Consider the following 288,358-nt stretch of genomic DNA (forward strand, 5'->3'; position numbering starts at 1 on the left):
CCCTCCACCCCACACCACCCCCACCCCCCCACACACATACCCCAACAAAAAATAACAAAAACTACATAAAAACATAGACATAAAATAATAAAAAACGCAGACGGACTGCAGAGGCTGCTGCTGACGAAAGTCGCGCCGCCCACCGAAAAATGGTGTCAGGTCTTCTCCCCATAACCTTTGACACACTTACTAATAAAGAACCTATCAGTGTCCGCTTTAAAAATACACAAATGACTTGGCCTCCATCGTCGTCCGCGGCAATGAATTCCACAGATTCACCACCCTCTGACTAAAAAAATTCCTCCTCATCTCCATTCTAGAACTCCTTAAGAACTGTAACTGAAGATTGAAATGTATTGTTGATGGTGTCTTTCTAGACGAATCATTTACACCTTCAGCACACAATTAAAAAGGGGAAATTGTTTCCTGGATGTTGTTTTAGTTTTAAGTTAGAGATACAACGTGCAGGACAGCTCTTTGACCCTCCGAGCCCACGCTGAATCATCGATCACCTATTCACACTGGTTCTATGTTTCTCCCACTTTCCCATCCACTTCCTGCACACTCGGGACAACCTATAGAGGCCAATTAACCTGCAAATCCGCACGTCTTTGTGTGGGATGTGGGAGGAAACGGCAGCATCCAGAGAAAACCCACACGGTCATGGGGAAGAAACGTGCAAGCTCCACACAGACAGCACCAGGGGTCAGGTTGGAACCCGGGTCTCCAGCGCTGTGAGGTAGCAGCTCTACCAGCCTGCACCCGCTTCCATTGCCTTCTTTCTCATCGAGCATCAACCCAGTTTGTTGGCCTCTAATCCCTGGAGCGAGTCTTGAACTCACAACCTTCTCGGGTCAGAGTCTATCCACCACACCGCGGCACAGCGAAAATGCAAGCCTTTTTTTTTCAACAAAAATAAAAGTAATCAATGATTGCAATAATATATACAATACAAAACCATATCAAACAAACCCAGCACCATTATACAAAATCACCCAACTATCTAATTAAATATTCTTAAATGATACACGCTTAAAACAACATATATTACAGTCCTTGTCAAGGATGCGTTCCACCCCCCCGCGGTGCTCAGCAGTCCCGGATATCCCCCAGGGTGCCCATGGACAGCGCGTAGCTCCTTTCTAGTACCACCCGGGCACGGACGTAACCCTGGAAGAGGGGCAGGCAGCCGGCTCGGGCAGAGCCCTCTTCCTCCTGGATGCAAGCCTTTTTGTGCGGGATGCACAATTTTGCAGCCTTAAGTCTGGCTGTTATTGCAGATCTGCCCTTCGGATGGCGCTACAGCATAACGTGCGATCCCTTGCTGTTGGCAGGGTTGCCTGGTGTGGGTACTGCTTGGGAGCAAGCAGTTGTGGTGAAAATATTACTTCCAACTCTCTCACGGTGCCTCTTGACAAATTCTTTAGTCTGCAATTTGCAATCTCTTCTTCTGTGGGACAGATACAAAGCGCTGGAGTAGCTCAGCGGGTCAAGCATCAATGGAGAACAAGAATGGGTGACGTTTCGGGCCAATTAAAGTCCGGACCACCATATTCACAACCCGTCAACTCCTCCATGGGAATTAACGTACATCAGGACCTTGCATGTGCAACACAACCAACTCAGAATCAGCGATGGACTATTTTACTTTATCTTAGAGATACAGCATGGAAACAGTCCCTTCGGCCCACCGAGTCCACGCCGACCATCGATCACCCGTTCACACTAGTTCTATATTGTCCCACCTTCCCATCTGCACCCGGCACACTGGGGGCGATTTACAGAGGGCCGATCAGCCTACAATCCTGCACGTCTTTGGGAAGAAACTGGAGCACCCGGAGGAAACCCACGCAGTCACATGAAGGAACTGTGGAACCTTTTATGCCCCTGTCCCACTTAGGAAACCTGAACGGAAACCTCTGGAGACTTTGCGCCCCACCCAAGGTTTCCGTGCGGTTCCCGGAGGTTTTTGTCAGTCTCCCTAATGGTCGAAAGTGGTTTCTGCTTCTTCCATGTTCCGGCGATTATTTCAAAAAATTCAAAACCGGCTGCAACTAAAAATAGGTTTCCGTTTTAAAAATCGGTAATTTTTTAGTCTAAGCCAGTTGCGATGCTAGTTGAAGGTGGTTGCCGGCGGTTCCACTACCTGCACGGGAACCGCACGAAAACCTTGGGTGGGGCGCAAAGTCTCCAGAGATTTCCGTTCAGGTTTCCTAAGGGGCATAACTAATTGTCAATCTCCGCCTTAAAAATATCCATTGACTTGACCTCCACAACCGTCTGTGGCAATGAATTCCACTTTGCTGAGACATTGAACTTTACAACAAAACACTAGAGCACTAGATGTTACCCAGTTTACCTTCTTCTTATACGATACGATATAACTTCATTCATCCCCGGAGGGAAATTGGTCTGCCAACAGTCTCAACACACAACAAGGTACAGGAAAACTTGAAATTAAAATTGAATTAAAAGATAAAGAAAAAGAAAAAGGACAAGCGACTGTTGGCTGTCTGCCGTGTGCACAGCGCCCTAACCAGACTTAGTTACTTACTTACTGCCTATTATGCTTCCTGGCATGTAGGGCATCAACGACAGACCTCCACTCCTCTGTTCTGGGCTAGCTTCTGGACACTACCCCAGGTCAGGCCCATTGTTGTCATTTCCTCCTCTACAGTTCGACACCAGGTGGTTTTGGGTCTCCCTCCTTTCCTTTTCCCTTCCGGCGTCCAGCGCAGGCTATTGTTGGGATGCTGTCTGGTTCTCTTCGGCTTTCACCATTGACATTCATCCTAGCATCTGCCGATAGCCCAGTAGTGTTGATTCCCTCAGTTGCTGTTTCCGTAACATATGTGTTTTACGAGACAGGGTTGTTGGCCCTGGGCTCAACCCCCAACCTGGAGGACCAGTGGATCGCTCTCCGTCCCGCCTCTACCCTCCGACCTGTCCAGCATGGGAGACCCTAACAGGAGACGAATCTCCCGCTGGCACAGCTCTAGGGGTCACTGAGACACACAAGCTCCCCGACCACGACAAGTTTGCAATCCAACGGGGAGGCCCTAACCGGAACGAACGAACAAACAAACAAACAAACGCAGGCTTATCTTTCCTTTCTTCTCCCCGCGTCCCCCCACCCCCCCATCAGTCTGAAGAAGGGTTTCAGCCCGAAATGTTGCCTATTTCCTTCGCTCCATAGATGCTGCTGCACCCACTGAGTTTCTCCAGCATTTTTGTGTACCTTCGATTTTCCAGCATCTGCAGTTCCTTCTTAAACGCAAGCTTATCCCCTGGGCAGAGGATTCTAAATTCGAGTATCACCCCACCCCCACCCACCCCCCCCACCCCCCTTCCCCCACGCCGGGTCCTCCATTGTGCTTCATGTTTTTAACAAGCTCTAACCCATTTTGATACAAGACGTGCCAGTACCTTGGGAGAAACTGTTAGCTCAAAGTGTCAAGTGTATGGATTACATATGGAGGTAAGGGACAGACCAGCCCATTAGATGTGATGCATTTGGTGATAGTTGGATAAGGGTGACAGCAGGGAAAGGTTATGGTAAAGGGGCGAGATGAAGAAGGTGGAAAGTATATACCTGCAGAGCACGGATTAACGGAGATGAAAGATGCTTGCCATCCATCAGTTGCCCTTGTTTTTGGTATAAGGAGAGGTTGGGAAAAAACCGGGATTGTTTTCACAGGAGCGTCAGAGGTTGAAGGGGAGGGGAGGGGGGGGTGGGGGGGGAACCTGATAGAATTATAGAAAATTATGAGAGGCGTAGATAGGGTGGACAGTCAGAACCTTTTCTCCTTCCCAAAGACGAGAGGGCATAGCTTCAAGGTGAGTGGGGGAAAATGTGGGGCAATTTGCACTGAGTGTGGTGGGTGCCTGGGGTGGTGGTGGAGGCAGATACTATAGTGGCATTCAAGAGGCTCTTCACTTAAGCACGTGGATATAAAGGCAATGGTGGAATATGGATCATCAGGTCATGAGGAATAGGAGTGGAATTAGGCCATTTGGCCCATCAAGTCTACTCCGCCATTCAATCATGGCTGATCTATCTCTCCCTCCTAACCCCATTCTCCTGCTTTCTCCCCTTAACCTCGGACACCCGTACTAATCAAGAATCTATCAATCTCCACCTTAAAAATATCCACTGACTTGGCCTCTACAGCCTTCTGTGGCAAAGAATTCCACGGATTCACCACCCAGTGACTAAATAAATTCCTCCTCATCTCCTTCCTAAAATAAAAGAACGTCCTTTAATTCTGAGCCTATGTCCTCTAGTTCTAGACGCTGCCACTAATGGAAACATCACATGGGATCGCATTCAGGCAGAGGAGATTAATTTAACTTGGCGTCGCGCGTTCGGCACGGACATTGTGGGCCGAAGGAAGGGCCTGTTCCTGCTCTGTACTTTTCTGAGTTCTGTGGTCCCTGGATCATTGCACCGTTTGCAGCGGGCTAATAACTCGTGGGCAATTATTGGAGGAGAAGCCTTGATGGACAATGACTGGGAACTGACCGTCTTCCACTGCCTTCCTCCAACCAGGAAGCTATTGCTCAGGGCATTCGGAAGGAAAGGGGCCGGTTGAAGGAGCAGGATTGCTACTTCACGCTGCTGGCCCACGAGCTGGAAGCCAAGCGGGATCGCATGGCTCAGCTTCTCCTCGCCGCCGGGATGAAGCCAGTCATCCCCGAAGGAGGATACTTCATGATCGCTGACATTTCTGCTAAAGGTAAACACTCTCCCTCCCCCCTCCACTCCCCTCAAACCGAATGGCAGTGGCCGCTTATTAACTCTCTGTGCCACCGTTTTGAGCTCTGCCTGACCGCTCGGGTCTCGTGTCGGTGGTGAGAAACTTAGGAAATTCTTAAGGGATTGGACAGGCTAGATGCAGGAAAAATAGACCCCATGTTGGGGGAGTCCGGAACCAGGGGTCACGATTTAAGAATAAGGCCATTTAGGGCTGAGATGAGGAAAAGCTTTTTCACCCAGATAGTTGTGAATCTGTGGAATTCTCTGCCACAGAAGGCAGTGGAGGCCAATTCACTGGATCAAGTCAAGTTTATTCGTCACATACACATACGAGATGTGCAGTGAAATGAAAAGTGGCAATGCTCGCGGACTTTGTGCAAAAAGACAAACAAACAAGCAACCAAACAAACTACAAACAGAATGTAACAGAATCACATATTCTTTTTCATAGCTGTAGAATTTCGTTGTTTTTAAGAGAGAGTTAAGGGCCTGTCCCACTTGGCGATTTTTTTTGGCGACTGCCGGCATCATTGACTGATGTATCAGGTCACCGAAAAATTGGCGACGTGACGCGGCGTGATGTCGTATCGACGCGCGGTGTTTTTTCAAGTGTCTCAACATTTTTTTTGTCGCCGCTGGATTTTGAAATGTTCAAAATCTTTTGGCGACACTGATATGACGCCGGCAGTCGCCGAAAAAATCGCCAAGTGGGACACAGGCCCTTTAGATAAAGATCTTCGGGCTAAAGGAATCAAGGGATATGGGGGAAAAAGCAGGAAAGGAGTACTGATTTTAAATGATCAGCCGTGATCATATTGAATGGCGGTGCTGACTCGAAATGCCGAATGGCCTACTCCTGCACCTATTGTCTATGTTTCTATGTACCAGTCGGATTTGAAACGTTTCCTTCCACTCTTGTGAATGGTGCATTAAAGTAACAGAGGTGTTTTGTTACGAGTGGAAAATTGGATTGGTCCCACGGTACACCCTGGTTTGCTGTTTAGACTCAACAAACTGAGGGCCCGGCTCGGGATAAATGGGCCCACAGTTCTGGTTTGAACGTCATCCAAAGGTACACGCTGCTGACATGTTGGCAGCGGCCGGCTGCCTGCGTCTCTGCTTTTGCCATTTGGATGGAGCGGGAGTTCTCGTTGGGGGGGTTGCCCTCGCACCGCTTCCTGGGGCTGTTGCCAACTGCAGAGGGACGTTAACACTTTGAAACCTCCAGGCTGCCACACTTCTGTGAGAGGAGCGATAGCAGAGGAGAGAGTGCAGTTCTAAAAGGGCTTCAGCGATATCTGAGACGGAGAGAGAGAGAGAGAGAGAGAGAGAGAGCTTGTGCATGCTCGGTCCGAAGAAGGGTCTGGAGCTGTTTTATTTTGTGTCCGTGCCTATCTGAGTAAAATGAAGATGGACACAAAATGCTGGAGTAACTCAGCGGGACACTTTTTCACACAGAGAGTGGTAAATCTCTGGAACTCTCTGCCACAGAAGGTAGTTGAGGCCAGTTCATTGGCTGTATTTAAGAGGGAGTTAGATGTGGCCCTTGTGGCTAAAGGGATCAGGGAGTATGGAGAGAAGGCAGGTACAGGATACTGAGTTGGATGATCAGCCATGATCATATTGGCTCGAAGGGCCGAATGGCCTACTCCTGCACCTATTGTCTATGTTTCTATGTTGTCTGTCCATCCCATCCCTCCACAGATGCTGCCCAGCCCCGCTGAGGTATGACAGGCAGCATCTCTGGTGAGAAGGAATGGGTGACGTTTCGGGTCGAGACCCTTCTTCAGACTGAACCCGAAACGTCGCCTATTCCTTCTCTCCAGAGATGCTGCCTGTCCGGCTGAGTTACTCCAGCATTTTTGTGTCTATCTTCGGTGTAAACCAGCATCTGCAGTTCCTTCCTACACATGCGCATGGGTTGAGAAAGCTTTTGGGACCCCGGGCTTTATGAACAGAAGCATTAAAGATTAAGACGTTGTATCCAGTTCTGGGATCCAGTGGGAAAGATTTTGTTTTTTTTAAAGAGCTTTAGAGGGGGTGCAAAGTGAATTACGGGTCAATTCCACCAATTAGGAATTTTAATTGTTTGTTTAGAATCAGGGAGCTGGCTTTTCCAATGGAATTCCATGGAATTGCGAGAGGCTTTGACTGAAGTATTTAAAATAATGAACAACGTAAGTAAAGGGAAATCATTTTTTAAATTTCAAAGTGGACTTAAATATATACAATACATGAACCGTGTAAAAAATTAATCCGACATTTTCGGAGGCTATACAAACATTCAATACTGTTTACATACATTGCTCAAATTTCACAAATTTATCCCCCACCCTTGCCACTGGCGTGGAATCCCTTCCCTTATTTTGAGGGGCGTCTCCACTAGACCCTGCCCCCCCAGTGTCCAGCAGTGAAAGGACCCTAGACTGTGGTCCTCCCCCACCGAGCCTTGGCGTTGGCTGCACCGAGATTCAGTGCGTCCCTCAGACTGTTCCCAGGGACGCAATCAGAGACGGACATCGAGTGCTGCTGGAAGGTCATCGACTCTTTGGTCTGCCCGAGCGTTGTTGACCACCCAGCGGAACGAGATGTCCGTCGGGCAATGTTGCCGACTGGCCCGCTCGAGACTGCAGGGGTACGTGCTAAAGGGGAATCATTGCCATGGACGAATGGGTCGGAAACGAGGGGATGGGGAATGAAGCAGAGTGGGCGGGAACTAGTTGATATGGAATGGAGGAGAAACCAGGAAACGGGGAATGCAGGAGGGGGACAGGAAATAGAGGAAGGAGATTGGAGGAGAGTTCAGGGACTTGGATAGAGTGGATGTGGAGAGGATGTTTCCACTAGTGGGGGAGTCTAGGACTAGAGGTCACAGCCACAGAATGAAAGTATGTATATTTATATATTTATATTTATTTCGAGCATGTAAAACATGTTGTGGTGCTTCTTTTAGGAAGGAGATGAGGAGGAATTTCTTTGGTCAAAGGTGGTGAATCTGTGGAATTCTTTGCCACAGAAGGTGGTGGAGGCCAAGTCAGTGGATATTTTTAAGGCAGAGATAGATAGATTCTTGATTAGTACAGGTGTCAGAGATTATGGGGAGAAGGCAGGAGAGAGGGGGTTGGGAGGGAGAGATAGATCAGCCAGGATTGAGTGGCGGAATAAACTGTATGGGCCGAATGGCCTAATCCTGCTCCTATCACTTATGATCGTATGACTAGAAATGGAAGAGGGTTTGGGATGCAGGGGATGAGAGATTCGATGGCTAGGACTCGGGGAATGAAGAAGGGGGGAGGGGTACTGAAACAAGCAGACAGGAAATAGAGGAAGAGGGGACCAGGGGACCAGAAATAGAGAGGTCAGGAGCTAGGCAGCAGAGGATGGAGGAGCTTAAGGATTGGGGAATGGAAGGGAGGTTGGGAACTAGCGGACTGGGAATGGAGGAGGAATCAGTAACGAGGGGACAGGAAATGGAGGATAGGAGGGAAACCACGGAACAGGAAATGGAAGAGAGGTTGGGAACCACGGAACAGGAAATGGAGGATAGGAGGGAAACCACGGAACAGGAAATGGAAGAGAGGAGGGGCACTAGGGGAAAGGGAATGAAGGTGATTGGTAAAAGAAGTAAAACTAACATGAGGATAAACTATTTTCGAGCAAGAGTGGTTAGGGTCTGGAATGCATTGCCAGGAATAGTGGCGGCTGATTCAATTATAACCTTTGTCGCGGAAGTGGGTAAATATCCCAAAGGAAAGAATGTGCAGGGCAGCCGAGAGAGAGAGAGCCTTGGGGAGGTGGGACTCCATTCCACCTCCTCCATTCCACCGAGCAGCATTGGACGTGTTCCCACCCGATCCTGTGCCAGTCCAGAAGGAGACAACTATGCCCCCCGCCCACACGGACCCGGAATATCCTTGCCAGATCTGTGGTGGCTGACAAGCTTGGCAGCCCCTCACTCGGGCTGGTGGTTGGGTGACCTCCAACCGAGGGGGCAGGCATGATGTTTGCTGCTCCCGATGCTTGCCATGTTTGACACGTTGGCATGGTGTGTGGATTTTGGATGGCGACAGGCGCCTGCTCATTCATGAAGCTTCCCGCCACCTCTTGAGACTGAGATGAGGAAAAACCTTTTCACCCAGAGAGTTGTGAATCTGTGGAATTCTCTGCCACAGAAGGCAGTGGAGGTCTCCAAATTTGAGGAAGGACAGTCTCGCTATTGAGTGAGTGCAGCGTAGGTTCACGAGGTTAATTCCCAGGATGGCGGGACTGTCATATGTTGATAGAATGGAGCGGCTGGGCTTGTATACTCTGGAACTTAGAAGGATGAGAGGAAATCTTATTGAAACAGAAGATGATTAAGGGATTGGACACGCTAGAGGCAGGAAACATGTTCCCGACGTTGGGGGAATCCAGAACCAAGGGCCGCAGTTTAAGAATTAGGGGTAGGCCATTTAGAACAGAGATGAGGGAAAACGTTTTCACAAAGAGAGTTGTGAATCTGTGGAATCCGCTGCCTCAGAAGGCAGTGGAGGCCAATTCTCTGGATGCTTTCAAAAGAGAGTTAGATAGAGCTCTTAAAGATAGTGGTAAGTGGATATGGTGAGAAGGCAGGAACGGGGTACTGATTGGGGATGATCAGCCAGGATCATATTGAATGGTGGTGCTGGCTCGAAGGGCTGAATGGCCTACTCCTGCTATTTTTCTATGTTTCTAAAAGGAGGTTATTCTTGGTTGAAACAAAGAACTGCAGATGCTGGTTTATACCAAAGATAGAGACAAAGTGCTGGAGCAACTCAACAGGCCAGGCAGCATCCCCAGAGAAAAAGGACAGGCGACTGTTCAGGCCGGGAACCTTCTTCAGGCGACTGGTACATGACCAATCTTCTTTTCTAGTTCAACGCTGCTGGGTGTTGGAGCTCTCCTGAGTCACTCAGTCTATGGTTCCACTGCCTTGTGTGGGATACTGCCACAAAGATGGTTTTGAGTTCTAAAATGTTCAAGAAGGAACGGCAGATGCTGGAAAATCGAAGGTAGACATGCTCCAGCAGATTTGAGTTCTAAACAAGGCGCTAATGTTGAGCTTGTCTCAGTAACAAAAATATTGATTTCTTCTAATTATTTACATAACTCTCTTTCCAGATGTAGATCTCTCCAAAATGGAAGGGGATGAGCCTTACGATAACAAATTTGTGAAATGGATGATTAAAAATAAGGTAATTCACCTTGGTTTGTGGAGAATGAGGTGCAATGTCATTTCTATATTAGTTATTGTTTGTTATGACTGTGGTTCTCAACTACGGGATTGTCAATGACAATGTTGAACAATCAATAATAAGTTCAAGTTCAAGTTACATATATTGTCACATGCACCCCTTTTGGTACAGTGAGATTTGAGTTACCGTACAGCCATACGAATAAAAAGAACACAATACTCGATAACATGAACATCCCCCCCACAGCAGAATCAACGTTTCCCACAGTGAGGGAAGGCAATAAAGTTCAGTCAGCTACCTCTTTGTTAGTAATTGCGTACAGTTTTGGTCTCCTAATCTGAGGAAGGACATTCTTGCCATAGAGGGAGTACAGAGAAGGTTCACCAGACTGATTCCCGGGATGTCAGGACTTTCATATGAAGAAAGACTGGATAGACTCGGCTTGTACCCGCTAGAATTTAGAAGATTAAGGGGGTTTCTTATAGAAACTTACAAAATTCTTAAGGGGTTGGACAGGCTAGATGCAGGAAGATTGTTCCCGATGTTGGGGAAGCCCAGAACAAGGGGTCACAGTTTAAGGATAAAGGGGAAATCTTTTAGGACTGAGATGAGAAAAACATTTTTTACACAGAGAGTGGTGAATCTCTGGAATTATATGCCACAGAATGTAGTTGAGGCCAGTTCATTGGCTATATTTAAGAGGGAGTTAGATGTGGGCCTTGTGGCTAAAGGGATCAGGGGGTATTGAGAGAAGGCAGGTACAGGATACTGAGTTGGATGATCAGCCATGATCATATTGAATGGCGGTGCAGGCTCGAAGGGCCGAATGGCCTACTCCTGCACCTATTTTCTATGTTTCTAATATAGTCAGTTACCAACCATGTCATATTTTTGCGATGAAACGTTAATCCAAGAACCTGCCAACATCTCTCGTGGATAAAAAAAAAAGTTCTAAGAAAAAACATGAAAAGGCAAATATTTCTTCTCTAATAACACCGTGAAGATAGAATATCTGGCCTTGTTGCCATTGCCGTTGGCTGGATTCTGCGGCCCAGTTTCCCCAGGTGATGATTAGACTAGACTAGGCTAGAGGTAAGGCTTGGAAACAGGCCCTTCGGCCCACCGTGTCCGTGTCAATCAGCGATCACCCCGTACACTAGCACCATCCTACACACTAGGGACAATTTACAATTCCTACCGAAGCCGAGTAATCTACGAATCTGTACGTCTTTGGAGTGTGGGGGGAAACCGGAGCACACGGAGAAAGCCCACGCAGTCACGGGTAGAACGTGCAAACTCCGTACAGACAGCACCCATAGTCGGGATCGAAGTCGGGTCACTGGCTCTGTAAGGCAGCAACTCGACCGCTGCGCCACCGTGCCAGCCCGAGGTGATGAGTACATTACAGGAACTTTTATTGTCAGCAAACCACTTTGTGGTGTCCTCAGGGCAAGTAGGCATAAATTTTAAAATTGCTTTCTAATCCCATCTTAACTATTGAAAATTGAGGTATGAACTGGGATATAAAGATCAGGCGGACATGTAGACCTTAATTGGAGACGCAGATGCTGGAAAAAATAAGTCTGAATGACACACACACAGTGCTGGAGAAACTCAACGGATCAGGCAGCATCTGTGGAGGAACTGGACGTAGAAGTGTCTGAAGAATGACACAAAATGCTGGAGTAACTCAGCGGGACAGGCAGCAGCTCTGGAGAGAAGGAATGGGTGACGTTTCGGGTGGAGACCCTTCTTCACATTGATGTCAGGGGAGTGGGCGGGACGGAGATACAATGTAGTCGGAGACAGTAAGTGGTCGGAGAACTGGGAAGGGGGAGGGGATGGAGAGCGAGGGAAAGCAAGGGGAATCTGAGGAATGGTACCAACCCGAAACATCACTTGTCCTTGCCCTCCATAGATGCTGCCTGACCCACTGAGTTACACGCCTAGTTACTCCAGCAATTTGTGTTTTGACCTTGGGCGGTGGGTATGTGAATCATAGAAACAGGAGTACAAGATCCACGAACCTTGCAGACCTGTAGCTTGTTTACAGATATTTCTTTGATTGCTACTTCACTGATTCACTGGAATTTAGAAGGATGAGAGGGAATCTTATAGAAACATACAATTCTTAAGGGATTGGACAGGCTAGATGCAGGAAAAATGTTCCCGACGTTGGGGGAGTCCACAACCAGGGGTCACGGTTTAAGAATAAGGGGGTAGGCCATTTAGGACTGAGATGAGGAAAAACCTTTTCACCCAGAGAGTTGTGAATCTGTGGAAATCTCTGCCACAGAAGACAGTTGGGGCCAATTCACTGGATGTTTTCAAGAGAGAGTTGGATATAGCTCTTAGGGCTAACAGAATCAAAGGATATGGGGAGAAAGCAGGAACGGGGTACTGATTCTGGATGATCAGCCATGATCATATTGAATGGCGTTGCTGGGCCGAAGGGCCGAATGGCCTAATCCTGTATCTATTTTCTATGTTTCTGTTTTTTTATGCTATATAAACATCTATCAATTTAAGATTTTAAAATGTCAACTGATCAGCAGACCTCTGGGGAGAGAGTGCTGGATGATTCCGACCGTTAGTGTGAAAATAAACTGCTCTCTGCTTCCTGTTCCCTGCTGAGTGTCTGAGCTCACATTGTAAGAGGGTTTTGCTGGCCAAGAAGAAACACTTCCCCTGTAAGTTTCATTTCAAACCCTTCATTGTTTTAAACACCGGGATGAATAATGTGCTTCAAGACCTTCCAAACACAACCAAGTAACACAAACTAAGTTTAGTAAGCCGTCGGCTTTATTTGATTCCTATCCACTGAACTCTCTCAGTTGTCTGGATTTATGTGTGTTTATGCCTCTGGAAGTCTCATGCCACTGGCACAAATTACTAATATCAAGACTTCAACTTCATACACCATAAAACAGGAACTGGCCCTTCAGCCCACAATGTCCGTACTGAACACGAGGCCAGGTTCAAACTAATATCCTGTTCCGGCACATTTGTGGCACATTTCAGCCAGCCATTTTCAAGCTACTAGGACACAGAGTGCTGGAGTAACTCCGCGGGCCAGGCAGCATCTCCGGAGAACATGGAAAGGTGACGTTTCAGGTCGGGCCCCTTTTTCAGACTGGACGTATAGGTGACGTTTCGCTATTTTGATTCTTGCAGTTCCTTGTTTCTACATTTTGTGACAACCAGCATCTGTAGATTCTTGTTTCTACATTTTGACTTCTCCAGAGACCCGGCCTGGCCTGCTGAGTTACTCCAGCATTTTGTGTCCTCTTGTGTAAACCAGCATCTGCAGTTCCTTGTTTCTGCCAAGATACTGGGATCAAATACCAAAATGTCTGGTTCAGACACTTGGCGAGCCTCGCCTTTGATGAGCGACTGGTTATGTTTTTGGACAGCTCTTGCTTGTGCTTGAAGGCCCGGTATAGATGATTTCCTTCATTGATCTACTCATGGACCTGGCCATGAAAGAAACTGGAATATATTAATTCTGCTTCAAAATGATCTAATAATCCTAAAACATCATCTTCATCGTTGAAAACATCAGCGGGCACGGTGCCTTACAATGCTATTGTACGACAGTGATCGCAACTTCTACTGAAGTGTGGATGGTCGTTGGCTCGCTAGGAGCTCATCCATAGAAACATAGATAGAAACATAGAAAATAGGTGCAGGTGGAGGCCATTCGGCCCTTCGACCGCCATTCATTGTGATCATGGCTGATCGTCCCCTATCAATAACCCGTGCCTGCCTTCTCCCCATATCCCTTGACTCCACTAGCCCCTTGACTTCATCCACCCTTTGACAGGTCTTGTTTTTGGTCCTGCTGGGGGTCCACAGCCCCCTCCTCACCTGGCAAACCAGGTGGGGGAACGGTTTAGTTGCCGAACATCCGACCATGGAGCAGGTAGCACGGGATTACATGGTACCCGTGGCGGGGGGAACACCCCCCCCCCCCGACCTGACCTGTCGAACACATAACATAGCATAGAACACCACAATACGCAAACCGCCCTGCCAGGTTAAACCAGTCTCCTCTCCCGACAAATGATCCATATCCTTCCATTCCCTGCATATCCATGTGTCCATCTAAAAGCTCATTAAGTGCCACTATCGTATCTGCCTCCACCACCACCCCTGGTAGCACCATCCAGGCACCCACTACTCTGTGTAAATAAACATTTTGCCCGGCACATCTCCTTCAAACATTGTCTCCCTCGTCATGAAGCGACATCCTCCAGTCAACTGATTTCCAGTTGAGTCACTCAATCCCACTGTGTTTACAAACTCTAATGGAATTCCACACAAGGATTGGTCATAAGGAATAGAAACATAGAAAATAGGTGCAAGAGTAGGCCATTTGGCTCTTTGAGCCAGCATCGCCATTCAATATGATTATCCAGAATCACTACGCTGTTCCTGCTTTCTCCCCATATCCCTTGATTCTGTTAACCCGAAGAGCTATATCTAACTCTCTCTTGAATACTATTGAATAGGAGCAGAATTAGGCCATTCGGCCCATCAGGTTTACTCCGCCATTCATTCTTGGCTGATCCATCTCTCCGTCCTAATTCCATTCTCCTGCCTCCTCCCCATAACCTCTGACACCCGTACTTATCAAAATGGCATTCAGGGGCATTGTCCCCCAGTTATTTTGAGCTATTCATTCCTCCGGTGTCGACCAATCTGGCCAATTCTCAGCGTGGCAGCTGGTGATTGCTAGGTTTCAGTTTACCAGCTGGAAGATTAACGATAAGGAGGCTTGGGAAGAAAGTGTTTTCGTAAATCTGAAAGAAGCAAAGTATTTGGGGGGGGGGGGGGAAGGCATCCCAGAAGTACGGGGGAACCAGAGTACAATGACATTTACTCATTATTCTTCATAAGTGAGAACTGGAATTCGGCATGAGTATACTGGCTATGTCACTTGCTGTTCATACTGAGATCTGGATAAGAATTTACATCCCACCAGCTGGGAATTAATCTAGAATTAAAAACTAGCTTTCGAGAAGAGGTTTACATAGAAACAGAAATAGGTGCACCGCAATTCAATATGATCATGGCTGATCATCAAACTCAGTATCCTGTACCTGCCTTCTCTCCATACCCCCTGATCACTTTAGCCACAAGGGCCACATCTAACTTCCTCTTAAATATAGCCAATGAACTGGCCTCAACTACTTTCTGTGGCAGAGAATTCCACAGATTCACCACTCTCTGTGTGAAAAAAAATATTCTCATCTCGGTCCTAAAAGATTTCCCCCTTATCCTTAAACTGTGACCCCTTGTTCTGGACTTCCCCAACATTGGGAACAATCTTCCTGCATCTAGCCTGTCCAACCCCTTAAGATTTTGTAAGTTTCTATAAGATCCCCCCTCAATCTTCTAAATTCTAGCGAGTACAAGCCGAGTCTATCCAGTCTTTCTTCATATGAAAGTACTGCCATCCTAGGTTACCAGCATGCTGCTTGGATTAAATGGTATTAGACACGAGGAGCGGTTGGACATACATGGATTGTTTTTCTTTGGAATTCCTGAGGTTGAAGGAAGAACTGATGGAAGTCTATAAAATTACCGGAGGCATAGATAGGCGTAGAACCATTTTAAAAGGTAGATGAGAAAGCGTAGCTTTGAGGTGAGAGGGGCAAAGTAATGGAGATATGTGAGGGAAGTTATTTTTACACAGAGAGCGGCGGGTGCCTGCAATGCCCTGCCAGGGGTGGTGGTGGAAGCAGATACGATTGTGGCTTTCAAGCGGCGTTTAAGCAGGCTCATGGATATGTAGAGAAAGGAAGAACAATGGAACATGTGCAAACGGAGGAGATTAGTTTATCTTGCCATCATGTTCGGCCACACACATTGTGGGCCAGTGGGCCTTGTTCCTATTCTGTACTGTTCTATGTTTTGTTTCGAGATACAGCGTAGAAACAAGGCTTTTGGTCCCACTGAGTCCACTCCGACCACTGATTACCCATCCAGGGCTGCGCGGTGGAGCAGCGGTAGAGTTGCTGCCTTACAGCGCCAGAGACCCGGGTTTCGATCCTGACTACAGGTGCTATTCTGTACGGAGTTTGCATGTGATCTCCGTGACCTGCATTGGTTTTCTCCAGGAGCTCCGGTCTCCTCCCACACTCCCAAGACGTACAGGGGTTGTAGGTTAATTTGCTTGGCAAGTTTTTTCTTCTTCTTTTTTTTCCTCCTTTTTTTTCTCTTCCCGCATTATGTGCTATATTTACATATTCACATATTGTGTTGTGCTGCAGCAAGTAAGAATTTCATTGTCCCATCCGGGACATGTGACAATAAAACACTCTTGACTCTTCTCTCTTGATTAAGTTGTGCCGAGTGTGTAGGATGGTGTAAGTGTGCGGGGATCACTGGTCGGCGCGGACTCGATGGGCCGAAGGGCCTGTTTCCACTCTGCATCTCTAAACTAAACATTGGTTCTATGTTATCCCACTTTTGCATCCATTCCCTGTACACTCAGAACAATTTAGAGAGGGCAATTAACCTGTAATCCCACTCATCTTTGAGATGTGGGAGGAATCCCGAGCACCGGGAGGAAACCCACGAGGTCACGGGGAGACACGCAAACTCCATACAGATCGCACCCGAGATTAGGATCGAATCCGGGTCTCTGACGCTGTGCGGCAGAAGCTCTACCAGGTGCGCCCCTGTGCTGCCCATCTTCGTAAAGCTAACATTAATAATGGCCCAAGGCAATACCTGTACTGTCAAATTGCTGTAAAGACAAGTTCTTTAGTGAAAGTAATCCCTACCCTCATCATCCCTCTGCAATGGCCAACAAGTGACTCTGGATTCACAAGATTATAATTGGCTCAGTGGCATTCAAATGATTTTCATGCCTCTCAGTTGAAGAGCGAGTGGGGATTCCTGTCAAACCTGCTCTGGCCAAAATGGTGTCCAAATCCCAGGGACAAATATCATATAATACATAAGAGTAAGTGATCGGAGGTAGGCCGGCGGAGTTGAGGCCATCAGTCGGAGAGCGGGCTGACCGGCTGAGGAACGAGGTGTGCAGAAAGTGAAGAGAGCTGGAGAAAGCTCAAAACCCTGGACAAGGTAAGTTGATGGGGAAAGGATTCTTGGCAAGTTAAAGTGGGAGACACAAGTGGATGAATGAACAGCATTCTTGTCTGCATGGTGTTTGGATTCCTGCACCACTGTGTTAAGACTGAGATTCATTTTTATGCTGCCACAGTGGGTGTTCATTATAAAATGTTTACAATAATGAGCCATATTTGTACATGTATCGTGAGCTTGCAGTAACTCCAGTGACGGATGGAGTTCACCTTGTCTACATTATAGTTGGCCATTTAGGGCTGATGGCAGAAACCGCAACGAAGACTTGAGGTTTTTTTTCAAAACTTTTTTCTTTTTCAGGATAATTTTAAACTAAGAGCCTCTGTTGTAGTTTCTACGTGTCTGGCTACTGAGTAAAAAGTCAGAGGTTTGGCTTTATTGCACAGGAGACTATACTGTAAGTAAAGGGAAGATAGATATAAAATGCTGGAGTAACTCAGCGGGACAGGCAGCGTCTCTGGAGAGAAGGAATGGGTGATATTTCGGGTCGAGACCCTTCTTCAGACTGGTTGGGGATAAGGGAAACGAGAGATATAGACGGTGATGTGGATGGATAAAGAACAATGAATGAAAGATATGCAAAAATGTAATGATGATAAAGGAAACAGGCCATTGTTAGTTGTTTGTTGGGTGAAAATAAGAAGCTGGTGCGACTTGAGTGGAGGAGGGATAGAGAGAGAGGGAATGCCGGGGCTTCCTGAAGTGAGAGAAATCAATATTCATACCACTGGGTTGTAAATATGAAATGCTGTTCCTCCAATTTGCGTTAAGCCCCACTCTGACAATGGAGGAGACCGAGGACAGAAAGGTCTGTGTAGGAATGGGAAGGAGAATTAAAGTGTCCAGCAACCGGGAGATCAGGTAGGTTCAGGCGGGCTGAGCGAAGGTGTTCCCCAAAACGATCGCCCTGTCTGCGTTTGGTCTCGCCGATGTATAAGAGTCCACATCTTGAACAACGGATACAGTAGATGAGGTTGGAGGAGGTGCAAGTGAACCTCTGCCTAACCTGAAAGGGAGCCTGGAATATGCTATGCGGCCCTGACAGGCAGTCTATAATTCACGATTTACCACCTTTCTTAACTTCACTATCTCACATTGTCCCCGTATCTCTCAGTATCCCAGATCTAGTGATCTAATGGGACACACTTGAAGAAATGGGAGATTTTTTTCAACCTAGGCAGAGTGGCGCAGTGGTAAAGTTGCTGTCTTACAGCGCCAGAGACCTGGGTTCGGTCCTGACTACCGGGGTGCTGCCTGTACAGAGTTTGTACGTTCACCCTGTGACCGTGCATGGGTTTTCCCCAGGTACTCCGGTTTCCTCCCACATTCCAAAGCCGCGCAGGTTTGTAGGTTAATTGTCTTGTGTAAATTGTAAATCGCCCCCAGTGTGCGAGTCAGAGCTAGTGTGCGGGGGTGATCGTTGGTCAGCACGGATTCTGTAGGCCGAAGGACCTGTTTCCACGCTGTATCTCTAAACTAAACAAGACTAAGATGATCAGGCGAACCTGCTTCTCACATGAGCAGCTGCTGCCCCCCAGTTTTGAGATGGCCAGGCATGGGTTTCATAATTTTCAGCAAGACTAAAATAGTCCCAGGCAACAAACTGTTGAATCTCCTGTAACAATATCACATCTTTCCCTTAGTGTAGCACCCAGAACCACATGTATTTCGCCAGTTGAAACCTGGCCAAAGTTTTCTCAAGTTGGAGCATAACCCACTACTTTTGTATTCAATGGCCCTATTAATGAAGATAGACACAAAAAGCTGGAGTAACTCAGCGGGACAGGTCGCATCTCTGGAGAGTAGGAATGGGTGATGTTTCGGCTCGAGACCCTTCTTCAGACTAGTTAGGGATAAGGAAAACAAGAGATATAGATGATGACGTAGAGAGATAACGAACAATGAATGCAGAACTCTCGTCGGTGAGAGGAGAACTTCTTCAAAGTAGACATACCTTGAGATTTCGTAGTGGAGCAGAAGAAATGTGTAGGAAGGCCCTATTAATGAAAGCCAGTACCCCATATGTCTTCCTAACCATGTTATCTACCTCTATTTCCATCTTCAAGGATCTCTGGACTTGTATTCCAGGGGCCTTCAGTTCATCAGTACTCCCTAAGACCCTACCATTCATGGTTTATGTTGTAGCCTCATTAGTAGCCAACAATACGTCGCTCGCATCAATCTGGTTTGAACGCCATGGGCCAAAGAGGAAGAGATGTGACCAAGAGTAAGAGTGTGATTTAAATGACTGTCCAGCCCAGTATTTTCTCCTGACCATCCTCCCCAACCCACTATATTTATAAGGTCGGTCAAGGTGGCACAACGGTAGAGTTGCTGCCTTATGGGCGGCCTGCCCACTTGGTGATTTTTTAGGCAACTGCTGGCGACTGTCATAGTCGTAGGTCGCTGAAAAACCAGCGACAACCTACGTCATCCTGGCGACAGCCTACAACAGCACCTACGCCAGGAGAAGTCGAGCTACGCTCATTGGCGTCAAACCCACTGTCGCTGAAAAACTTTCAACATGTTGAAAATTTAGCGGCGACCAGAAAGACGCTACAACTTTTTGCGCGACCGAGGAGACGGCTCCCGGCGACCACCGGTGAACATGTGGCGACAAACTAGTCGCCTGTAGTTGGCTAAAAAATCGCCTAAGTGGGACAGGCCCATTACAGTGAATGCAGCGCCGGAGACCCGGGTTCGATCCCAAGTACGAGTGCTGTCTGTACAGAGTTTGCACGTTCTCCCCGTGACCTGCGTGGGTTTTCTCCAAGATCTTCGGTTTCCTCCCACACTCCAAAGGCGTACATGTTTGTAGGTTAATTGGCTTGGTAAATGTAAAAATTGGCCCTAGTGGGTGCAGAATAGTGTCAATGTGCGGGGATCGCTGGTCGGCGCGGACCCGTGGGGTGAAGGGCCTGTTTCCACGCTGTGTCTCTAAACTAAACTAAACTCCACATCTTCACCCCATTTCAGAATGCAGTGAAATTTGCTCCTTACTATATGTGGACATTAGATATACCAGGATACTTGGGGGAATAAAGTGCTACAAGAGACAATCCTTTATAACCTGTGATAATAGTAGATGTGGAGAAATGTGCTGCTCTCAACAAGACCCTCATGGAAACATTAAGCTTTGTGGAAAATCAGAGGAAAAGTGCACAGAATTCTGGAAAATGTTAAATCAATTTTCTAAATGCTCTCTGAAAGGTACACTCTACCACTACCACACTAATCCATTTGGCTTGTGGTCCATTAAAAGTAGCAACTCATAAATACCACGCATTCTGCTTGGATTATATTTGGAGATTCTCACAGCTACTGTCGAGCTGGATACACAGCAAACAGTTCTGTCATATTTTTCAATATAGTCTTTGTCCTCTTTTCCCCTTCATCTCAGAAGGCAGCGAGTAATAGGAGGCAATACACAAAGACCAGGGAGGGTAGGATGTGCGGATGAACTAATCTAAGATATTTGACTCCTTGAAGGGAGAGGGCTCTCCAAGGCCCAAGGTCTCCCCTCCCTAAAGTTCACGGCTGGTCTTCTCCTTTGTTCCTTTTCCATTATCTCTTTGTTCGCTCATCCACAATGCAGAGAACACACTGGAATGTCTTCTTCCTTTTTTGTGTCAAGGCCACCTTCGCTGCTGTTACTCACGCATTCTGTGATCCAAGCGGGAGATTTGCCACGGTCTGCACCCTTTCTCTTGCACCGAGTGAACAAAAGCCTGGATCTTTGGTCGTGCAATTAGTGAGTTTAGACATTAGACTTTAGAGATACAGCAGGGAGTCGGGCCCTTCGGCTCGCTGAGTCCGTGCCGACCAGCAATCGCCCCATACACTAGCACCAGCCTACACCCTCAGGACAATTTACAATTTTACCAAAGCCAATTAACCTACAGACGCCTTTGGAGAGTGGGAGGAATCCGGAGCACCTGGAGAAAACCCACTTGGTCACAGGGAGAACGTACAAACTGCCTACAGACAACACCCGCAGTCAGAATCGGACCTGGGTCTCGGGCGCTGTGAAGGCAGCATCTCTATCGCTGCGCCACTGCGCCGCCCATAAGTTGCAGAATGGAGTGTAACGGAGAATGAGGAGCAGATCTAGTTAGTATTGCAGGAAATGCAGCCTGCTGGCTGGTGCGATCAGTCAGTGGTCCTACAGATGCTAAGCCTGGCAAATCAAACCTCCCTGGTGGTCCACATCCCACCTGTCTCCCGAACGCTGCACCTATGTTGTTTGATATTGGTAGTGTAGCTGCCATTGGAGGAACGTGCCCAACACCCTTCCGAGTGTGAAGGCATTCAAACGTACTTCTGTAGAAAGCTGTGATTTCCATTCTATCACCCTGGCACCCTTCCCTATACCACGCAAAGTCTGAGCACCAGACCATCAGAGTGAGCATTAATGCTGCAACTTCTTCCTCTATTCACACAAAGGGTGGTGGGTGTATGGACGAAGCTGCCAGAAGTAGTTGAGTCTGGGACTATCCCAACGTTTAACAGTTAGACAGGTATATGGATAGGACAGGTTTGGAGTGATAGGGACCAAGCGCAGGCAGGTAGGACCAGTGTAGCTGGGACATGTTGGCCGGTGTGGGAAAGTTGGGCCGAAGTCCACACTGTATCATTCTATGACTCTAATTCAGTAATACCAAATGCTCTGAATAAGGTCCATTCTGATCCAGGTAGCATTCTGTCCTCAAATGTCTTGTTCCTCAATGGCCATGCATAATACATGTTCTCCTCTGCAGAGTTAGATAGAGCTGTTAAAGATAGCGGAGTCAAGGGATATGGGGAGAAGGCATGAATGGGGTACTGATTGTGGATGATCAGCAATGATGACAGTGAATGACGGTGCTGGCCCGAAGGGCCGAATGGCCTACTACTGCACCTATTGTCTATTGTCCTAAGGTTACGGCAGAGGTCTGTTCCTGGCAGCTGTTTGTAACCTGGTCAGTTAAAAAGCAACTACCCAGTAATATCTTTAAATAGAAACTAAGGCCAGCCAAGGACAACATGTAGTTAAACTAGAGCTTCTATTCTATTCTCTTCTATTTCCATCCTGTAACAGACTTTCCCTTTCGCAGCCTGTCTCGTGTTCCCCTCTCGTTCCATCTTGAAACCTCCAACTTTTCCCAGTTCAACACGAAACAAATAAAAGTGGAGTGCTGGAAACAGTTAGCAGATCAGGCAGGATATGACTCTTTAGAGTCATAGAGAGAGTCATACTGCACGGAGACAGGCCCTTTGGCCCAACTGGTCCATGCTAACCAAGATGCTCCATCTGAGCTGGTCCCATTTGCCCACGTTTTGGTCCATGTCCCTCTTATCATATTCACATTGTTTACATGACAAAATGTTCCAAATATTGTACTTGGGAAAAGAAGCAATGTGTAAGAAAGAACTGCAGATGCTGGTTTAAATCAAAGGTAGACACAAAATGCTGGATTAACTCAGCGGGTCAAGCAGCATCTATGGAGAGAAGGAATGGCTGACGTTTCGGATCGAGACCCTTCTTCAGACTGATATCAGAGCAGGGGGCGGGACAAAGATAGAATGTAGGCGGAGACTGTAAGACTAGTGGGAGAACTGGGAAAGGGAAGGGGATGGAGAGAGAAAGCAAGGGCTATCTGAAGTCAATGTTCATACCACTGGGGTGCAAACTACCCAAGCGAAGTATGAGGTGATGTTCCTCCAATTTGCACTGGGCCTCACTCTGACAATGGAGGGGGCCCAGGATTGAAAGGTCAGATTGGGAGTGGGAGGGGGAGTGCTGAGTCACCGGGAGATCAGGTAGGTTTAAGACGGACTGAGCGGAGGCGTTCAGTGAAACAATCGCCGAGCCTGCGCTTGGTCTCGCCGATGTACAGGAGTTGACACTTGGAACAGCGGATACAGTGGATGAGGTTGGAGGAGGTGCAAGTGAACCTCTGCCTCACCTGGAAAGACTGTTTGGGTCCTTGGATGGAGTCGAGGGGGGAAGTAAAGGGACAGGTGTTGCATCTCCTGCGGTTGCAGGGGAAAGTACCTGGGGAGGGGATGGTTTGGGTGGGAAGGGGCGAGTTGACCAGGGAGTTTCGGAGGGAACGGTCTCTGCGGAAAGTAGAAAGGGGTGGAGATGGGAAGATGTGGCGAGTAGTGGTATCCCATTGGAGGTGGCGAAAATGTTGGAGGATTATATGCTGTGTAGGAGGTGGTGAAAATGTTATTGACGAAGGTCAATAATACGGAGAAAACATTTGGAAACTGATATCTGTGTCCTTGCAGACTGAAGAAACTCGGCTGTATGTGAAATCCGCAATGGCATTGCACCTGAAAGCATTTTTGCCTTCAGTTGAGAATTTTCATTTTCTTTTAGCAATTGGCAGCTATCCCTGTGACCTCATTCATCAGTGATCAAGCCAAGAGTCTCTATGAGAAATATGTTCGTTTCTGCTTTATCAAGGTCAGTCTATTGGTGTTAGCGCACTTTGATGCTGGTTGTTCAAGAAGAACAAATTACATGCATATTTCTGCAAACCTAGTTAGTACATTGCTTAAAGTGCCTGTTTTTCCATTTTTTCTAACAGCAAGATAGTACGTTGGATTCAGCAGAAGCCATTCTGAAGAATTGGAAGTGAAGGCCCTACTCTCAATGAATCCCTGTCATTGTCACTAATGAACACATTAACTAGTGGTGGCCTCTAATTTATTTTCAGACATACTGATCATCTTCACTTCTTTGTTTCCTTAAAGCCTGAACGCATAGGTCAAGAAATGGAAAGAACCAGCCGTTCTGTTAAACACTATTTGGATATGAAACGTCATCTTTTAGATTAGTGTAGTTTCTCACTACAGTGGCACATATGGAAAATAAAATATGTACAGTCTTATCCAGCAAACTTCATGAGTTGTGTCTCTTGAGTCTGTCTCTACTTCCAATTGTTTCTGTAAACAGGACCATGAATCAATCCACCCTCTACTCAATTGGGATCATTCCATTTCCTTTGTGCAAGGAATCAAAAGTCAAAAATCAAGTGTGTTTAATTGTCATATGCACCGTGAATGGAACAATGAAATTCTTACTTTTCCGCAGCTTTGCACGGACATTAACGCAACAACAACAAAAAAGAATGCAGTAAGCAAGTTATTAGTTATATTAGGTAACCAGACCATAATAGTGCAAGCTGATGTACAAAGTACAACCAATGCAAATTGCATGATAAAGGGTTGCGGTCAGGGTTGTGCAGTGTAATTCAAATTCAAGGGCCTGATGGTTGATGAGTTGTTCTTGAACTTGGAGGCAACAGTACTCAAGCTTCTGCACCTTCTTTAAATCTTCGCAGTGAGATGAGAGGGTGGTCAGGATGGTGTGGGTCTTTGATGATATTAGCAGCCAGCGAGCGGTAGGCTGATCATGTATATTGAAGCAACGCTTCCTGTAGATCCCTTCGATGGTGGGTAAAATCAATAGCTCTGACGGACCAGGCATTGTCCCCCACTTTCTGCACTCTCCACCATTCTTGGGTGTGTGATAAAACCAGTCAGTATGCACTCTGTTGTACACCTGGTGAGGGTCGGTTGGTCCTCTGAATCGCCTCAAAGGAATGACTCCAACCAGCAAAAACATTTGTAATTTGTTGCCCATTGTGTTGAGTTTTAGCAGAGTACATTGATGCCACACGGTCATGTTTTGCTTTGATGTCGAAGGCAGTTACTCTCAACTCACATCACCCCTGGAATTCCGGTCCTTCATGCTGTTTTTCTGGTTTATTTAGGCTACATACCATACGTGCTAAAAACCTACTGCCAAGCTGCATCAGAGGGAACATACAAAAACTTAGGGTAATCTGCCATAGTGTTACGAAAGACACATCATATCTGTCTTAGTTATTTTGGAGCCATTGAAGCAATGGTTGTGCTGTGGATAAACACAACTTACTAACTAACTAAGGTACACAAAATTGCTGGGGAAACTCAGCGGGTGCAGCAGCATCTATGGAGCGAAGGAAATAGGCGACGTTTCGGGCCGAAACCCTTCTTCAGACCCGGCTCTGAATTACTAACTAACTAACTTACTAACACTTAGGTTTCCAGAAGGCATTTGACAAGCTACTGTATCAAGGGTTATTGAGGAAAATAAGAGCTTGTTATGCAGAAAGTAACATTCTTGGCATGGATAGAAATTTGACTGGCTAACAGGATACAGAAGGTCAGCATAAATAGCATTTCTCAGGTTGGCCAAATATAACATGTGGCTTGTAATAAGGATTGATGCTGGGTTCAAACAGAAGGTAGTTGAGGCCAGTTCATTGGCTATATTTAAGAGGGAGTTGGATGTGGCCCTTGTGGCTAAAGGGATCAGGGGGTATGGAGAGAAGGCAGGTACAGGATAGTGAGTTGGATGATCAGCCATGATCATATTGAATGGCGGTGCAGGCTCGAAGGGCCGAATGGCCTACTCCTGCACCTATTTTCTATGTTTCTATATTTCTATGTTCACAACCTCTTACGGCATGTAAAAGATGAAGGCACCAAAGACATGGTTGCTAGTGGCACAAACACTGATAGGAAAGCAAGATATGAAGCGGACATGAAGAGGCAACAAAGTGATATAAATAGATTGAGTGTGTAAGCCAAGGTCTGGCTAATGGAGTAAAATATGGTTAAAAAATGTGAAATTGTCCACTTTGGCAGGAAGTGCAAACAAAACATTCAAATGATGAGAGTACAGCAAGTAATTCGGAAAGCTAATAGAACGTCTTTGTTTATTGTGAGGGGAACTGGATGCCAAGGGGGAGATTATGCAGCAGTTATATAAGATTACATCCAGAGTACTACGTACTCCTAATTTAAGTAAGAATGTACGTGGAAGCATTTTAGAGCAGGTTTAGACTGATACTTTGCTTGACAGGGTTGAAAGGTTAGACGTGCTAGGCCTATATCCAAAGGTGAGAGGTGATTTGATTGAAGTATATGTCCTCCAGACTCAGAAACAGCTTCATTCCCAGAGCTATAGCGGCTCTGAACCGGCCCTGCTGAGTGCCCCCCACCCCCCCTGGTCTGTCTCCCTCAGATGGTCACGTCGCACAGTTTATTTATTTATTTTATTTTTTGACATCGGTTGGAAGCTGCATACTAAATCTCGTTGCACTGATGTGCAATGACAATAAAATATATTATTATTATTATTATATGAGATCTTGAGGAGTCTTAACAGGATAGATGACTGAGGGGCCTGTTTCCATGCTGTATGACTCTATGGCTCGGTGAGATGGGGCAAGAATGTTTCCTCTTGTGGGTGAATCTAGAGCTCACTTTAAAATAAGGGGTCTCCCGTTTACATCCTGAGCAGAGCACTCCCCGAGTCTCACCTCACTGGCCAGGATAATGTTAAATAATGCACTGGAGCCCTCCTTCATTGGCCCCAGCCTTTCTTTCAAAGTCACCTGCAATCACTGGCCTTTCGATCAGATAGTTGTTCACAATGACACGACTTTGGCGGTCACGGTGGCGCAGCGGTAGAGTTGTTGCCTTACAGCGAATGCAGCGCCGGAGACCCAGGTTTGATCCCGACTACGGGTGCTGTCTGTACAGAGTTTGTACATTCTCCCCGGGACCTGCGTGGGTTTTCTCCGAGATCTTTGGTTTCCTCCCACACTCCAAAGCCGTACGGGTATGTAGGTTAATTGGCTTGGTGTAAATGTACAAATTGTCCCAAGTGGGTTTAGGATAGTGTTAATGTGCGGGGATCGCTGGTCGGCACGGACCCGGTGGGCCGAAAGGGCCTGTTTTTGCGCTGTATCTCTAAAACTAAAACTAAATTATTTGAGTCCACCAGCACCAAGGGAGTCAATCATGCCTGATCATTATAAAGGAGTGTGGGTTTCCCCAGACACAGTGGAGGGCACCTGCCCGAGGCTATGGGGAGAGGCAGGAAAATGGGGTAACGAGGGAGATAGATCAGCCATAATTGAATGGCGAAGTAGACTTGATGGGCCGAATGGCCTAAATTCTGCTCCCATGATCTTCCCTCTGCTTTTTGCCTCCCCTCCACAGCAGCATTTAAGCTCTGTTGGTGCAGGTTCCCCATGGTATGACACAGTAGCTATAATGGATATGCACAAGTCCCATCTGAGAATGAAGGATCTCGACCTGAAATGTTTGACCATTTCCTCCCTTAATGCTGCTTGGCCCGCTGAATTCTTCCAGCAGGAATGCAACCGTGGAGGTATCATTTTCCGCAGTGCCACTTTTCACATTTTGAGTACCTGGTACTCAATTTTATTAATATTTAGGAGTTACGCAGTGGGAGCTGTTGCTATATTTGACATTGTTTAGCCCCACCAACCTTCCTTCTGTGTGGCTTCCCCATCTACCATAGTTGACAAAGCCAACAATCGTCCTCATCCATTTTCCATACCTTTGTTCTCACCCCCTCTGCTGGCCAGAACTAGGATAGAATTCCCCCTGGTCCTCAACTACGAACCTCACAATTTAGATCATTTTCCATCAGATTTCATCAAAGGACAGATCTTTTCACCCCCTGATCAGTATTCTGAGGAGACCATTCCTTGGTTCCCTCTTCCGTTTCAGCCAATCTCTTTCTCATGGTACTTTCCAATGCAATTGTGACGTCCGCCTTTTTATCTCAGCCATTCCCTCCATTCAACGTTCCCTTTTGCCTGGTCTCAATGCCTTCCAAATCTCAACGCAATCTGAAGCCCTCCTTCCTACACCACCTGTATAACATTCTGTGAGTCACTTGTACCTCTTCCAATCCAGCGTAATCACATACGTTTGTCTCTTCTGCACTGGAGAAACAAAAGCAGGGATTGAGTAACTGCTTCGTTAAGCACCTCCATTCAATCCAGCCAGTACTTGCAATATCTTTTTACTGATCCTCTACTGTTCTATTGTATATATTTCACTCCAGCAAAATTCATTTTTATCCCGTTAATGTTAGCCCTTACTAATCTAAACCTTGCAATACGAATGCCAGTCTTATCCCAGTATTCCCTCATAGGCGTTTGGCTGAAAACATCCACTTCATTTCCCTTCCCAGCACTGGATTCAGCAACTGCCTTCTTCCCAGTTGGACCAAAGTCATACACAATCATGGAATTGAATTGAATACTTCATTGTCACATGTGAAATCCTTTGGTTGCATACCCAAGCTATGCTAATAGTCGCCCATAAGGGCACTTACAAAGTGCCCTTATGGGCACTTTGTAAGTGCCCTTATGTGCCCCCCCCCCACAGCACCAGATCCCCCTCTGTTCTTTCCCTCCCCCATCACACTGTGACCCCCCCCCCCCTAGCCGGGTCCTCCATTGCCCATTGTTCTTCCCCATCCCCCTCACGGTTGCCCCCCCCCCCCCCCCACGCCGGGTCCTCCTTTGTTCCTTCCCTCGGCAGCGACGTCCTCACTTCCGCATGTCCGTGCTCGTCCGTCGGTTGGTGCCAACATCGACCACCACACCGACTGCTCTTCCAAGTCCTCTCCAGACGCCGACCCAGGTCCCAGCCGAGGGCTCTGTCGACCCAGGCGCCGATGGCCGCGGGCTCCGTCAACCCACGAGGCCCGGGCAAGATCTCCCATCCCTCCCCCCATGCTTTCCATTTAGTCTAAGACTTTCCCAATTGATATTTGTGTCATTAAAGTCCCCCAACATCATCTACATGCACATTTCCAAAATGTCCCTGTGGATTTGCTCTTCTATTTCTCTTTCAGTATTAGAGACCCTGTGGAAGATACAGGTGAAGTTCAGGAAGATTGAGGGGTGGCTCTTGTAGCACCATTACTTAAATAGGGCAGCACGGATAAGACAAGGAACCACAGACATCAGATGTGGCAACGTTATTGAAGGGCATTCTTAAAGATAGGATTTACCGGAATTTGGATATTGTATTGATTAAGGATAGTCAGCATGGCTTTGTGCGTAAAAAATAGTATTTCACAAATCTGATAGTGTTTTGAATATGTCACTGTAGGTGGGAATTTTGTGCTATACCTATACACTGTATCTGGCTTTACTAAAATAGGCACAGAACAGACACAAAATAAAACAGCTCATAAATCAGTGGTGAGTCCATCGAACAAGTTGGTTTATTGAAGGCCTTAACAATGCACACCGAGAGAAATACTCTGAGAGAACCCAAAGTGTTCTTTTTCTCACAGAGAGTGGTGAGTCTGTGGAATTCTCTGCCTCAGAGGGCGGTGGAGGCAGGTTCTCTGGATGCTTTCATGAGAGAGCTAGATAGGGCTCTTAAAAATAGCAGAGTCAGGGCATATGGGGCGAAGGCAGGAACGGGGTACTGATTGGGAATGATCAGCCATGATCACAATGAATGGCGGTGCTGACTCGAAGGGCCAAATGGCCTACTCCTGCACTTATTGTCTATTGTTTTAAAAGATTCACAGTACCTACAGCATTTTAATATTCTCATGACGCAATATTCTCAAGACACAATGTTACTTGTAGATTTGAAATAAATCATCGATCAATGGCTCTGTCACCGTTCATTTTGTCTTTCCCCAAAGTTATCTTTAACCTTACATTTCCTGTTGTTTTGAAACTCTTGAAACTCTGCCTCTCATATACTTAACAAATAGATACCATAGATGTCAATATTCCTGCAGGAAGAATTGATGGAGTCTACTTATTAAGAAAGGCCCTTTTGGGAGACTTGCATTCTAAACACAGTGACAAAGAGCAGCTGTAATCTCAAGGTTGCAACGGATAAGAACCTAGACAGAAATATCCGCCCTCGATAGACAAGGAAACCTGCTTTTCATCAGTGTATTAATTTTAGCTATTTTAAATAAGCTCTGCTGTGAAAACTAAATACATTCACATGTCTATTAATTAGCTTCCTAACATCCTATGTTGACCATTTTCCCCATCATGTTTATCCAGTATGTGAGCTCTCGGGTTAAATGGACTATAACATATTCATCTTCCTTATCATTTCTAAATTTCTGATAACAATCACAAAGAGGTTTGATGAGTGTAGGGCAGTGGATGTTGTGTCAATAGACTTAAGCTAGGCCTTTGACAATGACTTGCATGGTAAACCAATCTGGAAGATTAGATCACATGGAAGCTAAGGTGAGTTAGCCAATTGGATACTAAATTGTTTTAGAGGAAGGAGGCAAAGGGTGGTGGTGAAGAGTTGTTTTTCTGATTGGAGGCCTGTGATAAGTGGAGTGCGACAGACTTCAATGCGGGGTCCACTGCTATAATTACATAGAAACATAGAAAATAGGTGCAGGAGTAGGCCATTCGGCCCTTTTAGCCTGCACCGCCATTCAATATGATCATGGCTGATCATCCAACTCAGTAACCTGTACCTGCCTTCTCTCAATACCCCCTGATCCCTTTAGCCACACGGGCCACATCTAACTCCCTCTTAAATATAGCCAATGAACTGGCCTCAACTACCTTCTGCGGGAGAGAATTCCAGAGATTCACCACTCTCTGTGTGAAAAAAGTTTTCCTCATCTCGGTCCTAAAAGATTTCCCCTTTATCCTTAAACTGTGAACCCTTGTTCTGGACGTCCCCAACATCGGGAACAATCTTCCTGCATCTAGCCTGTCCAACCCCTTAAGAATTTTCTAAGTTTCTATAAGATCCCCCCTCAATCTTCTAAATTCTAGCGAGTACAAACCGAGTCTATCCAGTCTTTCTTCATATGGAAGTCCTGCCATCCCAGGAATCAGTCTGGTGAACCTTCTCTGTACTCCCTCTATGGCAAGAATGTCTTTCCTCAGATTAGGAGACCAAAACTGTATGCAATACTCCAGGTGTGGTCTCACCAAGACCCTGTACAACTGCAGTAGAACCTCCCTGCTCCTATACTCAAATCCTTTTGCTATGAATGCTAACATACCATTCGCCTTCTTCACTGCCTGCTGCACCTGCATGCCCACTTTTAATGACTGGTGTACCATGACACCCAGGTCTCGTTGCATCTCCCCCTTTCCTAATCGGCCACCATTCAGATAATAATCTACTTTCCTGTTTTTGCCACCAAAGTGGATAACCTCACATTTATCCACATTATACGCGCTCTGGAGCTCTGGAGCGCGTGATGTCAATGGATGATGTTCCGCATTTGCCCACTCACCCAGCCTGTCCAAGTCACCTTGCAGCCTCCTAGCATCCTCCTCACAGCTAACACTGCCCCCCAGCTTCGTGTCATCTGCAAATGTTGCATTCAATTCCCTCATCCAAATCATTAATATATATCATAAATAGCTGGGGTCCCAGAACTGAGCCTTGCAGTACCCCACTAGTCACTGCCTGCCATTGTGAAAAGGACCCGTTTACTCCTGCTCTTTGCTTCCTGTCTGCAGCCAGTTCTCTATCCACATCAATACTGAACCCCCAATACCATGTGCTTTAAGTTTGTATACTAATCTCTTATGTGGGACCTTGTTGAAAGCCTTCTGAAAGTCCAGATATAACACATCCACTGGTTCTCCCTTATCCACGCTACTAGTTACATCCTCGAAAAATTCTATAAGATTCGTCAGACATGATTTACCTTTTGTAAATCCATGTTGACTTTGACCAATGATTTCACCACTTTCCAAATGTGCTGCTATCCCATCTTTAATAACTGATTCTAGCAGTTTCCCCACTACCGATGTTAGACTAACTGGTCTGTAATTCCCCGTTTTCTCTCTCCCACCCTTTTTAAAAACGATTTGCATGGGATAAAAGTGGCCTTCGTATCGCTCGGTTTAGATTAGTAATGGAAAATGGTCAGAAAAAAACTATCTGAAGAACCATCTTCTGAAGTGGAAGAGGGCTAATGTGGTTAAAATTGTTAGTAAATTTGCAGAGGATATCAACATTGGCGGCTTAAGGGCCTGTCCCACTTGGCCGTCATTTATGCGACAGGCCGGTAGTGACTGACGCGCGACGGTCGCGTGCGTCATCATGCTCTGGAGCGCGTGATGTCATTTGAAGATGGACACAAAATGCAGGAGTAACTCAGCGGGACCGGCAGCATCTCTGGAGAGAAGGAATGGATGATGTTTCGGGTCGAGACTCTTCTTCAGTCTGAAGAAGTCTCCAGAGATGCTGCCGGTCCCGCAGAGTTACTCCAGCATTTTGTGTCTATCTCCAATGTCTTGGCCCCGCTCTGGGAGTAGGAGTGGGGGCAGATCTGGATCCGGATCCGCAACGGCCGTGAGCCCCAGGCCGAGCTCGGCGATCGTTTGCCTGCTTCTGTTGGAGGAGAGACGTTGCGCCGCGCCAGGGTCTTGGGCCTGTCCCACTTTGGCCGTCTGTTACGCAACATGCCGGTGTCACGCGAAGATTTTGTGCAGGACGTAGTCCACACTCCTCCACATTCCCACTTCATCTCTCTCCACAACCACACCTCTGCTACAGCCACAGTCACTCAAGGCGTTCCCCAAGACTCTGTACTCGGCCCCCTCCTCTTCATCATCTACATCCTCCCCCTTGGTCAGATACTCCGCCACTTCAACCTGGACTTCCACTGTTACGCTGATGACACCCAGATCTACCTCGGCACCAAATCCCCCCACAACCACCCCTCTCCCATATCAACTCCTGTTTGTCAGCTATAAAAACCTGGATGCAACATAATTTCCTCAAACTCAACAGCGATAAGACAGAATTCCTCCTCATAGGCTCCAAAGCCACACTCAGCAAAATCAATAACCCCACTCTCACCATCGACGGCACCACTGTCTCCCCATCTCCCCAGGCCCGCAACCTTGGCGTGATCTTTGATTCCACCCTCTCCCTTGAGCCTCACATCCGCCATGTCATTAAAACCTCCTTCTTTCATCTCCGCAACATCGCCAAACTCAGACCCTCTCTCACACCTCCCGCTGCTGAAAGACTCATCCATGCCTTCATCTCCTCCCGACTGGACTACTGCAACTCACTTCTCCTTGGCATCAGCTCCACCTACATCAACCGACTCCAACTGGTCCAGAACGCAGCCGCCCGACTCATCACCCACACCAAATCCTGGCATCACATCACTCCAGTCCTCAAACAACTTCACTGGCTTCCCATCTCCCACCGGATCAACTACAAAATCCTGATCCTCACCTACAAAGCCCTCCACCATCTGGCCCCCCCATATCTCACTGACCTCCTCTCCCCCTACCAACCCTCACGGTCCCTCAGATCCACATCAGCCGGTCTCCTCTCCATCCATAAGTCCAACCTCCGCAGTTTTGGGGACAGAGCCTTCTCCAGGGCAGCTCCCAGGCTCTGGAACTCCCTCCCCCAACTGATCCGCAATTCCGTGTCCCTCACCATCTTCCAGTCCCGCCTCAAGACCCATCTCTTCACCTCTGCCTATCCTTAGCCCCACGTCCCCCTCCCTTTTCATCTGTGCATTAATTGCCTCATATTGTGTTTTGTATTGAATTCTGTCTTTACTTTGTGTACTAGTCATGTCTCTACTATTTTTCATTCCCCTTACATGTTTTTCCTCTACCTGCTAAATTTTTGTAAGGTGTCCTTGAGACTCTTGAAAGGCGCCCATAAATAAAATTTATTATTATTATTATTATTATTATTCCTCCACACCACTTCATGCACCCGTCCCGCGCTACCCACATGCTAGCAGGTTGCGTAAATGGCGCGCGAATGAAGGCCAAGTGGAACAAGCCCTTTAGTAGACATTGAGGAAAGTTATTGAAGTTTACAACAAGATCTAGATCAGTTGGGAAGGTGGGCCATAGACTTGCCTTTTCCTCTTGTGGCTTTCCTTGTCTAGGAAAGAATGGCACAGTGACCCAGCTCAACCTATTTACCCTTTGAGTAAATAAGTTGCTCCTCAAGTTCCTATTAAATCTTTCCCCCCTCATCTTAAAAAATGTAGAAAGCAGAATGTTTGTTAAATTTGTCATCAACTCCACCCAGAAGCTGGAGATGAAATATTAAGTCAGGCACTCAAATACAACACAAAGATAATGTAATGCTAAGATGGAAACCTCAAGATCAGTTGTTAAACCAGGATCCAGTCTTCTCTCTCATATCTTCAGAGACCTAGATGCCATTCAAGATGTTGCCTGGATTGGAGCAGTTCATTATTAGTGGAGATTGCAGAGGGCTGTGTTTATGTTACATTGAGTCGTGGAGGTTAGTGATAACCTGATACTTGTACACAAAGTTATGAGGACAGAAAGGGTAGATAGTAAGATTTATTTCTCCGTGGTGGAAGTGCCTTGGTTATGAGGCCATATATTTAAGGTGGAGATAAGAGGTACAAGGGGAGGGTGGGATCTGAAGGGGATTTTTTTCTCGTGTGGTTGGAGTCTTGAAATTGCCTGAAGGTGTGGTGAAGACAGATACTCTCACTATATTTAAAAAAGCATCAAGAAAATCATTTGAATCAAGGCATAGAAGAGTATGAACCTGATGTAGGTAAATGCGATTAGCATGGATGGTTGCAGAATGGATAGAATAGTCAGAATGGATGTGGTGGACCAAAGGGCCTGTGTTTGTGCTGTTTGATGTTATGATGTTATGGCACATTTAAAAAAAAACTTGATAAGCTGGAACCAAGGGAGCAATGGGCTGAAAGTTGGATTAATCAAAGGTTTTTATTGGCCAGCACTGACATATTGGACTGGATGTCTATATGAACTTCAGTAAGGCATTTGATCAAGTTCTGCATGGTTGGATGCTCCGGATGGTTAAATCACATGGGATCCAGGGAGAGCTCACCAACTGGATTAAAAAAAAAACTAGGAACTGCAGATGCTGGTTTACAAAAAAAGACACAAAATGCTGCAGTAACTCTAGAAGTCAGGCAGCATCTCTGGGGAGCACGAGAGTTTGGTGCCTGTGGAGGATTAAGAGGGGGAAGTCCGCTACCAATATAAAACGATTTACACAAATATCCACAGTTGGAAGACTGAAAACTGCTGAAGCAGAGATTACAGAAGGGGAGTGGACAGACCGCAGAAGCAAGTAGTGAGAAGAATGAGATTACAACTGGCTGCCACAGGAAAGACCTTTTTGCTAGTGGAAGAGTGAATCTTTATTTACCAAATAAAAAGCATATCCCATTTTAGCAGGTTCTCACAACACTGATGTGAAACAGCTATTCTTGAAGCTTTAATGTACAGTATATTGCAGGCGATTCCGTGCAGCAAAGAAAGTCCACATTGGTTAAAGTTATGAAAGTGAAAGCTACAAAATGTTTGAAACACGCTCAGAGTGAAGGTCAAGCTCTCTCCTCCCTTTTGTAAGAAAATAATTAAGGCTGCAGCGGGAAATTGTCAGTCTGGCAATCTCATCCAATGGAGCTAATTTTGAAATTACTTTATGCTAGACTTTACTTTAGAGATACAGTGTGGAAGCAGGCCCTTCGGCCCACTAAGTCCACGCCAACCAGCAATCACCCCTTACACTAGCATTATCCGACACACGAGGGACAATTTACAGAAGCCAATTAACCTACAAACCTGTACTTTTTTGGAATGTGGGAGGAAACCAGAGCACCTGGAGAAATTCCACGTGGTCATAGGGAGAACGTACAAACTCTATGCAGACAGCACCTGTAGTCAGGATTGAACCCGGGTCTCGGGCGCTGTAAGGCAGCAACTGCTGCGCAGAATTCTTTGCATGCCTACAACAAACAGGATGTTTACGGCACAGTAGCGAATTAGTAACAAATTCTTATCTGTGCAAAAAACAGCTTTCCATTTACATGGCAGTTTTACTGCAATGATGAGCATGGTGGTGCCTATCTTGTGTGTGTGTGGGGGGGGGGGGGGATCTTAAGGCCAGAATTAGTGTAGATATCTGACAGCATTGTAGAGGCTGGAGAAGATTGCAGAGAGAGGGACCGGGGAACACTATGGACTTGAATTTTAAAGCCAAGATGTTGCTGAACCAGGGTCCATTTTTGTAGACAAGCCAAACCGCAGATGCTGGTTCCCAAAAAAAAACACAAAGTGCTTGAGTGACATGGATAGGTGATACTTCAGATCGGGACTCTTCTTGTAGAAAGGGGGCAAAATTTAAAGAAGATGTGCAGGGGATTTTGTTTTTAGGTGGGTGTCGAATGCAGTGCCAGGTATGGTGGTTGATGCATACAATAAATGACTTTTGGATAAACATATGGATATACAAGGAATGGAGGGATATGGATTATGTGCAGGCGCATAGAGTTGACATCGGTTGGAAGCTGCATACTAAATCTCGTTGCACTGATGTGCAATGACAATAAAAGATATTATTATTATTATTATCATGTTCGGCACAGATATTGGTGGGCCGAATGGCCTGTTCTTGTGCTGTACTGTTCTACATTCATACTGATCTAAAATGGGTGGTGAAAGCTGAAAGAGATGGGGATAGATTGAACCGCCTATGCTGGTTTACAAAACAATACACAAAGTGGGCCAAAGGTTTGTGTGGGAGGACTAGTCTAGGATCCTTCCACTGCTGGACATTAAGAGGGCAGAGGGCAGAATTTGTTGGGGGACAACCTTAAAAAAAAATGAAGAAGGTATAGAGTGGGGTGAGGGGCAACACATGAAGATGTTCCCTAAGGCCCGGTCGCATTCGGGAGGGGGAAGAAAGGATATCACCCCAGAAAGAGCAGGGAGGGGGGAGGGTAGGAAACACATGAAGGGGTTGAGTTACCCCAGCACTTTGTGTTTTTACAGGTAATTGTGAAACGTAAAGGAGTGCAAGGGCCGGCTGCATTCAGGGGGTAGCACATGAAGGGGGGCTGAGTTACTCCAGCACTTGTGTAGGAAAGAACTACAGATACTGGTTTAAACCGAAGATAAGACACAAAATGTTGGAGTAAGGAACGGGTGTCGTTTCGGGTCTGAAGAAGGGTCTCGCCCCGAAACGTCACCCATTCCTTCTCTCCAGAGATGCTGCCTGTCCCGCTGAGTTACTTCAGCATTTTGTGTGTGTTTTACAGGTGAAACAACGCTGAGGGGGGGGGGGGGCATGTTTGTGGAACACTGACTACAGGGGGAGATCGGTTTGTGCATCAACACTGAGTGCAGGGGGGGGGGGGGGGGGGGCAGGTTTGTGCATCAACACTGAGTGCAGGGAGGGGGCAGGTTTGTGCATCAACACTGAGTGCAGGGAGGGGGCAGGTTTGTGCATCAACACTGAGTGCAGGGGGTACACAAAAATGCTGGAGAAACTCAGCGGGTGCAGCAGCATCTATGGAGCGAAGGAAATAGGTGACGTTTCGGGCCAAAACCCTTCTTCAGAGTGCAGGGGGGCAGGTTTGTGCATCAACACTGAGTGCAGGGGGGCAGGCTTGTGCATCAACACTGAGTGCAGGGGGGGGGGGGGGCAGGCTTGTGCGTCAACCCTGAGTGCAGGGGGGGGGGGGCAGGCTTGTGCATCAACACTGAGTGTAGGGGGTCAGGTTTGTGGAACACTGAGTGCAGGGGGGGCAGGCTTGTGCATCAACACTGAGTGCAGGGGGGGCAGGCTTGTGCATCAACACTGAGTGCAGGGAAGGGGGCAGGTTTGTGCATCAACACTGAGTGCAGGGGGGGGTGGAGGCAGGTTTGTGCATCAACACTGAGTGCAGGGGGGGGGGCAGGTTTGTGCATCAACACTGAGTGCAGGGGGGGGGGCAGGTTTGTGCATCAACACTGAGTGCAGGGGGGGGCAGGTTTGTGCATCAACACTGAGTGCAGGGGAGGGCAGGTTTGTGCATCAACACTGAGTGCAGGGGGGGGGCAGGCAGGTTTGTGCATCAACACTGAGTGCAGGGGGGGCAGGTTTGTGCATCAACACTGGGTGCAGGGAGGGGGGGGCAGGTTTGTGCATCAACACTGAGTGCAGGGAAGGGGGCAGGTTTGTGCATCAACACTGAGTGCAGGGGGGGGGGGCAGGCAGGTTTGTGCATCAACACTGAGTGCAGGGGGGGGGGCAGGCAGGCAGGTTTGTGCATCAACACTGAGTGCAGGGAGGGGAGGGGCAGGTTTGTGCATCAACACTGAGTGCAGGGGGGGGGCAGGTTTGTGCATCAACACTGAGTGCAGGGGGGGGGGGGGCAGGTTTGTGCATCAACACTGAGTGCAGGGGGGGGGGCAGGCAGGTTTGTGCATCAACACTGATTGCAGGGAGGGGGGGCAGGTTTGTGCATCAACACTGAGTGCAGGGGGGGGGGCAGGCAGGTTTGTGCATCAACACTGAGTGCAGGGGGGGGGGGGGGGGGGGCAGGTTTGTGGAACTGGGGGCGGGGCCCGGTCACGTTCAGGAGTTATTGACGCGTGCGGCCTGACGTGGCACGTGACCGCGGCGTTATAAACGGAGGCCGCGGCGCCTCACTCCCTCCCTCCTTTCCTTCCCTTCCCCACTCCCTCCTTTCCTTCCTTCCCTCCCTCCTTCCTCTCCTCCTTTCTCACTCGCCTTACTCCATCCGCGGCGACTAACTCACTCTCTCACGCACTCTCTCTCTCTCCCCCCGCTGCGGAGACTCATTCCCTTCTCCTCCTCCTCCGCGGCGGGTGCGGGTGCGCGGCGACTCACTCACTCCCCTCCCCCCTCCCCCATCCATCCGCGAGCCCCTCCCACCCGCGGCGACTCACTCCCTCCCTCTCTATTCCTCCTCCATCCGCGGGCAACATGGCGTCGTGTAGTCGGTAAGCGGCCGGGCCGACCGGCAACAAATGTGTAATTGTTCTTATCGCCGACGTCGGCTGCGTGTTTATCGCTATCCGACCCCCCCCCCCTCTTCCATCCGCGGCGGATTGTTGTAGTGTGTGTGTGTGTGGGGGGAGAAGGAAGGAAGGACGACGCGCTCGATGGCGGCAGCGCCGTGTTGTCGTCGTCGTTGTCGGCGGCTCCTCTGTGTTGTTGGTCGCTGCCTCTCATCCCCCCGCCGCCCCCTCCCTCCCTTATTCACGGCGATGGCGGCCGATTGTTGTAACATTGGGGATTTAAAAAACCGAAGTACTCGCGTGACATCGATGTCGAGTTTGGCTGGGGAGAGAGGGAGGAGGGAGGCTCCGGCGCCATCACGGTAGCGCCGTGTTACTGAGGGGAGGGAGGCCGGCAGCGTGGCGGTGGGGCGGGGGTCTCTCGCTGAGGTGATGGCGCCTGGAGACCCCCCCATCCTCCCTCCCCGTGTGGGGGTGACGGGCAGTGGGGAGGGAGAAGGGTTGAGGGGACGGAGTGGAGGGGTTGAGGAGGGAGTGAGAGGAAGGGTTGAGGGCACGGAGTGTGAGGGAGAGGTTGAGGGGACAGGGAGAAGGGGGTAGGGAGTGAGCGAGAGGAGGGGACGAGGGGACAGGGAGGAGAAGTGGGAAGAGGGGGCAAGAGTGTGAGGGGAGGAGGGATGTGGTTGTGGGCGAAAAAAGGGGGCGAGGGGTAGTGGGGAGAAGTGATTTGGGGTGAGAAGGTGGGGGAGGGGCAGGAGGTTATGCAGACGGCGGGGGGGGGGGGGAGCGCGGTCTGAACAAGCAGGAGGGGGTAGGGAAGGGAAGGAGAGAGGTGAGTGGGTGGCATTGGGGGCTGACGAGGGGAGGGCACAGACAGATTGTGCAGGGAAGAGAAGGGGATGGGACGGGGAGGGAGAATGCAGGGTAGATGAGGGTGGGGAGCATTGCCAATTAAATTCTGATTGTTTCAAGGTCCATTCTCACACCATCCTGTCGTATTTTGGGATGCTTTGGGGCAGCGAGTGGTGGGGTTGGGGTTGTGAGTGGAAGGGAGATGAGGCAGATGGGGAGGGTACTGATCAGGTGGAGAATGGGGGTTGGTTGATGTACAGTGCCCTCCATAATGTTTGGGACAAAGACCCTTCATTTGCCTCTGTACACAATTTGACATTTGTAATAGAAAAAAAATCACATGTGGTTAAAGTGCACATTGTCAGATTTTATTAAAGGGTATTTTTTATACATTTTGGTTTCACCATGTAGAAACTACAGCAGTGTTTCTACATAGTCGTGTTCCCGTCCCCTCCCCATTTCAGGGCACCATAATGTTTGGGACACACAAGTGTTTGTAATTGCTCAGGTGTGTTTAACTGCCTCCTTAATGCAGGTATAAGAGCTCTCAGCACCTAGTTTTTCCTCCAGTCTTTCCATCATCTTTGGAAACTTTTATTGCTGTTTATCAACACGAGGACCAAAGTTGCGCCAATGAGAGTCAAAGAAGCCATTATGAGACGGAGAAACAAGAATAAAACTGTTAGACATCAGACAAACCATAGGCTTACCAAAATCAACTGTTTGGAACATCATTAAGAAGAAAGGAGCACCAGTGAGCTTACAAATAGCAAAGGGACTGGCAGGCCAAGGAAGACCTCCACAGCTGATGACAGAAGAATTCTCTGTATAATAAAGAAAAATCCCCAAACACCTGTCCGACAGATCAGAAACACTCTTTAGGAGTCAGGTGTGGATTTGTCAATGACCACTGTCCGCAGAAGACTCAATGAAAAGAATGCACTGCAAGATGCAAACCACTGGTTAGCCGCAAAAATAGGATGGCCAGGTTACAGTTTGCCAAGAAGTACTTGTGGACAGATGAGACAAGATTAACTTGTACCAGTGATGGCAAGAGCAAAGTATGGAGGAGAGAAGGAACGGCCCAAGATCCAAAGCATACCACCTCAGCTGTGAAACAGGTGGTGGGGTGTTATGGCCTGGGCATGTATGGCTGCTGAAGGTACTGGCTCACTTATCTTCATTGATGATGGTGGTAGCATAATGAATTCTGAGGTGTATAGACACATCCTATCTGCTCAATATTAAACAAATGCCTCAAAACTCATTGGCCAGCGGTTCATTCTGCAGCAAGACAATGATCTCAAACATACTGCTAAAGCAACAAAGGAGTTTTTCCAAAGCTAAAAAATGGTAAATTCTTGAGTAGCCAAGTCGATCACCCGATCTGAACCCAATTGAGCATGCCTTTTACATGCTGAAGAGCCAACTGAAGGGGATAAGTCCCCAAAACAAGCATAAGTTAAAGATGACTGCAATATAGGCCTGGCAGAGCATCACCAGAGAAGAGGCCCCATAGCAGAAGCGTCCACGTCGTGTGGCTGGAAACTGGAAGTATCCCAAGCTAATTCTGCTACCACCATCATCTATTGCAACAAGTGATGGCTCCCACTGATTGTCGCTGGAAGCTTGCGTCCTTTTCAGGACGGACGATGACAGCGATATTACATTTAAAACATGGAAGATGGACACGAAAGACGAAGATCAGAGAAGACACCTAGCAATTGGTGATGTCCATGAATCACAGACTTAAAGCAGTTATTGCCTGCAAAGGATATGCAATGAAATACTAAACATGACTACTTTCATTTACATGACATTGCTGTCCCAAACATTATGGTGCACTGAAATGGGGGGGGGGCATGTATAAACAATAAATAAATGACGGGTCTTTGTCCCAAACATTATGGAGTGCACTGTGATTATTGTACAGGCGGCAATTTCTGCTCAATCTATGCAGCTACCTTCACAGCAGAACTCAGCGAAGGTGCTGGTGTAAATCAGCGGGTCAGGCAGTCAGGTCAGGTCACGGAATTGATATGCAACGATTTGGGTTGGGTTCCTTGTTCAGCCTCTGCAACAGTCTTGAGTTTGTTATACAGCACAGAAACGGGCCCTGTGGCTTGCCACTTCCATGCCAAACTTTCCCTAAACATCACCTGTTCCTTCTCTCCAGAGATGCTGCCTGTCCCGCTGAGTTACTCCAGCTTTTTGTGTCTATCAAGCTTTTTGCCTCTCCACCATCATCCAGTTTGCCTGCATTAGAAATGTCTGTCTAAATGCTTCTAAGCATAGCAAATGACTTTGAATCTAGTCAGCACGCTCCACTGGAATGGATGCACTAACAACAAGCAGCTGTTGAGGGTAAATTTTTATACCTGTGGGGGAAGAAGTGCCCAATCATTCTATTGTGAAGTCATAGCAGATGCCATTTTTAATTGGTGTTTGAGCAGACAAACAAGACAAAGATAAGAGACCAATTTCAAATTAAAGTGTGCTGACTGTGACATTGCATTTGTTCTACATTCACGTGGGTTGATTTGTCCTGATGTAATCTATATTAGTTGCAAAGTACATAACGTATATAGTGAGGGACGGAGTGGCTGAAATGACTAAAGAGCCAATAATAAAGTAGACTAAATTGGTGGACTCTGGAAATATGAACTAAAAATAGGAAATGTTGGGGATTCTAAACAAATATGGAGAGAGATCCTGATCCTGATGTTCCATATGACCATATAACAATTACAGCATGGAAACAGGCCATCTCGACCCTTCTAGTCCGTGCCGAATACGTATTCTCCCCTAGTCCCATATACCTGCGCTCAGACCATAACCCTCCATTCCTTTCCTGTCCATATAACTATCCAATTTATTTTTAAATGATAAAAACGAACCTGCCTCCACCACCTTCACTGGAAGCTCATTCCATACAGCCACCACTCTCTGAGTAAAGAAGTTCCCCCTCATGTTACCCCTAAACTTCAGTCCCTTAATTCTCAAGTCATGTCCCCTTGTTTGAATCTTCCCTACTCTCAGTGGGAAAAGCTTATCCACGTCAACTCTGTCTATCCCTCTCATCATATTAAAGACCTCTATCAAGTCCCCCCTTAACCTTCTGCGCTCCAAAGAATAAAGCCCTAACTTGTTCAACCTTTCTCTGTAACTTAGTTGCTGAAACCCAGGCAACATTCTAGTAAAACAGCAGCGGCTGGTTAGGGTCGAGAGTGTTTATCCAGAGCGACCAATAACCTGTGCATGTGCAGTCGGAATACCGAACTCGCTTATTGCAGACACAGTTAATGCACGAGGGGGGTAGTTTCATTAATAACTGAGCTTCATTCACAACTCTCTGCAATTTCTTGCTGTGTTAAGCAGAGCAGTTGCCATAAGCTGCGATGTATCTGGAGAGGGTGCTTTCTGTGGTGCATCTATAGAAATTGGTAAGAGCCATTGCAGACATGTTGAATTTCCTTAGCCTTCTATGTAGAGGTGTTTGTCTGATATCTTGGTCGTGGCATCAATGTGGTCTGAACAGGACACATTTTTGGTGATATTTATACCTCGGAACTTGAGGCTCTTGCCCATCTTTACTTCGGTACCATTGATCCAGGCTGGGGCGTATACTCCACTTTGTTTCCTGGTCATTGATCAGCTCCTTCATTTGCTAATATTGAGGGAGAGGTTGTTGCTTTGACACCATGCTACTTAAGCTCTGTCTTTCCTGTACACCATGTTATCATTGCAAGATCCAAACCATTATAGTGGTGTCATCTACAAACCTGTAATGGAGTTAGAGCAGAATTTGGTTGCACAGTTACTAGCGTATAGGGAGATTATAAGGGGTCAACAACGCAGCTGTGTAGGACACACGTGTTGAGAATTATCGTGGAGGATGTTTTATCACATGTCCTGATTGCAGTTTATGGGTCAGAAAGTCAAAGATCCAGTTGCAGAGAGGGTTGCTGACTCCAAAATCCAGGAGCTTGAAGGAGAGTTGGCTGGAATTATGGTTGTGAAGAAATTGGATTCTGATATGGGTGTCCTTGTTATCCAAATATTTCAAGGACGAGTGCTATGACAATAGACAGCAGGAGTAGGCCATTCGGCCCTTCGAGCCAGCACCGCCAATCAACGTGATCATGGCTGATCATCCTTAATCAGTACCCCATTCGTGCCTTCTCCCCATATTCCCAGACTCCGCTATCTTTAAACAGCCTTATCTAGCTCTCTCTTGAAAGTATCCAGAGAACTGGCCTCTGCCTCCCTCTGAGGCAGAGAATTCCACAGACTCACAACTCTCTGTGAGAAAAAGTGTTTCCTCGTCTCCGTTCTAAATGGCTTGCCCCTTATTCTTAAACTGTGGCCCCTGGTTCTGGACTCCCCCAACATCGGTAACATGTTTCCTGCTTTTGCACTGAGTGCTGGCTTCTGCTGTGCACTATCTGGGAGGCTGGAGCTGATGTGTGCTGTGACCAGCCTCTTGAAGCACTTCAAGATGGATTTCAGAAGTGATGGTCATGAAGGCATGTAAACTTGCCTGCCTTTGACACTGGGATTATACTGTTCACCTTAATCGGCACACGTGACAATAAAAGACCTTTGAAACCTTTGAAGATGGGAGCCTCAGATTAGAATAGTGAGAGTTTAAAGATGTCCACGCATACTCCCATAGCTGGTCTGTGCACTTGCGTGCGGTAGCTAACAGACAGAGTTTGGGGATTTTCTAAAGTGCAGAAGAAAAAAAGAATAGTTTGGAATGGATGATTTGTCAATACTATATGTGCAGCTCTAATGTATGCAATTCATCAGCTAAATTATGCCGAGATTAGCCTCTTTTTTGAGAGGACGGTTGAAAAGCTTTCTCTTGGGATGCATCTCCGCTACATTTGTAGCTAAGTTGTAGCCAAGATCAATACTTGAGTGTCCTGACCTGGAATTCTCCACATAATGCTGTTGGGATAACATTATAGTATATACAGTGCAGCAAAAAAATAAGCCCTTTGGCCCAAGATGTCTCAATTTAAATTAATTCCACCTTGCCTGCACATGTCTATATCCTTCCATTCCCTGCCTGTTCATATGCATATCTAAATGTCTCTTAAATGTTGTTATTGTGTCTGGTTACACCATTTCCCCGGCACTGTGTTCCGGGGGTGGGGGGGGGGTGGAAGACTCTACACCACTCATAATATTATGTACTTCTATTGCTTCACCTCTCGGCCTCCAGAGAAAACAATCCAAGCTTGTCCAACCTCTCCTTGCAGCTAATGTTTTCCAATCCAGACAGCAGTGAGGTAGAGTTCACTGCTGCCATCTCAACAATTCACGATGGGCAATAATTGCGCATGACAACTCCGAGACAGGTCACGGAAGCATGAAAATCTGTATTACTTATAAACTGTATTATCAGTACTCTCCACCATTAGTCGTTGAGCCCAACAAATCAAGTATGCCACAGTGATTTTCAGTGTATGCTGAGTTGATCGCATTTGGTAATTTTGGCCCCAATATATCTCTGTAGAATAGTGTTCAAGAGAGAGTTAGATTTAGCTCGTGGGGCTAAAGAAATCAAGGGATATGGGGGGAAAAGCAGGAACCGGGTATTGATTTTGGATGATCAGCCATGATCATATTGAATGGCGGTGCTGGCTCGAAGGGCCGAATGACCTACTCCTGCACCTATTTTCTGTGTTTCTAATACTAAAATAATTCTCGGTTTGTAGAAAAAAAAACATTGTATACATCCTAGCCTTCCAGCCTCGTAATTTGTTGAGAGGACAGCCGAAGATTTGAGGAAGGATATTCTTGCTATTGAGTGAGTGCAGCGTAGGTTTACAAGGTTAATTCCCGGGATGGCGCGACTGTCATATGCTGAGAAAATGGAGCAGCTGGGCTTGTACACTCTGGAGTTTAGAAGGATGAGAGGGTATCTCATTGAAACATATAAGATTGTTAAGGGCTTGGACACGCTAGAGGCAGGAAACATGTTCCCGATGTTGGGGGAGTCCAGAACCAGGGGCTACAGAATAAGGAGTAAGCCATTTAGAACGGAGATGAGGAAACACTTTTTCTCACAGAGTGGTGCGTCTGTGGAATTCTCTGCCTCAGAGGGCGATGGAGGCAGGTTCTCTGGATGCTTTCAAGAGAGAGCTAGATAGAGCTCTTAAAAATAGTGGAGTCGGGATATGGGGAGAAGGCAGGAACGGGGTACTGATTGGGGATGATCAGCCATGATCACATTGAATGGCGGTGCTGGCTCGAAGGGCCAAATGGCCTACTCCTGCACCTATTGTCTATTGAAAAGCTTACTCTTGGGTTGGCATCTCAAGTTACATTTACAACTAAGTTGTAGCCAAGATCAGTACTCGAGTGTCCAGACCTGGAACTCCCCACATAATACTGTTGGGATAACACAATATGTAGTATCTTGAAGAATGCAGCAAAAGAACATTGCTATTACTCAAGCCCACAAGCCTTTGGTTTGGTTTCTCTGGAGCTTTGGGGGCTGAGGGGTGATGTGATGGAATTGCACAAAAACAGACATTCTTCTTGTGCAATTGCTTTAAGAAACCAGCTTTCGCACCCTTCTGACTATGTAATTTAAAATAAACATACAGAAGGGTCATTGTGTGGATTTTGCCAATGGCTGTGAAAAGGAAAAAAAAAAACATTTTAGTATACCTTTTGAGTTCTGTCAGTGGGGGAAATACTAAATACTTGTTGGTAAGTGTTAAATTACAGTAATGCCTCGCAAAATGGAGGAACCATTTAAATCATTGAAGGTAGACACAAAATGCTGGAATACTCAGGATGTGAGGCAGCATCTCTGGAGAGAAGGAATGGGCGACGTTTCGGGTCGAGACCCTTCAGACATGTCAGGAGAGGGCATGGGACAAAGATAGAATGTAAATTAAATAGATTTAAATCATTGAGTTGCAGACATGTCAGGAGAAAGAACAATGTACGGCAGAAAGTAAGCATTAGATGTGCATGCATCATGATTGCTATTAAAATGTTATATGATGTGGAATGGGAATGATGAGAATTCCTGTATTGAACCATCGTAGGTCAGTCATTTGAGATGGGAGGTGCATGTTAAACCAGGTAGTGTGATTGGTAGAATGCAAGTGAGAGGTTCTTCAGCCAAAATAGCTTCGTACTGTGGTTTGATCACACTTTATGTACATCCAGTTCTAGTTGTTGAGATATTAAAAATGTGATAATGAAGTCTTGTACCTTCTTTCCAATGGAAGCTGCGAGAAAATGTGTGGCCAGTGTGATGGAGGTCTTTGATATTAGCTGTTTTGATGTAGCATTTCCTGTAGATCCTTCAGATGGTGGGAGGGGGTCTGTGCCCATTTTGAATAGGACAATGTCCAGCACTCTCTGCAGCCTACTTTGAATTTAGGCTTTTGTGTTGTCGAACCATGCCTTGATGCAACCAGTCAGTATGGTCAACGCAAACAGCTGATATAATTTAACATTACCAATCACAGTTGATGATGTTTCTGATCAAATCATGGTTTTAAACAATTTTAATGTTACTTTGCAAGTCAATTTAACGTAATATAAGATCATTATTTTTTAATGTAGTCATGCTCAGCTATTGCAGCCTTGAACTTGCTTTTTCAAGTAGTATTGTTGAAGAGAATGTAATTATTTGTGAATGAGAGACTCCATATCGCATGTTTTGAATGGGTTTTCCATGCAGACTGTTTTCTCCCAAACCAATCGAACATGCTTTGAAAATGCCCTAAAGTTTAAATGTTTGGAGCAAGTTCTTTGGCACTCACTCTCTGTAGTACATTGGGAATTGACATTTTAATTGGGAATTATTTTTGGAATTCACCCTAACAGATTGAGATTTTTATGTAATTACTATTACTTAATCTAGCTGATAGCTGAGTGACATAGATCTTCATTGCTTTGTAATTCTGGCATGTTTTATTTACCCCCTTGATACATTTTATTTCCATGTTTTCCCAGATTTCTTCTGGGGTAATGTTTGTATTCAGAGCTGTCCTTTTCACCCGCTGACATGTCACATGTTGGCTCATTGATGCTGAAGCAAATGAAACCTCTTTGACAAAGGCGCATTCTTTCTGCTAAATATGCTCTGCTGTGATTGGCATTGATGAAATTCTGCAGACTAAAGGGTGAACTGGACTTAAACTGTTATTCTGTTGACTGTGTGAGGAAATACATGACTTTAAATCAATGGGTTTATTTTAGTTTTGATTATTACAAACAGATATAGTTAGATATTGAAGTTGCTTATTTCCTTTCAGTGGTGATCCGTTGCCTAAAGTGCTGTGTCCAAACCATCCAGATGCCATACTGGTTGAAGATTACCGTGCTGGGGATATGATCTGCCCTGAATGTGGACTGGTTGTAGGTAAAATAAGTCTTTACATTATGTGCAGTGATCTGTAAAACATATTATGAAATCTGTATACACTGTGGCTATTTTTGGTTTTCTTCTGCCTTATATCACTGAGAGTGTTGCTTGAAAGAAATGAAACTTAACTTGCTCCCTTTTTATTTTGGAAGAAAAACTGAAAGTAACATTGCCCTACAGCATGCAGCACTTTGTTGCTCAACATTCACAATCACCTATGATCCACGTTCCTGCCGTTTGGATCCAACCTGTATCTTATCTGTTAATCTGTGTTTGTCAATGCCTGACCTGAATGTCTGTGGCCTTGGAGTTATCTCAACAGCTTTTAGTGCCCAGAGATGCACTTTTGTTAACCAAATGTTGCACGACCATGCTATCCTTTAAAACCAGTGATGATGAAGCAACATAATTTGCATTTCTTTTGATTTTTAATTAGTGATATTTTTATATTGGCCCCTATTTTACATTAGGGAGCAAATTGAAGCAGGTGCTGTTTATATGAAATAAACCAGTTTTATTCATAGTTTTATCTCTTATACGTGGTTGGCCCACTTTGTTGCTGTCTACTTGCTTTGTTTGTGTTCTAGACTGGGAGTCCAGTCTGGTTTAATGTTGTTTTCTCTCCCTTACAATTGCCTCCAGGCTCTTATCCATTTTCTCATCTCTATTTCTGGTCTCTGGAGCCATTTTCCAAAATCACTCGGCCTCATATCATGATTTTTGGCACACGATTCTAATGCAACATGCTGTCGCTTACCTTCATTGTTACTGACACACCACAGAGTCTACTTCCAGAACCGAGCACTCTATTTTAAGCTCTGTCACAAATGCATTTTCAGAAGGATATTCTGAAAGGTATTCTGCCAGAGGAGGTAGTTGAGGCAGGTGCTGTTGCATCTTTTAAGAGACATTTAGACAGGCACATGATGGGACAAGTTTAGAGGGATATGGATCAAATGCAGGCAGGTGGAACTAGTGTAGATGGGACACCTTGGTCTGTGGGAGCAAGTTGGGCCGAAGGGCCTGTTTCCACACGTTATGACTGAGTAAATGTTCATTGCATCCTGCTGTGCAGTGTTACACTGCCACCAACATGTAACAATCCGTTAGCAAGACTTTGCAGAATATGTCATTCAAAATCCAGTCTACCGAATAGCAGACCAGCAAACAAACTGCCGGTGATAAAAGCTGTTTTTATAATAACATCAAAAATGAACTTTTGCTTATCTGGAAGGTTGATTTTGAAATATCACTTTTGGAAGGAATCATTATACAAATGGTCTTCTGCACATCTAACAAGCTAATATCTGTGACCTTGAGCAGAAAAAAAAATCAGTGTGTCAAAGGAAATGTTGGCTTGAAAGCGCTGCAGAACAGGTTCTGAAAACACGGGCATTTCCATATTACTGCAGCATTACCAAGGGATAATCAAGGTTTGTGATTAATTGTTTTGCGGAGGGTTAAGCAGTCTGTCATTTCCTGAAGGGTCTCATTACGATGCTACACAAACATTTGATTAAAAGAGCATTGTAATGTCTTGCATTTGTCGTCAATTTTGTGTCATTAGTATGCATATGCTTATTGGTTTCCTTTTCAAATTGTAATCAGTAATGTTTCTTTACACAATGTTAGTAGTAAATGTGGAAAGATATAAAGAATTGCTTAAAGCGTATAAATTTGCATGAATTTTTGTCTTACACATGTTCTATTACTGCCTAATAGAGAATAAGGTTTGCATTGAGGATGTGAAAAAAATGCATTGTGTTTAGACCTTGAGTTTACTGCCTGCAAGGCTGTTGGAAACATAGACAAGCAGTGCCTTCATAAACAAACACGAGAATGATTTGCAAGGCCATTGGGGAATGGATTTGATGGTATTCTGCTAGGAGCTAGTATTGATTTAGTTTAGTTTAATTTAGTTTATTGTTGCACATGCTGTGAAAACCTTTATTTTGTTGAGTTAGCGGAAAGACTATACATGATTACAATCAAGCAGCCCACAGTGTACAGATTAGTTACAGGATAGAGGGAATAACATTTAGTGCAAGATAAAGTCCGATTAATGATAATCCGAGGGTCTCCGATGAGGTAGAGATCAGGACCGCTCTCTAGTTTGTGATAGGATGGTTCAGTTGCCTGATCACAGTTGTGAAGAAACTATCCCTGAATCTGCAGGTATGTGTTTTCATAATGGCCCAAATTTCTTCCTATTTTGTAAAACACGATTCTGTATAACCAAACTCTTTCTGGGATAAAGTAAATGGGAGATTGCCAAAGTCAACTGTTGGTGCCAGCATGAGGTCAAATCTTAAAGTATCTTTGGTTATTGATGCATTTGGCAAGTTGTGAGTTAATGAATATTTAGTTGAAATGGATATTTTCAAGGGATGAGCAAAGTCAAAAATTGTAAATGTTTAAAAATGCACCTGCTTTACATATGTAATGTCCAATTTGAGTCTGAAAATATTCATTCATTTGAATAAATTTTATTAAGTCAGGGCTGAATCTACCTATCTGTAATAGAAACATAGAAAATAGGTGCAGGAGTAGGCCATTCGGCCCTTCGAGCCTGCACCGCCATTCAATATGATCATGGCTGATCATCCAACTCAGTATCCTGTACCTGCCTTCTCTCCATACCCCCTGATCCCTTTAGCCACAAGGGCCACATCTAACTCCCTCTTAAATATAGCCAATGAACTGGCCTCAACTACCTTCTGCGGGAGAGAATTCCACAGATTCACCACTCTCTGTGTGAAAAAAGTTTTCCTCATCTCGGTCCTAAAAGATTTCCCCTTTATCCTTAAACTGTGACCCCTTGTTCTGGACTTCCCCAACATCGGGAACAATCTTCCTGCATCTAGCCTGTCCAACCCCTTAAGAATTTTGTACGTTTCTATAAGATCCCCCCCTCAATCTTCTAAATTCTAGCGAGTACAAACCGAGTCTATCCAGTCTTTCTTCATATGAAAGTCCTGACATCCCAGGAATCAGTCTGGTGAACCTTCTCTGTACTCCCTCTATGGCAAGAATGTCTTTCCTCAGATTAGGAGACCAAAACTGTACGCAATACTCCAGGTGTGGTCTCACCAAGACCCTGTACAACTGCAGTAGAACCTCCCTGCTCCTATACTCAAATCCTTTTGCTATGAATGCTAACATACCATTCGCCTTTTTCACTGCCTGCTGCACCTGCATGCCCACTTTTAATGACTGGTGTACCATGACACCCAGGTCTCGTTGCATCTCCCCCTTTCCTAATCGGCCACCATTCAGATAATAATCTACTTTCCTGTTTTTGCCACCAAAGTGGATAACCCCACATTTATCCACATTATACTGCATCTGCCATGCATTTGCCCACTCACCCAGCCTATCCAAGTCACCTTGCAGCCTCCTAGCATTCTCCTCACAGCTAACACTGCCCCCCAGCTTCGTGTCATCCACAAACTTGGAGATGTTGCATTCAATTCCCTCGTCCAAATCATTAATATATATCGTAAATAGCTGGGGTCCCAGAACTGAGCCTTGTGGTACCCCACTAGTCACTGCCTGCCATTGTGAAAAGGACCCGTTTACTCCTACTTTTTGCTTCCTGTCTGCCAGCCAGTTCTCTATCCACATCAATACTGAACCCCCAATACCGTATGCTTTAAGTTTGTATACTAATCTCTTATGTGGGACCTTGTCGAAAGCCTTCTGAAAGTCCAGATATAACACATCCACTGGTTCTCCCTTATCCACTCTACCAGTTACATCCTCGAAAAATTCTATAAGATTCGTCAGACATGATTTACCCTTCATAAATCCATGCTGACTTTGTCCAATGATTTCACCACTTTCCAAATGTGCTGCTATCCCATCTTTAATAACTGACTCTAGTTTCCCCACTACCGATGTTAGACTAACTGGTCTGTAATTCCCCGTTTTCTCTCTCCCTCCCTTTTTAAAAAGTGGTGTTACATTAGCTACCCTCCAATCCTCAGGAACTACTCCAGAATCTAAAGAGTTTTGAAAAATTATCACTAATGCATCCACTATTTGGATTGCTTAGTGGCGGCGCGGCTCTGGCTGCAGCGGCTCTCCGGCAGTCCTGTTTGTTTTGTGTTTTTTGTGTTGTTTATTTTCGTTTTGGTTAGTCTAGTTTTGGTTTTTAGTTTCTGTTTTTGGGGGGGGGTGGGTTGAAACGGGGCTTGCTGTCTCTCCCTGCGGGGGAATGCGACTTTTTTGTCGTATTCCCCTTCTCTGCCTCCGTCTGCGCTGAGGCCTAATGGCGGAGCTGGCGACCTCGAGGCTCAGGAGGCAGAGCCCGCCAGGACTCGCACTGGGCTCGCTCCCGTGAGGACGGCCCGGCTCGGGCCTGGAACAGTGCTTTCGTGAGGGGCTGTGACGCTCCCGTGAGGACGGCCGGCCCGAGGAAGGAACGGTGCTCCCGTCGGAGTGGCCGAGCTCGGGGAGGTACGGCGTTCCCAGCCCGAGTGAGGTACTGCGCCCATGTCGGCGCTCCCAGCCCGAGGGAGGAGCGGCGCCCATGTCGGGGCGGCCTGGCGCGAGGCTGAAACGGTAACGGTACTCACGTGAGGGCGATCCGGCTCGGGGCTGGAACGGTGCTCCGGTGGCTGGGACGGCGTTCTGGCGGCGGTGGCCTGAGTCCGGGGTTCGGCCGCGAGCCAGCGCCTGCGTCAGCAGGACTGGTGGGCAGCAGCTTCGACCACCCCGGACCGCGGTGTTTGAGCCGCGGGACAGTTGTAACATTGCCCGGGGGGTATCGCCTCAGCGCAGAGGGAGAAGAGGAGGGAAGAGACTGGAGACCTAAGACTTTTGCCTCCATCACAGTGAGGAGATGTTGGGTGGACTCACTGTGGTGGATGTTAATATGTGTTTATTGTTGTTTTTTATTGTATTGTATGTATGACTGCTTCAATTTCGTTCAGACTACGGTCTGAATGACAATAAAGGCTATCTAATCTAAAAAAAAAACAATTTCTGGGGCTACTTCCTTAAGTACTCTAGGATGCAGCCTATCTGGCCCTGGGGATTTATCGGCCTTTAATCCATTCAATTTACCTAACACCACTTCCCGGCTAACCTGGATTTCACTCAGTTCCTCCATCTCATTTCACCCCCGGTCCCCTGCTATTTCCGGCAGATTATTTATGTCTTCCTTAGTGAAGACAGAACCAAAGTAGTTATTCAATTGGTCTGCCATGTCCTTGTTCCCCATGATCAATTCACCCGTTTCTGACTGCAAGGGACCTACATTTGTTTTAACTAATCTTTTTCTCTTCACATATCTATAAAAGCTTTTGCAGTCATTTTTTATGTTCCCTGACAGTTTTCTTTCATAATCTATTTTCCCTTTCCTAATTAAGCCCTTTGTCCTCCTCTGCTGGTCTCTGAATTTCTCCCAGTCCTCTGGTAGGCTGCTTTTTCTGGCTAATTTGTACGCTTCATCTTTTGTTTTGATACTATCCCTGATTTCCCTTGTTATCCACGGATGCACTACCTTCCCTGATTTATTCTTTTGCCAAACTGGGATGAACAATTGTTGCAGTTCATCCATGCAGTCTTTAAATGCCTTCCATTGCATATCCACCGTCAACCCATTAAGAATCAATCGCCAGTCTATCTTGGCCAATTCACGTCTCATACCCTCAAAGTTACCTTTCTTTAAGTTCAGGACCCTTGTTTCTGAATTAATGATGTCACTCTCCATCCTAATGAAGAACTCAACCATATTATGGTCACTCTTGCCCAAGGGGCCACGCACAACAAGACTGCTAACTAACCCTTCCTCATTACTCAATACCCAGTCTAGAATAGCCTGCTCTCTCGTTGGTTCCTCTACATGTTGGTTTAGAAAACTATCCCGCATACATTCCAAGAAATCCTCTTCCTCAGCACCCTTGCCAATTTGATTCACCCAATCTATATGTAGATTGAAGTCACCCATTATAACTGTTTTTCCTTTGTTGCACGCATTTCTAATTTCCTGTTTGATGCCATCCCCAACTCCACTACTACTGTTAGGTGGCCTGTACACAACTCCCACTAGCGTTTTCTGCCCCTTAGTGTTTCGCAGCTCTACCCATATCGATTCCACATCCTCAAAGCTAATGTCCTTCCTTTCTATTGCGTTAATCTGCTCTCTAACCAGCAACGCTACCCCACCTCCTTTGCCTTTCTGTCTATCCCTCCTGAATATTGAATATCCCTGGATGTTGAGCTCCCAGCCTTGGTCACCCTGGAGCCATGTCTCCGTGATCCCAACTATATCATAGTCGTTAATAGCTATCTGCACACTCAACTCATCCACCTTATTACGAATGCTCCTTGCATTGAGACACAAAGCCTTCAGGCTTGTTTTTACAACACTCTTACCCCTTATACTTTTATGCTGAAAAGTGGCCCTTTTTGATTTTTGCCCTGGATTTGCCGGCCTGCCACTTTTACTTTTCACCTTGCTACCTATTGCTTCTACCCTCATTTTACACCCCTCTGTCTCTACGCTCACACATTTAAGAAACCCTTTCCCTTTAACTCCACCCTCCACTATCCCATTCGACACCCCACCCCCCTTATTCAGTTTAAAACCACCCGTGTAGCAGTGGCAAACCTGCCTGCCAGAATGCTGGTCCAACACCTGTTAAGATGCAATCCGTCCCTTTTGTACAGTTCCCCCTTACCCCAAAACAGATCCCAGTGATCTAAGAATCTAAATCCCTGCCCCGTGCACCAGTTCCTCAGCCACATGTTCAGGTCCCGTATCTCCCTGTTCCTGCTCTCGCCAGCACGAGGAACTGGAAGCAAACCGGAGATAACAACCCTGGAGGTCCTGCTTTTCAGCATTTTTCCGAGCTCTCTAAAGTCACGCTGCAGAATATTCATCCCCTTCTTTCCGACATCGTTTGTGGCGACATGCACTACCACTTCCGGATGTTCACCTTCGCCCTTGAGGATTTTCTGCACTCTGTCCGTGACATCCTGGATCCTGGCACCAGGAAGACAGCACACCATCCTCGCATCCTGTCTGTTGCCGCAGAAACCCCTGTCCGTACCTCTCATAATGGAGCTTCCCACTACAATGGCGTTGCCTGCCTTAGGCCTTTTTGGTTCTGGCTCAACAGCCCTATTCGCATCGCAAGCCAGTCCGCCGCTCAGTGTAAACACGTCTTCTGTCCCGACAGCTTCTAAGTGGGTGAACCTGTTCACAAGAGGTACAACACCCGGGGACGTTGGCATTCCATGCTTCCCTCCCTTTCTCACTGTCTCCCACCTTCTCTCTTCCAGTACCTTAGGTGTAACAATCGTACTGTAGGACTTGTCAAGGAACGACTCAGTTTCTCGGACGAACCGGAGGTCATCCACTTGCTTCTCCAGTTCCCCAACACGGCCCTTCAGGAGCTCTACCTGGATGCACTTCTCGCATTTGTAGCAGCCAGAGGCACCAGCGGTGTCCTTGACCTCCCACATACTGCAAGCATCGCACTGAATCAGCTTGCCTGACATCTTCTTTCGTCTCTACCTCTCAAGCGTATTGCGTGGTCTCCTCTCCTCAGCCTCCTCGCCAAAGACTCTCGAGCCAAAGACTCACACTTTTCTCACAGGGCACTTCCCTCACTGCCGCTCGCTAAGAGCCGTCTTGCTTAAATTGACTGATAAATTGCCTGATTTACCAATTTACAAACCTCAGTTTACAAATTCCTCAGTTTTCCAACTGGTTTCCGGCACTGACTCACTTCTCACCTCCCACTCGGGCTAGAGCCAATCAGTCGTATCTCTTGCTCAGCTCCTGCTGCTGTTGCTCCCAAACCTACAGCAGTTCTGAGTAAAGTCTGCCTGTGCTTGGCTTCTACTTTTCAACATGCTCATCTACTGTCTGCCAGAGCTGCTGCCTATATTCAAGTTATAATCTGTGGGACCTGGGTCAATTACATCCAAAATAACATCTTAATCTAGACTCGTAATGTGAAAATTCTTGTAATTAATTGGTACAATAGCAAACAAGATACATGTTTGCATTTGTTCATTTTGGACAATGCAGTGGGCTGGAAACATAGAAAATAGATGCACCGCCATTCAATATGATCATGGCTGATCATCCAACTCAGTATCCTGTACCTGCCTTCTCTCCATACCCCCTGATCCCTTTAGCCACAAGGGCCACATCTAACTCCCTCTTAAACATAGCCAATGAACCGGCCTCAACTACCCTCTGTGGCAGAGAATGCCAGAGATTCACCACTCTCTGTGTGAAAAATGTTTTCCTCATCTCGGTCCTAAAAGATTTCCCCCTTATCCTTAAACTGTGACCCCTTGTTCTGGACTTCCCCAACATCGGGAACAATTTCCTGCATCTAGCCTGTCCAACCCCTTAAGAATTTTGTAAGTTTCTATAAGATCCCCCCTCAATCTTCTAAATTTTAGCGAGTGCAAGCCGAGTCTATCCAGTCCATTCCTTTTGTGACTAGGTGATAAAATGGTGGCCTTTAATTGAGAAAATTAGAATGCACCTTCCATGCGTCGTCAGAGTGAGTAATGTAAGTTGGGAAGAATTTATATTCATGTTGCTCTGGACAGGCCTCCGTTTAATAGTTAATTTAGTGTGATTTTCATGCCGGTGTTGATCTTTGCCTCTTTCTACAGGTGATCGAGTTATAGATGTTGGCTCAGAGTGGCGAACATTTAGCAATGACAAAGCAACAAAAGACCCATCTCGTGTCGGTGATGCCCAGAATCCACTGCTAAATGGTGGTGATTTGTCAACTATGATCGGAAAGGTAGGAATGTGACTCATAAATGAAATGCAAGCAGTGATATCATTTAATAAAACACTCTCCTACTTTGACTATTATTGTTGTAAAATTTCTCCACCACTGAATTATGTTATTGTTTCCATTGAATTGCAAGACTCCCCACTGTGGATGCCTTTTTGTCAATCTGAGATTTGCAGTACATTCCGTGCTTGTTTTTCTGCATATTCGCAGACTTTAATCAGTGTTTGCAGTTGATAAACTTTACTCCTAACACCCCCTTACACTGTTCTGAAATGGACTTGGTTTTGGCTTATTATTGCCATGTCTACCAAGGTACAGTGAAAAACTTTGTTTTGCAGGCTATCCAATCAGATCAGATAATACTAAATGTAAATACAATCAAGGCAAACTCAGTTACTATATGTAGAGCAAAGGGAAAGATACAGGTTGCAGATCACCATTGTAGTGTTCCAAAGACCGAGCCCAATGTCCTCAGTGGAGTAGAGGTGAATCAGACCCCTAACTTACGGTAGGGCTGTTCCGAAGTCTGACAGTGTGAAAGAAGTGACAGAGTGAAAGCTTTGGGATGCACGCTTTAAGCTTCTGTATCTTTTGCCCGATGGGAGTGAAAAGAAGGAATGACCAAGGTGGGTCGTCTTTGATTTTATTGGCTGCTTTTCTGAGACATTGTGGTGTAGATAGAGCCAATGGTGGGATGCCTGGTCTGTGCGATGGACTAGGCTACATCAAGAACAAGAGCTGTTCCCAAACCAAGTGATGATGCTTTCTCTGGTGAATCTGTAGAAGTTAGTAAATCATTGTTGACATGCCAGGTTTCCTCAGTCTTCTCCGAAAGATGTGGCGTTGGTGTGCTTTCTTGCCTGTTGGTCCACAACTGATCATTAATTATATTAATGCCAAGGAACTTGAAGCTCTCAGCCATTACCACTTTGGCATCATTGCTCATTGGGACATGTAATCGACCACACTTCCTGAAGTTGATAACTATCTCCTTCATCTTGCTGCCATTGAGGGAACGGTTGTTATCCTGACTATACCTGTTACTGCTGCTGTGACCTTGGCCACAGTGCTGCCCCTTCACACTATAGCTTTGCCTGTTGTAAAGAGTAACCTTCGTAAGTCACTTCAGATTGATCATCTTGATTCATGTTAAATGCAATGAAGGGACATGGGGGACATAAAGACATGCCCATAAACATCAAATGTTGAGTTCCTTCATCTGTGGATTACTGTAAACATGGAGCAACGCATTGTTGGTATCTCTATGCTAGCTGTTTAAGTCTGCCGGGCTGTCTGGGAATTGCTGGTTTTACCAAAATTCAGTTGGAAGACTGCAGCTTTCTAACAGTAAACCAATGGATTCCCGTCACCCAGCTTGACAATATCAATTCTTTCCCCATTACCATCCCATCTCCTGTGATGTTATCTTTGATTACCATTCCTCCCTAGTACTGATCCTCGGTCTAAATCCATAGACCTTCCTCCTTGATATGATCCTCGCTCTCACCCTTGCGATTCCCTCTGACGCAGCAGCTCCATGACTCATGATTGCACTCATTTCCCCTTCTCTCCGCCACTCCCTTTGCTGCGTTCATCTCGCTGTCCTTGCCTATCCCCACAATCCTACAACTGATGTCACTAAAACCCCTGTCCCACTTGCGTGTCCTTGGCACGCTAATTACGCGACCTCGTGTTCACGTTGAGGCACGACGGACAAGCGAAGGCCGCGTGCGACTTCATGCGTCCGCACAGCCGTCTGGAGTGCGTGATGTCATTTGAGGATGGACACAAAATGCCGGAGTAACTCAGCGGTACCGGCAGCATCTCTGGAGAGATGTTTCGGGTCAAGACTCTTCAGTCTGAAAGAAGGGTCTTGACCCGAAATGTCATCCATTTCTTCTCCCCAGAGATGCTGCTGGTCCCACTGAGTTACTCCTGCATTTTGTGTCTATCTTCAATTTTCTTGCCCCCGCTCTGGGAGTAGAAGTGGGGGCGGATCCGGACCGCAACGGCCGTGAGCCCCAGGCTGAGATCGGCGGTCGTTTGCTTGCTTCTGCTGTTGGAGGTGAGACGTTGCGTCGCGCCAGGGTCTTGGGCCTGTCCCACTTTGGCCGTCAGTTGCGTGACAGGCCTGCGGCGCGCAAAGATTTAGTTTGCTACAAAATTTCGGAGCGCCGCAAAATACAGCGCACAACTCCATACCCCTCCGCGCTTCTCAGTGGGACCGGTCCCGCGTGGCCACACGATGCCCGTGCGCCTCAACGAGACGACGAGGTCGTGCAATTTGCATGCCAAGGACACGTAAGTGGGACAGGGCCTTAACCCACTGCTGCCTCCCTTGCATCTTGCTGGAGCTGGACTGAACAAACACTGGCAGTGGGTTTTTTTTGTTCTTTTTTTAATTTTATTGTCCTGTTGAGGGTATAGTTTGTGGTGGGTTTTTGACTGTGTATGTGTGGGGGGTGGGTGGGGGAAACTTTTAGATCTCTTCCCTGTACGGGGACCCGACCTTTTCCCTGTCGGGTCCCCGTACAAACACTCAACACAGTTTAAAGTCCCAAAGTCATTGTCTCTTCCCTCCTTGCTCTCCCTCTGCGCTGAGGCAATCCAAGCCTCCGATGTTGTGACCCCGCCGGGTGATGGTAAGTAAGTCCCGCAGGCTGAATCCGTGCTCCGCAAACGGGCCGGTTCAAACTCCGCGGCCCGGGGCGGTCGAAGCTGCCGCCCTCCAGTCCAGCGGACGCAGCTGTAGTTGCGGGAGCTCCGGAAAACAGAACTCGAGCTCCCGATGATGACGTCCACTGGCCCGCGGCCGAGCCTCCGAGGCTCCAATGTCGGGTCGGAAGTTGAGTCGCCCCGCAACCACAGCCCCGAAGTCGGTCAGCCTCGCGTTGGTAAGTTCTGGCTCTGACTCCGCAGCCTCGAGGTCGGTCGCAGTTGGAGGCCGCCAGCTCCGCGATAGGCCTCGGCGCAGACGGACACGGAGACGGGGGATACGGCAGGAAAGGTCGCATCCCCCCGAAGGAAGAGTCAAAAAACATGTTACACCCACACATACACAACTAAATAAACCGAAATAAACTGTAAAAACGGGACAAGAGAAAACAAAAAACAGAAAAGACAAACGGACTGCAGGCGAGCCGCAGCTGCAAGGCAGCGCCGCCGCCAGTATTTTGTATTTGGCATGACTTTCAGGTGAGGGCAAAGTTTAATGGACGAGTGGGGTCATTTTCTTTTACTCAGAGTGCTGAATGCCTAGAATGTACTGCCAGGGGTGGTGGTGGAGTAAAGAATGATAGTGGCATTTAAGATGCTTTTGGAAAGGCACACGGATATGCAGAGAATGAAGTGACATGGGCCGTGCAGGTGGAGATTAGTTCAACTTGGCATCCTGTTTGACACAGACAATGTGGGCTGAAGGGTTTGTTCCTGTACTGTTCTATATTCTAAATAATGTTTAGAGACAGTCTTCATATCTGAAGAAAGGTCTTGACCCAAAATGCCACCTCTCTGTGATCTCCAGTGAATGCTGCCTGAGCTGCTGAGTTACAGAATAATGAAAGGCATAGATAGAGTGGATGTGGAAAAGATGTTTCCACTGGTGGGAGGGTCTTGGACTAGAGGTCATAGCCTCAGAATTAAAGGGTTTTCTTTTAGAAAGGAGTTGAGGAAGAACTTCTTTAGTCAATTGCCACAGAGGGCTGTGGAGGCCAAGTCAGTGGATATTTTTAAGGCAGAAATAGATTAGGATTAGGATGGGTGTCAAGGGTTAAGGGGAGATGGCAGGAAAATGGGATTAGGAGGCAGAGATCAGCCATGAATGAATGGCGGAGAATAGACTTAATGGACCGAATGGCCTAATCCTATAATTTGTGAACTCCAGAACTTTGTGCCTTTTTGTGTAAAGCAGCATCTGTAGTTCCTTGTTTCAACATTTTGGGAATGTTACTTGCTTTGCATTCCTTCACAGGGAACTGGATCAGCGAGCTTTGACGAGTTTGGGAATGCAAAATACCAAAATCGCCGGACGATGAGTAGTTCTGACCGAGCAATGATGAATGCATTTAAGGAAATCAGCAATATGTCTGACAGGATCAATCTGCCCAGAAATATAGTTGTAAGTTGGTGACGCTTTGTTTTGCAGCAGTATCGTTCGTGTAATTTAATGATCACATGTTTTAGTATTACCAGTAATCAAAGAACTCTAACTTAATTCAGTATTTTCTTCCTTTTCATTTGTCAGGATAGGACAAATAATTTATTTAAGCAGGTATATGAACAAAAGAGTCTAAAGGGAAGAAGCAATGATGCCATTGCATCTGCCTGTTTGTATATTGCCTGTAGACAAGAAGGTGTGCCACGAACATTCAAAGGTAAGGAGGATCTGGAATTCTAAATTCTCAATTAGTCTTAATTCCATAAATTCTAACTAGCTTTTAATTGGAATTTTTGGTTCAGGTAAAAATAATTATTGTGCTAACAGTTTTTAATTAGACATAACCGCAACCTTGATCCAGTCGTGGACACGAGCTGAATGTAACGGCCATTGCTTCAGAACGTAGCACCGAGTCTTTGGGGAATTCAGAAGGAAACTATTTGGTGCTCGAAGCTGTTACTGAAGAAGAGATGAATGATTGGTGTGAACCATGGGTTATCATCAACATCTTGTCCTCCATCAATTTAAGCGGCTTTTAAACATCTACCTTCCATCATCCACCATCCATCAGAAGTGGACATGCTCATTGGTGTTTGATGTTCATCCCCAAGATAATGCCAACGATAAAATAGAACTTGGTGACACCCCAATGGTCGAGAAAATGGCAGATACTCGCACCAAAAGTTCCAGTTAATCATCTCCCTTCTTTTGGCTTCAGTGATTCACCATGGGGCCACCATAGAACATTGCAGGGTTTTACCATGGATAAAGAGTAGAGCAGTGCTGTGTCATCACCATCAGAGCTTCTCCACCAACTACAAGGCTCAAGCCAAGACTGCGATGGAATAGAATTACTTTTCTAAAATGGTAAAGGTGTAATTCTTGGTTGTGATGCTCATTGCTATCCAAGGTGGAAATCTGCTGTATCTCCCCTATCACAAGGAATAGCTTTTCATTCTTTGCGTTGCCCATATTCTTTGACAGCCAAGAGAAAAAGAAAAAAAAATCTGTGAAATGTACTATGGCCTGGGATATGTAATGTCTTGCCATGGTATTAAGGCAGGCAAGTGCTCTTCTGACTTATGGACAATCCTGACTGACGTCCACACCCCCAATCTCCCTGTAATTGAGTGGATAACAGACCACACTAGTAGAATTTAACAACATAATTACAAGACAGGAATGGAGTAATAGAAGCAGATACAATTACGACTTTTAAAAGACATTTAAACAGATATATGGATAGGAAGGGTTTAGCTGTCAATGGGCCAAATGCAGGCAAATGGGACTAGCCCAGAATGCCAACTTGGGTGGCACGGGCAAGGTGGTCTGATGGACTTGTTTCCATGTTGAACATGACTCTGATGCGCTTCAATGTTACTTCCTGAAGGCTAAATCATAAATTTGTTATCTAAGCTCATTGTAGGATAGCTATTGTAACAAAGCTACAGTTTGCCCAGAAGGCCCATTGCCATCCTAACAACTCATGGATCACAACTACAAGCTTGCCCACATCTAGAGAACTCATATAAAAAGAATGGTTGCTGAATTACAAATCTGAAATTTTCAATAACAAAGAAATAAAAAGGACTTGGATTGTACCTCCCACGTCACTATGGGGCATTCCAACGGTTTCAGAAATGCAGCCACTTTTGCATTGTGCACAGGAACTAATTTGCATAAGAGTGAGTTCAACAAACAGCAGGAAGCTAAATGAGCAGATTGTGCATTTGCTGGTGTCATTTGTGGGTCAGAACATCGGGACCACTTCCCCATTGATTGTTCGCATGTCAGGGGTTATGGGGAGAAGGTAGGAGAATGGGATCGAGAGGGAAAGATAGATCAGCCTTGATTGAATGGCGGAGTAGACTTGATGGTCCGAATGGTCTATTACTGCTCCTATAACTGATGAACAGTATTGTCTGATATATTTGTGTATATTAGAGGGATGGAATCTGTCAAAACTCCGCTTTGGTGCCGAATCGTAGCTAAAACTGATGTTACCTAGGTTGCCTAGCATTAGGTTTCCCCCTTTTCTTGGCTCAAAGCTGGTTTTAGAATGAGAAGTGGCCCATTAAGCCCCTTTGTCTAATGACCCATGGTTTCTGTCACCAAGCGTTTTCTCAAGCCAGGATGCTCTGCTTTGAGAACGGCTGCTTGCCTCTCTGAGGTGTGTTACAAGTTTATCAGTCATGCGAGGCTGAGCAAATGGAGTAAGGCAGCATTTTTTTAATTTAAGACCTAACTTTTCCATTTTCTATGCCTGGCCAAAGCTCGGATAGGAATTGGGTGGGCATCTGAGTTAATACTTTTCTTTCACCTCTAGGGCCTGGATTTATATCCAGAGAGATGGGATAGGAGTCTGTTCTCTGTAAGGTCCTTAAAGTCAAATCATTTTGAGGCAGCTCAATCCAGTACTCTGTAGGTATGTGTCTACTGAACAAAATGTTCCTTCATTTACTATGGTGTTAAAAGTGGAAATTGATTAGATGGTGTTTGGATAGTGTACAAGAACTTTGCATCTAATTGATCTATTTTTGATGTTGGTACCAGTATTAAATGGTAGAGTTTAACTTAATAAACTTATACTTAGCTGAGAGCAGGTGTTCATCCCATTGAAACTAGAGCAAGGATGATTTTTTTTAAATATTTGTTCAGACGTTTAGATTGATATAACAATATAGTTAAATGTGGTCAAACCTTAAAATGGTTTTTTCATCTCAACTGAACATTATGGACATCAATGGATCTTTGTACCCAGTTAACTGTATTATGTATGCCAATTACTGTCTCACGTATGGCCTGGTAAAGTAAGCAGCGTTGTATTTTGAGCTGCTGGTGCAGAAGAGATTTGCAGTGGAGGGAGGGGTGAACAATTCTGAATTGTTGGTCTGGCTGACAGGCTGACAGTCCAATGTAAGGGAAAGCTGATCCAAATGGAAAATTCAATGGTTAGTGCAAGCTGAGCATTTGCTGGCAGCCTAACAAGCAATTTCTTGTTCGATGTTGATTTTAAATGATTTTATTGCATCGAACCAATCATGACCATGATGGTAATTTTAATACCCAATGTATGGCGCATATAAATACATTAAATTGCTGCCCACCAGTTTGATATCAATGCCATTAATCAAAGCGTTTATAAATCTTGAGTTCAACGGGTTGTGTAAAGTTGTCCACAGGCTCACTTGGCATTTTACCAAAGTTGGTTGTATGGGTTGAGTGCCGTCTTTCCCAAGTGTCTAGAAACTTTTGCTGGCTACTTGCAATTTAAGATAAACATTTTTTTTTTTTTTCTGAGAATCATTTTATGCCCTCATTCAGCTCAGACATCTGAGTTAGTTCATGCCATTGATGCTTGCTGTTTGGCCTGCACCCGAGTCCATCTATAACACTCTTGTCACTTTTACCGTTAGAAATTTGCGCAGTGTCCAGAATCCCAAAGAAGGAAATAGGCCGCTGCTTCAAGCTGATTCTGAAAGCTTTGGAAACCAGCGTGGACCTCATCACCACAGGAGACTTTATGTCCCGGTTCTGTTCAAACTTGGGATTGCCTAAACAGGTTCAAATGGCAGCCACGCACATCGCAAGGAAGGCCGTGGAACTGGATTTGGTGCCTGGTAGAAGCCCAATCTCTGTGGCTGCAGCAGCAATTTATATGGCATCGCAAGCCTCCGCAGATAAACGGACGCAGAAAGGTAAGTAGTGACCTACTTACCGTTGTTCAAGACTTAGTGATGTGGGTCTGATTAAAGTATAAAATCCATAAACTTTCAAGAAAATGTAGGGCACACAGGAATGGTCCATTAAGATCCATTTGTGTCGAGACCACCTCTTCACCTCCCGAGCTCCAAAAGTAAAATTCAATTCATTCACTGTAACTGATTTTGGATACCATTCTTCTGTATCATACATTTTCCTACAAGTCTATGGATTTTATACTTCACATCATTAATGTTCTGGATGCATATATGTGGCTTGATGGTAGACATGAGCAGGTGGTGTCCAAGAATATGGTGTCAGTGTCTCAAAACTGATGTGAAGGTCATTCTGAAGCAGGAAGAAAAAAATTATTGCAGAATATAGTGAATCCCTGGAATCTTCTACCAACGATGTAGACCTGGTGGATCTGGAATTAAGCAGATAGTGGCTACGGAGGCACAAGATCTGCCACTCGGGCAACCTTTTCACTCAGTATTGTAAATCTAGAATGAGCCGCCGGGGGAAGCTATGGAAACGGATACAATTGTAACTTCCAAGACATTTTGGCCAGTGCATGGATAGGAATGCTTTAGAGGGATATGGGCCAAACGCAAGCAAATCGGACTAGCTTAGATCAGGCATCTAGGTTGGCGTTAGGTGTTAGAGACACAGTGTGGAAACTGGCTCCACGGCTCACAGAGTGCGCGCCCACAAGTGCATCACCCTGTACACTAGCACTGCCCGACACACTCGCGACAATTTACAATGTTACCTGCGCTAATTAACCTACACACCTGCACGCCTTTGGAGTGTGGGAGGACACGGAAGCACCCGAGGGAAACCCAAGTGGACACAGGGAGAACGTGCAAACACCGTACAGACAGCACCCGCAGTCAGGACCAAACCTGGGTCGCTGCCACTTTAAGCAGCAACTCAACCACTGTAAACTCCTATCTCACCAGGGACTAACTTTACTGTACCACTCTACTGCTTTTTTTAAATTGCTGTTTTTTTCCCTTTTTCCTTCCGCCCACAATATTTAATATGAAAAAGAAAATGTGATTCTGTTACATTCTGTTTGTAGTTTGTTTGTTTGTCTTTTTGCACAAAGTCCGTGAGCATCGCCACTTTTCATTTCACTGCACATCTCGTATGTGTATGTGACGAATAAACTTGACTTGACTACCCACCCCAACTGGACGATTTGTGCCGAAGGGTTTGTGTCCGTGTTATACGACTCTATATGACAGTACTGAAGACTGGGTACGATCATAATCTAATTGTTGCCCTTTTTTTTACCTCTGCAGAAATTGGAGACATTGCCGGGGTGGCTGACGTCACCATCCGGCAGTCCTACAGGCTCATCTATCCACGTGCCGCTGACCTTTTTCCTGCTGAATTTAAATTTGACACTCCAGTGGACAAGCTGCCCCAGTTGTAATCTCAGCCACTCAGCACAAAATGTACACAGTAATTGTTTTAAAATTTGAAAACCAATCGTCATTTCCCCCCTACATTTGAAACCAGTTAATATTAATTCTAATTTTTGAAACCTGCTTGGGTGAATAACTCGAGAACCAATGAGGCTATGTAACAGCTGAGGTTTATGCTCTCCAAATACAGCACATACATTCCCAGGCTGAATTTCAAGACTGTTTCTACTTGCTAGATAATTTGTATATTTGCAAGTTAGGAATTTCTACTTCATAGATCATTACTTTGTATATAATGTGCAAAATGAGGATTTTGTGCTGTCAACAGCTACTAACAGATTGGCTCATTGGCAGAAATCTTTGGTCGAACTCCTAACTTGTAATTTGTCATATCTATATTCAGGTCGGTTAGATCCGTGTCTTCAATAAATGGACATTTTCCTTTTGTTTTAAAATCTACATGGACTTCTTGAACTTTACATTTGGTATTTATTGTTGAGGATTGGTTGCTAAGCTTAAAAAAAAAAAGATTGCACTTAACATCAGCTTAGTTTCAAGTTTTGGGAAAAAACCTGTAGCCTGTTTAGTTTAACCTATGTATTGAACTGCATTTGATTTCTGTTTTGTTGCGAGATTCTAACTGCAAGGAAACTTGCACTGAAGTAAGTGTGCAGTATTTGTGTCCATGAGACCATAAATCGATTATTTTTGAAGGGGAGATTTGTCATGTATTGGTTTTACTGAAAAAAATATGGTGTATTTGTATAGAAAGTAATCAAATGGTTAATATTGAGGGATCAATTTCCAAAGCAGCAGCTCCATTTTACATCAGTGTTATATGAAAGGTATACATATTGCTCAAAGTTCCTTTAAACCAACTTAATTTGACCATTAAAGTAGGAGTTAATGAAATCTAGATGGCTTTTTGCGAATGTACAGAGAAATGAATTAAAAAAAAACAAATCTAACTTTGTTTCATAAAACTATGCTGGCCAAGTGCTGTTTGTTTCCTTTCAGCTTTCTATCCCCTTGAAACATACATATGTTTGGGAAGCTCTGGATAGATCAGGGCTTGTCAGCTGGAGTATTGCCAATGCACAACACTCATAAGACTTCCATTTTGTTGACAATTGGGCCATTGAGAAGCAGATCCTTCAGCCCATCAAGTCCATACCCTCCATCAACCATCCATTTTTACACTGATCCCAAATTATCTCAATTTTATTCCGCACATTCACATCAACGACCCCATTAAGCGAGTTCGGTATCTCGATAAACGCAAGGAATCATGGGATTTGTCTAAGTAAGGAAGTTTTATTTATATAGCACGTTTTAAGTCACGTTTTTATTGACACCAAAGTGCTTTACATAAAATAGATAATAAGTTTCCATACAAACCATAGAAAAAGGTTAAAAAAATAAATAAAATGGACACAACGCATTATAGAGTTCAACACAAACGTCCCCCCACAGCAGAATCAAAAATTTCCACTGTGGGGAAAGGCACCAGAAAGTTAAGTCCTCTTCCTCTGTGAAACACCCGAAGTCGGGCCCCATTTGTGGCCTTGCAGCCAGTCTGATAATTTTAAGGGCCCTCTTGCCGAGAAGATGGAACTCCGGCGTCGGGTGAAACATTCCTCAGCGGCTTGGAAAATCTGGAGCGGCTGGTCCTCCCCGGAGACCGGGGCATTCGTAGTCCTCGGGCCGCGCCGATTGGAGCTCCGACCCCGGCGCTCCAAATCCAGCGCCGCCCGCGGCCGGCCGCCTGCAGCCACAGCTCCGCGATGTTGGGAGTCACAGCTCTGCGATGGAAAGTCGAAGCTTTGAAGCATTCTTTAGCGGTCAAGGGGTTGAAAAAGACGAACCCAATGCAGTTTACGCTGCATTGTGCATGAAGAAGCCCGTGCTACCGACTGTCGGTGAAGAAAAACATCGTCATGCTGATCAATACAAGGAACTCTTGAAATTCCCGAACATGAGCGAACTGAAAGGTGGGTGGCTTGGAGAATGGAAAGGACTAAACTGCCGGCCTCCCACATCCATCGTCCAGCTCTTAAATCATCAGTCTGAAGAAGGGTTTCGGCCCGAAACGTCGCCTATTTCCTTCGCTCCATAGATGCTGCTGCACCCGCTGAGTTTCCCCAGCAATTTTGTGTACCTTCTTAAATCATCTTGCCAGTTATGATGAGGCAAACCAGCCAGCCACTTCACGGCAGTCTCACCTGCTTAGTGACTACAAAGAGGTGAAAACCCCCACAAATACTTTTCATATCATCTGTCGATAATTTTAGAAATCTTTCACTTCATTCTCTTCCCCCCCCCCCCCCCCAAAAGAAAAACAATAAAAAATGGTGGTTATTCATCGTCATGATCTCGCTCGCTCACTCACTGAAGCATTAAGCAAAACCACCACAATCATTGTAGTTTTGAATAAAATGAACCATAAATATACCTAGTGAATAGAATAGAATGCCTTTTATTGTCATTCAAACAGCCTGGTTTGAACAAAATGTCATTCCTACAGTCTTACATTACAAAAAAACCCAAGACCCACACTTGACACAATTTGCACAAACATCCATCACTGAATCTCCAACACCTCCTCACTGTGATGGAAGGCAAAAGTATTATCTCTTCCCTTTGCAGCGTTGAGGCGACGGGCTCACGACGTTAAAGTTCCCGGCAGGCGATGGTAAGTCCCACTGTTGTTTGAGCTGCGCCGGGCGATGTTAGGCCCCGCTCCGAGTCCTTTAACCCCATGATTCCGGTGGGAGAAGTTGCCGTTGCGGGAGCTCCGAAAAGCGGTCTCCCACCAGGGACCTGCGAGCTCCCGATGTTCCTGTCCACCGGGCCTGCGGTTGGAGCCTCCGAAGCTCCGAAGTCGGGCTGCAGCAGCGCGCCACCACAGCTCTCCACGCTCCGAAGTCGGCCAGCTCCGCGACTGGAGCCCTCAGGTTAGTTCCGGCTGGAGGCCGCCGCCGGCTCCACGATGTTAGGCCCAACGACACCGGAGACCTGACGGAAAAAGTCGGGTCCCTGTACAGGGAAGAAATTAAATGGTTTCCCCCACATCCCCACATATACACAACTAAAAAATCATAAAAACTAGAATCAAAAACATACATTTAATGAGACAAAATTTTAAAAAGACAGACGGACTGCAGTCGAGCCGCTGCCGTTAGGCACCGCCACACTCCAGACACTAATAGTTTTTAAAGCAGTATTTTCTTACCACGAAGAAGCAATACTGGAAAGTATGTATGAAACGCAGGTCTGTATACATACAGTAGCTCAGCTAGTGAGAATGTTTATCCCGAATGACCTGGGGCATGTGCAGTTGTAATACCGAACTTGCTTATTCGACCCCTCCTATATCAGAAGCAATTTGCAGTCTGTAATTAACTCATAAGTTTGGGGATGTGGGAAGAAACTGAAGCACCGGGAGAAACACAAAACATGCAAAATCCACACAGCACCAGAGGGCTGGAGCAAACCTGGGTAATGGCTGCTGTGAGTCAGCAGTATGAGTACCACCACTGTGACTTCTTATTCCCCAAACTGGAACCCAGCACCAGTGATCGCCATTCCCCTCCAATGTGTTCATGAAAAATGATGTGGGCTAATGCCAGAGTGAAAGCATCATCCTGACTAAATGTTAAAGCTAAAGATTTGCATGGTGAACATATGATACCACCATGTTCTTCAGTTTTCCCACATTTGGTGCTGGCCTCCCTGGAATTTAAAAACATCTAGTCTTGTTCCTTTCAGAAGGGCAGTAGCAGTAAGCCAGGCAACTACAGTGCCCTCCAATATAGGCATTTGGATGGGCAAGGGCTGATTAGGGATAGTCAGCATGGTTTTGTATGCGGAAGATCATGTCTCACAAATCTGATTGATTTTTTGAAAACGTGAGGGAAAAGATTGATGAGGGCAGAGCTGTAGATGTGTACATTGGCTTTAGTAAGGCATTCGACAAGGTGCCGCATGTTAGGCTGCTCTGGAAGGTTAGATCTCATGGGACCCAAGGAGAGATAGCCGAATGGATAGCAAATTGGCTCCATGGAAGGAAGCAGAGGGTGGTGATGGATGGTTGCTTCTCAGATTGGTGGCCTCTCAGACTGGTGGCCTGTGACTAGTGGTGTGCCTCAGGGTTCGGTGCTGGGCCCGTTACTGTTTGTCATCTACATCAATGATTTGTATGAGAACATACAGGGCAAGATTAGCAAGTTTGCTGATGATACAAAAGTTAGTGGTTTTGCAGATAGTGAGATGGTTGTGAATGATTGCAGCAGAATCTGGATCGATTGGCCAGGTGGGCGGAGGAATGGTTGATGGAATTTAATACAGAGAAGTGTGAGGTGTTGCATTTTGGGACATCGAACAAGGGCAGGACCTATATAGTAAATGGTAGGCCTCTGGGTAGTGTGGCGCAGAGGGATCTAGGAGTACAGGTGCATGGTTCCTTGAAGGTCGAGTCACAGGTAGATAAGGTGGTCAAAAAGGCTTTTGGCACTTTGGCCTTCATCAGTCAGAGAATTGAGTATAGAAGTTGCGAGATCCATTTGCAATTGTATAAGACGTTGGTGAGATGGCATTTAGAATATTGTGTTCATGTTATAGGAAAGATATTGTCAAGCTTGAAAGGGTTCAAAAAAGATTTACGAGGATGTTGCCAGGCCTAGAGGGTGTGAGCTATAGGGAGCGGTTGAGTAGGCTGGTTCTCTATTCCATGGAGCGTAGGAGCATGAGGGGAGATCTTATAGAGGTGTACAAAATCATGAGAGGAATAGATTGTGTAGATGCAGTCTTTCACCCAGAGTAGGGGAATTGAGGATCAGAGGACATAGGTTCAAGGTGAAGGGGAAAAGATTTAATAGGAATCCGAGGGGTATCTTTTTCACACAAAGGATGGTGGGTGTATGGAACAAGCTGCCAGAACAGGTAGTTAAGGCTGGGACTATCCTATTGTTTAAGAAACAGTTGGACAAGTACATGGATAGGACAGGTTTGGAGGGTTATGGACCAGGCTTAGGCAAGTGGGACTAGGGTAGCTGGGACATTGTTGGCTGGTGTGGGCGAGTTGGGCTGATGGGCCTGTTTCCACACTATCACTCTAGGACTCGATGACCCTGTACTGTACTTTAGGGAAAGGCAGCAAACTGTTATGGGATAATTTATGTGGAAGAAATCCTGCCTCACTAGTTTATCTTGTTACCGCCTATCATATTCTCCAGAGATGCTGCCTGACCCACTGAGTTACTCCATGACTTTGTGTCTGTTTTTGTAAACCAGCATCTGTACACTTTTTCCACAATTTTTACTTTTGTCAACTGATTTGTTTCACGTTTTAGTCACAGTCATACAGCATGGAAAAGTCTGAAGAAGGATCCCGATCTGAAATATCGTCTGTCCATTTCCTCCATACATGTTGCCTGACCTGCTGAGTTCCTCCAGAACTTTTTTTAACTCAAGATTCCAACAACTAAAGTCTTTCTCATGGAAAACAGGCCATTCAGCCCATCAAGTCATGCAGACTAGTACTCACCTATCTGTATTATTCATGTTGCAGCACTTTGCCTGTAGCTTAAATGACTCATAATTCTATTGTTCATACAGACACGTAAATGCTATCAGTGACTCTAATCTCCTCCACATGCAATCTATTCCAGTAGTTCAGTACTGAGCGAGTAAGGTCCCCAGAATCTCTCTAAATCTCCGCCCCCCCCAACCTTAAATCAATGTCCAGTTTTATCTATCTCTGATATACACTATTTATGGGACGAAGTTTCTACTTCTCATAAGACATTTGACCCCAACGAGTCTACTCTGCCATTCAATCATGGCTGATCTATTTCCCCTCACAACCCCATTCCACTGCCCTCTCCAAGCAACTTTTGACGCCCTTACTAATCACGAACCGACCAATCGCCGCTTTAAACGCACAGACAGCACCCGAGGTCAGGATCGAACCCAGGTCTCTGTCGCTGTAAACCAGCAACTGTTGCAGATTTACAATCTTGGTTTAATTTGCCCATTGGATCCTGTTTTCCAGCAATACGACCTTAATCCCAAACCAGCTGCACCTGATCTCATGCCTGTGAACAGGGCTCTTCCTGATTTTAGTTTCAGTTTCGTTTATTGTCACGTGTACCGAAGTACAATGAAAAGCTTTTGTTGCGTGCTATCCAGTCAGCAGAAAGACAATACATGATTACAATTGACCCATTTACAGTGTACGCATACATGATAAGGGAATAACGTTTAGTGCAAGGTAAATCCAGCAAAGTCTGATCAAGGATAGTCTGAGGGTCACCAATGAGGTAGATAGTAGTTCAGGACTGCTCTCTGGTTGTGGTAGGATGATTCAGTTGCCTGATAACAGCTGGGAAGAAACTGTCACTGAATCTGGAGGTGTTGGTTTTCACACTTCTATACCTCTTGCCTTATGGGAGAGGGGAGAAGAGGGAGTGGCCAGGGTGCGACTTGTCCTTGATGATGCTGCTGGCCTTGCCGAGGCAGCGTGAGGTGTAGATGGAGTCAACAGAAGGGGAGGTTGGTTTGTGTGATGGTCTGGGCTGTGTCCACAATTCCCGGCAATTTCTTGCGGTCTTGGATGGAGCTGTTCCCAAACCTAGCTGTGATGCATCCCGATGAAATGCTTTCTATGGTGCATCTGTAGAAGTTGGTGAGAGTTGTTGGGGACATGACGAACTTCCGAAGCCGTCTCAGGAAGTAGACGCATTGATGTGCTTTAAGCAACAAAGACAAGATTCTTTAGGTTGAAACAATAATCAAGCAACAAGTGTTGAAATAAAAGGCAGGAATTGTTGGACAAAATGAGCAGGTACCTTTCGGAAAATAAAACAGTGGCTGGGCCCTTCATCAGAACTGGCAAAGGGGCTGAAACATGAACAAGGTTTCTGTCAGAGCTAGATAAAAATGCTGGAGGAACTCAGCGGGTGAGGCTTAAAGGTTTCTGCCCCATTGCCTGACTAGCCCTGTTCCACCTACAGATGGAGCTGTTGAGCCCTGCTAGCTCAGCTTTCTCCAAATAATTAGATATTTGTCACACCCTCATTTTTCTTTCATTCCCACCACAACTGACTCATTTGACTAGGAGGTTTCTTTCTCCTTTGCTGCATCACCGAGCACTGTCTGACCCCAGCGTCACTCAAATCCACCCAAGTAAATTCCCAGCTAGTGAATGCTCCCTTTGCTACTTTCCCAGAATCGCCTCCCGCCTACAGTTCAGACACAGCTCCGGTTTGTAACGCTCTGCATTCCAGGAACTTCACTTCTGTTCACTGCTCTTCAGCCCTCCTGTCATCACCAGCTATTTACTCAATTGGTCCCAGTCCAACAACCGTTCTCGTATTCACACCACTGTGATCACAGTCATCACCACCTCCAAAACCCTTAATAAACCATTGTTTAATTTCTTCTGCTTCCTTCAACAAAAAGCCGATATACAAAATGACTAAACCTTACATTTTGTGTGTTGCACTTACAGAATTTTATTTTTCTTAATTCGGTTTTGAATCAGCCTCGTCTTAAATGCAGAGGCACTTTAGCTCTTAACTTCTGAATCTTTCAATTGTAGCAATTTGCTACTTGCAATAAAATATGGACTCAGAGCCAACATTTTTAAAAATGTCACCAGCGTTTTGCAATGTTGCTTTATTTAGATGGATGAAATGAGAAAACCAAAGGAAATTGAGTATCTAAAACAGACGGAGACCCTCGGACTATCTTTAATCGGACTTTACCTTGCACTATATGTTAGACAATAGACAATAGGTGCAGAAGTAGGCCATTCGGCCCTTCGAGCCAGCACCACCATTCAATGTGATCATGGCTGATCATCCCCAATCCGTTCCTGCCTTCTCCCCATATCCCCTGGCTCCGCTATCTTTAAGATCCCTATCTAGCTCTCTAGCTCTGTCTTGAAAGCATCCAGAGAACCTACCTCCACTGCCCTCTTTGGCAGAGAATTCCACAGACTCACAACTCTCTGTGTGAAAATGTGTTTCCTCGTCTCCGTTCTAAATGGCCTACCACTTATTCTTAAACTGTGGCCCCTGGTTCTGGACTCCCCCAACATGTTTTCTGCCTCCAGCGTGTCCAAACCCTTAATAGTCTTATATGTTTCAATAAGATGCCCTCTCATCCTTCTAAACTCCAGAGTATACAAGCCCAACTGCTCCATTCTCTCAGCATATGACAGTCCCACCATCCCGGGAATTAACCTTGTAAACCTACACTGCACTCCCACAATGGCAAGAATGTCCTTCATCAAATTAGGAGACCAAAACTGCACACAATACTCCAGGTGTGGTCTCACTAGGGCCCTGTACAACTGCAGAATGACCTCTTTGCTCCTATACTCAACTCCTCTTGTTATGAAGGCCAACATGCCATTTGCTTTATTCCCTTTATCCTGTATCTGTACACTGTGGACGGCTCGCTTGTCATCATATATTGTCTTTCCGCTGACTGGATGACGAACGGCATAACCGCTTATAACAAAAAACTTTTCCTGTACCTCGGTACACATGACAATAAAACCAACTACACTTATTAGGATGGCATATCAAGGTGTTAGATTTAAGGCTTTTCTACAGAGGCAACATGACTCTGTTTGCAGCTGATTTACAAGGTCCTTTTCTGACTTTAATACCCAATTTTCTCTCAGTCTTGTTTAACAGTGACCATCCTGACCTCCATTATAAAGCAGAGGTTTTATAAGACAACAGTCAGGCCACATTTGGAATAGTGTGAGCAGTATTGGGTTCCATATCTGACGAAGGATGTGCTGGCTTTGGAGAGGGTCCAGAGTAGATTAAGGAGATGTCAGAGTATCTTCAAACCTGATCAAGTGCAGCCTGAACAACATTCACATTCAATATGATCCAGGAAAAGATCACCTATGTGCCAAAGCATTCAACCCCCTAAATTACTGGCCAACCATTTCTGCTAAACCAACTACAGTGTTCACTACAAGCACATTGCACAGAGGCGAGAGCCCCTGCCTCACTGCACCAGAGACCCAGGTTCAATTCTGACCTCGGGTGCTGTCTATGTGGAGTTTGCTCGTTTTCCCTGAGACCCTGTGCGTTTCCTCTAGTCTCATAGTCATACAATGTGGAAACGGGACCAACTTCCTCAGTACTGCACTGAGCAAACTCCACACAGTCTACATGGTGTACTCTGGAGATAAGCTTGGCCACACAACATCCTGTGTCACTTCTTTCTCAAACATCTCCTTGCATGACAAGTCCTTACTCTTTGTTCAACTTCTACACCCTATCGAAGGCCTTCAGGTGTGGTCCTACTTGAAGAAACACAACATTTCACCCGCACAAAACCCGTGTCAATTCTTCCCTTCCCTCCCGCACCACCCCCTCCCTGGGCACTTTCCGTTGTAACCGCAAGAAATGCAACACCTGTCCCTTCACCTCCCCCCTCAATTCCATTCAAGGACCCAAGCAGTCGTTCCAGGTGCGACAAAGGTTCACCTGTATCTCCTCCAACCTCATCTACTGCATCCGCTGCTCTAGATGTCAGCTGATTTACATCGGTGAGACTAAGCGGAGGTTGGGCGATCGTTTCGCCGAACACCTCCGCTCAGTCCGCAATAACCTACCTGAACTCCCGGTCGCTCAGCACTTCAATTCCCCCTCCCATTCCCAATCCGACCTCTCTGTCCTGGGTCTCCTCCATTGCCAGAGTGACCAACACCGGAAACTGGAGGAACAGCACCTCATATTCCGCCTGGGTTGCTTGCGTCCGGTTGGCATGAACATTGAATTCTCCCAATTTTGCTAGCCCTTACTGTCTCCTCCCCTTCCTTAACCCTCAAGCTGTCTCCTCCCATCCCCCCCGCCCTCGGGCTCCTCCTCCTCTCTTATTCCTTCCTTCTCCCCCCCACCCCCCATCAGTCTGAAGAAGGGTTTCGGCCCGAAACGTCACCTATTTCCTTCGCTCCATAGATGCTGCTGCACCCGCTGAGTTTCTCCAGCATTTTTGTGTACCTTCGATCTTCCAGCATCTGCAGTTCCTTCTTGAACTCTATGGAGGGAATTGTTAGGCGACTTCTCAGGTCAGGATTCTTCTTGTTATTTTTTTTAACAAGCAACTTATCCTCATTACAGCAATACCTTAAACGATCTTTGCTTCATGATACTTCATTATAAAGATTGTACCAGAAGGCGTTAGCACCTTCATCAATTGGAGTAATTGGGCATTAAGTGGAACTGTTGCAGAATATTTTTACTTTTAAGTTACACAATGTTGTTTACTGTGACTTAATTTGCAGAGGGGAAATGTGAGGCTGTCACATGCTGTCCAAGAGAAATGAGCCATTGGTTCATGAACTTACACCAGATATTTCTTGTGTTTTCTCTTGGGCACCACTCAATTCAGTGATGTGTAATTGAATTAGTTCAGTTCGACACATCACATTAAAAATTCCACCACCTTGTGTCTCCAAAGTTCTGTTACCAGGTGGCAGTGCACTTTAATGCTTGCGCCTCATCCTAATCCCATCCGAGTTCAATACAAGTTTACCCAGATCATTTGTTACAATGACCTTGTATCTTACTACTTCCATCCATTTGAAGCTGTAGAAGATGAAGACAAAAATAACAAATGCCTTGACTGGGGCTTCTGCGACATCTATCAACATCCCCTTAGATAGACACAAAATGCTGGAGTAACTCAGCCGGTCAGGCAGCATCTCCGGAGAGACGGAATGGGTGACATTTCGGGCCGAGACACTTTTTCATCTTCTTGGAGGTAGATGGGCTGCAATCATGTGCAACCTACAGCAGGCAAAGTACTGGAGAAACACCACCAACCTGGCCTCTGAGAAACCCTCCACATAGAAGATTTTTCAGCTTGCTTGGAACGTACTGAATTGAACTGGGAGCAAATCGGAGCAGAAGCACTGTTGGCCTGCGAGAGGATTCTGATTCTGACATTGATGATCCATTACACAGGCCGCATCATCCACACGTTTAGCCCAAGCTAACATAGAAAATAGGTGCAGGCGTAGGCCATTCAGACCTTCGAGCCAGCACTGCCATTTAATATGATCATGGCTGATCATCCTAAATCAGTACCCCGTTCTGGCTTTTCCCTCATATCCCTTGATTCCCTTAGCATGTAACTCTATCTTGAAAATATCCAGTGATTTGGCCTCCACTGCCTTCTGAGGCAGAGAAATCCACAGATTCACAACTCTCTGGGTGAAAAAGTTTTTCCTCATCTCAGTCCTAAATGGCCTACCCCTTAGTTTTAAGCTGTGAAGAAGTGTTTCGACCTGAAACGTTGCTTATTTCCTTCGCTCCATAGATGCTGCCTCACCCGCTGAGTTTCTCCAGCATTTTTGTCTATCTTAAACTGTGACCCCTGGTTCTGGACTCCCCCAACATTGGGAACAATTTTCCTGCATCTACCCTGCCCAATCCTCTTAAGAATTTTTTGTTTCTATAAGATCCCCTCTCATCCAGCTTATACAAGCCCAATCGACCCATTCTTTCATCCCGGGAATTAACCTGGTGAACCTACGCTGCTCTCCATCAATAGCAATAATGTCCTTCCTCAAATTAGGAGACCAAAATTGCACACAATACTCCAGGACTCACCAGGGTCATGTACAACAGCAGTAGGACCTCCTTGCTCCTAAACTCAACTCCTCTGGCAATGAAGGCCAAAATGCCATTGGCTTTCTTCACTGCCTGGTGTACCTGCATGCTTACTTTCAGTGAATATATATTGTAAACAACTGGGGTTCCAGCACCAAGCCCCATTAGTCACTGCCTGCCATTCTGAAAAGGACCCGTTAATTCCTACTCTTTGCTTGCTGTCTTCCAACCAGTTCTCTATCCATGTCGATACCCTACCTGCAATACCATGTGCTTTAATTTTGCACACTTGTGTGGGACTTTGTCAAAGGCTTTTTGAAAGTCCAGATACATCACATCCACTGGCTCTCCCTTATCCATTCCACTTGTTACGTCCTCAAAAAATTCCAAAAGATTAGTCAAGCATGATCTCCCCTTCATAAATCCATGCTGACTTTGACCGATCCCCCTACCACTGCTTTCCAAATGCGCTGCTATAACATCTTTAATAATCGACTCCAGCATCTTCCCCACTACCGATGTAAGGCTAACTGGTCTATAATTCCAGTTACCTCCCGCACTCCAAAGACGAACAGGTTTGTAGGTTACTAGGCTTTGGTAAAAATTGCAAATTGTCCCTACGAGGATCGCTGGTCGGTGCCGACTCCGATGGCCGAAGGGCCTGTTTCCACGCTGTATTTCGAAAACAAATAAACTCTGGGGTAAGGGAACAGTTTCAGGGGGAAGTGAAGTGGAGTTCAGCGGGTCTGAAGTTGGGATGAACAGCACAGTTGATTACTGGAGCAAAACACGAAAGAAAGCAACAGCGTCCAGAACAGTTGTGCTAACAGATGAAAGCCGACACGTAGACAGACATGACCACTGTTAGCACAAGTGCAAACAAGCTGCTTGGTGGTGTGAAGGAAATGGAGCTGTTGGTCAAACAGGATAATATTGGTTTGCTTGGCCCAGTTAAGTTTCACTGAATAACTTGGGAATAAAGTACAACATCTTGGTCAAATAAATAGTTGCTTAACATTAGTGGTGTTGATCAAGCTAAAAGGCACCTTTACAATTCAGGATAACCAGATCAGGCAGCGCCTTTTGCAGATGATTTGTTACATGGTTGTAACTATCAAACGTATTGTGCTTTATTTTAGGCAAAGGTAGACAATCTGAGGTCTGAAGGGTCTCGACCTGAAACATCATCCATTCCTTCTCTCCATTGATGCTGCCTGTCCTGCTGAGTTACTCCAGTATTTTGTGTCTATCTTCAAACTGAGGACTCGATCGGTGAGATTCTCAAGAGGCAGGGACCTTTACAATGAATGAATTGATAGGAAAATGTGATATCAGGGAAGAGAGGTGAAGAGCAGCAAGGAAGGACACGATGCGGGGCTTCATTGGTAATCAGTACGGGTCAGTGTGGCAGGAATTAAAATCTGTGCAAGCTTTCAACTTCACAATGAACCAAAGGCGGAAACAGCCACAAATATTTTTCTTCCACATTGCTCGATCTACCCTATCTTCATCCACACCGTAAGATATAGAGGGGCTATTTCATATTTTGGAAAATCCTGAAGGTTAACAGAAGAGACTTATTTTTAAGAGAGTGTAAAACTAGTGACTATAAATACAGCAGAAGATATCAATAATATCAAAGGTAGATGATAATGTGCTGGAGTAACTCAGTGGGTCAGGCAGCATCTGTGGAGAACATGGATAGGTGACGTTTCAGAGTGCTGTGGTAACTCAGTGGGTCAGGCAGCATCTCTGGAGAAAAAGGATGGGCTATGCTTCGGGTCGGGACCCTTCTGTAAAATCTTCAATAAAATCAATCCTGGTGAAACTTGAACAAAATGCAATTAGAATGTGGTACCTCCTTTTACGCGCTGGAAAGGCACGGAAGAGAAATAGAAGGCGAGATTTGGGAGGAATACACAGATTTAGGGTGGCACAGTGGCAGCTTGTAAAGCCACTGCATCACAGTGCCAACGACCTAGGTTCAATCCTGACTTTGACTGCTGTCTCTGAGGAGTTCGCACGTTCTTCATGTGACTGCGTGAGTTTCCTCCGGGTGCTCGTTTCCTCCCACATTCCAGAGACGTGCGAGTTTGTAGGTTAATTGTAGACGTGCGAGTTTGTAGGCTTTTGTGAAATTGCTCCCAATTTGTAAGGATTACGGACATTTAACAACAGTATGTTAGTAGGTTAATTAGCCATTGTAAATTTGCCCCTTGTGTAAGGTGAGCAGTCGTTTCTTGGAGGAACATTGAAGACAATATGGAGAGAATAAAGTTGGATTAGATTAGTGTACATGGGTGGTTGGTGGTCTGTGTGGGCCTGTTCCTATGCGGGTATCTCTCCAAGTCTAACTAATGTCAGACGTTTAGGTTTGTAGGTTAATTGGCTTGTCATAATTGTAAATTGTCCCAAATGTGTGTAGGATAGTGTAAGGATGCGGGGAGCGCTGGTCGGCGCGGAGTCGGTGGGCGGAATGGCCCGTTTCTGCGCTGTATCTCTAAATTGAACTAAACAATGCATGTCAAATGGACTAAGTAGGCTGTGTCTATGCTGAAATGTTTTTTTCATTAGAATTTCCCAGAGTAACTTACGGCACTTGAAAACTCGAGGACTGCAGGCACACAGGACCAGCTTCTTAACTCAATGCAGCTGTAGCTACGGGAGGCAAGTTTGTCTGAGTAGATACCAAAATGAGAAAGCAACAATTTACAGACCGTTACCATTTGTGGCGTTAGGCCGCTGATTTATAATGGTGCCAAGATCAGGTTCATTATCCTGCTGGAGCAGCGAACGCAGGTTGCAGTGATCATACAGCAAGTAAACAGGCCCTTCGGCCCAACCATCCACGGCGACCCCCGTGATGTCTACTGACCCGTATCCTTCCAAACCTTTTCTGTTCAAACAATGATCTAAATGTTCTTTAAACGGTGTAATTGTCCCCCCCCCCCATCTCTACAGCTTCCTCTGGTAGCCTCTTCCATTTGCCCAACCACCCTCTGCACGAATCGAGGGGGGAATTCTATATTTATCTTCGACTCAATCATCGTGGGGGTTTGCAGCGATCCGTACAATTCCCATCTGTCAAAGCATAGCCAGGACACCGAAAGGAGGAATAATAAAAAAAAAGCAGCTGAAGTAAAAAAATAAGAACTGTATTGCAGGTACACATAAAAGAGGACCACAAAACAAAATACCCTACTTAAAATGTTTTAATTTTGTGCATTTATATGTAATGACTGCAAAACCCTTTTCAGTGTTTCTCAACTAAAGATTCTGTTGGGCGGTTGCAATGTTAATGCATAGTAGTGTACCATTCCAAAACATGCTTTCTTATTTTCTTACAAAGTGCCCGAGCAGCCACTTTATAATGAATATATCATGTAAAATATTCTTAATAAACCAAAATCAGACTAAAACATTTGTTTTTAAAAAAATGGACAGAGATAAAAATGAGTGCTTTTGAGCTTATCTCTGTATTTCCCCGCCCCCTACGTCATTAATGATTTCATTTTCTTTTAAAAAAAAAAAAAAAAGTTTTTTTCTCTCTATACACTTTGGAAACAGACATTTTCTAGCTGTTTTACTTCTTTTTAAAAAAACTATTTAAAACTTTCATTAATTAATCTTGCTTATTTACATGGTCTTCTTTCTAAAAATGTACATTTGCTGTTCCAAATATTGCAGTGTTTATTGCTAGAGTCACTTTCTTGCGACAGAAAGGACAGGATAAAATGAGGAATGGAAAACAGTAGCTTATGTTTAAATTACGTGGCTGTTTTTTCATGTGCAGTTTTTTGACATGGGTTCCGCTGTTAGCAGAAAAGCTTTTCCTTACACTTGAAAACAATCAAACTGCTTTTGATAGTCTGTCGAGCTTTGCCGAGTCATTGCATTATCTATGCATTGTAATGGTCCAACACTTAGAAGTCATATTGACCGACTATTTTTCAGAACACGGTTTTTTTTACATGGCCACTATGTACTAAATGTGAACACTATAAAAATCTGTGTGAACTTTAAACTAAAATACAATTATCAAACTTACAGCATGTATACATTTCCATAAGAACTTAGAAGCTGAGAGTACGGTTGTCATGTACAGCAGATAATATGAAATGATCCACTGGATAATGTTACGAACTATAAAAAAATCTTGCGTTCTTTGATCGTGTACATCGTAAGTAATAATCCATGTTATGGAAAGTTTAAGTGTGAATGAAAGAGAAGGATCGCACTGATGACTAGTTCCTCACACTTCAGGAGTAAGACTTACAAACAGACATTAAAAAATAAAACTAACTTTCTTTTCATGAAACTAGTGGGCCGATCGGCCGGTGCCCACCATGTTACATACAGATCCAGGAGCACAATGAGGTGGTGTTGCTATTTGGCAAGTGGCTTTGGTAGGCTTTCAGTACCTGCAAAAGATCTCTCTTTCTCTCTCTCTCTCTCTCTCTCTCTCTCTCTCTCTCTCTCTCTGGAAGCACTTAGTGCTGTCTCACAAAGTTAAGGCATATTGCAATTCTACACAATAAATACAATTAAAATTTACAGTATTACGGTAAGGCATCAAATTAGATTTTCCATAATCTGGGACCAAATGTTGTGCCGGGTAATCAGTTTGTTTAAAAAGCACACGTGGTTTGGTCAAACGCAGTAATTCTATCAGCAGTCAAGACAGCTGCCCATATGCCCAGAGTGACCATACTGTAGTGTGTTAGCACCTCGAACTGCAGTGGTAATACGGCAGAGAAAGTCCTTTTCAATTTTAGCCCAAGGAATGATTTTTTTTTTTTTTTTTTTAAACAACACCCTCTCCTAATTTAAGGCAACTATCATTTATAAAGTGAACAGGTCATAGTAAGAAGAGAGTTCCTGTAGTACAGTCACATAGAACAGTGCAAGTCTACATTGGAATTTCCTGGCATTGTCCAGAAGGAGCGCATCAAGGTGACGTCCAGCAGAGGGGAGGGAACTTTCCTGATGGCCAGAGGGGCAAAAAGGCTTGACGTTGCCACTGTTTTTTCAAAGAGCTTCATTTTGCATGAAATTGGAGGACTACAGATGGCACAGACTGCAGTCGGAGACTGGAATCATCCGTTATTTGTCTCAATCAGGGCTTCTCTGTGAGCTACAGTCAGCTATGAATTCACAGTTTCTACTCCATGAAAGTTTGCTTGTCGCATCTAACACCAATCTGCTATGTAATCAAATTCCTTGAACATTCCCTGCTCCTCATCAACCAGAATCCTTGGTTCCCGGGGTGGTGTAAGAACTGGTGCCTCTGAGGTAAATTCTTCATCAAAATTGCTGACGTCTTCCCGATCTTGGATTGTGGGCTGGAATGGGGGTTTTACTTTCCTCGTTAACAAAGCATTCCAATCAATAGCCTGCAAGGAGGAAGGGAATAGGTAGTTAGGAATGTTGAATAAACACATCCACTTGGGCACATTTAGTAAGGGATGGAAACATAGAAAATAGGTGCAGGAGTAGGCCATTCGGCCCTTCGAGCCTGCACTGCCATTCAATATGATCATGGCTGATCATCCAACTCAGTATCCTGTACCTGCCTTCTCTCCATACCCCCTGATCCCTTTAGCCACAAGGGTCACATCTAACTCCCTCTTAAATATAGCCAATGAACTGGCCTCAACTACCTTCTGTGGCAGAGAATTCCAGAGATTCACCACTCTCTGTGTGAAAAATGTTTTTCTCATCTCGGTCCTAAAAGATTTCCCCCTTATCCTTAAACTGTGACCCCTTGTTCTGGACTTCCCCAACATCGGGAACAATCTTCCTGCATCTAGCCTGTCCAACCCCTTAAGAATTTTGTAAGTTTCTATAAGATCCCCTTCAATCTTCTAAATTCTAGCAAGTACAAGCCGAGTCTATCCAGTCTTTCTTCATATGAAAGTCCTGACATCCCAGGAATCAGTCTGGTGAACCTTCTCTGTACTCCCTCTATGGCAAGAATGGCTTTCCTCAGATTAGGAGACCAAAACTGTAAGCAATACTCCAGGTGTGGATGCAGCAATGTAGAAGAATTATCACCCTGCATTCAGGTGGGTGTAATTCCCACGCCCCGATGTCTTGGTTGATGCCCATACACTGACTAGAACTAAGAATTGTTCCGTTAACTTCTAGTTTATTTCACTCATCATGTCCTCAAGTTCAGCATTGGTGCTTCCCAATTGGATTTCCAAGAAGCCTAGCCATAAAACCACTGAGGAACCATCAACTAGCAAGGGTTCTGTACTCATGTGCACTGGCTAACATCTATATGATAAACACGTCAGGTCACCACAGGACCGCAAGCCGCACAGTTTAGCAGCAGGTTTTGGACCATTGAGTATATGAAGAGCAAGGCGGATATCCGGAGAGCAAAGTAGCCGAGAGTTAACATTTTGAGGCAGAAAAATGACCAAAGATCAAATCAGCAGTCTCAAGACATCATAGGACCTGTATCTTGCTCAGTAAAGTCCAATCAAAGAGAGTCTGAGGGTCTCCAATGAGGTAGATAGTAGTTCAGTACTGCTCTCTAGTTGTGGCAGGCAACTGAGCCATCCTATCACAAGTTATTCCCTTTATCATGTATCTGTACACTGTAAATGGCTCGGTAGTGATCATGTATTGTCTTTCTGCTGACTGGATAGCACGCTGCAAAAGCTTTTCACTTTACCTCGGTACACGTGACAATAAACTAAACTCAATTAAACTAACTAATCTTTCCCTATATCTTGCGTTAAATATTTTGGTCATGTTTCTTCCTTAAAACGTTTACCCAAGATTGACATGCAGAACAATCCAGCTACATTTAAACTTGCATTTGGTATCTTATGGCCCCAAATTCACCCCAGGAGTGTGACTTCAAGAATACTTTAATGTCTAACACCGACACAGCCATAGTGGTACTTGGTCTACAGGGGCAGGAGCATCTGCACACCCCAGACTTTTCAAAATCTTCTCAAGCATTTTTTTCAAAGTAGAAAACCTGGTATTTTACTTTGTATAACATAGAAACACAGAGTACAAATAACTTGCTCAGGAGAACTCAGGGAAGGAAGAATGGCACTGAATTCAGGAGTCACAATGCCTCAAATTCCTAACTTTAGTGCCTTGGACATAATATTCTAAAGGGCCTGTCCCACTTAGGCGACTCTTTAGGCGACTGCCAGGGACTAGTTTTAATGGAATTCACCTACGACACCTGGCGACAACCTACGACAGCACTTACGTCAACCAACTTCAACATGTTGAAAATTTTGCGGTCATAGAAACATAGAAAATAGGTGCAGGAGGAGGCCATTCGGCCCTTCGAGCCTGCACCGCCATTCAATATGATCATGGCTGATCATCCAACTCAGTATCCTGTACCTGCCTTCTCTCCATACCCCCTGATCCCTTTAGCCACAAGGGCCACATCTAACTCCCTCTTAAATATAGCCAATGAACTGGCCTCAACTACCTTCTGTGGCAGAGAATTCCACAGATTCACCACTCTCTGTGTAAAAAAATATTTTCTCATCTCGGTCCTAAAAGACTTCCCTCTTATCCTTAAACTGTGTCCCCTTGTTCTGGACTTCCCCAACATCGGGAATAATCTTCCTGCATCTAACCTGTCCAAACCCCTAAGAATTTTGTACGTTTCTATAAGATCCCTCCTCAATCTTCTAAATTCTAGCGTGTACAAGCCAAGTCTATCCAGTCTTTCTTCATATGAAAGTCCTGCCATCCCAGGAATCAGTCTGGCGAACCTTCTCTGTACTCCCTCTATGGCAAGAATGTCTTTCCTCAGATTAGGAGACCAAAACTGTACGCAATACTCCAGGTGTGGTCTCACCAAGACCCTGTACAACTGCAGTAGAACCTCCCTGCTCCTATACTCAAACCCTTTTGCTATGAATGCTAACAAACCATTCGCCTGTAGTCCCCCAAAAAATCGCCTAAGTGGGGCAGGCCCATAACATTAGCTTAGCCTATTCATACTGACTCGAAGCGTTGGGGTTATAAACTCATGTCTTCTTTTCCCCAACTCTCTTTAAATTGTTTTTAGGAATGTCACATAATGTTCATATTAAGTCTTACTGTCTTTTGAGGCGCGTGCAGGGGTGTGTCAGCATGACTTGTATTCTGATGGGTTTAGATCCACAAATGCTGCTTTATATTGAGTGCCTGGCCAGTAAAAGTCTAACCTAGAGTAATTTTTCCCTCTGATCCACCTGAGCAAACAACTGCAAAGTCGGTGCTTTTAGAACCATTTAATGCCACGTGCAAGTAATTTACCCAACCACTCTCTTTATCCACTTTCTCTCCAAAATCACAGAAGTTGTAAAACAAAACAAAAAAACAAAAAAATCCTTACTCGGAAGAATGTCTGCTTCTTTATATCTTCTGCATCTCTCTCGCTTGCTCCTAGTCGCCGTTCTGGGTTCCTTCTAAGAAGCTATTAACAACAACAATGCCAATCAGTGCTTAAATCAACATTTTGCTGAAAAAGATCTATTGCCCACAGGTAGAAATACTGTTTAAAACAAATTATAAACAAGTAGCTAATTGGTATTTGAAAATTGTCTTTTCTGGTTGGAAATATTTTTTTATTGAATACAGATTTTAATAACCTTATAGTTCCAAAGCCACTGTTTGGTTAAATTTATAGGAAAGTTGTATGTTTTTTTCTAGTATGGTTTACAACAGTAAAACAAAAGCAAAGAATTTACATATTCCAGCAGGTATTTCTCAAATCTTGTCAAATATTAGTCAGGTCTCATTGCAGGATTGGGATTTTTTTTACCCAAGTTTCCCAGCATGTATCTGTACACTGTAAATGGCTCGAATGTAATCATGTATTAATTGGCTTTCCGTTGACTGGTTAGCACGCAACAAAAAGCTTCTCGCTATACTTCGGTACACGTGACAATAAACTAAACTCAAACTCAACTCATTCAACTGAGACGATTTATCAACTCTAAACATTGCCTATCCATTCCCTCCGTTAATGCTGCCTGCCCCCCCGCTGAGTTACTTCAGCATTTAATGGTTATCTCTGGTAATGAGATGATATCACAATCCCATTGCCACCAATTGCACAAACTACTCACATAGAACAAATGTTCTGAATCTGTAAGAAGGAACTGCAGATGCTGGCTTAAACCGAAGTTAGACACAAAAATGCTGGAGTAACTCAGCGGGGACAGGCAGCATCTCTGGCGAGAAGGAATGGGTGACGTTTCGGGACGAGGCCATTCTTCAGACGGTTCTGAATCCATGACTTCAAAATTAAACTTGGTGATCATAAATTTATGAAATGATGACTAATTTCCAATCCTAATTCCAAAACTAATTCAACTCCCACTGCAAATTGGAGGAGCAGCACCTTATATTTTGTTTGGGCAGTTTACACCCCAGCGGTATGAACATTGACTTCTCCAATTTCTTGCTTTCTCCCTCCTTCCCCTCCGTTTCCCAGCTCTCCCACAGCCTACTGTCTCCGCCTTTTCCTTTCTTTTTCCCACCCCCCCACATCCGTTTGAAGAAGGGTCTCACCCTAAAATGTCACCCATTCCTTCACTCCCTAGATGCTGCCTCATCCGCTGAGTTTCTCCAGCTTTTTGTCTACCTTCGATTTTTCCAGCATCTGCAGTTCTTTCTTAAAAATTTCCAATCCTGTGTAGGAAGGAACTGCAGATGCTGGTTTTGACCGAAGATAGACACAAAATGCTGGAGTGATTCAGCAGGTCAGGCAGCATCTCTAGAGAAAAAGGAATAGGTGTCGTTTCAGGGCCGAACCCATCTTCAGTCAATTTGCAATCCTTTTTGAAACAGTCCAGTTGACAAGTCACTCCGTGGTAGATCTCAATGTTAATCTGCATCACTAGTATATCATGTCAACTATTCCGCTCCCCCGCCCCCCAAGGTGCTGCCTGACCCGCTGAGCTCCTCTGGCAGTTTGTCATTTTGCTCCATACTCCAGCATCTGTAATCTACTGCGCCGTCCCTAGTACACAAGCTACATGTAACTGAAAGCCACGATATGAAAACACTGGGGAAGGAGCTCCTCTCCTGGCTGTTTCTCAATGGGATGGAAGTATCTCGGCCACAAGACAAATTCATATTGCTTTGAAAAATCAGAGTCCATGTGGTAGAGTCAAATGGCTCTTGCTACATAAAAGGCCATTAGACATTGATTGTTTTTATGGATGGACCTCATGTGGAAATGTACGATCGACAAACATAATTTCTTTTTCCAGAGTTATGTAAATACACAAATTGAGAAGTCAATGTTCATGTGATAAGCCAGCAAGGGATAAATTTAAGAGTAGCTCTGCTGATCTAAGCAAGTTATTTAAATAGAAACACTATGCTAAAGAAAATCAATAATAGAAGTTGTAAAAATGGACATAATTGATAAATCAAAATACATAACTCAAGACACTAAATCAAGCTAAACACAAACAGGAGGTATACCAGTACTAAGCAATCTAAATATAGTGAATGAAAAACTATTCATAGCTATACAAGGAACTGCAGATGCTGGTTTACCGAAAAAGGCACATAGTGCTGAAGTAACTCAGCGGGTCAGGCATCATCTCTGGAGAATATGAATGGGAGACGTTTCGGGTCGGGACCCTTATTCAGCTGTTCCCCTGAACTTCTATACAATAGACAATAGGTGCAGGAGTAGGCCATTCGACCTTTCGAGCCAGCACCGCCATTCAATTTGATCATGGTGGAACATCTCATATATGGTTATTACGTACAGGCAATGCTTTCCTATTTTAAAATATACCTGGTTAACCTTTACATCCTATCATTCAGTTTGATGACTACTAATTTAAAGAGTTAAAAATAAGTGTAGGAAGCAGGAAGCCAAATAATGTAAGCATACAGATATAAAAACCTATGCCATAATAAAAGAATATAACCATAATAATAATAATACATCTATCTGCACGGTGCACATTTCTACGTATTTAAAAAAAATGCAGTTTGGTCAATAAAATGGTGGTTATGTATTTTCTTCTCAAATTAATCATTGCGACATACCCGTCTCATGATGGAGATGGAATCTGTGGATAAGAACCTTGGATATCGCACTTCATCATTCACAATACTGTCAAAAACCTCTTCTTCGTCATCTCCAGGAAAAGGTGACTAACAAGAGCGAGAAATAAAGAGAGAAAAATGATTTACATTGTTAAATGTAAAGTGGATTTATACAAGAGTCATCCTAAGCACGCTCTCTTACCTCACCAACTAACATCTCATAGATAAGAACGCCCAGTCCCCACCAGTCCACTGCCCTCGTGTAAGATGTCTCGGTCAGCACCTCCGGCGCCAGAAATTCAGGAGTGCCACAAAACGTGCTCGTTCGATCACCAAAACCCATACCTGAAATTGATGACAAATTAATAGTCAGCATTTTTTAAATATTTTGTGTCGTGTGCAGCTATATTATTAAAATGATTTAAAGCAACAGAACACAATAAATTAAGTTATTCTATAGAATTATACGTGTATATTCACTTCAGAATACAGAAAAACCACACGGAAATAGTTTGAGGCACAAAACTAATAAATGGTCACAATAGGCATTCAATGATCTTAATCTTTGTTTCGCTGCATTCACCACAAACTCAATCCCAATTTAGTATCGCTGTGGGATGAATGTACAATAAAATATAACAGAGTAGTCGGGCGGCACGGTGGCGCAGCGGTAGAGTTGCTGCCTTACAGCGCCAGAGACCCGGGTTCGATCCCGACGAAGGGTGCTATCTGCACGGAGTTTGCACCTTCTCCCCGTGACCACGTGGGTTTTCTCTGATATCTCCGGTTTACTCCCACACTCCAAAGACGTACAGGTTTGTAGGATAATTGGCTAGGTATTATTGTAAATTGTCCCTTGTGTGTGGGATAGTGTTAATGCGCGGGGATCGCTGGTCGGTGCGGACTCAGTGGGCCGAAGGGCCTGTTTCCGCCCTGTGCCTCTAAACTAAACTAAACAAAAAGAATCAGTATATATCCTTCAGTTCTAGGGCGTGAAGCCAACCAGCAACATTATTAATTGGTGCCCGACCCAATAGATTAGATTCTGTGGTTCACCTCTAACTCTAACCCTCATTGAATAATCCATCCAAACTCCTTTGGAAACGTATAGGCCTCCGGCTTTGCCAAATACAATACTGAATGGTGTTTACAATCATTTTATGGCTCAATTTTAAAACTTTGGTAATCAATTCAGAAAATGATCAAATAATCACCATGTCATCCAAACTCTGTTCAGCATTGGTATGAATTTAATTCTACTAACTTATTGCTTCTCTTTCGTACCTAGGCTGCTTACAGCTGGCCATTTGTTAGGAATAGTAGATACCAGTACTTGGCATTCATTCTGAATGGTGGGTTCTGTACTACTCCGTGGAACGTTACAATGAGATCATATTCAACATATTGTGGATGATTTTAATTCTAAAAATATCGTGACCCGAATTTTAATTTTAGGTTATTATTATCTACAATGCACTTACATAACAAGGACAGGCCAACTGAACAAATTAAGTAAACAAGGCATTTTGCTCTAGAACATTAGCAATATCTGCACTGAAATGCAGAGACATTTTAGGATTATTGTGTATTAACATTTTAAATGATTCGAATTTTTCCAGAGAACTTCAAGAACATGAGTACCTACCTTCCTTACAAAGACCAAAGTCAGCAATCTTGACATAACCGTCACTATCCAGCAACAGGTTATCTAGCTTTAAATCTCTGGAAGATGATAAGAGATCTGCATTAAATTATTATCGTCGCACATTTGCTGAATACTTGGAAAAATTACTCAAAATATTGCTAATTAATGGCTTCAGGGCTAGGGGGAGAGGAGCAAGGTGTAAGAGATGGCATTTTCTCCCACAGTGAAGCTCACATGTGCATTGATGGAGACCATTTTAAGCACGTTCAAGTTCAAGTGAGTTTATTGTCATGTGTCCCTGTATAGGACAATGAAATTGTTGCTTTGCTTAAGCACACAGAAAATAGTAGGCATTTACTACAAAACAGATAAATCCCAGTCCCACTTTGTGAACAGCACTTTGCCACAAGACCTTTGCCATATAACATCAAATTGATATAGGTCAAATAGTGGCTTGCCACTGAAAGATGCAGCACAGGAAGCTGTTTATTTCATATGTGATAGGAGCAGAATTTTGCCATTCAGCCCATCAACTCTACACCACCATTCAATCAGTGCTGATCTATCGCTCCCTCCTAACCCCATTCTTCTGACTTCTCCCCATAACCCCGGCACCCGTACTAATCAAAGCCCAGATACATTGACAGAGTTACCCAATTAATATTATTCCCCTCTTTGTAGACATTGCAAAGGGTCCCGACCCGAAACGTCACCAGAATGTTCTCCAGAAATGCTGCCTGACCAGCTGAGTTACTCCAGCACTTTGTGCCTTTTTAAGTATCAATCCCATCCTCTATTCCGATGACCTTGCAGTATTTCCCTTCCACTGAATCTACATTCAACAGATTGTGGGCCACAATACCAATGCAGGGGACTTTCATGCTGTACTATGATCCAATTTTAAAAGCAACCATTTTGTTCTGCTTTCAGGACATTTATCGATTTTAAAATCATGCCACCACTATCGCTACATCCCGTAGATTTTAATTTTGTTAATGTCTATATCTAATATTGCCAAATTGGTTTTGCACTTAATCAATGTCTGCTGATAAACATCAATCTTCATCAAATCTCATCTATTAAGTCAGCAAATCACAATGTGCCTTTAACAAATCATTACAGCTCTTCCCTTATAGTAGATTAATGAGAGGCTTGGATAGAGTGGATATGGAGAGGATGTTTCCACCAGTGGGAGAGTCTCATAGCCTCAGAATTAAAGGACGTTCTTTTAGGAAGGAGATCAGGAGGAATTTCTTTAGTCCGAAGGTGGTGAATCTGTGGAATTCTTTGCTCTAGAAGGCTGTGGAGGCCAAGCCATTGGATATATTTAAGGCAGAGATAGATAGATTCTTAATTAGTACGGGCGTCAGAGGTTATGAGGAGAGGGCAGGAGAATGGGGTTGGGAGATATAGATGGCGGAGTAGACTTGATGGGCCGAATGGCCTAATTCTACTCCTATCACTTATGATTTTATTATTCTTTATATATTTTTTGGCGACATTATCATTTAGTTCCAGTTTGCTGTCTTTCAAAAAAAGACAGTGTTGTAGTACCTCAGTGGGTCAAGCAGCATCTCTGGAAACATATAAAATTATAAATGGACTGGACAAGCTAGATGCAGGAAAAATATTCCCTATGTTGGGCGAGTCTAGAACCAGGGGCCACAGTCTTAGAATAAAGGGGAGGTCATTTAAGACTGAGGTGAGAAAAAACTTTTTCTCCCAGAGAGTTGTGAATTTATGGAATTACCAGCCACAGAGGGCAGTGGAGGCCAAATCACTGGATGGATTTAAGAGAGAGTTAGATAGAGCTCTAGGGGCTAGTGGAGTCAAGGGATATGGGGAGAAGGCAGGCACGGGTTATTGATAGGGGACGATCAGCCATGATCACAATGAATGGCGGTGCTGGCTCGAAGGGCCGAATGGCCTACTCCTGCTATTTTCTATGTTTCTATTCTATGTAACATGGATAGGTGACATAGTTGAGGCCAGTTCATTGGCTATATTTAAGAGGGAGTTAGATGTGGCCCTTGTGGCTAAAGGGATCAGGGGGTATGGAGAGAAGGCAGGGATGGGATACTGAGTTGGATGATCAGCCATGATCACAATGAATGGCGGTGCTGGCTCGAAGGGCCGAATGGCCTACTCCTGCACCTATTTTCTATGTTTCAGGTGGGGACTCTTCTTCAGACCACATCTTGCTGTTTTTGTAAGTTTGCTAAGGATAAAAGCTAGTTATTAGCCCCAGATTCTTTCTTCAAACCGATATTTCAATGGTCGGCAATGTCTACAAAGATGACAACTGTAAAGGAATTACTCTCAAACTCCAAATGCTACTATCCAATTTTCACAATATATGGACACAAAACTTAGTAACAAAACTTACTGTTAGCAGATTAATTTGATCATAAAAGCGCTAGGAAAAGTCTGGTGCCCTGAAATGAGGGGGGACTATGTATAAACACAGCTGTAATTTCTACATGGTGAAACCAAAATGTATAACAATGGCCTTTATTAAAATCTGACAATATGCACTTTGACCACATGTGATTTTTCCTATTACAAATCTCAAACTGTGGAGTACAGAGGCAAATAAATAAATGATGGGTCTTTGTCCCAAACATTATGGGGGTATTGTAGCTCTCCCTTAATCTCACGTGATCAAACCTTCCAGAGCAGCCTACTAATCGGAACCCTTTCAAAGACCCTGCTGAAGTCCATATAGATTATGTCTATGGCCCTGCCCTCGTCAGCCTTCTTAGTTAATTAACAATAATGACTGAGTTACTTACCTGTATACTATCTTGTGTTCGTGTAAATACTGCAAACCAAGGACCACGCAGCCAGCATAAAACCTGTTGCGGAAAAGTCAAGTTGACAGTACTGTAAGCAAAATGTTGCTTTTATTTCAAGAGTACTCTCGTGAAATATGCTAAATTAATAACAATAAATGCAGATAAGGTAGGTTGTTTTTCTGTTCACCATTTTAAACCATCGGCAGTAAGGTAAACAGCAATTGATGAAGATTAAACTGGGAATTAATATTGTAGAAGAGATTTGCATTCAATATTTACGAGTGGAATTGACACTCAAATGCACTGCAAAGCCAGCCATTATAAACCATGCCTAGGAATGAATACTTACACAGCCCTGGGTTCAGAGAAAACATCGGCATGAATGTGCATCATCAAATCTCCACCTGGAGCATACTCCATTACAAAACATACATGATCTTTGGTCTGAAAACAGGCAAAGAGATTGACCAAAAATGGATGTCGGACATTGTTCACAGTCTCAAAAATTCTCTTCTCACACATAAGGCTGCAAGTGAAGAAAGGGACAAATAAAGTTAGTTTTGCACTTCAGGATTGAATACAATTCAGAAAGCAAATAAATAAAAATGCCATTTGCTATTGTGCAAGACAATTTTTAGATGCTGGTAGTTTGAAATATATGCATTGTACAACTCGAGGTGGCTTTCAACAACAATTTACTTTAACTAAAGTTGTCGTAATGAAGCTACCGCTCAAATGCAAGTAAAATCTATGAGTAGAAACACAGATGGACACATGTTGCTTCATTTAAAAGACTGCTGTACATTCAAGTCAAGTCAAGTCACATTTATTTATGTAGCACATTTAAAAAACAACTCTCGTTGGCCAAAGTGCTTTACATTTGTTATAAGAATAGTATAAACAAACAAACTACATACATATATACATATAGCCCTCGCTCAGTGGGCGTCAGGAAAGGCTTGGGAGTATAGATAAGTCTTTAGTCTTGACTTAAAGGAGTCGATGGAGGGGGCAGTTCTGATGGGAAGGGAGATGCTGTTCCACAGTCTAGGAGCTGCAACCGCAAAGGCGCGGTCACCCCTAAGCTTATGCCTAGACCACGGGATATTCAGCAGCCCCAAGTCGGCCGATCTGAGGGACCTGGAGGTGGAGTGGTGGGTGAGAAGACTTTTAATGTAAGAGGGGGCAAGCCCATTGAGGGCTTTGTAGACATGGAGGAGGGCCTTGAAATGTATACGGAACCGCACAGGGAGCCAGTGGAGAGAGGCCAGGATCGGGGTGATGTGGTCCCTTTTTCGGGTGCCCGAACATTAGTTTAGAAAAAATAAGTGTAGATAAACAAATCTCCACTGCTCAGAATGGAAGACAACACTATGATGTAATAGTGCAATTTTTAGGATCAGCCTAAAGGCACTTATTCCCATAATTCTCCAGTTGATGTGGCTACTATAAGTACAAGTCTACAAGAAAAAACTTAAGTCTTAAAATAAATCAATTAAGGTCACGTTCACCACTGCAGCATGAAAGATGTTTTCCTAAAGTGTTAGAAATGTTCACACGAATGACAGGGCCCTGGGGAGTGTTGTAGAGCAAAAGATCTTGGAGTGGAAGTGCACAGTTCCCTGAAAGTGGAGTCACGGGCAGAAAGAGTGGTCAAGAAGGTTATCGGTACATAACCCTTCATCAGTCAGGGTATTGAGTATGGACGTTGGGAAGTTATATTACAGTTGTACAACGGTTTTGAAGACACATTTAGAATATTCTGTTCCCCTGCCATAGCAAGGATGTTTACGAAGGAACTGCAGATGCTGGAGAATCGAAGGTAGACAAAAGTGCTGGAGAAACTCAGCGGGTGCAGCAGCATCTATGGAGCGAAGGAAATAGGCAACGTTTCGGGCCGAAACGTTGCCTATTTCCTTCGCTCCATAGGTGCTGCTGCACCCGCTGAGTTTCTCCAGCACTTTTGTCTACCATAGCAAGGATGTTGTTAAGCTAGAAAGAGAACAGAGAAGATTTACAAGGATGTTGCCAGAACTTGAGGGCCTGAGCTATAGCTAGATATTGGGCAGACTAAGAATTAATTCCTTGGAGCACAGGAGGCGGAGAGGTGATCTTACAGAGGTATATAAAATCACGAGGAGAATAGTGAATGTACAGAATCTTTTCCCCAGAGTAGGGGAATCAAGAACCAGAGGACATAAGTTTGTAAGTTGAGAGGGGAAAGATTTGATAGGAAGATGAGGGTCACCATTTTCACACAGTGAGCGGTGGGTATATGGAACAAGTTGCCAGAGATAGTTGAGGCGGGTACTATTGCGGCATTTAAGACATTTGTACAGGTGCATGAATAGGAAAGGTTTAGAGGGATATGGACCAAACTTTGGCAGATGGGATTAATGTAGATGTGGCATCTTGGTTGGCATGGGCAAGTTGGGCTAAAAAGCCAGCTTTCGTGTTATATATGACTCTAAATGTAGCATTTACTAATAAGAGCATAATGAAGCCAATTTCTAAGGACCTCTTTGAAAGGTATTACCCAAACGGATGAGCTGCATAAATTCAGTCGCTACAAACTTACCTATCTACCTCATCACGAGCTACAATATCTCCTTTCTTCAAGGCTTTGATCGCAAACATTTCACCAGTGACTTTATACTCCGAAAGAAGAACCTGTGTTACAAACAAATTAAAGGTCCATTTATTCTTCTACCCAAAAAAAAACACACAAAAAATGTAACACAGCAGCTTTCCTCATTTTAGGATTACCTTTCCAAAGTGTCCCCTGCCAAGCACAGCAACACACCTGAAGTCCAAGAGACTGAACTGGAATCGTTGCTGTATTCTGGAGAATTAAGAAATAAACATTTAAGTAAAAAGACGTGATTTATTCACTTCTTCAATCTGCAGGTGTAGATCAGATGAAAATAATAACTACGAGGGTAAATATGACCCAATGGGCGTTATATATAGGCCTACGAACAGTAGCCATGATGTAGGGGGAGGTGAGGAGGGAGAGTGGGGGAGGAGGGGGCGACAGAGGGAGAGGCGGGGATTAGGGAGGGGAGAGGGGTTATGGAGGGAGGGAGGGAGTAACCGAGGGTAGGGGAGAGGAGAGAAAGGGAGAGGTGAGGGAGGGAGTGGAGGAGGAGGGAGGGGGGAGATAGAGGGAGAGTAGGGAGGGGAGAGGGGTTATGGAGGGAGTGACTGAGGGTGGGGGAAAGGAGAGGTGAGGGAGGACGTGGGGGAGGGGAGGAGGACAGGGAAAAGAAGAGGGAGCTGAAGAGGAAGGGGAGGGAGTGCTGGGGGCTGAGGGGGGAATGGAGGAGTAGGAAGAGGGATGGTGAGGTAATGAGGCTGCTTTTGCTTTCTCTGGAATGAAGGAGGCCGAGGGGTGAACCGATGACAGGATATTAATTTATAACTGGATTGCCAGAATATTTCTTCCCCACAGTAGAGCAACATTTTGGAGACAACTGGCTGCCTGAGGTGGTGGTGCAGTCAGATACAATCACCACATTTAAGAGACATTTGGACATCCATTTAAAGGCAAGGTACTGGCCTGATGTGGGCAAATGGGTTTAGTGTAATTGGGCACCAAGGTTGGCATTGAAATGGTGGGCTGAAGGCCCATGTCTGTGCTCTATGACTCAATGACTATAACAACACGCTTTTGTTGATTAAAAAGACAAAACTTAATACCGCTTATCTTCTGACTGTGGGAGTGTTCGAAAGTCGAGTTCTGGATGGGGTAGCACAGGCACAGATATTATATTGTTCTCAACATTTGAAACCATATTGTTCCTATCGTTCAGAAAATCAAACGTTGAGAGTGCTTCCTACAAAAGACAAACAAAGAGAGTCAGCATTATTCCAACAAATAAAAAAAATGTTACGTACAGATTGTGCAATGAAAGAATAGAAAATGTGCCACAAACAGAACTCCCAACAGATAGTAATTTGAGTGCCAAACGGTGCCATTAAACTCACCAAACCCCAAGAAAAGTCTTTAAGAAGGAACTGCAGATGCTGGAAAATCCGAAGGTACACAAAAATTCTGGAGAAACTCAGCGGGTGCAGCAGCATCTATGGAGCGAAGGAGATAGGCAACGTTTCGGGCCGAAACGTTGCCTATCTCCTTCGCTCCATAGATGCTGCTGCACCCGCTGAGTTTCTCCAGCATTTTTGTGTACCCAAGAAAAGTCTGTACTTTTTGCTTTATAAAATAGGCAGGTTCCCTTTTGGAAATGGCTTTATATTCAGGGATACAAAAGCAAAAAAAAATGCCATTCATAGAATTATGAAGTCAATGGTTGGGCTTGGTGTAATATTGTCGACCACATTTAAAGGGATAGAAACATAGAAAATAGGTGCAGGAGTAGGCCATTCGGCCCTTCGAGCCTGCACCGCCATTCAATATAATCATGGCGGATCAGACACAGCATGGGAAAGATTTACTGGGTTGAAGATTTTCAATTACGTAGAGAAGCTGGAAGATTTTGGGGCAGGACGGGAGATCTGGAGAGCAAAACCATGGAGGGTGGGGAATCCAGACAGAAGAGCGGGGGATGGGGGCGAGGGGAGAACCCAGTATATATGGAGGGCAGAGCCAATGGAGGTGGCACTGGGGATAAAGAGGCAGAGACGTATGGGGTGGGTGTTTGGTATCTGGAGGGCAAAGCCAAGGGGGCAAGGAGGTGGGATTCAGAAGGCAAGGCCGAGGTGGGATGGAGGGGAGGGGGGAAAGAGGGAATCCAGAATACTTAATTGAAAACGTTGATGAAAATGGATTCCGTCAACAGTGGGCTCTGATCAATAGCCCATCACTTCCATTCATGATAGAGAGTGGAGCAGTGTGCCCTTTGTTCTATTATTTAACATCCCTGACCAAGAATAAACCCTAGATACAGGGGACTGCAGATTCTGGTTTACAAAAAAAGCCACAAAGTGCTGGAGTAACTCAACATCTCTGGAGTCTGGAGAAGAATCCCGACCTGAAACGTCGTTTATTCATGTCCTCTAGAGATGACGCCTGACCTGCTGAGCTATTCCAGCATTTTCTATCTTTTTTTTTTTTAAAGGAATAAGTCCTTATAGTGTAGAAGACCCAACGGCATAAGTAATAAAATTAAGGAATACACCCACCAAAAAGTAATCAACTCTGCAATTACAAAATGCACAGTCTTTAGTCCAGAGTAGGGGAATCGAGAACCAGATGACATTGGTTTAAGGTGAGGGGGGAAAAGATCCTGGGGGTTAACTTATTTTGTTTTACACAAAGGGTGGTGGGTATATGAAATGAGTTGCTGGAGGAGGTAGTTGAGGCAGGTACTATCACAATGTTTAACAAACATTTAGACAGGTACATGGATAGGATCGGTTTAGAGGGATGTGGGCGAGACACAGGTAGGTGGGACTAGTGTAGATGGGGCATGTTGGTCGGCATGGGCAAGTTCAGCCAAAGGGACTGTTTCCACGCTGTATGCTTCTATCTATGACTCTAAAGCAGCCTACACGATAAGATTCCATATGAAATCAAACCTTTCCCTCTCAACTATGATTCAGGTTCCTACCTGTACACCATCAGGGATCCTTACTTCTGTTGTGGTTGCTCCATTTTCTCCAAGGGAGGAAGCTCGGGGTGGTGTGAGTGGTGGTTCAGATTCAAATTCTAGTTTCCCTACTGGCAGGTCTCTGAAAAGTATTGCAATACACACATTTAGTCACAATGCTACGACCTTCGGACATGCAGCAAAAATTTTAATTAGAAACCAACACTGTAAATAAATGAGCTCAAATGAACATCAAGAGTCTGCTGTTGCTAGAAATCGGAAACAAAAATACTGGAAGAACTCAGACGATCAGACAGCATCTACAGAAAGAGAAACCGATTTAATGATTCAGGGCCAAGACCCTTTCTCAATATGAAAGCTCCTTGGATACCATCCTCTTTCCACAATTAACTCAGATACTTTAAGACTGAGCCATTCTACCTTCTGTAAGTGGACTTGACTAATATGTCACATTCACCAAATATGCTGGGGTCAAGGAAAGAGCGTTCACGTCGCGGCCCTGTTTCCACCAATCTTTCCACCACCACGCACAAGAAGCACAAGACCGACACCATTGTATGAAGATGCTCAGCAGTGTGTTCAGCTCTGGCTGAACAACTTCTAATCTTGCGTGTGGACTCGATAAGAAGAAGATGGGCTTTCCCCAACTGCGCAGGCGCGGATGATCATAAATATACTTTTTTCCCCCCAAATCATCCCGCGGGCCGGATTGGACCCCTTCGCGGGCCGGATGCGTAAATTTCCCGAAATTATTTCATTTCCCTATAATTACCCGAAGACAACCAGAATTTCCCGAATTTCGGGTAATTTCCTTCACAGCGTAGAAGAGAACTCTTAATGTCGAAGAGAACTCTTAGTTAGGAAAAATATCCTGAGGCTGTTGAGAGATACAGGAAAGCAGAGACACTCTCGAAGATTAAACGGCAAGTAATTCAGGTATTTAGTAGTTGGTCAGATACCCAGACACTACTTTTTTTGCTGGCAGAGTCCAGTACAAACAGGCAAAATAAAATGTCAATTAAGCCAACGGAGTGCTCCTTCAAAGGAAAGTGAAACTCCAGAACAGAGGCCCTCAAAAGCTGCTGCAGGTTAAATTAATTGAATATTTACAAACAGGGCTTGAATGGCACACTCCAATTCTTACATTCCCTCCTACGCAAACAAAATAGTCTCTCAGAGTAATGAATGTTTGGAATTCTCTGCCGCCGAGGGCGGCGGAGGCCAGATCATTGGATATATTTAAGGTGGAGATGGATAAATAATTTAATGATCGAGGAATTGAGGGCTATGGGGAACTGGCACAGAAGAGAATTTGAGGCCAGGATAGATCAACCATGATCACGTTGCATGGGAGGACAGGCTTGGGTAAACTACTCCTGCTCCTATGGGTGCTATTCTGACTGGCAGTCTGTAACCAGTCGTGGTCCACAAGGATCAGCGGTGAGAGCTGCTTGTGATATGTCGAAATGATTTGGACAAAGGGAGACATGGTGGCATAGCGGTAGAGCTGCAGCCTCACAGCGCCAGAGACCCGGGTTCAATCCTGATTACGGGTGCTGTCTGTGGGGTTTCTCTGGATGCTCCAGTTTCGTCCCACGAGCCAAAAACGTGCAGGTTTGCAGGTTAATTGGCTTCAGTATAAAATTGTAAATTGTCCCTGTTGTGTAGGATTGTGCTTGTGTACGGGGTGATCGCTGGTCGGCGTGGACTCGGCGGGCAGTTTCCGTACTGTATCTCATCTACAAATGTAGCCTAAAAAGGGGGACTGCAGATGCTGGAATGTTGAGCGAAACTCATAGTGCCACGAAGTTACTCCAGCATTTTGTGTCCATCTTCGGTGTAAACCAGCATGGCAGTTCCTTCATACACATGCTTCGGAACTAATGACATCTTTTGGAAGTTCAGTCACTGTTTAACATGGTAAACATGGCAACCAATTGATACACAGTGAGGCTTCGGGCAAAACTATGAGAGAACATCTATTTTAATATTGGTTGAGAGCATGTATGTCGGCCAAGAGATCTCACCATTTCATTTTCAATGCTGCCGCATGACCTTCACATTCACGAGAGGGCAGGTTCTGCTGAAGTCTTTGGAGTGGGAATCCAACCCACAACCTCTGACTCAGTGGCCAGAACTCAGCCAAAGTTGATTCACTGAATTCCTCTCAGCCCACTAAGTGAATCATGATTTGTAGACAATATGCTCAGTTGTATTGCCATTGGATGCAAATGATTGGAAACTCCAAGTAACCCGTATAGTACACAGGCTGTTCTTTCTTCAATTGGATAGGTTTTAAAAAAAACATAGAGGCCTGGTTGCTAGCTCGAGTCACAAATAGCTTTTGGCAGGGATCTTAAGACAGAATGAGGTTTACTTTCTCCCAAACTGACACAGGTGGGGCCGTGGCTAAAAATTCATCAAAGCATAAAGGCGAATAATAAAAGTACAGTCTCTGACCTCCATTACTTTCAATAGATCAGCTCAGGGGCATTTCCTACTGAGACCTGACGAAAATTGCCCAAAAATAAGACTGCTATCCGGTAAACAGATCAATTTCTTTCCAGGCAATTCGGAGCACATTAAGACTTTTCCCACTCCCTCAATTTTTATATCAAAGGGAAACTACTTAATTAAACATTTCCTCATGACTTTAACTCTTTATACAAATCAGATGCAGTATGTCAAGCAGAAAGTTGGTGCTTCGTAAATAGTTTATTTTTATTTTTTTTAATTCAATTTGTTTTCCACATTTTTATTTTAAATAACAGAGAAAATATACGTACCCAGTTGAATCTGTATTTTCTGTGTGAGGAACAGCTGGCACAGCTGCAGGGATAGAGGCTGGAGGGCTAAATGTACCAGAGTTATTTACTGTAGGAACAGCTTTCCTCATCAGTCGTCCCCATGTGGCAATATTAATATTCATTTGGGGAGCTCGAAGGAACGTTTTGCCTGCAGTGATGAGAGAATAGAGCATGAATATTCCAGCTATTAACCTACTTGCAATGATTTTACAAGTCTTATCCTAATGTTCACACCCTCTTCGACAGTGTTTTGCTGCATCATAATTAACGAGGTTAAAATTAAATTAGTGTCTATTTTTGGTTTAAATTATTACCTTGCTGTTTTGGAAAAATCTTCTTTTGTCTTTGTAGTTTTGGTCGCCTTTCGATGACTGGATTGTAGAAAGTAACCTGGAAAATACAGGCAACTTTAATCAGGAAGCAAATGCAAGAAAGAGGCAAAGTGAATTATGATTTGAGTTAATTCGTACCTCTGCAAAGAGAGTGCCTTGTGGCTCTAGATACAGGCACATCCCATGCCTTTGATTGTCCAGAAAGTCTTCTAAACGTAGAAATTTCACAGCACAAAGGGAACGCCAGTCACGCCAATAAACCGACATCTCCAGTTCACGGGACTAAATAAAAGATTAGAATCGGTTAACGGAGGAAAGGGTACTTCTCACAATTCAACAGCTTTGAAACTTCAGCAAAACCTGCCCTCACATGAGGAGCAATTTTGAGAGGAGAATGGGCTTTTTTTTTTTTTTTAAGTCGGCGGGAGAATTGAGTGAAAAGAGTATGTTTTGATTGAAAATAAGCGATTGGGGGACATTTAAAAAGCATTGAATTTGATTGTTAGCATAAGAGACAGAGCAGCCAACAAAAGGAAGGGAAGGGTTTAGCGGAGAGGCCTATTGGGAGAGAGGCTACATTGAGGCTTTGGCTCAAAAGGCTTCGGCGAGAGGGCTGAAGAAAGGTTAACCTCAGGTTAAAGTGCTGCCTGTTTTTCCGTGTAATTCTTCCTCGATATTTGGAGGTCCTTGAGATGGCAGGTGGGACATCAGGTGAATTTCCAATGCCCCCCAGGACCACCCCTGCAGTAAGTGCATTCAGCTGCGGCTCATTAAGGACCATGTTAAGGAACTGGAGCTGCAGCTGGATGACCTTAACAACAGTTTGCTTTCATATGTCGGGGAAATGAGTGTAAGTCAGGAAGTCATGATGCAGCTGTGTAGGATTTTGCTTAGGGCCTATTTGCCTTATAGTGCATGCAGTTCGGATCGCCCCATTACAGGAAGGATGTGGAGGCTTTGGAAAAGGTGCAGAGGTGGTTTCTCAGAACGATGCCTGCCTTAGGGATTATTAGCTACAGGGAGAGGGTGCACAGACTTGGATTGTTTTCTTTGGAAGACTGGAGGTTGTGTATAGGAGTAAAGAGGTCCTTCTGCAGTTGTACAGGGCCCTGGTGAGACCACATCTGGAGTATTGTGTGCAGTTTTGGTCTCCTAATTTGAGGAAGGACATCCTTGCTATTGAGGCAGTGCAACGTAGGTTCGTGAGGTTAATCCCCAGGATGGCGGGACTGTCATACGAGGAAAGACTGGAAAGAGTGGGCTTGTATTCACTGGAATTTAGAAGGATGAGGGGATTTTATAGAAACGTATACAATTATAAAAGCACTGGACAAGGTGGATGCAGGAAAAATGTTCCCAATGATGGGGGAGTCCAGAACCAGGGGCCACAGTCTAAGAATAAAGGGGAGGCCATTTAAAACTGAGATGAAAAAAAACCTTTTTCACACAGAGAGTTGTGAATTTGTGGAATTCTCTGCCACAGAAAGCAGTGGAGGCCAATTCACTGGATGAATTTAGAAGAGAGTTAGATAGAGCTCTAGGGGCTAGTGGAGTCAAGGGATATGGGGAGAAGGCAGGCACTGGTTACTGATTGTGAATGATCAGCCATGATCACAATGAATGGCGGTGCTGGCTCGAAGGGCCAAATGGCCTCCTCCTGCACCTATTTTCTATGTTTCACTGTTGCAGGAAGGCCTGATAGAAATGTCAAAAATTATGAGAGGCAGAGATAGAGTAGACAGTCAGACCTCTTTTCCCCAGGATGGAAAAATCAAATACTATAGGGTATAGCTGTAAGAGGAGCAAAGTTTAAAGGAGATGTCCGGGGCAATGTTTTTTTTTAAAACACTGGGTTCCTGGAACGTGCTGTCGGTTTGGTGGTTGAGGCACTATGATGATTTAAGAGATTTTTATATAGGCAGGGAATGGAGGGATACTGATTATGTGCAGATAGATCAGAGATAGTCTTGGTATTATGTTCAGCACAGACATTGTGGAATAGGGGCCAATTCTTGTGCTGAACTGCTAAATGGCAAGCTTCTTTTGTAATGGTGGAGTTCATCCGAAAGGATGGCGCAAAACTGTATTCTTCAAAAATAAAGCACACCACTGGAGATTTAGAAAAGCATATGCAATTTGACTTCACTTCTATCATTTATCTAAAGAGAGGGCATCTCCATAAGCATGGCTAATGGTCCAGTGATTAAACCACACACTACTCTAACATAAGATGCTAAGATTCTCATTTGCATCAGAAAACATCCCCAAGGAAAATTTAATAAATATTAATGGAAATTACTTATACACTCAATGTTACAAATTTATTATTAAAGAACTTTGTTGGATCTCACATTGCCTAGTTGCTCAGAAACTGAGATTTCCAAATGATACTTTATTTTCAACTGAAACACATTTAGACATTTGTATCCTGCTCGTCAAATTTTGTTTGCTATAGAAATGACACCATTTAAAATCAGAGTACACATTTCATGGATGCAAAGTGTTCAACTCGCCCCTTCCCACCCAAACCACCCCCTCCCCAGGTACTTTCCCCTGCAACCGCAGGAGATGCAACGCCTGTACCTTTACCTCCCCTCTCGACTCCATCCAAGGACCCAAACAGTCTTTCCAGGTGAGGCAGAGGTTCACTTGCACCTCCTCCAACCTCATCTACTGTATCCGCTGTTCCAGGTGTCAACTTCTCTACATTGGCGAGACCAAGTGCAGGCTCGGCGATCGTTTAGCTCTACACCTGCGCTCAGTCCGTCTTAACCAAGCTGATTTCCCGTGGCCCAGCACTTCAACTCCCCCTCCCATTCCCAATCTGACCTTTCTGTCCTGGGCCTCCTCCTTTGTCAGAGTGAGGCCCACAACAAATTGGAGGAACAGCACCTCATATTTCGCTTGGGTAGTTTACACCCCAACGGTATGAACATTGGCTTCTCTAACTTCAGGTAGCCCTTGCTCTATCTCTTCACCCCCCCTTCCCTCCCACTAGTTCCACTGTCTCCGCCTACATTCTATATTTATCCTACCCCCTCCCCTGACATTAGTCTGAAAAAGGGTCTTGACCCGAAACTTTGCCAATTCCTTCTCTCCCATAGATTCTGCCTCACCCGCTGAGTTTCTCCAGCATTTTGTGTCTGTCTTTGATTTTACCAGCATCTGCAGTTCTTTCTTAAACAGATAGTTCAACAGAGCACAGGTACGATGTGGAGGAAGGAACTGCAGATGCTGGTTTACACCAAAGATAAGACACAAAAAGCTGGAGTAACTCAGCGGGTCAGGGAGCATCTCTGAAGAAAAAGAATACGTGACGTTTCAGGTCAAGACCCTTCTTCAGCGATTCTTTTTCTCCACGGATGCTGCCTGACCCGCTGAGTTACTCCAGCATTTTGTGTCTATCTTCAGAGCACAGGTGCAGTTAGATTTGATCTTGAAAACTAAACACTGTTCAATTCATAGTTGGTCGTGCGCAAAATTCCTCGACTGATTTAGGCTGGCAACCAGACTTGGATCTAAATACCAAATGGCGTTATTTGTTCATTTACAATTAGACACGCATTAAAACTGCAACAATTAAATCCCAGCTTAGTGTTTGTCCTTACTAATAAGGCAATGCCCTACTTCCAGCAAGAACGGTGGTGCAGTCTCCCTTGCTTACCCGATCGAGCTCTAACGTAAACTTCTGATCCCATGACTGATTGCAAACAGGTTTCCAATTGGTCTGTCCAACTACCGTATTATCCAGCTTCAGTACAGCTCCAATCTCATCTGCACAGAAACAGTCAATACTTTGTTAGATGTTGCAAGAGGATTTGGAAATTTGAGGATCTCTCCAGCAACGTAACATTTCATAAATTAGAAATATAATCCACAGAACTCAATAAGGTCAAACCTCAGCCTCCTACGTTCCAAAGGGAAAAGTCCCAGGTTATTCCATCTCTTCCTATAACTCAGTGAGCCACTATCAGTGCTCGTAATGAAAACTAGTTAACAAGCAGAATTGGAGTCAACCATTTTGTAGGCAACACAATCTGCCCTTAACTTTAAGCACATCACCAGAGCTGTCAGAGCATTTCAGTATTCTAGTACCTGAAAATCAGTATTTTGCTGAGGAAATCAGTATTTTTACGCGGTGCCATTTTGATTTTTATGTGCGGTCATACCCATGTAAGAGTACAAGAATGCATCTTTGCTACCAATTGACATGTCTTTTATGCACCTTACTTGACAGTGCATTCATTGCCATCTCTTTGTATACTTCTGTTTGAACGGCTGCTTCCTGCTTTTAACACCAGATGATGATGTAGAAGCCTATTTGGAAGCCTCCCTCTCACTCCCTCGCTCTCTCTCCCTCTTTCCTCCCTCCCTCTTGTTCCCTCCTTCCTTCTCACTCCCTCTCTCCTTCTCCTTCCCCGAACAGTCTGTGACCCATAGCGCTGTGGCCATAGCGCTATGTGTAAATGATCAAAGCTTACAAAAATCAAAGCTATGATCAAAGCTTACAAAAATAATCATCCAGATCTTGAAATTTAAAATACTAATAGATTTAATCTGCTATCATTTTTAGAGTTACAGTATGACTTTTTATATCCTTGCATTTTTTAAGAAGCAAGATGAAACAGGAAGTCGGACCGATTTAAAAAAAAATCCGTATTTTACGAAGCAAATCTGTGCATCCGTATTCTTATCACATTTCCGTACAAAATACAGAAAATCCGTACTACTTGGCAGCTCTGCATCACCCCTAGCAACTTTCCCCAATAATGTTAAACCAAACACAAGCAAGCTAATCATGAATTCTTCCTCCGTGCAATAAAGTGGTTTACCAGAATTAGGGGGTATTAGCTACAGGGAAAGGTTGGACACTCGTGTTAATATTGTTACGTCCCACAGTAAACGACAGAACCCTGGAAAGTATGACAAAACAGAGAGATCTGGCAGTACAGGTGCATGGTTCCCTCAAGGTGGTGAATCAGGTGGACGGGGTGACGAAGGAGACATGAGGAAGGGTATTAAGAACAAAAGTTGAAACATCATGATGCAGCTGTACATGTTGTAGGTGAGGTCATACTTGGTGCACTGTGTGCAGATCTGGTCGCCCAGCTTCAGGAAGGATGTCAATAAATTGGAAACGATGCAGAAAACATTCACTAGGAAGTTACCTGGACTTTGGTTCTTGGGAGAGGTTGGATAGGCTGGGATTTTTTTAAATTTGTGGAACATAGGGGGCAGAGGGGCAACAGTATTGAGAAGTACAAGATCATGAGCAGCATGATTGCTCATCAGCCTTTTTCCCCAGGGGAGAGGATTCCAAAACTTAAGGGCATAGGCTGACTGTGAGGGGGGAGAGATTTAAGAGGGACCTCAGAAGCTACTTTTTCCACGAAGAGCATCATCCGTATCTGGAATGAGCTGCCGGAGGAAGCTATTCAATTACAACTTTTGAAAACATCTGAACAGATTTATGGATAGGAGGGGTTTAGAGGGATATGTGCTCATTTCAGGCAAAAGGGACCAGCCCTGTATCCCAACGCGGTGGGTGTGGACAAGGTGGGCCAAGGGGCGGGTTTCCACACAGTTTGGCTCTACAATCTTTTGTTGATCCCACTTGAAGACACACTTTTGACTTGTTTGCTAGTATAAAATGCCGAACAAAACTGCTTGCATGTACAATTTAAAACAAATTGGTTTAACTTCAATAAAATGTTATTTTTCATTTTAAAGCTGCAATATCCTCGAGTCCAGACACTAACGATTCTGATATTAAAAAATGCTAACAAACATGCCATTTGTCACCTGCTGGATAAGACGAGGAGGGGAAAGGAATCACAATTTTATGCCATGGTTACCTGGCTGCAGGGTGCACAAATACACAAGCCAACATGCTATCCTTTTTTTAAAAACTAAGCCTAATCTCCTTTGAATATAATGCAACTTACTGCAGAATTAAGTTCTGAAAAGCCAGCAAAGTCCTTAAAATCTTCTGATGCTGAGCAGCTTTCGGACTAACAATGCATCTTCAAGACACCGCTGCAACTACCTACAGTATGCTGTTGTTTCTTAAGAATATGGAAGTTTACTTAACTGGACAAGTCTTCTGTTTTGATGGGATATCGACTATTCCCACTTCTGCTTTTACTTGTTCTGCTTATGAAGGAGGATCGGGTTTCATTTGGGCTCCAGCCAGGTAAAGGAACAAATGTGTTTTTTGAACGACCAGGAACAGTCTCCAGCAGGTCTTGACATCCCATGAGCCTAACTTCCAGGCTACCTGTTGACAGTGAATTAGTTATATCTCACAACACAAGAATGCCAATGAATATTCCTGTTTCAGCACAGTTAACATCATAACAGAAGATATTAGATCATTCAACGGCACAGGGGCGACACAGTGTTGCAGCATAGAGTTGATGCCTCACAGCCCCAGACCTGGGTTATATCCTGACTAGGGATGCTGCCTGTACGGAGTTTGTACGTTCTTCCTGTGACCGCATGAATTTTCTCTGGGTGCTCGGCTTTCCTCCCACACTACAAAGACGTGCAGGTCTGTAAGTTAATTGGCTTCGCTAATTGGAAAAGTGTCCTTAGTGTGTAGGATAGTGCTAGTGTACAGGGTGATCGCTGGTCGGTGCGGACCCGGCAGGCTGAACGGCCTGTTTCTGTGCTGTATCTCTAAACTATCACAGATCTGTAAAGAAATTTATTTGCAAAAATATCCAAAGATGAATGACAAGGGTAGGGCCGTGAATAAAGCATTCGATAAGGTACTTTATGGTAGACTGTCCCACGGGACTGAGGCAGAAAAGGATACAAAATTGGCCTGGTCATAGAAGACTGATGGAGAGGGGTTTCGTTGACCGTAGGTAAGTGGCCAATGGTGTTCCAGAAGGATCAACACTTGGAATTCTGTTATTTGTGATGTATATAAAAATGATCTTGATGAAAATGCAGGTGGTCTGGGCAGTTTGTAGACGAGATGAAAAGAGGGTGGAATTGTGGACAGTGAGGAAGGCAGTCAAATGATGGAGAAGGATAGTGCCACATGCACAGAAACAGTACCACTTCTACTCCCAGATCCCTCTGCTCCACATAGGTGGGGGCAGGGTTTGATGGGCAAGTGATTGCAACAAAGGCCAGAGATTAAAAAAAGGAAAGCCTGAGATAGGTTTGAAGAGATGCGGATTGTAAAGCCACATGGAGGGGGAGCTAAGCAGCAAGGGGGTGGGTTAGTGTGTGGAAGGGAGAAATAGGTGAGAGTCTATGTGGGGGCACAGGGGGCTTATAATTGCCATTATTCCACTGTAAAAATCAATTTGACAGTACAATATTTGAAATGCATACCAGTTAATGCAGCCGGTTTGGATAACGTGCTGTACTGATTCTGTGGGTAAATCACACTGTGACGTGGACTGAGAGCTGGTGATGCAACCATTGATAATTCATCTTTGATAATACTGCACTTTGGATGGTTTTTCGGTAATTCACTCAATCTTTGCTCCAATGAGTATTTTAAAAGATCCAACTTTTGGCTTGATTCATTGAATCGTGCTTGTGCCTGATTGAGACAGGAAGGAAATAAATTAGCTAAATGTATTGGATATTTCCACTAATGAAGATATCATCATTTTTTGTAATTTTTTTAATTACCTCTGAAAGTGCTTTCTTGTCAGGAACCTTTCCAGAGCCAAGGAGTCGCATGACGTTTTTTGCTCCTTCCGCTACTGCGTATTCTATTCTGAAGTGATGCCTAAGCTCTTCCACCCTAAGTTCCAGGGGACTTATTCCAGGCTTTGATGCTTGAATGAAAAACACAATTATAACAACAGTTTCAATTTGTTACTGAGCAACCCCAATGCTGCAAAAAGGAATCAGGAATTGTGAAATACAAAATACACCGTAGCCAGTAGAGAAGTTGCGAACTAAGTCTGCTTGCAAAAGCAGTTAACTTATGTAAGCAGTAATATTTTGTACATAAGTGCCTCTGAGCAATGGAGCTACTTATCATTCATGAATTCATATTTCCAAACAAAAACAGATTATTGCGAAATTAAGAAAATAATACTCATAAATAAATCGCCTTTGGAAACACCCAAGTTGGAACATCTGTTGATGGCCACTCTCTGGTAACTTAGCTTGAGCATTAAAGGTAGGCTACTTCATCAAAAAACCAACGGAGGCTGTTGTTCTTATCTTTGATGGTTGGTGGAGAAAAGTTTTTGCTCCATGGAACAGATACCACGAAGTGGGTTAACATACGATGAGCGTTTGACGGCACTGGGCCTCTCTACTTGCTGGAGTTTGAAGGATGAGGGATATCACATTGAAACTTACCAAATAGTGAAAGATAGCCTGTATAGACTGGATGTGGACAGGATGTTTCCACTAGTGGGGGAGTCTGGGACCAGAGGCCATAGCATCAGAATTAATGGACGTTCCTTTAGGAAGGAGACGAGGAGGAATTTCTCGAGTCAGAGGGTGGTGAATCTGTGGAATTAATTGCCACAGAAGGCTGTGGAGGCCACCAATGGATATTTTTAAGACGGAAATAGATAAGATTCTCGATTAGTACGGGTGTCAGAAGATAGGCAGGAGAGTGGGGTTAGATAGATCAGCCATGATTGAATGGCGGAGTAGACTTAATGGGCTGAGTGGCCTAATTCTGCTGCTATCCCTTATGAATATTAAATAAAATTTCTACTGGCCTTTCATCTAAAATTTGCAAATTCATACCAGGCCTGACGCTGACTTCAAAGCCTTCCACGCAATTCTGCTCAGCATTACACTGGATGACGAATGGATGGGTCTCTACCCAAAACATCACCTATTCCTTTTCTCCAGAGATGCTGCCTGATCCGCTGAGTTACTCCAGCTTTTTGCGTCTATTACAATGGAGAATCCATTTCTACATGCAGTAATAAATATTTGGCTAAATAGGGAAGTACTTATGTTGTGAAATGTTACTGATATTTATTTATTTCCTCTAGCCAGGATATTAATAAGTTCTCATTCACTGCAGCTCCACCGCTGCATGGAGACTCTTTCAATAACCCAGTGTTACTGTTGAAACAGTTAATCGGCATTGTCAACAAGTATTTCTCAATACTTGTTTGCGTCCTGCTTTGAATATTTGAGAGGTGTAGCATGTTTTTGTTTCAGCCCACACAAATCAGCTCACTTTTGCAAATTCTAAAATGCTAAGCAGGCACTAGTGTTTCTTAAAATGTATAAGTCTCTTGACAATCCTTTGAATAATCAGCAAGCCCCGAGTCAAAATAATGTACGTTAAACGTCAAAAACAAATGGAAAAGATCATGGATTCTCATGCGTCGTGGGCAGCAGTAAATGAATGCTGACTCAGTTCTGGCAAGGTTCCAACTCTAAATAACAGACACCCACAGAACCCAGGGGGAGGGGTGGAAAGATTACAACAGATGCATTTAAATAGCATTGTTGCAAATCTCGTTAACAAGATAATGCATCAAACTGGGGTAGGGTCCCGATCTGAAATGTCTTACCTATCCATTCCCTCCAGAGATGCTGCCTGACCTGCTGAGTTCATCCAACATATTGAGTTTATCCTAGTCTTCAAAAACAGTTGAGTAATGTCACGATTAATGTTCTTTTTAAGTGGATATTTTGTTGAGCAGAAATATTTTCAATTAAATAAACTCAAGCTGAATTATGTCATAGGTTTTAAGCTATTATGCTTTTTTTTTTTAAATCTTGTTGGACATGCACAACTTTGTTTGCAATAACAATGCCTATTCTTTCTCCCACTAAAACACTGATAATCCAGTAAAACGATTAGGTTTCCCTTACAAACCAATTTCTTATGCTTCACAATTAGGTTTGAAAGAGCCATTTTAAAATAAAGTGGATATTTATAGATCATGATATTCAAACAACACTTTAAAATGCTTCACATGAGGGGTTGTAAATCAATTTCATATAATGTTTGTTACATCACTAGGAAGCAAAGGATCAAACTTTTTCATCTTCATCTTTTGGAAAGTGTACATGACAGACAGGCATGGCGGCGTAGTGTAGACTTGCTGCCTCACAGCGCTAGAGACCCAGGTTCGATCCTGACGATGGGAGCTGTCTGTACGCAGTCTGTACGTTCATCCCGTGACCGCGTGGGTTTCCCCCGGGTGCTCTGGTTTCCTCCCACACCCCAAAGACGTACAGGTTTGTGGGTTAATTGGCTTTGGTAAAGATTGTAAATTGTCCCTAGTGTGCAGGATAGTGCTTGTGTACGGAGTTTGCTGGTCAGCATGAACTCGGCGGGGTGAAGGGCCTGTTTCCGCACTGTATCTCTACACTAAACTAAACGTGGTGGGTTACTGACGTCTTGATATTCTGTGATCATTCTCACAAAGTTATTTCCACAGTGGTACTTTGCAGGGAGTTCCAATGTTGATGAATGAGCTGCCATACATTTCGCACACCAGTTTGGTGCAGTCTCTCATCTCACCTCTGGAATACAGCTTTAGTCCAAGTTTACGTAAGGTCTACAGAGTTGAATGGTCCTGGCAATGGCAACCATTTGTGATTGTCACTTAATAGCGCTGTCAATAACACCACTTTGCTGATGCTTGAGCAGGAATTAGCCCAAGAGGATTTGGCCTGCTTTATTTGAGCAGGGCATAATTACCTGTCCCACTCTACGAGTTTACCCAAGAGCTCTCCCGAGTTTAAAAAAAAAATCAAACTCGTGGTAAGTACGTAGAATGTACGTAGCGGGTATGTCGGAGCTCGGGACGTCTCTTAGCGGCTCGTAACGCTAGCGGCAGGTACTCGGGAAACGCTGTAAGCTCGTGAAGTTTTTTCAACATGTTGAAAAATGTCCATGAGAGCCCCGAGTACCTAGAAACATAGAAAATAGGTGCAGGAGGAGGCCATTCAGCCCTTCGAGCCAGCACCGCCATTCATTGTGATCATGGCTGATCGTCCCCTATCAATAACTCATGCCTGCCTTCTCCCCATATCCCTTGACTCCACTAGCCCCTAGAGCTCTATCTAACTCTCTCATAAATCCATCCAGTGACTTGGCCACCTACGAGCGGCTATTACCGTAATTCTCCGAGTTCGAATCAAGGGAAACTCGGGAGAACTCTTGAATTACCTCGTACAGTGGGACAGGCCCTTAACAGGCAAGAGGAGAGCGTTGTAACCTGTTGTATCAAACGCATGAAGTAGTTTCTTTGTATCATTATAATTCAGCACACAAATAAGCATGCTCACTTCTGGTCATTGCTTGGATGGGAGACCATCCAGGAACATTCGTGCAGAAATAGGTTTGCTGTCTGGAGAAGCAAATGATCTAACAGGCAAATTGAATTCAATGAGGATTTCAGTCTCACTGTATTTGATATCCTTCCTTCTCTCCGGATATGCTACCTGTCCCGCTGCGTTATTCCAGCATTTTATGTCTACCTTCGCTGTATTTGAAAACTGTCCCTACAAACTGGACCAGTAATCCAGAAGCTTGGAGTAATGATCTGGAGTAACGAGTTTAAATCCAGGCAGCTGGAGAAATTTAAATTTAATTAAATAAATGTGGAATGTAAAGCTAGTTAGCAGTGATGGCGACAACCCAAAACCTGGATTAGTATAAAACCCTTTTTTTTTTTTTCACTCAGCCCTGTTACTGTCCAAAATAATCTGGCCTGTGTAAGGCCGACTCGACAGGCACAAGGATTTAATTCTTCACTACACTCTCAACAATCTGCTTTACTGTGGCAAAACTCCAAAACTCGAAGGGCCGAATGGCCTACTCCTGCACCTATTTTCTATGTTTCTAAAACTATTACAATAAGCAACACTTCAAAAATTAGATTGACTGTACAACTTCTCAATGGGCACCAGAACTGACACAGTCACAGTGTTTAAGAAGGAACTGCAGATGCTGGAAAATCGAAGGTAGATAAAAATGCCTTGATGAATGTCTGTCCAGCTCTTGCTTAACCAGTAACACAGCTCTTCCAAATCTGGCACATTCCCAGACAGACTTTGCACTGTTGACTGGTCTGGATGTGACTGTGTCAGGTAGATAAAAATGCTGGAGAAATTCAGCGGGTGCAGCAGCATCTATGGAGCGAGGGACGTTGCCGAAACGTTGCCTATTTCCCTCGCTCCATAGATGCTGCTGCACCCGCTGAGTTTCTCCAGCATTTTTGTCTACCTGACACAGTCACATCCAGACTAGCCAACAGTGCAAAGTCTGCCTGGGAATGTGCCAGATTTGGAAGAGCTGTGCCACTGGTTAAGCAAGAGCTGGACAGACATTCATACCAAGTTAGGCCTTTAAGCTAACATTCCAGACAACCCCACCATTCCTTCTTCTACATAGATGTGCTGGGTGGAATATGGATTGAACAATATAAATTCCCCTTAATATGTTGGTAAGTGATAGAATATGAGCAGCATTGATAAGAACAAAGGGAGAATAAAATGGGATTGTGTAAGATTTGTTTGAATGTTTGTCCGATGATCGCTTGGAACTCGATGGACCAAAGGGCTGGACCTTCCCATGACTAGTTAGGCCATTCAGCCTCTCAAACATGCTCCCCATTCAAATGAATCATGACAAATCGAATAGTCCTCAACTCCACTCTCCTGTTATTTCCACACTACATTTGATTCTCTTCCTGATTTCAAATCTATATCTCAACTTTAAATATATGCATGTACGCTGTCTCAACAATTCAAGAGATTCACAAGCCTTCAAAAAATTCATCCTCACCATGCACAACAGGGCATCCTCTTATTCTGAGACTATGCCTTCTGGTTCTAGACTCTCCTTTGAGGCAACACCCTTTCAGCATTCACCCTGGCAAGCCCCCTAAGAATCGTATATGCCTCAATAAGATCGCCTCTTTTTCTTCTGCAAACCAGTGATCAGTTACACAACCCGTTTAACCTTTCATAGAAACATAGAAACATAGAAATTAGGTGCAGGAGTAGGCCATTCGGCCATTCAATATGATCATGGCTGATCATCCAACTCAGTATCCCGTACCTGCCTTCTCTCCATACCCTCTGATCCCCTTAGCCGCAAGGGCCACATCTAACTCCCTCTTAAATATAGCCAATGAACTGGCCTCGACTACCCTCTGTGGCAGGGAGTTCCAGAGATTCACCACTCTCTGTGTGAAAAAAGTTCTTCTCATCTCGGTTTTAAAGGATTTCCCCCTTATCCTTAAGCTGTGACCCCTTGTCCTGGACTTCCCCAACATCGGGAGCAATCTTCCTGCATCTAGCCTGTCCAACCCCTTAAGAATTTTGTAAGTATTTCCTAACAATCCTTCCCATATCAGGCATTATTATCCTAATGAACCTCTCTGAACCACCTCCAATGAAATCAGTTTTTCTTTAAACAGACCAAAACTGTTGGCAGTACTCTAGGTGTAATCTCCCTGGCGCCTTGTGACAATTTAGTGTAGTGCCTTGTTACACTCACTAATGCCTTGTTACAACTCTAGACGTAATCACACTAGTGCCTTGTTACAATTTGATGAGATTTCCCTACTTTTGTACTCAAAACTGCTCGCAGCAAGGCCCAAACATCAGCTTTTTTGAGCTCCTGCTCCACCCGTGTTCTAGCTTTGTGATTCGCCGCAAGGACCCCAACCCATACTGCACAATTTTCTGCAGTCCGAATTTGTCCACTTTTCCATTGTTTTTCTCCATATAAAGAATCTTTTATTCTAACTTCCGAAGTGAACAAGTTTACATTTTCCCACATTACACACATTTTTCCACATTATGCACATTTTTGTTCACTCACAACCTATCAGTTCTCTGTGTAGACACAAGTGCTGGAGGAACTCAGCGGGTGCAGCAGCATCTATGGAGCGAAGAAAATAGGCAACATATTGGGCCGAAATCCTTCTTCAGACTTCAGTCTCTCTGTGTAAACTGTTTATACCCTCACAGCTTCCCACCTACCCGTTTGTATTGTCTGTAGATTTGGCTACTGTACATTCCTTCCTCCTTGTCATTCATGCATATTGTACAAGTTTTGATTCCACTACCAACCCAAGTGGAACTCCTCCCACTGGCCACAGATTGCTAACATGAAAATGAGCCCCTTGGCCCTCTTTCTACTCTCTGCCAGTTAGTCGGCACTCAGTCTGTTGTATACATTGCCGCCAACACCATAGGCGCTTATCTGGTGACAACCTTCTGGGTCGTACATTACCAAATGCCTGCCTCCTGGAAGTTCAGATATAATCAATCTGTTTGTTCCCTCCATCTATTTTGGTTGTATTTCGCAAAACACAATAATAAATTTGTCAGACACTTCCCCTTCATGGAGCCACATTCATTCTGCTTGATAAGATTACGATTTTCTGAAGGTGCTCCCTCTTCCTTAGATTCCAACTTTTTTCCAATATATATTGTGTTAAATGGCCAATAATTACCACGTTTCTGCCTCCCTCCCTCTTTGGTAGAGGTTTTCCAATACAATACTTCACCAGGATTTTTGGAAGATTACTAATCTTGGCAGCCACTTTGTTTTTGATGTGTGATGCAAGCCATCTGGGCGAGTGGACTACGCAGCCTTTGGCCCTGCTACTTTGCTTAATATTTGATGGTGATGATATTGAATTCCTCTCTGGCATTATTCAGTGTTAATAGCATGCTTATAGTATCTTCTATCGTAAATACTGATGCAAAATATCTGTCAAATCAAAGAACTGCAGATTCTGGTTCATACCAAAGATAGGCACAAAGTGTTGGAGTAACTCAGCGGGCCAAGCAACATCTCTGGAGAAAATGAATGGGTGTTGTGAAGAAGGGCCCCGACCCGAACGTCAACTGTCCTTTTTCAGACCCGCTGAGTTACACCAGCACTTTGTGTCTGTCTTCAAAATATCTATCCAACTCCTCCATTTTGTTGTTACTTATAACTATCTCCCCAGCCTAACTCTCGAAAAGGCAAATGTTCTTTCCCATTTTACATATTTATAAAAAACTCATTATCAATTTTTAATTTCCTTGCTTGTTTGCCTTTATGATTATTTTCCTTTTTGTTGTCATCCTTTGTCAGATTCCGAATTTAAACCAGTCATTTGGTCTATTGCTAACTTTTACCTCCTTGCTCTTAACTTATTATCTTCCTTAGCTCCCTTGATTATCCTTGGTTGATTCCTTCCTTCCTTTCCTTGAGGGGGACAGACATTCTGGCAGGCAGGTTTGCTAGTGCTACACGGGTGGGTTTAAACTAAACAGTGAGGGGGGGGGTGGAGTCAACAACGTGGAAGCGTATGCGTCCAGTTAACGGGAAAGAGAGTACAGGGAAGGACACATTTAAACTAACAGGGCAGGGGTATGGGAACTAATGCAAGGAGACAGAGGGCCATAAAAGGAGGACAGAAGCAAAAGGCAGAAGGGAGATAAGAAAAGCAAACCTGAAAGCTTTGTGCCTTAATGCGAAGAGCATTCGTAATAATGTGGACGAATTGAATGCGCAGTTAGTAGTTGAGGGATGTGATATAGTTGGAATTACAGAGACATGGCTCCAGGGTGACCAAGGCTGGGAGCTAAACATGCAGAGGTATTCAATATTCAGGAAAAAGAGACAGAAAGGAAGAGGAGGTGGGGGGGTGTTGCTGGTTAAAGAGAAGATTAATGAAATAGCAAGGAGAGACATTAGCTTGGATGCTGTAGAATCGGTATGGGTAGAACTGTGAAATAGCCAAAGGTAGAAAATGCTTGTTGGAGTTGTATACAGGCCATTAAACAGCAGTAGGGAGGCTGGGGATAGCATGAAGCAGGAAATTAAGGATGCGTGTAGCAGAGGTACAGCAGTTACCATGGGTGACTTTAATCTACATATTATAGATTGGGCCAACCAAATTGGTAACAACTCTGAGGAGGAGGATTTGCTGGAATGTATACGGGATGGTTTTTTAAACCAATATGTAGAGGAACCGACTAGAGGGCAGGCCATCCTAGACTGGTATTGTGTAATGAGGAAGGATTAGTTAACGATCTGGGCAACAGTGAACATAATATGGTGGAATCCCGCATTAGGATGGAGAATGATACAGTTAATTCAGAGACTAGGGTCATGAACTTAAAGAAAGGAGGCTTTGAAGGTATGAGACGGGAAATGGGTAGGATAGACTGGCAAATTATACTTAAAGGGTTGACTGGAGATGCAATAGCAAAGATTTAAAGACCGCATGGATGAACTCCAAAATTCATTCATTCCTGTCTGGAGAAAAAAATAAAACGTGCAAGGCGGCTCAACCGTGGGTAACGAGGGAAATCAATGATAGTGTTAAATCCAAGGAACAGGCATATAAATTGGCCAGAGTTAAGCAGCAAACCGGAGGACTGGGAGAAATTTAGAACTCAACAGAGAAGGACAAAGGGGTTAATTAAGAGGGGGTGGAAGAGCATGAAAGAAAGCTTGCGGGGAATATAAAAACTGACTGTAAAAGCTTCTTTAGATATGTAAAAATGAAAAGATTAGTGAAGCCAAATGTGGGTCCCTTACAATCAGAGACAGGTGAATTTATAATGGGAAACAAGGAAATGGCAGAACAGTTATACGAGTACTTTGGTTTTGTCTTCATTAAGGAAGACACAATCTCCCAGAAATAGAAACATAGACAATAGGTGCAGGAGTAGGCCATTCGGCCCTTCGAGCCTGCACCGCCATTCGATATGATCATGGCTGATCATCCAACTCAGTATCCCATCCCTGCCTTCTCTCCATACCCCCTGATCCCTTTAGCCACAAGGGCCACATCTAACCCTCTTAAATATAGCCAATGAACTGGCCTCAACTACCTTCTGTGGCAGAGAATTCCACAGATTCACCACTCTCTGTGTAAAAAATGATTTTCTCATCTCGGTCCTAAAAGACTTCCCTCTTATCCTTAAACTGTGACCCCTAGTTCTGGACTTCCCCAACATAGGGAACAATCTTCCTGCATCTAGCCTGCCCAACCCCTTAAGAATTTTGTAAGTTTCTATAAGATCCCCCCTCAAGCTTCTAAATTCTAGCGTGTGCAAGCCAAGTCTATCCAGTCTTTCTTCATATGAAAGTCCTGCCATCCCAGGAATCAGTCTGGTGAACCTTCTTTGTACTCCCTCTATGGCAAGAATGTCTTTCCTCAGATTAGGAGACCAAAACTGTACGCAATACTCCAGGTGTGGTCTCACCAAGACCCTAGGGGACCGAGGATCTAGTGGGAGCGAGGAACTAAAGGGAATCCACATTAGTCAGGAAATGGTATCATGTAAACTGTTGGGACTGAAGGCAGAAAATTCCCAGGGCCTGATGGTCTGCATCCCAGAGTACTCAAGGAGGTGGCCCTAGAATTTGTGGATGCATTGGTGATCATTTTCCAATGTTCTCTCAACTCTGGTTCCGTTCCTGTGGACTGGAGGGCAGCCAATGTAACTCCAGTGTTAAAGAAATGGAGGGAGAGTGAAAACGGGGAATTAGATACCAGTTAGCCTTACATCGGTAGTGAGGAAGATGCTTGAGTCGATTATTAATGATGTTATAGTCGCGTATTTGGAATGCAGTGACAGGATCAGTCAAAGGCAGCATGGATTTATGACGGGGAAATCATGCTTGACTAATCTTCTGGATAATCTCTTACAACTACTAGTATCGTCTATTAACATGCCCAAACCATCTTATTTTAACTCCTGCTCATCCTTCCTATGTCTCAAAATAAGGACAGGATGCACGGTTTCAACCTCTCCCCAAAACCCCTCTCACAGACGCCGACTGACTCAGAGTTCCTTTAGCAATCGTTTTTTTGCTCCAGATTACAGCATCTGCAATGTTTTGTGTCTCTCGAAAAAAAACGAGCCTGGAAAGATACGACTTGGTGGAATTCCAACGATCAGTTTTTGGCCCTCAATAATTTACAAGGAAAAGTTCCAGCAACTGAAAACTGGGCACCCACAAGGCACTGTACGCCACCTGCAGAAGAATTTTATCGGCATAACAAACTGTATGCGCATGCCCCATTCCATCATTATCATGCCGAGGCACTCGCCCTAGTTCAGTGAAGACTACGTCTGAAAATATACCAAGCACAACTAAAAGTTAGACAGTGGGGTTCTGACCTGAAACGTCACCCATCTTTTTTCTCCAGATATGCTGCCTGACCCACTGAGTTACTCCAGCAATCTGTGTCTATCTCAAAGTTAGATGACACCTGGCGAAGCTACAATTGTAAGAAGGCATGAAAAATGTAGCAGACGGGCCCATCAATAGACCAAGTTCAAGTCCAAATGAGTTTATTGTCATGTGTCCCTGATAACACAATGAAATTCTTGCTTTGCTTCAGCACAACAGAACATAGTAGTCATTTACTACAAAACAGATCATATACCATTGTATAAATATAGATTAATAAATAGTGCAATTAACAGATAATGGGTTATTAATGATCAGAGTTTTGTCCGAGCCAGGTTTAATAGCCTGATGGCTGTGGGGAAGTAGCTATTTCTGAACCTGGTTGTTGCAGTCTTCAGGCTCCTGTGCCTTCTACCTGAAGGTAGCCGGGAGATGAGTGTGTGGCCAGGATGGTGTGGGTCCTTGATGTTACTGCCAGCCTTTTTAAGGCAGCGATTGCGATAGATCCCCTCGATGGAAGGAAGGTCAGAGCCGATGATGGACTGGGCAGTGTTTACTACTTTTCGTAGTCTTTTCCTCTCCAGAGCGCTCAAGTTGCCGAACCAAGCCACGATGCAACCGGTCAGCAAGCTCTCTACTGTGCACCTGTAGAAGTTAGAGAGAGTCCCGCTTGACAGACCGACTCTCCGTAATCTTCTCAGGAAGTGGAGGCGCTGATGAGCTTTCTTATGTGCTGCACCAATGCTACACGATGGTGCAGCACAACAAGTGCCACGGGAAAGCCAAAAGTGTTTGAGTGGGCGAGACAGCTCTAGGAAATACATTAAATTCTGATCTTGTCAACTACGTCCACACCAAATTAGAACCATTAACAACCAAATTAGAAAGCAGATAGTCTTTAGCCAATTCAACTCACTCCACGATGTGATGAGATATATCTGGTTATGGATCGTGATCATATTTTGGCTATAATGCTAAAAACATGCTCTAGACCTAGTTGTACCTTGCATCCACCTTACAAATGCTAGCTGTCAGGGTGTTTGTGTGAACTGGTGGTAATCTAGATTACAACACTCTGCTGGCTAGAGTCAAAATTCCAGGATAAAGAAAGATAATTGTAATTGCATGAAATTAAAAAATCTCAGTCTCAGAACATCAAATGAAAAGTTTCTCATGGCTGTATTATGAACCCAACTATCTTTAGCTACTTCATCGTGACGTTTCCTCTGTAAGGTCACAAGTTGACATGGTTACCGATATATGACAAGGATTGTAGTGTATTCCATTCCTTATCTGTAATGAAGCAGTCTGTGCCATATGTTGTACAAAATGGATGACATTCATGCTGAGGCTGATAGGCAGCTAGGAACATTTACACCACACACAACCGTCAGAAAATTGACTTCCTTCAATTTTTTCATAATCAAAAAAAACCCAACAATAAATGCTGATAGACACAAACTGCTTGGGTAAAGGGCCTGTCCTACGAGCATGCGACCTGCATGCGGCAAGCGTGACCAAACCGGAAGCGGGGGCCGCGCGGAGGTCGAGTGATTGACGTGAAGTTCGTGCAAAGTCCGACGGGCGTGCGCAGCGTCAAGACGTGCGTATGGCGCCGAGACGCTGTGTATGCCCGTCGTGGTGGTGCGTACGGTGTCGAGGCGACTGCGGGCCAGCATGCCATTGCCGCGCGGAATTTTTGAACACGGTCAGTTTTTCGGAGCCCTGCGCGATGTCGGGACCAGCTCCGCACAACTCCATACGGCTCCGGCGATCGAAGTGGGACCGGCCCCGCGAGGCCATACGGCTCAAGCGACCACGTTAGATCGCGCTTGCCGCATGGAGTCGCATGCTCGTGGGATAGGCCCTTTAGGTCGTGCTTGCCGCATGGAGTCGCATGCTCGTGGGACAGGCCCTTAACTCAGCGAGACAGGCAGCATCTCTGGAGAGAAGGAATAGGTGACGTTTTGGGTCGAGACGTTTGAAGAAGGGTCTCGACCCGAAACATCACCCATTCCTTCTCTCCTGAAATGCTGCCTGTCCCGCTCAGTTACTCCAGCAGTTTGTGTCTCTCTTCGATTTAAACCAGCATCTGCAGTTCTTTCCCAAACAATAAATGCTGGCATTGTTTGCAACTTCCGGATTCAATTAATTCAATTGAAAATATTAAACATATGATCTCAATAGAAGCAAAATAGAGGCAAAAGGAAACAATCAAATGAATTACATATATCTTGTTTAGGTGCAAGGGACTTGTAGGCCTAAAACAGCTTATAAGCAGATGGAAATACATTGGTGTGGAAATGATTGTTTAGAACACTTGAGACGGTTGTCTAGACTGAAATCTGGCAGAGTGCCGTCTATTTCCCGAGATTGGATAAACCAAGCTGGTATCATCATCTGGAGTTTAGAAATGCCAAAGACGATCTCTGGTTGATATCTAGTTTCTAGAAGGCGTCAGTTGCCACAACTGTCTTCATGGGAGACTTTTACTCTACAAATGCATAAATATAAAGGGCTTTGACTAAGGCTTTTACATGCCTTTATTATTAATTTTGGAAGAACAGAAAACTTTTATCTCAGAATCTTACCGTGTCAAGGCAGAACTGGGGTTAATCTTAACATCACAATTTACAAGATAACAGTTTATACATTAATACCGTCACATAAATATATTTGGCTTATAACCCCAGTCCAACAATCAGATAGTAATCCTTTCTCTTACCTATTCCATCTGTACTTTCAAATACCGTTTCACTTGTCTGCGTAGATTTAAGAATTTGCATCCTTATAACTTCTATTTTTGTTTTACTATCTTGAAGCATTTGTTGAGCTGCAGCTAACAATTTTCTATCCTGGAAATTAAAAGCAGAGTTTAAACCAAAAAGTTAAATATATTTTACACAGCTTTTTCGAAGTTTGACGAATAAACAATACGTTATATGAACTGACAATATAGTAAAGAGCTTTATATCTGTATAGATCTAACACTCTTCCGATACCAGTGCATTTAGATTTTCTTCTGTCGTAAAAAAATAATTCAGAGCCTCCATAATGTAACATCAGAACTGAAGTGCTTATACACCAGTGCTGAAAAATACCTGTATTTGAATCAAGTAACATATTAGCCTCCTTGCCTTCATCTCATTGACAACCTTTCAAAATTATGAATTGCAAATCCGAACATACAATGAGATGCCATAGAAACCACCACATTCCCTGCAAATGTAGGGAATCAAATAAAAACTGATAACACTGAAATACACAGCAAACCCGAATCTGTAAAGCAAAAGGTATGATTAGAAATGATTCTGACAAAGGGATGCAGCAGAAAGGTTCGCTGATCTAAAGCACATCTGCTGCACTTCACTAGTTTTGTTTGCCGCTGTTGTCGCCTGACCCAAGAGCTACAAAACACCAAACACCCATTTGTTCATAACTCCAAAACAATCAAAAAGCATGTCGTTGCTGCTAAATCATGTCATTTCCACATTATCGACACAAAGCTGATTTTAGTTCAAAGTGAAAAACCATTCTAAAGTGATGTTATTGGCTGTATAATTTATCTCTGGTGCCAGGGATTAATCCAGCAACAACTGCTTTCACCATATACTTATCTTTTGATGTTAAACGAGAGCTATTAGCTGGAGAAACTGGTTTTCAATGGAAACCCAAATCGTACGATCCCAACTTTATCTTGTAATTTCTTTGCATCAGGGAATGGCAAGACTTAATGTATTCCCTTACTGAATTTTACGAATATTACAGAAAACAAACAGATGTCTGCTTTGGAGATTTTGTTTGTTCAGGCAAACAAAATCTCCAAAGCAAACATCTGTTTGTTTTCTGTAATATTCATAAAATTCAGTACTCTAACCCTTCAGCCACATCAAGAAACTGGCACTGCCTTTTAATAGAACAAGTCAGGAGGAAATGTATAATGTTTTAACACTCATTTAAACAGAACAGCTGCAGTTTAAAGACCACCCTTTCCTAATACAAAACTAAATATGCAACAGAACCTCAGAAAATGGACCAGTGCCCCAGATGGTATACAGTGCCCTCCATAATGTTTGGGACAAATTCCTATCATTTATTTATTTGCCCCTTTACTCCACAATTTGAGATTTGTAATAGGGAAAATCACATGTGGTTAAAGTACACATTGTCAGACTTTATTAAAGGGTATTTTTATACATTTTGGTTTCACCATGTAGAAATTACAGAGCCCCTCCAATTTCAGGGCACAATAATGTTTGGGGCACATGGCTTCACAGGTGTTTGTAATTGCTCAGGTGTGTTTAAATGCCTGCTTAATGAATAGAATAGATAGAATTACCTTTATTGTCATTCAGACCTAATGGTCTGAATGAAATTTCGTGCCTGCAGTCATACATACAATAATACAATAATAAACAACAATAAACACAAATTAACATCCACCACAGTGAGTCCTCCAAGCACCTCCTCACTGTGGTGGAGGCAAAAATCTTAGGGCTGCAGTCTCTTCCCTCCTCTTCTCCCTCTGCGCTGGGGCGATACCCCACCGGGCGATGGTATAATCAAGTCCCGCGGCTCACCGAACCCCGCAAACGGGCCGGCTCAAACACCGCGGCCCGGGATGGTCGAAACTGCCACCCTCCAGTCCAGCGGACGCAGCTGCTGGCCCGCGGCTGAACCCCGGACTCAGGTCACCGCTGCCAGAACGCCGTCCAAGCCACCGGATCACCATTCCAGCCCCGAGCCGGATCGCCCTCATGTAGGTATAAGAGAACTCACAGCACCTAATCTTTTCTCCAGTCATTTCATCACCTTTGGAAACTTTTATTGCTGTTTATCAACATGAGGACCAAAGTTGTGCCAATGAAAGTCAAAGAAGCCATTATGAGAAACAAGAATAAAACTGTTAGAGACATCAGCCAAACCTTAGGCTTACCAAAATCAACTGTTTGGAACATCATTAAGAAGAAAGAGAGCACTGGTGCGCTTACTAATCGCAAAGGGACTGGCAGGCCAAGGAAGACCTCCACAGCTGATGACAGAAGAATTCTCTATATAATAATGAAAAATCCCCAAACACCTGTCTAACAGATCAGAAACACTCTTCAGAAGTCAGGTGTGGATTTGTCAATGACCACTGTCCGCAGAAGACTTCATGAACAGAAATACAGAGGCTACACTGCAAGATGTAAACCACGAGTTAGCCGCAAAAATAGGATGGCCGGGTCACAGTTTGCCAAGAAGTACTTAAAAGAGCAACCACAGTTCTGGGAAAAAAGTCTTGTGGACAGATGAGACGAAGATTAACATATCAGAATGATGGCAAGAGAAAAGTATGGAGGAGAGAAGGAAATGCCCAAGATCCAAAGCATACCACCTCATCTGTGAAACAGGGGGGTCTTATGGCCTGGGCATGTATGGCTGCTGAAGTTACTGGCTCACTTATCTTCATTGTTGATACAACTGCTGATGGTAGTAGCATAATGAATTCTGCAGTGTTTTGACATATCCTATCTGCACAAGTTCAAACAAATGCCTCAAAACTCATTGGCCGGCAGTTCATTCTACAGCAAGACAATGATCCCAAACATACTGCTAAAGCAACAAAGGAGTTTTTCAAAGCTAAAAAAGGGTCAATTCTTGAGTGGCCAAGTCAATCACCTAATCTGAACCCAATTGAGCATTCCTTTTATATGCTGAAGAGAAAACTGAAGGGGACTAGCCCCCAAAACAAGCATAAGCTAAAGATGGCTGTAATACAGGCCTGGCAGAGCATCACCAGAGAAGACAGCCAGCAGCTGGTGATGTCCATAAATCGTAGACTTCAAGCAGTCATTGCATGCAAAGGATTTGCAACAAAATACTAAACATGACTACTTTCATTTATATGACATTGCTGTGTCCCAAACAATATGGTGCCCTGAAATGGGCAGACTATGTAAAAACACTGCTGTGATTTCTACATGGTGAAACCAAAATGTATAAAAATGGACTTTATTAAAATCAAACAATGTGCACTTTAACCACGTGTGATTTTCTTTCTATTACAAATCTCAAATTGTGGAGTACAGAGGCAAATAAATAAATGATGGATCTTTGTCCCAAACATTATGGAGGGCACTGTAAGTGAGTACATACATCGTCTGTTGTGATACTGAACCAGATGTTGGGTCCATGCAGATTATAGCCCAGGCATCATTTGGGACAATTCATCATAGATTAAGGAAAAGGGTGGAAAAAGTCATAACACTTTCCTTTTTAATTCATGTTTAATAACCCCCCAAAGAATCATTCCTATGTTGAGATATTTGTTGATACTATGTGAGAGCTATCATCAAGTTTTTTTGGTTACACAGAGAGTAATGGGGGCCAGGAATGCATTGCCTGGGGTGGCAGTAGAGGCAGGTTATCGTAGTGGTGTTTAAGAGGCTTTTAGATAGCACATGGAAGTGCTGGGAATAGAGGGGTATGGATCATGCACAGGCAGATGAGGTCAGTTTAACCTGGCTTCAAGTTTGGCACAAACATTGTGGGCCAAAGGGCCTATTCCTGGGCTTTTCTGTTCAATGTTCTACGACCCAGTCTTGCACAAAATTTAGGCAGTACGATGGCAAAAGAGTCTGCAGATGCTGGAAGCTGGAGCCAAAAAAAACAGAACACTGGAAGAACTCAACAGGTCAAGTTCCGTACTCAGTAAACCAACCAAGCATAGACTAGGCTTCTGATTTGCAAAGCACCTACACTCTGACCACAGTTGCCATCTTCAGCTTCTCCTTCCCACTCCCACATTGACCTGTATGTCCTTGGCTTCTGCCATTCTCCTAAGTGGCCGCAAATTGGAAGAACATATCATCTTCCACTTGGGTAGCTTACAATCCCAAGGTATGAATAAAGAATTTTCCAATTTCTGGTATTCTCCTCCTACACAATCACCCATCCACCTGAAGTAGGGTCTCGACCCAAAACGTCACCCATTTTTTCTCTCCAGAGATGCTGCCTGTCCTGCTGAGTCACTCCAGCATTTTGTGTCTATCACCTATCCGCCTAGTTGTCTTTCCCCCTGTGTTCAGCTTTCCCAAACCTTTCCCCCAACAAGTTTAATGTCTATCGTTTCCTCTCCATTTGGTTCCATCTACCAACCCCACTTCGTACTGATACACACTGGCAGTTTTCTTCTTCCCTTCCAGTCCTAATTCAGGATCTTGACCCAAAAGTCAACGCATATCCGTAGCTTTACAGATGTTCCTTTGTACAGAGTTTGTTTTTTTGTTAAAAATCAACATCAAGATCGCCAAAGGAGGAGAGAGAGCAAGTACTTTGAAATGCAAAATAACAAACTGAGTATTATTGATGCATGCCGATAACTCTTCCAAAAAATATCTAGGTGGTGTTATTAGAGGAAAATAAAATCTCAAAATACCTGGCACTTTTAATTTTTAGACCTTAGTTTGTAGTGTATTTGCCAGAGCAATGTTGCACTGAGGTAACTTTAAAATATTAAATCATGTTTACTATTTAAAAATGCTCACATATCATTTGTGTAAGCACCAGACACCACCATGGAACAACTATTCTCCATAAACAAGTAGGGCAGGGGTGGACAACCTATGGCCCCCGGGCCGAATGCGGCCCGTAACCCGATATCATCCGGCCCGCAGGCGTGTTTTTTCCCCGTAGTAATCCGGCCCACAGACTTCCTTCATCTAGGGTACCTCCCGGGCCCGAGGCGCTCAAGCGCGGTGACGCAAGGACGCATGCGCTGGCTGCCGCAATTGTACCGCATTCTGCGCAAAGCTGCGCTCCTTCTGTGTCTGGGTCTCCCTTATGCAGAACAAGGTTGCCGACCCCTGAAGTAGGGGATAATTTAACAAAATGTGAAATTGTAGAATTAAAGGGAAAATAACATGGAAATCTTCTGGATGGAGGAACCTGTGGCAGTCAATGAAAATGTCTTGTGAGCAGTCAGTGTTACGGTCAACGAGGTGCTGAAGGTACTATCGTGTATGAAGGTAGACAAATCTCCAGAGCCTGATCAGATATATCCACGGACGTTGTTGGAAGCTGAAGAGGAAATTGCGGGAGCCCTGGTTGAAATTAACGAATCGTCTTTAAATACAGGAGAAGTGCCGGAAGACTGGTGGGTGGTAAATGTTGTGCCTCCATTGAATAAGGGCTGCAGGGAAAATGCTGGGAACTATAGGCCAGTGAGCTTAACATCTGTAGTTGGAGAGTTACTAGAGAGTATTCTCAGGGATAGTATATACAGGCATTTAGACCCACAAGGGCTGATTAGGAATGGATCGGCAAGATTAGCAAATTTGTAGATGATACAAAAGTGGGAGGTTTTGCAAATAGTGAAGATGGTTGTGAAAAATTACAGCAGGATCTTGATCGATTGGCCAGGTGGGCTGAGGAATGGTTGATGAAATTCAATGCTGAGAAATGTGAGGTGTTGTATTTTGGAAAGTTTAACCTGGGCAGGACCTATACAGTAAATTGTAGGGCTCTGGGTAGTGTTGTAGAGCAGAAGGATCTAGGCATGCAGGTGCATGGTTCCTTGAAGGCGGAGTCGCAGTAGATCGGGTGGTCAAAAAGGCTTTTGGCACATTGGCCTTTATCAGTCAGAGTATTGAGTATTGAGTATAGAAGTTGGGAGGTCATGTTACAGTTGTATAAGACTTTGGTGAGGCCGCATTTAGAGTATTGCGTTCAGTTCTGGGCACTGTGTTATAGGAAAGATGTTGCCAAGCTGGAAAAGTTACAGAGATTTACGTGGATGTTTCCAGGACTATAGGGTCTGAGCTATAAGGAGAGGTTGAGTAGGCCGAGACTCTATTCCTTAGAGCGCAGGAGGATGAGGGGTGATAAAGATCATGAGAGGAAAAGATCGGGTAGTGTCTTTTGCCCAGAGAAGGTGAATCGAGGACTAGAGGACTAGAGTTTAAGGTGAAGGGGAAAAGATTTAATAGGAATCTGAGCGGTAACCTTTTCACACAAAGGGCGGTGGGAGTATGGAACAAGCTGCCACTGGAGGTAGTTGAGGCAGGGACTATCTCAACATTTAAGAAACAGTCAGACAGGTATATGGATAGGACAGATTTGGAGGGATATGGACCAAATGCAGCAGGTGGGACTAGAACACTACGTACCACAAGTTGTGCCACTGCTGTACAAACTGACATTAGCAGAACAAAGCATTCAGTACATAATCGTGTACAATTCTTATTTGAGAAATTATGACAGTAGCACTACTTAGACCAGTCGAAAATAGCCAGGCCAGTACACAAAGTGTATTATTTAATTGCAACATTATCTCTGTAATATTGTGGGTACATTTCAGCACATTTACCCACCTTTGAAGATCCATTCGAGTACATCTGGATCATATTCTCAGCTCCCAACTTCACTTTCAGCTCAATGTCCAATTGTTTCTTCAAGGCAGCAATGCGGCTATTATTTGTAGACTCAGGATTAGGAGTATCTGGGGTTCGTGGGCAATCTGAAATCATAAAGGACTTGTGTATGGTACTCCAAAAATGTCTTGTGCTGGACAACAAACTGTTAATGAGTGACTGTCATTCCTTTTTTTAATTAAATTATCTCTAACACATTACTCTGCAGTTTCAAACCAGGGAATTATATTTGCTGGATTTAATTTTTCTTTCCTTAACCAATGAACAAGATATTAGGACTTAAATTCCCTTAAAGAAAAGTGATAGAAGCTCAAGCACTTTCCAGATGTGCAATTAAATTTCCATCCAACATCTTGTGGATATCAAACTTAGCAATCGGGTCCAATGCTGACTTCATCTAGATCAGATGGAAAGTTGGGTACAGGTTTGGCTGATGGTATTTAATCCGACAAGTTCCAGGTGATGCATTTTGGAAGTCAAACAGAAATAGGACAGTTAATAGATGGGCACGAAAAAATATTGATGAATAGTACACAGATCCCTGAAAGTGTCGATATCGATAGAGCATGGTGAAGGCTGCAATTGCATGCTTGCCTTCATAGGTTAGCATGGATGTGGTGGGATGAATGGCCTGTTTCTGTGTTGTGCAACTTTGTGACGCGATAACATTTGGGGCATCATGGTGCTAGTTAGATTATATTTGGAATATTGTGTGCAGTTCTGGTCGCCCTCCTTTAGGAAGAATGTGCTGGTGGTGGGAAAGGTGCATGGGGGTATTCACCTGGATGGGAGGACTTTAGTTTTCAGGATAGATTGGAGAGGCTGGGCGTGTTTTTCTTTAAATGAAGGAGGCCAAGGTGTAATGTGATAGAGGAACATAAAATTATAAGAGATAACTAGAGGACATAGTTTGGCCTCTTCACTTACTCTGTAAATGTCCTTTAGGAAATTCCTACACAATTTATCTACGCTGCCTTCCAATTTGTCAGCTGCAGACTGAGACAGATAGCTTTTCATTCCTAGATCCAAGTTATTAAGTTTCAAAACGCAAATTCGGGGCCTAACTGCAGATCTTGAGATAACCATGCCACATTCTGCCCAGCAGAATGGCCCAGCAGAATGTATTCTTTATTCCCTCTCATTTGCTCTCCCTATCTATCAAACATTTAACAATCCAGAAGGCGATATGCCTTCTTAATTGCATCCTGTCCAGCATTCTGTGCTTAAAATACCTTCTCAAGATTCAAGATTCAAGAGTTTATTGTCATGTGTGGACAATGAAATTCTTGCTTTGCTTCAGCACAACAGAATATAGTAGGCATGAATACAGAACAGATCAGTGTATCCATATACCATTATATAAATATATACACACATGAATAAATAAACAGATAAAGTGCAAATAAACAGATAATGGTCGATTAATGTTCAGAGTTTTGTTTGAGTTGAGTTTAATAGCCTGATGGCTGTGGGGAGGTAGCTATTCCTGAACCTGGACGTTGCAGTCTTCAGGCTCCTGTACCCTCTATCTGAAGGTAGCGGGGAGATGAGTGTGTGGCCAGGATGGTGTGGGTCCTTGATGATGCTGCCAGCCTTTTTGAGGCAGTGACTGCGATAAATCCTCTCAATGGTAGGGAGGTCAGAGCCGATGATGGACTGGGCAGTGTTTACTACTTTTTGTAGTCTTTTCCGCTCCTGGGCGCTCAAGTTGCCGAACCAAGCCACGATGCAACCGGTCAGCATGCTCTCTACTGTACTCTTGTGTTACTTTTAGTTTCCTGATGTTTTCCGTAATTTCTTCCCTTTCGCAACTTTGGGGAAGAAATAAACAAGGTACAGATTTTGCCATAAAAATAATATGCTGGAAACACTAAGTAGGTTAGGCAGCATCAATGGCAAGAAAAAAAGAGTCACTGTTTCAGATCAGATCTGGGAAACGACAGAAAAACATGTAAGTTTAAAGTTGCAGAGAATGTTTGGTGGAGAGATAGGGCAAAAAGAATATATGGAATAGTGGGAGGCCGGAGTTAGACATGGTTGCTGTTAGGACAAGTTGCCAGTCAATCGGGTAATGGTGGCAATTGGCCTTGACCATAGTCAGAAACCTAGAAAGGTACAGACAATACAGAAATGAAGCAACCCATGCCTGCATGAAGAATGGCCTAGACTAATCAGGAGCACAATGGAATTCCCCTGGATAAGTACAGTGGCAGTAATTCTCATGAAGCTCAATAACGTCAGGAGAAAGCAACCTGCCTGAATCGCACCCGATCAACTGTCATAAATGTTCGTTCCTTATACTAGCAGTGGTTTTTCTGTGTGCAGTCTATGAAACGCACTGCAATTATTTGCCCAAGCTACTCCAGCAGCACCTCGCAAGCCCATAACTTCTATCATCAAACAAAACGAGGCTACGTTCCTGATGTCCTTGCTCCAGCATATTCTCCTCCAAGTCATACACTACCTGGACCAAGAAATATATTGCTTATTCTTCTGTGCGACTGGATCTAAATATTGGAACATTCTGCCCAGTACTTTCACTTGAAGGACGGTTGCAATTCAAGAAGGTGGCTCACCATCACCACTTAGTCACAGAATTCAAATGACATTTTGATAAACATATGGATATGCAGGGTATGGAGGCATATGGATTTGTGCAGGCAGGTAAGAGTTGGTCTTGGCAACATTTTTGGCACAGACATTGTGGGCCTAAAGATCTGTTCTTGTTCTGCACTATTTTATGTTCTAACTCAGGACCATTAGTGGCTGGCAATAAAATAGATGCCAGCAGAACTGAGAACCCAGATCTAAAAAATGAACACATAATTTTCCAGAGATTTCATACAATATATCCATTTTCCTAAACACCAGGAACCAGGTCATCAATCAGGCAGCGTGTTTTGAGGTGAGGCGAATATAGATTTGCACAAATAAATGTAGCTTTGATCAAGGCTGTGATTATGGTGAAGAAATCCTGGGTAACTAGAGAAAATGCGAGTCTGCAAGCTTCCACAAGTAACCATAGTTTGACCACTAAGTGGGGGTCTATCCGTAACATGTCAATGTACGGTCTGGTTCTTATACTGGTTCAAAGCAAATATCATATGTTTTCATAATGTAACGCAGAAGAGATGGCAAGGCAAATATAGGCTCTCTATAATAGACAAAAATACAAAATCAGAACACTGCTGTAGTTACAAGTCAAAATGTCATACAGCATGGAATTGGGCCCTTTGGCCACACTTGTCCACGCTAATCAAGATGTCCATTTAAGTAGTCCTATTTGCATGCATTTGACCTATATATTCCTCCACACATTTCCTAACCATCTGCCTGTCCAAATGTCTTTTAAATGTTGTCATGATATCTACTATGTCCACTTCCTCCAGCAGTTTATGTATCATATATGTACCACCTCTGTGTGAAAAAGTTGCCCCTCAGGTTCCTCTTCAATCTTTCCCCTCTCATTTTAAACCTTTGCCCTCTAGTTTTTGATTCCTCTAACTTGGGGGAAAGACTGTGTGCATTCCACCCAATCCCAACCCCAAGTTGGAAATAAAATCAGAAAATGCTGGAACCACTCAGCAGGTCACCTAGGATCTGTGAAGAGAGACAGTATCTCACGTTAAAATTTCCCATCAGATCGCATGCCTTGAAATGTTTAGCAGATGCTGGTTTAAACGGTAGACACAAAATGCTGGAGTAACTCAGCGGGATAGGCAGCGTCTCTGGAGAGAAGGAACTAGTCTGAAGAAGGGTCTCGACCTGAAACTTCACCCATCCCTTCTCTCCAGGGATGCTACCTGTCCCGCTGCGTTACTCCAGCATTTTGTGTCTATCTTTGGCTTGAACTGCTAATGCCCCTGTCCCACTTAGGAAACCTGAACGGAAACCTCTGGAGAATTTGCGCCCCACCCAAGGTTTCCGTGCGGTTCCCGGCAACCACCTTCAACTAGCATCGCAACCGGCTTCGACTAAAAAATTACCAATTTTTAAAACGGAAACCTATTTTTAGTTGCGGCCGGTTTTGAATTTTTTGAAATAATCGCCGGAACATAGAAGAAGCGAAAACCACTTTCGACCATTAGGGAGACTGACAAAAACCTCCGGGAACCGCACGGAAACCTTGGGTGGGGCGCAAAGTCTCCAAAGGTTTCCGTTCAGGTTTCCTAAGTGGGACAGGGGCATCTGCATGAGCGGTTGATCCCAAAATTTTACACATCTTTCTTCGATGGAATAAAGGTAACATACATTAAGCAAATGAGATTTGTTTATAAAAAGGCAGGTTCCAAGTTTTGAGATTGATAACAGAAAACATCCTGTACAGGCACAACTATAATCATACCATATTTTTATATATACAACCAGCGATGTATACACCATCCTCACCATCCTCAGTTTGACCTCCTTTTGCAGGTACGTGTCTATCATTCCAGTCATTGAGAATAAAATCTGCTGCTATGACGTCTCTAATCACTGATATCCTTATGGGCCTGTCCCACTTAGATAACTCTTTAGACGACTGCCAGGGACTAGTTTTAATGGAATTCATCCACGACACCTGGCGACAACCTACGACAACACCTACGTCAACCTACGACAGCAAAAATTGTCGCCACTGTCGGTGACATTTTTTCACTATGTTGAATATTTTGCGGCAGTCGCCTGTAGTCGCCCAAAAAATCGCCTAAGTGGGGCAGGCCCATTAGAGTACAGTCTATCTTGGCTTATCCATATTTCATCCACCTGCTATCTGTGGTGACCACAGCCAAAACATATCACATTCCACTTGTTAACAACACCCTGCTTTCATCTTACTATCACCTTTCCCAATCCTTCCACTGTGCCTTCAACTGTGGACAGCACATTGTTTCTAATTGCACACCATTGGTTTGGATGAGTTTCTAAACTGATACTCGATCAATAAAACCTCTGGGGTGTGAGATTGCAACCTTCACGTGCAACCTGTTTCGACGAAAGCAATCAACCCGGCGTGCACAATCAAATAAGATCAAATAGATCAATAGAAAATAGAACAAATATGGTAACATGCCCTACGCAAGAAGAAAAATAAAACCTCTCCTCAGCCAAAAGCTCAAGCTGTATCAAAGTGTTTGTAACCATTGCATTCTATTTGATTCTCACCTATGATGTCAAATCCATATCGTATCCAGCCCGATGACCGCTTCCTTCGCTTCGACTTACGCAATACGTCATATTTGCATGCAGGACTCAAATCTATTTACTGAAAACTACTTTATGCTTTCATTATACCCAGACATGGCTATTTTACTTCGGAGTCACGTGAGTGACTACGTGAAGAACCCCGTTTACGACGCATGCGTGTCATATCGCTACACGCATTCGAACTCGTCATCGCTGGAGGAAGGACGTTCCTCCTAATCGGCAGGGGTTGAACCTGCAACAGGAACGTAAGGGAACTTCGTTTTCTTTACTTACCCTTTTTTATCTAGAAGGCTGATGAAGCTGGCTGGGGAGAGTCTGCAGATTTGCAGGCAGCCAGCAGCGGCCGGGGCCCGTTAATTGCTTTTAAACAGGAACGGAGCCGACTTTAGCGCTAGGACAACGGTCGCTGGAGCAGTTTTCCCGACAACCCGGAAACAGCCCCACAAGTCGTTTAGGGGATTTAATAATTCATGGGTCTGAGGGGCTGGAAGGTGCGGAACTGGCGCGTTAACAGGGGTTCCGCAAGTCTAAAAATAGCGGCGAGCGGTCAGTGCCCGAGAGCACTGAGTACACGTTGGACCCGCTGGAGCACCGCAGAGGCAGGGGGGGAAAACAGACAGCAGCAACAGGCTGAACTCCCGTAATGGGAATAGCTGTGCCAGACTTACCCCCCCCCCCCGACTTTTGCTCCCGACTTTCCCTCCCGATTTTTGCTCCCAACTTCGTTCCCACGCCGGCCCCGGCTGGTCGGGAGAGGTAGGCATAATCAGAGTCGTTGACTTCGAGGAGTCCGACTCTGAATAGCCGCGAGCGACCAGTGCCCGTGCGCAATGGGGGTCGGTTGGAGGGGTTTTAGGAGCAGCCACGAGCGGACAGAGCAGCAGAGAGCGAGAGGCACAGCAACAAATGTCGACACCACCATCTCCCAATAAGGGAGCGAGTGCAAATCACACCAAAACGGGTGGAAGAAAGAAAGAATCAGCACCACCATCTCCGAAAAGGGAGTGAGTGCAAATCACACCAAAACGGGTGGAAGAAAAAAAGAATCAACACCACCATCTCCCGAAAGGGAGCGAGTGCAAATCACACCAAAACGGCTGGAGGAGCTCCTCCATGGTGGCAGTCCCAGAAATATGGAGGCTAGCCACAGTGGGCAAAAGGTAAGTCCCACAGCGGTACCCCGTGTGGGGCCGCAAGATATCTCTTACTCCTCGGAGGAGAGTGGGCAGGACCAAATTTGGTCAGACCCTGACCAAGGCACAGGTTTACATAACCCTGAAGGAGGGGAGAAAGTGGACTCTGCATTTCACCCTGTGTAGGAAATGGACAGAGCAACGCGTAGAAAGGCTGTAAAGAAGCTGCAGGACGTCAGTGGCGAAGGTGCCGGGGACCTGCAGCAGCAGCCGCCGGCACAGGCAACTTGTATGGAGACATCAGCTGTGCCGGATTTAAACATCAAATCCTAGACCGGGCGGGAAGGCAAAGCGCAAAGTACATCACTGCGAAAGTGATGTGGAGAAACAGCTTCCGGATAATACTTACCGATACCGAAGTAAGGATGAGCAGCTGCAGGATATAGCGCAGCCAGCAGCGGCCACTTTCGCGGAGCTGGGAAACCGGTACGAGTGGCTGCAGCATGTTCGGCCGTCAGCGACAGGTGCCGGGGAGTACCGGGACTGCGAGCAACGGCATAATTATATGGGGCGGCCGGGAGCGACCAGTGCCCGTAGGCATGGGGACCGGCTGCGGCAAAAACCGCGTGCGACTAGTGCCCGAGAGCACGAAGGTCGGCAGGAGCGGTTGGATAAAAGTACATGTCTACACATCACCTGCAAGCCAATACCTTTGCTGAGGTGTTGGCAAGACATTTACCTCCGGGAAATTGTGGGGCTCTGAATGTGGCCAGTGTTAACGGAAGCTACATTGGCAGCTATGAAGCTGGACGTACCAATGGACAAAACCCTCGAGACAGTAGAATGGTCAACGGAGGAAACTATCCAACGACTTTATAACAAACCAGTTATTGAACCTGGAAGAATTGCAGAAACAATTTTAAGTTCTGCATATAATTCACCGCATAAATAGGGGCAATAATTGGAATTAATATTTTACAGTTGGGTTTCAATATCGTATTATGTTTAATGATGTTAACATCATTCTCCCCACAACCAAGGCAGTTGTGAAGCATGGACTCGTTCCACGGCATGAGGTCACAGAGCTTTGAAGTCTTCACGTAGTCACTCACGTGACTCCGAAGTAAAATAGTAAGATTAAACGAGAACTTACCAGTTTGAAGTTTGATCTGTATTTTATGAGGAGGAACGTTGAGGGAATACGTGCCCTCCGCTCCCACCCTCAATTAGTCATATCTTAAACTGGTATCTCTTTGATAATCTTACTATATTAGGTCATTATAGTGTTTCTGTGACCTCACACCGCTGCTTTGAAGGATGACACGCATGCGTCGTAAGCGGGGTTCTTCACGTATTCCCTCAACGTTCCTCCTCATAAAATACAGATCAAACTTCAAACTGGTAAGTTCTCGTTTAATCTTACTATTTCAGTGCTCTCCTGGCAAATCTCCCATTTCCCAAATGCTGCATAGTTGAAGTCATCAAAAAACTCTGCTGCTTACATCTTAGTTTGCATCAAGTTTCTTTCACCCATCAACCCTGTGCTCACTGACCTACAAACACCCTGAGTTTCTAAGTGTGTACGGGCTTATAAATTCCTCCGTTTCCTGACTTCTTGGTCTCCTGTATATTTCCCCCCCCCCCACTGCTCTCTTTACCTCACCAATGGTGATCAAACCTTCAAGCTGCTTGTCCTGCACACTGTATATTAAACCACTCAATATCTATCCCTATCCCCCCCCTCCGATACCCCACATTCAAACTGCCATTCTGTTTACTTTTCTTTTGGACTCCACTCCAGAGGTTCAGCATCCATGTTTTGTTTCCATCAATGTAAAATGTCATGGGTAAATTCTATATTAAAAGCCGGCATCTATTGCAATTGATTGCTTTTGTAACAAGTTTACTTATTGTTAACACCAAACCTCTTGCCATTTAGTTAGAGAGCTGGCAGGTGTTATACTTCAGATTTTACTACCACTCTTGCAGCATAATCACTGCTGTGAATCAGTCTGCTTGTTGGATTCATTGAAATCTTTACTGCTGGGTCAGCATGAATTTTAGTGAACTGGAAGCCCTGGGGAATCCCATTACAGAGACAAATCCACGCAGCTGTGTTTACAGTGCTATTTATTGCTACTTCAATTTAGAATGGAAACTTCTGTCATCATTGACTGGGATTCTCTTTTGCTTTAAATGGATTTTTTCCACTCAAAATACAGATCACATAGTTGCTGTCATTGGACTCATTCACAGTTACTTTGAATGGCTCTATCTTTTGTGAAATGCACTACAGGTCATGTTGGTGGTTTTGTTACAACAAACTTTTCCTCTTTCAAAATAAGAAAGCCAAAGACAAGAACAGACAGATGTCTGGGTTTTGTTGAAAAAGCTTTTTTTTTTAAACGAAAAGAAATGTGAAATAATGACTGCCATTTGAAAACATTAAGATACAACATTTGAGGGAGAACATGATATCAAAAAACTATAGAAAAAAGTAAATGTTACACATTGGGAGCAATATGAAAGATAGACCTACAGTTAAATCTCAAGATTTTCTGGTTGGGTGATTGGCCTGTGCCTGCTTAAAATGAGCACTGATGGTTGACATAGGGCAAGATATGTTTTAATCCATCAAAGAGATCTTTGGGAGTCGCTGTCTCACAAAGGCAGTCAGCATCATCAGAGACCAGACCCACTTCACCCTGGCTACATATAAGTTGTGATGCTGCAAGTAAGAATTTAATTGTCTCATTTCGGGAAATATGACAATAAAACACTCTTGACTTGACTATTAATTTTCCAAGTTAAGAAAATGCACATTAGTAACAGTTTAGTGACAAATTGTTTCGATGGGAAAGTGCTTTCCAGAGGAAAGTTGTTGTTGAGTGTTTGGAGAAGCATTTAAAGAACTGACAAGATGAACATCCAAAATAAAATTGTAAAAGGAGAACCAACGGCCATACTTCATATTTAAACATCAGCTTCCAAGAAAAGCTTCAATTTATGTTCATTTTGTCTACTCAGCAAAAACGAACTTATCTTTTTTGGCTGAAGAGATCAATGAAAGTGCTACATCATATAAACTTTGCACTGAGTACTAGTACGATTGAGGGTAAATTTCAGAAACTACTTCTGTGAAAAGCCCAATGTAAAACGGCTGCAATCTAAAGCCTGAACAAGGATTTCCTGTTTTATTCTGCATACAATTTGACAGTAATGTTAGCAGTAAAAAGTAGATTAACATGTCTTCATTTAAAGTCAATGCAGTTTAAACAGCCTCAAAGATCCGCCATCTGGTTTCTCAATCGTAAAAAGCACTATCAGCAATCATGTGTACACTATCCAAAGACATACTTAAACTGGGGACAGGAAATTACTAAAAGACAGAATTATAAATAACTGTAAAAAAGATGTCTGTTTGATCAAAACATTTGCATGTAATATTGCTTTTGTTTCAGTAAAATGTACAAAACATTAAAAAAAAGTTATGATTTGTGATTGGAAGCCTGTGACCAATGGTGCACTCAGGGATGGGGGCTGGGACCCTTGTGATTTGTTGCGATCTGGATATGAATGCAAGAATGCATGATTAATGCAAATTGGCAGATGCCACAAAAATGGATGGTGCTTATAGAAAAGCCTTTGGCTTTAAGGAACTAGATTTAATGCAATTTTTCAGGTGGGTCAAGCAATGGCAGATAGAAATTAATCCTAAAAATGAGGTAACGCACCTTAGGAGGAATAACAAGGCGAATACTGTTAATGGTCGGGCCTTGGAAATGTTGACTAGTTTTACCAAAACGTTACTGTGAGGAAGACAGTCAAGGATGATGGCAAGGTTTGTGAACTTTGGATGACGGATGATATTCCAAATTTAGTTACAAAGTAAAAGGAAACATATGTAAGTTTAGAAAGTTAAACTCAGAGAGTTTACATGAGGGATACAGAGCAGGAGAGAACTCAAATAGAAAGTATAAACTTACATATGTTGAGTAGAAAAGTGTGTTCTACTCAAACAGGGAATCAGGACAGCTAAATGGGACCATGAAATGCCTTTGGTGAGTAAGAAGGCAAGGTGAGGGCAAGACCATTTAAGGAGAAAGGGGGGAAGAAGGGTCTGGACCCAAAACGTCACCCATTCCTTCTCCCCAGAGATGCTGCCTGTTACTCCAGCATTTTTCCTATCTTCGATTTAAACCAGCATCTGCAGTTCTTTCCCACACGTTCAAGTTGGGATGTTATGTTACAGTTGTACAAGACATTGGCGAGGCTACATTTGGAGTATCGTATTCAGTTATAGTCACCCTGCTATAGAAAATATGTTGTTAAGCTGGAAAGAGTGCAGGCAAGATTTACGAGAATATTGCCAGGACTCAAGGGACTGCGCTATAGGGAGAGATAGGGCAGGCAAGAATCGGTATTCCTTGGAGCACAGAAGGATGAGGGGCGATCTTATAGATATATGATAAGACCAGGAGGACGAATAGATAGGGTATATGCAGAGTATTTTACCTAGAATAGAAGAATCAAGAACCAAGTGGACAGAGGTTTAAGGTGAGAGGGGAGAGATTTAATAGGGACCTGAGGGGCAACTTTTTTCACACAGAGTGTGATGGGTATATGGAGTAAGCTGCCAGTGGGGGTAGTTGAAGCAGACACTACAATATTTAAAAGACATTTGGACAGGTACATGGATAAGAAAGATTTTAGATATGGACAAAATACGGGCATGTGGGACTAGTGCGAATGGGCATCTTGGTAAGCATGGGCATGTTGGGCCAAAGGGCCGTTTTCCATGCTCTATGACTAAACAGTGGTAGAGAAATCAACCATTAACATGTGTTATGGCCTCAGCCAGAAACAAGCACGGGTGGATGAGCATTTTTGCTGCCCTTGTCCAGCGTGCTAGAGGCCTAGAAAGCAAAGTAAATTCTCTCTAACGAGTTGTAGTGTAGCATTCATAAAAGTAAGAATTGAAGAATATAACATCTCCTTTCAAAATAAAAGTGAAGAGTAGGGGGAAACAAGAAAAGTGGTCAACAGGTTTGTCTTCCGGCTATGCCACCTGGCAACCTGCCAAAGTGCAACATTAGCTCAGACCTAAGTATATTATCTAGGTTTGTTCTATCAACCAGAAAATGAAGTGTAATGAATACAAATTAATGCCATCGCAGTATTCTAAATATTATTGTAAACTCAGTACTAATCTAGAAATTACTGTTGAAACAAAGTGCCCATCACCGTGTGCCTGGTTACACGAGGAAGATCTATAAATACAGCGCATACTTGGTTGCATGACAGAAAACATTTTTGACTTTGAACAAATGGTTTTACTGAAACACAACTCTACATTTGCTGCACTTTTAAGACTGGGCAGATGAATAGCAGTGTGTGGGGTGGCCAGTTACTCGTGGAGAGATAAAAGGGTTGATGTATTTTGTTGTCAGCAGCAGGCTCGCTTTTTGATGCGGCTCTTGCCAACTCAGCTCTCGATTGCCATGTGATAAGAATTTACCCAGCTGGAATGCAAATGGGAGAAGCAGCGGTGAAAGGCAAGCACAGCAGCTCACTTATAAAGTTGCAGAGTAAAAACACTGCTCCGTGCAGCAGCTGTATAGAAATTAGTCCATAATTTCAAATATTACAACAAGGAGACTGTGGGAAGCTAGAGAGGAAATTGCAGGTGCCCTGGGTGAGATTCATGCGACGTCATTTAATACGGGTGAGATGCGGAACACTGGAGGGTGGCAAATGTTGTGCCTCTATTTATGAAAGGCTGCAGGGAAAAGCCTGGGAGCTACAGGCCAGTGAGTCTAACATCTGTGGACGGAAAGTTACTAGAGAGTATTCTGAGGAATAAGATATACCAGCATTTAGATGGATAGGAACTGATGAGGAACAGTCAGCATGGGTTTGTATGTGGGAGATTGTGTCTCACAAATATTAGTGTTTTTTGAAGATGTGACCAAAAAGGTTAGATACATAGACAATAGTTGCAGGAGTAGGCCATTCGGCCCTTCGAGCCAGCATCACCATTCATTGTGATCATGGCTGATCATCCACAATCAGTACCCCGTTCCTGTCTTCTCCCCATATCCCTTGATTCCACTAGCCCTATGAGCTCTATCTAACTCTCTTTTGAATGCATCCAGTGAATTGGCCTCCACTGCCTTATGAGGCAGAGAATTCCACAAATTCACAATTTTTGCGTGAAAATGTTTTTCCTCATCAGTTTTAAATGGCCTACCCCTTATTCTTAAATTGTGGCTCCTGGTTCTGGACTCCCGTAACATCGGGAACATGTTTCCTGCATCTAGCGTATCCAATCCATTAATAATTTTATATATTTCTGTAAGATACCCTCTCATCCTGATGGGGCTGATGAGGACAGAGCTGTAGACTTATATATGGATTTCAGCAAGGCTTTTGACAAGGTTCAGCGTAGAAGGCTTCTCTGGAAGGTTAGTTCGTGTTGGATCCAAGGAGATCTAGCTGACTGGATAGAAAATTGGCTTCATGGAACGTAGCACAGGGTGATGGTGGAAGGTTGTTTTTCAGACTGGGTGTCATAGTGGTATGCCTCAGGGTTGAGTATAGAAATTGGGAGGTCACATTACAAGACATTGGTCGGGCCACATTTGTGTTCAGTATTGTGTTCAGTTTTGGTCACCCTGTTATAGGAAAAATATTGTTAAGCTGGAAAGGGTGCAGAAAAGATTTACAGGGAAAGAGGTTGAGCAGGCTCGGACTTTATTCCATCGAGAGCAGGAGGATGAGGGGTGATTTTATGGAGGTGTACAAGATCATGAGAGGAATAGATAAGGTAAATGCACAGGGTAGGGGAATCGAGAATCGAGGCCATAGTTTCAAAAGGTCATAAGGAATAGGAGTAGAATTAGGCCATTTGGCCCATCAAGTCTACTTCACCATTCAATCATGGCTAATCTATCTCTCCCGCCTAACCCCATTCTCCTGCCTTCTCCCCATAACCTCGGATACCTGTACTAATCAATAATCTATCTATCTATCTCTGCCTTACAAATATCCATTGACTTGGTCTCTACAGCCTTCTGTGGCAAAGAATTCCACAGATTTACCACCCTCTGACTAAAGAAAATTCTCATCTCCTTCCTAAAAGAACGTCCTTTAATTCTGAGGCTATGACCTCTAGTTCTAGATTCTTGTAGCGGCACCAAACGTGGTGAATAATCAGTTGCTTTATTCAGGTGTTACATGTAAGTTTGGTCCACTAACATCATTGTCGTTGCTGCTGTAGCTGAGCGAGGTTGTTGACTCGAGCTCAGCTACCTGTTGACTGGGCTGATCGCAAGATGAGATATGCTATGCAGCAGGACACTTAGCCCCTGACGTCACGTGACAGCCTTCGTAACTACTGACGAGGGTTCGACCATAAGTGGTCTGTGTATCAGCTGACGCCACACTCCCCCATTAATGGAAACATCCTCTCCACATCCATTCTATCCAAACCTTTCACTATTCTGTATGCTTAGGCTTAAGGTAAGGGGTGGGGGGGATTTAATTGGAACCCGAGGGGCACCATTTTGTTTTTCACAAAGGGCAGTAGGTATATGGAACGAGCTGCTGGAGGAGCTAGCCGAGGCAGTTACTATCACAACATTTAAGAAACATTTAGACAGGTACAAAAATAGTATAGGTTTAGAGGGATATGGGCCAAATGCAGGCAGGTGGGATTAGTGTAGATTGGCCATGTTGGTCGGTATAGACAAATTGGGCCAATGGGCCTGTTTCCACGCTGCATAACTCTATGAAAAGTACCCTGAAGAAACAACTGCATCATTTACCTGCCAGCTCAGGATCATTCACAACAATGTGTGCGTTCAACTCTTGCAGCTCTTGGTGAAGCTCATCTAGTTTTTTGCTCGACTTTTTTAACATATTTTCCACATATGCCAGATTCTTCTTATCAGTTGTGACTTTCTTGAGGTTCTCCGCTCCTTCCTTAATTTTAAGTTCCTTTCGTATCTCTCGTTTGATCGAATCCTTGATCTCATCCAGCCTCTGTTGCACCATGGTGTCAGACAAATCCAGGTTCTGGCACAAGTCTAGACACTCCGACACTGGGTAACTTCGCCCATCACCCTGCAAAAGGAAGAAGAGTTTTTAAGTAATCAGATTATAATAAACGTTTTATTTCTGACAATGCAAGCAATGTGCACAAATTAGTTTTTTTTTTAAGACAAAATACGACACAAGTATGTTTTCCATTACACCTAACCAGATAAACCACTTGGCACTGCATAAAACCACAACTGCAAACAATATAGTCAGCCATCCCACAAAAGAGACAGAACTTCAAACACAATATAGTTAGAAGCATAAACATTTATTGAAAAATAACTGCAGAAATATTACAAGTGATCGTTCGCCAGTGCAAAAAGTTCAAATATGCTGTTTCTTAATTTCAGATTATCCTTTGAAAGGACTTAACTGGCCAAAATAAAACAGATTTTAATTAACCAACCATAAGGAAACCATCAAATACTGCCAGTATAACTACAAAGAACCTACACATTAGCATGTCAGAATCCTGCTCAACCCAAAGATGAATTAATGACCCGTTCTGCTGACTGTATTTTGACTATCAGAAAAAAATGCTGAAAATACTGGTGTTTCTGTTATCATTTATGGCAAAGCACATCATTTCAGTTCTATGATGTTTTGATAGTGAATTTGTAGCTGGGAGAATGGGAGTTGTCAACATTTAAATCCAAGGAGGTATTAAGAGTCATAAAGCTCCATTGCACAGAAACAGGTCCTTTTGGCTCAATTTGTTGTCTATGGCAATCATGTTGCCTAACTGAGTTATCCCACTTCCCACCACAAAGCCCTGCATGGAACTTGGTCTTATACAGCGTTGGTCTTAACGCAACCACAACATGGTCCCCGGCAAAGACTTTATCACTTACTCTACGCAGCTAATGAACAAACATTGCCACTTATGAGGCAGCCTTGAACAGGTTATAGATGAGAAAAGGAGGATGCCGTCATTTGTTATACTGATGGAAGCTAAAATTAAGTCATTGTTGTCACGACAAAAAACCCATCAGTGAAACGCATTTTTCAAGCCCGACCTTTCTGAGAGCACATGGTTGGATGCCCTTCAAACAGCCACCCCACGGGATTTCACAACCTGACTCCAAAACCTGGATATCAATATAGATGTTACTGCTCCTGCCGTGTGATAAGATTACGAGCAGACCACACCCGACTTAGAAATGTGGGGCTTAACATGTACTGCAAAAATGTGGGTAGTTAGAAAATAATAAAATCAGCATTGCTTTTAGTTGTCAAGGCTCAGAATAGTGGAAGTAAAAGCCTTAGTTCTATCTGTACCAAAATTAAATGAAATGACATAAGTTATACAACAGCTAAAAAGTAGTTGAGAAACTATATTCTCAAAGATTCACCCTGGTATCTTTCTCTTTGCTCTACTTTGATTCGACACCAGGCAAACAAAAGCTTTTATTCGTATCTTGGTACAAGTGACAATAATAAACCTAAACGTATTAACAATATTAACGGGGTGGCACAGCGGTAGAGTGGCTGCCTTACAACGCCAGAGAATGGGTTCGACGTGGGTGCTGTCTATACTGAGTTCGTATGTTCTCCCTGTGACCATGTGGGTTTTCTCCGGGTGCTCCGGCTCCTCCCACACTCCAAAGATGTATAGCTTCGTAGGTTAATTGGTTTTGGTAAAATTGTAAATTGTAGTGTGTAGGATAGCGCTAGTGTACGGGGTGATCGCTGGTCCGCGCGGACTTGGTGGGCCAAGTTTCCGCACCGTATCTCTGAAGCCTAAAACTAAGCAGTTTTAATTATCTTGTGGAACATTTTTTTTCATTTGTCTCAGTTATTACTTGATAGAGTACATTTTTGTTGGGTATGGGCTAAAAAAGGTGCAAAGCAAAGGTGAGTATATAGTCCTTAATAACTCAGTCATGTTCTAACTGAAGGGGGGGAGAAGATTTCAGGAGCAAAACCCGGATCCAGTACCACTATAGGTGAAGTAAAATATTCTTTGCCAACTTAGAAACATAGAAATTAGGTGCAGGAGTAGGCCATTCGGCCGGAGAAAGTCCAGAACAAGGGGTCATAGTTTAAGGATAAGGGGGAAGTCTTTTAGGACCGAGATGTGAAAAACTTGTTTCACACAGAGAGTGGTGAATCTGTGGAATTCTCTGCCACAGAATGTAGTTGAGGCCAGTTCATTGGCTATATTTAAGAGGGAGTTAGATGTGGCCCTTGTGGCTAAAGGTATCAGGGGGTATGGAGAGAAGGCAGGTACAGGATACTGAGTTGGATGATCAGCCATGATCATATTGAATGGCAGTGCAGGCTCGAAGGGCCGAATGGCCTACTCCTGCACCTATTTTCTATGTTTCTGCACATTTCCTAGTTTATACTAAATCTTGTTCAGTCACCACTCATATGTTCTGACTTATTTTGGGTCTCTTAAAGTGTACAATTTAAAATACTCTCCAAAGTAATCTCCAAATCTCTGATATCTTCTACACCATCCAAAACACCACGTATATGCTCTTGAATTTCCTCCATAGCTTTCCTCTGCTCACCTATGGCCCTTAATAAAAATGTCTTTGGCTTTAATTTCTAAATTAGATTTTATTATCTTCCTTAGCTTTAATAAGGCATCTCAAAAGATATTTGTACATGACCCTTTCATCCAGGCTGCACTTGATTCCAACATAGAAATACATTCACTCTCCCTCGGAATATAAATCCTAACCAAAAGAGCTATGAGAGTATATACAGAAGTACTGTACTGATTTAAGACAACTGCATGTCACCATCTCCGAGGGCAAGAAATATTGCCTTGACACTGATGCTGGCGTCCCAAAATGTGAATACAATTTAAAAAAGGTAAACAGATGCTGCAAGTTGTTTATTTTTCCTTTATTTTGTTCCCTGTTCATGAGTACTGTGTAAAAGTAGTCAATTGGACAATAGGTGTTTTATGAACCTGGCAAGCTGAATCTGGGAAACATCAAAGCCGAGCCTAATTATCACCTTTCCTGGCATGCGAGTGTGACCAATATGCAATAACACCACACCACATTCCTCCTATCATCCATACTCCATTGTAAACTTCTGTTGATTAAAGCTTAAAACGACTTCCCAACTTTGCTCTTAGTCTGCCGATCACTAGTTCAACTCCAAGCCCCATGGACATTCAGCGTATTCAGAATAAAAGGATAACGTGGCAGGTTACATTTCTGTATTATTATAAATTCTGTAAAGTTAAGCGCTTTTTTTTTTAAACCTTCTTAACTTCGCTACTTAAGAGTGTTGACCCAAATTCACTCTTCACTGAACAGCCTTAATGCACCTTGACACCAAAGTTGGTTAAGGGACCAAGGACTATATAAGTATTCAGTAACACTCCAGTAATCTGCTATCCAACTAATTGGAAAACATTATGATTTAAGCAACTGACTCACTCGTGGTCTCTTCCATGTTCTCCTACACCTCACTGGGGCCCTCACTTCCCGCACTTACCCAAAACTCATGGGCCGCCACTTACAATGCTCTTCTAAACCCCGCCTTCCTCCATATTCTGTGCTCTTGAAATTCATTGGGACCCCCATTTTACGCCTTCCTCAAAAACTCACCAAGCCCAATTACAGCATACATTTTCAACTTACTAGGTTCGCTGGGAAACTGATTTAGTGTGTCAAGAGGATTAACACCCAACAGTCTATAAATCTGACGGTCTGGTACCACCAATATTTTGAATGTGCCATGTTATGGGAGTTTTACTTAATATTCCCTTGACTTTCACCAATTTAATAGCACAAGGTAGGCAGAACTACATCTGTATAATGTCTTTCATATCCATTTCACTATAGCCTCAAGTGAATTATATCCCACTCAAATATTTTCTCAACCATAATCACTTTTGCAGTGCAAGAAACATCACAGCCAATTTGCATATTATAAGCTTAGACAAAAACAAAGAGGACCAGCAGATTGGTTTGGTATTTCTGATGACATTGGTTAGATGACACTGGGGATAACTCCCCTACTCCTTAAAATAAGCAATAGGACAGTTGAGAAAGCAGACTCGATCTTTATCTCATTCAAAAGATAGTGCACGGTCAAGAGAAACTACTGAGGGAATCCCACAAAGGGGCAACAGCCTCGATGTTTTATGCTCATGCATCTAGAGAGAGAGTTGTACTCAAAACCTTCCTGACTCAGGGAGTTGAATATTATCAACTCAGTCATAGTTGATATTATTACAAAATTATTGAACATTTGACTTGGCTCCTTAATTGGTGCACTACAATATACTGAGTCAGACCCATTACCACAGCCACGGTTGTTTAAAAATGTTTACAACCTTTTTATAAACCTGTCAGAATAAAAATGGTGTTTACGCTCTTTAGAATGTAGAACAAAGAGGTTAGACAGCAGCTTTTAGGAAAGAGTTAAATAAAATTATATGGCATCTCTCAAGACCATAGATGTACCATGTCACAACTAATGAAATACTTCTGAACTGTAAACAGCTGAAAGCAGAGCAATGTAGCAGCTAAATTATACCAGATGGTCTCTCAAATGGTAATGAAGCAAATGACCAGATGTATTTTAATGATCTTGGCTGTGAGGTAAAGATCAACTAGGTTTCTACAGAAAGGCTGAATTTTAAAATTGGACCAGGACAGTGACTGATTGCACTGGCCAAGATAGAAGAGATTCCGAGCTCAGAAGACAAGGTTGGGGAAATTCATAAATAGGACTTGGAGAAGATTTTAAATTTGATGTGTTGTAGAACATGGACCAAATAAGACTTGAGCATAATGAAATGTATACAAACCAAAGGGTAGACCAAGCAGTAATAGAACAGAAATGCCATTGCAGTTAGACACAAAATGCTGGAGGAGTTCAGCAGGACAGGCAGCATCTCTGGACAGAAGGAATAGGTGACATTTCGTGTTGAGACCTTTCTTCAGACTCCATTCTCTCCAGAGATGTTGCCTGTCCCGTTGAGTTACTCCAGCATTGTGGCTACCCTCGGTGTAAACCAGCATCTGCTGTTCCTTCCTACACAATGCCCTTCTTGTGATGAGCAAATGGACAGTGGTTTCACAGGGTGTAAAGTGACAAAGCATTATGACGCAAAGCCGGAAAGCTGTGGAATTAGCACGGTCCAGAGATATGATGGGGTGGGAGATTGTAACCTTCACGTGGTCCGCCCTGTTTCAACAAATGCAATCAACCCGGCGTGCACAGTCAAATAAGATCAAATAGAACAAGTTGTCCTACAACTTTAGGCTGTGCACGCCATACGCAAGAAGAAGAAGAAGAGATATGATGAACTAATTATCTAATTAGACATCTTTGGTTCTAAACCATCTTTGGTTCTAAACCGATCATGGATGAGCAGCCATGATCATATTGAATGGCAGTGCAGGCTCGAAGGGCCGAATGGCCTACTCCAAGTTCAAGTTCAAGTGAGTTTATTGTCATGTGTCCCTGTATAGGACAATGAAATTCTTGCTTTGCTTAAGCACACAGAAAATAGTAGGCATTTACTACAAAACAGATAAATGTGTCCATATACCATGATATAAATATATACACACATGAATAAATAAACTGATAGTGCAAATAACAGAAAGTGGTTGGTAATAATCAGAGTTTTGTCCGAGCCAGGTTTAATAGCCTGATGGCTGAGGGGAAGTAACTATTCCTGAACCTGGTTGTTGCAGTCTTCAGGCTCCTGTACCTTCTACCTGAAGGTAGCAGGGAGATGAGTGTGTGGCCAGGATGGTGTGGGTCTTTGATGATACTGCCAGCCTTTTTGAGGCAGCGACTGCGATAAATCCCCTCGATGGAAGGAAGGTCAGAGCCGATGATGCACTGGGCAGTGTTTACTACTTTTTGTAGTCTTTTCCTCTCCAGGGCGCTCAAATTGCCGAACCAAGCCACGATGCAACCGGTCAGCATGCTCTCGACTGTGCACCTGTAGAAGTTAGAGAGAGTCTTCCTTGACAATCCGACTCTCCGTAATCTTCTCAGAAAGTAGAGGCGCTGATGTGCTTTTTTGATGATTGCATTAGTGTTCTCGGACCAGGAAAGATCTTCAGAGATGTGCACGCCCAGGAATTTGAAGCTCTTGACCCTTTCAACCATCGACCCGTTGATATAAATGGGGCTGTGGGTCCCCCTCCTACTCCTTCCAAAGTCCACAATCAGTTCCTTGGTTTTGCTGGTGTTGAGGGCCAGGTTATTGCGCTGGCACCATATGGACAGTTGCTCGATCTCTCTTCTGTACTCTGACTCATCCCCATCAGTGATACGCCCCACAATAGTGGTGTCGTCAGCGAACTTGATGATGGAGTTCGCACTGTGGTTCGCTACGCAGTCATGGGTATAGAGTGAGTACAGCAGGGGGCTGAGCACGCAGCCTTGAGGTGCTCCCGTGCTGATTGTTATTGAGGCTGACACATTTCCACCAATACGAACAGACTGTGGTCTGTGGACGAGGAAGTCAAGGATCCAGTTGCAGAGGGATGCGCAGAGACCCAGTTCTGCGAGTTTGGTAACCAGTTTGGAGGGGATGATTGTGTTAAATGCCGAGCTGTAATCAATGAATAACAGCCTGACATATGAGTTTTTGTTGTCCAAGTGGTCCAGTGCGGAGTGGAGGGCCAGCGAGATCGCATCCACCGTTGATCTGTTGTGGCGGTACGCGAACTGCAGTGGGTCCAGGTTTTTGTCGATGTAGGAGTTGATTTGCTCCATGATCAACCTCTCAAAGCATTTCATCACCACCGGCGTTAGTGCCACTGGTCGATAGTCATTGAGGCATGTCACCTTACTCTTCTTGGGCACCGGTATAATTGATGCCCTTTTAAAGCAGGTGGGGACCTCAGACCTCAGAAGTGAGAGGTTGAAAATGTCTGTAAAAACTCCCGCCAGTTGGTCCGCACAGGTTTTTAGAACACGACCGGGTATACCATCAGGACCAGGTGCTTTTCGGGGGTTCACCCCCCTGAAGGATTTCCTGACATCGGCCTCTGTGACTGAGACTGAAATGCCATCGCAGCGAATGGGGGATCGGGAAGGCACATCAGTATTTTCCCTGTCAAAGCGTGCGTAAAACGCATTGAGCTCGTCAGGGAGTGATGTTACACCGGCATTCGAGCTGCCTCCTGGTTTTGCCTTGTAGGAGGTTATTGCATTCAGACCCTGCCACAGCTGCCGAACATCTGTCTCGTCCTCCAGTTTGGAGCAGAAGTCCCTTTTGGCCTTTTTGATGGCCTTACCAAGGTCGTATCTGGTCTTCATGTAGGCCACTGTATCATCGGAGGTGAATGCCCTGTGTCTGGACTTCAGGAGAGTGCGGATCTCAAAGTTCATCCAAGGTTTCTGATTGGGAAACACTCGGAAGGTTTTTGTAGGGATGCAGTCCTCCACACATTTCTTTATGAAGTCTGTAACGACTGTGGCGTATTCGTTCAAGTCCGTTGCCGAGTCCTTGAACATTGCCCAGTCTACAGACTCCAAACAGTCCTGGAGTTGTTCTTCTGCCCCCCCCGACCAGCTGTGTGCTGTCCTCACTTCTGGGGGTGCGCTCTTTAATTGCTGCTTGTAGGCAGGAAGAAGCAGCACCGCGGTATGGTCGGACTTACCGAAGTGAGGGCGAGGGATAGAACGATAGGCATTCTTGATGGTGGTGTAGCAGTGGTCGAGGGTGTTAGGTCCTCTGGTGCAGCAGGAGACATGTTGGTGGAAGTTGGGGAGTGATTTCTTGAGGTTCGCCTTATTGAAGTCCCCAGCAATGGTGGTAAATGCCTCGGGGTAAGACGTCTGGTGTTTGTTGACCACGGCCTGCAGCTCCTCCAGTGCCAGACGGACGTCTGCCTGGGGTGGGATGTAGACCGCGGTCAGGATAACGGAGGTGAATTCTCTCGGGAGGTAGAAGGGACGGCACTTCACCGCCAGATGTTCAAGGTGTGGAGAGCAGGAGTTGGACAGGACTGCCACGTCGGAACACCACGCAGAGTTGACCATGAGGCAGACGCCCCCTCCTCTCCCTTTCCCAGATGCCAGGGTACGGTCCATGCGGTGGATGGAGAACCCTTCAGGCTGGACCGCTGAGTCTGGGGAGCTGGGGGTGAGCCATGTCTCTGTGAAACAGAACACAGAGCATTCCCTCAGCTCCCTTTGATAAAGCAGTCTTGCCCTTAAGTCCTCCACTTTGTTTTCAAGGGACTGTACATTAGCCAGTAGGATGGTAGGGAGAGGGGGCCGAAGTCCCCTGCGCTTCATTCTGACCTGAAGTCCTGCCCGACGGCCACGTTTCCGGACACAATGGAGGCTTCCCCTTTGTTTCCAGGTACTGTACTTGCTGTACCTGCTGTTTCTGCGGACCTGCGCTGGAACGGGGATTCCCTCACAGACGGCAGCTCCAGCTCCGTTACGGACGGGGGTTCCCTCAAAGTCGGCAGCTGCAGCTCCAGCTCCGTTGTTCCTGGAAGATCCAGCCCGTCGGCTCTGGGGGTCATCCCGGGGTCTCCAGGTACAGTACCTGGGATCCTCAGTCGGGTCGGGAGTTCCACAGCCAGTGTGGGAAAGTTTAAAGTCCAGGGCTCCCACAGCTGCGGGAGATCGCGAAATTGCGAGAGCCTTGATGTGCTCAAGCAGGTTGTCCGAAACGGCACCGATTTCTGCCGTTTTTCTGATCCAGGTAAGTAGTTGGAAGTTGTAGTTGAGCCTTTTATTTTCCGGAGCTCCGCAAAAGTCGCCGCAGGCAGGCGCCATCCTGCACCTAATTTCTATGTTTCTATGTAAACTTGACCACTCGGAGAAGGAGATTCTGGACAAACAAATCACTGGTACATTGCCAACACAACGATAAATTTCAACAACTATTTGTAATTATTAAATTCTAATACTGTTCTCTTGACCATTGTTCAACTGGGAACCCTATGGGGTTAGGAGGGAGAGATAGATCAGCCATGATTGAATGGCGGAGTAGACTTGATGGGCCAAATGGCTTAATTATATTCATGTCCCTTATGACCTTATAAAGGAATCAATTGGAGAAAGCTTCTTCCAATTACCCCTTATCTTTCTGCGGTTAAGTGTACCACACGTTGGTTCTTCCCCATTAGTTGAAGTGACATTTGAACAGAAAGCTTAATATATTATGTTCCTATTACTCATGTATTCTAGTTCTATAATACTTATTGTGGCACACCCTGCAACACATGCAGCGAGTTGTGGTTTTCTTTGTTCTCCATTCACCTTGTTTGGACTGTACAGCAGGTTTAGATTATTGTGGTTGTAAAACTGACTGAAACGTGTTTTTTTCTATCTGCAACTTTGCCTAAAGACCTTGGTTGATACAAGAGAAATGTTCTGTCGGAAGTGGAAGAGGCATAAAAAACGAAAGGAGCAGGTTGATAACTCAGATCAAACTTATATTTTCCCATCTGTAACTGTCTAAAGACCTTCGTTGATATAATAGAAATGCCCTGTTAGAAGGGGAAGAGGCATGAGGAATTAAAGGAGTAGGTTGATAACTCAGAACAAAAGAGCAGCATGGTGGCACAGCGGTAGAATTGCTGCCTTACAGCGCCAGAGACTCGGATTCGGTCTTGACTATGGGAGCAGTCTGTACAGTTCTCCCCATGACCAGCGTGGGTTTTCTCAGAGACCTTCGGTTTCCTCCCGTACTCTAAAGACGTACAGGTTTGTAGGTTATTGGGCTTGGTATAATTGTAAATTGTCTCTCGTGTGGATAGTGTTGATGTGCAGGGATCGCTGGTTGGCATGGCCTCGTTGGGCCGAAGGACCTGTTTCCGCGTTGTATCGCTAATCTAAACTAAACTAAAAAAAATGCTAAACAGAACAATCTGAATAAAATTGTATGTTACAAGGACATTCTGTATTAATGGATCAAATTTGGTAACATATAATGTTTAAGAAGGAACTGCAAATGCTGTAAAACCCTTGCCTATCTCCTTCGCTCCATAGATGCTGCTGCACCCGTTGAGTTTCTCCAGCATTTTTGTGTACCTTTGGTAACATATAAACCTGCACTTTAAAACAGACAGGAAATTCAACTAGTCGTGCCAATTTCAATGTCATTGACTAATAGACAATATAGTGGTGTTTAAGGGGCTTTTAGATCGGCACGTACATGTGCAGAGACTGTAGAAATATGGATGATGTGCAGCTAGAAATGATCAATTTAATTTGGTATCATGTTTTACACAGATATCAGGGGCTGAAGAACCTGTTCCTCTGCTGTACATTTCTGTTAGTCAGTAAAATTCTCTCTTGGGTCACAGTTAGGGATTCTAGATACCCTCTGTAGACTAGGGGACGAAAATCCAAACAGCTATTCTAGTGCAACACTGTGCGCATGTGGCAGAGACATTCTTTTTTCAGTGTTTGTTGCATGGAGACTACATTTTCTTTGCAGATGGACATGTTCTTTATCTCCTATTCCACAATAGCAGCTGTGATAGTGGAGCTGAAGTGGTACTATTTCAAACAGGAGCAAGGAAGTTATCTCCAGGGTCCTGGGTAATATTTTTCATTCAATCAACATCACTGATAAACGGATTAATTTTGTTTCTATCAGTTGCTGATAGGTGCTTGTTGTGCACAAATTGCTGCTAATGTTTTCTTCTACATAGCAATAATTACACTTCCAAAAGCACCATAGTTAACAGTTTGAGTACGGAGTTTGCGGAAGTCTGTAAATAATGCAAATAGTTTACCAGATTTGTGTTGGGGGGAAAAAACCTTTCATGTGCATATCCCAGAAATTGAGGAAGAAAATGCAGTAATATAATTACTTTGTTTTGTAATAATCAACTGATTATTTGATAAGATTGAACTGGTTAATCATTTAGCAAATCATTGCATATAAACAATTCTACCAAGCCATCTATATCAGTGAGGAAACCTGCTGCCAAAAATAACAAAGCCACACCATGACTTACACTATGTTTTAAATAAAGCGCATGTTTCTTCAATGACTCACAGGTGAATAGAACAGGGAAGTCCCAGCCTCGCAAGTTGGATCCAATAATCTGACTGTCCTTAATCAGCCCAACACAAACATTTGCTGGAACATCCCTGGGAAGGAATGGTTAACTAGTATCGTTACTTCCAAAAGATATAAACTGCAGAGGCTAGATTCCTGAAATAAAATTAGAAAAGCTGGACATGTTTAGAAATATTTACCTCTCATGTTTCTCGGATCTAATGAAAGGTCAACGACCTGATATGTTAAACTCTGTTTCACTCTTCATGGATGCTGCTAAGCCTGCTGAGCATTTCAAGCATGTTTTGTCCTATTTGGTGCTTCTAAACTATTATGCAATAATCTTTGTTCGAAATGATTTGGGCATCACGGGATTGGATGCGGCTCTCCCAGACTCGATTAGAATACCTGCCAATATTCACTATTCACACTTCAGAACAAAATCTAACTGGGGGAATTGAAAGTGACCACAATTGAAACACATGCTGGGAAACCTTTTTTTTCTAGGAGGGGTCATCGGACAAAAATACAAACTGATTTTTCAATCATTATCATAAACATGATCGAAAAAATCACAAGGTAAACCACTTTTGCCTCATGCTCGCATGCCATTTCAATCCTTTGATGGGACAGCTGCTTTATAATCACTCTTATGCAAATTTATTTTTTCATCTAAACTCGTGAAGAATATGGAGTCAAAGGCAACACTTATAAGCTAGTAAAACCTGAACATCACACATTCCTTGGAAACTGGTTTAGTATGCTCCTATTGCAACACATGCCCAAACAACTACAAACCAATTTGCCGTAGACGAGAATCAATTCACCACAAGGGGATATGTTAAAGAAAAGGGCCTCGAGATTATAATCACTATGCTGTTAATTCAGCTGCTTTTAAACTTACATAGCGTTAAGACAATTAGGAAAGTGAACAAAAGGCTGATGGAGGAAGGAACCATTGATAACTTGTTCAATTACTAGAATCAAACAAAATGGAGAGGCCCTTGGGCTACCGAGACTGTGGCAACCACTGAGTACGCATTTACACCCATTCCCCACATCTCCCTTCAGATTCTACAACTACCCTTACACACTAAACTGAAGCACTTGGGTGAAAAAAGTCCTAGTTTAGTTTAGAGATTCAGTGTCCTTCAGCCCACCGACCAGTGATCCCTGCACACTTACACTATCCTACACACACTATGGACAATTTTTACACATACACCAAGCCAATTAACCTACAAACCTGTACGTCTTTGGAGTGCGGGAGGAAACCGAAGTTCTCGGAGAAAACCCATGCAGGTCACGGGGAGAACGTGCAAACTCCGTACAGACAGCAACCGTAGTCGGCATCGAACCCAGGTCTCCAGTGCTACAAGCGCTGTAAGGCAGCAACTCTACCACATGCGCCACCGTGCCACCCCTTACATGGGGAGAAAGTACAAACTTCAAACAAACAATGCAGAAAGTCAGAACCGAACCCAGATCACTGGAGCTGTGAAGCAGCAGCTCTGTGGGCCACACAACTGCACTGCCCAAATGACTAGAATAGGAAGGATTTGTTTAATTAGTACCGGTTCTATCGGGTTCCTTGTGCAACGTACAACAAGGTCGACAAGAATTACAGATGGGAGGGCTCCCACGGAATAATACAAATGATCGTTCCCATACAATCAAAAAGTTGATCCAAATTTCAGAAATAACCAATGGCATTTTACGGAATCAAAGATTAAAGATTAAAAGTTTTGAACACTCCAACACCCAGCACCCTTCAGATTCTCACGTGCCACACTAACATTTTTCCAGAGTGAACCAAGTTTAAATGGAGTGCACAAAATAGAATCAGGGAGCTTCAAGGGAGAATGGGAAACAGAGCCTCTGCAAACCCAACATGGAACTATTGGGATTTCCCAACAGGTGGATAGCAAGTTGCAGGATCTTTACAGGATCAGCAGATTAAAAAACCTTAGAAGTGGAAACACATGTCAGGTTAAGAGTACTCAGCCTGAACAATCATCCTTTGTACAAAATGAATGAATTGCAAGTGAAAATTCAAATTGTGTGTGTGATTTAATACCCACGAGTGAGAAATAATTGCACGACCCTCAGGACTGGAAACTGAACACCAGTTATAAAGATCGGCAATAGTATAGGGTCCAGGGTAGAAGTGAAGGCTGAAAATCACTTAGATGACACAAGCAAAGGTAACCAGGCATAGGAGAACATATGAGCAGAATTATGAGGAATTTAAACAGAAATGTTGGAAGAACTCAGCCGGTCATCCAGTATCCGTGGAAAGAGAATTTTTAAAAATTTTTTTAAATTTTATTTGTTTTTATTAAGGACAGTGCATATTTATAAACATTTGCATGCAATACGCAAGATTATAGCTATAGGCTAATTTCCATCTGTAGTCCCTCTGGTAAACCAGGTTAACACATCACAACACATTCAATCCTTAAGAAAAGAATCAAAACAGAGGCCCGGGACCGTTGGAGACAGTGGAGGAGGGTCAGGGCGGTGAGTAATTAAATCGGGCACGAGGCTTGTTTTCACAGAGGCCCGGGACCGTTGGAGACAGTGGAGGAGGGTCAGGGCGGTGAGTACTTAAATCGGGCACGGGGCTTGTTTTCACAGAGGCCCGGGACCGTTGGAGACAGTGGAGGAGGGTCAGGGCGGTGAGTACTTAAATCGGGCACGGGGCTTGTTTTCACAGAGGCCCGGGACCGTTGGAGACAGTGGAGGAGGGTCAGGGCGGTGAGTACTTAAATCGGGCACAAGGCTTGTTTTCACAGAGGCCCGGGACCGTTGGAGACAGTGGAGGAGGGTCAGGGCGGTGAGTAATTAAATCGGGCACAAGGCTTGTTTTCACAGAGGCCCGGGACCGTTGGAGACAGTGGAGGAGGGTCAGGGCGGTGAGTAATTAAATCGGGCACAAGGCTTGTTTTCACAGAGGCCCGGGACCGTTGGAGACAGCGGAGGAGGGTCAGGGCGGTTACCAAATCCCGTAACGTTCCACACTCCATAGGGAGGGTTTCTGGTAGAAGCCGCTGATTGGTGGAAGCAGACTAGAGGAAGCAGCTGATTGGGTGCAACCTCAGGTGCAGTTTAAAGGGCAAGAGGGAGCAGCTGTTGTGAGTCAGATACCTGCTGATTTCTCCCAGCAGTTTCTATTGTATTATACTGGTATCGGATCCAGGGTAAGGCGAGAGAATGACAGTCAGAGCAGTGTACTGTTCTGGATGTCAGATGTGGGGGGTCATGGTGGTGGATGGCCCTCCAGACGTCCACATCTGCACCAGGTGCAGAGAGATGGGGCTCCTAAGGGACCGTATTAGGTTCCTGGAGCAGCAGCTCGATGACCTCTGTCTGGTCAGGGAGAGTGACGAGGTCATAGAGGGGAGTTATAGGGAGGTGGTCACTGCAAAACCACAGGAGAGAGACATGTGGGTCACGCTAAGGAAGGGCAAGGGGCAGATGCAGGAACGAGGGAGTACTCCAATGTCGGTACACCTTGCAAATAAGTACTCCTGTTTGAGTACGGATGAGGATGACAGCCTACCCGGGGGTAGCAACAGCGGACGGGCCTCCAGCACAGAGACCGGCCCTGTTGCTCCGAAAGGTAGGGAAAAAAAAGAAGAGGGCAATAGTAATTGGGGACTCTATTGTTAGGGGGTCGGATAGGCGTTTCTGTGGACGCAGTCAGGAGACCAGGATGGTGGTCTGCCTCCCTGGTGCCAAGGTCTCGGACGTGTCTCAACGCATCCAAGATATCCTGAAATCAGAGGGAGAGGAGCCTGAGGTCGTGGTACATATTGGTACAAATGACATAGGTAAAAAAAGTGAAGAGGTCTTGAAGGGAGGATTTAGGGTGTTGGGAGGAAAGTTAAGGAAAAGGACCAAAAAGGTAACAATCTCAGGATTACTGCCTGTACCACGCGACAGTGAGAGTAGGAATGGAGCGAGGTGGAGGATAAATGCGTGGCTGAAAGACTGGTGCAGAGGGCAGGGATTCAAGTTTCTGGATCATTGGGACTTCTTTTGGGGAAGGTGGGACCTGTACAGAAAGGATGGGTTGCACTTGAACCCGAGGGGGACCAATATCCTGGCGGGGAAATTCGCAAAGGCTACTGGGGAGACTTTAAACTAGAACGGTTGGGGCGAGGGACTCAAATAGAGAAAGCTAGTAGACAGAATGGGAGGCAGGAAGCAGAAAAGGGAAGCACTCGGACACAAGAGGAGAAAGAAAAAAAAGGAAATAAACAGAGAAGAAGAGACGGGGGGTTTCTTAAATGTGCATATTTTAATGCTAGGAGCATTGTACGAAAGGTGGATGAGCTTAGAGTCTGGATAGACACCTGGAAGTATGATGTTGTGGCGATCAGTGAAACATGGTTGCAGGAGGGCTGTGATTGGATACTAAATATTCCAGGATTTCGTTGCTTCAGGTGTGATAGAATTGGAGGGGCAAGAGGTGGTGGTGTTGCATTGCTAGTCAGGGAAGATATTACAGCAGTGCTTTGGCAGGATAGATTGGAGGGCTCATCTAGGGAGGCTATTTGGGTGGAACTGAGAAGTGGGAAAGGTGTAGCAACACTTATAGGGGTGTATTATAGACCGCCAAATGGGGAACGAGAATTGGAAGAGCAAATATGTAAGGAGATAGCAGATATTAGTAGTAAGCACAAGGTAGTGATTGTGGGAGATTTCAACTTTCCACACATAGACTGGGAAACACATTCTGTAAATGGGCTGGATGGTTTGGAGTTTGTAAAATGTGTGCAGGATAGTTTTTTGCAGCAATACATAGAGGTACCTACTAGAGGAGGGGCAGTGCTGGACCTCCTGTTAGGAAATGAGACGGGACAGGTGGCGGAGGTATGCGTTGGGGAGCACTTCGGGTCCAGTGATCACAATACCATTAGTATCAATATAATTATGGAGAAGGTCAGAACTGGACCTAGGGTTGAGATTTTTGATTGGAGAAAGGCTAACTTTGATGAGATGCGAGATGATTTAAAAAGGAGTGGACTGGGACATTTTGTTTTATGGGAAAGATGTAGAAGAGAAATGGTGGACATTTAAAGGGGAAATTTTAAGAGTACAGAATCTTTATGTTCCTGTTCGGTTGAAAGGAAACAGTAAAAATTGGAAAGAGACCTGGTTTTCAAGGGAAATTGGACATCTTGTTCGGAAAAAGAGGGAGATCTACAATAATTATAAGCAGCATGAAGTAAATGAGGTGCTTGTGGAGTATAAGGAATGTAAAAAGAATCTTAAGAAAGAAATTAGAAAAGCTAAAAGAAGATATGAGGTTGCTTTGGCAAGTAAGGTGAAAGTAAATCCAAAGGGTTTCTACAGCTATATTAATAGCAAAAGGATAACGAGGGATAAAATTGGTCCATTGGAGAAACAGAGTGGGCAGCTATCTGCAGAGCCAAAAGAGATGGGGGAGATATTGAACAATTTCTTTTCTTCGGTATTCACCAAGGAGAAGGATATTGAATTATGTGAGGTAAGGGAAACGATTAGAGTAGTTATGGATACTATGAGTTTCAAAGTAAAAGAAGTACTGACACTTTTGAAAAATATAAACGTGGATAAGTCTCCAGGTCCTGACAGGATATTCCCTAGGATATTGAGGGAAGTTAGTGTAGAAATAGCCGGGGCTATGACAGAAATATTTCAAATGTCATTAGAGACGGGAATAGTCCCCGAGGATTGGCGTACTGCGCATGTTGTTCCATTGTTTAAAAAGGGTTCTAAGAGTAAACCTAGCAATTATAGACCTGTTAGTTTGACTTCAGTGGTGGGCAAATTAATGGAAAAGATACTTAAAGATAATATATATAAGCATCTGGATAAACAGGGTCTGATTAGGAACAGTCAACATGGATTTGTGCCTGGAAGGTCATGTTTGACTAATCTTCTTGAATTTTTTGAAGAGGTTACTAGGGAAATTGACGAGGGTAAAGCAGTGGATGTTGTCTATATGGACTTTAGTAAGGCCTTTGACAAGGTTCCTCATGGAAGGTTGGTTAAGAAGGTTAAACTGTTGGGTATAAATGCAGGAATAGCAAGATGGATTCAGCAGTGGCTGAATGGGAGAAGCCAGAGGGTAATGGTGGATGGCTGTTTGTCGGGTTGGAGGCAGGTGACTAGTGGGGTGCCTCAGGGATCTGTGTTGGGTCCTTTGTTGTTTGTCATGTACATCAATGATCTGGATGAAGGGGTGGTAAATTGGATTAGTAAGTATGCAGATGATACCAAGATAGGGGGTGTTGTGGATAATGAAGAGGATTTCCAAAGTCTACAGAGTGATTTAGGCCATTTGGAAAAATGGGCTGAAAGATGGCAGATGGAGTTTAATGCTGATAAATGTGAGGTGTTACACCTTGGCAGGACAAATCAAAATAGGACGTACATGATAAATGGTAGGGAATTGAAGAATACAGTTGAACAGAGGGATCTGGGAATAACCGTGCATAGTTCCTTGAAGGTGGAATCTCATATAGATAGGGTGGTAAAGAAAGCTTTTGGTATGCTAGCCTTTATAAATCAGAGCATTGAGTATAGAAGCTGGGATGTAATGTTAAAATTGTACAAGGCATTGGTGAGACCAAATCTGGAGTATGGTGTACAATTTTGGTCGCCCAATTATAGGAAGGATGTCAACAAAATAGAGAGAGTACAGAGGAGATTTACTAGAATGTTGCCTGGGTTTCAACAACTAAGTTACAGAGATAGGTTGAATAAGTTAGGTCTTTATTCTCTGGAGCGCAGAAGGTTAAGGGGGGACTTGATAGAGGTCTTTAAAATGATGAGAGGGATAGACAGAGTTGATGTGATCAAGCTTTTCCCTTTGAGAATAGGGAAGATTCAAACAAGAGGACATGACTTCAGAATTAAGGGACAGAAGTTTAGGGGTAACATGAGGGGGAACTTCTTTACTCAGAGAGTGGTAGCGGTGTGGAATGAGCTTCCAGTGAAGTGGTGGCGGCAGGTTTCGTTGGTATCATTTAAGAATAAATTGGATAGGCATATGGATGAGAAGGGAATGGAGGGTTATGGTATGAGTGCAGGCAGGTGGGACTAAGGGAAAAAAATTGTTCGGCGCAGGACTTGTAGGGCCGAGATGGCCTGTTTCCGTGCTGTAATTGTTATATGGTTATATGGTTATAAAACAAAAGACAAACAAAAAACATAACAAAACAGACAATAAAGTTAAAAAGTAACAATAAAAGACTGCCAGATGATTATATTACGGTTGAACTATGAATACAGGTTTGATTTTCCAGTAACCATTTTTTGAGTTGTTTTGTAAATGTGGTGATGGTTGGCAGATCCCGTATGAAGCAGGGGATCGCGTTCCAGGTATGCGACGCTCTATAGGAAAATACTGTCTGGCCAAATACACTTTTCTTAAACGGGACAACTCAATCACCCCTGGATGCTACTCTTGTCGACCTATTTATGTTCTTCTTTATAAATTCTTTTAACGGAGGTGGGGCTAGTCCATGGATGATTTTATAAACTAAAATTGAGTCCGAATAATTTATTACATTTTCCCAGCTCAGCAGATCAAATTTTTTAAGGATGCTGCAGTGGTGGTACATTCTGGGCGTTTTATCGAGAGTTTTTAGGGCTTGTTTGTAGGCAATTGCAACAGGCTTTATCGTGGACTTACATGCCAATGACCAAGTCGTTATACCGTAGGTCATGTATGGCATAATCATAGCATTAAAATATAATTTAGCCGAATCAGTAGTTAAATTATTCCTAATATATCTAAAATTGGACAAATTTAATTTAATTAAATTCACGGTTCTTTTTACCTGTTGTTTAAAACCGAGCTGTGAGTCAATCACGATTCCTAAATATTTAAACTCCTTTACAATTTTAAGTTTTGTTCCATGAACAAACACATCCGGATCTGCATCTATACTTGCCTTTTTGGAGAAAAACATACAGACAGTCTTTGACAAATTTAGATGCAAATCAGAAAACTGCAACCAGTCAATGTTTAGGATCACCAACCCTTCCTCGGTACATGGTAGAGGATTTAATAGTTTTTGTGTAAGTGCTAAATGTTTCTGATCATCCCACCCCCGTTCTGTCAAATTCTGCAACCACTTGGGGTTGCACAATTTATTAATACATAAATCAGAGAAGCACATAGTAAGGATAGAGCAGTTTAAATAAGTAATTTTAACTTCCACGTAGGTTAGGATTATTTTAATGAATCGTCTTTTAATGAACAATGGACAAGCCACATAATATTTATTTATGCACAATGGGTCGGATTTAGCATTTAAGCATTAATACAACCGAACTTCAAGATTTTGAATGAAATGAAGAAAACCAAAAGTGTTTTTTTTTAGATTTTGGAGACACAGAGGACTACAGATGCCGGAATATGAAGCACAAAAATGGCATGAACATTGATCTTTTCAATTTCAGGTATCCCACTTGGCATGTTCATTATATCACTCACACCAATGGGTCTCTCTTCCTTTGTTCACATGTATTCTACAGTCCAGATAATCCTCTTGCCCAGCGCTACCAAAGTGCCGCATTATTAGAGTTTTACTATATTCGATCAGGCACCAAACCACAAAAGTTAGTAGCCCCTAAATTCTTCTCCCAGTCTGCACTAAAGGGCCTGTCCCACCAACATGCGATTGCATGTGTCTAGCGCGACCAAACGTGGTAGCTTGAGGCGTACGGCCTCGCGGGGCCGGTCCCATTTCCAACCACGGAGCCGTCTGGAGTTGTGCGGGGCTGGTCCCGACAGCATACTCACCAATCAACTGGGCAGGAGGCGGGCCGACTGAATTTGGACGTCGGGCGGTTATGTCATCACGCAACGGCACGCCGGGCGGTGACGTCATCGCGCAACGCCACACGCTAGGCGTACGCCATCAAGACGCTTCGTACGGCGTCGAGACGCTGCGTAAGCCCGTCGAGGCGCTGCGTACGGCCTCAATGCGGCTGCGGGCCGGCAAACCGTTGCGTGCGGGATTTTTGGACAGTGTCAGTTTTTCGGAGCCCTGCGCGATGTCGGGACCAGCCCCGCACAACTCCATATGGCTCCGGCGATGGAAGTGGGACCGGCCCCGCGAGGCCGTACGGCTCAAGCGACCAGTCGCATGCTGGTAGGACAGGCCCTTAAGTCTATTCTCAATTGTGACAGCAGATGGAATTTTACAATCAGGCTCAGTTGTGTAAGCTTCCAGGTGGGTGGGGCGAGGTTGGCATTAGAAAGCAGTTCAGTAAGAGCACTTAAGCCCTGTAGTTAGTTAGTCACTGCTCCGGGGCTGTAATATGGATTATTATTAATTGAAGGGAAAATGAAGAGCAATGCCTGGGCAATGTACAAATGTCAATAACAAGAGACAGATTCTTCAATAGGCGGGAGAAAAAATAGTAAAACAACCAACACTTACTATTTAAATGTTATACAGAACAGAACTGTACTTCATTGAGGCATTAAACTAATACTGTCTAAATTATTTCCAGACTGAAAATTGCTATAAATAAAATGCAAAGGTCCTCCAAAAGTACTAGTTAAAATTCAGAACAATATAATTTTATACTAATACAATTTGCAATTTTATTTAAAAATCTTTGAAACATACCCTCATAACGTAATCATGATTTATGTCATTTAATAAAATTAAAACTACAGTTACTGGATGGAGTATATTTAAACATCTCCTGTATGTCATACTTCTGCAAAACAGAATCTTTGAAAAGATTTCAGTGAATCTCAAAACCAGGCTAATCTACAATCCTTGGAGAGAGGTGACAATTTCTTCTGTATGGAAGGGCTGTCTAGATCCCTGGATGGAGCTAAGGGAGGATGTGTAGGGACAGGTGCCACGCCTTCTATGGCTGCGGGGGGAAACTAGTCATCTACTAATTTGCAGAGGCCCATTATTTTAAGCTCCCAATTAGGGTTGGTGCCCAAAAATATGAATTGATACAGTATTTAGGCAAAGCAGTAAAAGTTATGGAAGACTGTTCACCAACGGTGGAATTGATTACACACTGCTAAGTTCCATTTGCTTCTCATAGATAGTTCCTTCACTCCAGCAATTTCAAGAGATGGATAATAAATTCTAATCATGTCAAAATCCTAAGTTTTATAATTCAGTGATAGGAACCAAATACTGTGGACGTATTATTCTGTTTTTGAGGATTATGAGGACAGCACAAAATCAAAGCCATTCAACTGCTTTATCTCTTGGCATAAATAAATATCAGTGATCTTAGGCAATAATAATAACTGAAATCAATGGCATTCATGAGCATATCAGAAAATTAAGTACAAATGTGCAGTTAAAAATGATACTGTCTAAATTATAGAGAGCTAGATAGGGCTCTTAAAGATAGCAGAGTCATGGGATATGAGGAGAAGGCAGGAACGAATGGTGGTGCTGGCTCATAGGGCCTAATGGCCTACTCCTGCACTCCTAGATCCCTCTGCTCTACAAAACTACCCAGAGCCCTACCCATCACTGTGTAGGTCCTGCCAATGTTAGACTTCCAAAATGCAACACCTCACATTTCTCTGTATTAAATTCCATCAACCACTCCTCAGCCCACCTGGCCAATCGATCAAGATCCAGCTTCAATTTTTCACAACCATCTTCACTTTCTGCAAAACCACCCACTTTTTTAATCATCTGCAAACTAATCTTGCAGTGTATGTTCTCATCCAAATCATTGATCAGAAAGTTGTTGATCATTGCTCAGCCTATTCCAGTGGAGTAATGCGTCTGATTCTTTATATTCAAATACATCGAGTGGCACGATCTTCTCATCTGAAAACGCAGTGAAGTCTAATTCAACACAGAAAGTTAGTTTAAAAAAAAAATTGTGATATGTAAATATTAATGTAAGTATAGAGCCATAAATCGATGCAGCGTGGAAATATGGTTCCACTGAGTCCAGGCCGACCATCAAGCACTCGATGTATTTGAATGCATTTCGTTGTCTAATGCATTTCGTTGTCTCTGTACTGTACACTGACAATGACAATTAAAATTGAATCTGAATCTGAAGCACTTGTTTTCATCAATTCTACATTAATCCCATTTATTTTATTCTCCTCGCATCCTCTAGCTTTGTTGAGATTCTACCACTCGTCTACACAACTAGGAGAATTTTACAAGTGCCAATTAATCTACTGACCCACAAATCTTTGGGACATGGGAGGAGTTGTGCTGGTGCTGGGGAGCCACCAGAGGAGGTTTATGAGAATGATACTAGGAATGAGTGGTTTAACATATGATGATCGTTTGACAACACTGGGCCTCTCTACTCGCTGGAGTTTAGAAGGTTGAGGGGGAACCTCATTGAAACTTATCGAATAGTGAAAGGAGTGGAGAGAGTGGATGTGGAGAAGATATTTCCACTAGTGGGAGGGTCTAGGACCAGAGGTCATAGCCTCAGAATTAAAGGACGTTCCTTTAGGAAGAAGTTGAGGAGGCATTTCTTTAGTCAGTGGGTGATCTGTGGAATTAAGAAAATAATGCTCATAAATAAATCGCCTTTGGAAACACCCGAGTTGGAAGATCTATTGATGGCCACTCTCTGGTAACTTAGCTCGAGCATTAAAGGTACGTTACTTCATCAAAACAACCAACAAAGGCTGCAGGTCTTATCTTTGATGGATGGTGGAGAAAAGCTTTTGCTCCATGGAACAAATACCACAAAGTGGGTCCACATCCGATGAGCGTTTGACAGCACTGGGCCTCTCTACTTGCTGAAGTTTAGAAGGTTGAGGGGGGACCTCATTGAAACTTATCGAATAGTGAAAGGCCTGGATAGAGTGGATGTGGACAGGATGTTTCCACTAGTGGGGGAGTCTAGGACCAGAGGTCACAGCCTCAGAATTAAAGGATATTCATTTAGGAAGGAGATGAATAGGAATTTCTTTAGTCAGAGGGTGGTGAATCTGTGGAATTAATTGCCACAGAAGGCTGTGGAGGTCAAGTCAATGGATATTTGTAAGGCAGAGATAGATGATTAGTATGGGTATCAGGGGTTATGGGGAGAAGGCAGGAGAGTGAGGTTTAGAGGGAAAGATAGATTAGCCAGGATTGAATGGCGGAGTAGACTCGATGGGCCGAATGGCCTAATTCCGCTACTATCCCTTATGAAACTGGAACTCTAAGAGAAAGCCCATAATGTCACTGGGAGAACATGTGAATTCCACACAGACAGTAACCAAGGGCAGGACTGAATCCAGGTCTCTGACGCTGAGAGGCAGCTGCTCTGGTAACCATGCCACTGTGTGGAGTCTACTTCAATACTTTTTTATTCTTCCGTCTTTCCATTCCTAATCTGATTTCAACATTTCATCTGATATTGGTCAGCAATTCAAATTTCCCCTTCTGGCTTCAGATGTTCATTATTATTTGACAATCCTTCCATCTGATTAATTAAGCTATACAGTCTGTCAAAAGGTTATGCACCTAAAATGGTTCATTATGCCACAGCTGCTGCCCGGCTTGTTATTTCCAGCATTCCCTTTTTGTTTTAATTGCATAACTACTTGTCTTTGTTCACACAGGCTCTAGACTCCAGGTAAAGCTCCAAGTGCCTTTTCACAATCTCCTTTGCAGCAAACTGCGGTGCACACTCAGGCAGAGATAAGTATAACAGCCAGCACGCACGGTTTGCTTGCTAGTTGCAGGTAATTCTGTCTGTATAAATAAACCAAACCTAACTTAATTGCATCAATTAGCAGAATTAATACATTACAAATTACCTGCAGATGGTGCAAGAGGTTGACTTTCAATTGAGACATTTCAAATATGTTGCTGGCATTAACCAGGGCAAATTTTAGATTCTAAAGTTTAAGACTTAAACTTTTGGTTTTGACGGGAAAAATTAAACTGCTTACATGCATCTTTTCCCCAGCTAATGAGACAAACAGTAAAACGATTACGAATGAATATTCCGACTGCCATTCCAAATTATTAAAATAGTGAGAACTATAATTGCAGGAACCCCCTGCATTACAGAGAGTTGCGATCCTAGAGTGGTCCGTTTCGTGATTTCCCATATCGCTAAGTTGTGTCACCTGCACATGCTACAGGAGACACATTTATTTGCACCAATGTCCATAATGCAGAGGCCACCTCCAGTTTCAAAACTTAAAATGGTCACACAAAATGTGTCATCACTTTAAAATTCAGAAGCTTCAATAAAAATCCAAAGACAATGGCCATTCATGCGTGCTAAACATACAGAAATGCACAGAATTACAAAATGGGTAGCTCAGAAAAACGACAATCAACTCGTTTCAGGTCTATACGAACTCTATCTCAACTCGACCAATTCCTCTGTCTTTTCTGGCAAAAACAAGGGGGCAGATTATTATCTCAATGGGGTAAGGTTAGGTAAGGGGGAGGTACAGAGAGACCTGGGTGTCCTTGTACACCAGTCACTGAAAGTTGGCGTGCAGGTACAGCAGGCAGTGAAGAAAGCTAATGGCATGTTGGCCTTCATAACAAGAGGATTTCAGTATAGGAGTAAAGAGGTTCTTCTGCAGTTGTATAGGGCTCTGGTGAGACCACATCTGGAGTATTGTGTACAGTTTGGGTCTCCTAATTTGAGGTAGGACATCGTTGTCATTGAGGCAGTGCAGCGTAGGTTCACGAGATTGATCCCTGGGATGGCGGGACTGTCATATGAGGAAAGATTGAAAAGACTAGGCTTGTATTCACTGGAGTTTAGAAGGATGAGGGGTTATCTTATAGAAACATATGAAATTATAAAAGGACTGGACAAGCTAGATGCTAGGAATCTAATGTAATTTCTCCCAATGTTGGGCGAGTCCAGAACCAGGGGCCACAGTCTTAGAATAAAGGGGAGGCCATTTAAGACGGAGGTGAGAAAAAAAAAATTTCACCCAGAGTTGTGAATTTGTGGAATTCCCTGCCACAGAGGGCAGTGGAGGCCAAATCACTGGATTGATTTAAGAGAGAGTTAGATAGAGCTCTAGGGGCTAGTGGAGTCAAGGGATATGGGGAGGAGGCAGGCACGGGTTATTGATAGGGGACGATCAGCCATGATCACATTGAATGGCGGTGCTGGCTTGAAGGGCTGAATGGCATCCTGCTGCACCTATTTTCTATGTTTCTATGTTTCTTCACAGCCTTACAAAGCCAAGCACTGGAAGAAGGATTAAGCCCCTGTCCCACTTTCCCGAGTTACTCCCGAATTCTCCCGAGTTTTCTCCTTGATTCAAACTCGGGGATTGTCCGTAGCGAGTCCGTAGATATTTCGTAACGGCTCGTAATGCCAGCCGTAGGTAACTCGGGGCATCAGGTAAGTCGGGACGTTTTTTCAGCATGTTGAAGAATGTCCACGAGTAAAACAAATAGCCCCGAGTACCTACGGCTGGCATCTCAGAATCAAGGGGAAAACTCGGGAGAATTCATGAGTAACTCGGGAAAGTGGGACAAGGGCTTTAATGTGGATGGAAACCCACTGGTCAGTATGAACGTGTTGGCCTGTTTCATTGCTCTGATTTTTATGACTATTAATTTGTCCTTTCAGCATGTTTATAGTATCTCAAATATTTTGTGTGTGCAATGAATTGCTAGCTGTCACATGGTAAGCTCAGTTAGAGAATGAATGTGCAGGAAGGAACTACAGATGCTGGTTTAAACCGAAGATAGACACAAAATGCTGGAGTAACTCAGTGGGACAGGCAGCATCTTTGGAGAGAAGGAATGGGTGACGATTCGGGTCAAGACCCTTCTTCAGACTCTCTGATCTAGTTTCGGGTCGAAGGTCGAAGAAAGGTCTCGACCCGAAACGTCACCCATTTCTTCTATCCGGAGATGCTGCCTGTCCTGCTGAGTTACTGCAGCTTTTTGTGTCTATCTAGAGAATGAATGTTCCCCACCAAGACATAGGCTATCCTGATTTGGAAATCTGCTTCAATTATTTCATTTATCACCATCGTGTAATACCCTTGCAAAAACACTTCGAAAGTGCATTCACAAGAAGAGCTGCAGGCAGGTTGCCAATACCTTTGGTGATGGCCAAAGTATGTTGTGAAGGACAGGGATATCCCATAAAATAGTCAAAAAATGTTTTTAAAAAATTAACAATACCACAAAGAAAACATTTCTTCCCTGATCTTGTTTAAATCTCTAAATTATTTGAATGCTAGCTAAGTCTATTCTATTATACAAATATATAGGATATTCTTTTTAAGCATTATTTAGTAGGGATCTCTTTTGACACATGCTTTGGTTTTTCACATTTTTATTCATTAGCATCACTAATTCAATTTCTCATTTTTTGGACAACTTACAAAAGACAAAACACTGTTTGAACCTGGAATGCTGTAAAGAGAAATTGCTGGAAGATTCAATAGCATAATCAACATCTGTAGAGAAAACAGGCAGAGCTAATCTTTTGAAGAGCATGGAAACAGGTCCTTCGGCCCACCTGGCCCGCACCGACCAACGATCCCTGCACACTAACATTATCCTGGGGACAATTTACATATATACCAAGCCAATTAACCTGCAAGCCTGTAGAAACTCCATACAGACCAGCACCCGTAGTCAGGATCAAACCCGGGTCTCTGATGTTGTAAGGCAGTAGCTCTACCGCTACGCCACAGTGCCACCCAATGTTTCAAGTTTATTAAAATGCTTTTGCTTTGTGTCTACCATTTCACTAGATTACACCCACCTGCAGTCTATTTCTATCCTGCTCTGTGCATCATGCCAGCCATTGACAAACTTGCAAACTGTGTTCCTCAGATCCAAGTCCACATTGTTCATATATAAGAAAAGCACGGGCATGAATACTTCGAGTGACAAATCTACTTGAGCGCAAAATAATATGTGACATTTAAAATATAATCCACAGGTACATTTTGAATCCAAAACAAACGTGGTATTAATAAAACTTAAAACAGGTAATCAAGGTTAAGGGTGACTGCCACTTTTCTACTGAAACATTACTGCAAATGATTAATTAATTTGCCTTCCATTCTGTTTAATGGTCGGCTGCAGTTAAATTCATGCGCAACTCCACTTAAAATCAATATAAAAATCACCATGTTTGTTCTCAAATAATGAAATTTCCATAAACTCATTCTGGGATTCACATTTTTGGGTAAGATTAAGTAAGATTAAGCATTGTCCTCATGAAATAATAACAATAATCTAGAGTGTGGAACAGAATGGGGCATTGTGAGTGTGTGGGATAACAGACTTATGGATCCATTTGATTTTGCAAAGTACAATTGGGAAAGCCAAAAGAATGTCAGAGAAATCCATCCCCAAGGTGACAGCTTCAGTAGCTTACAGCAAGGCAGGGGGATAGGCACGTAAATGCAAGGAACTGCAGATTCTGGTTTACAAAAAAATACACAAAATGTTAAAGAAGCTCAGCAGGTCAGGCAGCATCTCTAGAGGACTTCAATAGGACATGAAGGGCATGAAAATCAGTACACACAGAGGTTCAAATGTAAACTGAGTGGGGGAAGAATCCAGCTCCTAAGTGCAAACTTTATGATTAAGGGCAAAGAAAGGATCCCCTTCAATATGAAAGTGAAACATAGTTCAACTTCATGTAATAGGAGCAGAATTAGGCCATCCGGCCCATCACGTCAACTCCGCCATTCAATCATGGCTGATCTATCTCTCCCTCCGAACCCCATTGTCCAGCTTTCTACCCATAACCGTTGACACCTGTACTAATCGAGAAATTCATGTGCACTTGATTTGCATCAAAGTCTCAGAATCAAGGGTGGAGCAGAAATCAGCAAACAGTGCAAGTGAGGGTGTAGGAAGGAACTGCAGATGCTGGTTTGAACCGAAAATAGACACAAATAGCTGGAGTAACTCATGTGAGGATGTTGTCTGACCCGCTGGGTTACTCCAGCTTTTTGTGTCTATCTTCAGAACAAGTAAAAGCCCTGTCCCACGGTACGAGTTCATTCCAAGAGCTCTCCCGAGTTTGCCCAGATTCGAACTCTGAGATTTACGGTAATGACCACTCGTTGGTACTTGGGGCTCTCGTGGACATTTTTCAACATGTTGAAAAATCTTCACGAGTCTTCCCGTGCTTATCTGCCATTAGCGAGTCATTCCCGAGTACCTGCCGTTAGCGTTACGAGCCGCTAAGAGACGTCCCCGAGCTCCAACGTACCCGCTACGTTCATTCTCCGTGCTTACCACGAGTTTGATTTTTTTTAAACTCGGGAGAGCTCTCAGAATGAACTCGTACCGTGGGACTGAACGCCGGTGCTACCTGGTCTGAATCAGACACCAATTAAACTTGCTAAGATGGTTTGGGAGGATTCAAATGAACAATTTAAAAAAAGGCAAAAATGGAGCTGCTGAAATATGATAATTACTAGAATATTGCACAGCATAAACTACCAATTAAACATAAGATGTCATTTTATGCTCCAATTTTTTAATAAAACTAGACGGCCGTTGGACCCATTGGGTCCCTGTCACACGGAAGTCCCGTTCCCCCAACGCAATATTCCACCAAACTGCGCATGCCCGGATGCCGCGTTCAAAGTTTTGCCATTGACGGCAGAAATTAAGTTAAAGTTAATAAAGTGAAGAGAGGACCCGTGGAGGCATTTGTAAAATGGAACGAAACTGACCTATGGAGCCCCCATTGTGCCCCCGTTTTGAGGCCAGGCAAGTACAGGCGAAAGGGGAAAAAAATGGCAGTCTGAAAATCGGCAACGGCGCCAACTGCGCATGCGCGGCTGAGGACCCCTTGGGTGCCCTTTGTGACGCCAGTCAAGTAAAGATGGCAAGTGGAGGCGCTGTAAATTATAACTTGTATCTTGTAAATTATAACATCAATTTGAACAAAAACTGCTACTGCACATCCCAGGGCAATGGTGAGTAAAGTGGGCCTAAGATTGTAGCGTTATCGTGTACCATTTTTGCAGAGGTCCGGGATCAAATATAGGTACAAACAAATATACAAACAAACAAACAAAATGAGAGTTTTAGACAGACAGACAGACAGACAGACAGACAGACAGATAGATGCACTATCATTCATCCTGGTTTCCAGATTTAAACCCTCAGCTGCATTTGCTCCATCCTTCATTCTGTGACTTTGATGCAAATCAAGTGCACATGAAGTTAAACAGTCATATTAATGTACAGACTATTTTAATTCAACTTGCACATGTCATGATAAATGCAAGTGACAATTGAATTCATAATTTAAAATATCCCAGCAGAAATTCAAAAATATAACATTTGAAACATTGCTAAATTGCTTTTTATTTGACAATTCTTTCCAAATTATTATTTCACAACAAAGAGCAACTTCTCATTTCTCAAGAACTACCTCAAAACAAAGAGACCCGATAACAAAATCCACCGCTGCTTTCTATGCAGCAGCTCAGCTTGTAACCAATCTAAGACCATGATCTCAAACCCAACAACAAGCTAAAGCAGCAATCCCAGTGCATCTGCATGCCAACTTACAGTGGATACCTCTAATAAATATGCAGTACTGAGTCTGAAGAAGGGTTTCGGCCCGAAACATTGCCTATTTCCTTCGCTCCATAGATGCTGCTGCACCCGCTGAGTTTCTCCAGCATTTTTATGTACCATGCAGTACTATCAGTTCAGTTCAGTTTTATTTGTCATATGCAGGTTAACACAAGGTCAACGGTACAATGAAATCAATGCTATCTCCGCAAAATCCTCCAAAACAACTTGCAGTAGATGAGGTAGTGTCAGTTTCCTCTCTGATCATCAGGTTCCTTAAACAGCGACCCTTCTCCGAATGCCATCGTGGCAAGAATCTTTCAGTAGGACTGAGAAAACACTTCAAGTGTCCCCTTAAATTCTCATTGAAACAAAACATTCCTACTTCCTCTCAGTCTGAACTGCTCGAACTGGAGAAACATCCAGGAAGGCATGTGGTGGCCAAGCAAAATCAGTGGAAGAACCGCACCACGATCCAAATAATTCACCCACCCATTCACGCTGCACCTATGCTATTTGTGGCAGGTTCTGTGGATCCAATATTGGGCTTAATAGTTACCTCAGAACTGTAGAATTGTTAAGGATGCAATGCATAGTTCATCCCAATAGACTGACTAGAGAATGACTGAGCAACTACAATATTTTGCCATTACTTTTCAATTATGTCCTTCCAGTTCATGGAATTTACGAGAACCAAAATCAGCCAGAAACGGCCAGGAAAAGCAGGTATGAAATTTGATGGGAAACATGACGTTTATTCAAACTAATCACAAACTGTAGGTTTTCCTTGTTGGTGTAACTTGATAGCAATCAATCTCTGGCTTTACCGGCCACGTTTTATTTTAAAGCATGGATCTTTAGTTCTGAATTCATCCATAAGAGCAAGCATTCTCTCCAGGTTCACCCTGTCTAGACCCCTCAGAATTTTAAATTTCAGTCAAGTCGCCCCTCACTCCTCTATAAACACCAACATTGTTAGCTTTCCCAATTATTTGCAGTATCTGCATACTAGCCATGCATGAGGACACCCAGATCTGTCTGCATCTCAGAGTTCTGCAAACTCTGATAATGTTGTTAATATACTTTCATTTTGGTTTCCTACTAAAAAGGACAATCATATTTTCTCACATTATATTCCATCTGTCAGATCATTGCCCATTGACTTAATCTATCCTTCATGTCCACTTCACATCTTAACTTCCTGCCTGCAAACACATTTAGCAATAACACCTTTAGTTTCTTCACAAAGCATGGTAAGAGGTTGAGGCCTCAATGCCAACCCTGTATCACACCACAGGTTACATCTTGCCAACCAGAGAAGGATCCATTTATGCCTCCTCTCCATTTCCTATCAGACAGCCAATCAAACATTCACATCATTGTTATTTCTTACATCACAAGTCTTTATCTTCCACTATAACCTGATGCAGTATCATATTAAATATTATTCACAGCACATCTCATTTCTTCAAAGGCATTTTTAAGTGCCTTTGTGCAACTCACATAAAAAAGATTTCATTTATACACCACCTTGGAAACCCTTTTCAGTTTATCCAAAGATGATTACAACCCATAAAATGCTTCTCAGAGGAGGATATCATGGTAATATGAAAAATATGGCAGCCAGTTTGCACAATGCAAGTTCACATAAATAATATCACAATAATGACTTGATATAATGATGTTGATCGAAAGATAAATATTGTCTTCGAAGTTGAAGTCAATTTCCTGCACTCCCTTTGAGTCGTGTCATGGGATCTTTCATGTTTATTTGAGGCTAGCACTAGCTCGACAAAACCTTAGAACTGAATAATGAATTATAAAGGATGATAGATGCGTAGAACCTTCTCCCACAAAACAAATGATGCTGGCTCAATTAATGGTACAATCTGAGACAAGGATAAGAAACAGAGGCAGATGGATAGAGTTACGAACCTATAACTACATTGAATGGCAGAAGCTCAAAAGGCGGAATGGTCTTCTGGTCTTACGTTCCGTGTACTGGATCTTCACATCAATAGTGCCAAATGCAGGTAGGTCTCTTGTTCCAAACCTGTGAAATTTTATGATTCTGCACTGTGATAGGTGCATTTCTTTACAATGAAAATGCATGAAAGCTGAACACTCTCAAATCAAGCGAGTCTGAACAGGCTGGTACACAAAAATGCTGGAGAAACTCAGCGGGTGCAGCAACAGGCATTGTGAGTAAAGGCTCAACCACTTCCCGTCAGTGGTGGGGTTCCCAAACACAGATCCTGCTCAGCAACTAACAAAAACCTGTTAGATACACTAAATTTTCAGCAAGATCTACACTTTACATGCCAACCTACCACTAACACCCGCTCGCACCATTATAGAAGAGACTGAAGGGCCTGTCCCACTAACGCGATTTTTTTCGGCGACTTGCCGGCACCCGTCATAGTTGTATAGAAGGGACTGAAGGGCCTGTCCCACTTATGCGATCAGGTTGCAGGGTGGCGCCTGTATGGTAGTCGCCCAAAGAGTCGTACATTTTTCTGGTCGCCGCTGGATTTTCAACATGTTGAACATTTTCGGCAACCTGCTGCGACTGTGACGGGTGCCGGCAAGTCGCCGAAAAAAAATCGCGTAAGTGAGACAGGCCCTTTAAAGTAAATGACCATTAACATTACATATATACATAACAAAGGAAGAAGCAACTGGGAAGTAACACATGAATACTCAAATGTAAACATCAGCAAAGATCTGATAATGATGTCAATGCCTCTTACTCATTTAGCAATCTTTCCACACCCATCTGATGTAACTTATATTACATTTCCGGGAAATATCACAAAACAAAAATGTTTTTGCATTCGTCATCAATTTGACCTAACTTTAATGTGACAGAAATCAACCTGAATGACATCTATCTTGCTAGCTATACACAAGCAATCAAAACTGCATTGAGGCCGACAATTCTGTATAAGGCAACAGGAAGATAACCTTACACAGGGAAAAAAATGCAAATCAAATAATGCAGGCTTGCTAAAACACAAAGACTTCTTATAAAAACTTATGTTGTGGCAGTATGGATTGCAAGGGGAAAAGGCCACAGCATTAGCTTTGAATGTACACAAATAAAAAAATTTGCTTATCTCAAAACTGTAGATCCATAGCAATATAGGCTTGTATTTCAGGGTACACAAAATTGCTGGGGAAACTCAGCGGGTGCAGCAGCATCTATGGAGCGAAGGAAATAGGCGACGTTTCGGGCCGAAACCCTTCTTCAGACTGATGGGGGGTGGGGAAAGAAAGAAGGAAAAAGGGGAGGAGGAGGAGGAGCCCGAGGGCGGGCGGATGGGAGGGTGGGAGGAGACAGCTAGAGGGTGAAGGAAGGGGAGGGGACAGCACAGGCTAGCCAAATTGGGGGAATTCAATGTTGATGCCATAAGGACGCAAGGACCCCAGACGGAATATGAGGTGCTGTTCCTCCAATTTCCGCTGTTGCTCACTCTGGCAATGGAGGAGACCCAGGACAGAGAGGTCGGATTGGGAATGGGAGGGGGAGTTGAAGTGCTGAGCCACCGGGAGGTCAGGTAGGTTATTGCGGACTGAGCGGAGGTGTTCGGCGAAACGGTCGCCCAACCTACGCTTGGTCTCACCGATGTAAATCAGCTGACATCTAGAGCAGCGGATGCAGTAGATGAGGTTGGAGGAGATACAGGTGAACCTTTGTCGCACCTGGAACGACTGCTTGGGACCTTGAATGGAGTCGAGGGGGGAGGTGAAGGGACAGGTGTTGCATTTCTTGCGGTTGCAACGGAAAGTGCCCGGGGAGGGGGTGGTGCGGGAGGGAAGGGAAGAATTGACGAGGGAGTTGCGGAGGGAGCGGTCTTTGCGGAAGGCAGACATAGGGGGAGATGGGAAGATGTGGCGAGTGGTGGGGTCACGTTGGAGGTGGCGGAAATGGCGGAGGATTATGTGTTGTATTTGCCGGCTGGTGGGGTGAAAGGTGAGGACCAGAGGGACTCTGCCCTTGTTGCGTGTGCGGGGATGGGGAGAGAGAGCAGTGTTACGGGGTATGGATGAGACCCTGGTGTGAGCCTCATCTATGGTGGCGGAGGGGAATCCCCGTTCCCTGAAGAACGAGGACATTTCCGATGCCCTGGTATGAAATGTCTCATCCTGGGAACAGATGCGGCGTAGGCGGAGGAATTGGGAGTAGGGGATGGAGTCTTTACAGGGGGCAGGGTGGGAAGACGTGTAGTCCAGATAGCCATGTGAGTCAGTGGGTTTGTAATGTATGTCGGTCAGGAGTCTGTCCCCTGCGATAGGCTTGTATTTCTATTTGTTGAATAAGGAAGCTAATTACAGTAGTATAAGCATGGGGAACTAAAACATAAATGACTGTCTTGAAAAATGCCACTAAAGTTAAACAGTCACAAAATACTGCAGTAACTCAGTGGGACAGGCAGCATCTCTGGAGAGAAGGAATGGGTGACGTTTCGGATCGAGACCCTTCTTCAGTCTGAAGAAGGGTTTCAACTCAATGTCACCCATTCCTTCTCTCCAGAGATGCTGTGTGAGTTACTCCAGCATTTTGTGTCTATCTTTGGTTTCAAAACAGCATCTGCAGTTCCTTCCCACACATTTCGCCTGCGCCACTAAAGTTGATTTGCCAAAAAAACATTAGAAAGGAAACAAGTTCCATGGTTTCTCAGGGTGTGAAAAAATACAATTGTTTTACTCTGGAAACACCAGTGAAAAAAGGTACACAGTATTTCTGCCAGCATTAACAATGGCCCTCTCCCAACATTAACCCCCCTCCCACTAACCCCCCCCTCCCAACACTAACCCCCCTCCCAACACTAACCCCCCTCCCCACACTAACCCCCCTCCCCACACTAACCCCCCTCCCAACACTAACCCCTCCCCAACACTAACCCCTCCCCAACACTAACCCCTCCCCAACACTACCCCCCCTCTCAACACTAATCCCTCCCCAGCACTAACCCCTCCCCAACACTAACCCCCCTCCCAACACTAACCCCTCCCCAACACTAACCCCTCCCCAACACTAACCTCTCCCCAACACTAACCCCCCTCCCAACACTAACCCCTCTCCCCAACACTAACCCCTCTCCCAACAGTAACCCCCCTCCCCAACACTAACCCCTCTCCCAACACTAACCCCTCTCCCAACGCTAACCCCTCTCCCAACACTAATCCCTCTCCCAAAAATAACCCCTCTCCCAACACTAACCCTTCTCCCAACACTAACATAGAGTAAGAAAATCAAGAAATCTTTGCCTACAAAATCCCTCAACCACCAAATTCAGAAAGAAAGATGAAGCCATAGAGCAGGGGTCGGCATCCTTTTCTGCCAAGGGGCCAGGACGCATGTCTGTGAGCGGATGGCTGGCAACATCCTTCACGTGTACACATGGATCCCGCCCCGAATGGCAGGCATCAAATCACATGTTCACATAGATCCCACCCCATCGAGGACGCCACCCGGAGCACTGAGCTCAAATACTCATACTCACTCGTCCCCGGCCTACTGACAACCCCGATCCCCACAGTGAAGCCCAGACACAGAAGGTGTATGGCTGTGCCAGGATGTGGTACAGCCAAATCACCTTCCAGGTACCGGAGGTAGAAAGAAATGCGGGAGAAACTCACTCCAGCATTTTTTTATACCTTCAATTTTTCTAGCACCTGCAGTTCTTTCTTAAACATTCCAGGAAGTCTGCGGGCCGGATGATTTGAGGAGAAAAAAATGCCTGCGGGCCGGATGATTTTGGGTTACAGGCCGGATTCGCCCAGAGGGCCGTAAGTTGCTGACCCCTGCCATAGAGTCACGCTGCACAGAAACAGGCCCTTTGACCCAACTTGTCCATGCCGCCATGATGCCCTATTCTTTTACCCACCTTTGGCCCATGTCTCTCTAAACCTTACCTATCCATGTAACTCACCATGCATCTTTCAAAAACTATTATAGCACCTGCCTCAACTACCCCCTCTGGCAGCTTGTTCTATATACACACCACCCTCTGAGTGAAAAAGATTCCCCTCAGGTTTCTATTAAATCTTGCTTCTCTCCTCTAAAACCTATGTCCTCTGGTTCTTGATTCCCCAACCCTGGGCAAAATACCGCATTCACCATATCTATTCTCCACGTGAGTTTTGTACATCTCTATAAAATCACTGGATATTCTGGAAACAATTCTAAATTCATAATTTAGGTTTCTCTTTTGATGTCTAAATCAGACTGAAGAACGGTGTCAACCCACAACATCACCTATCCATGTTCTCCAGTGCCGCTGCCTAACCTGCTGAGTTACTCCAGCATTGTGTCATTTTTTGTGAAACAGCACCTGCAGTTCCTTGTATCTACCCCAATGCAACCAACAAAAAGAGTTTTAAAATGAGAATCACCATTTCCCTCAGTGTAATTGCTACTTGCAAAATTCACATTGAATCATTCTCTCCAAAAAGGGATAACCCACCATGGATGCAACAGCCTTTTCGGAGCCCTTTCATGTTTATGTGCAAACAAATGCTTGGGAGTCAATTGGTATTGTTTACTACTCTGTCAAAAATGCCAAGGTACATGACCCACAGAGAGATCAAATAACATCAAGCAACGAATCTGAGAACAACTCAAATTACATTACTTAACATAACCCATTAGGCGCAGGTAGGAATTACATCTTCACGGTGAGGGAGTGCCTGAGAATACATTTATAAAAAAATATTGATGCTGTGAAGGTATGGGATTCAATTCCATATCTCTGCCTGTTCTGAAAATAGTTGCATAACATTACTCGAATTTAACCAACTTGAATCATAGCGAATTTAGTAATTACATTTATGACAATTCATAAAGTACAATGAAATTGTCAATGATAGGCACGGTTAAAATGTCAGATGCAGATCATAGTTAGCTGTGTAGATAAAGCTCTTAAAGATAGCGGAGTCAGGGGATAGTGGGAGAAGGCAGGGACGGGGTACTGATTGTGGATGATCAGCCATGATCAAAATGAATGGCAGTGCTGGTTCGAAGGGCCGAATGACCTACTCCTGCACCTATTGTCTATTGTGTAACACCCACCTATTGGCCTCGCAATGAACCACCTTTATCCCGGCCCATTTCAATCCCAATCCACTGCCCGAGTTTCAACAGTACACCCACAACTTATATAATTTTCTTGAGTCACTAACAATGGGCTGGGTTGTATGGAAGAAATACAGACAAGCAGTATATCTTCTAGATTGTTAACAGCAGATCCTACTCTATTATGCACTCCTTCTGGATCCAGCAGGATTTTCTTCAAATCTAATTGTTGAGTTTAGTTTATTGTCACGTGTACCGAGGTGCAGTGAAAATCTTTTGCTGCGTGCTATCCAATCACCGGATACATGATTTCAATCGAGCCATTTACAATGTGTAGACACATGATAAGGGAATAATGTTTAGTGCAAGGTAAAGCCCGCAAAGTCTGAACAAGGATAGTCCAAGGGTCACCAATGAGGTAGATAGTAGTTCAGGACTGCCATCTGGATGTGGTAGGATGATTCAGTTGCCTGATAACAGCTGAGTAAAAACAGTCCCTGACTCTGGAGGTGTGCGTTTTCACAACTTCTATACCATTTGCCTGATGGGAGAGGGGAGAAGAGGGAGTAGCCAGGATATGAAACGTCCTTGAACATGCTGCTGTTATGCCGAGGCAGTGCGGAGGTATAAATTGAGTCAATGGAAGGGAGGTTGGTGTGTGTGAGATGGTCTGGGCGGCGCCCACAATTTGTTGCAATTTCTTGCGTAATGGGGCCAAAGTCTGACCTTGTACCTTCCGAAGAGTCCACCAGGGACTACACTGGAAGTTGGACCATTTTATACTGGACAATGTTTATATTAACCAAGCCAATTAACCTACAAAGCTGTACGTCTTCAGAATGTGGGAGGAAACCAAAGATCTCGGAGAAAACCCACGCAGGTCACGGGGAGAACGTACAAACTCCGTACAGACCATATTCAGGATCAAACCCAGGTCTCCGGCGCTGCATTTTGCTGTAAGGCAGCAACTCTACCGCTGCGCCACCGTGCGACAGAAAGGGTATGTTGTGCCTAAGGAATAGGTGGGCAGTTTGTGAGGTAGCGTGCTTCGTTTGTCATTTATGCAGTATTAAGTTGGCCTCAAGTCACGGCTCAGTCTTCAGTGCTGTCCTGAATGTTCCTTCTCGGCATTAAACTGTGTGGGCTCGAGACTTTCAGGAATCAATGTGTGTTGAAAATTTTAGAAGGTGGTATTGAAAACACCCTTGATGCTTTCTCTATCCTTCTTCCGTGATAGGACCTTGAACCAATTATCAGAAGTCTGGAGTTGGGCAGGTGAAGGAAATGGAGCTGACCAAATGGGATGTTGGACAAGGAAAGGATGCTGCTGTTGATTCACTTATCCTGCCGATGGATTTTTTATAGATCCTGTTGGCAGCATCTCTGCAGTCCAAGTCTCAGAAGCAATGGGAAGTAATGGATCACTGCAGCCTGACAGATCTGCAGAAGTGACTGGTCTCCTGTCACTTTGGTCTTTATTGCCATACGATCAAGGCCTTGCTTTGTTAAGTTGATGTGGTAGATGACTTGCACTAAACTTCATGTTAAGAGAAGGTAGACAAAAAGGCTGGAGAAACTCAGCGGATGAGGCAACATCTATGGAGAGAAGGAATGGGCGATGTTTCGGGTCGAGACCCTTCTTCAGACTGCACACAGGCAAAATCCACATTTCAATATAAAGTTTGGGAATTGGAATAATAGGCACTCCTTTTAATAACAACGTTGAAGGTTGCTCCAACATCGCATCCGAGGAGTTCAGGTGCTTTGATATAGACATCACCATCCTAAATAAAGCAAGGAGGAAACGGATGACAAGTTTAAAGAACAAGCTTGTGGGTAGGCCTTCATCTGGATGGGCAAATGAGAAAAGAACGCAGTCTTCACGGAATGGAAATTGACGTCAAGGATAAGTTTGCAACTTCTGCTATGGAATAAGTGAATGCCTCATGACCTGAAGCTCACTCTTAATATGAAACTAACACATTAAGGTCACCAGTGCACATGATCAAACCTCAGAAGCTATAGATGAATTCAAGAAGGAATTCTACTCCAAGCGTGGAAAGAATCTTGGTACACATTCCACACAGAAACAATGCCTGGGTGGGAAAGAATGCAACCCTCTAGCAATGCATAAACTGCAAGGAAAGAATAGGGGAAGCCAACTCCTGACAAAATGCTTACAGCACAATCTCGTTTTCCTTTTGTATACCTTTTCTCCAGAGATACTGCCTGACCAGCTGAGTTTTTTGTGTCTATCTTCGTTTTAAGTAACACCCATGTTCCATTAAACAGACAAGCATAAGATCTCATGGCAACACATAATCTAGGCACTGGTGCTGCGACAGACAGCAAAGGTGGCCAAAGACAACACAAGCTAGGGAACGGGGATTCCCCTCCGCCACCATAGATGAGGCTCACACCAGGGTCTCATCCATACCCCGTAACACTGCTCTCTCCCCCCATCCCCGCACACGCAACAAGGGCAGAGTCCCTCTGGTCCTCACCTTTCACCCCACCAGCAGGCAAATACAACACATAATCCTCCGCCATTTCCGCCACCTCCAACGTGACCCCACCACTCGCCACATCTTCCCATCTCCCCCCATGTCTGCCTTCCGCAAAGACCGCTCCCTCCGCAACTCCCTCGTCAATTCTTCCCTTCCCCCCCGCACCACCCCCTCCCCGGGCACTTTCCGTTGCAACCGCAAGAAATGCAACACCTGTCCCTTCACCTCCCCCCTCGACTCCATTCAAGGTCCCAAGCAGTCGTTCCAGGTGCGACAAAGGTTCACCTGTATCTCCTCCAACCTCATCTACTGCATCCGCTGCTCTAGATGTCAGCTGATTTACATCGGTGAGACCAAGCGTAGGTTGGGAGGCTTAATGTCTATGGGACTGATCACTGATCTGCTTTGTTATCTTCATCAATTGTCACCAAAACACAATCAAGAATACCAAGAGCAAAAGTAAATGTTCTAATCAATTGCCTATGAGGTGCTATTGACTTAGCTAACAGGAGCCGCAATGTCTACCACATCTGCACTACCCTGAACTACATATTTAGATTATATTCCACAATTAAAACACGGGGAGAGGCACTTGGTTTCATTTCCAAAATAACAAAGATTGATTTGACAAGAATGACCAGAAGATCCAGGTGATAATTAATTGCTAACACAAGATACGCCTGGATTGATCACCTACTAGCCCCAAAGAAAAGAAGGTTGTTGTTGTACATCTGAAGCCGATGTACAACAACAAAAATGACTTAATCTAAATAGCAAATAGTGGGCAGAAAGGTTGCAGGAGATTCAGTAAATGGCCTGTCCCACTGTATGAGGTAATTCAAGAGCTCTCCCGAGTTAAAAAAAAAAATCTAACTTGTGGTAAGTACGTAGAATGTACGTAGCGGGTGCGTCGGAGCTCGTGGATGTCTCGTAGCGGCTCGTAATATTAACGGCAGGTACTCGGGAAACGCGTGAAGTTTTTTCAGCATTGTGAAAAATGTCCACGAGAGCCCCGAGTACCTAAGAACGGATATTAACGTAATTCTCCAAGTTCGAATCAGGGGAAACTCGGGAGAATTCTTGAATTACCTCGTACAGTGGGACAGGCCCTTAACTCACTAGCACCCACAACAAGCATTGGTTCTGCAAGGCCCAATGCTTTTTCCTACTGCGAACAAAATTCAGAGGCACAGGAAAGAGACAAGTCAGCATGCAAAAGAATCTCCTCAACTGCAAACCGTCCTTGACAGGAATACTCTTGATTGCATTCTCACTTTCTCACTCCCAAATAAGGGGCAAGAGGTCAAAATACGGGACACATTCCAGACGGCAATTCATTGACCGACTCGGCCGTGGCTGGGTGAATGATGAGTTGGCCCGGGTGCTGGACTGCACACAAAGCCCAGCCGGTAGGCCAGCTGAGGAGTTTTGGCTCCAACTCATAAACCGATGATCGGCCATGAGAAGGAGAGGTGGTGGTGTCGGCAGTAAGCGAAGGTCCGAAGGTCGGACAGCTGGCCGGGCTTCCGACCGACGGGCCCACGGGCGAGGCGCTGCTACTGCACTCCATGGGCTGCACCACGTCGGGACGGGCGAGGCGGGGCCGGATGCGGCGCTCTGACCCGACAGTCCCCTCGACCCGAGTAGTAGCAGTCAAATACGGGACAAGGGTGGTCCCGTACGGGACAAACCAATTTAGCCCCAAAAAACGGGATGTCCCGGCTAATACGGGACAGTTGGCAACCCTAAGCCTGCCAGCAAACCCGAAAAAAAGTTAAAGCAACCACTGATAGACCCAAAATTCTGGAGTAACTCAGTGGCACAGGCAGTATTTCTGGATTGAAATGGGTGACGTTTCGGGTCAAGACCGTTCTTCAGACCTGAAATGTCACCCATTCCTTCTATCCAGAGATGCTGCCCGTCCCGCTCAGCTACTCCAGCATTTTGCATCTATCTTCAGTGTAACCCAGCTGGTCTTTCCTATTCAAAGCAACCACATGCCAATTTAAAAACCTTATGGAGCAGACACTTTCCTTGCTGAAGTTCTAAAACTTGGCAATGAAGAACTTCAAGTCATAAATCTACAAGACCATGGCCCACAACTGTGAAGAGGGTGTATTTCAGTATATTTCAGGAAACCACAGTGATGCCTTAATTTCAAGCTTTTACCGTAACTATTATGGATGAAGAAAATCTACAGTAACTATTTGGGTTATAATGTAGTATTGATGGTAATGTCAATAATGAGAAAGAATATCTACGCTTATGGCTGGATCTAGATCAATTGGGAAGGTGGACAAGGAATGGCAAATGAAATTGAACTCTGACGTGTGTAAGTTCTTGCACGCTAGTTCTTGCCCATGTCAAAAATAGGGCAAGACTTGCACAGTAGATGATCGAGTCCTGGAGAGTGTTGCAGAACAGAGATCTGGGAGTACAGGAGCATGGATTCTTGAAAGTGGCGAGTCAGGTGGACAGAGTGGGTGAAGAAGGCATTTGTATGCATTGAGTACACACGTCATGATGCAGTTGTAGAAGTTGTTGGAATAAGGTGTGCAGTTCTGGTCACCCAGCTAGAAAAAGGTTGTCATTAAGTTGGAAAAGATATACCAGATTGTTACCCTGGGCTTGTGGGTTTAAGTTATAGGGAATAATTGGATAGGCCGGGACTTTTCTCTTTGGGGCCTAGGAGGCTCAGGGGTGACGTTACTGAGGTGCACAAGATCTTGAGGGGCATGAATAAAGTGAATGATCACAGTTTTTTTTGGAATGTAGAGGATTCCAAAACTACAGGAGAAAGAGGTGAGAGGAGAAAGATTTAAGAGGGATCTCAGGGGCAACTTTTTTCTCTCAGAGGATAGTCCACATCTTGAACGAGCAGAGGAAGCTATACAAACGGATAGAAGCAGAACTTTGTAAGTGCCCTTTATGAGCGACTATTTACATACCTTGGGTGTGCAAGCAAAGAATTTCACTGTGACTTGTCACATGTGACAATAAAACATCCATTCATTACTTTTAAAAGACTTTTAAAATGGATAGGAGGGGTTTGGATGGCCCAGTATGCTAACTTGGTCAGCATGGTCAAGGTGGGCCGATATAACTCTATGATTTTAATTTAGCCTTCAATTCAAATGCAGTAACTACAGAGAGACCTAGCTCCCTGTTGCATGCTGAAGGGCAGTCAGTACCAGGATTGCCCTGAACAGCCTCTTCCCAGCGAAGGAGCAGCTGCTCTGTAATTCACACTGTGGAATCAATCCATTTAGAGGGACAGCTGACATGATCTTCACTGCATGACAATTCCAACAGAAATGTAGGGAGTAACACCACTAGACATGGGCCTTTTCAAACTCACTAAAGCATTGCCAACAGCAGAATTGTTGCAACAGCTGCATTATTTGACCAAATGATGCCAGCTTTACAGTACAACCTGGCTCTCAATATCAGTAGGACCAATGAACTGATTGTGGACTCTGGAAGAGGAAGGATGAGGACCCACAATCCTGTTTATATCTACGGGATGATGGTGGAGAGGGTCAAAAACGTCAAATTCCTGGTCGTGCATATTTCCGAAGGTCTTTCCTGGACCCGGCACACTGATGCAATTATAAAGAAAGCACATCAACGCCTCGACTTCCTGAGAAGTTTACAGAGATTTGGTACGTCAGAGAGGATTCTCTTGAACTTCTGCAGGTGCACAGTAGAGAGCATATTGACTGGTTGTATCATGGCCTGGATCGGCAACTTGAACGCACAGGAGCGAAGAAGACTGCAAAATGTTGTGAACACTGCCCAGTCCATCACCGGCAATGACCTCTCCACCATCAAAGGGATTGACTAGATCAAAAAGGCAGCCAGCATCGTCAGAGATCCACACCAGTCTGGCCACACATTCATTTCACCCTTGCCATTGGGAAGAAGGTATAGGAGCCTGAAAACTATAATGTTCGGGAACAGCTCCTTCCCTACAGCCATTAAACACTACAACCTCAAATAAGCTCAGAACTACATAGACTATTATTGTTATTATTGCATTATTATTGTGTGTGTACGTATATGTGTATTTGTATTTGAGAGTATGTGCATATACACACACACTGAACTTTTTTTCCCTCCCGTTTATTATTTTGTTTACAGTGTACAGGTGCACAACCTTTTATCCGATGATCCAAATAACGAAAACCTCCGAATAGCGGCCATTTTTTCGGTCCTTGAAGAAAGGTCCTTGAAAACGTTCACCGAGGGCGGCCCGCAGAGGTGACAGCGGAACCTCCGGTCGGTCCTCGAAGAAAGGGAAACTAAATCCCCATTCATAAAAGAGAAGGTGAGGGTATATTGCGCGGGAGGGTTAATAATTGACAATATGCTGCTGCCTGCCCGCTGAGTTAAAAAGTTCCCACGGTAGACTCAAGATACACAGTGCAGATTGTCGCTCCCTTCAGTTTCACCCCACCTATGCCCCTCTGCTTCCCGGCCATGTGTGTGACCCCTTCCCTCCCCTCTCCAGCTCCCCGCCCATTGCGCCGGCGCGGGGGCTTTGCACTGTTTTCACGTCGGCGATTGCAGCAGGACCGTGCCAGTCACCGGAGACGTCAGGACCAATTGGACACCGACCACCAGGCCCACCGCAAGCACGGAGAACCCAGAGACCCACAGCCAACAGCAGCCCAGCCCAGCCCCACTCCAACTACAGAGGAACCTGGGTTGCGGATGACGGGGCGCAGCCCTTGCAGGAGAGTGGGGTTGCTTGCAGTTGCAGAGGGAGGGGGCAAAGGCGGTACAGTTCCCGGTCTCAGCTCCAGTCCAGGGGGGTGGCCGGAGACGTCAGGACCAACGGGACACCAATACAATACAATAATAACAATACCTTTTATTTGTCATTTGAACCTCACATGAGGTTCAAACGAAATTTGGTTTCTGCAGCCATACAAAAAAAGAACCAAGACACACACCAACACAATTCAATTCACATAAACATCCATCACAGTGAGTCTCCTCCTCACTGTGATGGAAGGCAAAGACTTGTCTCTCCCCTGCTCTCCATTCCTCTCCCGAAGTCGAGGTCAAAGCCCCCGGCGGGCGCTAGCAAGTCCGCGGCCACTCAAAGCCACGCCGGGCGATGTAGGGCCCTGCCCCGGGTCTTGATGTTGGAGCCCCCGGCGGGCGCTAGCAAGTCCGCGGCAATTTACAGCCGCGCCGGGCGTTGTAAGGCCCCCCTCCAGGTCACTCTCAACCCCGTAATTCGGGCGGGAGAAGTCGCCGCTGCTGGTGCCCCGCAAAGCAGTCTCCCACCGGGGACCCGCGAGCTCCCGGTGTCACCATCCACCGGAGTCGGGTCGCAGCAGCTCGCCCCCGCAGCTCTCCACGCTCCGAAGCTGGCTAGCTCCACGGAGGTAGGTCCGTAGGTCCACAGGCTCCACAGCTCCCACCGCCGCCCACCGACCCCCAGGCCCACTGCAAGCACGGAGATCCCAGAGACCCACAGTCAGCAGCAACTCCAGCCCAGCCCCGCTCCAACTCCAGAGGAACACGTAGGGGCAGAAGCTGATGGTGTGCAAGGTACGTCTTGTTCTTGGGGTGGCGGATGAGGGGGCGCAGCTCGGGCTGTGGGCAAACTGCCACTTGTCGCCGTAGCGGCCCATCGGGGAGCGGATTCCTCTGGAGTTGGAGGGGGAGGGGGTATTGTGCTGTTTGATCGCCCCCTGCTATCCCAGGGACCTTACAGCATCGTGGATATACCCGCATCTTAAGACTGCAGCGGTGCAAGGCAGCAGCTCACCAACTCCTTCTCAAGAGCAATTAGGATGGGCTGGCTCAATCTGCAAAGCCCATATCCCTTGGATGAATTAAGCAAAAGGTTTTCCTCCTGCACCAGTGTTGCCGGTTTCACATGATTGGCTGCAAGCCAAACGTAAAACTGAGACTTGCTAAATCTCTCAATTCCATCCCACCCCCACACCAACCTGAACTCAACAATTGCAACATATTCAGATTTGACTCCAGGAAGAGGTTCAATCCTTATAACTTTACTATCACTGCCTCCTTGGTAAAATAGACTGTAGTTGCTGGAAGTGCCAAGAAGATTTGAACAGTGGGAATATTAGCCGTGGTATCAAGCGTTGCAAAAATGCCAAACAAACAAGCCGACTTGTTTTGAGCTAGAACAAGGAACAAATTTAAAAGCACGGGAAAAAGGTAAACAAATGTTTTGAATCAGCTGGCTGTAAAGTGGCTAAACATCTGTGCAGAACCCTATTGGTGCAATCCAGAGATTTTCAGCAAGACCTACACATTGTTGTAATTACCCAATATGGAATCAATGGATAAGGTTGTTTGTCCAGTGTGAATCAAATTCCTTGTATGCTCAAAACCACTTTACAGCTCAAATGCACAAGATAAAGGAGTTACAATGCACTTCAACCAACATTGCTTTGCTCATATCTAAACTGTTTGAATTTTTGGACTTTAAAGTGTTGCCAAGTGGATTTTATAGTATTAGTGGACAGGATATTGTTAGGATTTTAGTAATTTACAGATATACAAACACTAACGTAGTAGTTGGCTGTCTTCAAACTCTTATATGCTTCTGAATGAACTGATAACTTTCGAGAGAATTAACTTAAAATCTACTCAAAATAGTAAGTGTTTTGTACACTAAACAACCAAGAGTATTTTTGTAATTTTGTGTTGGGAGAGAGACCAGCCCAAAGCATTAAACTGGCACTGGCCACTCAAATCAGCTGCCCCGGACATTTTTATGATTGGTTTTACTATATTTTAACGTTGTTGTTTTACCTGCTTTTAACTATTTATACTGTTCCATCAGGGACTGGATTGTTTTTAGTGTTATTATGTGTGAAATGTTTTAAATTTCATGTGCGATGCTCCAGTATTCCCTGGGAAACGTCTTTTCATTTTGCACTGTACAACTGTTGCTTGCAAGATGACAATAAAGGTTGATTGATTGATTGATTGATTGATTGATTGAAATCTGTTTCTCCATAAAGAAGCTACCTCACCAGCATTGGTTTTCTATTCAATCATTCTTTTTACTCATTCAAAACTTTCTCATCACAAGTTCAACAACTGTATAATAGTGGAAACCTTTCTCTATTATCACAACCAAATGAGTGTTTGTTTTAAGAAAGAATTGTGCAAGTAATTAATAAATACATCAAGTGACAGAGGAACAAAATAAAATACGAAAACACTGAAAACACACAGCAGATCTGGCACCATCTGCAGAAAGAGAAACAGAGGCATCATTTCAGGTGGAAGACATGATGTTGCCTGACCTGCTGAGTGTTCCGAGCATTTTTCATTTTTAGTTTAGACTTCTAATATCTAGTTTTTTTGATTTTCATTGACTGGCATAGGAAAGAAAGTAGATAATACAAAGCAGAGAACATAATTCCAGATAAGAATTATTTTGAAGCATGTTACAACACTTTAATATAAGATGTACAAAAAATACCAGAAGCCACTTTAAAAGGTCATCAAACAACCGAGATTCAATTACTGCTATATTCAAGGGTCACTGAATGGAAAAAATAACTTCAATATTAAACTTCATTCTATGCAGAAAAATAAAAATCTAGATACAGAAGCTGGCAAACCATTTACAGCACACGAGCCCAGTTAACCTCCAGCTGAACGTCCATTATCTGTGCTTTAATATCTTTCTTGATTATCTGCCAGGATTAGTATAGGTTAAAGCCTCTCATAATAGTTATATCACTGATGTGAGGCCTACCCACTCCTGCTCTGACAGTAAATTCACAGCCACAATGGTAAGTGAATACACAATTATGCAGAGAATGTACTGATGATTTCTGAAATGATTTCATCACCAGTGATATGAATTTTCCCCAATATTTCCGCAGGCATAGTTTCGGCCCGAAACGTGGCCTATTTCCTTCGCTCCATAGATGCTGCTGCACCCGCTGAGTTTCTCCATCATTTTTGTCTACCTTCGATTTTCCAGCATCTGCAGTTCCTTCTTGAACATAGTTTTCTAATTGTTGTTTAAAGAGGCAATTTTAACATCTAAATTTACTTTTTGGTTTGTTTGGTAGAACTTTCTCTATGGAAAATGTTCAAATGAAAACAGAAATCAACCATCAGTTATCAATTTATTATATCCTGCTAAAAAATCCTGCTTGAAGCTCTTGCAACACCACCTAAGCGTTGCCTGCTATTAATTCTTTGCACCTTCCACAGTTACTGTTTACACCTTGAAGTATGGTGGAGAAACTCAGCGGGTGCAGCAGCATCTATGGAGTGCTTATTGCCTATTTCCGTCGCTCCATAGATGCTGCTGCACCCGCTGAGTTTCTCCAGGATTTTTGTGTACCTTCGATTTTCCAGCATCTGCAGTTCCTTCTTAATCACCTTGAAGTATATTGTACTGTGTCTTTCTACTGAACTTCTTCACCCATGTTACTTCTGCTACATTAATATGGAATCTATTCAGCATTTATCTTCATTTTTCAGTTATATTGATCAAGGTATCGTTCAATTCCCCACTTAAATCTTGCACGTAAAATAACCTGTTACGGCAAAGCACAGTCAGCACTTCCTCTCCAGTCCAAACATTTCACTGCTAAATTTCTTAATTACACCGCCTTCTCATTTTTATTTGCCCAAAGCTTTCCTTCCCTACTAACAACCAATACCACTTTGTCCAAACTTTTCCTCTTTGGACATTTTATGAGCAATGACTCCACTCATTCTCTCAAAACAACTATCTGTATGCCTGAAATTGTTTCTCAAATTCCTTGCACTGTCTTGACATCCTTTAATTTAACCAGTAACACATCTTGGCTATTATTTTTTTGAATGAGAACAGCGTTCAATCTTTTTAACAATTCCAATCAACAGATTCAAGCCAGATAAAGCAAATTTGATATTACGGTAGCGTTGTGTTAGAGCTACTGCCTTACAGTGCCAGCAACCCGGGTTCAATTTACAATGTTTTTTCTACACCTAAACCCCACCTTCCTTCGTTTTCCCCTTCTAAATCTTGTCCCTTTTCCTTCAGTTAAAGGATAACCTTAGATTATCTCAACAGGTGCTTTCTGCTTCTTGAATCTTCACTGTCACCTTGTGGGCCTTGCGATTTATCGGCAAGTCTATATTTGCATTCCGTTGAAACTCTTTCTTTCACAACTGACAATGCTTTTTAGGCATTTGACCTCTTGATTGAGGTGTGCCGTTTTTCATGCAGGCATGTTTATTGTACCACAGTTTTATATAGTTTCTGTATCACATGACTGACCTTGGCAGTTCATTTTGAAAGGGACTGCCTTGTTATTGCTAGCTTAATTTATTTAATGCGCACCTTTTGAACACAGTATTACTATTTAAGAATTGTTTTAGCAAAAAAAAAGAAGAAAACAGCATGGATTTCCTTGAGAGGAAAATGATGTTTACCTCAACACTGCCTTTAAGTCCCATGCAAATCCACTAAATCAAGAATTCAATTGCAGGTTAATCCTGAATTTCTTTTGGAGCCATTTTTTTACATGTGTACAACTGGTATTAGTGCATGATCCATATAATCCTGAGGGAGAATCAGAATTATACTCTGATGCTTCTTCCCAAGTAGTAAGCTACTTATGACGGTGAGTCCCTAAATTGATAGGTCAGGAAGTTTTGAACATACACCGTGAAGGCGATAGTAAGCGCAAGCTCTGGTATGAAAGCAATGTGTGGGAAGTAGAAATCACCAAGGTCCTTGGTCAATAGTCTACACATGAATATGGAACAAGAACAGTATCAAGCTACAATAATCCCAGCATCTGAAGTCCCTTGTGCCTCCAGGACAATATCAAACTAGGCTATCAATGCCCAACAGTTAAATATATGAAGAATAGCCACAGGCAAAGCACTTGACTGTGATGTGTTTGTCATCAAGTGCATTCATCTTAGAACTGTGCAGTATGTCAAATCTCTAATGATTTGGGGGGGGAGTGGAGAGAAAGTTTCTGGAAAAATACAACTTAAAAAAGCAGCTTTTGGCACAGACTTCAAACGAAAATAGATCGCAACATAAAAGATATATGCACACAAGAGCAGTATAAGCGATACAAGTTCCTTCATAGTTCCTTGGCTTTTCAAAAAGATAATTGCCAGTCTAATCTTGGCCGCAACTCCATTTTGTTGTCTCGCCTACATAATAGTTTATTTCTCTAAAGTCTTGAAAACTATCTTAGCTGCTGAAATTTGGGGAGGGTACCAGAATATTGGGAAACAGACAACATGACCCTCTCGTTCAAAACGGAAGATGGAGAACTCAAGGCCAGTTGGTTTATCTGTTGTTGACAAGATGCTGGAGTCAATAATCAAAGAGGAAATAACTAAATCATTTAGGAAAGCTGAATATAATCAGAGATGGGGTTTTTTCTAAAAAGTAAATCATGTTTGACAATTTTGATCAATTGAGGATGCAATAGGAAGGTTCTTAGAAGGAAAACCAGACATAATCCATTTTGATTTCCAAAGGGCATTTGACAAGGTGCCACACAAGAGGCTGGTGCGTAAATTAAGAACTCAGGGTATTGGAATAAATTAGTTCCTTTCAGACCAAAACGAGCGGAGTACCCCAAGGGGTCGGTTCTGGGCCCCCAATTGTTTGCCATTTACAATAATGACCTGAAAGACGGAATGCAATGCAAGATATCCAAGTTTGCCAATGACATAAAAATAGGTGGAAGGTTATTCTATGATGAGGACATTATGATTTTGCAACAGGATATAGATAGACTGTATGATTGGGCAAAACAATATGCAAAAAGTTTAATGTGGAGTATTGCGAAGTCATGCACTTTGGCAAGGAGAGTCAAAAAGCGGATTAAAGAAGAGCAGAGGGGAAGCTGCAACTGAGTGAAGTTCAGAGCGATCTAGATGTTCTATTAAATGAATCACAAAGTTATCAGACAGGTCCAATAGCAATTAAGAAGGCAAACAGCATTTTGGCCTTTATCGGCAAGGGTTGGAGTTTAACAACATGGAGGTTTTGTTACAGTTGTACATAGTGTTGGTGAAGCCATATCTGCAATATCGTGAATAGCTTTTGTCCCCTTACTTTAAAAGCCACATTATGGCATTCGAGACCAAAAGAAATTCACCTGGGATGCCGAAAATAGACCCAAAATATTGGAGTAACTCAGCGGTTCAGGCAGATTCTCTGGAGAGAAGGAATGGGTGATGTTTCGGGTCGAAGAAGGGTCTTCTTCAGACTCTGAAGTCAAAGGTCCGAAGAAGGGTCTCAACCTGAAACGTCACTCCAGAGATGTCCCGCTGAGTTACTCCAGAATTTTGTGTCTATCTTCAGTATAAACCAGCCTCTGCAGTTCCTTCCTACATATTTCACCTGGGATGCGACGGTTGTTCTATCAAAGTGGGCTAGATAGTTTGAGTCTGCATTCCTTAGACTTTAGAAGAATGATCTAGAGGGGACTTGACAGGGGTGATGTTGCAATGTTCTCCCTATTGGGAGAGCAAGGGGACAACGCTACAAAATAAGGGGCTGGTCATTTAAAACAGAGATGTGTAGAAATGTCTTCTCTAAGATGCAAATGAATCTCTGAAATTCTCTGCCAAAAGTGATGCAGGCCAGATCATTAGATATATTTAAGGTGGAGATTGAAAAAAAATCAAAAAATTAGGAGTTATGATGAACAGGCACAGAAAAGGACTTCAGACATCAGACTGATTGCACTGAATGATGGGGTAGATTTAAGTAGGCCTAATGGCCTACTCCCATTCTTTTTGTGTTCTTAGTCTTGCATAGACAACAATACAGCATCCTTAACTCTTTGGGAATAGAATAGGAAATTTTCTTTCAGATAACTCTTTATCCCAGTTTTATGCACTTTCATTCTATATTCTCTATTGGAAGAACCATTCTTTCAACATCATCATCCTTCATGCCAAACCACTTCAATACCTAATATGCATCAATATGTATATCTTCCATTCTTCAAAGCTCCAGAAAGCAAAGGTTACTCTGCATTATTTATGTTTAACACCTTTATATCTGTAACAATCTACGGAACCTTTTCTCCTCTGAGGCAAATATATCCTTCCTTAAAGGGCAGTGGAACATAGTGCTCCTGACTATATAGTCATAACAAAACTTCTCCACCTCTGTTTTCCATTTAATAAAGGCTAACATCCCACTAACCATCTGAATGTTTTACTTGTGTAGGAAGGAACTGCAGATGCTGGTTTAAACCAAAGATAGACACAAAATGCTGTATGAAGGAGCGGCAAAGTCTGAAGAAGGGTCTTGACCCGAAACGTCACACATTTCTTCTCTCCAGAGATGCTGCCTGTCCCGCTGAGTTACTCCAGCAATTTGTGTCTATCTTTGAACTTTTTACTTCTCTGTTCCTGTATGGCCCATATTGTTTTGCTTTCTTTCACACTGCAATCAATTTTCTCTGGTATTATAGTGAATAAGATCGTACATCTCCACATAATTGCCAGAGATTTGCTCACAACAATGCTGATCTACTATTACCCAAGTACTCTGGTTGTTCTGCTTTCTCCCCATATTCCTTGATTTTGTTTTACTATTAAGATACAGATCTATTGCCTCAAATATATTATTGACATAGCTGTCACTGGCTACTGTAGCACAGAATTCCAAAGGTTCGCCACCCCTATCTTCAGCTAAAAGATCTATCCCATATCTTGAGGCTGTGTCCATTAGTTATGGGCTCTCAGTCATCGGGAACGCCCAGCCTACGTCTAGTCTTGTTACAAATTACTTGGCTTGTATGAGAACCCCTCCCATTCTCCTTAATTCCAGTGAATAAAGACCTAATCAACCCAATCTATCTTCAGATGACAGTCCTGCAACCTCTGGAGTCAGTCTGTTAAGCTTTCCTTGCATAATTTCCAAGGCAAGAACATCTTTCCACAGAACAGGAATCCAAAACTCCACACAAAGTGGTACCAATGCCCTGTATGGCTGGCTACAGTAAAAAAAATTATTTCAACTAAATTCCTCTTACAAAAGCCAACATACCATTCTTGTTCCTAACTGTTTGTGTACGTGTGAGAAGGAACTGCAGATGCCGGTTCAGACCAAAGATAGACACAAAATGCTGGAGTAATGCAGCAGGACAGGCAGCATCTCTGGAGAGAAAGAAGTGCCTGTGTATGTGAGCACTTGAAATCAACGACTCGTCTACAAGAACACCCAGGTCCGTGGTACATTCCCTCTTTCTAATTTACCTCAATTCAGTTAATGTCTTTGCTTTTTGGAACTAAAGTGTGCAGCCTTGTTTAAACGGATTCTGCTGTGCATTATTCTGAAACGCCCAAGTTCTCCTTAATCACACTAGTGCCTCTTTGCACCCTCATAACAGCTCATATCCCCCCAACCACCCCATTCTGCAATGTCTGAAACTTGTACATTTTCGAGATGTATTGTGTCAGAACCCCACCCAATTTAACTCGCATATTATTCTTCATGCTAATTTTCATGCTAACTAATTATTGAGACACGAGGTTTGCTGTTGGCTTTGAACATCCACTAAGCACCCTTCCAAAAACAAAAATACAAACATAGACCTTCTACACTTTAAGATCACCATCATAAATCTTCTGGCAAATTTTATTGAGTCAAGTATGACATTTAAAATAAAATTCTTGTGTAACTAAAAATTATAAATAGTTATGAGCATGATGCTACCAACACAAGTGCTGTCTGTATATCAAAAGGTTCATGGGTCTAACTGAATTCCACCTGCCTCAAGAAGGGTCCTCACCCGAAACATCATCTATCAATTCTCCTCCACTGATGCTGCCTGACCCGCTGAGTTACTCCTGTGGTTTGTTTTTCACCCAATGTCCTTTCCATCTTTTCCAAAGAAGTACAGATAAACATGAATCTCCTGCTAGCACGCACGGGAATTGTGGTAAAGTTCAAGAAAGATGGGGAAATACACAACTAGGTTTTTCAGTAGCGATGGAAGTCACTGCTCCTGTGGTACCTGGAAACTCACTCCGGATAAACATTTCACAAGGTACAAGCCTGTGGATTTGCAAGAACTTTCTGCCACCCAAATAAAAAGCTATTAGCAGGTCCAATTCCACTATCTGCTGCCACAGAGGAAAAACAATCACAAACATAAATGTTTCTCATGCCACATGACAGGAAGATTTTTCTCTCCCCCCCCACCCCACCCCACCCCACGTAAGATTCTGACATTAATATTAGTTGAAACATCACCTACTGACTGGAAAAGGTTGATTACAATATAGCACACACTGTGTAATACTCATGTACATTCATTGAAAGGACATATTATTCACAAAGCCCTGCACTGACTGAATTTACTACAGGATAGGCTCCAAAAACATTAGGTCATGCAAAAGTTTGAATGGAAACATTTCAGCCCTTTTCAAAAATGATGTTTCCCTGGTACGGATTTACTTACTTATCAATCTATAATGATTCTCGTATATCTGTATGTGGAGAGACATTAAGTATTTGCTCAATTTTTTTTACCTTTGATAAACATTTATTCCACCATTCTGATCCACCCTCCTTCCAGATGATGAGGTGGAGCAGTAGGTGGCCTTAAACACCCAATTAATAAAGTATCAACCTCCTGATTCAAGGAGTTAGCATTGAACAAAAGATATCATATTCACTAAAATAAAATTTCCGCCTTCCAAATCACGGGGTGTTAAGAGTGCTAATTAACAACTCACTTGCTTAACCATATAAATAAGGCAAAATAAAGTACAATTCCTGCCAAATCTGAAAATAATATGATAGTAGTTATTGTACAGCGCACGTATCACCAAAGTGATACACAGCAGGCACGTGCCGTTAGGATAGGCAAGGTAGGCACTGCCGACCCTGACTAAAATTATAAAATGATAATTATTAAATACAAATAGTAAAGGCACGGGAGAATTATGCCTACCTAAGAGATCGATCTCTTAGGGAGGCATAATTCTCCGTGCCTTTAATGCGCAGGACATGTAATACGGTAAAGTGTGTGCCACCCATGTGCCGTGGACGCTGCTTCAAGCTGTCAATTTCAAGCAGAGCTGAAGGCAGCTGAAATTCTGCCTTTGCAGCGTTGACTGTGTACTGTGCATGCGTAGCGCAATTTGCTGTAAAGTGGGAAGCGGCTGTAAAAGGACAGCGCCGCTGGGGGGAGAGTTCCTTACACAGCGTGTGGGGAGTCTGGCCAGCGGTAAAGTTGCAGGAGGGCAGGAGCGTTGAGAAGGAGGGGGTCGGAGATCATGCCAGAGCATCCAGCTCAAGAGTGGGTCAGCGGGCGATGGATAACAGGACAGCGGGCGATGGAGCTTACTCCATGTGTCAGGGCGAGTAACGTCAATTGGTCCCTTGTTCGCGCTGACACAGGAGTGTCCACTGCCCGCTGTCCTGTTATCCATCGCCCGCTGACCCGCTCCGCTCTATGATCTTTGCTCTTGAGCTCGTCCCCTCACTGTTCAGACGGAGAGCACTGCCAGATGTGAGCAGGCCGGCAGAAGATGCTGAGGTCTGGCGGCCGCTCGCAGCCACCCGAGCTGCTTCCTTCCCCGACCAATGCTGTGGCTCTGCACCCGGAGCACCACGGCAGAAGTAAGTGAATGAGTTGCTGGCATGATCCCCGACCCCCTCCTTCTCAACGCTCCTGCCCTCCCCGCAATTTTACCCCTGGCCAGACTCACCACACGCTGTGAAAGGAACTCTCCCCCCAATTGGTCCCTTGAACTAGTATTGTCATTCAATAAGATCACAACTGATTCAACTTGTCCCGGTGTGCTCCCGTTTTACCCCACCATCTCTCCACCTGCCATCACCCTCCACCCCCCACCCATTCAGTAATTCAGAATGAAAGAGATTTGGAAACCTTGGGCAAATTGAATTGATACTTTCTTTATTTTTATTCTTTGTTTTTACGGAGAGGAGAACAATCTGCGCATGCGCAGTTTAAGATTTTTCTAAAAGCCGACTGACTGCCTACCCTGAGTAATTACTCACGGCACGTGCCTGTACGAAGCCAACCATGTCATCTCTGGGTGCCCACTCTACCACCCACCAAATGGAGCTCAGGGCCTGGCAGACGTTGACACAGAGACAACAACCTGGCTACTCAACACCCGGCTTGAGATCTAACTATTCCTTTGGTTTATGTTTCATTCGCAAGAAGAAGACCAACGTGTAGGAATGAGAACTGCAGATTCTGGTTACTACATAAAAGGATACTAAGTGCTGGAGTAACTCAGCAGGTCAAGCAGCATCTCTGGAGAACATGGATACGTGACGTTTCGGGTCGGGACCCTTCTTCAGACTCTCTTCCAGCTTTCTTCTCCCCTCCGACAATCAGTCTGAAGAAGGGTCTCGATCTGAAACACATCCTATCCATGTTCTCCAACGACGCTGAGTTACTCCAGCACTTTGTGTCCTTTTTTCTCTCACCAAAGTGACTGGCTCACCTAAAACATCTACCTTTTGGGTGAAATCTAAGATTTACTGGTTAAAAACCAAACTGTTCTTGGAGCAGGTATCTGCAACCTCTCTCTGTGCCTCCATTAAAGGATATTAAAGAAATGAGAGACTTGGGGGTGGGCAGCAAGCCAAGAATTCAACAACAATTAAACAGTTTTCCTTCATTCACCCCTCCTCCATTCGCTCATATTAAAGCAAATTCTTACGGCCTGAAGGTCAGGCTCCTCTGGACTGACTGAGCTCCCAATTTTCTTTTACCCGAAATAAAGCTTGTAGTGAAAAAGAATGAAACCTAAAAATAGCCACACAAACCCACATGCACGTAATGGCAAACAAATAATACTGAGACATCAATGAACTCCCCGAAAATACATTCTCAAACCAGGAGAACAGAGGGAGGGGGGAAGAATGGAAGGGTGTGTGGAAAAGAAACGTCTTTCTCATTGAATTATTTAGTGTACAAATATTATAGGCAAGGAGAGAACTCCTGTTCAGATTGCTGCTGCTCCTACAGTACTTTTCTTGCAGCTGGACTTAAAACAAGCAGGCTATATACACATTTATACACACGACAAAGTCTCGATCGGAAACATCCCCATCCCCAACAAATGCTGCATGACCTGCTGAGGTTCTCCAGCAGTTTGACTTTTACTACTTATGTAAATAATTGATTTTTCAAAAAAAGTGAGGACATTTTGCCTGTCAATATCCTCAAACTGAAAATGCCCCCCTAAATCCAGTCTCTCTTTCCCAGTCTGCCTCTCGTGTGGTTGGAGTATGATCACCCCAACAGTCCTACCACATCCTCGCCAATATCTTTTGTGCTCCCACCTTCTCAGATTTTATCTCAGACTCTTCCTCTCTCAATGGGAATGGCCAATCATCACCACTCATTCACTCTCTCCCGCTCCTCCTCTGCTGATCCCACTCTTGCACTCCGCCGTCCCACTTTGCTCACTCCTTCCCCCCCCCCCCACTCTCCCCATTCCTTCTCACCCCCACCCTCCCCATTCCTTCTCACCCCCACCATCCCCACTTCCAACACACTCTCCACCCTCGTTCTCTCCCCACTGGCCCTCCTTCTATACTCCACTCTCACCCTCTTCCACCTCCCAACTCCAACCCCCCCCCTCCCCTACTCCCCCTCCACTCTCTCCTCTCACTCACCTACCACTCTCCACCTCCTTCCTCCACTTTTCTCCTACATTCGCCCCTCTAACTCCCTCCCCCCACTCCATTTCTCTATCTTCCCCCTCTCTCCTCATCCCATCCCACTTCCCTCCCTCTCCCGTCCCTTCCTCCTACCACCCATTCCCCTCCTCTACCCCCTCCCACTCTCTCGCCTCCTCCCCCGCGTCTCAACTCTCCCCACTTCCCCTCTACGGTCCCCATTCCACCACACTCCCCTCCCACCCCTCTGCTCCCTTTCTCTTCACACCCCCCCACTCATTCCTCTTGCCTATTCCCCTAGCCCTCTTCCCACCCTACCCTGCTCTCTCCCCCTCCTGTCTTCAACCAACCTTACCTCCATTCCAATTCCTCCCACATTTCCCCCTTCACTCCTCTCCACCACCCTGACCCCTTCATTCCCCACCCTCACCGCACCCTTCCTCGCCTGTCCCCACGTTCCCCCTTTTCTCCCTACACGCTATCCTTCTCCCCTGCTCTTCATTCCCCTTATTCCCCAATTTCACCCTGCCTCTTCACCCCACCCCACCCCCGTCCTGGTCCGTCATCCCCCTTCCATTCCTTCTTCCTCCCCATCCCTTAATTCTCCCTCCTCGTCTCTTCATTCTCCCTCCACTCTTCTCCTCCTCCTATTCCCCTTTCCCACCCACCCTTTATTCCTCTCTCTCCTCCTACCTCTTCATTCCCCCTTCACACGCCTTTCTCTTCATGCTCCCTATCCCCTCTTTATTCCACCCTCTACCTTCATTAACCCTCCCCATTTCACATTTCCCCCTCTTCATGCTCACCCCTCATACCCCCTTCCCCTCAGTACGCCCCATTTTCCCTATCTTCTTTCCACACCCCCTCTCCCTCCACCCCCTCTTATTCTCATTTCTCCCCCGTCTTTAAGCTCAGTACACCCTTCCCCCTCTCTGCCTCTCCCCCCTCGTTGCCACCTACTGTCCCCTTCATTCCCTACTTCCCCCCCCCCCCCTTCTTTAAGCTCAGTACACCCCTCTCCCTCCCCGTCGTCTCCACCTACTCTCCCCTTCATTCCCCTCCTTTCCCCACTCTCCCTTCCCCTCAGTACACCACTCACCCTTCATTCCCCACTTTCCCCTCAGTACATCCCTCCCTCCCTCCACCCACTCTCCCCCATCTTCATTCCCCACTCGTTTCACAACTCTCCCTCTATCTTCATTCCCCACTCTCCCTGCCCTTCTTTTCCTACCCCCCCTCTCTCCCTCCACCCACTCCCCCCCTTTATACCCCCTTCCCAACCCCTCCCTCTCCCCCTTCATTACCCAATTTCCTCCTTCTCCCTTCATTCCCCTACCCCTACCCCCACTCCCTCTCTACCTCTACCCCCACTCCCTTTCTACCTCCCCCTTTCATACCCTACCATCTCCATTCCCCAATCCCTCTTTACCCCCACTCCCTCCTCCATTCCCCTACTCCCTCTCCCCCTTCCATTCTCCATTCCCTCTTTCATCCTCCACTCTCTCCCCAACTCCCTCTCTCCCTACTGCACCCTCCACTCCCTCTCTCCTCCACTCTCTCCCCAACTCCCTCTTTCCCAACTCCTTCCTCCACTCCACTCTCTCCTCCCCTCCACTCCCTCACTTCTCTCCTCCTCCTCTCCCTCTCTCCCCCTCCACTCCCTCACTTCTCCTCCACTATTCCCACCCTCCACTCCACTCTCTCCTCCCCTCCCTCACTTCTCCTCCACTCTCTCCTCCTCCTCCATCCTCCTCTCCCCTCCACTCTCTCCTCCTCCTCCATCCTCCTCCCCTCCTCCTCCTCTCCCTCTCACCCCCTCCACCACTCCACTCCCCCTCCTCCACTATTCTCCCCCTCCACTCCACCTCCTCCACTATTCTCCCCCTCCACTCAACTCCCTCCCCTCCACTCCCTCTCTCCTCCTCCACTCCACTCCACTCCCCCTCCTCCACTCCCCCTCCTCCACTCTACTCTCCACTCCACTCTCCTCCACTATTCTCCCACTCCACTCCACCCTCCACTCCACTCTCCTCCACTATTCTCCCACTCCACCCTCCACTATTCCCACCCTCCACTATTCTCCCTCTCCACTCCACTCCACTATTCCCACTCCACCCTCCACTCCACCCTCCACTATTCTCCCACTCCACTCTCCTCTCCCACTCCACCTTCCACTCCACCCTCCACTATTCCCACTCCCCCTCCACTCCCCCTCCTCTACTCCACACCCCCTCCTCCACTCCACTCCCTCTCCATCCTCCACTCCACTCCACTCTCCTCCATCCTCCCCTCCACTCCACTTTACCTGTACAGGCTCCGCCGCCATTTTGCCGGCACCCTCCGCCTGTCTCGCTGTCGCTGCCCGCCTGTCCCGGGCCGGTTGCCGGCGCTGCCCGCTCGGCGCTCCCACCGTGTTGTCGATGTGTGGGGAGAGGCTTTGGCGGAGACGGTGAGTGTTGGGAGAGCAGCCTGAGGCGGCGATGGCGGCGGCGGCGGGTGGGCGAGCGGAAGGCCAGGCCTCTCAGCGCATCCCGGGCCGGGCCGGGCCGGGCGGGAGGACGACGACGACGACCCCCTCCTCCTCCTCCTCTCCCTCTCCCTCTCCTCCTCCTCCTCCCCGGGCAGCAGATCCCGATCCTGAGGGCAGTGTTAGTCAGCTCGCCATCCCCCTTCCTCTCCCTCTCCAGCCACAAACTTTTTCCTCTCTCTCTCCCCTCACACACACTCTCACTTCGGCCGGAGGGCGCTCGCTCTTTTTTCTCTCACACACTCGTTTCTTCTTCTTCTTCTACTTCTTCTTTCCCCCTCCCCCTGAGGAGGGAGGACGGACACGAACCGAGTGTTTAAAGCGCCAACCTCCGCCCTCCGAGGAGCGTCCGCCCGCCCGTTCCCAGCGTCATGTGATCCGGTGCTCCAGCCCCAACCCCCCTGTGTCTGTCCCTGTGTGTGTGTGTGTGTGTCTGTGTCTGTGTCTGTCCCTCCCTGTGTGTGTGTGTCTGTCCCTCCCTGTGTGTGTGTCTGTCCCTCCCTGTGTGTGTGTGTGTCTGTTTCTGTGTCTGTCTGTCCCTCCCTGTGTGTGTGTCTGTCTCTCCCTGTGTGTGTGTCTGTCCCTGTGTGTGTGTCTGTCTGTCCCTCCCTGTGTGTGTGTCTGTCCCTGTGTGTGTGTATGTGTGTCTGTCTGTCCCTCCCTGTGTGTGTGTCTGTCCCTGTGTGTGTGTCTGTCCCTGTGTGTGTGTGTGTGTCCGTCTGTCTGTCCCTCCCTGTGTGTGTGTCTGTCCCTGTGTGTGTGTCTGTCCCTGTGTGTGTGTGTGTGTCCGTCTGTCTGTCCCTCCCTGTGTGTGTGTGTGTCTGTGTGTCTGTCTGTCCCTCCCTGTGTGTGTGTCTGTCCCTGTGTGTGTGTGTCCATGTGTGTGTGTGTGTCTGTTCCTGTGTGTGTGTTTCTGTGTGTGTGTGTGTGTCTGTGTCTGTGTGTCTGTCCATGTGTGTGTCTGTCTGTCCCTGGGTGGGTGTGTGTCTGTCCCTCTGTGTGTGTGTGTCTGTACGTGTGTGTGTGTGACTGTCCCTGTGTGTGTGTGTTTGTCCATGTGTTTCTGTCCCTGTGTGTGTGTGTCTGTCCATGTGTGTGTGTGTCTGTCCATGTGTGTGTGTTTCTAATATAGAAACATAGAAAATAGTTTTAGGAGGAGGCCATTTGGCCCTTCGAGCCAGCACCGCCATTCATTGTGATCATGGCTGATCTGCTGTGTCTGCTGTTTCTGCTGTGTCTGTGTCTTTCTGTCCCCCCTCCCCCCCCCCTTTCGTTCCCCCCCCCCCCCCACCCCCTCCGTGTATGTCTGTCCCTGTGTCTACTTCTGTCCAGTGGCGGACTGGGTCTAAAAATTTGGTGCCAGGAGACAAAGGGGGCCCACTTCATCAGGGGCCCACTTGCCATCGGGCAAGCTGACACCCTGGCCAGTCCGCCACTGCTTCTGTCCCTCGCTGTGTGTGTCTGTCCCTCCCTCTCTCCCTCTGTGTGTGTCTGTCCCTCTGTGTCTGTCTGTATCTCTGTACGTGGCTGTGTGTATTTTTGTCATTCTATGTGTGTGTGTGTATGTGTGTGTGTGTGTGTGTGTGTCTGTCCCTCTGTGTGTCTTGTGTCCCTCTGTGTGTGCCTGTCCCTCTGTGTGTGTCTGTCTGTCCCTCTGTATGTGGCTGTGTGCGTCTGTCCCTCTGTGTGTGCACACGTGTCTGTGTTTCTGCGTGTGTCTGTGCAGATGCCTCTGTGTCTCTGTAACTGTGTGTCTGTCCCTGTGTGTCTGTATCCATGTGTGTCTGTGTGAGAGAGAGAGAGACAGATAATACACCCAGGAGTGTATCTGTGCAACATTGTCATCCTGTGCGCGAGTATTTGTGCAACAGCGATTGTGCAATATTGTCCTTCTAATATTTGTGCAACAATGCGAGCCCAATATTGCCTGTCTGTGGACGTATCTGTGCTTGTCATTCTTATACACGAGTATTTGTGCAATAATATGAGGGCAATACTGCCAGTCTCTACACAAATGTTTGTGCAACAGTATGAGTGCAATAGTCCGTGCAAAATGTCCATGCAACATTTTCATTCTGTGCCCAACTGTTATTCTGAGCGCAAAAGTGTGCAATACTGCAGCCTCTGCACAAGTATTTGTGTAATGCTTTCAGTCTATGCATGTGTTTGCGCAAACATATGAGTGCAGTTCTTCTGTTTGTGCACGTGTTTGTGCAAATGTGTGCATGCAATATTTGAAATACTGTCAGTCTGTGCAAAGCTGTGAGTGAAATCTCCACCTCTGCGCAAGTATTGGTGCAATACTGTTAGTTTGTGCACAAATGTTTGTGTAAAAGTGTGAGTGCAATACTGTAAGTCTGTGCAAGAGTGCGTGTATCAGGTTTGTCTAGTTGTTTGTCTAAGTGTATATGCATGTTTGTATTTGTATGTAAATGTGTGCGTGCGTGTTTGTGTCCAAACGTAGGTATGTTTGTGTGATGGACTATGCTGCACTTACAATTCTTTACAATGTGTTGTGGGCTTGGGCAGAGCAGTTTCCGCACCAAGCTCTAAATACCCCTGGATAGAATGGTTTCTATAGCGCATCTGTAGAAATTGGTAAGAGTTATTGGGGACGTGCTAAATCTCCTTAGTCTCTGAGGAAGTAGTGTGGTTTCTAGCTATAGCGTCAATGTGGTTGGACCAGGCCACATTGTTGGTGATATTTACATATATGAGCTTGAAGCTGTTGAACGTTTACATCTCAGCACCATGAATACAGACTGGTGATAGATGCAAAATGCTGGAGTAACTGAGCGGGTGAGGCGAAAATCACAATCACAATCAGGCATCTTTGGAGAAAGGGAATAGGTGACGTTTCGGGGCGGAACCCTTCTTCAGAACATGAGGTGCCAACCCGAAACGTCACCTATTTATTTTTTTCATGGATGCTGCTTGACCTGCTGAGTCACTCCAGCATTTTGTGTGTATATTGAGTGTAAACCAGCATTTGCAGTTCCTTCCTACACATGAATACAGACTGGGCCATGTACTCTAGCACAGTTTCAGAAGTTGCTGACCAGCTCATTTTCAACATTGGGGAGCGGTTGTGGTCTTGACACCATGCTGCTGAGCATTTGAACTCCTTCCTATTCTCCCTTGTCATTGCTTGAGATCTGGCCAGTTACGATGGTATCAGCTGCAAGCTAATAAATGGAGTTATGAGCAGAATTTGATTGCACAATCGTAAGTATGTAGAGAATTGATGTGTGCCATGACCAGCTTTTTAAAGCACTTTATAAAGGGAGATTTCAGAAACGCTAGACGGTAGTCATTAAAGCATGCTCCCTAGTTTTTTTTTAATACTTGGATTATAACATTGATAAAGTATCATTCATAATGGTCTTCTTAATGAATAAGTTTATTGGCCAAGTATTCACATACAAGGAATTTGCCTTGGTGCTCCGCCCGCAAGTGACAACATGACATACAGTGACAGTTAGGAATGACACATAAAACATTAAACATTACTAATACAACATTATCGATTAAACATGTGAATTTAATAAAATACCAGCAAAAGGAGGCTACAGATTTTTGGTTATTTCGTAGAGCTACTACTCGTGGGGAAAAAAGCTGTATTTATATCTGACTGTGGCAGCTTTGACAGTCCGGAGTCGCCTTCCAGAGGGAAGTGATTCAAAGAACTTGTGGCCAGGGTGAGAGGGGTCAGAGATGATCTTACCCGCTCACTTCCTGGCCCTTGCAGTGTACAGTTTCAACCAGTCCCTGCAAGCCTGTACTGTCCCTGCCTGCTTCAAAGTCTCCACTATTGTCCCTGTACCCAAAAAGGTAAGGATTACTGGTCTTAAATACTACAGGCCTGTCGCTCTGACCTCTGTAGTCATGAAGACCCTTGAAAGGTAAAAGCAGGTGGAATCCACAGATTTGAACGGGGCGAGGTTAGATATGTCCGCAAATACTCCTGCAAGTTGATCCGCACAGGATCCGAGGACACAACCGGGAGCTCTATCTGTGACGAACACTATTTCGTGGTTTCACTCTCAGGAAGGCCGATCAGACATCTGCAATGGTGACTTTGGGTACAGATGCACCCAAGGGTGTTGGGGTGGGTGATGACATTCTGCTGAACCCTCTGTTCAAAACTAGCATAGAATGCAGTGAAGATGGGCACAACACGATGGAGTAACTCAGCGGGACAGGCAGCATCTCTGGAGAGAACGAATGGGTGACGTTTCGGGTCGAGACCCTTCTTCAAACTCAGAGGTCTGAAGAAGGGTCTCGACATGAAACATCACCCATTCCTTCCCTCCAGAGGTGTTGCCTGTCCTGCTGAGTTTCCCCAGCATTTTGTGTCTATCTTCGATGGAAACCAGCATCTGCAGTTCTTTCCTTCACATACATAGAATGCATTGAGTTAGTTGGGGAAGGATGCATTGTTGCCGGCGATTCAGCCTGTCATTTGCGCAAGACTGCACGTTTGACCATGGCTCTATCTGTGAGTCTATATGCAAACATTTATGTCCCTCTAACTCCCTCTTTCCTTGTCAATATCCCCACCTATAACCAATGTTCACACAGAGGTTAGATCAACTCCTTCCATTCCAATGTGCCAACTCCATGAACAACCTGTTTCTCTTTCATTAATAAACTCCCTATGCTGTGTAATCTTACAGGGCCTGATGCTCCCAAAATATCCCTCACTTCACAGAACATGTGTTTTTTTAATCTTGCACCGCCAATTCTCCACTCTTGTTATAAATAGACAATAAAACTGTTTTATTAATTGTTTTCTCTGTTCTTCCTCTCCTTTATCCTCTCCTCCCTAACTTGTAAACCAAAACCAAGATTCCATTCACTCAAGCCAAGCAATACTGCTTTTTTTATTGGTGATGAAGGGGTGTTGTTAGTGTGGCGGTGTTTGACTGTTTGCAATATAAATCCGATCAATTTAAACCATGACAGTTCTTAAGTGCTTTGTGCACAACACCTCCATTCAGTACAGTACACGATTTCTCGCCACTGTAATTTTCATCCCACTCCCACTCTGCCCTCTCCACCCCTGGCCCCTGCACAGTTTCAATGACGGTCAACTGAGGAATAGCGCCTCATCTTCCAACTTGGCGCAATGCCGCTCTGTGAGTTTAACAGAGGCACAAGAGACTGCAGATGGTGAAATCCTGAGCAAAAATCAAACTGCTGGAGGAACTCAATGGGCCAGACAGCATCCGTAGTTGGGAGAATAGAAACATAGAAAATAGGTGCAGGAGTAGACCATTCGGCCCTTCGAGCCAGCACAGCCATTCAATAACATCAGGATCAGACCATCCATTTCAGGTTGGGATCCTTCTTCAGACTGAATGCTTCAGTCTCGAACAATCAAACATTCCAGTCGTGTCTCATATTACCAGTTTTCTATCTCTCCTCTTCACGTATTTAAAACTTCATTCAACTTCTCCTCCTTACTTCTTCCACACATACCTGTGCCACTCCCTTTTAGCCAGCACCACCATTCTCTCTCACAGACCTCCTCTTTGGTTCTCTTTGTTCCTGCAATTTATATCTTGTTTAATTTCCAACTTTTCCCAGCTTCCATAAAGGATCATCAAACAAAACATCACTCTCCAGTCTGAAGAAGGGTCCCATTCCGAAACATCACCCATTCATGTTCTTAGACAATAGACAATAGACAATAGGTGCAGGAGTAGGCCATTCGGCCCTTCGAGTCAGCACCGCCATTCAATGTGATCATGGCTGATCATCCCCAATCAATACCTCTGTTCAAACCTTCTCCCCATATCCCCTGACTCCACTATCTTTAAGAGCCCTATCTAGCTCTCTCTTGAAAGTATCCAGAGAACCGGCCTCCATTGCCTTTCTGAGGCAGAGAATTCCACAGACTCACAACTCTCTGTGAGAAAAAGTGTTTCCTCGTCTCCATTCTAAATGGCTTACCCCTTATTCTTAAACTGTGGCCCCTGGTTCTGGACTCCCCCGACATCGGAAACATGTTTCCTGCCTCTAGCGTGTCCAAGCCCTTAACAATCTTATATGTTTCAATAAGATTGCCTCTCATCCTTCTAAACTCCAGAGTATACAAGCCCAGCCGCTCCATTCTCTCAGCATATGACAGTCCCGCCATCCCGGGAATTAACCATGTAAACCTATGCCGCACTCCCTCAATAGCAAAAATGTCCTTCCTCCAATTGATGCTGGTCTACACCAAAGATGGTCACAAAACGTTGAAGTAATACAGCTGGTCATGCATCATCTTTGGACAAAAGGAATAGATGATGTTTTGGGTCGAGACCTGAAGTGTCTATCTCCTCAAGGTATGCCTGTTTGAAGAAGTTTAGTTTGGTTCAGTTTAGTTCAGCGCGGATACAGGCCCTTCGGCCCACCGAGTCTGCACTGACCGGCGATCCTCGCACATTAACACAAGCCTACACACACTAGGGCCAATTTACACTTATACCAAGTATACAAACCCAAGCCAATTAACCTACAAACCTGTGTGTCTTTGGAATGCGTGAGGAAACCGAAGATCTCGGAGAAAACCAACGCAGGCCACGGGGAGAAGGTACAAACTCTGTACAGACAGCACCCGTAGTCGGGATCGAACTCGGGTCTCCGGTGCTGCAAGTGCTGTAATGGGCAGCAACTCTACCGCTGCCGCCCTCTCTGTCCTCCTCCTCTCTCTGACGGGGGTTCTGCAAGGCCCTCTCTCACTGCTCCCCCTCTGTGTCAGTCTGAAGAAGGCTCCCTACCCGAAACGTCACCCAACCATGTTCTTCAGAGATGCCCGCTGAGTTACTCCAAAAAACGTCTGCAGTTCCTTGTTCCTCCACAGACGCTGACTGACTTGCTGAGTACCTCTATTTCAAACAAAAGGAAAATGAAAGAATATGCCTGTACACCGAAAAATACAGTTTATAGACATACAGCACAGAAACACCCCCTTTGGTCCACCATGTCAATGCCAAGCTGTTTTGCCCACTTACACATCCCAATTGCCTCCATTAGATCCATATTATCATGACAAAATCTCAATGGCGAGAACTAAGTTAAACATTACGAAGTAGAAACAAAGAAATGCAGAAAAGGACACAAAATGCTGGAGTAACTCACCAGGCCAGGCAGCATCCCTGAAGAAGGGTCTCGACCCAAAACGTCACCTATGAAACAAGGGAAGCTGCCTGATTTTTGAGTTACTCCAGCACTTTGTCCTATAAACATTACAACTTTAACCAAACTTTCAAGTGCTGCAACTGCAACTTTTTCCTGTTAGTAAATACTGAAAGCTGTGGGCCTCCAGGGAATGGATTTTTATTTGTGAGCAGATCCAATTGTTTGCAATTTAAATTAGATTATTTTAAAACATTACAAATTTAAGTGCAGCTTTAGATTTAGACAAGCAGTTGCGTTTGGATTAATACAACTAATATTGGTTTTGTGTAGTTTGGGGATACAGCATGGAAACAGGCCCTTCTGCCCACCGAGTCTGCGCCAACCAGTGATCATCCCCTACACTAGCACTATCCTGTGCACTAGGGGCAATTTTACTAAAACAAATTAACCTACAAACCTGCACCTCTTTGGAGTGTGGGAGGAAACCAGAGCACCAGGAAGAAACCCACGCAGGTCACGTGGAGAACGTACAAAACGCCATACAGACATAACCCGTAGTCTGGATCGATCCTGGGTTTCTGGTGCTGTAAGGTGGCAACTCTACTGCTGCACCACCGTGCCACCCTGTACTGTACTGTTGATGAATTAAAAATAAAACCCTCCAACTGTTCAAAAGCCGAAATAAAAACAGATTGTGTTCATGATATTCTGCAGGAGAGAGCATTTGACATTTCCTTAAGACTTTTAGATTTCAAGATTAAAAATGTCTAAATGTGCAGGAAGGAACTGCAGATGCTGGTGTTAACCGAAGATAAGACAAATTTCTAAACTTCTGTAGCAGATCTATGAAAATTGTAAATAGGATTATCTCCAATATTTTTGCACTCTGGGAGGAATTCTACACCAAATAATTCCCACTTACCAGCTAAAATCTTAATGAAAGCCAATAAACGGATAAAATCTTACACATTTTTAGTTTATCTATAAACGTGACTGCTGTTTCAGCATTGGGTTGAGAGTAATATTTGGAATTAGCGCATGATTTGGGATTTAATATATTTCCTCTCTGCATTTATTTGTTACTTGGAATAGTTTTGCTGAATCAATCTATTATCAAAAGGCTGTCTGTAAGAGGACTCTTTATTTACCCTCTTCAGTGATACAATGTTCTCCATTGTGAATGCAGAGGAGATTCACCATCTGGTCTTTGTCTGTTTGTGCCTTGTGGTATGAAAGCACAAAATGAACTGAGATAAACCAGTAGATATCACGACAATAATTTGAACTTTGATAATGTGTTGAATAGGCAAAACAACCTAAGGCGCTTTACAAAAATAGTGTTGAAAGAAACGGAATCAGGACCACAAACAAAAAAAAGAAGAGTTTTAACGAGGTTTTATTGGAGAAACACCAACAGATTTAGGTAATAAGTTCTAAGTAGCCAGACTTAGAAACTAAAATCACTGCCGTGAATGATAGGGGGTAAGATAAAGGGCAGATGTTCAAAGCTGAGGTCATATGAACTACAAATGCAGAGTGAAAGTTAAAACGAAGTTAAAAAGGTGGAGTCGATAGATGTCTCCAAAAGATTTGAAGATTAAGCCAAGAATTCTAAATGTCAATGTTTGGAACAGAAGCGGCAACAAATTTAACTGTACAAGACCTTAAGACACAGGAGCAGAATTAGGCCATTCGGCCCATCGAGCCTGCTCTGCCATTCGATTGTGGCTGATCTATTTTTCCCTCTCCATGCTCCTGTAACTTATGAGACCCTTACTAATCAAGAACCTATCAATCTCTGCTTTACAAATAACCAATGACTAGGCCTCCACAGTCATCTGTGGCAGTGAATTCCCACTCATTCACCCACACATTCACCCATATATTTACCACTCTCGCCAAAGAAATTCCTCCTCATCTCCTTTCTAAGAGTATGTCCTGTTATTGAGAGTTTCTGACCTCTGGTTCGCGACTCTCCCACAACTGTGAGATCCCCCCCTCATCTTTCTAAACTCCCAGGGCCATCAATCGTACCTCATGCATTAACCCAATCATCCCCGGGATCATTATCATAAACCACTTATGGACCCTCTCCAATGCCAGCACATCGATGCTCAGATAAGGAGCCCAAGACGGCTCTCAATATTCCAAATGTGGCCTGACCAGAGCCTTGTAAAGCCTCGGTATTACACCCTTGCTTTTATATTCTAGTCCTGAATGAATGTGAGACAAGATGTGGGCCGCTGCTTATGGACAGATCAGAGGTTGAACAAATAGAACATACAAGAAGAGGTTTTGAATGAGTGAGTGAGTCGGCTTATACTCGCTAGAATTTAGAAGATTGAGGGGGGATCTTATAGAAACTTACAAAATTCTTAAGGGGTTGGACAGGCTAGATGCAGGAAGATTATTCCCAATGTTGGGTAAGTCCAGAACAAGGGGTCACAGTTTAAGGATAAGAGGGAAGTCTTTTAGGACCGAGATGAGAAAATCATTTTTTACACAGAGAGTGGTGAATCTGTGGAATTCTCTGCCACAGAAGGTAGTTGAGGCCAGTTCATTGGCTATATTTAAGTTAGACGTGGCCCTTGTGGCTAAAGAGATCAGGTGGTATGGAGAGAAGGCAGGTACAGGGTACTGAGTTGGATGATCAGCCATGATCATATTGAATGGCGGTGCAGGCTCGAAGGGCCGAATGGCCTACTCCTGCACCTATTTTCTATGTTTCTATGATGCCAATAATAATGAACGTGGCCATGAAAACACCTTGGGACTTTTTACATTGTTGGAGATATAATAGAAATATCTAGCATTATTATTTAGTATCTCTGCAAGATGAGTGTATGAGCATGGTAGTTTGGAGCAGAACAATTTGTGCACAATGTCTCCCCAAGCCAAATAATGCAAGTAAACCCAGTGTCAAGAATGTGTAGGAAGGAACTGCAGATGCAGTTTATACTGGAGATAGACATAAAGTTCTCGAGTAAGTCAGCGGGTCAGTCAGCATCTCTGGAGGAAAAGGATGGGTGCGTTTCAGGTCGGGACTCTTCCTCAGACTGAAAGTAAAGAGCTGGAAATGAGAGGTGGGAAAAGGCCAGTATCATCAAAAGAATTATGTAAAACCAATAGAGTGAGATATTGGAGGATTGTCACAAAATGCTGGAGTAATTCAACTTTGGTATATCTTCGGTATAAACCAGCATCTGCAGTTCCTTCCTGCAGAGGTTGGAGGATTCTTGGCTTCAAGCCACAATGCATTGCGGGGCTAATTGAGGGCAAGAGAAAGGTGGCGCTGCAGTTGCTGCCTCACAGTGCCAGACACCCGGGTGCGATCCTGACTGCGGGTGCTGTCTGCACGGAGTTTGTACATTCTCACTATGACATGCGTGGGGTTTCTCTGGGTGCTTTGGTTTCCTCCCACACTCCAAAAATGTACAGTTTTGTAAGTTAATTACCTTCAGTAAAAATTGTAAATTGTCCCCAGCGTGTCATATAGTACTAGCCTGATCGTTGGTCGGCATGCACCCGGTGGGCAGAAGGGCCTGTTTCTGGCTGTATCTCCAAACTAAACTAAAAACAAGAGGATGAGAATAATTGTTAGGTTAAGCCAGAAGATGTACAAATTAGGTTATTTTTTGTGTAATATTGATGCTCCTAAATAATGAGAGATGAGAAATACTTTGATCATCATTCCTCTCTCATACATTTGTGCTTCTAGACAGCCATAAGGTGGATATGGATGGTGAAGGGCATTGTTATGTTATGTGCTGACTCATCCATTCTGTAAGGTGCAAAAGCACCTCGCTGATAAATAATGCAAAGTTTATTTTATGTCATGAATCTTTCTGAACGATAATTGGAAACTAAAAATCATGCATTGCAATTAAAGGACTACTTAAAAAAAAAAAAAAAAATCCTTGAAATTCTCTATTGGAGAACTGACAGGAATTTTTAAGTGTCGAAGGCTCCAGTAAAATGGAGGTTGGCAGTAACAACTAATTTTGTGACTGCAAACATTTAAAATGAAGTTTAACAGATCAAAATCTTCAAGTGATAAGTCTTTATCTTAAATTGTGTTTAGGTGTTTTTAAAATTCACGAGGACTACATGGCCTATCATTTGAAACCGATTAAACTATTCTTCATTGTTTCGTAATATCCCATGAAGTAAAATTCATAAAGAACATCTAAGGGTAGAATCAGTTGCAAACTCGTACATTTGCCACATAATGATACACCTAAATGCCTAAATCCCCCCAAAATCTACAAAAGCCTTGGTCTGAATGCTTAAAGCAAACTTCTCGAATCTAATGAAATAGACAAAATGCAGGAATAACTCAGCAGGTCAGGTAGCGTCTCTGGAGAACATGGATAGGTAACGCTTCGGGTCAGGACCCTTCTTGAGAACCAATCTGAATCTGAAGATCTTGAATGTAATGTTGACCCCCGCCTGACCTTGTCAAATGTCCTCTCTGAGATTAAATTCATTTTCCTTTCACAATAATGTTACAAATCCAATTCTTATTAATCCTGAATTCAACATTTGCTGCTTTGCAATTGCACAGTGAGTTCAGGTTGTAGATACATGAGGCAAGAGATTCAGAAGTTTGAAAGCACACACCTCCGTATTCAGGCACAGTTTCTTCCCAGCGGTTATCAGGCAACTGAACCATCCTCCCACCAGCTAGAGAGTGGCCCTGACCTCCCATCTACATCATTGGAGACCCTTGAACTATCTTTAATTGGACTTTATCTTACACTAAATGTTATACTGTTTATCCTGTAACTGTCGACTGTGGACGGCTTGATTGTAATCATTAGAGTCAGGATGTTTAGGCACTAAAAAACTCTGAAACAGGCAGGCAAAAGGGCATAATAAAATTACAAAAAAGGCACGAAAAAGGCAATTATTGATTTAAAAAAGGCATGTATTTCCACCACCAAAATATGGTTAAAAATGATAATATAAAGGTATACTTCATTAAATGACCAAAGTTGCCTGGTTGCACATAATTACTAGATTTTTTTTTCAAATTATCTGGTGTTAAACTATGTCAGACAGAATAGGCTTCAGTTGTGAAAAACTTATTTCTACCTCACTGAGGTCACTGGTGCATACCCGAAACAAGCTACAACAACACCCGTTGAGTTTCTCCAGCATTTTTTGTCTACCTTCGATTTTTCCAGCATCTGCAGTTCTTTCTTAAATAGATCTTAGAGAAGACTGAACCAGCGGGCAGCAGCACGAACGAATGAACGACCGACGGTGGCGCCCCAGTTTCGCCCCGGTCGTGGACATTTTCTTGTAATTTATACTATGTTAACACGTTAATAATAACATTAATATTAACGTGTTAACATAGAAAACGTCATTGTAATCACAGTACAACCAGAGGAAATAGCACCACCTTTAGCAAAACGGCAAAAAAGGCAGATTTAGGCGCTCGATCATGAAAAAGGCATTATCTTGGTGAAATCAGCAAAAAATGTATGAAAAGGCACATGGTATTTGTAAAGGAGTCAAGTCTGACACACTGTAACTTTACTGAGTATTTAATAAAGGCACATGTCAAACACGTCCCAGTACTGACTGCATCTAGTCTTCAGGCGTACTGGAACCAAGGGAGGAGCAAGGGGAAGATATCACAGTTATACTGAGATGACTGGGCGTGGTTAGTGGTATTGAGGTAGCTACATTATAGGTTGCATGCATAAACCATCTGCAGTATTTATGGCAAAATCCTGGCTCTAATAATCATGTATGGTCTTTTCACTGACTGGGTAGCACGAAACAAAGAGCTTTTCACTAAACTTCGGTACACATGTTAATAATAAACTTAGCCAAACTAAACTAAACCAAACTTAGCTGAATTAAACTAAGCTAATCTAAACTAAACTAAGCTAAGCTAAACTGAACTAAACTAGATTTGTACAATTCCATTTTCTTCTTTCGATTACTGGTCTCTAAACCTTCTAAGGCTCCCAGATCATAAATTCCCTCCCCATATATGCAACCTTGCTCTCTTCTGCTAAGATTATCCTAATGGGCCTGTCCCACTTAGGCAATGTTTCAGGTGACTGCCGGCGGCTGTCAAGTTATAGCAGGTCGCTGAAAAACTGGCGACTGGAACAGCGACTGTCAGAGTGGAACAAGCACACACATCGCTTCCTTCACCAACCAGTTATGCTAGTGGGGGACAGGACAAGCGGGGGGAGTGCTGTCTGAGTGAAATTCACATGGTGCAAAGCCAATGTGATACAGATACACACCACGATGAACAGGAAGGTTGGCGCTGTAATTAAGGCGGTGAAAGCACAGTGTACAGGAAGGGTCACTTAAGTCCTTTAAAAGAGGGGGGAAGAAGGGGGAGATGGGGTGGGGACAACGTTTAAGAACACAGATACACGGCTGTGAAGTTCGGCAGACATTATCATTACCGGTCGGTTATCCTTGGTTCTGAAAACTACTGTTTACGTTTTTTTCCCCAATCAGCCAATGAAATTTACTGGTCAGCACCGGCTACAACCTACGGGAACCAACGACCTCCTGGCGGCCCGCTACCACTGCACCTACGGCACGAGAATACTCGCTACTCTCCATGGCGGCAAAATTCTGGTCGCCGCTAACTTTTGTACATATTGAAAAATTAGCGCCAACCAGAATTAAGCCGCGACTAGTTACGAGAATGCGGGAACTACTCACCACCATGCGGGCGACACCCCCCGGCAAACATGTGGCGACCTCATAGTCTCCTGTAGTCACCTAAAAAGTTGCATGTGGGACAGGCCCATTACAAAAAATATCTCTTGGACAAGCTCCTTAAGGGCGCAATGTTCGACCAACATCCAAAAATCTTTTTTTGAGGCATGTTTTCATATTTTGTTAGATTTTGATTCTATAAAGCAATATGAAATGTTTTACTATCTTAAAGATGCTAAACAGATGCAAGTTGTTGCCGCACAAACACACTCCATTCTTTCAAACTGTTTATTGGATGCTAAATGTAAAATGTGCCTGTGTGTGTACTTTCATATTGATGTGCTGCATTGTAGAATCTAAACAAATATTTTAAAGTGGAAAATATAAAATCGTTACTTCAATAATTGAAATGGTATACAACATGATGAGTGGGGCATAAAAAAAATCAATTGGGGCAGATTTGTAATTATAAATAAAATTGAGTAATTGTTTTGTGTCAAAAGTGTTTGACTTAATGTTTCCCAGAAAGCAATTGGAAAATATTTATTCTCATTAGACAAGCTTGTCCAGAACAAGGGGTCACAGTTTAAGGATAAGGGGGAAATCTTTTAGGACCGAGATGAGAAAAATCTTTTCACACAGAGAGTGGTGAATCTCTGGAATTCTCTGCCACTAAAGGTAGTTGAGGCCAGTTCATTGGCTATATTTAAGAGGGAGTTAGATGTGGCCCTTGTGGCTAAAGGGATCAGGGGGTATGGAGAGAAGGCAGGTACAGGATACTGAGTTGGATGATCAGCCATGATCATATTGAATGGCGGTGCAGGCTCGAAGGGCCGAATGGCCTACTCCTGCACCTATTTTCTATGTTTCTATGTTTGATAGTTTGAAAATGTCTTGGATTCCCAACTGCACCTGAATGCATTACTGATGGATCTCAAACACTTTGTTCTTGTTTAGTTCAGTTTAGAGATACAGCGCGGAGACAGGCCCTTCGGCCCACCGAGTCCGCGCTGACCAGCGATCCCTGTACACTAGCACTAACCTACACACTACGGACAATTTAAACTTTACCATTTCTACCGAAGCCAATTAGCCTACAAACCCATACATCTTTGGAATGTGGGAGGAAAGCGGAACTCCTGGAGAAATCCCAACGCAGTCTCAGAGAGAATGTACAAGCTCCGTAATGATATCACCCGAAGTCAGGATCGAACCTGGGTCTCTGGTGCTGTAGGGCAGCAACTCTACCGGTGCACCACCGTGCCCTCCTGTGGTCTGAAATATAGACCACACAGTTCAGAGCCCTGGTATGACTCAGGACATTTAAACAAAGTCTGGCATGTAGCATTTATTGGAGAGACAGAATCAGAAAGAATACATTGAAATTCGTTTGTATGCATCTCAGTATATTTGTAAAAATTTCCTGTAACTATTTACTGGTGCTTCCACACACATTTTACACACAGAGAGTTGTGAGTCTGTGGAATTCTCTGCCTCAGAGGGCGGTGGAGGCCGGTTCTCTGGATACTTTCAAGAGAGAGCTAGATAGGGCTCTTAAAGATGGCGGAGTCAGGGGATATGGGGAGAAGGCAGGAATGGGGTACTGATTGGGGATGATCAGCCATGATCACATTGAATGGCCGAATGGCCTACTCCTGCACCAATTGTCTGTCAGATATGTTAGTATTAGATACTGCCTTTATATTTGCAATCCGGTGCTCTTTCCTTTCTCAGCAGGAACCATGAATGCGTGCAAAGCCATGTGCAGCAAGTGTGAAAACACTGGATCAATCTTATAGAGGTGACCTTGTAGAGCTGTACAAAATCACGAAAGGAATAGATCGAGTGAACACACAGTCTCTTGCCCAGAGTAGGGGAAACAAGAACCAGGTTTAAGGTAAAGATTTAATGGGAACCTGAGGTGTCAATTTTTTTGCACAAAGGATGGTGGGTGGGGAAAGAATTGGTGGAAGAGGTGGTTGAGGCAGGTACTATCGCAATGTTTGAGAGACATTTGGACAAGTACATGGATAGGACAGGTTTAGAGGGATATGGGCCAAACACAGGCAGGTGGGACTAGTGCAGAGCAGACATGTAGGACGGTGTGGGCAAGTTGGGCCGAAGGGCCTGTTTCTACACAGTTTGACTCTACGACTCTGAATCGATACTTGCACATCTTGTAAACCAAAGTAACTACAGATGCTGGTTTACAAATAAGGACACCAAATGCTTGAGTAACTCAGCGGGTCAGGCAGCATCCCTGGATAACATTGGAGAGGCGACATTATGGGACGTGTCCCTTCTTTCAGACTTCAGACAGTACGAGTAGTGTTGTGGCTGGAAAACTATGTTTGAATCTCATTCTATCTCGTCAGCATTTTTGAAAACTTGTTTCGAATTTCTAATTATACATTTCCAGTTGCTCGTGAAATTTGTGGGATACGGATGGAATGGCCGTTAAGTCCAGTTGGATCATTAAGTCCAATAGGTACAGGTTTTTCAAGATATTTTTCACCTTAACTTTCGGCTCACCTGAAAGTACTTATTCATTCTTGGGCACAGTCCCCCACCTCTTTTGCAATCATGTTCTGCATTTGGATCCAAGCATTTCTCTGCATTTAAATTACTTTCGATTTTAGAGATACAGTGCAGAAACAGGCCTTCAGTCCACAGAGTCCACGCCGACCAGTGATCACCCCGTACACTTTGGGACAATTTTACCAAGGACAATTTTTTTTTTTTGTTTTGTTTATTTTATTAGAAGTTAAATACAATACAAAACAATACAGTGGCACCTAAAATTAGGTGCCAACTATGTCATACCGTAATCCATTCCATTTACAACCTCTAGTTTTATGTTATGAGAAGGAGGTAAGCAAGACAAGAAAAAGAAAACAATAGAAAGGGGAAAGAGTGGAAAAATAGATGGTAGAGAATAGAAAAATGTGAAGTGTGTATATAAAAAATAAAAATGAAAAAAGAAAAGGTGGAAAGTAGAAATAGAAGAGAAGGCCCCTTAAAAGAAAATTTTTCAAATCTATATTCAGAGATGTAGATCTATCCATCAAGGACAATTAACCTACAAACCTCCACGTCTCTGGGATGTGGGAGCAACCAGAGAAAACCCACACGGTCACAGGGAAAATATACAAACACCAAAGTCAGATAGAGTCATTGAGTGATAAGATGTGGAAACTGGCCCTTGTGCCTAACTTGCCCACACCGGCCAACATGTCCTAGCTACACTAGTCACACCTGCCTATGCTTGGCCCATATCCCTCCAAACTTGTCCTATACCTGCCTAACTAATTAAACGATGGGATAGTCCCAGCCTTAACTACCTCCTCTGACAGCTTGTTCCATGCACCGACCACCCTTTGTGTGAAGAAATTACCCCTCCGATTCCTATTCTGAGGAAGGACATTCTTGCCATAGAGGGAGTACAGAGAAGGTTCACCAGACTGATTCCTGGGATGTCAGGACTTTCATATGAAGAAAGACTGGATAGACTCGGCTTGCACTCGCTAGAATTTAGAAGATTGAGGGGGGATCTTATAGAAACTTACAACATTCTTAAGGGGTTGGACAGGCCAGATGCAGGAAGATTGTTCCCGATGTTGGTGAAGTCCAGAACAAGGGGTCACAGTTTAAGGATAAAGGGGAAATCATTTAGGACTGAGATGAGAAAAATATTTTTTACACAGAGAGTGGTGAATCTCTGGAATTTTTTGCCACAGAATATAGTTGAGGCCAGTTCATTGGCTATATTTAAGAGGGAGTTAGATGTGGCCCTTGTGGCTAAAGGGATCAGTGGGTATGGAGAGAAGGCAGGTACAGGATACTGAGTTGGATGATCAGCCATGATCATATTGAATGGCGGTGCAGGCTCAAAAGGCCGAATGGCCTACTCCTGCACCTATTGTCTATGTTTCTATTAAATCTTTTCCCTTTCACCTTGAACCTATGTCCTCTGGTTGGATAAAAGTTAGAGGTGAAAAAAACAGGTGTGAGATGAAAGGATTGAAGATTTCTGAATAGTGGAGCCACAGGAAAGAATGTAGGTGGAAGGGGAGGTGAAAGAGGGAAATAGATGTGAGTCCAGGTGGGGCACAAGGGGGGGGGGGGGGGGGGGAGAAGGTAGCATCGCACGACAGAGAAAGGGAAGGGAGGGGATTGTTAGAGGTTACCAAAAATCAGTGAATTCAATGTTCGTAGCGTTGAGCAGTAAGCTACCCAAGCAGATATTTTTAAGGCTTAGATAGATAGATTCTTGATTAGTGCGAATGTGTGGGGAGAAGGCAGGAGAATGGGGTTAGATATAGATCAGCTATGATTGAATGGTGGAGTAGACTTGATGGGCCGAATGGCCTCATTCTGCTCCGATCACTAATGATCTTATGAGGTGCTGTCCCGGTTTGCATCAATCACCCGTTCACACTAGTTCTGTGTCATCCCACTTTCCCATCCACTCCCTACACATTCAGGGCAACTTACAGAGGCGAGTTAATCTCCAAACCCGCACGTCTTTGGGATGGGGGGAAGCACCCGGAGGAAACCCAAGAGGCCGTCGTGGGGAGAACGTGCAAACACCACATCGACAGCAGCCAAGATCAGGATGTAAACTGGATCTCTAACGCTGTGAGGCAGTGGCTCTACCAGATGGGAGAAAAGTCCCTCTTCCTGAAGCTGCGGGGTTATAACTTTAGGCTGTAGTATCTCCTGCCCAACACTGGTAGTGAGAAGAGGACATGGTCCCTATAGTGAGAATCCTTGATGATGTCACTAGGAATGAGTAGGTCAACATATGATGAGCATTTGTTGGCACTGGGCCTGTATTTGCTGTAGTTTAGAAGGATGAGGGGGAAACCTCATTGAAACTTACCAAATAGTCAAAGGCCTGGATAGAGTGGATGTGGAGAGGATGTTTCCACTTGTGGGAGAGTCTAGGGCTAGAGGTCACAGACTCTGAATTAAAGGACGTTCTTTTAGGAAGGAGGTGAGGAGGAATTTCTTTAGTCAGATGGTGGTGAATCTGTGGCATTCTTTGTCACAGAAGGCTGTGGAGGCAAAGTCAGCGGATATTTTTAAGGCAGAGATAGATAGATTTTTATTAGTACGAGTGTCAGGGATTACGGGGAGAAGGCAGAAGAATGGGATTAGGAGGGAGAGGGAGATCAGGCATAATTGAATGGCGGAGTAGACTTGATGGGCCAAATGGCCCGATTCTACTCCTATCACTTATGACCTTATAATGTGCTGTTCCTCCAGTTTGCGTAATGAATGCTGCTGTTTTCTAGGATGTGGAAGAACGTTGGTAAGGAGCCACTAGAGTTAATTTTCTACTCCTTCTCCGAGAGTTCTCTCTGACTTAACGTTTATAACAGGTAGACAGGATCCTTGTTTGAAATCCATTCCAAGAAGCAGTGATGTTTCAGCAGCTCTCTCAATAGCAGATTGAAATGTCAGCTAAGATCTTTGTGATTAAGTCCCAGGGCAGGACTTAAACCCACCAACTTCTGTCCAGGAAATTAGAATGCTTGGACTTCACACGTCAATGTGTGCGCTCTATCAAGCCAAGTCTAAAATGATAGATAATACTTCAATAATACAAGTTAAAATTTAATCAAGTGCTAGGATGAATTGATTTTTGAGATGTAGCTATTTGTAGATTAAATCACTTGGAGATATAGCTGACAAAATTGGAATTAAACCTGGCATCAGTGATATATTTCCAACATGATGAATGGAGTTTCTTCAACAACCCACAAATTGAATTTCTCTCCCCGCCCCACCTTTCTAATAGAAAGTCAAACTACTGCCTTTTTTTCTTGCACGGGTTCTGATGCAAACTCAAATATATTGTGCCAACATATCCACCAAGGCTTTAATGGAAAATGGGGAAACTCAGTTGCTTTCCTTAAACTTTTCCATCTCTATTGAATATTTTTTTTTTTGGGGTTCAAATTCCACTCATTTCCAGAGCATTTTTCCAATGTCCTGTCTTAATATCCAGCCTTGATGGTAACCCGAGGGAAGATTTACCTCTCTGCATTATTTACCCACTTTTCAGTAGATTAGAATCACCATCATGTGGACACAGCCCAGACCATCACACAAACCAACCTCCCCCCCCATTGACTCCAGTCAGCGGCGTTCTGGCGTTCCGGCGGCGGACCCGACTTCGGAGGCTCGGCCGCGGGCCCAGTGGACGACATCGTCGGGAGCTCGCAGGTCACAGGTTGGTGACCTGTTCTCCGGAGCTCCCGCAACAACAGCTGCGTCCGCTGGACTGGAGGGCGGCAGCTTCGGCAGCTTCGCCCACCCCGGGCCGCGGAGTTTGAACCGGCCCGTTCGCGGAGCTGGATTCAGCCACGGGACTGACTTACTTACCATCACCCGGCAGGGTCACAACATCGGAAGCCTGGATCGCCTCAGCGCAGAGGGAGAACAAGGAGGGAAGAGACAAAGACTTTAAGGCTTTTTGCCTTCCATCACAGTGAGGAGGTGCCTGGTGAACTCACTGTGGTGGATGTTAAATTTGTGTTTATTGTGTGTTTTTGTCATTTCTATTATATGTATGACTGCAAGGCACGAAATTTCGTTCAGACTGAAAGGTCTGAACGACAATAAAGGATAGCAATTTCTTCTTCTTCTTCAGTTATACCTCAAGCAGCCTCATCGAGGCCAAGGATGCGTCGCACCCCGGCCACTCCCTCTTCTCCCCTCGCCCCTCAGGCAAAAGGTATAGAAGTGTGAAAATGCACACCTCCATCTTTCCAGCTGTTATCAGGCAGCTGAACCATCCTATCGGCAAATAGTGAGGAATCCTGGGCTACTATCTACCTCTTTGGTGACCCTCGGATATCTTTGATCAGACTATACTGGACTTTATCTTGCACTGAATGTTATCCCCTTTATCTTGTATCTGTACACTGCGGATGGCTTGATTGTAATCATGTATAGTCTTTCCGCTGACTGGATAGCCCGCAACAGAAAGCTTTTCACTGTACCTCGGCACATGTTACAATAAACTAAAGTAAACAAATGAACTAACCGCTAGGAATTCTTGAGCAGAAAACCATAACAGTGTTTTTATTTGCATTCAATAGCCCAAGACAATTATAGGAAAGTATGGCAACGTAGCAAATAGTTACTGTCTCAGCCAACAATCTCAACTTGCTCATTGCTGCCCCTAAATAAACATTTATATCGCAAAACACAAAGTGCTGGAGTAACTTGGTGGGTCAGGCAGCCTGGATAGGTGACTGAAGACTGAAGAAGTGACCCGACGCAAAACGTCACCCATCTATGTTCTCCAGAGATTCTACCTGACATGTTGTGTTACTCCAGCACTTTGTTACTGTTAAACCAGCATTTTCAGTTAACTGTGTCTATATAGCAAGTATGACACGAAAGAGGCAAATCATTTAATTGTGGTGAATCTGTGGAATTCTCTGCCACAGAATGTAGTTGAGGCCAGTTCATTGGCTATATTTAAGAGGGAATTAGATGTGGCCCTTGTGGCTAAAGGGGTCAGGGGGTATGGAGAGAAGGCAGGTACAGGATACTGAGTTGGATGATCAGCCATGATCATATTGAATGGCGGTGCAGGCTCGAAGGGCCGAATGGCCTCTACTCCTGCACCTAGTTTCTATGTTTCTATGTTAAATAGTTCTGGAATTTAACTCTTAATTTAATTCCATTGTTCTGTCTCAGCTTGTTCTATACTTCCATGGGCAGCGGCAACCTTCCAAGTTCTTCTGTAAGTTCACCATCTTTCATGTGTGATCCTGGATCATTCTGCACTTGCTCATGATCACCAGTTAAACATCGTTTTTATCCACCGTTCATGCACATTTTTCTGGATACGTTTTTTTTGATCCCGTACTTAAATGATTTAGTTGTAATTATTCTTGGTACTACCTTTTTCTAACACTGGCTTACTGTACTAAATCCCAGTCTTCCTAATCTTTATGGCTCCGTGCCATTTATATACTGTACATAGTTATTATATCAGTAAGACATTAAATACCTGGCCACTCCCTCTTCTCCCCTCTCCCAAATGTGAAAACGCACACCTCCAGATTCAGAGACAGTTTCTTCCCAGCTGTTATCAGGCAACTGAACCATCCTACCAACAACGAGTGAGAGGTCCGGAACTACTATCTACCTCATTGGTGACCCTCAGACTATCTTTGATCGCACTTCACTGGCTTTATCTTCCACTAAACCTTATTCATGTTATTACCTTTATCATGTATCTCGGTACACTCGGTACACGTGACAATAAAGTAAACGCAAACTCAACTGTGTTCCCACATAAAACAAGTCGTTCCTGCATTGGTTGCTGTTCAATGTTAAGTGGCTTGTAAAATCATATCTAGAATGGGCAAATATATTTGCATAGTAATACCTGAAATGTTCCCTCCCGCTAAGAGGGAGCATGTTTGATAGTCCAGACAGGGCTAGAAACTTAAGTTGAGATAACGAGAACAAACATTCTGTAGATAAATATACTGTTGATATTAATGACATTTGCACACACATATTTCCACCAGAAATCACTTAAAGACTCGTGATTTTTTTTTGCTCTTTCTTTCTTTCTTTCTTAGTTCAAGGTCATTAAGATAAATTGTAGCTACTAATGTTAGCACAGTTGCGATCATTAAACTTGCAATGTTCCTGGTTTGTATGTCTTAATACCATAATACACAGTGCACTGGCAATGTGAAGATAACAGGGAATCACTGTGCAGGTTCACAGCCTGGTACATGCCCTAGTTCATCATTGAGGAGCCTAACTTGGTTTAGTTTAGCTTAGTTTCGAGATACAGCATGGAAACAGGCCCTTCGGCCCACCGAGTCCATATTGACCATTAATCACCCATTCACACTAGTCAAATCAAGAGAGTTTAATTGTCATGTGTCCCAGATAGGACAATGACATTCTTACTAACAGAATATGTAAACATAATACAAAACGGAATATAAAGGTTCAGTGTGTCTATAGACCATATATACACAATAAATAAACAGATATAGTGCACTAATAATAATACTTATTGTTCAGAGCTTATTGACTAGTGCTCTGTCATCCCTAAGATAGACACAAAAAGCTGGAGTAACTCAGCGGGACAGGCAACATCTCTGGAAAGAAGGAATGGGTGACGTTTCGGGTTGAGACCCTTCTTCAAACCTTCTTCCTCCCTCTGTTATCCCATTCCCTATAAACTACGGGGAAATTTTACAGAAGCCAATTAACCTACAAACCTGCACGTCTTTGGGATATGGGAGGAAACCGGAGCACCCGGAGGAAACCCACACGTTCACACAGGAGAGCATGCAAACTCCACACAGATAGCACCCGAGGCCAGGATTGTACCTGAGTCTCTGGCGTCGTGGCCAAAGTCCCTCCCTAATTTCTTTCCAATTTTTTCTGTATTCTATTGAGTCCAGTCTTGCTTGTTGTAGAAAGAAAAAAACATATAAGACCGACAGAGGTTTACGCTGTCAATTTCTATTCAAAATGCCCATGGTATGCTCCAAAGATGTTAATCGTGTAATACCCAGTAAAGTGAAGTTAAGGACAGCAGAACCCAGGTGATCATTTAAGTTAAACATAGAATTTTATTTCTGCAGTGGAGGCTGTAAGTGGCTTTGCAGGGTAAGCAGACCACAAATTAGATGCTTTTATGATTTCTGTTTGGGGAATGTAATCTCTGTGTAATTTTCTAAAACGATGTGTGGTGCAAAAAAAATGTACATAGAAACATAGAAACATAGAACATAGGTGCAGGAGTAGGCCATTCGGCTCTTCGAGCCTGCACCGCCATTCAATATGATCATGGCTGATCATCCAACTCAGTATCCTGTACCTGCCTTCTCTCCATACCCCCTGACCCCTTTAGCCACAAGGGCCACATCTAACTCCCTCTTAAATATAGCCAATGAACTGGCCTCAACTACCCTCTGTGGCAGAGAATTCCAGAGATTCACCACTCTCTGAGTGAAAAATGTTTTTCTCATCTCGGTCCTAAAGGATTTCCCCTCTATCCTTAAGCTGTGACCCCTTGTCCTGGACTTCCCCAACATCGGGAACAATCTTCCTGCATTTAGCCTGTCCAACCTTTTAAGAATTTTGTAAGTTTCTTACGCACCATTCCATAAGTTCCTCTCATTTCTATTTATACAACTTTATCAGTACAACCTTCTGTTCATTGCTCCCTCATGCGCTCAACCACTTTTCCTCTTAAATAGGATGAATCCAGCATTTAATTTAATGAAGATAGACACAAAAAGATGGAGTAACTCAGCATGTCAAACAGCATCTATGACGAAAAGGAATAGGTGACGTTTTGGGTCGGAACCCTTCTTCAGACTCTGGAGTAGACTCAGGAGTCTGAAGAAGGGTTCCAAGCCGACACGTCACCCATTCCTTTTCTCCGGAGATGCTGCCTGATTTGCTGAGTTACTCCAGCATTTTGTGTCTATCTTTTACACTAGGTCTTGGGATCGTGTAAATCTTGTTTATGACCAGGCCATGCAGAGTGGCCCAGGAATAGCCCCGGGCACACACACACAAACTCACACACACAAATGAATTATGCGTAATGTATACATAATAAAATTCTAAAAGAAAGAAGGCTGCAAAAAAAAACAGGACATTGGCACAAAAACAAAATTAGAAGAAAACAAATCCATGGTAATGCAAGAAATACGCCGTACTGTTCAGTTGTTGAGGGGGTATTAGGATTCTGTAGGTTGATGCAGAGTAGAGCAGAGGGATCTAGGAGTACAGGTGCATGGTTCCTTGAAGGTGGAGTCGCAGTAGATCGGGTGGTCAAAAAGGCATTTGGCACATTGTCCTTCAGCCAGAGTATTGAGTACATAAGTTGCGAGGTCATGTTGCAGTTGTATAAGACGTTGGTGAGACCGCATTTAGAGTATTGTGTTCAGTTCTGGGCACCTTCTTATAGAAAAGATGTTGTCGTGCTGGAATGGGTACAGAGAGGATTGATGAAGATGTTGCCAGGACTAGAGCGTCTGAGCTATAGAGAGAGGTTGAGCAGGCTGGAGCTCTATTCCTTGGAGCGCAGGAGGATGAGGGGTGATCTTATAGAGGTGTATAAAATCATGAGAGGAATAGATCGGGTAGATGCACAGAGCCTCTTGCCCAGAGTAGGCGAATCGAGGACCAGAGGACATCAATTTAAGGTGAAAGGGGAAAGATTCAATAGGAATCTGAGGAGTAACCTTTTCACACAAAGGGTGGTGGGTGTATGAAAGCTGCCGGAGGAGGTAGTTGAGGCAGGGACTATCCGAACGTTTAAGAAACAGTTAGACATGTATATGGATAGGACAGGTTTGGAGGGATATGGGCCAAATGCTGGCAAGTGGGACTAGTGTAGCTGGGACATGTTGGCCGGTGTGGGCAGGGTGGGCCGAAGGGCCTGTTTCCACGCTGTATCACTCTATGACCTGATAATAGCCGTCCCTGAGCCTGCTGATGTGGGACTTCGGGCTTCTGTACCACCCGACCGATGGCACAGCGGTAAAGTTGCTGCCTTTCCAGCGAATGCATGTCGGAGACCCTGGTTCGATCCCGACCACGGGTGCTGTCTCAACCACGTGACCATGTGAGCGTTTTCTCTGAGATCTTCAGTTTCCTCCCACACTCCAAAGACGTACAGGTTTGTAGGTTAATTGGCTTGGTAAATGTAAAAAATTGTCTCTTAGTGTGTGTGGGATAATGTTAATATGCGGGAATCACTGGCCGGCGCGGACCCGATGGGCCGAAGGGCCTGTTTCCGCGCTCTATCTCTAAACTAAACTAAACTAAAAAAGAGGGCACAGAGATCCTTAATGATAGATTAAGGATCTCTGACCCGATCTCAACCCGAAACGTCACATTATTCCTTTTCTCCAGAGATGCTGCTTGACGCGCTGAGTTGCTCTAGTGTTTTGTGTCTATTTTTTAGCATCTCTGGAGAACGTGGATAGGTCACGTTTTGAGTTGGATCCCTTCTTCAGATTGATGATGGAGAGAAATGAGAGAAGTTATAAAAGTAATTTGTTTCAATGGGTCTGTAAAGGAATCTAAAGCTGACCACTGGGGCTGTCAGATGCATAATCAGAGGCTGAATGGCAGTAAGCAGAAATCAGACAACTTTGTTTTCAGGATCTGTTCTTTGTTGAATCTATCTATTCAAATATCACTGTACCTTAATTGGTACACGTGACAATAAAAGACCTTTGAAACCTTTATCTATGTTGTCCTATCTTTGATCGGACTTATCATGTATGTATACACTGTAAATGGCTCGATTGTAATCCTGTATTGTCTTTACGTTGACTGGATAGCACACAACAAAAGCTTTTCAATGTACCTCGGTACTCGCGACAATATACTAAACTGGACTGTTCTTGAAGGTTCGAGCAACAAAAGGGACTTTTGTCCTTCTGTTATTCTGAGGAGAATGTAATGACTGCCAATATGATGCTCACTCAGACTATATTGTCCATTCCTTATTAATATTCAATAAACATGTTGCTTGTTTGCGGTCTGGACGCAGTTCTTGAATGGGCATGAGGTTGCTCAGTGAATTCATCTGGTGAAGTTTGAGCCATCTAAACTAACCACATTCTTCACGTATGGTTGTAGTGCTCTCCAGAGTTAATAGCTTGCTTTCAACCAGTATCCAAGGTTCTTGGTTGAATGTAGTGCACCAGAAAATAATTGGACATCTGCCCCTATATTGTGGCTAAGAGATAATGCATTTGAGAGGCTGAGTGCACTTGCCCAGAGTAGATGAATCGAGGACCAGAGGACATAGGTTTAAGGTGAAGGGGAAATGATTTAATAGGAATCTGAGGGGTAACTTTTTCACACAAAGGGTGGTCGGTGTATGGAACAAGCTGCCAGAGGAGGCAGTTGAGGCTGGGACTATCCCAACATTTTAGAAGCATTTAGACAGGTACATAGATGGGACAGGTTTGGAGTGATATAGACCGAATGCTGACAGGAGGGACTAGTGTATCTAGGACATGTTGGTCGGTGTGGGCAAGTTAGGCCGAAGGGCATGTTTCCACACAGTATCACCCAATGACTCTAAGACGCATCATGCATAAACTAGGTCCAGGGATGCCTCCTCAAGGCATTGATTGAATTCATTGAAAGACACCGCATGGATACACAGGCCCTTCGGCCCATCATTCATCCATTCAGACCAGTTCTATGTTCTCCCATTTTTGCATCCCTTGTTTAGTTTAGCTTCGAGAAACAGGCCCTTCAGCACACCAAGCCCGCGCTGACCAGCTAAAACCCCGTACACCAGCACTATCCTACACACTAGGGACTACCCAACACCAGGGAACCGGAGCACCTGGAGAATGCCCACGAGGTCACGGGTAGAACGTACAAACTCCGTACAGACAGCAACCATAGTCAGGCCAGATGCCGGGTCTCTGGCGCTGTAAGGCAGCAACTCTACCTCTGCACCACTATGTTGCTACTCTAATCTAATCTAATCTAACTGGCCGATCTACTCCCTAAACACTAGTGGCAATTTTAGAGGGCCAATTAACCTGCCAACCTGCACGTCTTTGGGTTGTGGGAGGAAACCCACGCAGTCTCAGGGAGGACGTACAAACTCCACATCGGCAGTGCCCAAGATAAGTTTTTAAAGCCAAGTTACAGTGAGACAGCAGCTCTACCAGTTGCACCACCATGCCGCCTTATTTTATGAAGATAAGGAAATAATGTCACTTTGTGTAATCCATCTAATTATTAACAATGAACCAATTCATGATTTATAATGAAACTAGTTTATTGCATTTTTTCCCCTAAAATTAACAAACCATTGAAAGTATAAAACAATTTCCAATTTTATTTCAAAAAAAGACACAAAATGCTGGAGTAACTCAGCGGGTCAGGCAGAAACTTTGAAGGACATGAATAGGTGATGTTTCGGGTCGAGACCCTTCTGTTCTCCACAGATGCCGCATGACTCGCTGAGTTACTCCAGCACGTTGCTTCTTTTTTTGTGCGTAAACCAGCACCGTCAGTTCCATGTGTCTCCAATTTGCGTAACTTTAAGTCAGAATCTTGTATATTTTCAGATCGATAAGATTTGTTGAAAATTTCCGCCAGGCTCCTCAATTACTAGTCAGGCTGACTATACAAGTTCTGTAATTGTAAACAAGCATTATAAAATCAATTAAATTGATACTCTTCCTCTAATTTCTCTGTGGGCTATGTAAAATTATCCAATGCCACATTTATTTTCGGTGGTGTACAAAGAAAATCGCCAGTTAGGCATTCAAAATAATGGCCATCTCACATCTCTTTGGGCGCTTGTACTGACACCTAATTTCCTTAAAAGCCAAAGTTGTCTCCACAGTCACATTTTGCCACTCTCAGGGATCATAGCAAGAATCTACAATGTGTGAGCGGTGCTCAGATCTTTACTGAGATCAGCTAAAAACATTGGAAGAAGGGTCCCGACCCGAAACGTCACCTATCCAAGTTCTTCAGAAATCCTGCCCAACCCGTTGAGTTATTCCAGCACTTTGAGTCTAGTTTTTGTTTTAGTTTTAGAGATACAGCGCGGAAACATGCTCTTCGGCCCACCGAGTCCACGCCGACCAGCGGTCCCCGCACAAAGACGTACAGGTATGTAGGTTAATTGGCTTGGTGTAAGTGTAAGTGTAAATTGTCCCCAGTGTATCAATCAATCAATCAATCAACCTTTGTTGTCATCTTGCAAGCAACAGTTGTACAGTGCAAAATGAAAAGACGTTTCCCAGGGAATACCGGAGCATCGCACATGAAATTTAAAACATTTCACACATAATAACACTAAAAACAATCCAGTCCCTGATGGAACAGTATAAATAGTTAAAAGCAGGTAAAACACAACGTTAAAATACAATAAACCAATCATAAAAATGTCCGGGGCAGCTGATTTGAGTGGCCAGTGCCAGTTATTAAAGTGTCCGTGCCAAGCCTCAGAATCAAGTGACTGTGAGTACAGAGTGACTGTTTAGCAGCCTCACAGCCTGTGGTAGGAAGCTGTTTAGCAGTCTTGTAGTCCGGGCTTTGATGCTATGGTATCTCTTGCCTGATGGCAGGAGATCCAGGTGTATGTGGAGGGGGTGCAGTTTGTCCTTAGCAATTCTCTGAGCGTTTTTCAGACAGCGGCTCTGGAACAGTTCTTGTACCGAGGGTAGGGAGACGCCAATGATCCTCTCTGCTCCCCTCACTACCCTCTGCAGAGCCTTCCTGTCCGAGCAGTTGCAGGTGGAGTACCACGTATTTATGCAGTACGTGAGTACAGACTCCACCGTACCCCTGTAGAAAGTCCTGAGGATGTTGGTGGGGAGTGAGGCCTGTTTTAGTTTCCTCAGGAAGTGCAGTCGCTGATGGGCCCGTTTAACGGTCCCAGTGGTGTTCCTGGACCAGGTGAGGCCGTCGGTAATTTGCACAACGAGGAACTTTATGCTCTCCACTCTCTCCACTGTGGTGCCACTGATGTTGAGGGATGTATACTTTGGCTGCGCCCTCCTGAAGTCGACAACCATCTCCTTCGTTTTGTCGACATTTAATTCTAGATTATTTTTGCCGCACCAGTCCACTAGTTGTTTTACTTCCTCCCTGTACATTGATTCGTCATCTCCGCTGATGAGTCCCACCACTGTTGTGTCATCCGCGAATTTTATGATCTTATTGTCCCTGAATCTGGCAGCACAGTCATGTGTGAGCAATGTGAACAACAGCGGGCTGAGCACACAGCCTTGAGGGGAGCCGGTGCTCAGCGTGATCGAGCCTGAAGTGTTCTTGCCAACATGGACTGACTGCGGTCTCTCTGTCAGAAAGTCCAAGATCCAGTGACACAGGGTGGTGTTGAGGCCCAGCAGGGTTAGTTTCTCCACAAGTCTCTGTGGGATGATGGTGTTAAACGCTGAGCTGAAGTCAATGTACAGGATTCTGGCGTATGTGTTTTTGTTTTCCAGATGCGTGAGTACTGTGTGCAGCGTGGTAGGGATGTAGGATAGCGTCAATGATTGCGGTGTGCCAAATGGCTTGTTTCCGAGCTATATCTCTAAACTAAACTAAAGTAAGCCCCTACTGTATACAAAATAGGAATTTGCATCCAGTGACAATAAAATACCATTGAATGATTGCTTACAATGCAAGCAGTGTACGTTAAGAGTGGACATTTTAAATTCAGTTTCATAACTTTCCATTTTGATGGATTGCTAACGATTTCTTTGTTTTATTTGAGAGAGTAATATTGATTCCAAGAATAACATTATTCCAAATTAAGGCTCCATTCATGGTCACTTGAGTTTATCAAATAGCTGATTAAGGCATATAAAATCTCAGTGTCCTTGGATTAAAGAAGGGGAAATAATTAGTTGGTGGAGGGAAACTCATCTCATATTAGAATCAGTTTCAGTTTCAGTTTAGTTTTTTGTCGAGGTACAGTGAAAAGCTTTTGTTGCCTGCTAACCAGTCAAGGGAAGAAATTGTCCCTGAATCTGGAGGTGTGCGTTTTCACAACTTCTATACCTTGATGGTCTGGGCTGCGTCCACAATTCTCTGTAATTTCTTGCGGACTTGGCTATTCCCCTGTAGGGTCCTTGGTAAGCTTGCTAGCAGAGCACAAGAGGTCTTTTGACAACACATGCCAGAGACTGACAGTGTTTAGCCAAGGCTCATTGGGTTTGTTTCCAATGGAGCTGCAATTATGCACAGGAGAGATGAAAAACGTAGAAATATAGAAAAACATGATTAGGGAAGCTGGAGTTGGGCGGCACGGTGGTGCAGCGGTAGAGTTGTTGCCTTACAGCGCCAGAGCCCCGGGTTCCATCCTGACTACGGGTGCTTGTCTGTACGGAGTCTATATGACCTGCGTGGGTTTTCCCCGGGTGCCCTGGTCTTCTCCCACACTCCAAAGACGTACAGGATTGTGCGTTAATTGGTTTCGGTAAAAATTGTAAATTGTCCCTAGTGTGTGTAGGATAGTGAAAGTGTGCGGGGATCACTGGTTAGTACGGACTTGGTGGGCTGAAGGGCCTGTGTCCACGCTGTATCTCTAAACTAAACTAAACTAAAGATCTAGAGCAGGCCCGTGTACCTGGAAAATGTCCAATGCTGTGGCACAGCCAGAAAGACAATGTTACAGTCATAGAGCGATCCAGCGTGGAAACAGGACCTTCGGCCCAACTTGCCTACAACGGCCAACATATCCCAGCTACACTAGTCCCACCTGTCCGAGTTTGGACCATATCCCTCCAAACCTGTCCTATCCATGAATCTGTCTAACTGTTTCTGAAATATTGGGCTAGTCCCTGCCTCAGCTACCTCCTCTGGCAGCTCGTTCCATACACCCACCACCCTTTGTGTGAAAAAGTTACCCCTCAGATCCCTATTAAATCTTTTCCCCTTCACCTTAAACCTATGTCCTCTGGTCCTCGATTCACCTACTCTGGGCAATAGACTCTGTGCATCTACCCGATGTATTCCTCTCACGATTTTATACACCTCAAAAAGATCATCGCTCATTCTCCTGCGCCCCAGCGAATCGAGTCCCAGCCTAATCAACCTCTCCCTATAGCTCAGTCCCTCTAGTCCTGGCAACATCCTCGCAAATCTTCTCAGTACCCTTTCCAGCTTGACAACATCTTTCCTATAACACACAGTGCCCCAGAACTGAGCACAATCAGTACTGAGTGCTCCTTCCTTCCTGATCCCAAGGCATGTGGTGGTACTTTGTTTCAGACAAGACCACCACAGGCAACTAAGTCTACAGTTGCATCTGTGGAAGAATATCAGAAACTAGAAAACCATTACACACTGATAACAAAAACCAACGAACTTCCTGTGTTAACCACTGTTCTCCTTTGGTAAACCAATTTAATGCCTGCAGACCGCTCGAGCAAATCGAAACGTGCTGCCACTGCGGTTTCTTGCCTCTGTTCTTTCCCTTTGAAGTGGAGTTTGCATGGTTTTGCTCTTCTGAGGGGACATCTTTGAATAGGAGGAGGGGCGCCATCTAGTGGCAAAAACCTAGGCACTTTTGCCCAGCTACCTTGAGAGCAATCTCAAATGACAGCACTGATCTTGTTTTGATTTAATCTGTCTAACCTAATCTGATGCAGTGATTAAACAGTCCACAGGGGATGTTCCTTCCTGCGTCTTGTATAATACGGTGGAACCGGGAAAGGTCTGTGGAGCTAAATTGGATCGCACTGGAAACAGCACGCACACACACACACACACACACACACACACACACACACACACACACACACAGACAGACACACACACAGACACACACACACACACAGACAGACACACACACACACACACACACACACACACACACACACACACACACACACACACCACACACACACACACACACACACCACACACACACACACACACACACACCACACACACACACCACACACACACACACACACACACACACACACACACACACACACACACACACACCACACACACAACCACACACCACACACCACACACCACACACACACACACACACACACACACACACACACACACACACACACACACACACACACACACACACACGCACACACACACACGCACACGCACACGCACACACACACAAACCACACACATCAGACACACACACACACACACACACACACACACACACACACACACACACACACACACACACACACACACACACACACACACACACACACACACACACACACAATCTGCACCACTCTCATTTAATATGAAGTCATTAGGTCATAAGGAATAGGAGTAGAATTAGGCCATTCGGCCCATCAAGTCTACCACGCCATTCAATCATGGCTGATGTATCTCTCCCTCCTAAACCCCATTCTCCTGCCTTCTCCCCATAATCTCAGACACCTGTACTAATCCAGACATGCTGGTTTACAGCTTAATTGGCTTGGTATAATTGTAAATTGTCCCTAGTGTGTAGGATAGTGTAAGTGTGCGGGGATCGCTGGTCGGCGCAGACTTGATGGTTTGAAGGGCCTGTTTCCGTTCTGTATCTCTAAATTCACCGAGCAGCCAATACTATTTTGGATGGTACAAAACACAAAGCAGTAACACTGCGTTTAAGAAGGAACTGCAGATGCTGGAAAAGTAACTCTGCGGGTCAGTATCTCCAGAGGACGTGGATGGGCGATGTTTCGGGTTGGGACCCTTAAAACCATAAGACACGGACAGATTTCGGCCATTTGGCCCATCGAGTCTACTCCGCCATTCAATCGTGGCTGATCTATCTTTCCCTCTCAACCCCATTCTCCTGTCTTCTCCTTTGATGCTCTTACTAATCAAGAACCTATCAGTCTCTGCTCTAAAACTACTGTGAAACAAACTAAACATGATGCCTGACCTGCTGAGCTACTCCAGCAGCTGGTGTTGTACGTAAGATTCCACCATCGGTAGCTTCTGTTAGACTTTAAAACAGTGCAGAAACAGGCCCTTCGGCCCACCAAGTCTCTACTGACCACCAATCCCCGTACTATCCTACACACAAGGGACAATTTGCAATTTACAATCTTTCATCAAAGCCAATTAACCTACAAACCTGTACGTCTTTGGAGTGTGGGAGGAAACTGGAGCACCCGGAGAAATCCCACGTGGTCACGGGGAAAACGTGCAAACTCCATATAGACAGCACCCATAGTCAGGATCGAACCCGGGTCTCTTGCGCTGTGAGGCAGCAACTCTACCGCTGTGCCACTGTGTCGCTATCTGTGCTGGCTATTACTTTAGTGAGCATCCACACACAGACGTTTACACGCAAACCTACTCTGAGACGCCAACTTCCAGTTTTCAACAGGCACACACACTGGTTGCTGCCATTCAACACTGGGTGCATAGGCACCCATTGAAGGCTGTGGGCCACAGCCTGAATGTACATTGATCTGAGTGAGGTCAGATGAGTATGTAATAGACAATAGACAATAGACAATAGACAATAGGTGCAGGAGTAGGCCATTCGGCCCTTTGAGCCAGCACCGCCATTCAATGTGATCATGGCTGATCATCCCCAATCAGTACCCCGTTCCTGCCTTCTTCCCATATCCCCTGACTCCGCTATTTTTAAGAGCCCTATCTAGCTCTCTCTTGAAAGCATCCAGAGAACCGGCCTCCATCGCTCTCTGAGGCAGAGAATGCCACAGACTCACCACTCTCTGTGAGAAAAAGAGTTTCCTCGTCTCCGTTCTAAATGGCTTACTTCTTATTCTTAAACTGTGGCCCCTGGTTCTGGACTCCCCCAACATCGGGAACATGTTTCCTGCCTCTAGCGTGTCCAAACCCTTTACAATCTTATATGTTTCAATGAGATCTCCTCTCATCCTTCTAAATTCCAGAGTGTACAAGCCCAGCCACTCCATTCTCTCAGCATATGACAGTCCCGCCATCCCGGGAATTAACCTTGTAAACCTACGCTGCACTCCCTCGATAGCAAGAATGTCCTTCCTCAAATTAGGGGACCAAAACTGCACACAATACTCCAGGTGTGGTCTCATTAGGGCTCTGTACAACTGCAGAAGGAGGTACAGGTATACCAGGTGAGTGGGTGCATGCACAGGCCCCAGGTTATGGAGGGAGAGGGGTGATATGGTTTCCTTAAGATTGTCCCCATCTCAAGAGGGTCGAAGTTGAGTGTGCATGCATGGGTCCAAGGATGTCTGCAGTCAACTGGCCCAAGGCCGTGTCCATGAAAACAGGTCGAAGGTCAGGTGGATTTGGTTACGCAAGAAATTGCAGCGATTTGTGGACACAGCCCAGACCATCACACAAACCAACCTCCCTTCCATGGACTCCTTTTATACCTCGCGCTGCCTCGGCAAGGCCAGCAGCATAATCAAGGACGAGTCGCACCCCTGGCCACTCCCTCTTCTCCCCTCTCCCATCAGGCAAAAGGCATAGCAGTGTGAAAATGCACACCTCCAGATTTAGGGACAGTTTCTTCCCAGCTGTTATTAGGCAACTGAACCAAGTTCAAGTTCAAGTTCAAGTTCAAGTTTATTGTCATGTGTCCCTGATAGGACAATGAAATTCTTGCTTTGCTTCAGCACACAAAACATAGTAGGCATTGACTACAAAACAGATCAGTGTGTCCATGTACCATAATATAAATATATACACACATGAATATATGTATATGTATAATGTATATGTATAAATATATACACACATGAATATATACCATCCTACCACCACAACTAGTGAGCAATGCTGAACTACTATCTACCTCATTGGTGACACTCTGACTATTGTTGATCGGACTTTACTGGCTCTATCTTCCACTAAACGTTGTTCCCTTATCATGTACCTGTGCACTGTGAATGGCTCGATTGTAATCATGTATTGTCTTTCCGCTGACTGGTTAGCACGCAACAGAAGCTTTTCACTGTTCCTCGGTACACGTGACAATAAACTAAACTGAGTGGAACTGAACTGGACCAATGCCCGGCTGAATTTGAACAGAGCTGAGGTAAGGGACATAGGTGCTCGCTTGAAATCAGGGGGCTTATGAACAAGCCCAAGACCATGTGTGTGTGAATAGGCCCAGGATTTTGCCACAGAAGGCTGTGGAGGCCAGTTCAGTGGATGTTTTTATGGCGGAGATAGATAGATTCTTGATTAGTACAGGCGTCAGGGGTAATGGGGAGAAGGCAGGAGAATGGGGTTTGGAGGGAGAGATAGATCAGCCATGATTGAATGGCAGCATAGACTTGATGGGCCAAATGGCCAAATTCTGCTCCTATCACATGATCTTATGATTGTGTACATAATGACAGGTTTGAGATTGTGCACCAATGATCAGGGTCAAAGATACCTCCTGCTAAATCATCGGGGTGCCTCTTGAACCATTTTACTGGTGGTTTTCATTCTCAAACGAGGATGTTGCAAGGAGCCGAAGGGGCTGAGCTGTGGGGAGAGGTTGGGCAGGCTAGGACCTTATTCCTGGGAGCGCAGGAGGCTGAGAGGTGATCTGATTGAGCTGTACAAAATCAGGGGAGGTATAGATAAGGTGATCAAAAAGGCTGCCAGCATCATCAAAGACCCACACCATCTTGGCCACTCACTCATCTCCCCGCTGCCTTCAGGTAGAAGGTACAGGAGCCTGAAATCTGCAACATCCAGGTTCAGGAATAGCTACTTCCCCACAGCCATCAGGCTATTAAACAAAACTCTGATCATTAATAGCCCATGGCACTTTATCTGTTTATTTATGTGTGTATATATATATTCATTGGTATATGGTCACACTGATCTGTTCTGTTCTGTATTTATTTATGCCCTACTATATTCTGATGTGCTAAAGCAAAGCAAGAATTTCATTGTCCTATTCGGGACACATGACAATAAACTCTCTTGAATCTTGAATCTTACATCTTGGAATTGAATCTGTATTTTACCCAGAGTAGGGGAATCCAGAGCCAGTGGACATAGGTTTAAGGTAAGAGTTTCAAGAGATTTAATGGGATACTTAGATGGTGGTGAGTGTATGGAATGAGCTGGCTAGGGAACTAATGGATTTTGTGTTTAAGAAGGAACCTGCAGATGCTGGAAAATCGAAGGTACACAAAAATGCTGGAGAAACTCAGCGGGTGCAGCAGCATCTATGGAGCGAAGGAAATAGGCAACGTTTCGGGCCGAAACGTTGCCTATTTCCTTCGCTCCATAGATGCTGCTGCACCCGCTGAGTTTCTCCAGCATTTTTGTGTACCAGGGAACTAATGGAGGCAGGTACTATAATAGAATTGAAGGCTTGGACATGTACATCAATAGATAAGGTTTGTGGGGCAGTGCAGCGGGTCAGGCAGCATCTCCGGCAAAAAGGAATAGATGACGTTTCAGGTCGGAACTCTTCTTCAGACCTTCGCCTTCCCAACCTATCCCTAAAGCTCAGGCCCTCGAGTCCTGGCACCATCCTTGCAATGGTTAATAGTTAAAGCAGTAAAGAGCCGACAGTTAAAAATGTTTTTTAAAGTTGACACTGGAAATTGTCAATGAGTCCAGTTGGACTAATTCACTTGATGTTTCTTCATTGGCACGGTGGCGCAGCGGTAGTGTTGCTGCCTTACAACGCTTACAGCGCCATAGACCCGGGTTCGATCCCGACTGTCTGTACGTCTGGAGTTTGTACGTTCTCCCCGTGACCCACGTGGGTTTTCTCCGAGATCTTCGGTTTCCTCCCACACTCCAAAGACGTACAGGTTTGTAGGTTAATTGGCTTGGTATAAATGTGAATTGATCCCAGTGTGTGTGTGTGTGTGTGTAGGAACGACAGATGGCACAATGGGCTAAGTGTTCGGCTGGCAACCGGAAGGTAGCCGGTTCGAATCCCGCTTGGAGTGCATACTGTCGTTGTGTCCTTGGGCAAGACACTTCACCCACCTTTGCCTGTGTGTGAATGTGTGTGAGTGATTGGTGGTGGTCGGAGGGGCCGTAGGCGCAGATTGGCAGCCACGCTTCCGTCAGTCTGCCCCAGGGCAGCTGTGGCTACATAAGTAGCTTACCACCACCGAGTGTGACTGAGGAGTGAATGAATAATGCGATGTAAAGCGCCTTGAGTATTAGAAAGGCGCTATATAAATCCCATCCATTATTATTATTATTAGGATAGTGTTAATGTGCGGGGATCGCTGGTCGGGGAGAATGCGGTGGGACGAAGGGCCTATTTCCGCGCCATATCTCTGAACTAAACTGAACTAAACTGCCTGTAGAGGGAGTAAGGGCACTATCCTTTTAACATTACAGTGCAGTACAATCATCGGCAAATTCATTGACAATGCATGACCCACTTACACAACATCTTATTCACTTCTTTGTTAATTTTTCTTTCTCAACAGGACTTCGACTGAAATATTAAGCGTGTCTCCTTTTTGAGCTGTACCTCTGGTGCTATTCCTCCGAAGATATAAGATCCCCATCAATCAGGCGAATACATACACTTAAGTTTTCATTTAATTGCGCAGAATAATGGATTTCAGGACTGGAGACAGACAACAAAACAGGGCCAGCGTCATATCTTTAATTTCTTAATTGCCAACTGACTGGCGGCAAGAGAGCTCGCAGTTAATCAGTGAACAAAGGAACGACAGGCTGTACTTCAGAAAGACCGCAGAGCAAACAAAGAGGGGCCTTGGTAATTCTTTAAAGGTAGACGAAAATGCTGGAGAAACTCAGCGGGCGAGGCAGCATCTACGGAGAGAAGGAATAGGCGACGTTTCGGGTCGAGGCCCTTCGTAAAGCAATTAATTCTTAAAGCAAGTGGTGTAGACTCGGCAAGGATTAGAGGCTGGAGCTCTGTTAGAAACATAGAAACATAGAAAATAGGTGCAGGAGTAGGCCATTCGGCCCTTCGAGCCTGCACCGCCATTCAATATGATCGTGGCTGATCATCCAACTCAGTATCCTATACCTGCCTTCTCTCCATACCCCCTGATACCTTAAGCCACAAGGGCCACATCTAACTCCCTCGTAAATATAGCCAATGAACTGGCCTCAACTACCTTCTGTGGCGGTGAATGCCAGAGATTCACCACTCTCTGTGTGAAAAATGTTTTTCTCATCTCAGTCCTAAAAGATTTCCCCCTTATCCTTAAACTGTTGAATGCTTTGAATAGGTTCACAAGTGATAGGAGCAGAATTAGGCCATTCGGCCCATCAAGTCTACTCTTTGGTCCGTTCAATCATGGCCGATCTATATCACCCTCCTATCACCAATTCTCCTGCCTGCTCCTCATTCCCCCTCACACCCATACTAAATCAAGAATCTATCTATCTCTGCCTTAAAAATATCCATTGACTTGGCTTCCTCAGCCTTCTGTGGCAATGAATTCCACAGATTCACCACCATCTGACTAAAGAAATTCCTTGTCGTCTCCTTCCTAAAGGAACGTCTTTTAATTCTGAGACGATGACCTCTGGTCCTAGACTCTCCCACTAGTGGAAACATCCTCTCCACATCCACTCTATCCAGGCCTGGATACTGGGACTGGTCAAGAAGGCCTTCAGCACATTGGCCTTCATCAGTCAGGGTATTGAGTACTGAAGTTGCGACGTTATGTTACAGCTGTACCAGGCGCTGGTGAGGCCACAGTTGGAGTATGGTGTTCAGTTTTGGTCACCCTACTTTCGGAAAGAGTTTGAGGCGATGTTGCCAGGATCTGAGGGTCTGAGCGATATGGGATAGGTTGGGGTGGCTTGGACCATATTCCTTGTGGCGTAGGAGGGTGAGAAGTGTATAAGATCATGAGGGGAATAAATAGAGTAGATGCACAGATATAGGCCAAATGCGGGAAGGTGGGATACATTTAAATGGGCCACCTTGGTCAGCATGGGCATGCTGGGAAGAAACTGTCCCTGGATCTGGAGGTGAGCGTTTTCACACTTCTGTACCTCTTGCCTGATGGGAGAAGGGAGAATAGGGACCGGGTTGAGACTTGTCCTTGATTATGCTTCTGACCTTTCCGATGCAGCGTGAAGTGTAAATGGAGTCAATGGTTCGAATAGTTCCAGTTTTTCATCAATGGGTCTCGTGCTGTAGAGAGAGTTAGAAATGTCAAATAACTGGACGTTAAACATCTCAGGTGACATGTCCTGGTCCCAGCACTTAGATGTTGCCTTCATGAAGAAGGTGCCCCAGCGCCTCTCATTTCTTAGAGGTCTAAAGAAATTCACATTACAAATTCTAAATTTGCATCAGGAGTATTGTGGGCAGTTTTGGGCCCCGTATCTGAGGAAGGAAGGATGTGCTGGCATTGGAAATGGTCCAGAGTAGGTTTACCAGAATAATCGCAGGAATGACGGGGTTAACATATGACGGCATTGCGTTTTTGTATTCACTGGAGTTCAGAAGGATAAGGGAGGACTTTATTAAAACTTATCAAGCAGTGAAAGGCCTGGATATGGAGTGGATGCGGAGAGGATGTTTCCACTAGTGGGATAGTCTAGGACCAGCCATAGCCACAGAATACAAGGGCGTATCTTTAAAAAGGAGATGAGGAGAAATTTCTTTAGTCAGAAGATGGTGAATCTGTGGCGTTCATTGCTACAGAAGGCTGTTGGGACCAAATCAATTGATAACTTTATGGTGGAGTTTGACATATTCTTGATTAGTGCGGGTGTCAGGGGTTATGGGGAGAAGGCAGGAGAATGGGGTTGACAGGGAAAGATAGATCAGCCATGAATGAATGGTGGAGTAGCCTTGATGGGCCGAGTGGCCCAATTCTGCTCTTGGGTGCTATCTATTTGGAGTTTGCACGTTCTCATTGTGTCCGCCTGGGCGTTTCCTCCGGGTGCTCCGTTTTACTCCCACATCCCACAGACGTGCGGGTTTGGAGATTAGCTGGCATCTGTAAATTGCCCTGAGTGTGTATTGAGTGGATGAGAAAGCGGGTGAAGAGGGAACTAGTGTGAACGGGTGATTGATGCTCGGCATGGGCTCAGTGGGCTGAAGGTTCTGTTTCCTCGCTGTTCCTCCCTCAAACCCACTCGAGGTTGGGCGATCGTTTCGCCGAACACCTCCGCTCAGCCCGCAATAACCTACCTGAACTCCCGATGGCTCAGCACTTCAACTCCCCCTCCCATTCCCAATCCGACCTCTCTGTCCTGGGTCTCCTCCATTGCCAGAGTAAGCAACACCGGAAATTGGAGGAACAGCACCTCATATTCCGCCTGGGTTGCTTGCGTCCGGATGGCATGAATATTGAATTCTCCCAATTTTGCTAGCCCTTGCTGTCTCCTCCCCTTCCTTAACCCTCGAGCTGTCTCCTCCCATCCCCCCCCGCCCTCGGGCTCCTCCTCTTCCCTTTTTCCTTCCTTCTCCCCCCCACCCCCCATCAGTCTGAAGAAGGGTTTCGGCCCGAAACGTCGCCTATTTCCTTCGCTCCATAGATGCTGCTGCACCCGCTGAGTTTCTCCAGCATTTTTGTGTACCTTCGATCTTGCAGCATCTGCAGTTCCTTATTGAACACTCAAATAAACCATCTGATTTGTGAACCGATAAACCTTAAGCCTACCACAGCAATGGAACGTTACAGACCACCAACTTTTTTTCTAATTATTTATTTTTGGATTCATGTTGTTTCTTTTTGCAGTCTTCTTTATTTTCACTGATCTTGGAGAATTGACGTGTGATTTATGTATAATTCATGTTTTTTGTGTGTTTTGTCTGTGTCTATGTTCCTGTGTTTCTGCTACAAGCAAGATTGTCATTGTACCGATACCGCACGGTTGCTGTGCGTATGTCTGAAGAAGGGTTCCGACCTGAAAAGTCACCCATTTAGTTTAGTTTGGTGATACAGCGTGGAAACAGGCCCTTCGGCCCACCGAGTCCGCGCCGACCCGCGACCCCTGCACATTAACACTATCCTACACACACTAGGGACAATTTACATTTACACCAAGCCAATTAACCTACAAACCTGTACGCCTTTGGAGTGTGGGAGGAAACCGGAGATCCCGGAGAAAACACACGCAGTTCACGGGGAGAATGTACAAACTCAGTAGTCGGGATCGAACCCGGGCCTCTGGCGCCGCAAGGCAGCAAATTTACCGCTGCGCCACCGTGCCGCACAAATTATTTTTCTCTAGAGATGCTGCCCGACCCGCTGAGTTACTCCAGCATTTTGCGTCTGTCTTCGGTATAAACCAGCATCTGCAGTTCCTCCCTACACAATAAACTCAACTTGACTTGACCAGTTAGAATTAAATTTGCAGCCCAGACTGATTTTCTTTCCCGCATTCAACAGACAGGCCAGCAGGTGGAGTGAAATTCTCCCCATTAGGAGAGCTGCAAAAGTCGTCGAAGATAGACACAAAAAGCTGGAGTAACTCAGCGGGTCACACAATGTCTCTGGAGAAAAGGAATAGGTGACGTTTTTTGTCGAGACCCTTCTTCAAACTGAGAGTCAGAGGAAAGGGAAACGAGAGATATAGAAGGTGATGTAGAGAGACTATTGAACAAACGACTGAAAGGTATGCAAAAAAAGTAACGATTGATAAAGGAGACAGGCCATTGTTAGCTGTGGGCTGGGGTGAAAACAAGTTACAGACAATGAAACTCAACAAGATGGCTTTGAACCTAGTAAAACAATGGGTGGGGGAGAGAGGGTGGATGCAAGGGTTACTTGAAGATAGAGAAATCAAGGTTCACACCACTGGGGTGTAAGCTGCTCAAGCGGAATATCAGGCGCTGTTCCTCCAATTTGTGTCGGGCCTCACTCTGACAGTGGAGGAGGCCCAGGACAGAAAGGTCGGTGTGGGAACGGGAGGGGGAGTTAAAGTGTTTGGCAACCGGGCAAAAAGTGGCAAAAAGTTACCCGCTCACGGCATGGAAATTCATTGTTCAAATGAAGCGCTGGAGTAAGGAGTAAGGAGAGAAGGAATGGGTGATGTTTCGGGTCAAAGATGGGTCTTCTTCAGACTCTGAAGTCAAAAGTCTGTAGAAGGGTCTCGACCTGAAACGTCGCCCATTCCTTCTATCCTGAGATGCTGCCTGCCTCGCTGAGTTACTCCAGCGTTTTGTGTCTATCTTCGAGTAAACAGTATACATATGGTAATAGAAGCATAGAAACATAGGAAATAGGTGCAGGAGTAGTTCATTCGGCCCTTCGAGCTTGCGCCGCCATTCAATATGATCATGGCTGATCATCCAGAATCAATACCCTGATCCCGCTTTCTCCCCATATCCCTTGATTCCTTTAGTCCCAAGAGCTAAATCTAATGATCAATGATCAATACGACATGAGATACAAATGCAAAGCAGTAGAATGCTGCAAGTCCACAAGAGAATATTAACGCATAATTGCATCAGAGCAACTCGTGGGATGCGCTGACCAGCCGCAAGAATGACTAAGGCATCAAATATAAAATAACTTGGAGGACAAACTTGAGTGAGAGTCAGCCAGGCACACACAGCGGGAAGCTGGGGAAGGGTGAGCCAAGTGTGAATAATCTTATTCTTCTTTAAAAAGATCACACACACACACACACACACATGCGTGCGCTTGGGTAACCTTTCGAGATTTCCGAAACGCTCTGGTTTAAATTATCATCAGCATGGATGTTTGTAAGCAGAGTATTTATTTTACTGGAATTTACAACTTAAACAATTTTGTTGACATGCGGTTAAAACGTAATTGTTCGTTGCTGAATACGAGGCAGCTACAAGTGCACTCCAGTGCCGGTTCCATACCCTAACAAACCCTTTAAAAAAAAAAAAAGAATAAATCTAAAGTGTTTGAAATCTCGGCAATAAATAAGGTTCAATTGGGTAGAGTCATCCAAGGTACAGCATTAAAAAAAAGCTCAGTTTTAAACCATAATATGCTGACAAAAGTAAACTCTGGCAAAGGTAAGCATTCCAGAAGTCTTTGCTCATTTATTAATTTTCACCGTGCAGTTTGTTGCTTAGGGGTTTTGCGGCTGGATGCTAGACAGAGTCACTTTGCAAAAAAAACCAAGTAAGATTTGCATTAGTGGAAAACAAAAGATCTGTGATTCTTTTGATCATATGTGATAGGAGCAGAATTAAACCATTCGGCCCATCGAGTGCATTCTGTCATTCATTCATAGAAACATAGAAACATAGAAACATAGAAATTAGGTGCAGGAGTAGGCCATTCGGCCCTTCGAGCCTGCACCGCCATTCAATATGATCATGGCTGATCATCCAACTCAGTATCCCGTACCTGCCTTCTCTCCATACCCTCTGATCCCCTTAGCCACAAGGGCCACATCTAACTCCCTCTTAAATATAGCCAATGAACTGGCCTCGACTACCCTCTGTGGCAGGGAGTTCCAGAGATTCACCACTCTCTGTGTGAAAAAGGTTCTTCTCATCTCGGTTTTAAAGGATTTCCCCCTTATCCTTAAGCTGTGACCCCTTGTCCTGGACTTCCCCAACATCGGGAGCAATCTTCCTGCATCTAGCCTGTCCAACCCCTTAAGAATTTTGTAAGTTTCTATAAGATCCCCTCTCAATCTCCTAAATTCTAGAGAGTATAAACCAAGTCTATCCAGTCTTTCTTCATAAGACAGTCCTGACATCCCAGGAATCAGTCTGGTGAACCTTCTCTGCACTCCCTCTATGGCAATAATGTCCTTCCTCAGATTTGGAGACCAAAACTGTACGCAATACTCCAGGTGTGGTCTCACCAAGACCCTGTACAACTGCAGTAGAACCTCCCTGCTCCTATACTCAAATCCTTTTGCTATGAAAGCTAACATACCATTCGCTTTCTTCACTGCCTGCTGCACCTGCATGCCCACTTTCAATGACTGGTGTACCATGACACCCAGGTCTCGCTGCATCTCCCCTTTTCCTAGTCGGCCACCATTTAGATAATAGTCTGCTTTCCTGTTTTTGCCACCAAAATGGATAACCTCACATTTATCCACATTATACTGCATCTGCCAAACATTTGCCCACTCACCCAGCCTATCCAAGTCACCTTGCAGTCTCCTAGCATCCTCCTCACAGCTAACACTGCCCCCCTCACAGCTAACACTGCCATATTCATGGCTGATCTATCTATCTCACCCTCCTAACCCCAATAGCATCCTACATATCTTCAGCACAACCAAATGCTTTTACAGGCAAAGCATTTCTTTTATGCGTTTAGTTTTAGTTCAGTTTAGAGATACAGTGCGGAAACAGGCCCCTTTGGCCCATCGAGTCCGTGCCGACCAGCGATCACACCGTATGCTGGCACTATCCTTGGGACAGTTTTTTAGAATCTTTACCGAAGCCAATTAACCCACAAACCTATGCTGTCCGATTCACCTCTACCACATTGCGGACATTGGACTTTGTCTCTACAACTTATGCACTACATCCGGGCGACACGGTGGCACAGCGGTAATTGCAGCCTTACAGCGCCAGAGACCCGGGGCCGATCCTGACTGCAGGTGCTGTCTGTACAAAGACATACAGTTTGTGGGTTAATTGACTTAATATAATTGTAAATAGTCCGTCGTGTGTGTAGGATGGTGTAAGTGTGCGGGTATCGTTGGTCAGCGTGGACTCGGTGGGCCGAAGGGCCTGTTTCTGCGTTTTGTTTCTAAACTAAACTAAACTAATGCTGAGAACTATATTCTGCACCCTGTCTCTTCCCCTCTGGTCTATCTATTACTTGAGTTTGACTTGATTGTTTTAGTGCATAGTATAATTTGATCTTACTGTCAGGTCAAGGCGTAGCCTTGCAACTGGCACCATGACATCCAGTTCAACCTGTGGGACATGCTCATCCTTCATGGAAAGTCTGCTTTGGCGGGCCAGGCGGAAGAGATCTTTATGAACCAACGGCTGGAGAGGCGATGCAGCAACGCACTGTGGGATGCGAAGGGCCAGTCAGAGCACGAATGACGGCATGGCCATCCACTGCAGCCAAGAAGTCTCCAGCCGGGATGCTTTTTCATTACCACTGGACTCTGACTTCTGCGGCCGAGAGGTTGGGGTTTGTTACAGTGCAACAGGTTCTCCACCTTAAACTCATTCACGCACAGGTTTTTGTGCAGCCCTCTTCTCTAGACCCGCGAGCAATGTCAGAACTCACCAGAATTGAGACTGCACAATCCACCATCGTCGTCACCGACGGGACACCACCATAATTTGATCTGTTTGGACAGCATGAGAAACAAAGCTTTTCCCTGTAGCCCGGTACATGTCACAGTAATAAACCTGAACCTAAATGTAAAGCATCCTGTAAACGGAGAAGACTTGCCCATGGTCCGATTGTAATCATGTAGTGAAATTGGCCAGTGAAATTCCACGTATGTTGCAAAATATACTTGGCGAATAAAATCTGATTCTGATTCTGATTCTGATTCTGATTCTGATTCTGATTCTGATTCTGATTCTGATTCTGATTCTGATTCTGATGTATCAAAGACAATTTTATTTTTTTTATTCGTCACATGTACCCAAAGGTGCAGTGAAATGAATTTGCCAGCAGCGATACACTTAAAAAGAACACACAATACACAATAAAATTGAACACAAACAGCATTCTTCACTGTGGCTTCTCGGCCTTTTGGCTAAGATCAAGTGTAGTATCTGTTCTTATCAGTCAGTAAAAGAGCTAAATAAAGAGCATCTGTTCTTCTTAGAACAGGGAAAGAGATCTGTTCTTATTAGAACAGTCCTGGCGGTCCTTTAAGGACAGGAGCTGCAGATTACGATTTAAAAAATCGTAGCAATGGCAGCTGCAATGGGAACCAGAGGACAGGGTATCCGCAATACCCTGAGGATTAGTGTCAAGGATCTCAGTGAGGGGATGCCCTTCAGTCGGGACACCTTTGTAAAAAAGGTATTGCTGGAAACCTGCAAGTTCGAGCCCAGGGATATCTACTGCCTCCAGGACTTCCCGGGTAACGGCTATTTCGATGTCACATTTGTGCTTCCGACAGGATGGCAAAAACTGCTAAAGGATTTCAAGGAGAAGGGGAATGAAGCTCCGCTGTCGTTGCTGAAGGTGCAGCCACTCTTCACCCTCCCAAACCAAAAGGAAAGGACGATCACGGTCCATATGTTTAACCCACATGTGCCCGTAGTGGATGTCCTCACCTTCCTTGCTCGCTACGTCGACGGAGCAGTGAACAGCGTGGACGTGAAGGATCTGCATGGGATTTGGACGAGCAAGCGGCAGGTCAAGGTAAAACTGAGGGTGGACAAGGAAGGAACTCTCCTCCACCCTCCATCAGTTTTCGCAATTGGAGGAAACCGAGGATATTTAATTTACGTGGGGCAGCCCAGAGTTTGCAGAAAGTGTAATAAGCCTGGACATGTGATGGCCCAATGCAATGCAGTGGTCTGCAAAAACTGCAAAATGGAGGGCCACGAGACAAAGGACTGTCAAGCCAGCAAGAACTGTAACCTGTGTGGGGAGGGAGGCCACCTTTACAGGGCCTGCCCAAAAAGAGCATGCACATATGCACAGGCAACAAGAGGGGCGGCTTCCAGCACCCCCAGGGTAGGTGAGACACCCACTACCACTGCCAAGTCCCCAGCAGAAAGGGGAAACAGGGATGAGGACAGCCCAACCACCTCAGCCACCTCAACCACCTCGAGCCCCCAAGTGCCAGGAGAACTCCAGCACCAAGCCCAGGAGGGAGAGTCGATGGAGGAGGGGGGAGAGCAAATTTGGACTACTGTAAAATCCAAAAAACACCAGAAGGGTCAGCACACGGAGCAGAGGCCAGAAAGGGATGGCAAGCCCAAAAAAAACCACCAAAAAACGGTCTCTCTCCCTGACAGAAGGGAGAAACCTCTCCTCGTCGGAGGATGAGGCGAACGGGAAACCCCACAAGAAGAAAATCGGGGCGGAAAGGAGAAGGTGCAGGACGATTGTACACCTGCACCAGGAGACCGAGAGCAGTGCAGCGGTCGAGGGGCTCCAGCCCCAGGACATCGGGAGCAGTGCAGCGATCGAGGGGCTCCGGCCCCAGGACAACGGGAGCAGTGCAGCGGTCGAGGGGCTCCGGCCCCAGGACAACGGGAGCAGTGCAGCGATCGAGGAGCTCCAGCCCCAGGGCATCGGGAGCAGTGCAGCGGTCGAGGGGCTCCAGCCCCAGGGCATCGGGAGCAGTGCAGCGGTCGAGGGGCTCCAGCCCCAGGGCATCGGGAGCAGTGCAGTGGCCATTGGGCCCCAGCTCCGGGCAACCGGGAGCTTTGTAGCGGCCGATGGGCCCCAGCTCCGGGCAACCGGGAGTATCGTAGAGGCCGATGGGCCCCAGCTCCGGGCAACCGGGAGCAGTGCAGCGGCCATTGGGCCTCAGCTCCGAGTTTCCGGGAGCAGTAAGCCTGTCACTGAGCCCCAGCCACGAGAGACGGGGGAAGCGGCGCACCCAGAAGGGGGTAAAACGAGCAGCCCCCCCCCAACGACACCTCGGGTTACCACAGGGGAAACCCAACCCGTTGAGGAGGCCGGGTATCTGAGCCCAGGAAAGGTGAGGCAATTCACCGAAGCGGTGGGCATGAGGGAGCAGGAAAACGGACTCTAAAGGACAATGGAGCTCAAACTAGCATCCTTAAACGTGCGCAGTGTGAAGAGCACTGCGCGATGTGTTAATGCCTTGCAGTACCTGGCCAAGGTCAAGGCAGATGTGACTTTTCTACAGGAGTGCGGGTTGCCACACCTCCACTGTTATCGGAGGTGGTCGCGATGGTGGCCCCACGGACTGTCTGTGTGGTCGGGGGGCAATGATTGTCGTGCTTCTGGCCTGGGGATCTTGCTGCGGGGAGGGAACTTCGCCATCACTGAGGTCAGGGAGGTGGTTGCGGGGCGTCTCCTCGTGGTGGATGTAATGTACCGTGGTTCTCCGCTCCGGCTGATTAATGTGTATGCCCCACCCGTGCGGAGCGAGCGGCAGGCCGTTCTCCAGCAGCTCCCAGTGCTGTTGGCCACGTCCCGGCAGCTCGTTCTGGCCGGTGACTTCAACTGCATCATTGATGCGGCTGGACGATCCGGCAGTGCCGACAACAGACTGGACAGCACGTCCAAGTTCCTGATGGAAACGGTAAAAGACGCAAAGCTGCACGACGCCTTCAGCGACCCTGCAGGCGGGCCCCAGCCGCGGTTCACCTGGTCGAGATCGGACGGTTTGGCCCGATCCCGGATAGACTTCGTCTTCACCACGAAGGCCGTCACGGTGAGACACACCGACCTCACGCCGGTGTTCTTCTCTGACCACTGCCTCCTTCAGGCTTCCTGTCACCTACAGGAGGACCGGAAGGCAGGCAGAGGGACGTGGAAGTTAAATGTGAAGTTGTTGACCCCGGAGAACGTGGAGGAGCTAAAGAGGGACTACGCACGTTGGAGAACGGTGAGGCCCCTCTTTGACTCCCCGACACTCTGGTGGGAAGCAACCAAGGAGAACATTAAGAGGTTCTTCATAGCCAAAGGGGTTCAGAGAGCAAGACAGAGTCAGAGGGAATTGTGCCAACTCCAGACAGAATTGCAACAACTGCTCCTTCTGCAGTCGAGGGGGGTGGATGTGAGGGAGGAACTTAGAGAGGTGAAGGACCGGCAAGCTCGGCTCTTTACCTCTGAATCCTCCAAGATCATCTTCCGATCCAGGGTCCGCCATGTGGAGCAGGATGAGACGTGCTCACGTTTCTTCTTCCATAAGGTTCACAGGGGGAGCTCTGTGATCAACAGCCTTAGGGAGGAGGACGGCTCGGTAGCATCCTCGCAGACAGACATGATGAGGGTCTGCAAATCCTTTTACTCGGAATTGTATGACCAAAAGGCCACAGACAGCACCGCCTCCCAGAACTTCCTGTCCTCTATCACGGAGGTCTTGGAGGACAGCAAGCAGGAGAGTCTGGACCAACCACTGACCCTAGAGGAGCTGACTGGCTCCATCCGCTCCTTTGACTCGAGTAAAACTCCCGGAAGCGATGGCTTACCGGCCGAGTTGTATTCGGCTCTGTGGGACTGGGTGGGCCCGGACCTGCTGGAAGTGTACAACGACATGCTTCTAGCCGGCAGCATGTCAGACTCCATGAGGAAGGGCAGCATCACCCTAATCTACAAGCAGAAGGGGGAGATGAAAGATATAAAGAATTGGAGACCCATAACATTGTTGAATGTAGACTACAAGATCCTGTCTAAGGCCATCGCCAACCGGGTCAAGTCTGCTCTGGGACGGGTGATCCACCCGGACCAAACCTGTGCTGTACCTGGCAGGAAAATCTCAGACAGCCTAGCGCTGCTGAGAGATACCATCGCCTACGTGCAGGACAGGCGGGTGGATGCCTGCCTAGTCAGCTTGGACCAGGAGAAGGCCTTCGACAGGATATCGCACACGTACATGAGGGACGTGCTCTCCAAAATGGGTTTTGGGGAGGGAATCCGAAATTGGATCAAACTGCTCTACACCAACATCCGTAGTGCAGTCCAAATCAATGGGTGGGAATCAGACAGTTTCCCTGTAAGGTCTGGAGTCAGGCAGGGTTGCCCTCTTTCTCCTGTCTTGTTTGTCTGCTGTATTGAACCTTTTGCCGAGTCCATCAGGAAGGATGCGAGCATAAGAGGAGTGACATTGCCAGGCAGTGGGGGCATTCAGGTCAAGACCTCCCTGTACATGGACGATGTCGCCGTCTTCTGCTTGGATCCAAGGTCAGTACGCAGATTGATCAGCATCTGCGACCAGTTTGAGTCGGCCACGGGAGCCAGGGTGAACCGCAGGAAGAGCGAGGCCATGCTATTTGGCAACTGGCCCGACCGATCTTCCATCCCCTTCACCATCAAGCCTGACTTCTTGAAGGTGCTGGGGATCTGGTTCGGGGGGGTTGAGGCGAGTAACAAGAATTGGCTGGAGCGGATAGCCAAGGTGGGGAGGAAGCTGGAGCTGTGGAAGCAACGCTCCCTCTCCATAACCGGGAAAAATTTGGTCATCAGGTGTGAGGTGCTCTCGGGTCTGCTGTACTTGGCACAAGTGTGGCCTGTCCCTCCCTCCTACGCCACGGGGATCACCCGGGCCGTCTTCCAGTTCATCTGGGGGTCGAGGATGGACCGGGTACGACGGGTCACCATGTACAAGTCGGCAGACAACGGGGGTAAAAGCGTGCCCAACGTCGCCCTCATCCTGATGGCCACCTTTGTGTGTGGCTGCATCAGGCGGAGTGTAGAGCCAAGGCACGTGGGCACTAAGTGCCACTACCTGCTGAGGTTCTACCTGTCCCCGGTGTTGCGAAGGATGGGCCTGGCGCAGATGCCACGCAATGTACCAGTCAGCTGGACATTGCCGCCCCATCTGACGTCTGTTGACAGGTTCTTCCGGACCAACACCTTTGACCACAAGTCCATCGGGCAGTGGTCAGCACGTAATGTCCTGCAGGCACTGCAGGGAAAGGACTCGATGGATCCGGTGGCGTGGTTCCCAGAGCAGACTGCCCAGCTTGTCTGGCAAAATGCCTCATCGCCAGAACTGACCAACAAGCACCAAGACCTGGCTTGGCTGGCGGTGAGGGGAGCCCTCTCAGTTAGATCCTTCCTGCACCGTCGGAACCTCACTACCAGCGCACGCTGCCCCCGGGACGGTTGCTATGGAGAGGAGACGGTTGCCCACCTCTTTGCAGAGTGTGGATTTGCAAAACGAGTCTGGAGAGGTATGAAAGGGTCCCTGGAACGATTTATCCCGAACAGCTCCGTCACAGAGGACTCTGTGATTTACGGACTGTTCCCAGGGACACATTCAGAGACTGACATCGAGTGCTGCTGGAGGGTCATCAACTCGGTGAAAGACGCTCTTTGGTCTGCCCGAGCGTTGCTCACCACCCAGCAGAGCGAGATGTCCGTCGGGGAATGTTGCCGACTGGCCCACTGCAGACTGCAGGAGTACGTGCTAAGAGACTCGCTGAAGCTTGGTGCAGCCAACGCCAAGGCTCGGTGGGGGAGGGCCACAGTCTAGGGTCCTTCCGCTGCTGGACATGGGGGGCACAGTATGGTGGAGACGCCCCTCAAATTAAATTAAGGGAAGGTATCCCACACCAGGGGGCCACATGAGTGGCACAGGTGGGGGACATCTTTTGTGGAACTTGAAATGTCAGATGGAAATTTTCGCACTGTGTACACATTGTATATATTTATTACTTGAACAGGGGCCACAGTGTGGCACTGGTGGGGGACTGTTTGGTGAAATTTGACAAATGTAAAAAATTGTACTGGAAAAAGTTTGTATAGTCTCCGAAAATGTCGGATGAATTTTGTTGGAATGGTTCAGAAATTGTATATATTTTCCAATTGAATAAAGTATATTTTGAAAAAAAAAAAAAAAATTCTTCACTGTGGTGGAAGGCAACAAAGTACAGCCAGTGGCCAACCGTGGTCGGGCCCATGAACCCTCTGTACTCACTGCTACAGACGGCCCGATGTACAGGCCAATCTCGTCAGGATGATTGAGACTCCGACGTTGGGATGGTCGAACACACTCCGCGGCTTGGAGATCCCGAATGGGCACTTTCCTACCGGAGACCGCGGCTTCAGGATGTTATAGACCGCAGGCCTGCGGTCGGAGCTCTTCTCCGGCGATCCCCGGCGAGGGATCCCAGGCTCCGGATGGTAAGTCCACGCCACGCCCGCGGCTAGAAGCTATGTATCGTCTTCCCGCTGGCTGGTTTGCACGCAACAAAACATTTTCACTTTACCTCGGTACACATGACAATAAACTAAACTGAGCTGGACTTGGTGAGTTAATGTACCATTTTCCACTGTACCTTTTTACTCTGCTTTGGCTGGGTTCTGTGATAATTTTCGCCAGGTAAAAATGTGCACAAGTTTTGTAAGTCACCTTGTTGGATGTTGAAGCAGCTGGCACTGTTCTCTTGGGAAGAGCCGTGACATGACTGGGTTAAATAATTAATGGTTGGTTAATGCTTCACAAGAAAAAAAAAATAGCAGGAATGTTTGATAAAACATTTTCCTAAGGAGAGGCCATAAATAGAGTGGGTGCACTTGTCAAAATTTGGCCCGAACATGGCTCCACTTTATTAGCTGAAGAAAGGTCCCGACTTGAAACGCCACCCATCCATTTTCTCCAGAAAATGCTACCCGACCCACTGAGGTACTCCAGCGTTTTGTGTCTATCTACGGTATAAATCAGCATCTGCAGTTCCTTTTTTATTCCACTTCATTAGCTCCTGTTATCCATGACAAATTACAAGTACTTCCTGCTTATTCTGTGGGAAATCATGTGGACCATTTCACCTCTAGCCTTTGTCACTTTCTCCACCTGTCTGCTAATCAACCCCCTTCACCCGTATCCACCCATCACTCGCCAGGCTATGCCCCACCCCATCTCATCTTTCCAACTATCTCCCCCCTACTCTATTAGTCTGCGGAAGGATCCCGATCCAAACTGTCCCATGTCCATCCCCTCCATCGCTTTGTTGTTGCTTAAGGTTCCAGCATCTGCTCTCTTTCATCTTGCGAATGTCAAGGGTTAGGTGCAGGAAGGAACTGCAGATGCTGGTTTACACCGAAGGTGGACACAAACTGCTGGGGCAACTCAACGGGTCAGGCAGCTTCTCTGGAGAGAAGGAATGGGTGATTAAGTGGTAATGATTCCCATACGCTAGCACTATCCCACACACTCGAGACAATTTGACATTTTTACCGAAGCCAATTAACCTACAAACCTGCACGTCTTTGGAGTGTGAGAGGAAACCCATGCAGTCACAGGGAAAACGTACAGACGGCACTCATAGTCAGGATAGAACCCGGGTCTCTAGCGCCGCAAGGCAGCAACTCTACCGCTGCGCCACTGTTACCGTGGGCCCACCTACTGTAAGTGTCTGACACAAACCAGCCAAGAGTGTTAAGTGCCCTGCCCCTTTTCCGGGGATATACGTCCGTGCCCGGGTGCGGTTAGAAAGGGAATACGCCCTGTCCACGGGCACCCTGAGGGAGTTCCGGGACCGCTGGGCTCCGCAGGGCGTTGAATGTATCCTCAATAAGGATTGTATCATAGTTGTATAGTAGGTTATTATGGATATATCTTTGTATTGTATTATGGTGGTGGGTTCTGGCTTGTTTTATTGTAGTGTCATTATTATTTTTTAATAATTGAATACATTTTTTGATAAAGAAAAAGAAGAAAAAAAAGAGTGTTATGTGCTGGTGGGACACATTCTGAGCTGCAGGGATGGTATTGTGTGAGTGCAGGATAGGCAGCCTGCCAGGCTTAGGGGTGGACATGTAGCTGGGTGGGTGTTCATCTCTGCTCTTGTGTCAATGCTGACACACCACCCTAGGGTCACAACCATAAATCTAACCCTCCTCCTGGCAAGAGTCATGGTGTCACAGAGTCATATTGCAGTAAACAAGCCCTTTGGCCCAACTTACCAAGACTGATTTCTCTCTCCACAGTAGCGCAGCTGGTAGAGTCGCTGCCGCACAGCACCAGACGACCCGGCTCATAAGGTCATAAGGGATCAGAATAAGGATAAGGGGGAAATCCTTTAAGACCGAGATGAGAAAAACATTTTTCACACAGAGAGTGGTGAATCTCTGGAATTCTCTGCCACAGAAGGTAGTTGAGGCCAGTTCATTGGCTATATTTAAGAGGGAGTTAGATGTGGCCCTTGTGGCTAAAGGGATCAGGGGGTATGGAGAGAAGGCAGGTACGGGATACTGAGTTGGATGATCAGCCTTGATCATATTGAATGGCGGTGCAGGCTCGAAGGGCCGAATGGCCTACTCCTGCACCTATTTTCTATGTATCTATGTATCTAGAATAGGCCATTCAGCCCATCAAGTGTACTCCGCCATTCAATCATGGCTGATCTATCTCTCCCTCCTAAATCCATTCTCCTGCCTTTTCCCCATAACCTCTGACACCCGTACTAATCAAAAATCTGTCTATCTCTGCCTTAAAAATATCCACAGACTTGGCCTCCACAGCCTTCTGTGGCAAAGAATTCTGCAGATTCACCACCCTCTGACTAAAGAAATTCCTCCTCATCTCCTTCCTAAACGAACGTCCTTTAATTCTGAGGTTGTGGCCTCTAGTCCTAGACTCTCCCACTAGTGGAAATGTCCTCTCCACATCCACTCTATTCAAGCCTTTCACTATTCTGGACGTTTCGATCCCCACCTCAGGCGCTCTCTGTGTGGAGTTTGCAGGTTCTCCCTGTGACCTGTGTGTGTATTCTCTGGGAGCTCCAGTTTCCTCCCACATCCAAAGACGTGCAGGTTTGTAGGTTAATTGGCCTCAGAGAAATTGCCTCCAGTGTGCGAAAGTGTGGGATAACATTGAAATAGTGTAGTACGGGTGATCGATGGATGGCGTGGACACGATGGGCTGAAGGGCCTTGTTTCCATACTGCAGCTCTACACTAAACTAAACTAAACTAAGATGCCTCAAGTGACGAACAAAGCATTTGACAGTGACAAGCCCGTGGTAAAGATGAGATGGCATTTATAGATTATTTCACTGGATCTTTCAAAAACGTTTTATAAGCCACAAATTCCTTTACAGTACAATCACTATTATATATAAATAAATGCAGCTGGGGCCCACATTTACTGCTGTTGTACGCTGAATAACACTGAATGGTAATTAGCTACACACCCCATCTATAAGTTAAATTTTAAAGATAGAACCTTGGGCCTAGGGTAGAGGTGTGACTCTACTGCACATACTGAGGCAGGCTAGCCTATTCCCCAGTGACTTGGTTATATGACTGAATTTCGTTGCTAACCTGCTAAATTTATTATAGATAATAGTGAAAAATCAAATCCTTCCACGCGAGGTGCTGTTATGGGCCTGTCCCACGAGCATGCAACTGCATGCGGTGAGCGCGACCAAACCGGACACGGGGGCCGCACGGAGGTCGAGTGATCCCCATACAGTAGGTATGTTGCAAAGCCTACCTGAAGCGTCGCTGAAAATCTGCCGCTGCGGGTGTGCGCGATTTTGGCGCCGTTTAGAGGGGGCGGGTTTAAAACGCGATTTTCTCTAGGCTGTTCAAATCGAGGATGTTCAGCCTAGTTAATTATTAACGAAAAATCGCTGAAAGACCCCGTCGCAAAAGCTATTATTAGTTTTAAAGGCCTCGTAAAATAGTTATAGTAGTTTAAAAATCAATCTCTAAACCCGCGAACACCAGCAACCGCAGGGTCTCATAAAGCAAATAATTGAAGGTAGGCTGTATATTTTTACATTAAAAAGGGCTTCTAAAGATCCCTTTATACAAAGTTTAATATTGCGAGTAGCTCATTTTGGGCCCATTATATCCCGCATTATTTTTCTGGGCATTTGAGGGCACAAATCTACTGCAATGTGAACGTTCTAAACCAGCGCGTTCACAGGATCCCACTAGAAAGCTGATTTAAATGGGCATTTATTTACAGCAATTGAGCACTAAATTCCTTCCATTTGGCCTATAAATTAATGTAAATGAGATTTAAAAATCATGTTTTATTGTGAATTATTTGTGAATATTATTTGGACATTTAGGCTATTTAAAAATGTTAATCATTTATTAAGAAATGGATAAATGTTTAGATCTAGTAATTGAAGTCTGAAATTAGCTACAATTAAGTAACTAACTAATTATATGCTTTAATTTCAGGTCATCCAAGTAAGATTATTTTATATTTGATTCAGAATGCTTCAATCTATGATAACTGAAAATTTCATTCAGTTCTCTTAATTTTTAAGAAAGTTATGGACTTTTGACTGTTCACGATCACAGCTTTTTTGTTATGTCCATAGAAAATCAATAGGGAACAAGATGCTCATTTCCCAGTATGAAAATGGCCATAACTTTTTAAATACTTGAGATATGAAAGTGAATTAGGTGTCAAATTAAACTTATGTGTATGCTTTATCTGATGGGATAAATTGCAGACTTGATTTTTAAAATCTCAAAATTTTGTAACATTGCTACATACAGGGCCTGTCCCACGAGCATGCAACTGCATGCGGTGAGCGCGACCAAACCGGAAGCGGGGGCCGCGCGGAGGTCTAGTGATCCCGTACGAGTTGACGTGAACTTCGAGCGAAGGCGTACGATGTCAAGACGCTGCGTACGGCGTTGAGACGCTGCGCACGCCCGTCGAGGCGGTGTGTACGGCCTCAATGCGGATGCAGGCCGTTGCCGCGCGGACTTTTTGGACAGTGTCAGTTTTTCGGAGCCCCGCGCGATGTCGGGACCAGCCCGCACAACTACATACGGCACCGGCGATCGAAGTGGGACCGGCCCCGCGAGGCCGTACGGCTCAAGTGACCACGTTAGGTCGCACTTGCCGCATGGAGTGGCATGCTCGTGGGACAGGCCCTTTATGCGACTTTTTCGGCGACTGCCGGCACCCGTCATAGGTCGTTGCAGGTCGCCGAAAATTTTCAACATGTTGAAAGTTCAGCGGCGACCAGAAAGACTCTTTGGGCGACTGAGGAGACTACTCACGACCATACAGACGACACCCTGGCGACATGTCATGGGGTGAAGCCTGTATGGTCGTGAGTAGTCGCCCAAAGAGTCGTACCTTGTTCTGGTCGCCGCTGGATTTTCAACATGTCGAACATTTTCGGCGACCTGCTGCGACTACGACGGGTGTCGGCAGTCGCCGAAAAAAATCGCGCAAGTGGGACAGGCCCATTAATCTCCTCCTGCCATCTGCCATTTCTCATTTACAGAGTTTGGAGGAGTTTCTGGCACGAAATGCTTGCTCATTATGCACTGTGGCATTACCAAGATCGCATCGCTGCACCTTAATTCAAAGGCAAGACTCGTATTTCCGAACAGGCACTTGGCAAACGTGAGATTAAAATAGTTGTGTTGCCGAACTAGTAACCGGAAGATCGACACAAATTGCGAGAGTAACTCAGCAGGTCAGGCAGCATCCATGGAGGAAGGGGAAACCAGCAAAGGTAACCAGAGGTTTGTAGGAAGAAACTGCAAATGCTGGTTTAAACCGAAGGTGGACACAAACCTGGTGACTTAGCGGGTCAGGCAGCGTCTCTGGAGAAGAGGAATAGGAGACGTTTCGGGTCGAGACCCTTCTTCAGACTGAGAGTCAGGGGAAAGGGAGACGAGAGACAGAGACGGTGTTATAGAACAAATGAGTGAGAGATGTGCAAAAAGTAATGATGATCATGGGAATGTGGAGCCCACAATGGTCCATTGTTGGCTGTGGGGTAGGTGATAATGGGCAACGCAGACGTTGAAACTCAACAGGATGATAGCGAAACTAGTACGACAACTAGGGTGGGGGAGGGACGGAGAGAGAGGGGATGTAAGGGTTACATGAAGTTAGAAAAATCCATATACATACCGCTGGGTTGTAAGCTGCCCAAGCAAAAATATGAGGCGCTGTTCCTCCCATTGGCATTTGGCTTCACTCTGACAGTGGAGGAGGCCCAGGACAGAAAGGTCAGTGTGGGAATGGGAAGGGGAGTCCGCGCTTGGTCTCGATAATTCCAGAAGTCTGGTTTAATAGCACAGATGGGCTTGAGAATTTAGAATTTCCTTAAAAAACAAACCGGGAAATAATAATCTGATATCAGTCCAGTAGAGTCCACAGAGTTGTAGATTTTAGTCTTGGCAACTTCGTGGCCACGGTGGCACAGCGGTAGAGCTGCTGCCTTAAAGCACTTGCGGCGCCAGAGACCTGGGTTCAATCCTGACCAAGGGTGCTGTCTGTACGGAGTTTGTACGTTCTCCCGTGACCGCGTGGTTTTCCTCCGAGATCTTCGGTTTCCTCCCACACTCCAAACACGTACACGTGTGTAAGCTAATTGACTCGGTGTATGTATAAATTGTCCCTAGTGTGTGTAGGACAGTGTTAATGTGCGAGGATTGCTGGTCGTTGTGGACTCGATGGGCCGAAGGACCTGTTTCCGCCCAGTATCTCTAAACTAAACAAAAAAAATTAATTAACATTTGTGCTTTTGGGAAAGATATACACTGTGGATTGTCACCTTGTCGTGGTGGAGAAGCTTGTGTGGTCCTGAGAGCGATGCCGTCTGGAGCTATGCTCCTGGTAGGGCCACACATGGCGGTAAGGTCGAGGGGGAGGACTCTGACAAAGAGCAATCCAACCAAGACCTCAACGGTGGAACAGGCGGAGGATGATGGCTGACTTTAGCGGCTGGGAAGGCGGATGAAGGCTGCAGCAGAAAAGGGTCATATTTAAAAGAAACTTGTCCCGATGTGCTTTGAAAGATCATTTTTGACACTACCCCAGATTGAGCTGTGGATGAACAGTGAATTAGTGCCCTGTTCAAGAGTTTAGAAGGAGATGAGGATAAATGTCTGAATCTGTGGAAATCTTTGCCACACAAGGCTGGGGAGGCCAAGTCAGTGGATATTTTTAAGGCAGAGATAGATAGATTCTTGATTAGTATGGGTGTCAGAGGTTATATGGAGAAGGCAGGAGAATGGGGTTAGGAGGGAGAGATAGATCAGCCACGATTGAATGGCGGAGTAGACGATGGGCCGAATGGCCTAATTCTACTCCTATCCCTTATGACCTGATAACCTATGAACCCTTGATACCGATTGAAGATAGACACAAAATGCTGGAGTTATGCCCCTGTCCCACTTAGGAAACCTGAACGGAAACCTCTGGAGACTTTGCGCCCCACCCAAGGTTTCCGTGCGGTTCCCGGAGGTTCCCGAAGGTTTTTGTCCGTCTCCCAACCTGCTTCCACTACCTGCAACCTCCGGCAACCACCTGCAACCTCCGGGAACCGCACGGAAACCTTGGGTGGGGCGCAAAGTCTCCAGAGGTTTCCGTTCAGGTTTCCTAAGTGGGACAGGGGCATAACTCAACGGGACAGGCAGCATCTCTGGAGAGAAGGAATGGGTGACGTTTCGGGTCGAGACCCTTCTTCGATACGATTGCTGCTTGGAATGCCCGAGGCAGAGTCAAGAAACCTGTGACATCCTCTGACTGGGCCAGAGAGCATGGGAATTAATTAAGTTGATGGTGTGGAATTTTAATTTGTTTCATCATGGATGCTATCAGAGTAAACGGTTTGGACTTTTCAAAGACTTCTTGATTACACAGGGAGTCCAGTATGAAAAGCCACTACTATTAAAAACTGCTGAAGTTCAATCTAAAACAGGAAGCATGAGTCACAGCAGATCAAACATTGCAGTTTTCAATTTAGCGTAACTTGTGAAGTTTATTTTCTTTTATTGAGGTGGAGATCTTGATATCGTAGAACAGAAAAATAATATTTTATCAGTTGAAAACGCTTATGGCAATCGTCAGATGCTCAGGGCAAATTCAAATGTGTTTCAATATCGTAGGCTATTTAACGTCTGCAAGCCTTTTCTGTGAATGCAGCATGTTGCCCATGGTCCAGACCAACCAGCAGCATAATCCAGGGCGAGTCGCACCCCGGACACTCCTCTCCTCTCCCATCGGGCAAGAGGTACAGAGGTGTGAAAATACACAGCTCCAGATTCAGGAACAGTTTCTTCCCAGCTGTTATCAGGCAACTGAACCATCCTACTAACAGCTAGATGGGGGTCCTGAACTGCTATCTACGTCATTGGAGACCCTCGGACTATCTTTGATCATGCAACTCTCTGCAATTTCTTGCTATCTTCCATATGTCAGGGAGAATGGATTCTCCGTGGATTGTCACCTGGAGAAGCATGTGTGGACCTGAGATCCTGAGAGCGATGCCGTCTGGAGCTATGCTCCCGGTAGGGCCACCCATGGCGGTAAGGTCGAGGGGGAGGTCTCTGACAAAGAGCAATCCAACCAATCAACGGTGGAACAGGCGGAGGACGATGGCTGACTTTAGTGGAGTGTCACAACGGCTGGGAAGGCGGATGGATGATGGCTGCAGCAGAAAAGGGGTCTCCGGTCGTCTTGGACTCCACGCCACTGGATCCTGACCCAGATCTGTCAAGGACCGTGGGGTGGCTGTCTGTGCACCAGTCTCCCCACGTTAAACAAAGTCATGCACAGGCGCCCTCCATGAGAGGACAGTCATACTGGTTTCAAGTGCCCGCTGATGATGATGAAGGGAGAGTATTCTTGCAATCAAAGATCTAGAGCTCCTCTAGTATCTTTTCTTGCAATGGAGGGAGTGCAGATAGCTGGGATAGCCGGAATCTCGTCAGAGGAGTGATTTAACAGACTGTATATATATAGTGTCTCCTGAGTATACAGGCTAATTGTATTGGTAGGAAGATACACCATGGAAACAGGCCTTCAACGCACCGTCCACGCACCCATCGATCACCTTTTCACACTAGTTCCATGCTATCTCACATTCCCATCCACTCCCTACACACGAGGGGTGGTTTACAGAAGCCCATTATCCTACAAACCTGCGCATTACCTCACTTTAGAAATACCGCGCAGACACAGACCCTTCGGCCCACCGAGTCCGTGCCGACCAGTGATCACCCAGCAAGCTTGCACTACTATCCCACGCACAAGGGACAATTCTATCCCAAGCCAATTAACTTACAAACCTGCGGGTCTTTGGAATGTGGGAGCAAACAGGAGATCACAGGGAGAACGTGCGAATGGCTGTCAGTTGATATTTTTAACGAACGGTGGGAGAAAGGCCGTCACTGGATATTTTGAAGGCAGAGACAGATAGATTTTTGATTAGTACAGGTGTCAGAGGATATGGGGAGAAGGCAGGAGAATGGGGTTGAAAGGGAAAGATAGATCAGCCATGATTGAAAGGGAAAGATAGATCAGTCATGATTGAAAGGCAGAGTAGACCTGATGGTCCGAATGGCCTAATTCTACTCCTATTCCTTATGACCTTCTGAACTCTATCTCTACTACAACGCCAACTGTATCGAGGCTGCCTCCTGCAGCCGTGCAGAACGCGTGGATTTCATCAACGTCAACATTTGTATAGTCTGAGGAAGGGTCTCCACCTGAATGATCATCTTTACTCTTTAGACTTGAGAGATGCGGGAGCTTGATCGGCCTGACCGCTGGCTACGGGAGCCAAGATAGCTCCGTCAACAAAGGTTCGAGGCCCCCGACCACGGGAGAACAATGAAGGGAAGAGATTAAACTGTTTTTTCGCCTTCCATCACAATGAGGAATGTGGAGGAGTCACTGTGGTGGATGTTCATGTTAAAATGTATTTTGTGTCTTGTTGCTTTTTAGTATGACCGTATTGGCATGACCGTATGGCAAATGAAATTCCTCATATGTTGTAAAACATACTTGGCTAATGAAATATGATTCTGATTCTGATTATTATTATGATTCTGATTAAATGTAAGTTGTCCCTAGTGTGTGTGTGTAGGATAGCTGGGCAGTCGGAAGAACCATCGTCAGCGTGTTGAATGAAGCAAAAAATCTAGCATTGAAGCCTTCGTCATCAAGAACCAACTAAGATGGGTCGGTGATGGATGTTGTTCGGATGGGAGACGAGCGTCTACCAAGGCAAACCTTCGACTCCCAGCTTAAAGAAGGCAAACGCGAAAGAGGCGGGCAAAAGGAGAGATTCAAAGACGGCGTAAAAGCCAGCATGAAGAAATGTGCAATCGACAACGACAATTGGGAAACCAATGCCAAGGACAGGAAACTGGCTGACCAACACCCAAGAAGGAGCGGTGACCTTTGTAGTGGCCGTTTGGCTTGTTTTGTTTTGTGTGCCATTGATGATGGCATGTGTCTTTAAATTTTAGACTGCCAGTTATATTGTGGGTGGGATTTATGACGTATTTTTGGCCGTGTTTGGAGGTAAGTTTCTTGCACAGAAGCTTAGGTTTTAGTATAGTTTCGGACCAGCATGGGGAAGGGTTACCCTTTGACCATGCGAAGTGTAACGGAGACGCGAGGAGTTTTCTAACGTTTTAAGCGATAAGCTGGAGTTCGATGAAGATTATAGTAACGAGTCGGAAGAAGTTTGGATGTATCTGTGATTTGTCCGTGAAGAAGCTCTGAAGGTCTCTGACGGTGAGCTCGCATGCGTAGAAAGACATTCCCCTTACCCATGTAGTCCGTTTAGCGGCTAGAGGGAGTAATCTCTTGAACGATCTGTTAAAAATCTGCCGCTACAACCTTCATAGAAACATAGAAACATAGAAAATAGGTGCAGGAGTAGGCCATTCGGCCCTTCGAGCCAGCACCGCCATTCAATATGATCATGGCTGATCATCCAACTCAGTATCCTGTACCTGCCTTCTCTCCATACCTCTCCATACCCCCTGATACCTTTAGCCACAAGGGCCACATCTAACTCCCTCTTAAATATAGCCAATGAACTGGTCTCAACTACATTCTGTGGCAGAGAATTCCACAGATTCACCACTCTCTGTGTAAAAAATGTTTTTCTCATCTCAGTCCTAAAAGATTTCCCCTTTATCCTTAAACTGTGACCCCTTGTTCTGGACTTCCCCAACATCGGGAACAATCTTCCTGCATCTACCCTGTCCAACCCCTTAAGAATTTTGTAAGTTTCTATAAGATCCCCCCTCAATCTTTTAAATTCTAGCGAGTACAAGCCGAGTCTATCCAGTCTTTCTTCATATGAAAGTCCTGACATCCCAGGAATCAGTCTGGTGAACCTTCTCTGTACTCCCTCTATGGCAAGAATGTCCTTCCTCAGATTAGGAGACCAAAACTGTACGCAATACTCCAGGTGTGGTCTCACCAAGACCACACCAAGCCAAGAGAAGCGCAGAATGAGAAGAAAAGAGATGAAAACAGAAAGAGAGGCAGCAACAACCAAAACCCGATCTGCCATCTGGAATTACCTGCCCTGAATGTCGAAGAACTTTCAAAGCCAGGGTTGGACTCATAAGCCACCTGAGAGCCCATAAAAACAACAGAACGTAGACCATCATCCTCGCCCTTGAGGGAAAGCCACCACGACGAGGATAGTGTTAAGCCCCTGTCCCACTTAGGAAACCTGAACGGAAACCTCTGGAGACTTTGCGCCCCACCCAAGGTTTCCGTGCGGTTTCCCGGAGGTTCCCGGAGGTTTTCTGTCAGCCTCCCTACCTGCTTCCACTACCTGCAACCTCCGGCAACCACCTGCAACCTCCGGGGACAGCACGGAAACCTTGGGTGGGGCGCAAAGTCTCCAGAGGTTTCCGTTCAGGTTTCCTAAGTGGGACAGGGGCATCATAGTGTGCGGGGATCGCTGGTCAGCACGGACCTGGTGGGCTGAAGGGCCTGTTTTGGCGCTGTAACTCCAAACTGAACCAAACTATAAAAACTAAACCGAACAAGAGGACCGTGATGTACACCACTTACAAAATAACGCTGACCGCTGTTGATAGTTCACCAGTCTGATAGGCAGCAGTCTTATTGCCCCTGACATTGACATACACCGGTACTAACATTGACATTAACGTGATGTGAGAGAGCAAAATGACAAGTTTTACATCTCGTAAAATACGTTATATTTATATCTGGGTGGATTGAATTTCTTCTCCCTGCCATCTTCTTGGGCCATCCTTTGAAGCCGAGAATGATGCTTCCATTTCTGTTCCTGCCTTCTGAAGTGGCTGGCATATCCTAGAGAGGGTCCACAGACTCTGCATAGGTGTAACAAGAGTCATAGAGTCATACAGAAGGCGACTCTGGACTGTCAAAGCTGCCACAGCCAGACATAAAAACAACTTTTTTTCCACGAGTAGTAGCTCCACTCAATAACCAAAAATCTGTAGCCTGCTTTTGTTCTGGTATTTTATTTAATTCACATTTTAATCGATAATGTTTTATTATTAATGTTTAATGTTTTATGTGTCATTCCTAACTGTCACTGTATGTCATGTTGCCACTTGCGGGCGGAGCACCAAAGCAAATTCCTTGTATGTGAATAATTGGCCAATAATCTTATTCATTCATTCATTCATTCATACAGGGACACAGGCCCTTCGGTCCAACTCATCCATGCTGACCAAGATGTAATGTCTATAAGTTCACCTCTGAATCTCCTGCCCTCCGTGCTACAAAGTCCTAGCCCGCCCAACCCCCCTCCCCTATAGCTCTGGTCCTCGATTCCTGGTAACATCCTCGTAAATCTTCTCTGTAATCTTTCCAACAATGACATCCTTCCTATAGCAGGGTGACCAAGAAAAAACATATTTGTTTTAAATGTAGTTAATTTAGTTTACTCCAAATGTAGCCTCACCAACGTCGTTTAGATTAGATTTGTTTTTTAGTTTAGAGATACAGCACGGAAACAGGCCTTTCGGCCCGTCATAGTCCATGCCAACCAGAGATCCCCGCACACTAGCCCTATACTAGACATTGGGGACAATTTTTTTTTAACCGAAGCCAATTAAGCAAAGGCACTTGGACAGGTACTTGGATATGAAAGGTTCACTCATTGCGACTAGCTCAGTTAAGCAACTTGATCTGAATGGTTGAATTGGGCAGAAGGGCCAGTTTGCATGCTGGATAGCCCTATGGATCTCCATCCCTATGTTACAGTTGCACTATTTTAGGGGTGGTAGGGTGGCACAGCGATAGAGTTGCTGCCTCACAGCACCAGAGACCCGGGTTCGATCCTGACTACGGATGCTGTCTGAACCGGACTTTGTACATTCTTTCCGTGACCTGCGTGGGTTTTCTCTGGGTGCTTCGGTTTCCTCCCACACTCCAAAACACATAGATTTTTAGGTTAATTGGCTTCGGTAAAAAATTATAAATAGACAATAGACAATAGGTGCAGGAGTAGGCCATTCGGCCCTTCAAGCCAGCACCGCCATTCAATGTAATCATGGCTGATCATCCCCAATCAGTACCCCGTTCCTGCCATCTCCCCTTATCCCCTGACTCCGCTATTTTTAAGAGCCCTATCTAGCTCTCTCTTGAAAGCATCCAGAGAACCTGCCTCCATCGCCCTCTGAGGCAGAGAATTCCACAGACTCACCACTCTCTGTGAGAAAAAGTGTTTCCTCGTCTCTGTTCTAAATGGCTTACCCCTTATTCCTATTCTTATGATAAATTGTCCCTAATGTGTAGGCAACACTAGTGTCCGGGGATCGCTGGTCGGCGTGGCCTCGGTGGACCAAAGGGCCTGTTTCCATACCGTATCTCTAATTTAAAAAGTGTACTAAACTAAAAGATGTCGGTGAGGTTACATTTGGAGTAATGTGTTTAGTTTTGGTCATCCGTCAATAGGAAGGATGTCATTAACTTGGAAAGACTGCGGAGAAGGTTCAAGAGCGTGTTAAACTAAATACTGAAACTTAGACCAAGGTATGAATACCGAACGTGTGTATGATTACAACAGGATATTGTTTAAAACCAGAGTACATCCTTGTACAAACCATTCACGCTTTGAAATCTACAGTTAACATCAAGCCTCAATTATGTGGAAAGACATTAGATCCGTAATTTAAGCTCAGCGTTATCCAATTTGCTGTTCTTCTCCTTGTCACTGGTTCTCTTAATTAGCTTACAATACCAGAACACATTTGGCAATTTTGCTAATAATTCCATGGCTGGAAGTATTAAAGCGAATTCAGTGCAAAGAGCCTTAAATAACACAAAATTGGCCCGCTGTCAAGGTTCAATGGAAGTCTGATTAGGCCATTTTCCCCCTCTGCCAAATAACATTTGATCTACGAAGCCCTTGTTGTATTGTCTAACCTGGAGGCAAGTTGACTTCCTTCACAAAATTGGCATCGCCCACTACTCACATTCTGAGCTTTAAGGAATGTGTTCACTTTTAACCTCTCTTGAATAAGAACATAGTTTCAAAAAAACGATTGTTAAATGGCATTATGATTTTATAGCACGTCATTTGATTAAGAAAAAGTTGTTAGATTAAGAAAAATAACCCAGGTGCTAGTTCATGAATAGGGAATAGATTTGCCTCAACGTACATTCCTAGGTTTCTATCCAGGGGTCAGAGAGTTGCTGGGACATTCGTGCTACAAGAGATCACTCGTACAGGGTTGACAACGTTTCATCAGCGGGTTTGCAAATGTGTTTCTTTCTGCGTCGGTTACGTTTCTGAATCACTGGTGTGCTAGCTTCGCAGGAAGGCAGGCCACCTTCTCTGTAGTGCTCCGTACCACACCTGCTGGCTGAGGGAGAGGGAGGAGAGAGAGAGGAGGTACGAGAGAGAGAGAGAGAGAGAGGGAGAGGGTGGGCGTGAGAGAGAGAGAGAATGAGAGTGGGAGAGGGAGAGAGACGGAGAGGGTGGGCATGAGAGAGAGAGAGAGAGAGAGAGAAAGAGAGAGTGGGAGAGGGAGAGGGTGGGAGTGAGAGAGCGCAAGAGGGAGAGAGAGCGAGAGAGAGGGGTGGGGGGGGGGGAGAGGGAGATAGAGAGCAGGAGAGGGAGTGAGAGAGAAAGGGAGAGAGTGGGGGTAGAGAGTGAGAGAGGGAGGGAGAGGGAGAAGGAGATGGAGAGGGAGAGTGTGTGGGAGAGGGAGAGGGAGAGGAGAAAGTGTGCATGTGAGAGAGAGAGAGTGTGTGTGAGAGAGAGAGGAGGGGGAGGGGGGAAAGAGAGGGAGATTGAGAAAGAGAGAGGGGAGAGAGCTGGAGAGGGTGAGGGAGAGAGGGGGAGGGAGAGAGAGAGAGAGAGAGAGATTGAGAGAGAAAGAGAGATGGGAGAGAGCTGGAGAGGGTGAAGGAGAGAGGGTGAGGGAGAGAGAGAGAGAGAGAGAGAGATTGAGAGAGGAGAGATGGGAGAGAGCTGGAGAGGGTGAGGGAGAGAGGGTGAGGGACAGGGAGAGGGAGCAAGAGATGGAACGAGAGAGAGTGTGAGGGAGAGTGAGAGACAGAGAGGGCATGTTGCCGACTGGTGCAGTCCCTGGTGTGGTTAATAACACTACCCTCTCAATGCTGATTTGAAGGGCAGATTAATCAGTGAGTGCAGCTTGATGAAATTTGCTGTTATTGTGCTCATTTTAAGCAACATCTTTTTATTATCGTCATTATTCATTTACTGGGGGGACCAGCATCAATTATGCAAATGAGTTTGCACACTTTGCAGATTACTTCATTTGCCGCTATTGTTTGCGGAAATTCAATTATTAAATATTATTAAGCTCGCACTTTCTTCAATTTTCCAAGGCTTAGTTTCATTCGATTCTTCCCCCCAGCTGCTCTTCTGCCTTTTCCGTGCCAAGAAACGTCCTCGTCAAAGCAGTCCTGGCATGCGATGCCCAAATGAAATCTCCTCAAATTAATAATTCTGATGTACCCCCCTTGTTCTCAACTGCCTGCATGCAGCCAGGGAAACGGAATCAGCGCGCCCTCGGTTTAATGATCAGAAATTGAATTCATAAGGTCATGAATAATAGGAGCAGAATTAGGCCGTTCGGCCCATCAGGTCTACGCCATTAAATCACGGCTGATCTATCTCTCCCTCCCAACCCCCTTCTCCTGCCTTCTCCCCATAAAAATGTTCCCAATGTTGGGCGAGTCCAGAACCAGGGGCCACAGTCTTCGAATAAACGAATTCACCCAGAGAGTTGTGAATTTGTGGAATTCCCTGCCACAGAGGGCAGTGGAGGCCAAGTCACTGAATGGATTTAAGAGAGAGTTAGATAGAGCTCTAGGGGCTAGTGGAGTCAAGGGATACGGGGAGAAGGCAGGCACAGTTTATTGATTGGGGACATAGAAACATAGAAACATAGAAATTAGGTGCAGGAGTAGGCCATTCGGCCCTTCGAGCCTGCACCGCCATTCAATATGATCATGGCTGATCATCCAACTCAGTATCCCGTACCTGCCTTCTCTCCATACCCTCTGATCCCCTTAGCCACAAGGGCCACATCTAACTCCCTCTTAAATATAGCCAATGAACTGGCCTCGACTACCCTCTGTGGCAGAGAGTTCCAGAGATTCACCACTCTCTGTGTGAAAAAAGTTCTTCTCATCTCGGTTTTAAAGGATTTCCCCCTTATCCTTAAGCTGTGACCCCTTGTCCTGGACTTCCCCAACATCGGGAGCAATCTTCCTGCATCTAGCCTGTCCAACCCCTTAAAAATTTTGTAAGTTCGATTGTAAGGACGATCAGCCATGATCAGATGGAATGACGGTGCTGGCTCGAAGGGCCGAATGACCTCCTCCTGCACCTATTTTCTATGTTTCTACCTGACACCAATACTAATCAAGAATCTATCTACCTCTGCCTTAAAAATATCCATTGACCTGACCTCCACAGCCGTCTGTGGCAATGAATTCCACAGATTCACCATCCAACCACAGTTGAACTTTGTTCAGAATTGACTTCAATTGGGCATCACCTTAATGATAAGTTAAAAAAAAAAAAAATTTAATTCACGGGAATTTTTTTTGTGTTCTTTCTGCAAAGGAGCTACCCCTACGAAGGGTGTAATGTGAGTTGCCTGATAAGAGGCTGTACTGGAGGATACAACTATCGGGGTTAGAAGTTCCGAAGAAGTCAGCACTAAATCTGTTACACTCTATTGCAATTTGCCATTTTTATTTCTCCTTCCTTTTAGATGCCGAATTAGGTTTACAATTTTAAACATAGTTAAAGTGAGAGTCTAAATGAGACAATGCCGACAGTGAATGATGCCAGCGTGCCGGTCAAACTTCATCACTAATTATGAAGTTCAGACAGCGGTGGAAAAAGCTTTTTCAAAAGGTTTGAGATATGTATAAGAAAGTTACAAGCTCTAATCCTTCGATATAACACTCGGTAAAACCTCATCTTCGCTTACAGGCCGATCAAAGTGAGTGCTTATAAATCTGTAAACACCCGGCTTTATAGCAAAGGCAATGCACTAAAACTCCAGTGTCTGTGATCCCAGCACATTCACTGTGTTACTTTAAACTGACTGAGAGGGAAAAGTAGGTACTTTGCACCAAATGAAAATAGCTCGTTAAAAAGCTCTTAATCCAGGACTGCCACCCCCCCCCCCCCCCCTCTCCCCCTCCTGTTTGTTCCCTTTGAGAATGTAAAAGCCCTGTCCCACGGCACGAGTTCATTCTAAGAGTTCTCCCAAGTTTGCCCTGATTCGAACTCGGGGATTTTTGATAATGGTCACTCGCAGGGCTCTCGTGGACATTTTTCATCTTGTTGAAAAATCTTCACGAGTCTTCCCGTGCTTACCTGCCTTTAGCGAGTCTACCCGAGCACCTGCCGTTAGCGCTAAGAGACGTCCCCGAGCTCCGACGTACCCGCTACGTTCATTCTCCGTGCTTACCACGAGTTTGATTTTTTTTTAAACTCGGGAGAGCTCTTGGAATGAACTCGCACCGTGGGACAGGGCTTTTAGAATAGAAGTAAGAATAGGTGTAGTCACAGAGTCGTGCAGTCATGGAATGATTCAGCGTGGAAGCCGTTGGCCCAACTGACCAACATGTCCCAGCTACACTAATCCCACCTGCCCATGTTTGGCCCAGATCCATCCAAACCTGCCTCAACTACCTCCTCTGGCAGCTTGTTCCATACCCCCCCCCCACTCTTAGTGTCAAAGAGTTACCCCTCAATTTCCTATTAAATGTTTTCCCTTTCACCTTAAAACCGCTGGTCCTCGATTCCCCTATTCTGGGCAAGAGACTCTGTGCATGTACCCGATCTATTCCCCTCATGATTTTATACGCCCCTCATCCTCCTGCGCTCCAAGGAATTGAGTCCCAGCCTACTCAACCTCTCCCTATAGCTCACACCCTCTAATCCTGGCAACATCCTCGAAAGTCTTCTCTGTCCCCTTTCCAGCTCGTCATTCAACTCTTCATTTTACAATTCATAGCTGATCTTCTACCCTAACTCTATTTCCCTGCCTTGTCTCCACACCCCTTGAACCGTTTCAGCGGCCTGAAATCTATTTTGCTCCGTGTTGGTTTACGTTTAAGGTTAGGTCTATTATTGTCACGTGTACCGCGGTACACGAGTGAAAAGCTTTTGTTTCTGCACGCTATCCGATCAGATCAGACTTCGGAGGCGCGGCCGCGGGCCCAGTGGACGACATCATCGGGAGCTCGCAGGTCACAGGTTGGTGACCTGTTTTTCCGGAGCTCCCGCCACAACAGCTTCGTCCGCTGGACTGGAGGGCTTCGACCACTCCGGGCCGCGGAGTTTGAACCGGCCCGTTCGCGGAGCACGGTTGAGCCGCGGCACTTCACAACATCGGAGGCCTGGATCGCCTCAGCGCAGAGGGAGAGCAAGGAGGGAAGAGACAAAGACTTTAAGACTTTTGCCTTCCATCACAGTGAGGAGGTGCCTGGTGAACTCACTGCGGTGGATGTTAAATCTGTGTTTATTGTGTGTTTTGTTATTTTATTATATGTATGACTGCAAGGCACGAAGTTTTGTTCAGACCCAAAGGTCTGAATGACAATAAAGGATACTTTGACTTTGACTTTGATATTATACATCAATACCATTAAGTCAAACTCGAGTACAAGAGGTCGAGCAAAGGGGAAGATACGGAGAAAGACACAAAGTGCTGGAGTAACCCAGCGGGTCAGGCAGCATCTCTGGAGAACATGGATAGGTGTCGTTTCGGATCGGGAATCTTCCGACTGGTTGTGCTTGGAGGGGAGGAAGGACATCAAACGTTACGGGGAGAAGGCAGGGGAATGCGGTTGTGAGGGAAAAAATAGATCAGCAATGAGTGAATGTAAACTTGCCCTCTCGTGTGTGTGTGTGTGTGTGGGGCGGATGGATGACAAAATGGGATAATATAGAACCAGTGCGAAGGAAGGAACTGCAGATGCTGGTTTAAATCGAAGATAGACACAAAATGCTGGAGTAACTCAGCAGGACAGGCAGCATCTCTGGGGAGAAGGAATGGGTGGCGTTTCTGGCCAGACTCTCTGATCTGGTGTGAACTGTGAGCTAGAACTAGTGCGCACAGGTGACCGATGGTCGGCGTGGACTTGGTGGGCCGAAGGGCCTGCTTCCGTGCTGTCCCTCTGAACCAAACTAAACTGCGGTGACTCCAGACCCACCGATGTGGTTGACCTTTAACTGACCTCTCAGGTCTGGAAGAGTGGGGAAGGGAGCGATAAACGCTTTCCGCGTCTGTGACATCTGCGTCCCGTGAATGGATTAAATAAACTACTGCTGGGGCAGACTTGCCGATGGCTGGCCTGTTATCTGAAGGTCAGACACCGCGTCCCACCCGAGTGGGAATCAATGTCATCGTCATAGGTGACTGAGGAGATTCCTGTAACAAATAAAACTAAAGTAGCCGCATTAGAGGGAAAACAAAACCTCCTTTGTCTGTTGGCACTGAATTATCGCAAGCTTAATGGCTGATCATGATACTCCTGCCATTTAGAGTCATAAGTAAGTAAGTAAGTAAGTTTATTGGCCAAGTATTCACATACAAGGAATTTGCCTTGGTGCTCCGCCCACAATTAAAAACACGACATACAATGACAGTCATAGAGTTATTCCGCATGGAAATGGCCCCATCGCAGAAGCGACCACGTCACGGGGCTGGAAACTGGAAGTATCCCGAGCTAATTCTGTTACCACCATCGTCTACTGCGACAAGTGGCGGTCACGGTGGCACAGCGGTAGAGTTGCCGCCTTACAGCGAGTGCAGCACCAGAGGCCCGGGTTCGATCCCGACTACAGGTGCTGTCTGTACGGAGTTTGTACGTTCTCCCCGCGAGATCTTCGGTTTCCCCCCCACACTCCAAAGACGTACAGGTTTGTAGGCTAATTGGCTTGGTAAATGTAAAAATTGCCCCTGGTGGGTATAGGATGGTGTTAATGCGCGGGGATCGCTGGTCGGCACGGACCCGGTGGGCTGAAGGGCCGGAGCTCTAAACTAAAAGTGATGCCTTCCACTGATTGTCGCCGGAACCTTGCGTCCTTTTCAGGACGGACGATGACAGCGAGGCCTACATTTGTAACAAGATGGACACGGAAAGAAGAAGCATGGAAATGTGCCCTTTCACCCAACCTGTCCATGCCATCCAGGTCGCCGACTTGAACTGGTTGGATTTGCCTGTGTTTTGCCCATATCCCCCTCAATCTTCCCTATCCATGTCCATGTCTAAACACCTTTGAAACAATGTAATTGCCCCTCCCTCGACCACTCTCTTTCAGTTTAGTTTTGTGACACAACGCAGAATCAGGCCCTTCGGCCCATCCAGTCCGCACCGACCTGTGACCCCCGTACACTAGCACTATACCACACACCAGGGACAATTTATGATCTTTGCCAAAGCCAATTAACCTATAAGCCTGCACGCCTTTGGAGTGTCGGAGGAAACTGGAGCACACAGGGAAATCTCACGCGGTCACGGGGAGAACGTACATACTTCGTACAGACAGTGCTCATGGTCAGGATCGAACCCGCGTCTCCTGCGCTCCAAGGAATATAATCCTAGCCTGCCCAACATCTCTCTGTAGCTCAGGCCCATGAGTCCTGTTTCCCAGAGCCTTTAGTTTTAGCCTCTCTCGTTCTGGGATTTAAACATCAGAATCCTAAATCTGAACATCAGAATTCTGCATGGAAAAAGATGGCATACCAAACCTCCGTAATCTTCTCGGTAAGTAGAGGCGTTCATGTGCTTTCTTTATAATTGCACCAGTGTGCTGGGTTCAGGAAAGATCTTCGGAAATATGCACGCCCAGGAATTTGAAGTTTTGAAAAATGGCTTAATCGAGCTCTTTAAAAAAAAAAACGATATCTAAATTACAAAAGTGGTGACAAGACAGTGTTACTAAATGGTGCTCAGATTACTTCAGAAGGATGGGTGGGTGGTGAGGGTATTGAAAGGTTTGATACAAAAACAAAAACATTATGAGAGGCTTTTGCCAGGAGTTGGCAGAAATGGCCAAGGGGTTTCAAAGGTTATGGGGAGAAGGCAGGAAAATGGGATTAGGAGGCAGAGATCAGCCATGACTGAATGGCGGAGTGGACTCGATTGGCCGAATGGCCTAATTCTACTCCCATAACTTGTGAACTTGTGAGTAAGGGGCCTGTCCCACGAGCATCCGACTCCACGCGGCAAGCGCGACCTAACCAGAAGCGGGGGCCGAGCGGAGGTTGAGTGAGTGACATGAAGTGCGAGCGAAGTCCGCGGGAAGATCGCGTGTGACGTACGGCGTCGAGGGGGCTGCAGGCCGGCGGGCCGTTGCCGCATGGAACAGCTCCGCACAACTCCATACGGCTCCAGCGATCGAAGTGGGACCGGCCCCACGAGGCCATACAGCTCAAGCGACCACGTTAGGTAGCGCTTGCCGCATGGAGTCGCTTAGGTCGTGCTTGCCGCATGGAGTCGCATGCTCGTGGGACAGGCCCTTTAATGTTTGGAAATGCATCTCTTAGCAACAATCGCATCTTTCTTGATCAGTACGGGTGTCAGAGGTTATGGGGCGAAAGCAGGAGAATGGGGTTAGGAGAGAGATCGATCAGCCACGTTTGAATGTAGGAGTAGACTTGATGGGCCGAATGGCCTAATTATATTCCTTATGACCTTATAATACATAAAATACTTTTTCATTCGAAAATGCAGCCAAGATAATTAAGAAGTAAATATATACACTACAATGCTGAGAACTGTATTCTGCATTCTGTATCTTTATCTTTGGTCAACCTATTGCCTCAGTACCTATCGCTTTCACACTGCCTCGGCAAGACCACCAACGTAATCAAAGACGAGTCTCACCCAGGTCACTCCCTCTTCTCCCCTCATCCATCAGGCAAGAGGTACAGAAGTGTGAAAACGCAGCCCTCCAAATTCAGGGACTGTTTCTTCCCAGCTGTTATCAGGCAACTGAGCCACATTTAAATGGACAAAACAGTGAAAGGCCTGGATAGAGTGGATGTGGAGAGGATGTTTCCACTAGTGGGAGAGCCTAGGACTAGAGGCCACAGCCTCAGAATTAAAGGATGTTCTTTTAGGAAGGAGGTGAGGAAGACATTCTTTAGTCAGAGGGTGGTGAATCTGTGGAATTCTTTGCCACAGAAGGCAGTGGAGGCCAAGTCTGGATATTTTTAAAGCAGAAATAGATAGATTCTTGATTAGTACGGGTGTCAGAGGTTATGGGGAAAAGGCAGGAGATTGGGGTTAGGAGGGAAGGAAGACTTGTTGGGCCAAATGGCCTAATTCAGCTCCTATCACTTATGATTTATGATCCTATCTCCTACTAGAGTGCGGTCCTGAGCTACTATCTATCTACCTCATTGGCGATGATCGGACTATCTGTAATTGGACTTTACTGGACTTTATCTTGCACTAAATGTTATTCCCTTTCGTCGTGGCTATCCCTCGAGGTTGAGGATGATGGTCTACGTTCTGTGGTTTTTATGGACTCTCAGGTGGCTTACGAGTCCAATCCTGGCTTTGCAGCTCACAGAACGAAGCCGCCTGTGCGTGCGTTTAACGTGTACTTGATGTTACACTCCAGGAAGCTCACGGTCCTTCACAAATCAATCGACTCATTCCAATGGCAAGGGAACCAAGACGATTGTAGCTGATAGATCTATGGCAGCCTTCATCCGCCTTCACAGCCGTTGAGTTCAAGATAACATCGTCCGCCTGGTCTGCCGTTGAGATCTTGTAGGTTGGATCGTTCTTAGTCTGGACCCTTGTCCTCGACCTTACCGCCATGGGCGGCCTGACCAGAAGCTTCCGACGGCATCGCTCTCTGAATCATGGGGTCACGCAAGTCTCTTCACCACAACAAGGTAACTGATCTGAAGAGGGTCATTCCCCTTCACCCTGTATCTGTACGGCTTGATTACAATCATGTATGGTCTTTCCGCTGACTGGATAGCACACCACTAAAACAATTCACTATTCACTGTTCGTAGAAACATAGAAAATAAGTGCAGGATTAGGCCATTCGGCGCCATTCGAGCCTGCACCGCCATTCAATATGATCATGGCTGATCATCCAACTCAGTATCCCGTACCTGCGTTCTCTCCATAACCCCTGATCCCTTTAGCCACAAGGGCCACATCTAACTCCCTCTTAAATATAGCCGATGAACTGGCCTCAACTACCTTCTGTGGCAGAGAATTCCACAGATTCACCACTCTCTGTGTAAAAAATGATTTTCTCATCTCGGTCCAAAAATACTTCCCCCCTTATCCTTAAACTGTGACCCATTGTTCTGGACTTCCCCAACATCGGGAATAATCTTCCTGCATCCAGCCTGTCCAACCCCTTAAGAATTTTGTAAGTTTCTATAAGATTCCCCCTCAATCTTCTAAATTCTAGCGAGTACAAGCCGAATCTATCCAGTCTTTCTTCATATGAAAGTCCTGACATCCCAGTCTAGTGAACCTTCTCTGTACTCCCTCTATGGCAAGAATGTCTTTCCTCAGATTAGGAGACCAAAACTGTACGCAATACTCCAGGTGTGGTCTCACCAAGACCCTGTACAACTGCAGTAGAACCTCCCTGCTCTTATACTCAAATCCTTTTGCTATGAATGCTAACATACCATTCGCTTTCTTCACTGCCTGGGGTAAAAGGAGCAAATTAATAATATTAATATAATATCAAGGGGGGGTAATTAGCGTGAGTGCGGGGGGGGGGGGATAGTTAGTGTGTGACGCTGCATGCCGCCTCCCCCCCCCCACAACCGCACGTTGGGGGAACAGACCCTACGGGTCTGCACTTGGTCTAGTATATATTGTAAATAGCTGGGGTCCCAGCACTGAGCCTTGTGGTACCCCACTAGTCACTGGTACACCTCGGTACACGTGACAATAAACAGAACTGAACGTCAGTGTTGCTTGATTGTATTTATGTATAGTATACCTGATCTGCTTGGATAGCAAAGCCCTCCTTGTGAGAGAGTGACATTTATAATACTTTTCTTGTGTGCAGTTTTTGAAATTGAGCAGCGTCACCATGAACTGGCACATCAGATAATAGTCTCTCTTAAGAGAGTGTGATATTACCCAGCGCAGCGCTGACAAGGAACGTAATCTCACAGATCAGTAAGTTATTATGGATGACTACAAGTCAATCATCTTCCCCGAAGCTTGCTGCCGGATGCTGAATTAGTCAAGAGTGTTTCATTGTCATGTGTCCCAGATAGAACAATGACATTCTTACTTGCTGCAGCACAACAGAACATGTAATCATAATAAATCATTTAATAAAAACTCAGGAAAAAAAAAGAACAAACAATAACAGTGCAATAATAATAATAATAGTCTATTGTAGTTCATAGCTTATGAGGTTGTAGTGTTTAATAGCCTAATGGCTGTAGGGAAAACATAGAAACATAGAAACATAGAAATTAGGTGCAGGAGTAGGCCATTCGGCCCTTCGAGCCTGCACCGCCATTCAATATGATCATGGCTGATCATCCAACTCAGTATCCCGTACCTGCCTTCTCTCCATACCCTCTGATCCCCTTAGCCACAAGGGCCACATCTAACTCCCTCTTAAATATAGCCAATGAACTGGCCTCAACTACCCTCTGTGGCAGGGAGTTCCAGAGATTCACCACTCTCTGTGTGAAAAAAGTTCTTCTCATCTCGGTTTTAAAGGATTTCCCCCTTATCCTTAAGCTGTGACCCCTTGTCCTGGACTTCCCCAACATCGGGAGCAATCTTCCTGCATCTAGCCTGTCCAACCCCTTAAGAATTTTGTAAGTTTCTATAAGATCCCCTCTCAATCTCCTAAATTCTAGAGAGTATAAACCAAGTCTATCCAGTCTTTCTTCATAAGACAGTCCTGACATCCCAGGAATCAGTCTGGTGAACCTTCTCTGCACTCCCTCTATGGCAATAATGTCCTTCCTCAGATTTGGAATCCTCAGATGTAGAAGAAGCTGTTCCTGAACCTGGATGTTACAGTTCTGAGGCTCCTGTACCTTCTTCCCGATGGCAGTGGTGAAATGAGTGTGTGGCCAGGATGGTGTGGGTCCTTGATGATGCTGGCTGCCTTTTTGAGGCAGTGACTGTGATAGATCCCTTCGATGGTGGGGAGGTCGGAGCCGGTGATGTTCTGGGCAGTGTTCACAACTTTTTGCAGTTTTTTCCGCTCCTGGACATTGAAGTTGCAGAACCAGGCCACGATGCAACCAGTCAGTGTGCTCTCTACTGTGCACCTGTAGAAGTTCGAGAGAATCCTCTTTGACATGCCGAATCTCCGTAATCTTCTCTGGAAGTAGAGGCGTTGATGTGATAAATCGCATGGGCTTCCTCAAACACACCAACGATGTTGGTCGACACAAAATTGCTGGAGTAACTCAGCGGGACAGGCAGCGTTTCTGGAGAGAAGGAATGGGTGACGTTTCGGGTGGAGACCCTTCTTCAGACTGATGTCATGAGAGTGGGCCGGTACAGAGATAAAATGTAGTCAGTGACAGTAAGACTGGTGGGAGAACTGGGAAGGGGGAGGGGACGGAGAGAGAGGGAAAGCAAGGGCCTGGGAATAATACAGAACCGATGTCCCTCTCGTCTCCTCTCCTCTCCTCGCCCGGCCATCTTTGTGTCCCGGGGGGCGCCCCCTGCAGCCGACATGGAGGCATTACCCCGGTTCACCCTCCTGCCGGCCCACTCCGAGATCCCGGCCGGAGTCTCCAGAGGGGGGGGGTTTCTCAGCCCCGATGAGCAATCTTTGGTCACACAGGGGCTTGTAGACTTGTATCAAACCCAGAACTGCACCGTTTGATTCATGAACAATATGAATACAGAGAGGGATCGAGCTACTTCCCAAAATAGTATGAATATATTGTCAACATCCGTCAATACCTTCTGCATCCTGCAACTATTTTATTTCCAATCTTATTAAATATTTTACTGTGAAGAATGAATCATACCACAGACTGATTTAGGTAGATAAAATCACAATGTGCTTACAAGGCACCATCTGGTAATAGTTCAGTATGTGAAGATTTGGATCAAACCCTTTGAAATTCCTATGGATATTTACGGCCAGTGTTAAGATTTCATATTTGATAAATACCAAGTTATGCACATTCCCCGTGTTAGTACTTACAGAATCAATAGAGGTATAAAGGCCCAGAAAGTATCAGGGTGCTACGGTGGGGCAGCTGGTAGAGCTGTTACCTCACAACTCCAGTGACCCGTGTTCAATCCTGACTTGGGGTGCTGTCTGTGTGGAGTTTACACGTTCTCCCCGCGATCGTGTGGGTTTCCTCCCTGGCGCTCCGGTTTCCTCCCACAGGGCGGCAGGGTGGCGCAGCGGTAGAGTTGCTGCCTTACAGCACTTGCAGCGCCGGAGACCCGGGCTCGATCCCGACTACGGGTACTGTCTGTACGGCGTTCGTACGTTCTCCCCGTGACTGCGTGGATTCTCCGGTTCTCCGGTTTCCTCCCACACTCCAAAGACGTACAGGTTTGTAGGTTAATGGGCTTAGGTTTGTGTAAATTGTTCATAGTGTTAATGTGCGGGGATCGCTGGTAGGTGCGGACTTGGTGGGCCGAAAGGCCTGTGTCCGCGCCCCATCTCTAAACTAAACCAAATCCCAACTTTGTACCTTAATTGGCTTCTGTAAATTGTTTCTTGTGTGTGGGGGAGTGGATGGGAAAGTAGGAAAACATACAAACCAGGGTGAACGGGTGATCATAGAAACATAGAAACATAGAAATTAGGTGCAGGAGTAGGCCATTCGGCCCTTCGAGCCTGCACCGCCATTCAATATGATCATGGCTGATCATCCAACTCAGTATCCCGTACCTGCCTTCTCTCCATACCCTCTGATCCCCTTAGCCACAAGGGCCACATCTAACTCCCTCTTAAATATAGCCAATGAACTGGCCTCAACTACCCTCTGTGGCAGAGAGTTCCAGAGATTCACCACTCTCTGTGTGAAAAAAGTTTTTCTCATCTCGGTTTTTAAAGATTTCCCCCTTATCCTTAAGCTGTGACCCCTTGTCCTGGACTTCAACAACATCGGGAACAATCTTCCTGCATCTAGCCTGTCCAACCCCTTAAGAATTTTGTATGTTTCTACAAGATCCCCTCTCAATCTCCTAAATTCTAGAGAGTATAAACCAAGTCTATCCAGTCTTTCTTCATAAGACAATCCTGACATCCCAGGAATCAGTCTGGTGAACGTTCTCTGCACTCCCTCTATGGCAATAATGTCCTTCCTCAGATTTGGAGACCAAAACTGTACGCAATACTCCAGGTGTGGTCTCACCAAGACCCTGTACAACTGCAGTAGAACCTCCCTGCTCCTATACTCAAATCCTTTTGCTATGAAAGCTAACATACCATTCGCTTTCTTCACTGCCTGCTGCACCTGCATGCCTACTTTCAATGACTGGTGTACCATGACACCCAGGTCTCGCTGCATCTCCCCTTTTCCTAATCGGCCACCATTTAGATAATAGTCTGCTTTCCTGTTTTTGCCACCAAAATGTATAACCTCACATTTATCCACATTATACTGCATCTGCCAAACATTTGCCCACTCACCCAGCCTATCCAAGTCACCTTGCAGTCTCCTAGCATCCTCCTCGCAGCTAACACTGCCCCCCAGCTTAGTGTCATCCGCAAACTTGGAGATATTGCCTTCAATTCCCTCATCCAGATCATTAATATATATTGTAAATAGCTGGGGTCCCAGCACTGAGCCTTGCGGTACCCCACTAGTCACTGCCCGCCATTGTGACAAGGACCCGTTTACTCCTACTCTTTGCTTCCTGTTTGCCAGCCAGTTCTCTATCCACATCAATACTGAACCCCCAATGCCGTGTGCTTTAAGTTTGTATACTAATCTCTTATGTGGGACCTTGTCGAAAGCCTTCTGGAAGTCTAGATACACCACATCCATTGGTTCTCCCCTATCCACGCTACTAGTTACATCTTCGAAAAATTCGAGGATTGGCGTCGATCGATGTTTGGCGTGGACTCTGTGGGCCAAAGGGCCTATTTTCAGGCTATATCTTTCAATCAATCCAATCTGTATTTCAAACAACGGCATATTAGCAATGGTAGGCCATTCGTCCCTCTGAGCCTATCCCACCATTCAGTCGTATCATGGCTCATCTGCGACCCAGCTTTTCATTAATAGAATAAGACGTTCGGTCCAATGTTTCATAGAATCATAGAAACATAGATAATAGGTGCAGGGGTAGGCCATTCGGCCCTTCGAACCATCACCGCCATTCAATATGATCATGGCTGATCATCCAAAATCAGTAGCCTTCTCCCCATATCCCTTGACCCCATTAGCTCTAAGATCTGTACCTCTCTCTCTTGAAAATATCCAGTGAATTGGCCCCAACAGCCTTCTGTGGCAGAGAATTCCACAAATTCACAACACTCTGGGTGAAAAAAATGGTCCTCATCTCAATCCTAAATGGCCTACCCCTTAAACTGCAACCCCTGGTTCTGGACTCCCCCAACATCGGGAACATTTTGGGGGAGTCCAATCCCTTAAGAATTTTATATGTTTCTATAAGATTCCCTCTCATCCTTCTAAATTCCAGTCAATATAAGCCCAGTCGATCCATTCTTTCATCATATGTTGGTCACGCCGTCCCGGGAATTAAACTGGTGAACCTACGCTGCATTCCCTCAATAGCAAGAATGTCCTTCCTCAAATTAGGAGACCAAAACGGCACACAATACTCCAGGTGTGGTCTCATCAGGGCCCTGTACAACTGCAGTAGGACCTCCTTGCTCCTATACTCAAATCGTCTCGCATTGAAAGCCAACATGCCATTTGCTTACTTCACTGCCTGCTGAACCTGTTTCAAATTAGCAATCGGCCCAACACTAACTCCCATTTAAGAAAAATCTCTCAACCTTTGCATGTGTGTTCTAGTTTGGTGCTTGGATGTCCCTCTCAACCCCATTCTCCTGCCTTCTCTTCAATAACAGTGGGTGGCACGGTGGTGCAGCGGTAGAGTTGCTGCCTTACATCGCCAGAGACTCAGGTTCGATCCTGACTATGGTTGCTTGTTTGTCTGGAGTTTTGTACGTTCTCCCTGTGACCGCGTGGGTTTTCTCTGTGATCTTCGGTTTCCTCCCACACTCCAAAGACGTACAGGTGTGTAGGTTAATTGGCTTGGTATAAAAAGTACAAATTGTCCCTAGTGTGTGTAGGGTAGTGTTAGTGTGCGGGGATCACTGGTCGGCACGGACCCAGTAGGCCGAAGAAGCCTGCTTCCGCACTGTATCTCTAAACTAAACTAAACTTATCTAAAGCTTCATACATTTTTTCGCTGGCGATTCTAAACTATTTGCCCTGGAATTATTATTTCACTATTTTTCAATCTTTTGCAACCTTCCCTGAATCTGTACAATTTTGGACTTTTAAAACCAATTCATCAGCTGCCTCGCTGGTCACTTCTGGGTTGTGGACTGTGAGGAAGGAAAGCAAGGTGCACTTTGGGATATAGATCACCTGCAGAAACGGGCAGAGAAATGGCAGGTGGAGTTTAATCCGAGCAAGTATGAGGTCAAATGTAAGGAGATCATTAATACAAATAATGGCATGATCCCTAACAACGTTGTAGGTTAATTGGCTTCTGTAAAATGTCATGTGTTCCTAGTTTGACCAATTTCCCTCCTTGGATAAATTAAGTTCTCTCATATCGTATAGTAGCGCATGTAGGATAGTGCTAGCGCATGGGGTGAGCGTTGGTCGCTGTGGACTCAGAGGGCCGAAGGTCCTGGTTCCACTCTTGGCATCTGTAAAGTCTAAAGTAGAAAGTCTAAAGCTCGTTATAAGATCATTCAAACCATCTTCATTTAGGTTCAGAGTTTATGCTGAGTTGAGTTTATTGTTTATCGTCTTGCACAAGTAAGATGAGGTACAGGTAATGAAAGTCTAGCTTCAATGGTTCAATGGTGCTTTATCAATGGTGCTTCCAGCAGCTTCACAGACACATAGGCTCAGACAAAAACATAAATCATGTGTAAAACTTTGGGGTGGGTTGTGCCCATGATGGTCCAGGTTAAGTCATAAGGTTATAAGGTCACATGTGATAGGAGTAGAATTAGGCCCTTCGGCCCATCAAGTCTACTCTGCCATTCAACCATGGCTGATCTATCTCTCCCTCCTAACCCCATTCTCCTGCCTTCTTCCCATAACCTCTGACACCCGTACTAATCAAGAATCTATCTATCCCTGCCTTAAAAATATCCACTGACTTGGCCTCCACAGCCTCCTGTGGCAAGGAACTCCACAGATTCACCGCCATGTAGGATAAAGCAACAGAAGTCAATGCTGACAATCAGTGTTATGTTGCATTCGATGTCTTCTTGCTCCCTGGAGACAGGCCATCATTAACCTTGCCCCGCAACATATATTATATTTATTTTCTACCCAATCCTTAAACAAAACTATCAAAAGGCAGATATATTAAATGCGGGCAAGAACCAATATTAATTATGTGCAAAGTGTTTAGTCTAATGGGATGTTTAATTTTATAGACAGGACTTACTGGGAAAAGTAGATCTTTAGGAATAACTACAGCACTGTAAATCACAATTGCAAAGATGCTCGGAACAGTAAATGGTGGTTACTTATGTAGGGATAAATTACCAGAGACTGCCACCATAAAACTCATTAATACCTTCCATCAGCATTGCCTTTTCTAGATTTCATGTATCATTAGCATAATAAACACAATTTGAGCAGCGGCAAGATTACTTTAAGGACACAAAGTGCCTGAGTAACTCAGCGGGTCAGGCAGCATCCCTGGAAGACATGGTCAGGTGACACTTCGGGTCGAGGACCAAACTCAGACTGATTGTCGGGGTAAGAGAATTGGAGAAAGCTTGAAAAAGTGGAAGGGCAGGTAACAGGTGGATGTAGCTGATGAGGAGTTGTTGATTGGTTGGAACAAAGGCCAGAGATAAGAGCAGAAGGTGTGAGACAGGTTTGAAGAGTTGTGGATTGTGAAGCTAGAGGGAGGAATGTAGCAGGTGGGGGCATTGCTATTTAGTTTTTGGAAAATAAATCGGCTTGTAAACTGTAAGGTAAGTAAACTATTGTTATGTTTAAGAGATACTTGGACAGGTACATGGATGGGACAGGTCTAGAGGGTTATGGGTCAGGTGGGACTGGAGTGGATGAAACATGTTGGCCAACCTGGGCAAGTTGGGCCAAAGGGCCTGTTTCCACTTTGTGTCACTCTTTGGCTCTATGACCACCAGCGCCACCGTGTGGTCAGGTACTGAGCTGCAGAGTAGAAGCCCCAGACAGCCAGTGCCTCTATCTACTAAGGCTAAGACTGAGTGGCCGGGGGCCAGCCTGAGAAGCCAGCGCCTCTTCCTGCTCGTAGACTGCGCTCACACACAGAGGCAAAGGATGAGCCAGAGGCTGCCAGAGCAGTCTCTTCACGTCCCAAAGCTGAGCCGCCGAAGGGCCTGTTTCATCATTGTATCTCTAAATTAAACTAAACAAGGGCTGAGCTACCGGACAAGACTGAGATCGTCAGTGTCAACGCACATACGCCCTGACGACGAGGGACAGCGTCCCCATGTAGTCTTGGACTTTCTTGTCTCTGTAAATAAAACATATCGCGTGAGTTCACCCTACTGTGATTGTCGGTGTGGTCACTGCTAAACCTGGCATCATCCCCGATGCCACAGTCATCAGATGTGTGAACAGAAATTAGACCATTCGGCCCATCAAGGCTACTCCACCATTCAATCTATCTTTCCCTCCCAACCCCATCCCTCTGCCTTCTCCCCATAACCTCAACACCCTTACTAAGATTGTTAAGAGTTTGGACACGCTAGAGGCAGGAAACATGTTCCCGATGTTGGGGGAGTCCAGAACCAGGGGCCACAGTTTAAGAATAAAGAGTAAGCCATTTAGGACGGAGACGAGGAAACACTTTTTCTCACAGAGAGTGGCGAGTCTGTGGAATTCTCTGCCTCAGAGGGCGGTGGAGGCAGATTCTCTGGATGCTTTCAAGAGAGAGCTAGATAGGGCTCTTAAAAATAGTGGAGTCAGGGGATATGGGGAGAAGGCAGGAACGGGGTACTGATTGGGGATGATCAGCCATGATCACATTGAATGGCGGTGCTGGCTCGTAGGGCCAAATGGCCTCCTCCTGCAGCTATTGTCTATTGTCTAATCAACAACGTATCAATCCCTGCTTTAAAATAGCCTCCAAAGCCATCTGTGGCAACGAATTCCACAAATTCACAGCCTGGCCACTACCTCTTTTCCCCTCTCCCATCGGGCAAAAGGTGCAGATGTGCTAAAACGCTCAGCTCCAGATTCTGGGATAGTTTCTTCCCAGCTGTTTTCGGGCAAATGAACCATCCTACCAACCACTGGAGAGCAGTCCTGAACTACTATCTACCTCATTGGAGATGCTCGGACTATCTTTGGTCGGACTTTACTAGACTTTCATCTAGCACTAAACATTATTCATGTTATTCCCTTATCATGTATCTGTACACTGTAAACGGCTCGATTGTAATCAGATATTATATATTACATATATTTCCGCTAACTGGTTGGCACGCAGCAAAAGCTTTTCACTGTACCTTGGTACACCGTGACAATAAACTAAACTAAACTAAACTTAACTAAACTAAATTGGAGGAACAGCACCTCATATTTCGCTTGGGCAGCTTACACCCCAGCGGTATGAATATTGACTTCTCTAACTTAAAGTAGCCCTTGCTCTCTCTCTCTCTCTTCATTCCCTCCCCCTTCCTAGTTCTCCGACCAGTCTGACTGTCCTCCTGATTAAATGTTATCTCTGGATGCTTCGTTGTCACCTTCTCCTTGCTAACAATGATCTATTCTACGTTTTGCTTGAACCGCATCTCTTTTGATGCCTTGTTTTCACACCTTACCCTTCCTTATCTCTGTCTTCCCCTCTCCCCTGACTGTCAGCCTAAAGAAGGGTTTTTGACCCGAAACGTCACCCATTCCTTCTATCCAGAGATGCTGCCTGTCCCGCTGAGTTTCTCCAGCGTTTCGTGCCTATCTCCTTAAACGAAACGAGACTCGGGCAAAAGAAATACCTCCTCATCTCCAATCTAAAGATATGAATAAAAAAGGATCGGCAGGTATTCAAACGGTGTCCTGTCCTTGT

The 288,358-nt window shown here is 45.0% G+C and overlaps 3 protein-coding genes and 1 non-coding gene across 8 annotated transcripts in view; 3 read left to right on the forward strand and 1 right to left on the reverse strand.

Annotated features, from left to right (window-relative positions):
• The window catches only part of kyat3 (kynurenine aminotransferase 3), a 71,999-nt gene extending 48,027 nt beyond the window's left edge, over nt 1-23,972 (forward strand). For 3 of the 4 annotated variants that reach the window (XM_033029000.1, XM_033028999.1, XM_033029002.1), the window contains 4 exons: nt 4,550-4,736; nt 9,896-9,969; nt 23,450-23,536; nt 23,661-23,972. In XM_033029000.1, the coding sequence (XP_032884891.1) occupies nt 4,550-4,736; nt 9,896-9,969; nt 23,450-23,536; nt 23,661-23,711 (399 nt within the window). In that variant the 3' untranslated portion in view covers nt 23,712-23,972. The remainder of the gene's footprint in view (nt 1-4,549; nt 4,737-9,895; nt 9,970-23,449; nt 23,537-23,660) is intronic. The other variant, XM_033029001.1, reaches the window with a different exon arrangement.
• Nucleotides 23,973-38,348: 14,376 nt separating this feature from the next.
• On the forward strand, nt 38,349-67,030 carry gtf2b (general transcription factor IIB). The gene is made up of 7 exons (XM_033029003.1): nt 38,349-38,705; nt 47,867-47,973; nt 56,623-56,756; nt 60,724-60,870; nt 60,997-61,126; nt 64,326-64,607; nt 65,919-67,030. Exons 1-7 carry the CDS (start codon nt 38,689-38,691, stop codon nt 66,050-66,052), a joined length of 951 nt encoding a protein of 316 aa, XP_032884894.1. The 5' UTR covers nt 38,349-38,688; the 3' UTR covers nt 66,053-67,030.
• A 13,795-nt stretch (nt 67,031-80,825) lies between these two features.
• pkn2 (protein kinase N2) lies at nt 80,826-203,467 on the reverse strand. Of its 2 annotated transcripts, none has more exons than XM_033029006.1 (22): nt 202,878-203,467; nt 143,565-143,862; nt 129,359-129,504; nt 122,731-122,860; nt 109,538-109,686; nt 109,232-109,445; nt 107,976-108,161; nt 105,549-105,658; nt 102,023-102,166; nt 101,867-101,942; nt 101,532-101,700; nt 98,770-98,866; nt 96,875-97,011; nt 95,942-96,017; nt 95,754-95,845; nt 93,525-93,701; nt 93,173-93,235; nt 90,381-90,457; nt 88,938-89,080; nt 88,736-88,843; nt 86,055-86,135; nt 80,826-83,082 (listed from the first exon to the last, which is right to left on the reverse strand). In XM_033029006.1, exons 1-22 carry the CDS (start codon nt 202,896-202,898, stop codon nt 82,879-82,881), a joined length of 2,898 nt encoding a protein of 965 aa, XP_032884897.1. In that variant the 5' UTR covers nt 202,899-203,467; the 3' UTR covers nt 80,826-82,878. The 2 variants fall into 2 exon arrangements, with proteins under 2 accessions (XP_032884897.1, XP_032884896.1); XM_033029005.1 differs by having other exon boundaries at nt 98,746-98,866; nt 202,878-203,466.
• A 45,545-nt stretch (nt 203,468-249,012) lies between these two features.
• LOC116978175 lies at nt 249,013-249,208 on the forward strand. The gene has a single exon (XR_004413406.1). It is a non-coding gene; the product is annotated as a U2 spliceosomal RNA (small nuclear RNA).
• Nucleotides 249,209-288,358: the final 39,150 nt, after the last annotated feature.

This window comes from Amblyraja radiata, chromosome 10 (assembly GCF_010909765.2).
Source record: "Amblyraja radiata isolate CabotCenter1 chromosome 10, sAmbRad1.1.pri, whole genome shotgun sequence".
Classification (NCBI taxonomy): domain Eukaryota; kingdom Metazoa; phylum Chordata; class Chondrichthyes; order Rajiformes; family Rajidae; genus Amblyraja; species Amblyraja radiata.

What these genes read in the sequence shown, in the direction of transcription:
- gtf2b (XM_033029003.1), top strand. An exon ending in TGAATGTGGACTGGTTGTAG is followed by an intron (nt 47,974 to 56,622) that starts GTAAAATAAGTC and finishes CTCTTTCTACAG; the next exon opens with GTGATCGAGTTATAGATGTT. An exon ending in TGTCAACTATGATCGGAAAG is followed by an intron (nt 56,757 to 60,723) that starts GTAGGAATGTGA and finishes ATTCCTTCACAG; the next exon opens with GGAACTGGATCAGCGAGCTT.
- pkn2 (XM_033029005.1), bottom strand. Translation starts at nt 202,898, where the DNA reads ATGGCGGCGGAGCCTGTACAG. An exon ending in CAAAACAGAAGACTTGTCCA is followed by an intron (nt 105,659 to 107,975) that starts GTTAAGTAAACT and finishes GTTTCTGTGCAG; the next exon opens with ATGAGATTGGAGCTGTACTG. An exon ending in GATTTTTCCAAAACAGCAAG is followed by an intron (nt 101,701 to 101,866) that starts GTAATAATTTAA and finishes TCATCACTGCAG; the next exon opens with GCAAAACGTTCCTTCGAGCT.